This window comes from Cricetulus griseus (genome assembly GCF_003668045.3).
Source record: "Cricetulus griseus strain 17A/GY chromosome 1 unlocalized genomic scaffold, alternate assembly CriGri-PICRH-1.0 chr1_1, whole genome shotgun sequence".
Classification (NCBI taxonomy): Eukaryota; Metazoa; Chordata; class Mammalia; order Rodentia; family Cricetidae; genus Cricetulus; species Cricetulus griseus.
In genome coordinates this window covers 142,586,616-142,874,973 of record NW_023276807.1, presented here as the reverse complement: position 1 = coordinate 142,874,973, position 288,358 = coordinate 142,586,616, and the positions used below count along the sequence as shown (strand labels likewise).

Sequence of the window (288,358 nt, the reverse complement as noted above, 5' to 3'; positions counted from 1 at the left end):
TTCTTGAACTCAACAGCTGCAAGTTTCTCATCACTAAGTGCGAGTCGACTGTGGGTTTCTGTAGATTTTTTTTTTATCAAGTTGAAGACATTACTCTCTATTCTTAGTTTATGGTGAGATCCTTTTCTTGTCGTGAATGGGTAAGGAGTTTTTAAATGTTTCAATGCACTTATTGATGTGTGACTTTTCTTCCTCAGCCTATTGAACACTGTTTACTGGTTTTCAAATGTTTAACCTGATTTGCATACCTGGGCTAAGTCCCACTTGTTATAATGGGCAGTGCTTTTATACACTGCTTGGTTTAATTCGATGGTATTTGCTCAGGACCTCTGCACCTATTCATAGGCAACAGCAGGCTGTAGTTTCACTTTTCTGCCACTTTGGGCTCCTGTAGCAATAGTATGAAGTAGGTAGTTAATAAACAACAGTTATTTATTTCTCACAGCTCTAGAGTGTATATAGCCTAAGCTCAAGCTGGCAACAGATGCTCCATCAGGCAATCAATCGCCTTTTCCTGGATTGTAGATGGTGCCTTTACTCTGAGATGAATGACAGGAAATAAGCTCCCTCTGACATCTTTCATAAGGGCTCTAGTCCCATCCAAGAGGCTCTGCCGTCATGAAGGCCTCCCCTTAATCTTATAGAAGTGGGACTAGCTTTCAATTTGAATTCTGGGGAGACACAATATTTAGACCAAAGCACAGTTCTTGTATTGTTGCTGGGCTTGGTATTAGTGTAATGCTGGCCCCATAAACAAAATTATAACTACTGTTGTTCATGGAACCCTGGGCTCTAGAACACTTCCCATGATACTATAATCTGCAGGTGTTCATGTCCTCATATAGATTGACACAGTACTTCCATATGCCCTTTATATATCCTCTTCAATGCTCTGGGCCATCTCCAAATTACTTATGATACCTAATACAATGTAAATACTACACAGTAAAACAATATAGTAAACACTATACATCATGCAAAGAGTCATTGCTGAATTGTTTAAGAAATAACAATAATAAAAGGAGCCTGCATGTTTGGCACCAGGAACTTTTCTCAAGTATTTTTGACAAGTAATTGGTTGAATTCGGATGTGGAAACTGGGAATATACAGGCCAATGATAGTCCCTTCAGCTCAGAACAGTTGGAGTTCTTCCTAAAATACTTTCTAGAATTTACGAGCAAAACTATCTGAGCCTACATTTTTTTGTGTTTGGAAGGTTATTGGCAACTGACTCAGCTTAAATCTATTCTCTTACAAACTTGGGTTTATTAGGTTTGCTATGTTTTCTTGTGTGAGTCCTCAAAACCATATCATTAAAGGCTCCTCTCATCTGCTGAATATTGGGCAGAGTATATTAAAGGTACTTGCTGCCATGCCTGAAGACCTGAGTTCAGTTCCCCAGACCCACATGGTAAAGAAAACCAATGACACCCACAAATTCTCTTTGGACTTTCACAGGCATGTTGTGGCATATTCAAACACACTCATACATACACACACAATGTAATTTTTAAATTTGTGTGTATTAAGTTGTTGATAATATTCATTTATTGCCCTTTTAATGCCTGTGGGAATCTTTAGATTCACCTTATTTCTGGATTGTTATTGGTACTTAATCCACCAGGTGGTGCTCTGAAACCAAATGACTTCAGTTCTTAATTTGCAAGATTATGTCACCTGGGATAACACTCAACCTATTAACTATTAGCAAACTGGGAAAGGATATATGGCCAACCACCCTTAATTTGAAAATATCTATGTTATGTGATTATATCAAATATGTCAATTAGAAACATTTTAGGATGCAAACATAGTTAAGCTACTTTTGGTTTTCTTAGAGAGTATGTGTAAAACTCAAAGGAATCTCAGTGGATATTGATACAAAGACTATCTGTGTTTGCTGTCGTCCTCTCAAATCCTTAGGGCCTTAGCTGGCCCATGTCAGAGCTCACAGTTTACAGTGTGTTGGGTGAGACCCTGGGATGCTATGGCAAATTCAGGGGACGTGTTAGTTGGATTTACCTCACAGGAAGCGGCTTAAAGGAAGAATGGTTGACTTCCCCTCACTGATCTTGGGATATAGTCCATCATGGCGAGGAGGCATGGAGGAGGGAGCATGAGAGAGGGTGAGGGCCAGAGAAAGGAATGGGGAGAAGGAGGGAGAGGGAGGGGAACAGGAAGAGGGGAAGGAAGATGGGGAGGAACAGGGACAGGGGCACGGAGAAGGGAGAGGAGACTGGTACCTCCCAACTCCCATTTATTCAGTCTAGGACCCCATCCCACAGAATGGTATTGTCTACATTTAGGGTGGAAATTTCCACCTCAGTTATCCTAACCTATAAGCTCCCTCATCGATGATATACCCAGAAGTCTGTCTCCTATGTGGTTCTAGATCTGGTCAAGTGGACAGTATTAGCCATTGCACTGGCTAGCCTGGTTTCATCAAACACCCTGATTCCACTCCATTCTCTGATGTTGTGGTCTCTGCTTTTGGCTCAGCTTCATCTTCCAGGGGTCCCTCTGAGGCTGTGGCCTAGCCTGTTCATCCAGCACCCTGAGTTCTTCTTCCCTCCTTGAAATAATATTCATAGGCAGGTGTGACTGTTTCCCACCCTATCCACTGGAAGAGAACAGAAGGAGCGATGCATTAGGGGCTGCATTCCGAAAGATTTGACATTAAAGAAATTGTAATTGTAACAGTGGCCACGTGAATACAGTGGCAGTATCTTTGGAGTCAAACTGTCCTGAGTTCAAGTTCTGGCTGCTCTGAATGTCACCTTTGTAATTTGGGTAAAGCTAGATGGTATCTTTGTACCTCAGTGTTCTCTCCTAAATGAGGTAATCCTTACTATGTATGGCTGTTGTGGGGGTGAGTGAAATCACATGCTTAAAGCATCTCAGTTCCCCTTGAATGATGCACATGGAGCACAATGAAAAGTTTTTAATAATAGGGAAGTTAGTTTTATTTGAAAAATTTGCTTGATTGGAACTTTGGAAACCAATGTGAAGGAAGGCTTAGTTCTGAGGGAAATTTTAAGAAGTCAGTCTTGGGGATGGGAAGATGGTTCAGCCATTTGCTGCACAAGCAAGACCAGAGTTTGGACCCTGAGAATCCACTTAAAATACCAGGTGGGCATGGCGACACACCTGTAAATCTAGTCTTAGAAGATGGAGATGGAGGGAGTCCCTGGAGCAGGCTGGGTAGCCACTAGAGAGGTCAGTGAGCTTTGAGGTTTGATTGACAGACCCTGCCTCAAAATAAGGTGGAATAGTGATTAAAGAAGATTCCAATATCAACTCAAACCTCAACACGCACGCACACACGCATGCATATCCACACAATGAATATGCCAACATTCATGCAAACGTGCACATACACAAACATATGAAAAGAGATGAGGGTGGGGTGAAAGCCAGTCTTCAAGAATTATTTCTTGTATGAACTACTAGTGAGTTATGGAGGGCACATCAACAAACATCCAGGGCCAGTACTTGGCAAGGCCTGGACTACTAAAGAGCAACACTGAACTTCCTTTACAGTGATAGAATTGTTCTACTTTACACATGTAGGGGGTAAACCTCACAAACCTACAGACAAAAAAAAAAAAAGGAAGAAGAAAAGAAAGAAATGTAGATAAAACTGTCAAATTAGAATGGGACCTATCTCTGAGTTAGTATTTTTTTTTAGTAAAAATTTTTTATTTATTAGAAACAAGCTTGTTTTACAGGTCAATCCCAGTTCCCTCTCCCCTCTTCCCCTGACCCCCACTAACCCCCCTATCCCATTCCCTTTCTGCTCTCCAGGAAGGGTGAGGCCTTCGATGGGGGATCTTCAAAATCTGTCATATCATTTAGAGCAGGACCTAGACACTTCCCCCTTGTTTCTAGGCTAAGAGAGTATCCCTCTATGTGGAGTGGGCTCCCAAAGTCCATTCATGTACTAGGGATAAATACTGATCCACTGCCAGAGGCCCCATAGATTAACCAGACCCCCAAGCTGACATCATCCTACAGGGGTCTAGAACAATTCTAGGTTGGTTTCCCATCTATCAGTCTGGGGTCCATAAGCTCCCTCCCCCTTGTTCAGGTCAGCTGTTTCTGTGGGTTTTTCCAGCCTGGTCTTGACCCCTTTGCTCATCACTCCTCCCTCTCTGCAACTGGATTCCAGAGTTCAGCTCAGTGTTTAGCTGTGAGTGTCTGTGTCTGCTTCCATCAGCTACTGGATGAAGGCTCTAGGATGACATATAAGGTAGTCATCAATCTCATTATCAGAGAAGGGCTTCTAAGGTAGCCTCTCGACTATTGCTTAGATTATTAGTTGGGGTCAACCTTGTAGGTCTCTGAACATTTCCCTAGTATTAGAATTCTCTTTAAACCTATAATGGCTCCGTCTATGATGCTATCCCTTTTCTTGCTCTCCTCCATTCCTCCCCTGACTAGATCTTCCTGCTCTTTCATGTCCTCTTCTCCACTCCCCTTCTCCCCTTCCTTTCTTCTAACTCCCTCTCCCCTCCCCCATGATCCCCAATAGCTTAGGAGATACTGTCCCTTTCCTTTCTCCGGGGGGCTCTTAGGGTCCTCCTTGTTTCCTAGCTTCTCTGGTGGTATAGATTGTCGGCTGGCAATCCCCTGCTCCATGTCTGAAATCCATATATGAGTGAGTACATACCATTTTTGTCTTTTTTGGGACTGGGTTACCTCACTCAGAATTGTTTCTTCTAGTTGCATCCATTTTCCTGCAAATTTCAAGATTCCTTTGTTTTTTTTTCTGCTGAGTAGTACTCCATTGTGTAAATGTACCACATTTTCTCCATCCATTCCTCAGTTGAGAGGCATCTGGGTTGCTTCCAGTTTCAGGCTATTACAAATAATGTTGCTAAGAACAGATGTCCTTGTTGTATGAATGTGCATCTTTTGAGTATATGCCTAAGAGTGGAATTGCTGGATCTTGAGGTAGATTGATTCCCATTTTCCTGAGGAACTGCCATACTGATTTCCAAAGTGGCTGTAAGAATTTGCATTCCCACCAGCAGTGGAGGAGTGTTCCCCTTTCTCTACATCCTCTCCAGCATAAACTGTCATTGGTGTTTTTGATTTTAGCCATTCTGACAGGAGCAAGATGGTTTCTCAGAGTTGTCTTGATTTGCATTTCCCTGATAGCTAAGGATAATGAGCAATTTCTTAAGTGTCTTTCAGCCATTTTAGATTCTTCTATTGCGAATTCTCTACTTACTTCTGTACCCCACTTTTTAATTGGATTACTTGGTATTTTGGTGACTAGCTTCTTGAGTTCTTTGTTTATTTTGGAAATCAGCCCTCTGGCAGATGTGGGGTTAGTGAATATCTTTTCCCACTCTGTGGGCAGCAGTTTTTGACTGTGTCCTTTGCCTTACAGAAGCTTCTCAGTTTCAGGAAGTCCCATTTATTAATTGTCAATCTCAGTGTCTGTGCTATTGGTGTTATGTTCAAGAAGCTGTCTCCTGTACCAATTCATTCAAGGTTACCACCTACTTTCTCTTCTAAGAGGTTCAGTGTGGCTGAATTTATGTTGAGGTCTTTGATCCATTTGGACGTAAGTTTTGTGCCTGGTGATAGATATGGGTCTATCTGCAGTCTTACACACTCCAGCATCCAGTTATGCCACCACTATTTTTTTGTAATTTTTTATTAATTCAAATTAGGAACAAGCTTGCTTCACATGTCAATCCCTTCTCCCCAACTCTCCCCACCTCCTCCCAACTCTTTCCCCAACCCTCCCCTCAACCTCCCAACTGCCCCCCACCCCATCCACCCTCCACTCCCCAGGCAGGATAGGGCTCTCGACGGGGGCTCCCCAAAATCCACAACATCATCCTGGGCCGGGCCTAGGCCCTCCCCAATGTGTCCAGGCAGAGAGTGCATCCCTTCACGTGGGATGAACTCTCAAAGTCCCTTCTTACACCAGAGAAAAATATTAATCCACTACCAGGGGCCTCCTAGAGTGCTGAGGCCTCCTCATTGACATCCATGTTCAGGGGTCTGGATCAGTCCTGTGCTGGCCTCCCAGACAACAGTCTGGGGTCCATGTGCTCCCCCTTGTTCAGGCCAGCTGATTCTGTGGGTTTCACCAGCCTGCTATCAACCCCTTTGATCTTCATTCCTCCCTCTTTGCAACGAGGTTCCAGGGTTCAGTTCAGTGTATATCTGTGGGTGTCTGCCTCTGCTTCCATCAGCCACTGGATGAAGGCTCTAGGATGGCATAAAAAATAGTCATTATAGGGGAAGGGCATTTAGGTTATCCTCTCCACCATTGCCTAGATTGTCAGTTTGTGTCTTCCTTGTAGGTCTCTGGAAATCTCCCTAGTGCTAGATCTCTCCTTGGACCTATAATGGCTCCCTCTGATATGGTATCTCTCATCCTGCTCTATTCTGCCCCCAACTCAACATTTCTGCTCCTCCATTTCCTCCTCTCCCCTCCTCTTCTCCTCCTCTCATTCTGGCAGCTCCCTCTCCCCTACCATCATGCTCCCAGTTAGCTCAGGAGTTCCTGCCCCTTCCCATTCTCTGGGCGCCATGCATTTTCCCCTTACCTTAGAGTCCTTCTTGTTTCCTAGTTTCTTTGATGAAGAGAATTGTAGGCTGGTAATCCTTTGCTCTATGTCTAAAATTCATATATGAGTGAGTACATACCATTTTTGTCTTTTTGTGACTGGGTTACCTTGCTCAGAATGGTTTCTTATAGTTCCATCCATTTTCCTGCAAATTTCAAGATTCCATTTTTTTTTTCCGCTGAGTAGTACTCCATTGTGTAAATGTATCACATTTTCTCTATCCATTCTTCAGATGAGGGGCATCTAGGTTGCTTCCAGGTTCTGGCTATTACAAACAATGCTGCTATGAACATGGTTGAACATATATCCTTGTTGTAGGAATGTGCTTCTTTTGGGTATATTCCCAAGAGAGGAATTGCTGGATCTTGAGGTAGACTGACTCCCATTTTTCTGAGCAACTGCCATACTGATTTCCAAAGTGGTCTTAAAGTTTGCACTCCCACCAGCAATGGAGGAGTGTTCCTTTTTCTCCACATCCTCTCCAGCATAGATTGTCATTGGTGTTTTTGATTTTAGACATTCTGGCCAGTGTAAGATGGTGTCTCAGAGTTGTTTTGCCAGCACCACTTTTTGAAGATGCTTTCTTTGTCAAAAATCAGGCATTCATAGGTGTGTGGGTTATTATCAGGGTGTTCAATTCAATTCCATTGGTCTACGTGTGTATTTTTGTGCCAATACCAAGATGTTTTCAGGACTATAGCTCTATAATAGAGCTTGAAGTCAGATGGTAATGCCTCTGGACATTCCTTTATTGCACAGGGTTGTTTTGGCTATCCTGGGTCTTTTGTTTCTCCATATAAAGTTGAGAATTGTTCTTTCAAAGTCTATGAATAATTGTGCTGGGATTTTGATGGGGATTACATTGAATCTGTAGATTGCTTTTGGCAAAATTGCCATTTTTACTATGTTGATCCTACCCATCCAAGAGCATGGGAAATCTTTCCATTTTCTGGTATCTTCTTTGTTTCTTAAAAGACTCAAAGTTCTTGCTATACAGGTCTTTCACTTTTTTGGTTAGCGTTATCCCAAGATATTTTATGTTGTTTGTGGCTATTGTAAAGGGTGATGTTTCTCTGATTTTTTCTCAGCCCATTTATCATCTGTATATAGTAGGGCTACTGATTTTTTTGAGTTAATCTTGTATCCTGCCACTTTGCTGAAGGTGTTTATCAGCTGTAGGAGTTCCCTGTAGAGTTTTTCTCCATCTATAGTGATTGAAAGCTTTGCTGGGTATAGTAGTCTGGGCTGACATCCGTGGTCTCTTAGTGTTTGTAGAACATCTATCCAGGATCTTCTGGCTTTCACTGTTTCCATGGAAAAGTCAGGTGTAATTCTGATAGGTTTGCCTTTATATGTTACTTGGGCTTTTTCCTTAGCTGTTCTTAATATTCTTACTTTATTCTGTATGTTTGGGGTTGTGATTATTATTTGGGGATGAGACTTTTTGTGGTCCACTCTATTTGGTGTTCTGTAGGCTTCTTGTACTTTCATTGGCATGTCTTTCTTTAGGTTAGGAAAGTTTTCTTCTGTGATTTTGTTGAATATGTTTTCTGCACCTTTGAGTTGGGTTTCTTCACCTTCTTCTATACCTATTATTCTTAAGTTTGGTCTTTGCAGTGTCCCATATTTCCTGCATATTTTGTGTTAGGGATTTGTTGGACTTAAGATTTTCTTTGGTGGATGAATTTATTTCTCCTAGTGTATCTTGAATGCCTGAGATTCTCTCTTCCGTCTCTTGTATTCTGTTAGTTATGTTTGCATCTGTAGTTCCTGATCATTTACCCAGCTTTTCTATTTCCAGCATTCCATCAGCTTGTGTTTTCTTTATTGTCTCTGTTTCAGTTTTCATGTCTTGAACTGTTTGGCTTGTTTCCTTCATCTGTTTGATTTTTTTTTTCTTGGGTTTCCTTGCTTTCTTTTGATTTCTTGTATTTTTGGTTTGTTTATCCTTCCATTTCCTTAAGGTATTTTCTCATATCCTCTTTGAGGGCCTCTGTCATTTTCATGAAGTTGTTTTAAAGGCCATTCTCATCTGCTTAATCTGCATTGGGGTGTTCAGGTCTTGCTGGTGTAGACGCTGGTGGTGTCATATTGGTTTTTCTGTTGTTGAATGTGTTTTTATATTGTCTTCTTCCCATTCCTTCTTCCAGTGGGTGCAGGAGGAGTCTCTTCCTCTCTTGATGGATATGGGTCCAAGGTTCCCTTCCAGTGGGTGCAAGCAGGTCCAATACTCAGATGGCTCTCCTCTTCCAGTAGGTGAAGGTAGGACTAGTACCTAGTACTAGTACGCCTATTGGATACCCTGTTGTCAGGTGTCATGGAGATCCTGCAGCTTTGGAGCTGTAGGCCTGTCCCCTTCACATGCTCCAACAGTTCATTGATGAGGTGGATGCTGTCATGGGCCAACTCATAGCCCTGAGCCTGGATGGTAGCTGGGTTGGTCAGCCCAACAGCTTTCCCTTATAGTTACCACCTGGGCGAGCTCTCCAGAAGTGCTCCAGCTAGCTTGCCCAATACGGCTGGCATCAAAGAGCAGGTCCAGTTATCCTGCTCTCAGGCTCTTGTGTCTGGATCACGGGAACTCACATCACCAGGGCCAGCTCTACTCTTTTGTCCATGTATGTTGCAGGGCCCATTCTCCTGATTATTGCAGTTGGTGAACAGCAGGGCCAGTGCTTTAGTTTTCATGCCTCCGAGGCCAGATCTCCTGCCTGCCACAGGTGTGAGCTCTGTTTCTTCTTTTGATTGACCAATCTCGTGTAGCCTTGGGTGGCCTTGAACTCAGAGAGATGCATCTGCCTTTGTCTCTTGAGTCCTGGGATTAAAGATGCCCAATCTCTATAGCTTGAGGCTTACTTTGCTTTGTGAATCCTCAGACAAGCTTTAATAAATCATGAATAATGTATCACCCCACAGGTAAACTCTAATGCCAGTAAAGGAATGGACTTGCCAGCAAGATCAAGGGCAAGCAGGCAAAGAGGAGAGGTTTCCTTCTTCCATGTCCTTTATATAGGCTGCCAGCAGAAGGTGTGTCCAGATTAAAGGTGCATCTCCCCACCTAAAAAGATCCGGATTAAAGGTGTATCTTCCCACTTCAAGTGATTTAATTAAGTTTAGTTAATTATAGATGTAGTCAAGGTGACAACCAAGAACATCCACCATAGCATGTTTGAAATCATCACGAAACCTCTCTCAGCTCCTCCATCTGTGTGATCTCTTCAGTCTTTGAGCTCCATGCTACCTTTGTGTGTCCTTTGTGGCCCTCCTGAGGACGGTCATCTTCTTACTCTTCAAAACATTGACTTTACTTCATTGTAAAGTTTACCAGACAATAATAATGTATTCTCAATTATTTTGCATTTTCATTAAAGAAAATTTTCCTCCAAACTTGTTGAAAACCTTGGTAGTTCTTGTCTTCCCCCCTTGCAAGGACATTTCTAGAACTATGCTGGGGAGACAGGGGAGATCTTTGGCTCCCCACTTAGGTGTAGTTGATACATTGTAACTGGTCAAAGGAACCCCTGGAAGATAAATTCCAGCAGCCCCTGTGAAAGAGAGCTCACTGTGTGTCCTCTGCTGGACACTGGCTGATGGGCAGCAAATAAGGTGAGGAAATGGTCCTTACTTTCCAAATGATGTGGGAGCACTGGTGGCACTGTCAGACCATCATTTGTGACTTGGGCAAAGTGTGAGTGGCCTCTATGGGTACACAGATATGTGGGACTGTAAGTTCTCATCATGGTAGCATAAGAAGCCACAGATTCCCCCAAATCACTACCTCATTTCTATATTTTTCCTAAAATAATTATGGATAAAATTCCCTTATAAGCCATTTTAAAAGTAAATCATATCTATTAAAAAAGCTGAATATTTATCATTCCTGGAGAGTGGATGGGGATGGCATAGGGGGATCTGTGGTGGCATGGGAGGATGGGAGGGAGAGGAAACTGGGATTGATATGTAATGTATCTAATTTAAATACAAATATAGAAAATTTTTAAAAAGAAAGCTGAATATTATTGCAAGTGGACTTAGTCTCACTTTAGTTTTTGCCATTATGTACAAAAAAGTATAAGACAAGTTTTAAATTAGAGAGTAATTCTCATCCAAATTGACCTTTTAAAATTATACTTCTTTTTGTTCCAACAACTATCATCTCAAATAATAAACTTGGATCATAAAAATTTTCTCGTAGGATCTATTTTTTCAAAATTGCTGGATTTTTGCTGTTTTGTTTTCAAAATTAAAATAAGTTACTAATTTAAGATTAAGGGTTTGATGGCTCTTCTATGAATTGCAGTTTACTTGGAAGAATGTTCAGAAATGTTAATTTTCTAGGTCTTTTTCTCCATTATATAATGAAATATGTACCAAGAATTGGAAACTTTGACACAGAAAAAGGCCATTGGACCATTCTTCTAAAAGCCAGGTCCATGCATTTATGTCTGTCCTGAGCTTTGCATCACCACCTTTTGTATCTGTTACAATGTGGCCAGAAAAGGTGCAAGCCCATTATTCACAGGGTGTGTGTGGACAGCAATGATGCATGAGCCTATTTAGCCTTATCAATAAAAACACAGAGTCAGATATTGGGGTAAAAGCTGGAAGATCAGAGCAGCCACAATCACTTCTTACCTCTCCAAATCCTCAAACTGAAAGGAGTTGAGATCCTGTGTATGCCCAGCCTTATGCACTTCGTGTCTCCACCCTGTGTTGTCATTTCCTGTCTCTTCTCTGTCCAGACCTCCAGACCTTTATGGTTAACTAGTGGTTAGCTCTGCCCACTGAAATATCACATTTCCCATTTTTGTCTAAATAAAAAGAGAAGGTTATAACTAACATAGAAAAACTATATATAAGTACACTAACTACATACAAATATATATGGCAATAATTACATTAACAATGTCTAGTCCATTAGCATTTGACAAATTCAAAGAAAATACTCCATTATATATCCTATCTTGGTAAGTTCAAAGTGTGGTAACTAATTCACTTCCTATCCTAACTTGCATTACCAACCCAAAACTATCTTTTCATGTCTCGCAACCTCATACACTTTACACCTCTTTTGTGAGTGTCTTTTCTGAATTTGTTAAAAAGTAAAGGTATAACTATCTAGTCTTCAACTCCAACAGAGACCTGAGAAGGATATATTACCTGAATAAACTGAAAGTGCAAACAAGTGACTTCGAAAAAATGTGAGAAATGACAGAAACAGCTGTCTGCCTGAACAGTCACCCAAATTTCCTCTGTAACATTGGGACATCTATCTTTGGCCTACAGGCCTAGTATATCTGACAGACTTTTCTGTGAAGCAGGGTATTCTGAAGGGCTGCCCTACCTTGTCATGGCAAAGTTTAGCAATCACTTTCTTTTATGTCTTGCTTGTCCAATTTTGACAGCATACTATCAGCAGTCCAGGCAAGAGTAGTTTCTTGCCCAGTGGCCAACTTTTACCACCAAGAAAGAAAACTCCATATGGAGTTTCTTCAATGCCCATCATCTTTTCTGAAGTAGATTGGTGATGCCAGGAGCAGGCATGTTTCGATGCCATATAAAAGAACCTTATGTTATTTTGAAGACAGTTTGAAGACTGTCTATCTAACATATATCTGTTTGACTTTGAAAACATACCTAACATGACTACAGGTTTGATTGTAATAGGTGACTAACTACTAACCTGCATTTCTTTATTATCCTAAATAGTTTTTAATAAAACTTTCAAAGACTATAAATTTGCAATACATTGTTAAATGAGCTGTATGAGTATAATACCTTGAACAAGAGTATAAATGTATGTTCTAAAAAAAACAACCTCAAATTTGTATCAATATACAAAATATATTAAATAAGGGTAGAAACATATATCAGGTATACCAAAATAACTTTAATTTTGTATCAATATGCAAAAATTCATACCAATGTAAAATATTTAAGACTAGTAGTTGCTTTTTTGGTTTAAAAGTAGATTCAATGATCTACTCTTTTATCCTATTATATCTCTATTCCCCCCTTTTCTATTCAGAACAAGATCTCTTACCAATAACAACTTGTAACCAAACCCCCTAAACAATGACAAATATCCATAACCCATTGAACAACCAAAATTTGCCCATTCCACCTCTAGGCAATGTGGGCATTTTGTTCTTAAAATAACTTCCTGTGGTCTGGGGGGTAACAGTATATTAGGGATCATGAAAAGAATGAGATAATTATCAAGTCCTGGGAGAGCTAGCTGTATCATTTGTTGTCCAATCTCTGTGTAATAGGAAAATGAAAGGCTTATCTCAAGTTCTGGCTAGAGCAGACTGTGAGTCTGAACCATCTCAGCTAGCCACCTTGAAACTGTTCTGAGCAGTTTATAGTCCAAAGCTAATTTTTGGGTGGTGTTTATTAGCTTAATGGAGTCACCACAACCCAGGTGGAATCATCATTGAGGGGCCCCTTCATCCTTTTAGAGACTTCAAAGGTCACTGTTAGGCACGGTCATGGTTCACAGCCGAAAACTTAAACATTTTAAATGTTGTATACAGCAGATCTCAAAGAGGTTAAAGGGCCATAATTTGTTATATACAAAAACTTGATTCCGAGTTGGCTGATAGAGACTCAAACATGAATTCATGTACAGGAAACTACATGAAGCCTTTTTATAGAATTAGTTAGCACTCTATATGGCTACTAATATCATGACAAAAAAAGTTTTAAGAGTCAAAATAATGTCAAAGAATTATGAGATTAGTGGTAATAAAAGAGTGCCTAATTTTGGCTTTTCTTCTATTCCATATCAGGTAGCTCTTCTGACATGAGGCATGGATTTTGGATTTTCTTTTCAGCAAGCATGCTTGGATTTAGAGAAGGAGAGAAACATGTTCCAACTCCAAAGCCAACTTTAATCTTGGACTGGGACTACAAAAAGACCATTTGTATTATATGTCTGTAGAGAACAGCAGAAGCAAACATTTAGGAAGATGTATGTATTTTTTAAACTGTTAGAGATGTGATATACTAACAGGACAATTTACTCTTTTCTTGGGAATTTTTTTTCTGGGTGATTTGTCCTTTTTCTTCAGATGTCTCATTTGTCCAGTGATCTTCAAATTCCTGAGCTGGCTGCCTTCAAATTCCTGAAAAGACCAAAACAAAACCCTGCCCTAACCCTAACTTTGGGCATTTCCTTTTGGGAAGTTATATTTGATCAAATGAAAAGCATATGTTAGTTTTATAAGTTAGTTTAGATTGAATGATCATGCTGTTTGACGAGCTATCATCTCTTCCAGTTAAGAGATCTTTTTTGTTCAAATCTAATCTTCATAGTATTTTCTTTATGGTTTCTCCTGAAATTTTTGTTTCATCTTCTAAAGCTGTTCTATCATCTGGAACAAGAGCATTTCTATGTAATAAAACTTCATGATCACTGGAAATTACTCCTGAATTGGAGCCAAGTGGCTCCTGGCCTTGAATCTGCCATATTATAATTATTTTTATTAATTATATAAAATAATGTACAATACTATTAAACAGCAAGAAAAATGAAAATGTACTTCCATAAAGGCAAGAGAGATGAAAAAAATGAGCACTTCATTAGCTGTGTTTCTATACTTCCATCTAACAAGTGCTTACGATCTCATCTAACAACTGAATCATAACATGAATGTGCTTAAAATGAAATCTGTAACAACAAAGTATATTCTTCTTCAGGCGGCAGTTTCTCCCTGGACTCCTCCCTGTGCTACTAAAATAACAACACTCCACATGATGAAATCTTCCTCTAGGTAAGAGGAAGATTGAATTTGGTATTTCACTGAAGTCTTTAAAATATTGAGGCTCGTTGTTTAATGGGATTTCGAGTAGTGAAGTAGCAGTGTCCCTTTGGTCCTGTCTTACCAAAGGAACTCTCAATTCCTGTACCCATGCTTGTGGGTCTATTCATTCTTAGCTGGTCTCAGTTGTCAAGGAGCTTCCAGCATGAGGCAGCCACACTTTCCCTGTGAGATAGTCTAGCAAGCCAGAGAAGACAAATGACAAGACTGTCTATGCTCTTTCTTGATTATATTTAATTTATACCTACAATCCCTTGTTAGGCAGTTTTTTTGCTGGATTTGGGGGTGGGAACACAAATAAGACCCAGTTTTGTAAGGAATATGGTTTTGAATTTCTATTGGCAAAGTGAATCCTTAACTGTAAACACGCTGTGAAAGGCAAATTGTTTCCAGGTAACATTTGTGTGTTTTGGAAATGTACTCACATGTGTGTTAGCTATGCCACATGTATGTGGAATAGCCAGACCTGATTCTTGGAGGAATCATACCTTTCCACTGCTGAGGGCCCATCACTGGGCCTCTAGGCTGTTGCCACTTTTGAATGCCTTTGTTAAAAACTTACCAAATGAAACATTTAATAATTATAGCACACAGAGATCTGGATTTGATATTTACACTAATAATTTCCTCCTTACTACCTTCCCTCATCCCCCCCCCCCCGTCCCCATTTCTTTCCCTCTTTCCCTTCCCCCTTTCCTTCCTTCCTTCTTCAACAAGGCCTTGCCATGAAACTCAAACTGACCTGGAACTTGCAACTACTGCCTGCCAAGTGTATGTGCACCATCATGCCTCTTTGGTGCCGTGTCTGAATGTCTTATAAACACTGATCTACTGTATCTAAATGCTTCATGCCCTTTACTAATAGTGTTCCAGCAGCTGATATTAATTGGCAGCTCCCTGTTCAAAGTGGGTCTTCCATCCTCCTAGCGACATTAGTAAGACTTCTTTTAATTTATTGTCCACTCATGTGTTTATTGATCACCTCTATGGTGCAGCTGGTTTCTGATTACATCATATATGTTGGGTCCAAAGTATGTCCTTATTATTTTCAAAGCCTAGAGTTTTGTGATGGCGGTGAAGTGATGGCAGTGGCGGAGGTGGCGGAGAGGTGGAGGTGGAGGTGTAGTAGAGGCGGCAGTGATGGTAGAGGAGTTGGTAGTGGTGAAGGTGGTGGTGGTGGTGGTGGTGGAGGCGGTGTGACGGGGGTAGCGGTATTAGCGGTGGTGGAGGTGGAGTAGGTGGCGATGGCGGCGCTAGGGATGGGATCAGGGACTGTGCAGGTTAGCCAAGGGCTGCACTGACTGGCTACACTTCCCCCCCCCCATGGTCAACATTTAATGATACTTCCTCTGAATGTTCCAGATGTACTAGAGATTTTCCTGGGTACTTGGACTAACAGTAAAGTAAGATACAATAGGTTGAACTAGGCTAACAACATCTTACTTGATTGAACTAACGAAAATTACAAGCATCTAAAAATTTGGACTACATTAATAAAGAAGAAAAATCACTTAATTAGTATATCATTTATAAACTGTCACTGAGCTCTTGTTAATTAAATCAGATGGTAAAGTTAAATTAAAAAGATGATTTCCTAAAGGGAATGGAATTATGATCTCAAACATCTTTGGAATTACTTTGACAAGCACACCACTGTGAAGTTCACCCAGAACTTGGAGCAGAAGGGTGATGGAAAGCTCCATACAGGTGGAGTTTATGACAGCATGAAATTGAGAGGATTATTTTCCAGGGATGACGCCTCTTTCTTCTATTTCAGTAGAAATAGTAAGTCATTTTCTTGGTTGAGAATTCAACACACTCAGTCAGCTAATGTGTATAGATTATTTCTAATAAGCCATGTATTTCATTTTTCTGGAAGCTGAGTATTTTTCTGAACAACAATAAACTTCTTTGAGAATTTGATGGAATCCAAGGACTTCTTCCAATATAAAAAGTAGCTACATGGTTATACATGTATCCTCACCCCAGACTTAGCTTTGCTCACTCTCAGGAAGCAGGTAGACTTCTCTCTGGGGTTGATCCGTAAAGACCCCTTGTTGCACAATTTCTTTTAGAGAAGCCCCAACTCTACTGAAGCTACTCAGTTTAGAAAAAATGTGTTTTAGAACTAGTCACCTGACCTCTCCAGGTCCATGCCTTTGTGAAAAGAGGGTCTAGATGAAAGCCTTCAATTTCTATGAGTCCACGAGTCTATGATTAGGTATCATAGATGTGCCTGTCTGCTTATATTATCTTTTTCTGTTGACCTTGTTTGTTTTGGTGGTGGTGGCAGGAGTAGCAAACAATAACACAGCATGGAATAGGAATTAGAGAATTAGCTAGAATTTAGAGAACACACCAACTCCAATGAGAAGGGGTGGTGTCAATGTAGGTGATAAATGATCCTAGATCTTTTCCTGTCACACCATAGTGTGCACAGAAATTTAGCCTTCACTGATGCCCACAATTGAGTAGTAATAGATTAACAATTCTATTTTAAGTGCTGTCAAATGTCAATTTTTTTTTGGTGAAGAGAGATTTGTCTTTAACTATGGTATCATTAGTGACATATACTTGGTTCTTTGGTATAAAGACACGTATGAAATTCAGGGATATCTAGGAAGTCAGCAAGTGCTGCTCAGGTGGCAATGACCCTGGTGTTGGGAGTTGAATTGTTTTCTGCCAAAATCCATGTGTTACAAACATGCAGAATGTGACTGTAAGATCTTTATTATTATTATTATTATTATTATTATTATTTTATTAGTTCTAGTTAGGGAACAAGCTTATTTCAAGTCCCTTCTCCCTCTCCCTCCCCTCACCCCCAAACTTCCTCCCCCATTCCCAGCCCACTCCCCACCCCATCCACCCACCACTCCCCAGGCAGGGTGGGGCCCTCAACGGGGGCTTTGCAAAGTCCACCAAGTCTTCCTATGCTGGTCCTGGGCCCTTCCCCATGTGTCCAGGGCCAGAGTGTAACCCTTCATATGGGATGGGCTCTCAAAGTCCCTTCTTGCACCAGGGAAAAATACTAATCCACCACCAGGGGCTCCCTGGAGTCCAGAGGCCTCCTTATTGACATCCATGTTCAGGGGTCTGGATCAGTCTTGTACGGGCCACCTGGACAGCATCTGGGGTCGATGTGCTCTCCCTTGTTCAGGTCAACTGTTCCTGTGGGTTTCTCCACCCTGGTACAGACCCCTTTGTTCTTCATTCCTCCCTCTCTTCAACTAAATTCCCGATTTCGGCTCATTGTATATCTGTGGATGTCTGTCTCTGTTTCCATCAGCCACTGGATGAGGGCTCTATGATGGCATAAAGAGAAGTCATCAGTCTCATTCTAGGGGGAGGGTTTTTAGGTTATCCTCTTCACCGTTGCCTGGATTGACAGATCGTGTCATCCTTGTAGGTCTCTGGAGATCTCCCTGGTTCCAGATCCCTTCTCGGGCCTATAGTGGCTCCCTCTGATATCGTATCTCTCATCCTGCTCTCTTTCCTCTATTCTTCCCCCAACTCAATATTTCTGCCCCTCCATTTCCTCTCCTCTTCTCCTCTTCTCTTGCTCTTATTGTAGCAGCTCCTTTCCCCCCCACCCTCATGCCCCCAATTAGTTCGGGAGTTCATGCCACTTCCATTCCTGAGGACCATTTATCCCTTAGAGTCCTTCATGTTTCCTAGTTTCTTTGGTGAAGAGCATTCATATACTGGTAATCTTTTGCTCTATGTCTAAAATTCATATATCAGTGAGTACATACCATGTTTGTCTTTTTGTGACTGGGTTACCTCACTCAGGATGGTTTCCTCTAGTTCCATCCATTTGCCTACAAATTTCAAGATTTCATTGCTTTTTTCTGCTGAGTAGTACTCCATTGTATAGATGTGCCACATTTTCTCAGTCCATTCTTCAGTAGAGGGGCTTCTAGGTTGCTTCCAGGTTCTGGCTATTACAAACAATGCTGCTATGAACATGGTTGAACATATGTCCTTGTTGTAAGTACATGCCCTATTTGGGTATATACCCAAGAGAGGAATGGCTGGATCTTGAGGTAGACTGATTCCCATTTTTCTGAGCAACTGCCATACTGATTTCCAGAGTGGTCTTACAAGTTCTCACTCCCACCAGCAATGGAGGAGTGTTCCTTTTTCTCCACATCCTCTCCAGCATAGATTGTCATTGGTATTTTTTATTTTAGCCATTCTGACAGGCGTGAGATGGTATCTCAGAGTTGTTTTGAGTTGCATTTCTCTGATGGCCAATGATTTTGAGCACTTTGTTAAGTGTCTTTCAGCCATTTCAGATTCCTCTGTTGAGAATTCCCTATTTAGTTCTGCACCCCACTTTTTAATTTCATTGTTTGGTGTTTTGGTGGCTAGCTTCTTGAGCTCCTTATATATTTTGGAAATCAGTCCTCTGTCAGATGTGGGATCGGTGAAGATCTTTTCCCATTCTGTGGGTGGTCGTTTTATCCTACTGACTGTTTCCTTTGCCTTGCAGAAGCTTCTCAGTTTCAGGAGGTCCCATTTATTAATTGCAGACCTCAGTGTCTGTGCTACTGGCGTAATGTTCAGGAAGTGGTCTCCTGTGCCAATTTGTTCAAGGGTAGTTCCCACTTATCTTCTAGAAGATTCAGTGTGGCTGGATTTATGCTGAGATCTTTGATCCATTTGCACTTAAGTTTTGTGCATGGTGACAGATATGGATCTATCTGCAATTTTCTGCATGTCCGAATCCAATTGTACCAGCACCATTTGTTGAAGATGCTATCTTTTTTCCATTGTATAGATTTAGCACCTTTGTCAAAAATAAGGTATCCATAGGTGTGTGGGTCGATATCAGGGTTTTCAATTCGATTCCATTGGTCTATCAGTCTATTTTTGTGCCAATACCAAGCTGTTTTCAGAACTATGGCTCTATAGTAGAGCTTGAAGTCAGGGATGGTGATGCCTCCAGAAGATCCTTTATTGTAAAGAGTTGTTTTGGCTATCCTGGGCTTTTTATTTTTCCATATAAAGTTGAGTATTGTTCTTTCAATGTCTGTGAAAAACTGTGTTGGGATTTTGATGGGGATTGCATTGAATCTGTAGATTGCTTTTGGCAGGATTGCCATTTTTACTATGTTAATTCTACCTATCCAAGAGCATGGGAGATCTTTCCATTTTCTGGTATCTTCTTTAATTTCTTTCTTTAAAGTCTCAAAGTTCTTATTGTACAGATCTTTTACTTTTTTGGTTAGTGTTACCCCAAGATATTTTATGTTGCTTGTGGATATTGTGAAAGGTGATGTTTCCCTGATTTCTTTCTCATTGGATTTATCATCTGTATATAGTAGGGCTACTGATTTTTTTGAGTTAATTTTGTATCCTGCTACCTTGCTGAAGGTGTTTATCAGCCGTAGGAGTTCCCTGGTAGAGTTTTTCGGGTCACTAATGTAGACTATCATGTCGTCTGCAAATAGTGAAAGTTTTACTTCATCCTTTCCAATTTGTATCCCTTTGATCCCCTTTTCTTGTCTTATTGCTATAGCCAGAACTTCAAGTACAATATTGAAGAGATATGGAGAGAGTGGACAGCCTTGTCTTGTTCCTGATTTTAGAGGAAACGCTTTGAGTTTCTCTCCATTTACTTTGATGTTGGCTATTGGTTTGGTGTATATTGCGTTGATCATGTTTAGATATGTTCCTGTTATTCCTGTTCTCTCCAAGATCTTTATCATGAAGGGATGTTGGATTTTGTCAAAGGCTTTTTCAGCATCTAGTGAGATGATCATGTGGTTTTTCTTTTTCAGTTTGTTTATATAGTGGATTACATTGATGGATTTTCGTATGTTGAACCATCCTTGCATCCCTGGGATGAAGCCTACTTGATCATGGTGGATGATTTTTCTGATATGTTCTTGGATTCGGTTGGCCAATATTTTATTGAGTATTTTAGCATCGATGTTCATGAGGGATATCGGTCTGTAGTTCTCTTTCTTAGTCATATCTTTGTGTGGCTTGGGTATCAAAGTGATTGTAGCCTCGTAGAAAGAGTTTGGCAATATCCCATCTGCTTCTATTGTGTGGAACAGTTTGAGGAGTACTGGAATTAGCTCTTGTTTGAATTTCTGGTAGATTTCTGCTGTGAAGCCATATGGCCCTGGGCTTTCTTTTTGTTGGGAGGCTTTTGATTACTGCTTCTATCTCATTAGGGGTTATAGTTTGATTTAAACTGTTTATCTGATCTTGATTTAATTTTGGTAAGTGATATTTATCCAGAAAGTTGTCCATTTCCTTTAGATTTTCCAATTTTGTGGAATACAGGTTTTCAAAGTATGACCTAAAGATTCTCTGGATTTCCTCAGTGTCCATTGTTATATCTCCCTTTTCATTTCTGATTTTGTTAATTAGCATGCTCTCTCTCTGCCTTTTGGTTAGTTTGGCTAGAGGTTTGTCTATCTTATTGATCTTCTCAAAGAACCAACTCTTTGTTTCATTGATTCTTTGTACTGTTTTCCTAGTTTCTACTTTGTTGATTTCGGCTCTCAGGTTGATTATTTCCTGGCGTCTACTCCTCCTTGGTGTGTTTGCTTCTTCTTGCTCTAAAGCTTTCAGTTGTTCTGTCAATTCTCTAATGTGACTTTCCTCCAGTTTCTTCATGTGAGCACTTAGTGCTATGATCTTCCCTCTTGCACTGCTTTCAGGGGTCCCATAAGTTGGGGTATGTTGTGTCTACATTCTCATTAAATTCTAGGAAGTCTTTAATTTCTTTTTTTATTTCTTCCTCAACCCAAGAATGGTGCAATTGTGAGTTATTCATTTTCCACGCAAATGTAGGTTTTCTGCAATTCGTATTGCTGTTGAATTCTAGCTTTAATGCATGGTGGTCTGATAAGATACAGGGGGTTATTTCAATACTTTTGTAACTGTGGAGGTTTGCTTTGCTGCCAACTATGTGGTCAATTTTTGAGAAGGTTCCATGTGACGCTGAGAAGAAGGTATATTCTTTTGTGTTTGGATGGAATGTTCTATAGATAGCTGTTAAACCCAGTTGTGTCATAACTTCTTACAGATCCTTTGTTTCTTTGTTAAGTTTCTGTCTAGTAGTTCTGTCCAATGGTGTAAGGGGGTGTTGAATCTCCTACTTTAAGTGTGTGTGGTTTTATGTGTGGTTTGAGCTTTAGTAATGTTTCTTTTACAAAAGTGGGTGCTTTCGTATTAGGGGCATAGATGTTCAGGATTGAAACTTCATCTTGATGGACTTTTCCTGTGACGAGTATGAAATGCCCTTCTTTATCTCTTTTGATTGCTTTCAGTTTAAAGTCTAATTTGTTAGATATTAGGATTGCTACCCCAGCTTGTTTCTTGAGCCCATTTTATTGGAAAATTTTTTCCCATCCTTTTACTCTGAGGTATCGCCTGTCTTTGAAGTTGAGGTGTGTTTCTTGTAAACAGCAGAAGGATGGATTCTGTCTTCATATCCATTCTGTTAGCCTATATCTTTTTATGGGTAAGTTAAGACCATTGACATTTAGGGATATTAATGTCCATTGTTCATTGGTTCTTCTTTGTTTTGGATTTATTGTTGGTGGTATCTTTGCGTGTGGATTTTGCCCTCCTGCTTCTTTTTGTGTTTGGTGAAATTAGATTAACTACTGCCAGTGTTTTTGTGAGTGTAGTTATGTTCGTTGGGTTGGAATTTTCCTTCCAGAGCCTTCTGTAGTGCTGGATTTGTTGATATGTATTGTTTAAATCTGTTTTTGTCATGGAATATCTTGTTTTCTCCATCTATAGTAATTGAAAGTTTTGCTGGGTACAGTAGTCTAGGTTGACATCCATGCTCCCTTAGTGCTTGTAGGGTATCTATCCAAGACCTTCAGGCTTTCAGAGTTGCCATTGAGAAGTCGGGTGTGATTCTGATTGGTTTGCCTTTATATGTTACTTGGCCTTTTTCCTTTGCTGCTCTTAATATTTTCTCTTTACTCTGTAGATTTGGTGTTTTGATTATTATGTGTCGGGGTGACTTCTTTTTGTGGTCCAGTCTGTTTGGTGTCCTGTAAGCTTCTTGTACTTTCATAGGCATATCCTTCTGTAGGTTGGGGAAGTTTTCTTCTATGATTTTGTTGAATATGTTTTCTGTACCTTTGAGCAGTGTTTCTTCACCTTCTTCTACACCTATTATTCTTAGGTTTGGCCTTTTTACGGTGTCCCATATTTCCTGGATATTTTGTGTTAGGGTTTTGTTGGACTTGAGGTTCTCTTTGGTTGATGAATGTATATCCTCTAGCGAGTCTTCAGTAGCTGAGATTCTCTCTTCCATCTCTTGAATCCTGTTGGATATACTTACATCTTTAGTTCCTGATCGTTTATCCAACCTTTCCATTTCCAACATGGTCTCATTCTGTGTTTTCTTTATTGTGTGTATTTCAGCTTTCATGCTTTGAACTATTTCAAGAGCTTCCTTCACTTGCTTGGATGTTTTTTCTTGGCTTTCTTTAGATTCTTTAAGAGATTTATTTATTTCTTGAATTTTTTGGTTTGTCTTTTCCTCCAATTCATTTAATTTTTTGTTTGCTTTCTCTTCTATTTCTTTAAGGGATTTTCTTGTTTCCTCTTTAAAGGTCTCTATCAACTTGCTGAGATAATTTTTGAGGTCCATCTCATCTTCATGCTCTGTGTTGGGCTTTTCAGCTCTTGCTGGAGTGGAGTCCCTAGATTCTGGTGGTGTCATATTGGTCTTTCTGTTGTTGAGTGAAATCTTATTCTGTCTTCTCCCCATATCTTCTTTTAGTGGGTGCAGGTGTGTTCTCTCTATCTCCTCTTGTGGCCCAGTGGTGTGTGGGGGCTAGGAATTCAATGTCCACAGGTCTAGATGATCTCGATGCTCCTGGTAGTCTCCTCACTAGTTCCTAGATCCTCGGTCATTCAGCGGAATGGAAGAGTGGGATGCTAGCAGATTTGGGGCGCAGGGAGCTCCTCCCTGCCTGGGTGTGTCTGGCCCAAGCCCGCAGGCACAGGTGGGGGTGGGGGGATGGGAGTGGTCGGGGTGTATGCTGTTCTGGCCTGGGGTCGGGAGCGGGCAGAAACTCACCTAGTTCCAGGTCAGTCGGCGGCGGTGGAATGGAAGAATGGGGTGCTAGCAGATTCGGGGCGCAGGGAGCTCCTCCCTCCCTGGGCGTGTCTGGCCCAAGCCCACAGGCACAGGCGGGGGTGGGGGGATGGGGGTGGTGGGGTGTATGCTGTTCTGGCCTGGGGTTGGGAGCGGGCAGAAACTCACTCACCTAGTTCCAGGTCAGTCGGCGGCGGAATCGTGACTGTAAGATCTTGAAAGAGCCACCTCCTGAGGGATGTTGCCTCCCACAGTGAGCTGGACCCTGTTACATCAATTAACAATCGAGAAAATCCCCACAGATCAATCTGATCTAGGGAATCCCTCAGTTTAGGCAGGCTGTGCCTCACTAAAGCTATCTAGGACAGAGTCCAACATATGTAAAATAGTAATTGCCACAGTGTATTAGTTACACCTCCTTCCCTTTGCCTTTAAAAGGGGATATGGCATTTTCAAAAATAACTGTTGGTGAGATTTGAAGAAATTCACACATGTACATTGTTGGAGGGAATCTAGAATGATGCTGTGTGTGGAACATAATTCTGGCAGTGCCTCCAAAAGCTGAATGTAGTATTATCATATGACCTATAAGTTCTGTGCAGATGTACTCCATGAGCTTTGTTTATAAAAATTGCACATGATTATACATAATTATTCACATTGTGCATTTTTTTAAATACAGGGTTTCTCTGTAGCTTTGGAGCCTGTCCTGGAACTCCCTCTGTAGACCATGCTGGCCTCAAACTCACAGAGATCCTCCAATCTCTGTCTCCTGAGTGCTGGGATTAAAGGTGTGTATCACCACCTCCTGGCTCACATTATACATCCTTATTCCTAATAGTAAAAATTATGGCTACAACCCAAATGTTTATCAACTGGTGAATAGTTAGATAAAATATGGTATGTATCGTATACTGGAATTTTCAACTGCAGAAAGGATATAAGGAGTGATAAATACCACAAAAGGATAAACACAAAACACATTGTACTAAGTGAAAAAAGGCAACCACAAAACTCTACTTACTGTATGCACTCAGCTGTATGAAATGTTCAGAATAGACAAATCTAGAGACAGTAGACCTTTGGTTTCTTAGAAATAGATGAATTGGAGTTTACAGAAGGTCATAGCTAAAAGGCACAGGCAACTTCTAAGGGTGATGGAGTTATCCTTTAATTACCTGGTGGTAATGTCTGGACCACTTTATGAATATAGCAACAACTACATACTTGAACACTTTAAAGAGGTGAAATTTACACTATGATTATTATATTTTAATTAATTAAACTTTCTGGAAGAGACAATACTTGTCTAAATGAACAGTTTAACGGTTTGGATAAGAATGGCCCCCAAAGGCTCATAGATTTGAATGTTTGAGAATGGCATTAATTATTTGAAAGGACTAGGAGGTGTGGCCTTCTTGGAAGAAGTGAGTCATTGGGAGTGGGCTTTGAGGTTTAAAAAGCCCACAGCAGGCCCAGCATGGCTCTATTTTCCTGCTGTCTGCTGATGCAGGTTTAGAACTCTCAACTACTTTTTTCCAGCACCACGTCTGCTTCTCACCCAACAGGCTCTTTGCCATGATGACAATGGATTAAACCTCTGAATTGCAGACTAGCCCCCAGCTAAATGCTTTCCTTTAAAAGAGTTGTCATGGTCATAGTGTCTCTTCACAGCAATAGAGCACTGACAAAGATAAACAGCAAGTTCATATTTTTAATAGTACACACAGAAACTTTACATTTACAAGGTGCTTATCACAGTGACCTGTATGCAGAGGGACTTTCAGTGGAGGGAGACCTGAGCAGGCGGGAGACCAGTGAGGAAATGAGATTTTTCAAAAACATAAAATTTAATATTTAAAGTGATTTGTAGCTTTAATACTTTATATTGAAATGTAAGCCATATGAGTATATTATTTTATTAAAAATAGGAATAAAAGCCATATATCTTGCATTTGGGGATTTTCTTATGTGATAATGAAGGTTAAATGCAGGGTTTCACACTTCTCTACCAATGAGCTACACATCTAGCCTCTCCATCATTTTTACTTTTTTTCTGAGTCAGATTCTTGCTAAGTTCACTAGACTCTCATCTGAACTTCTTCAGAGGCTGAGATTATAGATGCGTCTCACCATGCTCATTATGTTAGAATTTTATCCCAGTTAGCTTGGTCTCCTAGATGTGAGAAATTGAGTACACATATACTGTTTGTTTTGAGAAACTTGATTAATTATTAGTTTCCTTTACTACTTACAATGCTTAGTTTACATCCTGGGGAACCCTTTCTCTTAAGGATGCAGGGTTTTCTAAAACTGATTTTTCTTCTTTATTTATTTGTTTTACCTATATTGAATAGAAACAAGTTCAAATAATAAATATTTATGTATGTGTATGTATATGTGTGTATGCATATGTAGACATGATTAGTGAAGCAAAATAGTTTCACATAATATTCTTACACTCTTTTAAATTCTCCAAAAAAGTAGGAGATACACTTGTATATACACAAACATACATACACAGATTAACTCATAGTAAGTATGAACATTTTAACATCTTAGGATTCTCACTTTTAGAAAAATACAGCATGTTCCTATTTGCATGTAATATCAAGCATGTTTTTTACCCAAAAAGCAATTCTGTCTTGTCTGGGAGACAAATGAGTCCAAATCTTCAGCTTAGCATTTTATGTCTCTTACTGAAAACTTCTTGACAAGGTCAGAAACTCCTGGTTCTGAGTATCTCAAACCTGTTTGTCTCCACATTCATCACATGACAGAACTGAATGAGTTCCAGTTTGGGCATCTGGACTACTCATGGAAATTTTATCTTGGAAGGCCAGCAATTACCTACACACAGAAAGATGATAGGTGTCCACACTAAAATATCCCACTAAGTCCTAGCTAAATGTGTATCTAAGTCCACTGTCATCTAAGCCAGATCTTTGGGACACTTCTGGCCATTCCAGTACCACCCAAAAAGATGAAAAAGTGAAGAAGGAATACAATCACAGAAAGAAAAAGGATTTATCCATGTGAATTACTTCTGGAGCTTCTCTTGGCTTTGCAAGAGGCCTATGCAAGCTAGGAGTCTAAAGCTCAAGGTTCCTTATTTCCTGGCCAACTCTTCCCTGTTTATTCCTTATAATTAGAAATGTTAACAAAAACATGGTATGCAATAGTTACTCTGTACTGCACATATTGGTAGTATCTAAATTTTATAGTTTGATGCATTTGGTACTGATGCATATATGCATCCTCTATATCTCTTAGAAAACATGCTGATCAGTGAGATGACTCAGCAGGGAACAGCTTGCCAACAAGCCTAATGACCTGAGTTCAATCCTTGGGGCCCACATAGTAGGAGAAAACCAACTTCCCCAAGTTGTCCTGATTTCCATATGTGTGCTGAGGTGTGCACATGCCTTCCACAAAATAAATGAGTGAAAAAATAATTCCAGCATTCAGGAGGCAGAGGCAGAGAACTCTGTGAGTTCAAGGCCAGCCTGGTCTACAGAGTGAGTTCCAGAACAACTAGGACTATTTCACAAAGAAACCCTTTCTTGAAAAACCAAAACAAACAAACAAACAAAAGAAGTGTAACTTTCGGGTGTCTGTGTCGTGTATGTGTGTGTATGTGCAGGTGGGCAAGTGTGTATGTACAAGCATACAAAGGTGAGAAGTCCATAGGTATCTCCCTTAATATTGCCCACCAATTCATCAAGACTAATTGGCCAAGAGCTTAGGGAGGGTCCTGTTTCTGCCTCCACAGTACTGTTATTACAGATGCTCACCACCACAATGGGAATCCAGACTCGACCTCTCATGCTTACACTGCAAGCACATTACTGGCCGGGCCATCTCATCAACCCCCACAACAGGTGATTCATGACACCTATAACCTGGATATGTTTTTTGGAAAGTTAAATGTGTATGAGAAAATGTTTAACTATGTAGTAGCCAACTTATAAACAGTATCTATAGCATCCTGTTACTCATCAAACCTCCCCATTAGAAGTGCTGAATGTCAGGCTAGGATACAGCACAGTTAGAGGGCTTTTGTAGCATGTGCAAGGTCCTGGTGTGATTCCCCCCGCAAAGCAAAACAATACAAAACATGAAATATGCTTTCTTGTGAAATCTTTTTCGTAGTACAACAATGATAAAAGCTGTGTCTTTTAAATTCCACTTGTTGAGTCATGCCTTCACAAACAGTATTTGAGGTAAAGCTGTGAGTCTCAACATTAAATAATTCCACCACATTTTCCTCCATTTTAATTTATTTACTTTTATTTTCTTTTTTGGTGCATGTTCATACTGTATGTGTGTATATGTGGATGAACGTGGATGGAATTGTGTGTGCATGCACGCGAGGTCCAGAAGTCAGTGTGAAGAGTCTCCCACTATTACCCTCACCTTATCTTTTGAGATGGTGTCTCTCACTGGTCACTGATTGGCTACTAGGCAGGTCACTGAGCTCTAGGGATCCATCTGTCTCTTTCTAAAGGCTCACACCACCTCAGCCTTTATGGAAGTGTCAGGCATCTGAACTCCTGTCCTCATGTTTACACAGTAGGCATTTCACTGACTGAGACATCTCACCAGCCCTTGAGTATTTTTAGAAGAAAATTTCCCAGTAATGACTTTAGTAAAAACAATAACAGGAGCAACAAAATGACAACAAAAAGTCAAAATCTTCCAAATAGAACTATTTTTCCTCATTTAAAAATATTTCTGGTACTCACAATTGCATAGTTTAACAGCCATGTGACTCTACCATAAGGAAGACATACTCTTGGTACTAAAAGAAGATACCAAGAGGGGGGATGATTCTTCTGGAGGAATTCATTCCCTTTGTGGATGAAAATCGCTTTGAGAACAGGCATACCAATTTGTGTAGGTGTATTTAAAACAGTATTATCGTATCACTATAACTTACTGGAGAATATGTGAGTTGGCAGTCAGTGTATTCAATATTCTAAGTTTAGTATTCTCAATGTGATTGGGTAGATCAAAACATAAATTTGGGATTCCAAGGAATGAACTCTTGGGTAGCAAAATTAGATTAATGGCCATTTTTAAATTGATAAGCATAATATATCTGATTTGCACATCCTAACTGTATGATAATGTTTACATGTGACTCATCCTATTCCATATAAATGAGTAATGTTATTTATGCAAATTACCAAGGACATTGCCTAGCACAAAGGAAATATGTTAGCATGTTAATGCAACCACTTCCTTCCAGTTAAATTTAATAAAGACACTAGTTAGAAATCATTATATCCAAAGTTATGCTGGACTGTCTAAGAAAATATATCTGTTTAACTTATTTAAGTATAAATGTAGGTCATGATTTTAAGATCCATTCTAACAAATATACATTTAGGTTTCAGCCTATGAGAAGCAAGAAGAATACTATCTAAAAGATTATGAATTCTCTTTACTTTGAGGAGTTTATAGCTTTTTGCCATAATTTGTGGGTAAAACTGTAAAGTAGGCCTATGCTGTAACTAAATTTGGAGGCAGTCATACAGCGAGACCTGGAGTGTCCAGACAGAATGTGGGCTGAACTCTTTCTGAGTGGACAGAGCATCTGGGCATCAGTGATAGAATCTTCCTTACAGGAGAAATGTTTAATTCAACTTGAGACTTTAGGAAAGTTGTCTAAGATAAACAAGAGCTTGACAGGTCTTTCACTTCCCAGGATCAGGAAATTGAATGAGAACCCAAGATCTAAAGTCCCTGTGTCAGCTGGGACTTGGGTCTGAGAAGAGCTGGGACTGGTAATATGGGCTGGATGAACCTTATATTCAGAGAACTAGGAAGGTTTGTTCTTTCAAATTTACTAAATTTCTGTCTCTTTTCTTTCTTTCTGTGTTGCTTGAGATGAAACCGAACTATCCTGTGTGTGTTAAAGAAGTGCTATAAACAGAGTGAGTTCTCCAGCCTTTGTTTTTAAGACAGAATCTCATTTTCAGCCCATACTGTCCTCAAACTCACAACTCCCCTGTCTGTCTCTGAGTCCTAGGATGACAGGTGTGCACCAACACACCAGCTCTAAAACTCTCTTATCTGATGTCCGTTGTTCATACATTCAAGGAATTCCTTCAATCTAGTATGGTGCATCTTAGCAATTTCAAGTTCAGAAGGGTCGACTATTTCACATTTTCATATTGAATAAACCTTGCCCTATGCTCATTAGATGACAATTTCCCATTTCTTCCTCCCCTAACTACTGGCAACTCCCATTGTTGGGAGATATTCGATCACACTGTGAACCCCAAGTTTGTGTTTGCATTAAATGAAATCAACCTTGGATCAGGAGGCCAAGTTAGCAACTAGTTGACAGAAAGTAATCATAGAGAGTCATAGGGTGTCTGTAAGATGATAGACACACAGGAAGTAATAGGGAGGAACTTAGTGTAGCGTTCTTTTGGGTTGGCGGAGTAGGTGGAACCTCTCTTTTTGAGACACCAGCAAAGAGAGAAGGCCAGCTAGTTGCTACTCAACCTCTCTGAGCTAGCAGGTTTTCACCCCAGCCTTTGACTCCAAGTCTTATTGTTAAATAGAATGATAGAGATTTAATCAAAAGCTATATAATCAGCAGTTATATAGCCAGTGCTTGCAGGAACAGAATTCTCACCAGGCAGTGGCCTAAGCAGCCAGGCCAATGCCAGAGAAGCAGGCCAGTAATCCCAGAGCCTCATTAGCTGGATGAAACAACAGATTAAAGCACAGCCTCTGCAATGATGGAAAACAACATCCCAGTCTAGTTTTTCCTATGAATTTGACTATTTCAGAGGCTTCATGTAAGTGACATCATAACACATTTTATATTGTGCCTTGTTGTCCTTCTGGGTCATCCAAGTTGTAAAATAACATTAGAAGTTCTTCATTCTTATGGCTGAACAACATTCCACTGTATGTGTATATTTTGCTTTTTTCCTTTATCTATTTTGATGGACATTTGGATGGCTTTCAGCACTGGGCTGTTGGGATGCCACTACATTGAATAAGGATACTAAGCTATATGTTCAAGTTTTCATTACAATTTTTTTGGATATATGACCCGAAGTGGAATTTTTATATCACATGGTAATTCTACACTTCTTTACTTCTTTCTTTCCTTTGAGGAACTTCTATATTATTTTTCATAATGACCATGTTGTTTCACTTTCTCACCAGCAGTTCATAAACATCCCAGCCTCTCATGACCCTGTTGCTTTGTTACTAATCTTCTGTTTTATTCTTTTTTAGGGACCTTCACCAGCAGCATGTTTTGTGGATGTAAGAGTTCTGGGAATGGTAGAATCTTCATAAGTTCCTTTGCTAGTTAATTTCATTTTTGTTTCCTTTTTTGAGGGTGGGAGCAAGGACAGTGTTAGAGATTGACAGTGCTTGAACAAAAACACAGAGCAAATAGAGTTGTTGTTGTTTTTTTTCAGTCACACTTTGACTATATATTGGTGTCAGTGAGCAGGATGACCCCCATGCCCCAAGGTTCCTAGAGGAAGAGGGAAACCTGCTGCCACTGCCTACCCTGTTGGGCCGCTGAGAGACATCGGAGCAGGTTCCATACGCTCGAGCAGTCTCTGTGCTCTTGGGGGTTGGACTCTGGCACTCCCGAGATGGCCTGCAGCTCTTGAGGGTTCTAGGGTTAGGATTCTGAGCTCTCACCACCACAAGCTATCTTCGTGCAACTAGTCGAACAGTGGCAGAACCTGGGCAGCTGGAGGTAGTGTTACGAGCTTTCATGTAAACTTCACAAAAACTTAAAAATGAATTTTAGCAGCAAAAGATCAGAGACAAGCACGACTTCTTGCTAGCATCATTTTCTTGGGTGGTCTCTGTTTTGCTAGAGACAAGCAAAGACTCGAGTGGTTGCTTTAAGAGAGATTTCCTGACTCAGCAAAAGCAGAAAAAAACTGCAGGACTCTTTAAGAGGCCCCTCTAGCTCAGTTGGCAGAGCATGAGACTTTTGATGTGGGTTCCTGCCCTATGCAGCTGGCAGTGGCAGTGACCACATCTCCAAGGCGGCAGCGTGCTCCTTGAAAGATATCGGCTAAGAAAGCTGCCACTTTAATTTTTGTGGTGTTGTTTAACAGTTAAAAGACTGCATGTCCAGAAGAAGGTAAAGATTTACAATAAAGACAGATCCAGATAAAGAAAAACCTCTGAAGTGTTTAAAAATATATGTAGGCTTGTGAGAGAAAAAGTAACAGGAGGAAATAGAGTAGCTGGGTGTGGGGGCACTCACCTTTAATCCCAGCACTCCCAAAGCAGAGGCAGGCAGATTTCCACAGAGAAACCCTGTCTCAGGAAAAATGAAAGAAAAGGAAGTAAAAATAGAAAAATAGAAAAGCCACCCAAAGATGAAAAATACACAGAGAGTCTGGATACTATATGCTATATTGTCTTTAAATTGTTTGATTGCCGAGGAAAGAGTTTCTGCTACTAAAATACATTTGATTATAAATACAGCTAAATTAATCCAACTTATACATTTTAAAAATGCTTTGACTTCAAAATTTAAGTCTAAGGACAGGCTACTTGAAAAAAAAAGTTTTTGCTTGTGTTTCCACAGAAAATCAAAAGCTGTGGATTCCTTCCAGACTAATATGGTTTGATCAAGCAAGACCCCTGAAGCTGAGATGATACAGTCTTACAGACTATGAAAACAAGGACTTGGTCGAATTTCTGTGTTTTATCATGATCCCTATGGTATGGACATCACCCCCAATCAGCAGGAAGCAGTTTGGAATGAACTACGCCTAAATTCCCAAATATTGTTTATAAATGTTTGTTTTCATTTAAATGGAGTTGGTTATAAATGATAATGAGCATAGTCAATCTCTTTTCTTAAAAAAGGGGGGATATAGGATATAGGAATGAATACTTTGCATTGATATGGACTTTCATTTATTGATGCAACTTTAAGATCAATTTTGTGATATGTATATGTCTCCTCTTGTTTAGATATTGTGTTTATACAGATCTTTTAAAATGATATACATAATTAAATACAGGTTATATAGTTATCTATAATAGTCAGAACTTATAATTAGGTTAGTTAGGTTTTCTAGATATACAGAGATGTATTTGAGATGGATAGGTATTCTTTAATTAAATCTTTCAAAGACCGACAGAATATATGGCATTTAAATGGTTTAGGGTTTTTCTTGGCAGTGAGACACAACTGCTCCTGGCACACCAATTACATCAGAAAGGAGGATGGGCATCGAAGAAACTCGTTATGGAGTTTGCTTTCAACATGGCAAGATTAGCCATTTGGGCAAGAAACTACTCTTGCCTGGATTGTTTGTTGCTGTATAAACTGGACGTGCAGGACCCACAAGAAAGTGACTGCTGAACTTACAAAACAAGACAGTACTGAAGGGTCCTGTTGAAATGCAGAAGTGTGCCAGACACACAGCAGATGTGGTGCTGGAGCTCAGAGTCCTACATCTTGACTCAGAGGCAACAGGAAGTCAGCTGGCTGTCACACTGTGGGAAACTTGAGCAAAAGAGTCCTTACAGCCCACCCTCACAGTGACACACTTCCTTTAAGAAGGCTACAACTCCCAATAGTGCCACTCCCTTTGGGGGCCATATTCTTTCAAACCACCACACTTGGGTGCAGCTTCCCTGTCATATATAGAAGACACAGCCTCACAGCAGACATCCTGTCTCTCTGGCTTTTACGATCTTCTTAATGCTTACAGAAGGCATGCAAAACCTTGCATCTATTCCATCTCTAGATGTATCTCTGCTTCAGCCAAACCTCATTACACACTGTTGCTTTCCAGTGTCTTATCAGCCATGTGTTTAAGTGCTTCACCCTGATTAGAACACACTTCCTGTCATGTAACATGAAAAATAAAAAGCCCCAGAGACTGATATTGGGGTTCAAACTTCAAGCTGAAGATCAGAAAAGAAAAGCAGCCAATCCTAGCTTTTACCTTTACCTCAGGCTGAAAAGGCTGATCCTGCTGCCTCTCCTCAGAGTGACTGGAGATTCCTGAGACTGAATGTCCTCCTATCCTCAATGTGTCTGGAGGATGAATTCTCAATACTGAGACCTTGCTCCTGTCTTATATACCTCTCATGAGTTCCAGGATTAAAGGTGTGAGCTCTAATTCTCTTTTAAACTGATTTACTCTAATGTGTCCTTGGGCGGCCTTGAATTTAGAGAGATCCATCTGCCTTTAACTCCTGAATCCTGGGATTAAAGGTGTGTACTACCACCTACTGACCTCTATAGCTTGTGGCTGACTTTGCTTTCTGAATCCTCAGGCAAGCTTTAATAAATCATAAATGATACATCACCACACTATCCTCACCTCAGATTCACCTGGGAAAATGGCTTGGACTTTACCAAGACTTAACCCAACTGACACTTACTTCTTGTTTCACACCTTACCTCTTTGCCATTGTGTCAAGGAGGTGTCTGGGTAGTCACTTCCCACTGATATACACAATCTCTTCTTTTTGAGCACTGCAATCAGTAGCATTTCAACATAGCTCCCACCATATCTTACCGCATGGCTTTCCACTCCTGAATCTCTCTCCCTCTGCTGTGGGCTCCTCAGGAGTGGAGGTCAAGTTAGTTGCAACATGTCTCAAGTCACAGTTTGTCCAATGCCCATTAAATGTATATTGAATTAAAAGTTGGAAAATCTATGAGTGAACAGATGTTTGTGAGGGGTGTAAGTGAATGGACACTGAAATCAGACTGGATAGGTATCTATAATTCTGTTCAATTAAATGTGATAGTGCGCTGGGCAGTGGTGGCACACGCCTTTAATCTGAGCACGTGGAAGGCAGATCTCTGAGTTCAAGGCCAGACTGATCTACAAAGCAAGTTTCAGGACAGCCAGGATTACACAGAGAAATCCTGTCTCAAACCACTCCCCTACAAATGTGACAGTGTTATGTAAACTTCAGAGACAACCTCACAGCAACTCTGGAGCTAAAATTCAAACCCAGATCTTCCAAACCAGCACTGTCTGTAATATTGCCTTCTAAATTTAAAATATTGGATCTAGGGTCACAGCTCATTGGCAAAGCATTCACCTAGTGCATGCAAGACCTTAGGCTCAATATCTGTTACTACAAATATAATAGGTAAGTAAGTAACAATAAAGCTAAAATGGCAAATTTGAAAACATTGCATAACAGGTCAGTAATATAGTTTGTTCAGGTTATTAAGCTGGGTCTTTTTAAATAGAAGAGACAAGTAATCCCTTCCTTCAATACATTTAACTGCTTTTTGCTTCCTTATGTCCCCTACTTGTCCCATAATGAAAGGGTTCATTAAAATTTAGTCACAGTTATCTTTGGTTGTGCTAATAAAATGTTAATATTCTTACCATCCAAACTCAAGCTGGTACAAAAAAAAAAAACTTGCTTCAAAGCGAGTCTATTTTATAAAGATTTCTTCCTCCACTTCCTCCCTGCTACTATTTCAGCAGTAATGAAAATGTCAGGACATTGGTCAGGTGTTGCCTCTCTCATATCCCTAGTTCTGTAGCTCACTCCAGGAACACCATCCATGGATGCTGCCATCACCTAAGCTACAAAGGGAAAGCAACCATGTCCTCTTGCCAGTAATGTTTGAGCACCATGTGAGATTTCACCCCCACAAGGTTCAACACATACCAAGTATGATAAACATGGCAGGTCTTCCTTGTGTGAGTTCAACTCATCACAAAACAGGCCTTTGAATTCTTCAGTGCAATAAGATCAGTTCAATGCACAAGTCTTGTCTCATAAAGCAAATTGGAACTTCTTTACCAAAAAAAAATGATATCTCTTCATCCTTCCCACACCCCCCTCCATTCCAAAGGCTTCCTGATTGCTCCTCACTTTCCCCAGGTGTGTGCACTGATAAGATACTTTGCAATGATATGTAGTGACTTGTCATTTTCACAGACTTCAAATTGAAAAAAAAGCCCTCTCCTAGGACTTCAGGTTGTCACCAAGGAAATCAGGGAGTTGATATGGCCTCAGCACTGTCACTGTGTGTCTTGTCTGTGAATGTGACTCAGAGAGAGAAGGAGAAATAAAGCCCATTCTGCCTCAGAACTGCGGAGATTAGAAAGACTCCATTCTTGATAATCTCTGGAGGAAGGAGAGTCCAGACTTGATTACGTAGTTTTCCCAGAGCCCTCTATTAAAATCTAATATGTGTAGCATTTAATTTTTAATCACATATATGCAATTAAAACAGCCATCTAAGTTTTTGCATGTGCTTCTATAGACTAGAAAACCATCAATTCTGAGGTCAAGGGCATCTGTGCTCCTTCATACAGAAGGGAGTCTCCCGTATGAGCAGCCAACAAAGGGAAACCACAATAGAAATCTAGAGAACATAGATGAGTTAATAATTATTCCCATTTTACAAGTTTTACAACAGCCACAATACAACCAAGCCCCACAAAACTAAGTGTTTGGCCTTAACTCTCTTACATTCTAAACTGTGGACCAAGGATCTAATTCAACTTCATTTTTCCTTCCTATTCCCTCCCTTTCCTTCCTCTCTCCTTCCCCTCCTCTCCCATCCCCCCTTTCCTTCCATCCCCTTTCCTCCTCTTATCCTTTGTGCATTCAAAGCAAGCGCCCCACCAAGTAGCCATGTCTCAGACCCCGAACCCTCACTTATAATTATATCAACATTTTGCCATGAAAATTCATAATATACAAATATGAATACCATAAACTGGAGTGAGGTCCATGAACTTAAATTTGAACAAAGTATTTCATAGGTGCAGATAGAATAAAACAGCACAACAAACTCACAAACCTGTCAGCATGAACTGAGGACATTTTATGTGGCAGAGATGACTATTATACCATTTCTCTTTTGGCAGAACTTATATTTACTTACAGTAAATACTTTAAAGATAGACTTTAAGGGCTAAAAAGACAATAATATTTTAACTAATGACTAGACCATCAAGCTTATTAAATTGTTTCATAATCTCTAGCACATGGACTTGGAACAGTTCCATTTTCCCTTCTAACAGCATTTGATACGGGACCTTAGGGACACATGGGTGCTGGATGTCACTCCATAGGGCATAGTTTCTGCTTCATTCAGATGCTCACACCCTGTGAAGAAGTAAAAGCTCAAAATTGAATTACCATGGGTATAAGAGAATGATTGCAATATGTGAGCAGTTCTTTTTGTATGACCTGAAGAAAATGTATAAAGATTTGTGTTATAAGTATTGATGACCCAGCACAGGGAGGCTGAGGCAGGAGGATCAATGCTAATTCAGGACTAGCCTAGCCTATATAGTGAATTCTAGTCCATTCAGGGCTATGTAGTGAGAACCTGGAATTTGTGGGGGAGAGAATATGAATATATCGTGTATGGGGTGAAAGAGTGAGGCTTATTTGGAATTAATTCAGACCATCTTCCCTCTGAGCAAGACCTTCTTTGTCCTGCATGTCCCAGCTAACACTAAGCAGTACCCCCAAATAATAATTCATCAGAACAATTTTCTTAAGCTTAATAAAAGTCTCTGAGTCATTCCTCCAAAAGCCATCTGCTGAGTCCAATATGAGAGGGTGATTAGTCCCAAGTTCACAACTATGTCCCCAGCCCAAACGGTCCCATCTACAATGAATAAGTGTGCAGAACAGTTCAGAAACAGAGTTGGAAGAACAAAAGAGAAAGCTCTAAAGTGTTGTGTCCTACTAAGGGACAATTAACAGATCCTCAGTCTGTGTCACCTAAATATCATATATGTAAATGGTGCATGCTCTATTTGGCTTCATATTTTCTGAAAGAAACTCATTTAAGTTCTTATACAGAATCTCTTAATGTATCAGTGAGAAGGCTGAGACTACAAGGACCTGCCAATCACCGTCTCCATACTACTCCCAGATTGGGACCAGTCTGTAGTACTCCTTTTACACAGCCCGCACGTTGATTGCTTCCTGGCATGGTCTGTAGAAAATTTTTGTCTCCAGGTCTGCCCTACACTGTATATTCTTTGTGCATTAAATGACTCCATATTCTTTTTTTCTAGATCAGTGTAGGAGCAGGCCGAGTTTCGTTTCCAAACATTCATTCCAAATATGCAGCCCCAAATCCAGAAGAGCTGCTTAGAGATGGTCGGCATGTACTCTAAGGAGGAGACCACTTGACAGTACCTGGTCAGGCAGCAAGCATGGGATGAATACAGGCTGGGCTCCTGACAGCGCACTGGAGAAAGAGCACAGGACCATGCACGTGGCTCATTTTTACTGTTTATGAATTTTTTGTTTATGAGGCTGAAATCACAAGCAGAAAGCTGTTTCTAACTCCTCTAGGCCTCCCTCCACAGAAGGAGTGTCACTTTCTAGAACGGTGCCATTCCAGTTGGCTGAGGGCTCTATCTAGTCATTTCAGTTCATTGAGAAACATAGATGAAACCTGATGGGTTGCAGTATTACTTTTTGTTGAATGATGGGCTCAGGATTTAGTCATTAAAGTGGTATCATGTCATATCAGAAAACTTTCTCAATGCATTTGTGTAGTAATAAAGTAACCTATAAAACTATGACTGATGGGATTTCCGTAAAAATGACATGAATTTTACAGCATACAAAAGGGAATTTGGCAATGATAATCTGTAAATGATACAGATTTCTGTCTTTAAGTTTTTCTTTTTGTATTTCTGTATTTTCAAAAATATTTTCAAAATAGATGTTTCCTTTTAAAAACTTAATGAATTAATAAAATTATGCACAATAAAATCTCTTCACCTGAAATTGAAATTGGATACACACTCTGTTTTATCTGGTAATCAAATCCAAATGGAGGCCCCACCCCCTGCCCATCGTGGAGAACCGAGGGACTAAAAACTACAGTTCCAACCAGTACCTGGCACTGGACTTGTCTGAAGACATCACATACAGCAGAAATCACTCAGCTGCATTTAGTCAGAGCTCAACATCCTAAGAGAAGATAAGTAGCTACTGTTGGTGGCATTTAAAAAAAAAAACTACAAATGGATACATGAAACAGAGCTAGGATGAACTCTACCTCTCTGCCTGTGATTTTGTTCCCAAAAGTGGTCATATGGTTTCCATGGTGTTGGGAAGCAAAGAAAGCTAAGCTAGTGTTCTTTCTCCTTCTTATCCAGTCTGCAACCCCAGCTCCTGCCTGGTGCGAATCACATTAAGGAAGGGTCTTTTCTCTTTAGTTAAGCACCCTTATAGACATGTCCAGAGACGTGTTTCCATGGTAACTCCAGATCCAATCAAGCTGACAATGGAGATGAAGCATCCCTGTCTTCAGCAGATCCTTGAGTGAGTCATAGTTCTGTAGATGTGAGGCAACCCACATTTCATTCTTCAATAGCTATATTCTGAGGGTGAAACAACAAAATTCTCTTAAATTCTTATTTCATTATATTGTTTTAGTTAGAAAAATAAATGTAAGGCCAGCGAATTGTCTCAGCAGATAAAGGCACCTGCTGCCAAGCCTCTGGTGACCTATTTTCAATCCCCAGGACCCACATGGTAGAAGGAGAGAAACAATGCCTGCAGTTGTTCTCTGACTTATGCATGCTCTGTCACATACACACACACACACACACACACACACACACACACACACACACACACACTACACACGCAATAAATAAAATCAATAAGTAGTAATAATTTGTGTATAAGAAAAGAGAACAAATGTAAACAGTAAAAGAATTATAAATTTGGATTGCTTTCAAGGTAATAGTCTTCAGCAGCCTTTGGAACTTACTCTCAGCACAACTTTTCAGATGAATGGAGGAATTTGTCTGCTCCAAAATCTTATTCCATTGTTTCCTCTTCCAACTGCATCTTCAGTCTACCTCTCTGTGTTCTTCGTTGTTCTCCTTTGATGACTAGTCACAGTCAGTATTTTTAAAACAATAAATGCATAAAAACTCTGCCCGTGTGCAAAGCCCTTGATAAAGTACAGGACAGCAATAAATACATGTGCTCTGTGACGTGGGTATGAAGACAGTATGGATGGACAGAGAGAGAAGTGACTCCAACTGTGGACTTCAAACAAAATGGTCCAAGGTCAGAAGCCATAAACCTTGACACCACCTGCAAACAGTTTCTCATTGGCCATCTCTAGGCAGGGTGTTACAAGATACACAAGAGCAGAAATGTACTGAATGATAAATTGAGTTTCTCAAGCAACTCTGAACAGGCCAGTCATAAAACAATAAAAAAACAGCACACAATTAAAAATACAGCAAATGGTTCATTTTGTCCTCTTAACCCAGAATCCAGTCTGATTATTCCTTCATGGTATCCCATCCCTTTATGTCCTTTTCTGCCTCTACCCTCATCTAAAGAGTTACAAACCTGACTTCATTCTTTCATCACAAGTATAAAAGCTTGATTATTAAAGTTGCAAATAGAGAAGTTATTGGTTTTAGATAAAAACTATTGATGGCAACATCCTGGAAGGGGAGTGGATTTTTTGTCATCTTGTCCTTACATATTTGAACACGTTGGAAGAATTCAATACAAGCCATGCCAGACAGGCTTTCTTCAATTATGTAATTAATGTTTCCTAAGAAGTGTTAATCTGAGTCACCTCATTGGGTGGCTCCTCATTTCAGTTCTCATGGTTGTTTCCCAAAGATAGTAATTCAATTACCCTTGTCCCCTTCTCTGAACATTATAGCAATATCTTTTCATAATTAAGTCCAACGTTCAAGGTAAACACTGTGCATTTAATGAAGTTAGGGATGACTATAGTTTGGTTACAGAAACTTGGTCCAGAACAGGGCATAGCCTCACTATTTCTTACTGTTTTATGATTTTAAATGAACTTCCTTTATTTAATATCCAGTTCTTATAATATAAAGGTCCCCTTTCTATCACTAGAAAGCCTGGTTTGGTGTCTAGTAACTAGCATTTTGCCAATACTAGAAAAGACTCTGCTGTAGTTCAGTCTTCCAACCTAATGCATGAATGTGTTCAGCCACTGGCCTCTGAGACAGTTCTTCATATCTTTCCAGTTCCAGAGTTTCATAGGCCCCCCTTTCCTGCCCTTCCTCTCCTTTCTTCAGTGGATCTATGTTGAATGCTTGCTAGGTGCCAGGCCTTGCACGAGGCTTTGAATATTTAGAGTAAAAACATATTCCCTGCTCTCACTCAAAGGGTTAAAAATAATAATCTAGAATGGTAAAATTTACAGAATCAGAATGGATAGACTATAGTTGCTAAGGCCTGGGAGCAGGAAGCAGGGTACTACTGTTAAATGGACACAGTAAGTCGAGGCAAGTTGAAAGTACATTCTGGGGATGGATAGTGGTGATGGTTGCCACAGAGGATAACACCCAAAAGTGTCTGTAATTGTATATATTTCACTATACATACTACGTGTGTGTTACATATATCTCCATGGTAAAAACAATCAGAAAAGGCAGAAGGACTGATTCTAGTATGAGCAAACATGGTGCAAAAGATCCTCTTCTCCATGGGCAGAAGTCTTCCCCAGTGTACAGGAAACAGAGCTTCGGGGTGAGTGAGGGCTCACTGGTGGAGAGAGGAGAAAGCACCAGGCACAGGATGGGCACTCTGAAGAGGTGGAAACAAGCCTTCTACATACCAGGGACTTATTGTGGAGCCATTCAGTAATTTTAGACAAGAAGTAACATGACCAAATCTCTCTCTCTCTCTCTCTCTCTCTCTCTCTCTCTCTCTCTCTCTCTCTCTCTCTCTGCTTGTGTGTGTGTGTGTGTGTGTGTGTGTGTGTGTGTGTGTGTGTGTGTGTGATGTGCTCTTCCTTCTATTGACTTAAAGCTTCCTCCACACAGCTTTCTTCCATCAGCCTCTGGTCTGCTTCATCTTGGAACTGCATGGAGACACATGTCTTCTTTCACTGAGGGCTTTTCAAATTCGCACTCTTCTGACCTTGCAGAATTCTCATTCTTCCTGATAAATCTGATCCCTGGTGTTAATGGAACTAGTGGCTCCTGATTATAATCCTTCAGAATAGTTTAGGAATCCCAGGATGCTCTATGATCTAGACACTGTAATAGAATCCTAACGGCACTGACTGGTTCACAATAAATTTGTTGTCAACTAAAATCTCTGTCCTCTATTGTGAAATATTAGTTTAAGATGTATTATATTTGTTTATGCTGTTGAATGTTTGATGATGCAAAGATGGGTTGCATTCTCTTAGGTTGCATTTGTTTAATCTGTAAAGCTAGGTTATTTTGCCAGCCTAGTAAACAGCTGAATGGCCAATATCTAGGAAGAAGAAAGGATAGGCCGGACATGGAGAATAAGTAGCAGTTTAAAAATACTTAAAGAGAAATGGGATATGTTAAGTTAGAAAAGCTGACTAGAAACAAGCCAAGCTAAGGCTGGGCATTTATAAGTAAGAATAAGCCTTCATGTATTTATTTGGGAGCTGGATAGCAGGCCCCCAAAAGAAATAACTAACTACAGCCCCCAATTTTTCCATGTGTAATATTAATAAATCATGAGACCTCTCTTGTTCCTATTTTTGCCCATTGATTTTAGTTTAAATGTAGATTAAGTAAAAAAAAAAAACTAAAACTAAAATGTCCTTGATTTCAGCTGTGGTACAGCCACTGACCTGCCAAACAACCTCTTTGAGAAGAAGATGACCCATAAGAACCTTGAGCTCCCACCTCCTCTGTGCTGTTAGTACACACAGTCATCTCTGTGGAGTTCTTATTGGGGCCCCTGGCAATTCAGGCATTTCTTTGTTGTCAGCTCATATCACCAATACAGTGACAACTTTCTCTTTACCTCCATATTACATTATTTCTCAGTTTGTTTAGTTCACAGTGATATGACTGAGACCCCACCCTGCCCCACAAATAATGAGATGTTCAGTATTCACTGTCTAAATGTCCTTGTCCCTAAGATGATGACTGAACATCTAGTTCAGAAAATGGCCTTAGGTTGATTTCAGCTTACTTCCCATTACAGTTAAAATCAGCATTAATTGGTCTGCAGGAGTAAATTCATGTCCTTAACTAATTAGCTAATTGCAAAGAAATGGCCTTGGAAACCCTTCTAGAAAAGAGATGCAGTATGCTGGAATTATGCCATACCACAGCATCGGTCATGTACTAAAGATTCCATGGAAGGCGCCAGTAGTTAAATGTCATTTCTTAGAGAACTTCATACACAGTTCTACTCTGTAGTATCTAATGTCACAGCAAGGTCATATGGTAGAATGTCTGATATACTCTTTGAAAAAATTTTCAGTGGTACCAGTTACCTGTCATAGGTAGAAATAGTCACACCAATTGGTGATGATGGTGAGTCAAATGGTAATTATTTGTGTGAATAAAGGAATATTTAGGGACAATGTATCTCTTGGGCTTCCCAGAAGCCCTGTGTAGAAGACAGAGCAAGATGTCATCATTATTCTACAGGTAAGGAAACATAGTCACATTAAAGGTTTAGACTCCAAGGTGACACTACTGAGAGGTGGTAGAACCTTGGAGAGCTGAGGGCTAAGGAGAGACAGTTAAGTCATTGAAACAACACCCTTGAAGGAGATTGCAGCATCTGGCCTCATCCATACTTTCCTTTTGGCTTCCTCCTATTAATGAAGTAAATGGTTCTCTGTCACACACACTTCTGCCGAAATCAGCAGTTTACCACTGGCTTAAACAACAGGAGTCAAACTCTAATATAACTGAGAGCCAAAACTGAAACCTTTCTCTGTGATGTTATATTGTCTCAGGTATTTTATTACAATGACAGATCGATTTCATTTTCTATTGTGCTTTAAAAAAAATTGTCTAAGAATAGAGCTGACATTGGCAGGGCGTTTCTATGGCCATGGTTCCTTCCTTCAGCCCATCAGCATATCAGCAAAATGTGCCAGCCACCTTCTCCTTGCTGCAGCACAAGATCTGACAAAAACAACTTCAGCAAAGAGATGTTTGTTTTGTCTCATAATGTAGAAGTCATGTGACAGGATTGTGAGGCAGCTGGTCACATGGAATCTACAGTCAGGAAGGAGAGAGTAATGAATCTCGAGGCTCAGCTCAGTTTCTCTTTATTCAGTCCAGGGCTCAATCCCATTGGATGGTACCACCCACATTAGGTAGTGTCTTCCCAACCTTAATTAGCCTAGAAACTCCCTCACAGACACAACAGAGGTTTGTTTCCTTGGTGACTCTAAGCCCCTTAGGTTGACAAGGTCAATCATTACAGAAGGACTTGTGCTGTGTGAAGTTAACTCAAAGCACAGGGATGCATCTCCAACTGAATTTTAATCAGAGACAACTGTGGGGTGAGTTCTGTTCACAAGGCCTGGGGCTTTTCCTTAGTCCATAACTGAAAAGCGATGGGATGAATGCTGATATCGGGGTTTCAGGATGTTAGGTAAATGCTCAGTGGAGGAGAGCTAAGAGCAGAACTGGTTAAAGAAATTTGTTTCAGAGTTCGTCCATCTTTGGAGACATTTTCTACAAATCTAGTGTTCTCTAAAGGGGACATGAGAGAGACAAAAGCTAGAATCTTCTTTTGAGACAATTGACAGCAATTAAAAATGACAAATAACTCCTTAATTCAGAGGTAGAATAAAAATTTGAGATATGGGGTCAGAATAATGACCTTTCACCCCATGTTATAAATCACTCCTAGTCTGTGTGGAACCCGAGGCCTTACTTGAACACTATAAATAGACTTCTAGGTATAGAGAAAATGTTGCATTGAAAGACCATTGCCGTATTTTACTTTTAAAAGTTAAACAAATCAATACCATTACAACACAGAGGATCAGTTACAGCACTTGCCACCAAGCCTGATCACATAGGTTTGTTCACTCAATGGTGGAAGGAGAGAACCCATTCCCTCATTTGTGCCATGGCATGCAAGTGCTCATCCTGCAAATAAATGTAAAAAAATAGTTAAAACCTTAGAATATCTACCTAAGAAGACTGGATATACAAAATTAAGGTCTGGTTTTGTTTTTACTAAAAGAATATGGCTGGGTTAGTTTTCAACTGTGTCAAACACAGAATTAAATTGTGACATTGTTCATAGATGACTAGAGATGGCTTTCACTACCGAGCAACATGGAGGTATGAAATGCTCCCACAAGCCAGTGTTAGAATTACTATCAACAGTGATAGAAGCAAGTTGCTTAAGTAATTCAGTTCCATGGAGAAAGGTGGTCCCAGTTTAGCAAAAAACTCTTTCAGAAACCTAAGCTAGTAAAAATTAGACAAGCAGCTTAGGAGACCTTCAGTCATGAACAGGCATTACAGAACTTTTCCAAAATGTGGATTGCAATTCCAAAGTGTGTTCCCTCTGACATATCATGACATACTGTACACATGTCCTTGTCACTGTATACAATTGCTATGTGTCAGCTTAATAAACAGTTGTTTATTTAAAAAGAACAAAATAAATGAATGATGTCTTTTGAACTTGTATTCACACCAGGTCTTTGGATCTTAGTAGCCTTTTCCTAACCAGATAGCTTAGCAAGTGGCAGTTTAATTCTTGACCTGCATATGACAGTGTATTTGAGACACTGTAGGCTCAGTTTTTTCTTATAGGACTCATCCTGGTTTGGGCCCTGGAAACAATAAGTGAGGAAGTGTCAAAGGGAACAGGTAGAGAGGAGAATGTTTTATCTGAAGTGTGAGGCTAGCAGAGCCTTGGTTTCTGCCTGCCTCTTTCTTTCCTAGTCTGACTCCTTCTCTGTGATCCGCCAGTGGTAAACTTCTTACTCCTTGAAGGGTTTGCACCTTTCTCTACTCACAGTAGTCTGAGAAGGGCTAACTTGACTTAAAGCTTTTACAGTATTTGATAAGTTTAACAGGTATGTGTCAACTCCCAGTACTTCTAATTGCAGGATTTCTAGCTAGATAACAAAGGAATATGCAAAGATCCAGGCAGTGAACACTGGACAGTATGCAGGCGGTCCTGATGGAAGCTCTCTGAGTCTGCCAGGGCTGAGTGCCTTACTTGTCAACACTGTCTTTTCCTCATGTGTCACCAATCCATGTTTTCCTCACTTCCAGCCTCAGTTTTTCTAGCGTGTCTGTAACTATTCCAGGTGATTCTTTGGCAGCCATAGTCTTGGTGAAGTATCAGAGGAGAGAACACAAGTAGTGATGTGTCTCCAAGTGTGGCCTGAGACCAGGTTTCGCTCTCTCTCTCTCTCTCTCTCTCTCTCTCTCTCTCTCTCTCTCTCTCTCTCGTGCCCACTCAAGATGTGTGGAAATCCAATGTTGGTGGGAGTGGATCATCCTGATAGGTCTTCCATATTATTCACGGAGGCGGGGTCTCTCGCTCAAACCCTCTAACAAGCTTGCTCTTGGGATCCCTTGTGAGTTTTCCTGCCTTCAGAGATGGACCACCACTGCTCATCTGGCATTTGCCTACATTCTGAGGATCCATGCTCTGGTTCTTACGCTTTCATTGCAAACACTTTAACCACTGGGCCACCTATCTCTCAGTCTGACTTTGGGACACTCTAAAGGCTTAAAACTATCTCCAAGGGCTGGAGATGGCTCAGCAGTTACAAGGTTTGAGAGGGATCAGAATTCAGATGCCAATATCCACCTTAGTGAGAGCTGAATGACCCATACAAAAGCAATCTCAACTTCAAGCATGATGGAGACAGGAGGGTTCCTGGAGTTTGCTGGCTAGCCATATAGTGAAGGAATGTAAGCCTGAAAATTCAGAGAGAGATCCTGCCTCAAAGAAATAGGCAGAGAGAGATAAATGAGGACAGCCAACACCCTCTTCCAGCCCTGGCACAAACACCACCCTCAAAAGATATTTTTTAAAGTTGTTATTTTCAGAAGGAAAACTTTAAATATTCTTAATAAATATTTCCTTGTGTAATGGTTGTTGGCACCAAGTCAAATTGAACCTAGCAACTATTTTGCTCAAAACAAATTCTGCACTAGTCTAAAATGAAGAGTAATCTGGAAACAGGCAAGTCGAATCCACTTGTGTCTGTAGTTTCTCAGGGCATGCACTCGTGGACTGAGGAACAAGCTGAGGTAAATGCATGGGTGGACAAATGCTCACACTGTGTGCTATTCCCCCTCTTTCCCATGAACTCACCACCACCTCCGTTGAACCTGCTCTCAGATCTACCTCCTCCTCTCCACACCCACGTCCTGAATCAGTCCTGAATATGCACAGCACCCTAGCTCCCACCCCCTTCTCCTCCCAGCTTCCTACACTGCATTAGAGCTACCCTTCTAAAACGGATCTTACCCTGACAGCTGCCCACTTGAAAATCTCAATGGCTTCTCTTTGCCCCTTCCAAATAAAGTCCTTCCATTTTTTGCACAGTGAAGCAGCCCCTCCTGCCTTGCATGGGGGGGGGTTCTCTCCAGCTCTGCCCTGCCTGCTCTCCCAGACTGCTCTTTACTGCTGCATATCAGCACATCCTGGCCACATCTTAAACCTCCTGCCTCTCTTCCACCTTCTCCTGCCTGAATTTCTTTCTTTTCCCTTGCTCCCTTGCCCCCAGCTATCCTCCACTGTAAAGCAAAAAGAATCACTGCCCGTCTCTCTGAATACTTTATGTGACACTAAACATTTATAAATTATATCATGTTAACATTGTGCACTTCTGTCTGCTTCTCTACATCTCAGCCTATGGAACGAATGACTTTCTGGGATGAAAACGTCAGGATCAAACTGAAAAAAAATGATGAAAGGAATTGAGTTGATTGAAATAAACAGAGAAGGCTGAAGTCCATCCAGATAGGCCTTATATAAATCTTAATGAATTAAAATGTGATAGCACAAACTCCTGTCTTTCCCTAGTCTTCCAATAAATAAAAAAACAATTCCTTGCCTTGTGGCTGATCGTTCTTAAGTTGTTGCTTTATTTTGTTCTCAACTTTCATTTTGATTATTTCAACAAAAAAGGAGGAACATTTTAACTTATTGCATTAATGATTATGTATTTATTTAGTGGGGGAGTAGACACGTGTCTGTCTGTGGGCATGCATGCTTGCCACAGTGCACATGTGGAGGTCGGGGGCTATCTTGAGGAGTTGGTTATCTCATTCCACTGTGTGGGTCCCGGGTACTAAGCCCAGTTTTTCAGTCTTGGCATCAAGTGCTCTTACCTTCTGAGCCACAAAGGAGAAAACTGTAAAAGTCTCAAATAAATATGGTCAATAAAAAGAATCCGACATTCTGGAAATTGAAGAATCTAATATTTTCCCTATGAACGGCACATGATGGAAGAGACCACTTCAAAATATGTCTCACAGTGAAAAGAAAGAGGCCACTCCTACTCAGCAGAGTGTTTCTTACTGATCTGATGGAGCATTAGTGGGTAGACTGGTAGGCGTTTGCCATGGCAAAGTAAAGGAGCGACCTTTAGGGGACCTTTGCCTGCCCTGACAAGGGCACCACCCACAGTACTGGAGCCACTCTGCAATGCCTCTATATGACCGAGTTCAAAGTTCACATCGTGGACAGGCCTTTTCTCCTTTGCCATCTTTGCACTTTATAAAGGGTTGCCTGAATGATTAAACAGACAGAAGGATGAATCCTCTCACAGGAAGATCATGTCCTGACTCCAATGCCAATGCTAGAAACTTGAGTTTTAGTGTAGGGGTAAAAGTCTAGGAAATATTTTTCAGTCAATTTGCAAAACAGCTTCTCTTTACAGGTCTTAGTGTCATGCCTTGGCTCAACAAGCCTCCATTCTAAGCCCCTTCTCTGCTTAAGTCAGAGGGGAACCCCCTCCTGCTCTCCAAGAGATCGTGATCTGAGGAGTTGTGTGTCTCAGTCTGTCCTGGCTGCTATGACAAGTACAAAATGTCAAATAAATACATGACAATGGTCCCATCGTTTATACAGAACTGAAAATTTCTTTTGTCTAGTGGCATGATAACTGTTGTAAAGTCTAACATGTTAGTGGGATGTTTTTGTAAAGAAACCCACTGCCTGCCTGCTGTGTGAAAGCACAGCACAATTACATGTAGTGTTCAATACCAGACAATAACAGATAGCACAATATTGCTTTATATATCTACAATATGACAGCTCTTATCATTTTACAGTGAATGCTGTCTGTTTGCTAAAACAGAAGAAAAATTTTATTGTTATACATGGTGTGTGTGTGTAGCACAGCCACCTGCTACATCTCATTCCCCAAATTTCAATCACATAATTTTGTCTTGTGCCTAGTTTGATCTCAGGTTGTGTAGCTCTTCCTGGCCAGAGGAGCCTAGGCTACACCACACTTAAGTCATCTAGCCCAGGTCTCTGAAGATGGGTGTGCAACTCAGTTTTCTGTCACTGTGACAACATTGCCTAATGATTCATCTCTCAGACATATTCCCATGGTTCAGCAAGTCATCTGCACAATGCAGACTATGTGACTTCAACAAACTTACTACTCATTAAATGACTGAGGGAAACTCCCAAAGTCAAGATGGTTTGATTTTTAAAGGTAATTAAAAAATAGATTATATGGATTCTTGGTTTGATTTTGGAGGACAATATTTATTTGTGGGTATAAGTTCTGCTTCCAACAGGGACAGATATTACAATCATTCCTATTTTACAGACTAAAGTTGGGCACAACATGTCTTGGACATCCTTCTAGCTGGCCCACTTTGTCTGTGAACTTTGAGAAAGTTTTCTTTGGCATGTCTTATACATGGGCTACTAATGTGCATACTATCATCCAGTCTAAAAGTGCAGTGGCTAACGGGGTGGGGGTTGCTTGTCTGGTTTTGCAGGTAAGGCCTCATAGACTCCTCAACACTCTCAAAGGGAACTCTGTGACCTGAGAACTTGACATTCTAAGACTTAGTTTTACCATGACAAGCATGGTAAAATTTCCCCTCCAGCAGGCACAACCGGGTATCAATGTGTCTTAAAAGTTTGTATGGAAATAAATCGGTAGGTTACTCTGTAAAATCACTTCCAGAAGCAAGGAAGGGAATGGGTATGGAAACAAAGGAGGGCGGGGGTGTGGTGGGATGTCTCAGAAAGCTAAATTATCCCCTCCAAACAAATGGAATGTTGCTCTTCCTGTAAGTGACCTGAGGTAACCTGTGAAGATGGTTCGATACTCGATACTCTCTCGACCCAGAAAACCCTACAAAATCATGCAAGTCAAGTGGTTCAAATCCTTTAAGAATACCCGTGAAACTGTCCAGGCCATCAAGGGTATGCATATCTGAAAAGCCACCAAATACCTGAAAGATGTCACATTGAAGAAGCAATGTGTGCCATTCCGGCGATACGATGGTGGAGTCGGCAGGTGTGGTCAGGCCAAACAGTGGAGCTGGACACAGGGTCGGTGGCCGAAAAAGAGTGCTGAATTTTTGTTGCACATGCTTTAAAATGCAGAGAGTAATGCTGAGCTTAAGGGTCTAGACCTAGATTCTCTGGTCATCTAACACATCCAGGTGAACAAAGCACCGAAGATGCGTCGATGAACTTAACAGCGCTCACGGCCGGATTAACCCATACATGTGCTCCCCCAGCCACATCGAGATGATCCTCACGGAAAAGGAACAGATTGTTCTGAAGCCAGAAGAGGAGGTTGCACAGAAAAAAAAGATATCCCAGAAGAAATGGAAGAAACAAAAACTTATGGCACGGGAATAAATTCAGCATAAAATAAATGCAGATTTAAAAAAAAAACACACAAAAAAAAACCAAGTGGAATGTGACACTTGAGTGAGGGCATTGGTTTTCTATAGAGATGGAGACTTCTCCCTGACAATGCTCATGTATGGACACTGCTGGCTTAAGTCGATCTTATTGGCATTTCCGTGTTTTTATGTACACCACACCTTATCTTGCAGCAATCCTAGTAAGAAATATTAAGGACCAGGACTGCAGTTTAATGATGCAGCACTTGCTTCCTGTTACAATAAATCTTTTGGCCAAAAGCCGCCAAGCCCCACTGTCACATGTGCGCCTTATGCTAGCTGCCCACCCGAGTTAGAACCAAATGAGTACACGGAAACTTGTATTAGCTTCAAAGCTGCTTGGCCAATGACTAGGACTTATCATCTGCTAGCTCAGTCTTAACTGTCATAAACCTATATATTTTATAAGACTTATCAGATGCCTTATTGGCATCCCTCCTTGCTGGTGGCTCACATCCTGCCGCTGGAGGAGGCGAACAGAAAAAAGGGACCACTTCCTGTTTCCTCGCTTAGATATGAGTCTCCTTGCTATGTCACTTCCTGCCTGGATCACCACTTCTCTACTACATTTCCCAGAATCCTCTTTGACTCCTAGTCCCATCTAACTTGCTGTCTCATTGGCCAAATAGTATTTTGCTTAACAATCAATAAGATAAACATACATAGTACATTCCCCATCATCTCCTCTTTTCTGTCTAAATAAAAGAAGGATAAGTTATCTTTTATAATCACTGAAGAAAACTATAACCATAACTATCTGTCTTCAATTCTATCAAAGACCACAGAAGGATAATATATAAACTCTAGAATTGGCAGAGACATCTGCTACCTGGACAGTCACCCAAAGTTCCCCTGTAACGTTGCGGCATCTTCAGCCCATAGGCCACAGTGTGTCTGGCACACTTCTCCATTTCAACAGGAACCCTTCAGCACTGTCTTGTTATGCTCACACCATCCAGGTGCTCTTGGGGTTTGGACTCCAGCACTCCTGAGAAGACCTTCAGCCTTTGAGGGTCCTAGAGTTAGGATTCTGAGCTCTCACCATCGCAGGCTGCCTTCCTGCCTTCCGGAGACTAGTCAAACAGCAGCAGAACCCGGGCAGCTGGAGGTAGTGTTACGAACTTCCACGTAAACTTTACAAAAGCTTTAAAAGGGATTTTAGCAGCAAAAGATCAGAGACAAGCACGACTTCTTTTTAGCAGCATTTTCTTGGGTGATCTCTGTTTTGCTAGAGACAAGCAGTCAAGCAGTGACTTGAGTCCTTGCTTTAAGAGAGATTTCCTGATTCAGCAAAAGCGGAAAAAACCGAAGACAGCACTAAGAAAGCTGCTACTTTAATTTTGGCGGTGTTGTTTAACAGTTAAAAGACTGGTGGCCAGAAACAGGTAAAGATTTACAGTAAAGACATATCCAGATAAAGAAAAACCTCTAAAGGTCTACACTGCATTAAAAAATATATGTAGGCTTGTGAAAGAAAAAAATAACAGGAGGAAATAGAGTAGTCGGTTGTGGTGGCTCCCGCCAGTAGGATTTGCTGAATGAAGTAGAGGCAGGCAGATTTCCACAGAGAAACCCTGTCTCAGAAAAAAGAAAGTAAAAGTAAAATAGTAGAAAAGCCACCTAAAGATGAAAAATACACAGAAAATCTGGATACTTTATGCCATATTGTTGTCTTTAAATTCTTTGATTGCTGAGGAAAGAGTTTCTGCTACTAAAATACATTTGATTATAAATACAGCTAAATTAATCCAACTTATACATTTTAAAAATGCTTTGACTTCAAAATTTAAGTCTAAGGACAGGCTACTTGAAAAAAAAAGTTTTTTCTTGTGTTTCCACAGAAAATGAAAAGCTGTGGATTCCTTCCAGACTAACATGGTTTGATCAAGCAAGACCCCCTGAAGCTGAGATGATACAGCCTTACAGACTACAAAAACAAGGACTTGGTCAGATTTCTGTGTTTTATCATGATCCTAATGGTATAAACATCGCCCCCAATCAGCAGGAAGCAGTTTAGAAAGAACGACGCCCATATTCCCAAATATTGTTTATAAATGTTTGTTTTCATTTAAATGGGGTTAGTTGTAGTCAATCTCTTTTTAAAGAAAGAAAAGGGGAATAGGATATAGGAATGAATACTTTGCCTTGGTATAGATTTTCATTTATTGATACAACTTTAAGGTCAATTTTGTGATATGTATATGTCTCCTCTTGTTTAGGTATTTTGTTTATACAGATCTTTTAAAATGATATGCATAATTAAATACAGGTTATATAGTTATCTATAATAGTCAGAACTTATAATTAGGTTAGTTAGGTCTTCTAGATATACAGATGTGTATTTGAGATGGATAGGTATTCTTCAAACCTTTCAAAGACCTACAGAAATATGGCATTTAAATGGTTTAGGGTTTTTCTTGGCAGTGAGACACAACTGCTCCTGGCACACCAATTATGTCAGAAAGGAGAATGGGCATTGAAAAAACTCGTTATGGTGTTTGCTTTCAATATGGCAAGATTAGCCATTTGGGTAAGAAACTGCTCTTGCCTGGACTGTTTGTTGCTGAATAAACTGGACATGCAGGACCCACAAGAAAGTGACTGCTGAACTTACAAAACAAGACAGTACTGAAGGGTTCCTGTTAAAATGGAGAAGTGTGCCAGACACACTGTGGCCTATGGGCTGAAGATGGATGCCCCAACATTACAGAGGAACTTTGGGTGACTATCCAGGTAGCAGATGTCTCTGCCAATTCTAGAGTTTATATATTATCCTTCTGTGGTCTTTGATAGAATTGAAGACAGATAGTTATGGTTATAGTTTTCTTCAGTGATTATAAAAGATAACTTATCCTTCTTTTATTTAGACAGAAAAGAGGAGATGATGGGGAATGTACTATGTATGTTTATCTTATTGATTGTTAAGCAAAATACTATTTGGCCAATGAGACAGCAAGTTAGATGGGACTAGGAGTCAAAGAGGATTCTGGGAAATGTAGTAGAGAAGTGGTGATCCAGGCAGGAAGTGACATAGCAAGGAGACTCATATCTAAGCGAGGAAACAGGAAGTGGTCCCTTTTTTCTGTTCGCCTCCTCCAGCGGCAGGATGTGAGCCACCAGCAAGGAGGGATGCCAATAAGGCATCCGATAAGTTTTATAAAATATATAGATGTATGATAATTAAGACTGAGCTAACAGATGAGAATCCTAGTCATTGGCCAAGCAGCTTTGAAGCTAATACAAGTTTCTGTGTATTCATTGGGCCCTAACTCAGGCAGGTGGCTGGCATAAAGCTCACACGTGGCAGTGGGGCTCAGGCGGCTTTTGGCAGAAAGATTTATCGCAACAGCTTCCAATGTAGAATACCCTGAATTTGTTACCTGAATTTGTTTGGATGAGAATAGAAAAAAGAAGAGAGAGATTAATGGCATTTAAATATTCTCTCTTCCTCATCTTGATCCAGAATCCTTTGAAATATTTTTTAAAACTTTGACTACACTTTATGTTTGTGTTGATTTTTTTTCCAATCAAGTCAGTTCTTTGCCCCCTTTCTCTATTTTGTGCTCAGTTGGAGCTTGCTCAGGATAGGCTAAATACGTCAGCTCCATGCAAGATATTATTTTTAAAGCTTGCATCTTCCTTACTGAGGTAACTGTAAAGGTGGTGCTGGGGAAATCAAAGACATAATACAGCAGTATCCCCACAAGCTATCATCAAAGCCCTGGCCATTTATATTTTGCTCTTATATTGGTTTGTTCTCCATAAAAGTCCTTTACAAAGGCCCAGAAGAGGACTTGAGACAGTCAGCATGCTCATGTCAGATGGCCACTCAGGCTTTTAATACATTTTTTTTCTTTAGGGTATACTCTTCAAAATCCCATCTGCTGACTTCCTTATTAACTAGATCTGTCACTGTCATTATGTTTATTTGGGTAACTTCCAGGACTAAAGATTCTGCTCATCGTTTGCTATGGGTACTCATTTTGCTTTGCAAAAAAACATTCTTGATTTATAGTAGGAATAAGGGGCCTTTAAGAGGTATTCATCTATTCCTTGAAGTTATAACCTCATCTATCATGCAAACATAATCCTTGTTTCTTTTGACCATTATCCATTGGCTCAATGTCACACGACGTACAGCTTCTAACCATCAGCAGTGAGGGGACAGAAGCACAGCTCCACACTGTCACCTTTATCATCCTGGCAAGTTCCCTTAACCTTTTAGAGACCATAACTCAGGCAAACTCAAGAGTCATGATTTTTGACACAAAATGAATTTTAGGACTAGCCAGTATGAAACAGAGTTGGGTTTTTAATGGACAATAAAGAGAATCAAAATCAGAAGAATAAAGCATACCCATGAGCATAGGGGTGGCTTCTTTTTATATTTTAGTTTTGTTTGTCAAGACAGTGTTTCTCTGTGTAGCTTTGGAGACTATCCTAGCACTCCTTCTATAGACCAGGCTGGCCTTGAAGTCACAGAGATCTTCCTGCCTCTGCCTCCCAAGTGCTGGGATTAAGGGTGTGCATCACCAACACCCAGTGGGGGGGGGAAGGTGGGTTTACTAAAAGACTCTGTCATAGACTGTAGGCCCAAGACATGGACTTCTCAGGGGAGGATGGCAAGTATTGTCTTAGTATTATCTATATATACCATTCCAATGGCCCAAAGGTGACACCTCAAACATAGCTAAGAAACTTTGGCCCCTTTTCTCTCTCTCAATAGGTGAGATTATAAAATGGCTCCACATGTGCTTTGGATGGAATCACAATGTAATCACTAGGGTCACACAGCAGGGTTTGGGCATGGCCTTTTACTATAAAGGGGATTTCTGGTGAGATTCCTAGAAAGCTGTAGGCTTACAGCTGCTGAGGGAGAAAGGCCTCCAGCAAGTATTAATGGTGTTATTCTGTGGAATAATCTTTCTGCACACTATGTAAATTATGCTGCGATTGGTTTTATAAAGATGCTGACTGACCAAAACCTAGACAGGATGAGGTTAGGTGGGAAAACCAGACTGAGGACACTAGGAAGGAGAGCAAGATTAGAGAGTTGCCAGGAAGACACAGAGAGGAAACAGGAGGTGCAAGATGAAAGAGTGTAGATTAATATAAATGGGTTGATTTAAAGTGTAAGAGCTAGTTAGTAATAAGCCTGAGCTATCGGTCAAGCATTTGTAGTTGATATTGAGTTTCCATGTTGGTTGTTATCGAACTGGCAGGAAGAAAAGAAAAGTCCAACTATAGGGTTGAAATTCGTGCCTGGACAGAGGCTTCAGTCAGACTCATGGAAGAGGGGCCCTTTTCCTCCCCAGGTCCTCATAATTTTCACTGCCTTTCTTTCTTGCCTCACAACCACCTCTGTTCTTTAGCTTTGAACATGAAACTCATGTTACAGAAGCCAAGAAACTGGAATGAAGTGACTTGAAGCCTTCTAAGGTCAGCACTCCACTTTCCTTCACTACAATCCTGGGAGGTTCCACAGCAGCATGCAGTCGGTGCTTCGAGCCACCTTCACTCTCATCCCTCTGCCTGTCCCTCAAGCATGGCCCAGTCACTTTCTCTGAGAACATTTCCAGGTACATATGCTTTGTATAGACACAAAGAGACAGACTAGAATGAAGGAAAAGAAAAATTAATATGCCTGAGACCTTTCATCCCAGGATAACAGGATATCATATAGGACATTGCATACAAATAGCCAGCATCCTCTCCTCAATGTCAGAGAGTGTGTTATACAATTTCCTTTGATTCCCAGCTGCTTGTCATTACAGCTGGGTTAGGTGACATCCTTTACTGCTTCCTGCCTTGCAACCCCATCTCAACTTGTCATTATCAGTGTTACCCATCCATTGAAAACTCCTTTCATAGAGGATGTGGAAAGAGGGGAACACTCCTCCACTGCTGGTAGGAGTACCAACTGGTACAGCCACTTTAGAAATCAGTATGGCAGTTCCTCAGGAAAACGGGAATCAGTCTACCACAAGATCCAGCAATTCCACCCTTAAGCATATACCCAAAAGATGCACATTCATACAACAAAGACATCTGTTCAATGATGTTCATAGTAGCACTATTTGTAAAAGTCAGAACCTGGAAGCAACCTAGATGCTCCTCAACTGAAGAATGGATGGAGAAAATGTGGTACATTTACACAATGGAGTACTACTCAGTGGAAAAACAAAACAAAACAATGCAATCTTGAAATTTGCAGGCAAGTGGATGGAACTAGAAGAAACCATCCTGAGTGAGGTAACCCAGTCACAAAAAGACAAAAATGGTATGTACTCACTCATACATGGATTTCAGACATGGAGCAGGGGATTGCCAGCCTACAATCTACACCACCAGAGAAGCTGGGAAACAAGGAGGACCCTCAGAGAGACACACATAGTCCCCTGGAGAAGAGGAAGGGACAATATCTCCTAAGCTATTGGGGATCATAGGGAGAGGGAGTTAGATGAAAGAGAAGGGGAGAAGGGGAGCGGAGAGGAGGACACAAAGGAGCAGAAAGATCGGGGAGGAATGGAGGAGAGCAAGAAAAGTGATACCATCATAGACGGAGCCATTATAGGTTTAAAGAGAATTCTAATACTAGGGAAATGTTCAGAGACCTACAAAGTTGACCCCAATTAATAATCTAAGCAATAGTCGAGAGGCTACCTTAGAAGCCCTTCTCTGATAATGAAATTGATGACTACCTTATATGTCATCCTAGAACCTTCATCCAGTAGCTGATTGAAGCAGACACAGACACTCACAGCTAAACACTGAGCTGAACTCTGGAATCCAGTTGCAGAGAGGGAGGAGTGATGAGCAAAAGAGTCAAGACCAGGCTGGAGAAACCCACAGAAACAGCTGACCTGAACAAGTGGTTGCTCAAGGGGTTCCCAGATTGATAGCTGGGAAACCAACATAGGACTGTTCCAGACCCCGTGAACAAGGAAGTCAGTTTGGAGGTCTGGACAATCTATGGGGCCACTGATAGTGGATCAGTATTCACCCCAATACACAAATGAAATTTGCGAGCCCTCTCCACATAGAGGGATACTCTCTCAGCCTAGACACATGGAGAGGGCCTAGGCCCTGCTCCAAAATGATGTGACAGACTTTTGAGACCCCCTGGAAGGCCTCACCCTTCCTGGGAAGCAAAAAGGGGGTTGGGACAGGGGGGTTGGTGGCGGAAGGGGAGGAGGGGAGGGAGAGGGAACTGAGATTGACATGTAAAAGAAGCTTGTTTCTAATTTAAATAAAAAATAAATTACAAAAAACCAAAAACAACAACAAAAAGAAAACTCAACTTTAGATTATTATTTCAGGATCTATTTGTGGAGGATTCAGACTGAGATGTGAGATAATGGAGAAAAGGAAACCCTATAGCATTAGTGCCAATCAAGTTATTTAGCTGTAATGAACATACAGTCCATGGTTCATGCCACTTACCCACCTCCCCTCCACAACCCTCTCTTAACCCACTCCTCCTCCGTTTCTGTTCAGAAACGGTCAGGGCTCCCATGGGTAACAGCAAAGCATGGCATATAAAATTGCAGTAAGACTAAGCACCTCCCACTTATATTAAGCTGGGCAAGGTTTCCAAGAGACAGCCAAAATGTTAGGGACAGCCCCTGTTCTCACTGTTAGGAGTCCTATAAGTAGACCAAACTACACAACTTTCACATATATGTAGAGGGCTTAGGTAGGTTGCATGCAGGCTGCCTGGTTATCAGTTCGGTCTCTGTGAGCTCCTATGAGGTCAGGTTAGTTGATTCTGTGAGTTTTCTTATGGTGTCCTTGAGCCCTCTGGCTCCTACAATCCTTCCTCCCTCTCTTCAGCAGAGTTCCCTGAGCTTGGCCTTATATTTGGCTGTGGGTCCCTGCATCTGTTTCCATCAGGTACTGGATGAAGGCTTTCTGATGAAAATTGGGGTAGTCTCCAATCTGATCAGAGATGGTCAGTTCAGGCTACATATCCACTATTTCTAGGAGTCTTACCTAGGGTCATCCTTGTAGATTCATGGGAATTTCTCTTGCATCAAAAGGGAAAATAGAAGAGATCTCCTGGGTGTATTGAGGGCAGGTGGGGACGGGAACTCGAGGGACTGGGTTGTAGGGTGGATGGAGGTGGAGAGTACTGAAAGGGATGACTGGAAATTTGGACATTTTGGGGTTAGGTAGAACAAAGATATTCTAAAGAGAGACACTTATGTCTCTCCTCTGTGACTTCAAATAATTGAGACAATTGGCCCCAGCCCTATGAACCTCTTCTATGTGCCAATTTTAATATCTATCTTCTCTATGCAATAAATTGTAATTGTGAATATGGAAGCCATTTGGAGTTCTATGATGTGGTGTTCTTGAGTCTTGGAATCCTGATTAAGGGCAGGGAATGAAAATATCACACACACAAACACACACACACACACACACACACACACAGAGAGAGAGGAGAGAGAGAGAGAGAGAGAGAGAGACAGAGACAGAGACAGAGACAGAGACAGAGACAGAGACAGAGACAGAGGAGAACTGACATAAGGTAGTCTGGGCTCTCAGATGGAGAAACTGCAGCACCCCAGAACTTCAGTGTCTTTATTTTATGAAGTTGAACAGGAAGGTGGGATTATTACATATAACTGAACAAGTAGTGGGTTTATCTTGTAGCGATAGACAAGGAGACAGGGTTATTACCTACAGCTGAATAGGAAGGCACATTTAGCTTGTCCCAGTAGGAGAAATTTCTGTAGGGAGCAGTCTTGAGACCCTACAAATCTGGGTGGAGAAAGTTATGGTGGAAATTTTATGCAGACACTTTCAACATACACACATGGACCAAAGGAAGTCCTTGCCATCTCTCTGGGTCTCACCTGGGAAAGGTTTTGCCACTCCAAAGGGTCTGAGGCATTATGGTTCTTGATATGTCTGTGTTCATGTTGACAACACATGTTCACTCAGGACTTCACTGGATCCCTACACTGTGAGTCATCTTGCAAATCAGGAAACCTAAAGGTAGGGAACCCCTCACAAAAATACTTGCCTGGCAAGACTAATCCTGGGTCTCTCTACGAAGCAGTTTATTGAGGATGTTATCAGAAAAAGAAGGGAAAGTATGTTATCATGTTCATCATCATTGTGCATGCCTGACGCTAGAATCTTGAGGAATGTTTGGAAGAGCCACAAAGTGTCTCGGAACTGTCTTCCTGCAGATAGGACCATTTATCCATTTGTCATCTCCACTATCCTGTCACCTAGGCTTATTTTTTCAGAATAATAATGACCTCCTAAGCTTAGAGCCTTTAGATTGTATTCTGTTGGGTGTCACCCACCAAAGCATCTAGAAATCTCTTGAGTAGAGGGCAGGAAGTCCTTGGCAGAGCCTGGGTAAGGTGTTGTCTGGTTACACCTGTGTAAAGCTGGTTGCCATTATAATGCCATTAAAAAGAACATGAGCAGAGAGAGTGTGAGGCTGGGCACCTTGCAACCCTTTCATTGCCCCATGAGATGTACTAGTGCCCTACATTAAGTCCAGCCTAGAGTTTTCAGGATGATGGAAGGTCACAACTCCTAAGACTCAGTTCAGAAAATTAAATGGAACATGTTAAAGTCCACATAGTCTCAAGGCTATAGGATTTATTCTCTACCTCCTCCTCTCATCTGTTCTAGATTCCCTTTGCCCTGAGTCTGCACCAAGACTGGTAAAATGTGCACCAGAGAAGAGGAGAAGTTGCTATCACAGGAAATGAGCATCCAGAATCATCAATGGGAGCAACACAACATGCATTGGTTTTTGAATAATAAAAATCAAACTGGCCCGTTGCCTTGTTCTGTTGGGCCTCGGGCATGGGAATCACAGATGACAGAATAAAAATAATTATTTTGCAGATCAAAATTACTAGAAGAAATATAGTGCCTGCATTAAGAGTTTTGGGGCAGAATAGAGTTGAAAACTACTTATTTAGAAATTAACTATCATGACATTTCAATTGAATTCAAAAATTTTAAACTGGAAAGTAAAAAGAATATTTGATAGATTGTATATAACTGATCATCTACAATTTTTGAGGCAAAGAAATACATTTTATGCTTTTATGAGAATTAACAGTCATTTTCTTAATAATCAGGAATCCTGTTTGAAAACACTGATCCCTAACCCCTTAAATATAATGATCTAGTTACATTAATACAGCTGAACATATCCATCTTTTTAAAATAAAAAAATCACTAAAGATACCTCTAATGAAGAAAAACTAAGGAAAATCTTTCTGTGTTCTGTCTCTTTGTCTGTCTGTCTGTCTTTCTCTCTCTCTCTCTCTCTCTCTCTCTCTCTCTCTCTCTCACACACACACACACACACACACACACACAGCTGTTATATTAAATTTTGGGTTATATTAATGTCCTTGTAAGGAAGTTAAAAGAAGCTTGGGGTCAGGTGGACAATTCACTAAAGAACTTGCTTTTTCGCCCCCTCCCTCTAAATAGATAATCAGGGCAAACATAGCCAGAGAAATTAGGACGCGTTCATGTTATAATAGCAATGTAGTCAGATACGTTTTAAGCTATTCTTAAATCATACAGATGAGATCAAACTATAGAATGCAATTTTTGGCCATAATTATTGTTAACATTTTAATTTTTATTTTATGTGCATTAGTGTTTTGTCTGCATGCATGTCTATGCACCACATGTATACAGCACCTGTTCCAGTCAGAAGAGGGTGCTGGATCCCCATAGTTGGAGTTATAGATGCTTGTGAGCAGCCATGTGAGAGCTGGGAGCTGAATCCAGGACCTCTGGAAGAGCAGCACGGGCTCTTAACCCCTGAGCCATCTCTCCAGACCCTTATTATTGGTTTTATTAAAATTCTTGTTCTTTGGGTCTGTAAGTTTCCTGTTTAAAGCTCTCAAGTTAGATGTCTTTCTAAATTCAGAAATATATGTTATAAATTGTATAATATAAATACATCAATCATATATATGCATATCCTATAACTAATATCACACATTAACAATGTTATATAACAACAACCCTTGTTTGGCTTAGGGAAGAACCCTGTAATAGACACATCAAGATTTATGCAGCTGTTATGCAAACATTCCCCTAGCTGGCATAAGTAAAAGTCATAAATAAGTCTTTATGTTTCAGGCTATGCTCTGCCACCAGAATTCAGGTCATGTCAAGTTTCACTGCCAGATGAATTATGAAAGTTAGGAGAGAGATTCTCGATTTCAAAATTGCAGATACAGGTTTGTGAACTTTATTACCATTATCGTTATATAACTCGGGCTTGGGTCACACAGGGCAGATTTCACCTGAAGAGTAATTGCCCTCATCCAGCTGTACAGATGGTTCCTGAAAGTCCAGTTGCTTTGTCCATTCATTAATCTGCTGTGACTCTCAAGGAGTGGACACCATATGAACTGTGGGACTGTAACTTTTAAAAGTTACTGCTCCAGCAACAGTTAGGATAAAAATGATCCCTTTTTCCCTTTTTTTAAAAAATAATTAAATTAGAAACAAGCTTCTTTTACATGTCAATCCTTCTCCCTCCCCTCCTCCCCTGCCCCCCCACCGACTCCCTATCCCATTCGTTGTCTCAAATACCATCATCTTTGAGGCCAAACTTTGTACATATTTAGCCTAACTTTATCTTAGGTATGGCATATCCAAGTATGCAAATAAAATATGAGGAGGATTGCCCTGGTTTTTCCTATGGATGATTGAGGAAATATAGTAAATATTTTTAGATGATAGTTGCTGAAGCAGAGACATTTAATATGTCAATGTGCAGAAAGCTCATCCATGAGACAAACTTTATAAACTGTAAAATTTCCCTGTCAAGTTACTTGTGCTCCTGTATAGACAGACATGTAGAAATAGGTCTCCCATTGATCCAATTTTAATATAATTCACAAGAGGACAATTTTCTGATGTTTTAAGAGTCCTTCACTTTGGGAAGATGCAGAACTTGGAGACTGTCTGGAGCCATGTACCTTTATCATACTCACTTACAGTCCAACTGGGTTTAAGTTAAGAGCAGTGCAGAAATCTTGAGTTGATCACAGTGAAGATAGAGAACTCTCAATGCCTGCCTGGAGTGGCTTTTTTTTTTTTTTTTTTTTTTTTGGTGTCTAAGATCCAAAATGAATAAAAATGAATTGCAAGATTTTACCATTAATGAAGTCTGAAGGAACACTTGAGTTCCCTCCACAGCTTAGAGAATTAAAGTGACTCTCAGGAAATCACATCCCCACACAGGAGAAGGTGACAGGATGAAATCATCAATCAAATTCAATACTATCCACTTGATATCTTTTTATAAGTTTTAAATGGGGACTTTATGCACTTTGAAGAGGAATCTGCAGCCAAAAGCACGGGCAATTGGAGACTTCTTGTCTCCAGCCCATGAAGAGGGCACATTTTTAGAAATGACATTTAGAATGAACTCTTTTCTGACCCCATCAGAATGAGGGTGGTCAGCTATCCTAGGTGACTGGCCTGGCCAGGGTTCTGATTGCAGTGTTTTAGATGAGCGATGACCATTGATGAGAATGCTAACGTTAGACAAGTGGGCTATCACTTACACTAATAAAATATTAATTTCTAACAAAGAAAAGAATATATACTAGAGGTTCAGTTCCCAAGAAACTGGTTCTTTGTCTGTGGCCTAGAACAGATACTGACAATAATGCTAATGATTTAATAACATTCATTTGAAATGCTTTTCCGGTGAGTATATAGACAAGACAAATTGGACTTGGGTGTTTTGTTGTTATTGTTTATTTTTCTGGTTTTTAATATTTTTTATTTTTGGAGTGGTCACAATGGTGGGGGGCATGGAAGGACTGGGAAGTGAGTGTGATTGGGGTTCATGATGTGAAATTCCCAAAGAATCATAAAAATATTATCTTGAAACAAAGGAAAGAAGTGATCTATGCTCCTGGGATACCAACACACTCAGAGAGGGAAAGCAGCAGAGTGATTTATAAATATTATTTTACTTCCTTATAATCTTTTTTATAATTTAGAAGTTTCTCTTAATTTAAATTAAAAACAATCTTATTTTCCAATCCAATCCCAGTTCCCTCTCCCTCTGGTCCTCCCATGCCCCCCATAACCCCCCCCATGCCACCTTACTTCACGCCTCAAGGAGGGTGAGGCCTCCCATGGGGGATCATCAAAGTCTGTCACATCATTTGGGGCAGGGCCTAGGTCCTCCCCTGTGTATCTAGGTTGAGAGAGTATCCCTCGATAGAGAATGGGATAAATTCTGGGGTAAAAAAATGGGATAAATTTATCCCTCTCACAGATAAATACTGGTTCCACTGTCAGAGGCCCCATAGACTAACCAGGCCTCCCAACTGACACCCACATTTAGGGGTCTGGTTCCGTCCTATGCTGGTTTCCCAGCTGTCAGACTGGGGTCCGTGTGCTTCCACTTGCTCAGGTCATCTGTTTCTGTGGGTTTCCCCCAGCATGGTCTTGACACCTTTTCTCATCATTCCTCCCTCTTTACAACTGGTTTCCAGGAGTTCGGCTCAGTGTTTAGCTGTGGATCTCTGCTTGTGCTTCCATCAGCTATTAGATGAAGGCTCTAAAATGGCATTTAAGATAGTCATCAATCTCATTATAGGGGAAGGGCATTTAAGGTAGCCTCTCCACTATTGCTTAGATTCTTAGTTGGGGTCATCCTTGTGGATCCATGGACATTTCCCTAGTGTCAGGTTTCTCTTTAAACCGATAATGGCTCCCTCTATTAAGGTATCTCTTCTCTTGCTCTCTTTCTCTAGTCTTCCCCTGACTGATCCCTCATGTTCTCTTCCACCTTCCCTTCCACCTACTCCCCTCCCCCTCCCTCTATGCTCCCAATTTGCTCAGGAGCTCTTGTCCCTTTTCCCGTCTCCAGGGAACAATGTATGTCTCTCTTAGGGTCCTTCTTGCTTCCTAGCCTCTCTGGGGTTGTGGATTGTAAGCTGGTAATCCTATGCTCTATGTCTAATATCCACTTATGAGTGAGTACCATAAGTGGTACTCACTTTTTCTTTCTGGGTGTAGGTTCCATTCATTTGCCTGAGAATTCCAAGATTTCATTGTTTTTGTTTGTTTGTTTGTTTGTTTGTTGTGTTTTTGTTTTTTCTGAGTAGTACTCCATTGTGTAAATGTACCACATTTTCTCTATCCATTCTTCTGTTGAGGGACATCTAGGTTGCTTCCAGGTTCTGGCTATTATAAATAATGTTACTATGAACATAGTTTAACAGGTGTCTTTGTGGAATGAATGTGCATCCTTTGGGTATATGCCAAAGAGTGGAATTGCTGGATCTTGAAGTAGACGGATTCCCATTTTTCTGAGAAACCTCCATATTGATTTCCAAAGTGGCTGTACAAGTTTGCACTCCCATCAGCAATGATGGAGTGTTCCCCTTTCTCCACAACCTCTCCAGAATAAACTGTCATTGGTGTTTTTTATTTTAGCCATTCTGACAGGAGTAAGATAGTGTCTCAGAGTTGTTTTGATTTGCATTTCCCTGATGGCTAAGGATGTTGAACACTTTCTTAGGTGCCTTTCAGCCATTTTAGATACCTCTATTGAGAATTCTCTATTTACTTCTGTACCCCACTTTTTAATTGGATTATTTGGTGTTTTGGTGATTAGCTTCTTGAGTTGTTTTTATATTTTGGAAATCAGATGTGGGGTTAGTGAAGATCTTTTCCCATTCTGTAGGCTGCCGTTTTGTCTTGTTGACTGTGTCCTTTGCCTTACAGAATCTTCTCAGTCTCAGGAGGTCCCATTTATTAATTGTATCTTAGTTTCTGTGCTACTGGTGTTCAGGAAGCTGTCTCCTGCACCAGATCGTTCAAGGGTACTTCCCACTTTCTCTTCTAATAGGTTCCATGTGGCTGGATTTTTGTTGAGGTCTTTGATCCATTTGGACTTAAGTTTTGTGCATAGCAATAGATGTACGAACTATCTGCAGTCTTCTACATTCTAGCATCCAGTTATGCCAGCACCATTTGTTGAAGATGCTTTCTTTTTACCCATTGTACAACTTTAGTTTCTTTGTAAAAAAAAAACCAGGTGTTTATAGATGTGTGGATTAATATCAAGGTCTTCAATTCTATTCCACTGGTCTACCTGTCTCTTCCTTATATTCTTCTAAAGAAAAATGGAATGACTGGTAAAGTCAGTCTCCCAGGAGTTAGTATCTTCCTTCATTTTTGCTCAAGTTAAAAATTCTCTAAAGGACAACATTTTCTTACTTCTCAGACCTCCCTCAAAAACCTCCAGACCACATGACACTACTGAATGGATCATCAGTATTCTCTCCAAGAAGACTAGTGTGAAGGGCAAGTTGTGTGCTGTATAAGGCAGGAATTCATACTTGTGTTCTGAAGCAGATAGTTAAGGTTATACATGTCCCACAATGAAATATTAGGGCTGGCTAAACAGATTACTTGGATCCTTTTCAAAAATATGCCTGTGTGTTTTCAACCTTTATTTATTATGAATATTTCAAACATATGATTGGAGAGAAAGGTCAATGGAACCTAGGCATCCATCCACCAGCTACACAAACATCCACTCGTGGCCTGATGTTTCCTTTGAACCTCAATCCTAATCTAGTCTCCCACTGCATTTCACCTGTACAAAATTTATCACCATCCCTAAATAATGAGGACACATAGAATAAGTATACATATGATGTTATTTTAAGGAGCAATAATATTAGAAAATTATAAATTAAAAAGATTGATGCCAATAATTCCTAAGGATATAGGCACCTAGAACTCCTGTGCCTTTTCTCTGGGAGTATAAAACAACACAATGATTTTTCAGCTTCTTACAACATCAAATGTATATCTACTGCCATCAGCAATTTCAATCCCCCAGATTAGTCTCAAAGAACAAACCGTGTATTTATAAAACTCAGTGTGCAATATTATTTATAATGTCTCTCTTATAATGGCCCCCAAGTGGAAAGACATTCAAGATAGAAAGATGAGTGTTTTTTTAAGTGGAACATTCACACAATAGAATAAAAGTGGAAATATGTAAGAATGAACTACTAATACATACACAGCATAGATGGACCTGAAGAGAATTCTTACATAAACTCACTATATTGGCTATGATTTAAAAAATATAGTAACAAATGTTAGTAAGGAATGGAGAAATCAAAACCCTCATCAATTGCTGGTGTATGTAATGATGTAATGAATGTAAAATGATATAGCCACTTTGGAAAACGATGTGACAGTTTCTTCTAAAGAGTCACATAAATTTATCTTATGTCCCAGTAATTGCTCCTCTAGTCATCTATCCAGGAAAAGTGAAACATATGCTCAAAGTTTTACATACAAACGTTCATAGAAGTATCATTTACAGTCACTAAAAAAGAACAACTAAAATATTCATCAACAGATGAATGGATAAGCAAAATATGGGCTATGCATATGATAGAATATTACTGAGCCATAAGAAGGAATGAAGTCTAGATCTATGCCACACATAAATGAGCCACAAAAATACCAGGAAATGCGAAGGGATCCTTATTTAAAAATTATGTATTGTGCAATTCAATTTGCATCTAATATTCAGAAAAAAACAAATATATGGAAATAAAAAAACAGATTACTATTTGTTTGAGTTGGACATGGAAATAGGATTTTTTTCCAAAGATGAGGTTCGCTTTGGGACAATAAAAGTATTTTAAGGGGGAGGAGAGATGGGGGAAGCAGAGGGAGAGGGAGAAGGGATTGATTGACATGTGAAACAAGCTTGTTCCTAATTTGAACTAATAAAAAAATTTTTTAAAGGTATTTTAAACCAGGATCACAGTGTTGGTAGTTTCACACTTTAGTAAACTCACTAAAAGGTCTTAAGATGCCCATTTCATTTTTTTTTTTTTGAGACAGGGTTTCTCTGTATTGCTTTGGAGGCTGTCCTGGAACTCACTCTGTAGACCAGACTGGCCTTGAACTCACAGAGATCCACCAGCTCTGCCTCCCGGGTGCTGGGATTAAAGGCGTGTGCCACCACTGCCTGGCTTGAAATGTCTGCTTCAAATGTATGAATCTACTCACATACTAGGAGAGAAAAGTGGTTGTAAGTATCCACACATATAATGAAAGTGAAAAGAGCTGCATACGGTATATGTGTACACATAAAATCTGATCAAGCTGTGTGATTTGTATTAATATACCCATTTCCTGGTTTTGCTATTGTGCTACAGCTATTTAAGATTCTCTCTCAATAATAAAACAAAAAGATGTTTCATTGGCTAGTTTTATCTCAACTTGACACAAGCTAGTTATCTACAAGGAGGGAACGGCAAGTGAGAAAATCCAGCTGTAGGACATTTTCTTAATTAATGATCTTTGTGGGAGGACCCAGCCCATTTTGGATGGTGCCATCCATGGACTGATGGTCCTAGGTTCTATTAGAAAATAGGCTGAACAAACCATGAGGAAGAAGCCAGGAAGCAGCTCCGCTCCACGGCTTTGGCATCAGTCCCTGAAGCCAAGTCCATGCCCTGTTTGTGTTCCTGTCCTCATTGCTTTTGGTGATGAGCGGTTGGTTCTACGGAACTGTGAGCGAAATAAACCCTTTCCTCCCCAAGTTACTTTTGGTCAGGGTGCTTTATCACACCATGCATGTAGATATATGTACAAGTTCTCTGTATACTTTTGCAACTTTTTAATGAACCTATAATGACATTAAAATTAAAGTTTTGAAAATTAGGTATGTTGGTACAGCACTGTAATCCCAGTGCTTGGGAAGCTGAGGCAAAAGCATCTGAAGTTGGAGATCCTGGATCCATCAGCACCACAAAGGAAAAGGAAAACAATTTTAAGCCAGGCACAGTAGCATTCTTCTGTAGTTACAACTACTTGAGGGGCTAAAGCAGGAAGATAATTTGAGCCTAGAGTTCAAGACCAGCCAGGATGACCTAACTTTGTCTCAATCAATCTTCAATTAGTTTCTGAGAGCTTGGGTCATGTATTCATTGAGAAGCCTGGCTACTTAGAGACAGTTGTAATTATTACCTCCATCCCCTTCTTCCTGAAGATGTAGGACTTAGAAACAAGCTCCCTTCCCATGATCCTTCTACTTCTATACATGTCCACTCCTCATCATAAAAATAGTTTCAAAGGGAGTGAAAATAGATGTTTTCACGTCAATTCCTTCCATTTGTTTATCATCAACAGCTAAATGTTACTAGGTATGTAGTGAGTGTCACTCAGTTTTGAGGACTTCAGAGCTCAAAAGAGAAGATTGGTAGGTTTCTGTTCTGGTCTAGAACATGTTATGCAGCCAAGGATGACCTTATATAGCTAAGTATAAACTTGAACTTCTGTATCTGCTGCCTCCACCTCTGAGTTCTCAGGTTACAGGTTTGCTACCGCCATGTCTGGTTTCCGTGGTTCTAGGGATGGAACCCTAGGCTTTGTGCATGACAGGTAAGTACTCTGTCAACCACACTACATCCTCTGTCCAAAAGGGCAATTTTTATTTGTCCAAAGCCAAAAGTCAAAAGATGGGATTAGTTTCAGGGATGGCTGGAGCATCCTTCTCTCTTCTCTTGCTTATATTTCCTCTGTTTCTTACTCTCCCCTTCTTTCCCCTTACCTTCTTATCTTCCCTTTGTCTCCTCTCCCCCTACCTCTGTCTGTCATTGCTACTTGATGTCATTCCAAGAAATCTTCCTCCCATGTAACCAGCACTGTCCTTATTTGTGATGTCACAGGGAAGAGCCAGTTTCACCATAATCTCTAAGAATGTAATGGCTGCCTCCAAAAATTCCTCCCCTCCTGGTTAAATGCCACAGTTCCTAACAAGGATTCTTTGTTTGTTTTTACTTTCTATCATATGATTGATAACACTTTTTATCAATTCCAAGTCTCCCAGACAGACTAGGATATGGTAAGAAGTAGAACTCAGGAAGGTGCTGAGCAATGGCTTGCCTCTCATTCCCACACAATGTAAGGATATATCACCATTTATATGGTGGTGGTGGTGGTGGTGGTGGTGGTGGTGGTGGTGGTGTGTGTGTGTGTGTGTGTGTGAATGCTTAAAAGCTACATAAAATTTAGTTAAAAATGTCACAAATCCTGTTACTTCCCTTGTTCATTTTCATAACATGCATTGTCCACCATGAGCCAAGCTCCAACAGTACCAAAAAACTTGAGATATTGCAACACTAGGAAAGCAAAAATAATTTTTTCAAATGCTAAAAAAAGATTTAAATCCCAGAATTGGAATTTTCATTCTACTAGAAGGAGACAACTAAACACACATTACATATATGCATTCACATGCACACACACACACACACACACACACACACACACACACACACACACGAATGTATTCATATCATGTAGCAGGTGGCAGTAAGTCTTTAGGAAGACAAAGAAAGCAACTCAAGGAAGATGGGAAATGCTGAGTGGAAGGAGGAGAGTACCATTTACTATCAGGAGATCAGGAAGGATGAGGTCATCAAGAAGGCAATATGTCACCTACCCTGAGTGCTTTTACCTTTCTCTATATTGACACAATTCTCTGAAGGTCTGTATGAGAGGCTGTGCTGGTTGGCTTTTGGCAACTTGACTCAAGCTAGGGTTATCTGAGAAGATGGATCCTCAGCTGAAAAAAAAACTTCATAAAGTTAACCTGTAGGCATGTATTTCTGTGGGGGGGTGGGCATTTTCCTAATTAATGACTGAAGCAGGAGGCCTAGTCCACTGAAGGTGATGTCACAATCTGAGTGGACCATGGAGAACAAGCCAGTAAGCAGCATCCCTCCATGGCCTCTGCATCAGCTCCTGCCTCCAGGTTCCTGCCCTGTTTCAGTGTCAGCCCTGCCTTCCCTAGATGATCAGCTGTGATTGACAAATGTAGAACAAACCACACCCCTTTTCCCCCAAGTTGCCTTTGGCCATGGTCTTGATGACAGCATTGAAAGCCAACTAAGACAGAAGATAATACTGTTGTCTCAGAAGGGCATAGGTGGTGGGAACAGTTCTTAAATTTTATTTTTAGAAGGAGAATAAAAAGTAAAGGAGGAAAGAAAGATTAGAGAAAGCAGTTCAAGCTGATTTTAGGGACCAAAGTTCTACACAAGGGGTTGTTGAGCTGATAGATGAATGTACAGATGTCAAGCCAGAGAAAATTGTACAGGTGGCCAGTCTGGGAGCCAGCTTAAAGAAGTGATTGCCTGTCTGTGTTTTCAGTTTCCTTGAAGAAGTAAGTGTTTTGTGTGCTTTTCTTTTTCTTTTCTCTTTCATTATCTTAGGCAGATGGGCAGAGACTAAGGAATAGAGGGCCTCACTTGCTAGGTGTTTTTCCACTAAGCCATATGCCTGGCCTTTAAAAAATTCTGTTGTTTTGTTTTAAGACAAGTTAGCCTTGAGCTCTTCTGGTAAACCTGGGCAGGCCTCAAATTTGTAATCCTGAAACTTTAGCCTCTTGAGTTATTCTTTCTCTCCCTCTTTGTGTGTGTGTGTGGGTGGGGGAGTGGTCCTTATGTCCTCTGGCTGTTCTGGAACTCACTATGTAGACCATGTGGGCCGGCTTTTTGTACATAAACATTTAAATTATGGCTGAGATTCAGTAACATTGCAATTAGCACCCATCAGAAATCACACTACTGGGTAAAAACAGAAAAGGGCCAGGGTAGGCTCAAACTCACTATACAGCACAAGCTGGCCTTGAACTCAGTTTTCTGCCTTAAATATCAGAGTTCTGGGATATGTACAGATTGATTTTTGAGAAAAAAGGATTTGACTATAGGTGAACAAACTGAACTACTCAAAATTGACTAATCCTATTGTTATTAGAAGACAAATATCTTAAAATAATAGCAACTATTACTTAATTTAGAGCAACCTGATACACATGTATGGGAACACACTACACAACCACACACCTACACACACACACACACACACACACACACACACACACACACACACAGCTTACACCACCCATGTCTCTGTAGTCTAATTTAAAAACCAGAGCTAAAATGGACACTTGAGGTTAAGTAAGTAGTGACCCCTTTCACGAAACCCACTAACATGTCACTTTTTTCTATATTTAGGAATACATTCCAGGTCTCTCAATTATTTTAACTTCTTTACAATGTCAAATTATGTCCATTTTCCTCTTTTCAATTGCTTTTGGCTAAAAAATAATAAAATATTGATCTGAACATGTCTATATAAGGATTTGATGTATTTTCATAAATAAACATTTTAAGGAAATATAAAATATTTTCATTTATTTTAGGTGGATTAAAATCAGTCTAGTCATTTAAAATGGATATACAATGTACTGTGTAGAAGTAACAAAAATTACTCTATCTGTCCTTGTATTTTCATAGCTATCATTTAATTTTAGGTTCCATTTTTATAAAACTCATAAACCTATGAGTATGTGTTTATCTTCCAGCTTTGTCCGGATATGATTCACAAATGTGTCAAGAAAATCTAATAAATCTTTTATTGATGTATATTAATATTCTAATTGCAATGTAAGGAACAAAGAAAAGATGCTGCTATCAATGGATTGGAATGTTTTAATATGGCATCTCAAATTAGCAATACACTGCTGCTTCTTGTAATGGCTTCATACTCTGATCATCTATGACGTGAAAACCTAGCCTCGTAGGCATCAATCAACCAAGCACCAACTACTGCCTTTGCTCTTTTAAAAATCCTTACTGCCTGCCTGCTCGCCTCCCTCTCTCCTTCCCTTCTTTCCTTCCATCCTTTCTTCCTTCTTCCAGTCTGACTTCAAGCTTGCTATGTAACCCAAGCTGGCTTTGAACTGATGCCTCAGTCTTCCAACAGCTGAGATTATAGGATCCATCATGCCTTTTATTACATCTTTTGAAAGGGATTTTATGCCTCCGAGCTGAGATAACCTTGTGCTGTTGCTTCTCAAACTGTTCTGACCTCCAGATAGGAAGTCAGTAACTAGAGGCCTGCCTACAAATGATAACTGACTTCAAGAGTCCCCAAACCAGTTTTCTCTGTAGAACAGAAGCTAAGGTGGCTTTGGACTTTCACATGGTCCTTTCACTTGCTGTCACTTGGCCTCACAGTGACTGCATAGATTGGATAAAACTGAAAATCACTCAATGGTGAAGGCTTTTGAATAGCATGGCTTATTATTTTTTGAAAATGCTTGAAGTGACTATTAACAGCAATTGCCAAAAGCAAGCAAAGCTTCCCTCTTGCAAAAGATGTATTTCTCATAGTTCTGTGTCCCACTCTCCTACCAACATTAATTACCGTCCAGTTGAAATTCTTAAATAGCTTTGACCTACTTGGCTTGCATCCCTCTCTTTCTTGTATTTATTGTTGTTGTTGTTCTGTTTTGCTCTGATTTACTGTTTTCTGAGAGAGGGTCTGGCAATGTAGTCTGGGCTCAACTGGAACTCTTATGTCTTAGCCTCCTAAGGGTTGGATTGACAGGTGTTTAGCACTGCCCCCTGCTCTCCCCACCTTTTTCCTTCCTCCTCTTATACATTTGGCTGCCCTGTGCACTCAGTCTCCAGCTGATCTTTAGTCACATGAAACAGTATTGTTTGAAGTGGTATATTCATTATATAAAATAATGCCTTTGGTTGTCTCCTGAAAAGTCTTTCTCTGGAGGTGATTTCCAGTAAGAATAGTCCATCCAAACATCATTCCAATAAAAAGACTCGACTTTGGAAAGGGAGAGGTTGATATCTACAGAGTTAGAAGAGATAAATGAAGACAGAAGACAATATACAGCAAAATATGGTTTTTGTAACAAAATAGGCACATTTACCTCTCACTAAATTGCAAAGATCACTAGTGTCCAACCCAATATGTCATCATATTTAGTCCTGACCTCTTTCTTAGTCAGAAATTGAGATATAATCTAGATCTAGAGTTTAGCTTTTTAAAAAAAACTATTGGGACAGAGAGAGATATACACAATCATCTTCCATTTAATTATTCTCAATCTTTGCTCCTAGGGAAATGAATCTGCTCCTATTTACCCATCTACCTTGTCTTGTTGTCTATGTCTCAGAGTGATGTGACCTCTGAGTCCATGTTTCCTTAAACACATCTTCGAAAATGGAAACTCAAATGAGATTGTAAAGAAGCTACAAGTAGGGAGGTTTCTGTTGCGTTTTAACCAATAGAGGTTCCACAATACTTAAAGCCTCTATATAGATCTGTGAGAACACAAACAAACTAAGTGAAGTGGAGGGCAAAAGAGATCAATGGATGTTCACTCATGAAGAAACAATAATGGTCAACATACTTACAAAAAGGCAACCAGTCTCACTGATAAAGTTTCTACTTTAAAGTACATCCACAGAGACATGCCACATTGACTGGGCTGGCAAAGATTTTTGACATAAGCTAGCAGTCATGGAAAGTTCATTCATTGTTGATGGGAGTGTAAGACAGTACAGCCATTTGAAAACTTATTTACAATAGAATTTAACTAGATCATCCCCACTCACCTCATAATTCCATTCCTAGGTATACACCTCCGAAAACTCTCACTCATGTGCACCAGGGACACATGTGAGAACATTCAGAGCAGCCCAGCTCAGGCAATGCATGCCTTTTCTTTTACATTCCTGGCACTGAGACGGTGGTAAAGGCAACCCACACCACACTGGCTGCTTAGACCTGGGGTTTTTCAGAGACCTCTGAGAGAAAAGAGAGAGGAAGACTAAAGCCACAACTTCCCTGCCTCTGAGGCTCCTGCCCCATTCTTAGGTCACTTAGTTCCATCATGCCACTTACATCAATCCATGTATTACTACTTCAGGATTATATCAAAATGCAAGCAGTCTTCAACCAAACAAATTCTCAGTCATTTCGTCCTTATAATCTTGCCTTCCTCATGTGTTTCTTGTATACAATTAGCTTTAAAATAGTAGCCAGTATTTCTTTTTCTATCTGACCATCAGGGCTTCGTTCCTCCTTCTCTTTGTATTTTCAGTGATACAGCTCCATTCTACCCTGAACCTCGAACAGCTAATGGGCATGGATTTGGAATGCTTTACCAAAGGTTAATTACCTTTAGGGAATGGTCCTCCTCCTAAATTGTGATTCCCTCAAGGGACTTGCCTTGCTTATAGCGGGCTGTGTATTCATGCCTGGCTCCTGGTTTAGAAAGAGGCCCATGGGCAGAATAGAATGACCCATGTTCTTTCCCATGCTAAGCTCGACTAGGTTGTTCATTCTCTCTAAATCAGAATTTTCCTACACACATTTTAACAGTGTATTTTACGATAGTTTTTTTCCTTTTCTATGCAGAAATGTCATGAATATTAAAGGCAATTATATGAGAAAGTTCTATGGCTACATGACCCCAAAATAGCCCCGTTAAGAAACAGTACTGTGCTTCCTTCCTGCCCTTTCCTCGGAGCTCCTCACCTTTCAAACAGAGGTCAAATAAGATCTGTTGCTCTTTCTTCTGCAGAAGGAAATTAGAATTGTATTTCCCGGTGTCCTGTTAGAGGCTGGTTCCTGGAGTGTGGGGATAGCGGAAGTGGGGTTCTGCAGGGAATTAGAGGGTAGAAAAGGTCACCATAGCCTTGTGCCCCGCAAACAACCACACCTTCTACACCCCTACAACTGTGCCCAAGCTCTGTCCTTTCCTCATCACCTTTTAAAACTGACATCTGCATCTCCAGGTATGATTCCAGACTTTGCAGGTATATGGGCATTTGAACAGCATCGTCCTCACTGCCTCGTGGTGGAAGAAGCATCACTCTGATGCCCTGGGCACTGTGCACCAAACTGGAGCTCAACCAGGGAAGGAAAAAGGGCACTTCAACAGCCGGAGGATCGGAGCTCAAGTAGCTGCTGGCCAGGGGACCCACACAAATGATCTAGGCATACTGTAGCATCCCAGGAGACACAGGGGACAGTGTTGCCACCTCTGCCAACTTGACCACCCTGATTTCAGGCTCTGGAGGCTGACACCCCCTCTGGCTCCTACCAAGGTGGGAGTGAACCGCCATGGTTTAATTTCACTCTCCAGCTGAGAGCCAATTGTGTGGTGCCCTGAGTCAGACACCCGGCTGGCCGGCCGGGGGAGCATGTCCCGCGGGGGCGGCAGCAGGTCGGGTGACGCCATGGAGCCAGGGGCGGCGAGGTCACGTGCGCGCGGAGACCACATCGGCTCAGCCCACGTGAGCGCGAGATTTAAAAGTTGGTAGCGCGCGCGGTGATGGTCAGTTTGGTGGCTGAGCTCAGCAAGAGACACACCGGGGACGGGACGCTGAGGGACAGCCAGAACACCAGCACATCACAGGGTCCCTGATCTCCAGTCCAGAGCTGCTTGGAAGTGGAGATGTCTAGAGCAGCGGGTAGCCGCCCAGGGTTGTCTGGGGGACAAGTGGCGGCTGCATCTCCGCTCCTGTCACTGCTGCTGCTCCTCGCCTGCTTCGCAGACGCCTGCAGAGGTAAGATGCCACCTTCTGCCTTCTGCTTCATGCGCCCCTCAGGCGCCCCCTGCACCGGTTTCTCTCTATCTTCCTTGCCTGTTTCCTGGGTTTCTAGGACCCATCTTCCGCTGAAACCATGGTCTGGCTGGCCCAGGACTACAGGGGCAGCCAGCTGGGGAATCTACAGGGGCTGACTGCAGACTCCGTAGTGGGAGTTAAAAGAAAATTAAAACACTTTCCCTTTCATCGCAGTTATCAGAGAGACAAAAATCTGCTGCTCCCCTTGCCAAGGCGAAGTAAAGTTGGGGCGTGCTCGGCCTCCTGATAAACTAGATGTTGAGTGATATACGATGTGGAGGAGGGGTTTACAGGTTTTCAGAAGGGTTAAGAGTTTTGATCACAGAAAGTTGAAGCGACCGTGCAAAGCTTACCCGGGTTTCTAATGATGTAGGTGGGATCTGATGACAACAGGGACTTCCCTGGCTTACCTCCCAGGAAGCACAGGATCAGCAAAGCCAGGGAGGAAGGTCTGATGCTTCGAATGAGTGGCACAGGCAAAAATGTGTCTGTTGATTCTGTAAAGAGTTTAGTTCCCAGGTAACCTGGGGCACTATCACTCCTTCCTGCATTATTAGGGTTCTTCAAATTCCAAACACTGCATTGTTGTAAACATGGATTCTCCGGCTAGGCCCAGGTCAGCAGAAATATTGAGAACTTAACATCACAGCCGCTGATCGCTTTCGTAGCTCACAGCCCAGCCTCAGGTAGAGACGGACAGAGACAAATATATTCTTTTCCTGACCTGTTTTTGTCACCTTCATTTCATTAGTTTGATCTTTGTTGCTGAGACATTGAGGAAGAACAGGCTTCCTCGTTTGAAAAGCAAGGTACCATCTGGTAAAGGTGCCTGGTGCCAACCATGAAGACCGGAGATCTAGCCCCAGCACCCTCCGGTTATCCTCGGAAGAAAGAAAAGCCAGATAGCAACCACGTGGTAGCAGACTAACCTTCTGCAACAGCGATTCACTATGACTTATGAAAGCCAAATTAGCCTTTTCTCTTTTTAATATTTTATTGGAAATATTAGAATGATAATTTCATTTATCTTCTCAAGGAAAGAGATAATTATAGTGTTTTTGTTTTGTCTATTAAGAGAGCAGGTTTACTTAATACATTGCCTGGAAGTAGCAGATAAAGCACCTGTAGTCAGATAATCATAACCTTTATTTGTATTTCTATTTATTTAATGTGTATGGGTGTTTTGTCTGCATGTATGTCTGTGCCTCACGTGTATGTCTGGTGTTCAGGGATGCCAGAAGAAAGTGTGGCATCCCCTGGGACTAGAGTTATATAGATAATTGTGAGCTACCATCAGGGTTCTGGGAATTGAACCCAGGCTCTTAGAAGAACACACAGTGCTCTTAGCCATAGAGCCAGCCCTATAACTATAGTTTTAAAATTTGTTTTGTTAGGGGAAGAGCTATGCTTTCCATGCATGTTGCATGCCATGTGCTTGCAATGGCTCCTGCAGCTGTGGGAAATGACTGTCTTAGAGAACTGGGTGGATAGCAGGTTCCAAAACCAAACAAACAAAAACCAAACAAACAAACAAAAACAGATGAGCCTTCAGTTTTATTTCCAAAAGAGCAAATCTGCTGACTGACCTATCACATCATAAATAACTTTGGTATTATTCAAGCAAAAGGCTTCCTGCACTGTCAGGAAGTACCCTGACTGCTTTTTCTGCCTTTGTTCCCTTTCAGACACGAAAAAAATTACATTTCTCTTAAAATGCAATGGGGTGGAGAGTGGGCAGGATGAATAGCCAGAGTGATCTTCAGTTAGTCCCAAGCTCCTAAACATGGGCTTAGGGACACACATAGCATACATAAGCAAGAGTTGGAGATAATCTAACAGTAGCAATCAGTACATAAATGTAACTAGATATGTCTAAAAAAGAGTCAAAAACAAATGCCATAGAAGCAGAAGAAAATAAGTGTCAATAAATGTAGTATTCTCAGGCAAAATGAAAAATAAAGGAGCAGAGCACATAAGGGCAGTGAGCTAGTGGGATGATAAAGGCCAGTCAGACATGCCGAGTGGAAATAGTTAACTGAGAGAATATGTTAGGAGAGGGTAATATCTCATAAAGAGGAACATACTTTGGGTATCTGCCACTCACTTGATTATGCCTGTGGCAGTAAGAGACACAATGGCCAAGACTAACAATGAATGTCTTTCCTACCCAGATCTCTCCTTCATTGATTAATTCTTAATGTTCAGTTAATAGTAACTGTTTCCCATATGCTAACTACAGAGAAGTGTTGGCAAGAACGACATGGATGCCACCTTTAATTGCATAGTGCTTAAGTAGAAATACCTCAATAAAAAGTGAGCAAAAGCTGCCATTTTTATGACTGAGAAGAAAAGAGTGGTGTTGTTTTGGGAAAATGTGGAGAGTAGTGCAAGTACTAGTTTCTGCCAGTACATCCACATCCCAGGTGACATGGATTGAGTATGCCTTCCAGAGTTTAAGTTTTGGAATCTTGGTTCTTGGTGTGGTAACAGTGAGAGATGGCGAGCCTTTGTGAATCAGGGTTAGTGGGACATTGGAAGGTAACTGGGTGTGTTAGTCTGGGTAGTAGGTAAAAGGGTGTGTTAGTCCACCCTCAGAAGGGATTAAAGGAGTTCCCTTGGGACTCTGGATCATTGGAGAGTGGGTTGTTACAAGATTGAGACTGGCTCCTCCCTGCCCTCTGGCTTTCTCTCTCATTGCACAATCACTGGACCACAATGGCTCTCACTCAATCTTTGGGTCACAACCCCTTCAACAAACTTCCATCTCCTAAATATTTACATTGTGATTCATAACAACAGCAAAATTATAGTAATGAAGTATCAGTGAAAATAATTTTATGGTTGGGGGTCACCACAACATGAGGAACTTTATTAGAGGGTCCCAGCATCAGGAGGGTTGAGAATCACTGATCTAGCAGGTTCTCTATCCATCCTGAGGCCCTCAACGGAGGTTGGAGCTTAGATGTACAGTTTCCAAAACTGTGAACAAAATAACCTCCTTTCTTTACAGTTTACCCAAAAGAAACCAGACTAACACACCAAGGGGCTTGAGGGGAACATATCAACTCTAGAAAAGGGGAGAGAACAGCAATGTTCCTCTGAGTTCAGTCAGATGACACTAGTGGATTTCTATCAACTACAGAAAAACATTTTTGTTTAGGTTCTGCAGCTTTCTTATCCTGAGGCTGTACTTATTGTGTTTTGCAGAAGGGCCACAAAACATCCCTTTTTTGATTTTGATGTAAGTGGTTACAACTGTTAAGCACAATGGCAATTTCTAAGTGTCTCGTGGGAGTTTGGGGTTTAGAAGGAGTCAGACTTCCAGTGGTCTTGGTGAGGGAGTCTGGCCTAAGGCATATAGCTGAGTTAGAAACTTCACTTTGTCCTGGGAGGATAAGGGCTGGAAATGGAAAATCAGCATTCTTTGAACTGAAATGCTAGAGCTGGCAAGATGGCTTAGTGGTTAAAACATGGGTTGCTCATGCAGAGGACCTGGGTTCTGCTCCCAAAGCACTTTGTCTATGGGATCTGACACTCACTTCTGGCCTTCTTAGCCACACAATATGCACATATATATGTGCAGACAACTACTAAAAACCTATAAAATAAAGATAAACAAGTCACAGAGATGCCTGTCAAGCAGAGTCTCACTCAGGAAGATCTCCAGGTACTTTTTAAATAAAAATTTGAAATCACAGTTTAATCCTTTCCTGCAGGCAGCAGGAGGTGAGAATGTGGCTCATTAGGGAACTGTGCCTGTCGAGTATGTTTATGGTATGGTGAGAAATGCATCACTGTGTGAAGGATTTTTCCAGGAAAGGAAGTTCCACCAGGTTCTGAACTTAATCTCCATATGATGCTTCTAAGTTGTTTCTAAAACTCACTACAACAGAAAGGACTTAGCATTGTTAGTGAAAGGCCTAGTATGCTCATGGCCCTTGGTTTGAGTTCCAACACACACACACACACACACACACACACACACGAATCAGATTAATACCACAGAAAATGTAGCTAATTGTGACTATTATTATAACAAATTAAATAATAGTAAAAGCCTGCTAGAACTTGAGGCAATATTAAGTATAAAGTAGTAGATTTAGGGGAAATAGAACTCAGCAGGATTTATGTCAGCCAGAGATGTTCGGCAATCTACATTGAAGCCAAGCATAGAGACACACATATGTAATTTCAACACTCAAGAAACTTGGACAAGAGGATTGTGATTTGTGGGTAGTTTGGGAGACAAGGTGACCCACACCTATTGATTTAGGTAGCCTTAGGCAAACTCCCTTGCTTCTGTTTTCTTGTCATGAATTAGGAATAATAATAATAATAATAATAATAATAATAATAATAATAATATAGTAATAATAATACCTATCTAGAAGTTTGACATGATTAAGGGCATAATGTATTTGAAGTGCTTATCACAGCCTTGCATATATTATTAGATCATTTCTTCTTTCAGGCAAATAAAAAGGCTGCTATGGGTATTAAGACATCTTCACTGTGTTATTGGGATTTCTTTAATAATTATGGGTTTTTATGTAATATCAAATGCTGGCATATCTAGTTGAATTGGCTTGATAGCAATTTACAGCAAATAAAAATGACACCTGGAATCTGAAAAGGAATTGCATAGAAATAACTAATTTGAAAAGAACTATAATATAATAACAATAATGTGTATTCAAAAATTAATCTCTAGGTGCTCCAGTATCACCTCAAAGAATACGGTCAGAACAAGAACTACAATTGTGGAATAAGGTAAGAAATTATCCTTGCAACAATTAGTGAAAATTTCACACTTCTTTATAATTACTATGGTAAAGAGAAATAGTGTAATTGACCTTTGAGAACAACTGTGATTATTATTATTACTAAGAATATTTTACTAAAATAAAAGAGCCATATGGTGAAACATACCTGTAATTCTAGCACTTGTGAGACTGAGGCAGGAGAATTCCTATAAGTCTAAGACTAAACTGAGGTACATAAATTTAAGGCCAGCCTGATCTATAGATTCATCCACATATGTAGATATATGAATTTCAAGATGCTATCTCAGGAAATGCTGAGAGAGAGAGAGAGAGAGAGAGAGAGAGAGAGAGAGGAAAGATGAGGATGAGGAAATAGAAAAGGAAATAATACAGCAAATGGTAAAACCTAAAAGGCAGAAACAAGCTTTAAAAATAGAGTAATTATAATACATGTGAGTATGCTAAAATATACTATTAAAAGACGTGTATTCTCAGACCGCTTTGTGTTCTATTTGTTAAAGATCTAGGGACAGTTATTTATTACAAATCACACCTTGGGTGCTAGCGAGATGGCTCGGCAGTTAAGAAAGAGCATCAGTTGCTCTTCCAGAAGTCCTGAATTCAATTGCCAGCAACCACAGAGTGGATCACAACCATCTATAATGGAATCTGATGCCATTCTTCGGTTATGAAGGCACACGTGCAAATAAGGCACTTATATACATAAATAAACAAATCTTAAAAAAAAAAAAAGAGTCACACCTAATGGCTGAAGATCCAGCTCAGTGGTTGAATGCTTGCCTGGCATGTTTGAGGGTCTAGGTTGAATGCCTAGTAGTATACACCTTTCATCATTCCCACACACAAAAGCCATACTTAAGTACGGAAGGATGGTAATGATATATAAAGCAAATACGAACTGAAAGAAAACTGGCATAGCAGTCTTAGTAGCTGATGAAATAAAATCAAATAAGCAAGCTATCAAAACAGACAAGTAGTCATTTATGTGCTTACATATGATGGACACGAAGATGTAGCTGTCATCATTAGCACATACTAACAATTCAGCATCAGATTCCACCAGTCTAACAACTGGTAGGAAATCATGGGGAAATTTGGGCACTAAAAAACCAGAATGAGTTAGGTTAGAAAGGAAGGTTCCAGAAATTAGAAAGGATCTAGCAGATATTTTCCCAATCATGATGCAATACAGTAAGAAAATAATAACAAATCCATGACTTTAACATCCCAAATAAGCAGCATTTTGGTGAATAACTCTAGAACAAAAAGGAAACTAAACTTAGAGTTGAATGACAAAAACATTACAAATCAAAACTTGTAGGTTATAGCTAAGACTTCAGAGAACATTTTGCTTCGTTATAAAAGCCCAAAAGTATAAGCTATGTGCAAGGCTACCTGTGCTCCAGAAGATGGTCCTACCCCAATCACATCCCAACAGCACTGAGTGGATACACAGGGTTTTTTAAAAAAAAATTGTTCATTTATTTTTTACATTCCAATCCCATTTCTCGCTCCCTCCTCTCTTCCTGCTCCCCCCACTTCCCCACCATGCCTCCATATGCTCCTCAGAAAGGGTAAGGACTCCCCTAAGAAGTCTACTAAGTCTGTGCCCTCATCTGATTGAGGAGGGACCAAGGCACCTCTCCACCCCCACACCCCTGAGTCTAGGCTGGGCGTGGTATCTCTCCATATAGAATGGGTTCCACTAGAGCCCATTAGAGTTAGATCTTGGACCCTGATTCAGAGCACATGAAGCTGGCCATGGTGGCGCACGCCTTTAATCCCAGCACTTGGGAGGCAGAGGTGGATCTCTGTGAGTTCGGGGCCAGCTGGTCTACAGAGTGAGTTCCAGGACAGCCAGGGCTATTACTCAGAGAAACCCTGTCTCACAAAGCAAACAAACAAAATAAGAGCACATGAGGGTGGGAGGGAAAAGTAGTGGGGAGATAGAGGGAGGAATTCAGTGGCTTTGATCAGAACATATTATACATGCAGATGTGAAATGATCAGTTTTTAAAATGTCCCGAAGAATTCCTTTCCTGTGTCATTTGCCAAAGCCATGCTTGTCTTACACAGTCAATCTGCTGTACATTTCTCTCTAAAAGAAAACCTTTCTCTAAAGTTCACATGTCTTCCATTACCTAGCTTAGAGACTTCTTTTGCATACTCTATCCAAGTTCATTTGGGATCAGCAATGATCCTTTTCTTCCTACTCTCTGTGATGGTGAAGAAGTGCATTAATTAAGTTTCTTGCTGTTCAAGTGTAAGGACTTATACAAAAGTTCACAAGATTTTGGGGCATAATACCAATATCTATGAATCATTAGTATTCCCTTTCACTAGAAAATGGTAATATAATAACATAGTTTAAAATATAATTGGCTTTCTGAATCCATGCATTAGTTCTGCATCTACAGACTCAACCAACTATGGGTTGGAAATATTTAGGGGTGGAAAACTGTATCCTTCCTAAGTATATACAGGCTCTTTCGGTTGTTATTTCCCAAACACTACAGTATAATGACTACTCACACAGCATTCACATGGCAGCGCATGCCTTTACCTCCAGCACTTGGAAGGCAGAGGCAGGCAGACAGTGTGAGTTTGAGGCCAGCCTGGTCTATATTACACTCACATCGAATTAAGTATTATAAATAGTTTAGAGATGACTTACAGGATACAGGAGGATGTGGGTTATACTCGTGTATTACACTGCTTCGTATAAGGAACATGAGTGCTTAAGGATTTTAGTGTTCTCAGGGGTGCTGGAGCCAATCCCTACAGATATTGAGAGACAATTGTGTATCATCCATAATGGCAACAATAAGCAATAGGTAGTAAGTACACAGTACATTTATAGAGGAAAAGATAAATTATAATAAAAGATAACCATGTGACTAGAAGGAGAGGCATCTTTTCTTCAATGGAGCAATTATGTGTTGGGGGAGGGTTGGTCTTAGGAGCTGTCTGTGTGTGTGTGTGTGTGTGTGTGTGTGTGTGTGTGTGTGTGTGTGTGTGTGTGTGCGCGTGTTTGTGTGTGACAGGGTCTCTCTCGATGGGATCTGGAGTTTCACAGGTTAGACTGGACTAGCTGATTGGTGAGCCCCATGGCACCCCCTGTCTCTGCTTCCCCAATACTGATTTCAAGCATGGTGGCTTTTTATATGAGTGTTTGGAGATCCAGCTTAAACCCTTCTGTGACAAACACTTTGCCCACAGGAGTCAGCATAATTCATTCACTGTGATAAAAATACCCAATCTTCCTCAAATTAATCAAAGCAAAGCCTATACTATCAGTGTGGTTTTAATTAGAATAATTCCACTTACTTTTTGTTTTAAAAGGAACATCTAAATTTAACCTAACATTGACATGAGAAACTAAATATCTACAAATCCTGAGGACATTTTAAATACAGGGAGCTTAAGGGTGGGAACTATCTGTTCCTGCTTACAAAGACTACTATAAACTACAACCTAGAAAAGTCAGGTCAGGACCCAAAAATAAAGGCAAGAAGTAATGGAACAAAAACTGAAGTTTGGAGACTCCACCCTTTGACAGTTGCCATTCCAGGTACTCCAGTCAATTTCTTATGGCAATTCTCTGTGTCCTTGCTTGCTCTGCCTGCCCTGCAGGTGTTAGGGAAACCAGAGTTGCCCCACCACCACTATCTTGGAGGGCAGCACTCAAAACAGTGCAGGAATGGAGGTGGTAGGAAATTACTTTTGCTCCCTTAACTTCCTCAGCATGGCTGATGGCAACCTATTCTATACTCTCTTCCAGACAGACCCTGACAGACAGAACCCCAATCAGTCATGGTGACAATCCCTTATTAAATTCCTTCTCACCCCAGTTTCCCTTCTTTACTCTTTTCCTCATGCTTCGTGGTTCACACCTAAACACACACACACACACACACACACACACACACACACACACACACACACACACACACGCATTGTAGCCTCTTCTGTTTTCCTTTCTTCCATTTCTTTTTGATGATTTATTTATTGCAGTATCTTGGGGTTGAACCCAGAGAATTAGGCATGTGAGACAAGTGCTCTACTCCTGAATTATATCCCCAGCTACATCATTTTCTAAAAAGTCTGTTTCCGGAGGAAGTCAGCCCACAGGCAGAATGGACACACACATAAACAACACTGCAAGTCAAAGAAAGGAAAGAACAGGCTGAACTGACTCACTGTGTCAAGAGACATAAAGCCAACACTCTGTACAAAGATGATATGAGGGGAATTAAAGAGCCAAATATAAAAGATAAATCATAGAGGAATAGGAAAGATGTACCTTTGTGAGTGAGGGTCAGGAAAACTTCTCAAACAGAATTTCAAATGCTCCATCACTTCCTCCCCTGGGAAAAGAGCCCCCAGGAAGTTTTTCAGAGGAAGAGGACTAAGCAACTGAATGAGGAGACTGGCTGCATCTCTGTTTGCAATAGAAAGAATTAAATGGGACCCAGCTGTATGTCCATCCCTGGGAAATGGATAGGCAATATGTTATCATGCAGTCTAGAGGGCTATGCTGTGGGTAGAAGCCACGTATTAGATGTACACTTGACATCATGGCTAGTTTTCTAAGCAGTATGTGAAGCAGAAAATAAATGAAAAATCTTAAGGAAGTACCATGCTTGCAGACAAAACAGATTTTACAAGAATATATACAAATGACATGTGCATATTAAATACATTGGGAAAGCTGTCTATGAGAGGATAGAGTGACAATAATAAATGGAAATATTACAAACAAGGCTATTGATTATGGATGATAAGTATCAGGTAATGGACATTCTTTGACAGTACAAATATTCATAAAGTCTAATAGAAGGGTCTCTGCTCCACTGGATCATCAAAGAACATGGAAAAAACAAAAAGCAAGACAAATGTTTGAAGTAATTCACTCTAAGGTACAATGCAGAAAATTTATTTTAGCTTGAAATGATCTCTTTCTGTGAATAACTTTGGAAAATATTTTATATTGTAATGCTAGGAAGAAGGGTTGCTATGAAAACATTATCCTTTTTATAGGAAAAGATATTTAAAGAAATTAACATGCTAGCCAAGAGTGGTAGCATACAATTGTAGTAACAGTATTCAAGAGGCAATTTCAAAGATATTCTGGGCTACACAGTAAGACCCCGTATCGCTTCCCCCAAACAAAATAAAAACCAACAGTGCACAGAAGGTGGCCTGTTAAGAATACAAAAGACAGTATTTTTTCTGCTGGAGGTTTTTTGTTTTTTGTTTTTTTGTTTGTTTGGTTGGTTGGTTTTGGTTTTTTTTGTTTGTTTTTTTGTTTGTTTGGTTGGTTTTTTTCTGCAAATAGCATGAGGTTTTATTGTTGTTTAAGGAGCTAACCCCATGTTAGCTCGGGTCTTTCACCCACCCGCCATGGCAGATGGCTAGCAAACAGCTCGAACAGGCTACAGAGAGATCTTGTAGGGCAGTGTAAGGAGAGTATCCGGATTGGTGTGCCTCCAGGCTTGGAGGGCTTGCCCTGTGTTGATTGGCCAATTGGTTGTTATGGCCCATAGGCCCTCCCAGGGTGGTTGCTATGCTCTGCGCATCATGGCTGTGCACTTGTCCGTAAAGCACACCCAGAGCTGTAAAGCAGAGGGCCACCAGCTAACTTCTGATTGGTTCCTTGCCATGAGGCAGGCATCTGACCTCTTAGTGACCAAGGCAAGGTCATGGCGAGCACGTGTTACTGTCATGGCTGCCGAAAGGGACAGCTGGTCCCTTCATTCCCCCATTTTCTTTTTTGGAAATTCCAATCATGGAATTATTGTCTCTCTAGCGCCCCCATCAGGGAGTGAGAGATATTGGCATCCCCATGCAAGGGAGTCCCTTCTGACTTAGCATTTTAACCAGGGAAAATGGACGATGTATTCTTTCCCATGCTACTTCCTGCTGACTTTGGGACGAAGTTAGGGACCCCAGAAGGTTGAAATGCTAATCAAAAGCAAAAAAAAAAAGGAATTTAGGCAATGGGGAATCCATCAGGGGCTGTTGGCAGACTCTTTTGCAGAGACAGGGGGTGTCCACATCAGCTGGACTGGTTCACATCCACCTGCTGGAGGTTTTTACATTACAGAGTGGCCCAGACATTAGAAGTCATGTGCTTTTCCAGCAATGTGCAAAGGTCAGTCCATTTCAAACAGATTCACCAATGGACCATGCAGAGGTCTCAAAAGCCATTAGCGGCACTAAAATCCATTGGAGCTATCGGCTGAGGAAAGTTCAAATGCTTACCCAAATGGCGAGGTAGTGAACAGAGCTGCTGTCCTCTTTCTAGTGAATGAGAACAACACATGGAAGCTCCACAATGATCTCCTAATTGGGCTAATTCGGTTTGTGATGTTTCTGATGTTTTTATTTAAGCAACTTGATGTGCCAATCAGCATCAGTTCAAGGCTCCCTGTTTTTGTGCACAGGTAACTTCACACTTATGGGGCAGCTTAGTTTGTGGAAAGGAGACTGGCTATGAAATCATTATCCTTCTTTTATAGGAAAAGATATATAAAGAAGTTACCATGCTAGCCAAGTGTGGTAGCATCCTGTTGCTGTACCAGTATTACCCAGCAGTCCCCGCTGGGTGTGCAATGGCTTCAAGCCTCTCTGCACCAAGAACACTTCAGGAGAAGCCATTTCTTCCCAGCCTACCAAAGCAAAGACCGTGGATTTGGAGATGACAGCATTGTGCACCAGTCAATGTTCACAGCTTCGGAGGGCATCATCTTTTCATCTAACCCTTCAGCTAATTTCTCTTTTTGCATTTTTGATTTTTCAAAAACTCAATTCAAGAACTTTTATTTAACATTGATTCTGGTCAAGTTAAATACAATATAAATCTCAACTCAAAAACTCTCTCTCCCTCCCTCCATCCCTTCTTCTCTCTCCCTGTGTGTATAAGGGAGTAGGTACATGCTACAATTTCTGAATACCCCTCATACCTGGAGTATATAAAGATGTGTTCTGTGAGCTGTGGCAGATGTGAGACCCTGCTTTTCTGCACTAGCTCATGCTCTTTCTGTTCTCTAAGCTCAAGAATCACATATTTCAGGATGCTGCCAACTTGAAAACAACAAGGAGCTTAAGAAGTTATGATTGAGGAACATAGCTACCCTTCTTAGTCTGGTGTGAGAATACAATTTCAGTTAAGTAGACCAATAAAGAATTCTGACACTGGAAGGGACTCTGTGACACTTTGCCATAAAGAAGATTTAACTAAAACCACTCCAGACACCCAAGCATCAGTGCTATTTTTTTTTCTGGTCCTGTTTTGAAAGGCCATCAAAGACATGCATGCTATAAATACTGCAGACACACACCCTGGGGTTTAACTTTCCAGCATAGTTTTTTATGATTACTACAAATCTCTGCTTATATTTTATTCTGCTTGTTTATGTCAGTCTCACTAGGTAGTCCAAGCTGGCTTAGAACTTGTGATCCTCCTTCCTCAGCCTCTAAAGCACTGGGATTATAGGCCTGTGCTAGCTGATACAGCTTGTGAGACCTCTTACAGTGTAAGACCACTAACATTTTCTCTTTAGGATAAAGGCTGAAAATAGCAAGTGGCCAGCCATAGTTGAGTAAGCGTTCATTACGAGATGGAGATCTATGGCTTATGTTGTCCTAAGATTTTTCCTGTATGCTGTGTGTCACTCAGTTATCAGGCTAAGTGAAAAGACATTAGAGCCACATCAAATGCAGAACTGCACAGCAACCAATGGCATTCCATTTTGAGGCCTTTTTTGTTTTTGTTTTTGCGGGGGGAAAGAGTTATGTTCTCTCACGTTCTCAAGCTGCTCAGGCTGAATTATTTCAGACCTCTTAGCTTTGTATTAGTGTATGAGTAATCTTCATACATTCTGATGGTCTTTATCAGCTGATATTGGGGACATACATTCCAATGGCCAGGAGTGAATCTTGGACAACTCCCAATTCTAGGATTTCCTTTGTCTTCGTTTGTTCTTTCACTGTTAAGATAAATCTTTCTTCCAAAAGCCGCCTGAGCCCCACCGCACCTGAGTTAGGGCCCAAATGAATACACAGAAACTTGTATTAGGTACGATGCTGCTTGGCCATAACTTGCTGTCTCATTGGCCAAACAGTATTTTATTCAACAACAAGGTAAACATACACAGAAGTACTTCCCCCATCATTTCACACTCTTCCTTCCTTCATTCTTCTTTTCCCTCTTTTTTTCCTGTCTATAGGGTGTTACTATGCATCCCAGCCTTCAATCTACTATGCAGCCCAAGCTGGCATCTAATTTATAGCAATCCCCCTGCCTCAGAGATGGGAATCAAGGGCATATGCTACCATGCTCAGCACCTGGGACTTTCTTATAAGGCTTTAGAGTTGCCTCTTCTCTGAACTTAGGGATCAAGGCTGCCATGGCTCTTTAATTGCTGTCTGTATGTGACAACTCAGTAAAGTCTGCTTTCTTTTTGGGTCTCTTTTCTATGTCTGGGGTGTAACTGATGTCTTTGTTTTCTACAGGTGCATGATGCTTGTTCATCCTTCCTGTCTAGTGATTCCCAGCCTCAGGTAATTTCATTTGGAGGTGTTTCATAATAATGTAGGCATTTCCTGCTGCTTAAAAATCTCCATATCTCCCTCTGAACTCACTGAGTCTTGTCACATATTAGATATTGCTGCATTATCTTCAGGAAGTATCAGTACTGTGGGCTTCTGTTTTAAAGGGTCACCCTTTTATTTTTAAGTAAAATAAATTGTGGAAATTGTGGACTACCAAAATGCTAATTTCAAAATCAGATTGTTTTTTTTAAAATGCTGTACCTGCTGCTCTATCTAAAGAGCTAATGTCTTGCTCCCAAATGAGTTTGAAAACTATTGGAACACTTGTCAAAAAGCTAATTTGGCTATTGTTATAGATCTAGTACCAGAATCAAGCTTTCTGGAAGGGCTTAGGCGGTGGCACTGAGTCTTCCATTAGACCTGAGGCAGCTACCACATCAATGAATACAGCTGACCAGCATGATTGCCCAGAAGACAAAAGGCTGAACTGTGCATGCCCACTTTCCTGCTTCCAGGCTACCCAGGAGGCAGCTCTCTTCTTTGCCCATGGGAGGAGGGGTGAGGAAAGAGGGAGCCTACCTCCTCCACATGGAGACATGAGGGGCAGGAAGTAAGTGTGTTATCCTTATCCAAATTTTACCGGATGCTGCTGCTTCCATCAGCAGGTCTGAGTGCAAAGACCCCAAGTTCACCTTTATTTTCATATTCAGTGCCTCTAGGATCCTTGACAGAAACTAATGTGCCTCAGCCACATCCTGCGGCCAAAGCTAAGTGACTATTAATAAGTTTCTCCATATGGTGATCCTGGCAGCAGTGGAGAAGCAGCCTTGTGTAATGCCATTTTCTAGCTCCAGAGATTCCCCTTCCAAAAGTTAGAGACATTAGAGGTTAGGCAGAGGGGAGGGAAGCAAGATCTGTTGAACAATATTTCAAATTCTTACTTTCAACTCCGATTTTTGCCTTACTTACTTTCTCACTACTGTGAAACAACATCCCAACAAAAGCAACTGAAGGATGAAAAGCTTTATTCTGGCTCACAGTTTGGGGAATACAGTCTTTCATGGCAGGGAAAGCATAGTGACAGGAGCAGCAGACTGGCTGGTCACATTGCATCTTCACAGCAGACAGTGTCAGGAAGTGGTTCCAGGCTAGAAAGCCTTGAGGCCCACTTTTTCCAACAAAATCTCCACCTCCCAATAGCTCCACAGACTCCTCCAAAGTCTCACAAACTGGGGACCCAGTGTTCATACATGCAAGTCTCTGGGAGACCTATTCAAACCACAAGAAGCACTGTCAGGTGAATGGCATGGGATGGATATTAGCATGTAAGCCTTTGTGTTGAATTTAAAATTCAGGAACAGCTTCAGAATAGTTTTTTATATCCGCAGTACACACTGGATAAGATTTTAATCACTTGTTTAAACTCTATCAACATAAACTAACCTTAAAAATCTTTTTCAATTTATGGTGTGTGTGTGTGTGTGTGTGTGTGTGTGTGTGTGTGTGTGTGTGTATGTGTGTGTGTGTACACTGTATACGAGTAGTGCACACTGTACATGTGTGCTATGTATGTGAAGCCTCCAGATTAATGTCAGAATCATCTTCCATCCCTCTCCCACCTTATTCATTGGTGCAGGGTCTCTCAGTCAAGCAGACCTTGCCTATATGGCCTGTCCTGCTAGCTTGCTCTAGGTATCCTCTGTTTCCATCTTCTGAGGCTGGACTGGGGATGACACACCCACCCTGCATTTATTTCGTTTCTGGGATCCAAACTCGGGTCCTCACACTTACACAACAGCCACTTTAAGCACTGGGCCATTGCCCCAGCTCTACAAATTAACTATTGAATTTCATTTCTGTGCACCTTTAAAAAAATTAATTCATTTTTTTCATTTATTTTACATCCTGACCACAATTTCACCACCCTACTCTCTTCCCATTCCTTCTCCCTCCCTCCTCTCCCCCCAATCCATTCCTCCTCTGTCTCCATTCAGAAAGAGGCAGGCCTTCCATTAAGAAGAGCCTGACAGACATGCTGTTTCTGTCATTTACATTTATAATGTATAGAATACATTTCAATAATGTGATATTTTATATATTAATTTTCACATTAACTGTTTATTTTATTAAACTATGTGATTATCTGACTACTGCTTCAAGATATTTTCACCAAATTAAAAAATATCTTTAAGGCCCATAAATACAAGATAAAATGTCACCTATCCCATGTATGATAGTCCTTAATGAATTGTTGAGAACAATGGCTTCTTACAAAGAAGAGCTAGATAAAATGCATTTATTTTGAAATGTTTCCAGTCAAAGGTCAGTGTTACTGCCAAATCTCATCAAGCCTAGACACGGTTTCCTAAGGAGAGACAACCTACACACGTAAATATCTTTAGTTGAAATGCATCTTTGGTGTGGGACACGGCTGAGTATTTCCTTTTTGTTCCTTTGGATTTTACTGCATTTCTATGTGGGCTATTTGAAAGAAGAACTGTGGGGATTTTATTGCCAGAACTTCATGGAGTGACCTGAAGGGAACAGGTAAGGAAGGACCTATCACGCTGTCTACTTCTGTCATTCAGCTCCCAATAGTTGGAGATAGGCCTCAGTGACAGAGCACCAACCAGCCAGCATTTATGTGACACCTCCATCACCATAAAACAACTGAAAACCAACTCCCAACTACAGGAACAGCAGGCATTGCTGAGGGCCCCAAGAGGTATCTATAAGTAGAAGGCCTGGCTCCCAAACCACACAGTCAGCTACAACTTCTTAAGGTACTGGACAAGTGACAATCTTGTAGGACCTCATTTCTTCTATACAAAAGAGTACCATTTCCTGCCCTACGTTTCTTGTCCATGTGTTTCAAGAACAGAATGCAAATTTTGCACAGGGGAGTATTTTCTAATATACTGAAACACCATTATACACGCAATTTTGTAGTATTAAAACATATCCCAGCAATTTGCCTGGAAAGCAAACAGACAGAAAGAAGAAGATAAAAACAGACCTCTGGAGGTAGGAAGGATATGATGGGCACTTTATAGTGACTCCGACTGTGTTTCTAGCCACAGGCAGCCGAGTTAGGTGCACTGGGTCAGAATATTGACAGCACTGAGCCATCTTTTCTCTCGGTTTCTAAGTTGAGAGTACCTGCAGTCCTAAATTAAACCAAAGAGCTTTTCCTGCCTTTAATCCTTCCAGGAAATTCCTGCAGTGGCATCACCTGAAGAAACTGAAGTTTTACGGTGTGAAGTGGAAATGGGATCCGCACTGCTGTCTAGTTCCAGGCCGTTTACCTTTACAGCTCATGCTCTAACCACTACTAATTGCCCCTCACTTCCCAGCTTTCCGTGACTTTAGAAAGGAACCAATAAGGAATCCGTGGTTCACAGGACGACTGTGTTAGGTCCTGTGCAAAACAGGGTTTGCCCCTGCTTGTCCATTTGTGCCACTCCTTACCACGCCCTGCTGGCTGCCACCACAGGATTCCTGCCCTAATTCTGTGCTCGGATGCTTTGACAAACCTGATCCTGGGGTGTGCAGTCAGCATCCTGGAAAGGGTGGCACTCAGATTAGGTGCACCACGCACGGCTTCTTGTCCTTCAGTTCCCATTGTTTGAGAGCAATTGCAGGATTTTCAAATTAGCCAGTGATGAGTAATGTTCAGTGAGGCTCACAGCTTTGGCATGTACATGCACTTTGCTACAAGCTGGAAAGGCTAATCCCTAGTTGGCACTACCCAGGTTGTCTTAGTCATAGAGTTCCATGGTGTCTCAGCGAGCGGTGAGAACTGTGTAACTGGACCACAGTGAAAGCCTCCATCGGCGCATAGCTTCTGGAAGGAAAGAAAGATCTTTTTGTCTGTTTCTAGTATGTGCACTCAAGTGTGTGTGTGTGTGTGTGTGTGTGTGTGTGTGTGTGTGTGTGTGTACATGGGAATGCATACCCACGTACACCCAAGTAGAGGCCAGAAGAAGACATCGTGCATCTTCCACCATCACTCTTGTTTTTTGAGATGAGGATCTCATAGAAACTGAATTTGTCATTGTGTCTAGACTGACTGGCCAGCAAACTCCCAGGATCTACCAATCTCCATGCCCAATGCTAGGGTTACAGACACACTCAGCTATGCGAGACTTTTTCATAGGTGCTAGGGATTTGAACTCAAGTCCTCCTGCTAGCCCAGCAAACTCTCTGACCTGCTGAGCCATTACCCTGGCCCTAGGATGTTTTAGCAGCCAAAAGATTATTATGAAAGAAATCAAGAGATGCTTGGGCTTCCAACATATTCCATCTGTGCAGACATGGTGCAATGTAAAGCACAGCCCATATGTCTTCTTGTTTGCCTTAGGGATCCACTGCACTGAGGGAGTTTTGCCGTTTGGTGACCGAGAGCCTCCAGAAGCCTCTGGTAAGACTGAAGTCCTACAGACAAACAACCAACTAAACAAATGTCATGAAACTTCTCCTCCTCCAAGACAATACGCCCAATTTAGGAAATGTGTCAGCAGGAGTTAGAACACACATTGACTTGGCATAAGAAACAAATGCTTCAGTTTCTCTGATACCTGATGTTTTAAGATAATATTGGTAAAGTTCATAATCAACTAATTAGGAAATGGCATGTCTCCTTTAAGCATAAAATGTGGTCTGATGGGAAAAATATTATGATCACACTGACTTTATTTTTCTCACCCATTTGTACAATTGGAAGAATAGAATGAATCTAAGTTGCTAAATATTATTATAGTATAGGACCTTAACAATGGGAAAACGTAGCTGGGAAGAATGTTAGGCTGGCATGTGTGAAGGCTCAGCTTTCATACCAGCATTGGGGAAAACAAACAAACTCAAGGGAGAGCAAACCAGACACCTGCATTGTCAATGTCATTTTGAAAATTCTGTTTGCTTTTGTGTCGTGGTTTCTGATTTGAATTTGATTTTTTCTATGAGAATGTTTTGTACTAGGTGAAGACAGGTAGAAACCTGAGAAATTGCATTCCATTAACCCCCAGGTTCTAGCCTGTGTATTAGGTTGAACAATTTTAAAACTCCCTTACTAAAGGTGAAAGCCTTGAGTTCCAAACGATATATTTCCTCAGCATCTCAAACCTATCTTGTGTTGGTTGGTACACTGCAGCCACCAAACCTTCCACAAACAATGACTCAAGGAAAGAAACTTTGATAGTTTGGAGGCATCAATGTTTCCCTAGACTTCATGTTCAGCAGCAAATGAATATATTCTTTTTAGTGGTGATTCCCCCCAAATGTATTAAAATGTATTTTTTTTTCTAATTAAGATAAAAGAAATGACAGTGACATCTATCTGTCACTTTGGTGCTAAGAGCAAATGAGACAAAAAAAAGTTATATGACTCCTAAAACACAGACATTTTAGAGACAAAAGACTAGAGGGAAACTTATGGCAGAAAAAAATAACTCATGGTTTTATTTAGTGATGACAACTAAAATTATTTTATGGTCTCCTGTTTGTTTTCTCTGGATACCCCATATGTGACTGTATTCTAATTTCCCATTCCACCACTGTTGAACATCGAGCATGATTCCAATTTGTTATTCTTATAAGCAATTTTGTAGAAAAGATCACCTGTCTACTTTTTTATAAATATTTAATCAATTTTCCATTTGTTTTGGGGGCAAAAGATGTAAATCAATATTAGTCCTATGTTTGAAATATAATGTGTCATATTTTAAAAATTCTACATAACTCATAATTTCAAAGTATGTAATATAAAGCTTTATAATGTGTGTTATAATGATATATATCTCTTCACTAGGAACAAAATGAAAAACATAATACTAAGAGGGTAAGGTGATTTTCCTAAATTCTTATACCCCTGAAAAGAATAGAGGAAGCCACAGCTCTTTTATACATAACTCTTCTTTCTGTCTTAACAGTTCTTATTCCATTACTCAAAGACAGAGAAGTCAGGAAACTCAAATATTGTGGTAAGTAGTCACTAGCATGTGCTTAAGAGAAAACTGATTTTTAAAAATTACCTAGCATACCATAAGACCAAAACTCATTTTTTTTTTTTTTGGTTTTTTGAGACAGGGTTTCTCTGTGTGGCTTTGGAGCCTATCCTGGCACTCGCTCTGGAGACCAGGCTGGCTTCGAATCACAGAGATCCACCTGCCTCTGCCTTCCAAGTGCTGGGATTAAAGGCATGCGCCACCAACGCCTGGCCCAAAACTCAAAAAGTTATGTATGTGTCTGCCGATGTGCTCAGTATTTCCTTCTTCAGTACCATAAAGGGGAAAAAAACCTAAATTTATATGTGAATGAATGAATGGAAATCAATATTTATTATATATTTTACATGCCAATAATTACATGTGCCTTCTAGTCATTCATTCACAATTAACATGTCTGACATAATTATAAATGCTAGAAATATGGTAGTAAGTAAAAATAAAACATTAAGAAAGAAACTCCTCCTTCATCAATTTGTATTGAGTGACAAAAAAAAGTCTAAGAAAAAGCAAATAAGTAAAACAAATTGTCTGGGGTAATATTAATGCAAGAGAAAAGCAATGTCACCCAAAGACATTTTTGAAAACAATTATTTCAAAGACAAGTGTTGATGGCTAACTGGAAATATTATCTGTTCTTGTTCATTATCATTAGGTAGATGTTCATTATGAGAGTTTACTCTCAGAGTAACCAGAAATGAGTAACCTAGATTCATTTCACATCAGACTCCTGTGGTTTCAGTGGTTTGGTTTGTTTGTTTTTGTTATTTTAGTTTCAGTTTTGCATCAGGGCTGTGGCATAGTAGTCGAGTCCTTACACACTACAAATGAGGGCCTGGGTTTGATCTTCTGCAATGGAAAAATAAATCAATAGAAATTATTTGACTCTAATATTCTCCCTAAACTTGGGATCCATTACTATGCACAGTTTAGGGAATGGAAAGGACAGTGTAATTTAAATGTGTGGTGGAAAGGTAAATGTGAACTTAAACTCTATTTTAAATTCATACCACACCGAATACCCTGACGTGAACAGAAGAGAGTTTTAAGTTAGACTAGCTACCTATCAAACACAAGTTGCATTCATGAACAGATCATCATTACCTAGTGTCGAAAGTCATCCATTTGTTAAATGAACTCAATGCTGTTAGTGAGGAGACTCGGTTCCACCCAGAGCTTAAGAAAGTGCAGCTGTGTGAGGTGGCTGTGTGTCTCAGATGTGCTTTCATTTCCTTCCATGTGACATTTCTTCATTTTTAAACTGTATATCTTTGTCACTTTTTCCACTACCAACAGCACATTGTCATCTTTGTGACCCCCATTGTCTTGTTCTAGTTCGATTTTAAATATTTAACTTATGAAAGAGATTTCCAGGTGTGTGTACTAGAAGAATCCAGATAACAATGTTTATAAGGGAAAACTGATACTTGCCAGTTGCCTTTGTCTGGACCATATTATTTTGAGTAAGTGTAGAAGATGACAGATGGCTTTTTGTCTCCTAGAGAGGCAGCCTCGGGATGCACCTGTTGCAGCTGTAACAGATCTGAGGCTCTCAGCAAAATGCTTCTTCAAATAATGACAAACAGCTTAATGTAGGACTAGCAACCTGTCCCACCTCTTGGTTTATGGACTAGCAAATTCTACCCCATTCTACTCGTGACGGGCTGTCTTAGATAATATACTTAATTTCCTTTTTTGGTCATTTGGTCTGGGGCAATAATAATGGGTAAAAAGCAGGCAGGCAGGCAGACAGACAGACAGACAGACAGACAGACAGACAGACAGACAGACAGGAAACCATCTAAATGCCCAATGCTGAAGAGCTCTGGTGCTCACCATTTGTGTTCATGTTCTCTCAGTCATCTGTCGTGCATCCATTGCTGCAGCTCGTCCCTCAACTGCATGAGAGAAGGATGAAGAGATTCAAGGTGGACGTACGTAACACAAACTGCATGTTGGCTTTGCCACTCTGGGGCAGCCCCTTCTGCTAACTGCAGCTGTGGTCCTTTTGTAAAATACCCTTCTTCGGGGTGAGGCTCTCACATTCATACTCAGTGTTAGCTTTCTGTCACAATGACAGTATGTTGGAGGGAAAAAAAATGACTTAAACCAAGTACCTGGGCTCACCGTATTAGAGGCTCAACCTTTGGTCAACTTGACAAACCCCATTATTTTATTTTATATCTGTGGTAAGGCAGAGAATCATGGTGACAAGTGTTCAGTTGAACAAAGGCTTTCACTCTGTGGAGACTAGGAAGGGGGGAGGGAGGAAGAGGTTAGTGTCCCCATTCTTTTCAAGTGAATGCACACAGTGACATAATTTCCTTCCACAAGCCTCACCATGGAAAGATCCCACTACCTCTCAATAGGACCACAGGCTGTTGACCAAGCACAAGGTCTTTGGGAGACATAGTTGATTAATCTTCGTAATTGCATCATGCAATCTTCCTCCCTCTTAGGGTTCTGGCCCCTTCTAGCTGGATCACAGGACTTTGAAGAAACCTTCCATGACACACTCATTAAGAAAATGTTTTCTTGACTTAAGAAAGGAAACACTGGGTGTTTGATCTTTAGGGAGGAATCAGAAATCCAATTAAGGACAAATTATTGCCCCTGTATACTTGCTCACAAATAGCTAGGGTAGCCTAATTTTTTATCCAAGTGTTAAAACATTGATAAGAATAAGGATAATAAATACACTCATCATAAAACAAATGTCAATGCTTCATTTTTCCCATGGTTAACAAAAATAGGACCTAAATCTAGTACCAATGTGTAAGGTAAATATAACTAAGCTAACACATTATTAACTAGATACTGTGATTTTTCAGGGTCAGTGAAGAACACTGCTAATGCTTTTCATGTTGAAAATCCTGGGTAACATTTTGAATTGAGACATTGCATTTTGGGTCTAGCATTACCATTTATGATTCATTGGGAACCTGGCTGGGCTTTCACAGATTCTGTTATTCCAAGTTAATGGAAGAGAAAGTCACATTAGTTAAATAAATTTCCATGAGCTGTCTAGTATGAGAGGCGACAATGCAGTTCACGACCCTTAGTCTAGGCCAAAAACAAAGAACTTTTTCATTGTGATATTCCTTTATGATTTAATGATGGCTACTTCATTATTATATGGCTGCCATTACATATATTAGTTTTAAAAGATGAATTCGGGCCTGTGTTTTCTTAACTTTATTGCTGTATTTTTTTTAATTCTTCATTAAGCACACTTTTAAAAAGCAAACAGTTAGATGAGTAAATGTCCCAGAATTTATTTTTTATGATCATTATTTCCTCCCAAAATTCTTCACATTTTTAGCTTCAGTTGAATACAGTTATCTGCTGCTAACTTTAAAGGGAAATCTAAGAGGAGATTTAATGACACCTTAAATGTGTAGAATTCTTAAGGCTGGAACTATAGTTCAGTGGCAGAGCAGTAGCCCGGTACATGTGAGGCCATAGGTTCAATTCTAACACCCCCACCTGCAAGTGGGAGAATTCACAGAATGAAGAAGAAAGTCAATTGTTATCAAATTTTCTAGAAATAAATGTACACTTTAAATAATTTATTTCCAATGTCTATATTAACCAGTGATAATTGTTTTGACTACATGACTTGTCTCACCAGTTACACAAAGAAAGATTGCATAATGTTCATTATTATGACCAATTTAACACATGGTCCCATTTTCTGGCTTGAGTGAGACTTTTGTACTTCAGACAGCTATCCAAATGCTTGGGACCTATGGGAGTGGATGCTGCCAAATAAAGGTGAATCCCAAAGACATTCTTCCACAATGTCCTTAGGAAGCTTTGAAAGCAAAGAATTTAACAGATGGATGAAAAAACAACTACAGTAAGAGTGCTGGCTATGCTGGCCAGTGTCATCTAATTTTAAAATACAGTTTTATAGTGAACTATCTTATCTCTTAAGGAAAAAAAATGGATTTTAGTGCATTCAAAGGTTTTCCATTTTGTTTTCTGGATTCATTCCTTTAAATCTCTTCTTCCCAAATTCTCTCAGTTATTGAGGACTCCAACGCTAATGACAGCACCCTGAAACCCTTGGCTTTGCTGCTGCATGTTAATGTCTTCAGTAATTAGTCTATTAAATTTTCATTGTGTTCTTTTTTTAATCTTGAACACACACAGGAACTGTTTTTTAAACAAGTACCTAAACATACAGTTTCTGTGTACACATTTTAAATACCAATGTGTTCAACTTAAGTAATTTGAGGGGTATAGTTAAAAATAAGAAATACAAATATTGAAAATTAGAAACATATTTTCTGTAAATCAAGGATAAAGCAAAGAACACTACTTATAGGAAAACTGAAAAGTTTTGACTGATAAATATATCGATTACCATGAAGTATTAATACAAACATGAAGATACAAACCAATTCTATGGAAATTATAAAACATTAAATATTCTTTACATAAAGTTTAGAATGGTATGCTTAGTAACACTATGTAATATGCCTGTAATAAATACATGGTTGTTCCTATTTGGCGTTTTTTCATTATCATTCTGCACATACAATAGTATCAAGACAACCTCTTTGAAGGCATTGACTAAACATACATTTGCCAAAGTTGTCCCTCAGTTTCCATGTAGAAGAATGATATTCTTGCTTTAACAGCAATTCCAGCTTATATTTTTCCTGTTCATATATGACCACATCTAACATTTATGTTAAAAAGATTATTTTATTCAAGAAAAAGTCAAAAACAGATTTTTAAATACACTGTGCCTGACATTTCTTTCTACTTAGTGATGAATATACATACACCTGACAACATTCCTAAAAGAAAATCTATAAAGAGAGTATTTTTAAATGCACCATTCTGGGGATTCTGGCAGTTTTTGAAATGATTTGGATGTAAGCATAACTATTCTCTATGACATGAATACTCTACTCTAGCCTTTGGCACCTTTTGTTGAGTTAGAATAACTGAAAGTAATATTGAACTTCACTACACTCTTAAGAGGAATTTGCATTTGTTTAGTGTTGCTTAATTTGTTATGTCATCCTTATTTCTTCCAGGAGGAATTACAAAGTCCTTTTGCTGGTCAAAGTAGGGGATACTTTTTATTCAGGGTATGTATATAAAGCATTTTATGATCAATATATATGAAAATTGACCAAGTATTTTTAATGTATGCTCACTGAGTCAACTCATTTTAGTGAAGTTACAGAAATTTGACATCCAGTGTCTTTGTTTTTGTTTTTTGAGACAGGGTTTTTCTGTGTAGCTTTGGAGCCTGTCCTGGCACTTACTCTGTAGACCAACCTGGTCTCAAACTCACAGAGATCCGCCTGCCTTTGCCTCCCAAGTGCTGGGATTAAAGGTGTGTGCTACCACCACCTGGCTACATCCAGTGTCTTAATCTGATTTCACTTCTTCCACTGCCCTATTGTTTTAAACCACAGCTCCAGTATGTAAATTCTCCAATGACATTCATCTACTTCACAGTTTAATTTCGTGATATTTTGCGTAAAGGAAGCACATCTTTAAAGCTATTTCACAAGTACAAGGAGTCAGTTATTAAAGTTTTCATTCAATAGGTTGCAGGGGTTGTGACTATGCTTACAAATTCTTAACATTAAAACTTCAATTGTTAATAAAACCTCTAAGTAGAGATAGCTTTGTGACCACATTTATCATTTTGCATTTGTGTATAAATTTGTTTCTAAATAGTCATGTTTTGTGCAATATTTACTTTCTTAACATATAACCAGAAAGTTAAACATTTAATAAATGTATTCAGCAACTATTTACTGGACTTCTAATAGGTGCTAGGGAAAGTATGGGTAGATGGGAGTGAAAAGATAAAGTCAAGATCCCTACTACTCTTACAGAGGACCAGAAATCAGTTCCCAGCACCTACTTCAGGAAGCTCACAACATGTAACTCTCCAGCTCCAGGATATCTGCAGTTCTCTACTGACCTCTGTGGGCACCTGCATTCCCACACATACATCCATACACACATATACATAATTTATAGTAAAATAAAATATTTTAAAAGAAGGTAGAGTCAGCTTCTATTCTCTAGTCCTTTATAGCCTGATATGACAAACAGATAAATAACAGCTAAGTACAGTCACCCCTTGGTATCCATGGGGGATTGTTTAAAGAGAACAAAATCAGGGATACTTAAGTTCTTTCTATTACGTGATGTGTTATTTGTATAAAATCTATCACATCCTCTGTAAGTCATCTTTAGCTAAGAATTGAGACAAACACTTTAGCTGGGGATGGGAGATGATCAGAGATGACTTTATGTGTGGAGACTGAAGATAAGGCAGGATCTATTTAATGAAATATTTAGCTGAACAATTTCACCTTTATGCTGAAGTTCAAGGCAGTATTCCTGGGGAAAGATTTACATCAGCCACTTGAGGAATGGACTGGACTGGATTTCAGGACTAGACTGACAGCAGGAATATATAAAACAGAACCACCATGATTTCAGAGAGTTAACTTTGGTTTGTATCAACATGAAATTTGAGAACACTTCTTTTCAGATGTTGGTTCCCCATAAGCAAAATCAAGTAGTTTCTAATTTATTGTGGTCCTGGCAGGCTTTAGCCCTGTCTGGGAACTTGGTAGAAATACACATTTCCAAGTTCCATCTCAGACTCAGTTAATCAGAAACTGCAACTGTGGTCCCCAACGAGCCCTTTTCTGTTCTGTCCAAAGCTTGTCAGGTGACCTCAATGCAAATTAAGGACACTTCATTATATCACTAGGCTTCTTTCAATAGCAATTACATCATTAGTTACAATGATTTTTTTCTAATTTATTATTTTGCAGCCACGCAATGGGAAGAGGTCAGCAGGTTTCATTTAAAATGGTATGTGTTCAAAAAATAGATAAATAAATAAATATGAAACAGCATGTATTTCACAACTGAACTCAAGTTGAAAGTTCGTCACAAGCTAAACTATATTCAAATATGTTTCTATTGTTCAATTGCATGTGGACACTAACGTTATATGTAAGTACTACAATTGTAGGGGTAAAGCGGGTTTTAGGAATAGGAAATACTGCTATTTTAGGGTTAGATTTGCTTTGATCCTAGTATTCCTTGGTCTATGACACAAGAGTAGTCATCCAAAGAGATTTTGGAGATAATGACCACATCATCTTTTATTGTGCATGTCGTAACATCAGGGATTTTGTTCCCGTTCTATTAGTCTGTGTCCGCTGGAGGGAGGTCAGGATTCACTGGCATGCCCTTCTGTCTTCCAATAACTCATTCTCAGAAAATCTTTATAAATAGAGTGGTGACCCGGTGTTCACACAGTCACACAGTTGCAGCACAGGTGGAGCTACATGAGACCCTATCTTAAAAAGTAGTCAGGGGGTGGGGTGTGGAGAGATGGCTCAGAAGTGAACAGTGCTATTTATGCCAAATTAGGACCTGAATTTGATTCCACCACACACACATACATTGGGCAGCTCTCAATTGCCTGTAATTAACTCTAGCTACTAGGGATCTGACACTCTCTTATGACCACAGGCATACACACACACACACACACACACACACACACACACACACACACACACACACACAAGTTCTTAAAAAAAATCAAAAGGAAGGAGCAGAGCAGAAATTTCTTAAAGCAAAGAAGTCTTTGAAAATAATAAGTTATTTCACCCAGCTTTTTCTAGAAAAAATACAAAAGAATAAATGTACAAAAACAGAAATGAAAAGACAGACATTAAAACAACTAGAGAAGTAAAAATCACCAAGAACACTTTGCACACATTCACAAAATGAAATGGAATTTGATCAATTTAGCATGAACTTCTCTCTGAAGTTAAGAACATACAGCTTTGTGATCTATTCCTGAGAGTAGGGCCTATTGAGTCTATTTTGCTTAGAATTTTATTTTCAAATAGAATCATATTTTAACAGTCATTTCCCTCTCAATTTTGTCATTTGATTGCCTAATCTCTTGTTTTATCCTGATAACAGTAAGAAAATAAGTATAAAGTCTGGATGATATCATGGCAGACATAAAAATAAACTAACAAGAAAAACTTTTTTGATAGCTCTTATTTTAAGAACCCAGTCTCATCACATGTGGTCCAAGAATATTCAAATAAGAACTTAAATAAAATCAGATATAAAGGGTCAGTCTTCAAATATACCCAATAACATCACATTTACTAATGATCTCATCCACACCTCAGTGGCAACCAAGCCATTCAGCATGGCTTCCTTAACTGTGAACTCTTTGAAATTCACAGTTTCAGCACTTGGGACTTTTTTTCACCATCTGAATAGTTGTAAGAATCTTAGCAGGAGTTGGAGGACCAACTTAACCTTGGTATAGATCCAAAATGTGGCCAGTTGAGGTTTGGATTAAGTCACAGCAGCATTCAGCAGTGCAGGGCCTTCTCAATAAGCTTATAGATGAATTGGGCCATGCTCTAAGGTGGATGTAGGAAAAACTTGAAACACTTATAATTCTTATTGGAACTGATGAGCTTTTAGTCAACTACTTTGATATTATTAATTATAACCTATTGAGACATACATATGTGAAGAATGTAGATGTAGTTTTCCTGCCCTGTCTGTTCCCAAATAACCATCAGCCACTTCCCAAATAACTGACTCTTAGACTTAATATAAATTATAAATGCTCTTCCAATAGCTCAGGCTTGTTACTAAGTGGTTTTTACAGCTTAACCCATTTCTATCCATCTATGAGCTGCCCTGAGGCTCATGGCTTTTTACCTCTATCCCATTTTGTGTGTCAGACTTGTTCTCTGGCTGGCTGGCGATTCCTCCCTTCTTCTTCCCAGCATTCTCAGCCTGGCTTTCCTGCCTAACTTTATTCTGTGCACCTATGGGCCAGTCAGCTTGTTTATTAAACCAATCACAGCAACAAATCTGCATGGTGTACCAAGGAATTATTCCACAGCAGTAAAATAAATGTGCCATCAGAGAGTGATTAAGTGATAAATGGTAAGATATACATGGGGTAGGGGTGGGGACTGAAGAACAGTTGGGAAATATCTCAATTGCCGATGTTATTATGCTATAACAAAAATTCATAGAAATGTCTATAGAAGCATTGCATGTACTTATTCCCAGATTCATATATATATGAATCTAATTCATTTTTTTCTTTTTTACAGGATGTCAACTAATTTTCCATTGAAACAGCATGATGGGATATATAACATACTCACATTTTGTTTTTAGAAATGATCCCTCCAAAATTTACTCTGTTGCAACCCTTGTATTGTAACATTCTCTGTGATAGTTGGGATTATAATGTTTAATTTGTTGAAAATAAAGCAGCATCTTAAAAATCATTCATGTAGTGTTACAATGATCAAGCATAGGTCCTGCATACCTTTTAGGCATTTGCTAAAGACACTCATAGAGAGTTGGCTGAACTCTTTATCCAACCTGGATTACATCAGTGGTAAACCCATCAGCTCTTATAAGTATCTGTATGCAGACTGTCATGATGGTCCATGTCTTTAATTGCAGCATTTGGGATACTGAGACGGGATATAGGCAGGTTCAAAACTAGTCTGGGCTATGTAGCAAGGCTCTATCTAAAAAGCAAAAACAAATGAAACAGCAACAAAATAGAGTGCCAGCTGTCTTAGAAAACCAATGGGGATTACATGAGTTATGATTTATTCAATGTTCCAGTAAGCAAGCTATGATCTATATATTATAGTGTAGATTTCAGGTTGCTACAAATATAACAGAGTGCTTTCCCTGGCAACTGGTAGTAATTAGTTTACCTAAAATTGTTTCCCCTTGTAACCAGTGTAACCAAGGGCAGCCAACCTTGTCCATTACCTGAAAAAATAGCCTTTCTAGGGGTTGATGATAACCATACCTGGGGAATTTAGATAACATGTTTCATGAAGAAAGTCCCTGACTTACTCTTCCTACTAAGCCCTGGGAAGGACATAAATTAAAAAGAAACGGAGAGAAAAAGACACACCATGTTCTTCCTTTAAAAGTAAATTGCCTTGGCAGGGTGAGCCTTAGAGCAGTGAGGGCTCCTGTTCTAAAGCCACGAATGTGTGGGGCAGCATTAGCTGTGTTTGGACGGAACCAAGCCCTCTGAACGTAGGTGCCAGTTAGGGGGCCAGGGTAGTCTATGGGACCTCTAACAGTGGATGGAGCCAGTGTTTATCCCTAGTGCACAAATGGACTTTGGGAGCCCATTCCCTATGGAGGGATACTATTGCAGCCCAGATACACGAAAGAGAGCTTAGGCCTCCCCTAGATGATGTGACAGATTTTGATGATCCCCTGCAGAGGGCCTCACTATCCTTGGGGAGTGAGTGGGGGTAGGTTGGGGGGTCGGTGGGGGGAAATGGGAAGATGGGAGGTCGAGGGAATGGGGTGATTGATATGTAAAATAAGATTGTTTCTAAAATAAAAAAGGGGGGTTGAATATTGGCAGAAGGGCCCCTTAAAAGTCCAGGTAGACATGAATTGCTTGTGTATTTTAAGGGACTTCACATAAAAGTGAGGAAGGGTGAAAAGCAGAAATACCAAGATATGGTTACAAAGACTCATATTTTCACTTAAGTGTGTGACACACAAACACTATAGGATGCTTGGAGTGTAGAAGCTGTATTGGAATCTATATTAATCTGCACTGGTTACTGCAGGTGAATTGCTCCATTGTTGAACTCAAGTTTAATATTGTGTTACTGGACGGGTAGTGGTGGTGCTCGCCTTTAATCCCAGCACTTGGGAAGCAGAGGCAGGCAGATCTCTGAGTTCCAGACCAACCTGGTCTACAAAGTTACACACAGAAACCCTGTCTCAGGGGGAAAAAATGGTGTTACTAAGTGTTGTTTTGCTGCAGCTTCTGCAGGTGCTGAAACATGATGGACCACAAAACTCAACAAACCCACATGAAGTTTACTGGGAAGGGAGCGAAGGGAAGGGTAGGTGCTGGCTAACTGGGAACAGAGATGGAAGGGGGAAGGGAAGAGAAAAGAGATAAAGAGACACACAGAAAGAGAGAGGACAGGAGAGAAGGGAGAATTGGGGAAAGTCCAGTCTGCCCCAGGGGAACAGCAGGAAAGTGAGTGGAAAGAGAGGAGCGGGAAATAGAAGAGAGCAGAAAGAGATGAACAGGCCGAGAGACCGTTAAGTGGGCGGGGTCTTTCTCTTAAAGGAGTTCTTTGAACCTCCATGGAAGCCTGGGCTGACCAGGGTACTGCCTGAGTGCATTCTGCCAGGTGACTGGGACAGGCCAGCATAATGCCTAAATCCTTCTACATAGTACATTTTTTCTTGTTTTTTAAAATCCTCTTGAGTGCATTTCTGGGACCATGTGCATAAACTTACATGGTTGTTTCTCTAGTAAATTATTCCTAGTAAAATGCTTTCTTGATATAAACACAGAGAAACCCAACTGTCTGTCTCCTACCTAAGCCAGAGTTCCTAAAGGGAGTGTGGGATCCTTTCTTCTAATGATTTTTATTTTGTTTTGATTTTTCTTATTTAAGACACATTCTCCATTTGTAGCCCGGCTTGACCTCCGTCTCCCACGATCCCTCCTTATCCACCCGAAGGTTAGGCTCACAGGCACATGGTGCCAGATGGGATTCTGATGAAAAAAATTTGGTCCAAGTTAAAAAAAAAAAAAGGGAGGGGGGACACAAAAAAATTATACTCACAACTTGAGGCAAGTGCCTAGAGGCCCTTAAAATTCCATCTCCAAATAGACTACGGGCCCAGGTTAAGAACTCCTCTGAAGGATTCGCCATGCAAGGAATTTGTTTTTTTCTCCATGGATACTGGATTCAACCTTGCCAAGTAGGCTTGAACATGGTGGTGGCAGAGAAGGGTGGAATGACAACAACACGATCACCAAGTGACCAACAGGAGCGCCCCAGGACCTGATGCACCAGGGTCCACACACCTGGGAACCAGGCCTCTGTGTTGCTTGGCAACTGATCTTACCGTTGCACATGCGCAGGAGATTCTGTTTCTCCTGTCCCTGTCCCTGGGGCGTTAGAAAAAGCTAGCCAGAGGTGGCTGGCTCCCTCTGCCAGTCTGGAGGAAGTTTGGGACCTTGACCCCTAGTGAGGGGTACAAGAGAACATCATGCAGGTGAGGGGCAGGCCTGTGGGTGACAATGGAGGCCTGAGAGTGGTAAGGCAGCTAGCACCAAGCTGAGGGGCGTGAATGGAGTGGTGTGTGCCCTCCAAGGGTCACATTCTAACATTTGTTCTTGGTGAGTGCTGTTTTGTGCTTCCCTGTCCAATTTTAAGAGACTGCCAGTTTTCATGAGAGGCTTCAGGAGACACTCCGTTGTCCAGTATTGCCTTTTACCCCGAGTCCTGGAAATTCGAATGTTGTGCTATTTTTGAGTTAGCAAAAAAAAAAAAAAAAAAACAAAAAAAAAAAACAAAAAAAACAGCGTTGGCCAAGAGGATTCAGTTCAACTGTCCCCTCTCCTAGGGGAGTGAAATCCATTGCCCTGTGAAATGGTTCAGTGGGTTCAGATGCTTGCTGTCAAGCCTGAAAACCTGAGTTCGATCACTGGGACCTTCATGGTGGGAAGTGAGAACCAACTCCTGCAGGTTCTCTCTCTCTCTCTCTCTCTCTCTCTCTCTCTCTCTCTCTCTCTCTCTCTCTCTCTCTCTCCTCTCTCTCTCTCTCACACACACACACACACACACACACACACACTGAAATTTTTGTAAATATAAAGTTAAACTACAGCTATACGTTTCGGGACTTTGGGTTTGGGTAATTTCACAAGGTGATTTTTATTTTGTTTGTGAGTTCTTTATAATACAATTTTAATTTAGAAAAAGAGTCTCCTCCTTTCTCCCTCTCTCCTTCCCTCCCTCCCTCCCTTTTCTCCTTTCTCAGAGTAAAATCCTCCTTACTGACCTTCTAAGAGGCTTCTCTTACTTGCTCCCTAGTGAAATGCACTGGGATTTTCTTGGTTTACCATATTTACTTTGGGTGGCTTTGTAGACCATGCAATTTATTAAGCTATTTTAAGTGAATTCATGTATCATCAAGTCCTTTCATGTTAGACGGTTGTTCACAAGTGTGTTTATACAATTAGCCTGGTATTGCAGTCTGTCTTGCTTTGCAGTTACTGCTTTTCAGGAATTATGCTGAAGTGAAACCAACAGAGAACAACAGTACATTGACCTCTCTTTGCCCTTACCATATTTTCCATTGATTTATTCAACAGCCAGTTCATATGCTTTAATCATGGGCTTGTTTTATAAGAGTGTATCTGAGAGAATAATAAAGATAATCACAGCATGGCAAAAACACTATTACCATTTGTGGGAATAGATTTGTGGCCCCTATTTCTGTTAGATAGCATTCCGTACATAATTCTAAAAGTCAAGGGAAGGGCACAGTCGAACACTGTTAAGTCACATTGCAATGGTGTCCTAGATGAGTCAAAGAAGAACAATTGGGAAGTTTTACTGAATATAAAAGAATATATTATCTTGACTCTCAAGAAGAGTGTTTTATCAAGAAAAACTCATCAGAGTCAGTTCAATATATAAGGACGTTTTTTTAAATCAACAACACCCAACTTGCAGGTAACCCAAATAGAACAAGCCAAAGAGATATCTGATGCAACAGCCAAGAATTGGCTACAATTCCAGTTCTTTACAGTCAGCTCTTTTAAGAAGTTTAGCAATGTTAAAGGAAAGAAAGCATCAAGGGATTTGGAAATGCAGAAAGTGTTCTACAAAGATGATTGCTGGGAGTTAGGGAGATAGCTCAGTGGATAAAGATGCTTTGCTGCCTGCCCCCAATGATGCAGGTCTTATAACCCGAATTAGATCCTGAGACCCATGGAAAGATAATGTCCTCTACATGTATGTCATGGTACATGTAATCCACACAGCAGAGAGAGGGGGGAAATAGAGAGGAAAGGGAGAGAGAGAGAGAAAGAGAGAGAGAGAGAGAGAGAGAGAGAGAGAGAGAATTTCAAGAAAAATATAATTACTAGAACTGGTAGTAAAAATTGGCTATGTTGCCCAATCCAGCTCTCTAGTGAATGAAAATAAAAATGCCTAGAATGGGAACTGTAGAAGAAACTTATAGAGGGTCTTTTAAGAGAATTAAAGGAGCCCCTAAGAGTGTCAGAGAGGTGACATGATAGGAAGATGGGAGCCGGTAGGATTTTAAGGTGCCTTGGATCTTAGAATAGGCAGGTCTGACACAATGGTAGACAACCAGACGCTTTCACCCCAAAACTCTGTAGCACGAGAAGTATTTTGAGCAAATACAAGAGAAGCTCTGAAAACAGAGAAATGGTTCTTTTGAAGGGGAAATTGGCATTCATAAAGAAGTTTCCATCTTGAGTTACTCGTCTCTGTGTGAGTATAGCAGAAAGCTGATTCTAATTGGTAATGGGATGTTGCCTGTGAAGAGCATACCAGCACAGACAGGTGTGAGCAAAGTCCTCTCTACTTTCTAGCCTCACCCTAGAACTCACCTCCCTGACATCTTTGTTTCAGCTGAGCATATTAAGTAAACTTGGTTCTCAGACCACCTTTTGATATTTCCACCTTTGATATTCTGTATTAACAACCATCTGTTTTACTGCACTGTATTCCAGAAGTTTGTCCTTGCTAAGAACTCAAAAACCCCCCCCATCAGTTTGCAAATCTCCAAAGCCAGTTTTAGCATGAAAGCGGTTAAAAATTTGCATTTTGGTCTTGGGTACAATTGCAGAGTAAGAATTAAAGAGTACGGTGAACCCAAGAATGGGAGACAACCAGGATGGTGGGTAGGACCTCTGCCTAGGGAAATTCAGGGAAGGTTATTTTGATGCTTAGTGGTCAGGAATCAAAGCTTCCACTCAAATAGTCTTGGCCAATGGCAGCTTCTCAAGGATTTACAACAACATTGTTATAGAGGAAGACATTTTTGTGTACAGTCTTAACAAAATCCCACCAATAAAATTTCAAAGACAGCAAGCAGAAACCAGCCAGCAGTATAGAGAGCACACAAAGAACAAGGGCAGCACAATCCTGAGCCAGTGAAACCACTTAGAGATTTCCAGTGTTAGAATGGACAGAAGCCAGGTATGAAACAATTGTGCTTATTGTATTCAAAAAATGTCTACAGGAAGTATTTGAAGACCATAAAATTTTTATTAAGATCTTTCTGTGTACTAGCAATAAAAAAAAACTTCCGTTTACCATAACATCAGAAAGAATGGAATGCAAAGGAATAAACTAATGAGGCTGAAGACTTGTATGAAAGAAACTATAAAACAGTGCTGGGAACAATTGAAGAAGACACAGAAAATGGAAATATATCTCATATTTGTGAATGGGAACACAGACTGTTACTTAGGTATAAACCTTGGAAACAAATGCTTGCCTTCATTAAGAGGAGAAGGTATAAAATCAGTCAAAGGGAGCAATGAGTTTGCTAATAACTTAGAATAAAATGGAAGTGGCATATATTCACAATCTATCTTTGCCTTACCCATAGCAATGTTACAAGATGATATAAAAGCTAAGAAATATATATTTACATGTAGATTCAATTGTGTGTCTGGGTGGCCATGGTTGTTCCCCTGGGAGATAGTTGTCTTTCTCATCCTGGCCCTTGGGCTTTCTGGGTCCCCCCACCCATCCTTTTCATTCCTATCACGTTATCTTCTTCAGGAGCCTTATTACATCACTGATGTCAAAAGATCAATACTACTTAATAGCAACCTATAGATTCAAATTTTTGTCAAATTTTAGGATTATTTTTGCAGGAATAGAAAAATCTACCTTAGAATATGTGTAGAATCTCCAGGGTCCCCAAGATAGTCTCAAAAAGAACAAAAACATTGGAGAGTCCTGAAAGGATGGTGAGAATGTGCATACATCGGTGTGGCTGTGCTTCATTAGGTCGTACTGTATGTTTATAGATGCCTAAAATGGTCATCTTTGTATTATGTAATTTTTCAAAATGATAAACACTTAATATTCGGGCATGGTGGCTTGTAAGCCATGGGCTTAGGGGAAAACTAAATGCTGTTGTTCTGCTAAAGGAACACAGCAGCAAAATGACTCCTAACAACATTCTGCTCCAGTCATAGATCAGTGTCTGTTCAGACATCGTCAGAGAAGCTTCCTCCTGCAGTAGAGACCCACAGCTGGACAATGTACAGAGAGTGAGAGACCTTGGAATATTCAGTCCTACATGGAATGTCTTCATCAAACCCTCCCTTCAGGGCTCAGGGAAGAGGAGACACAAAGATTATAAAAGCCAGAGGGAATGGAAAAATACCAAGGGAGAGTGTCTTCCAGACACAGCAGGACTGATGCACATATGAACTCTCAGAAGCTGTGGCAGCATTCACAGGACCTGCACAGATCCAAGCCAGAAGGGGTCCAGTGCTGAGAAGGGGAAGTGGACAGGAGCTCCCATCCCTAACCAAGAAGCTATTTCCAATTGACTACTACTTGCAAAGGAAAAAGTTAGTTTTCTCCACTGGTGTCACAATGGGTACTTGAGACAAACTTAAGGGCATGCCCCATGCCCAGAAGCGGATAATCAACACAAAACAAACTCAATGGCGTTTTGGAGATGGTTTTGTCTCATAGTGCTTTGTTTAGGCTTTTTCTTTTAAACTTTATTGGTCTTTTGCTTATATATTATGATTCTCGATTTTGTGTTTTTTTATGGGTTTCATTTTTGTGTATGTGTTTGTGTTTCTTATGCTTTTTCTTTTCTTTTTTTTATTTTGGTTTTGTCATTTGTTTAATTTCTAAAGGTGTGACACTGGAAGGGTTGGAAGAATCTGGGAGGATCTGAGGGAGAGGAAACCATGATCACAATATATTGTATGAAAATAAATACTTTCAATTAAAAAATAAAAGGTAAGGGGCTGGAGAGATTGCCCAGTGGTTAAGAACACCTAACGGCTCTTCCACAGAACCTGGGTTTGGTTCCCAGCACCCATATCAGAAGGCTCACAACCACATCTGACTCAGTTTCAGGGAACCTGATGGCTCCTGCTTCTGTGGGCACTTCGTGCATATGGTGCACATAGATTCATAAGGCACATACACATACACACAGGTAAAAAATAAATTTTGAAACCAAAAAATAAAATCACTTTAGTATATTCTGCCCAGGCCCATGAGCTCTAGCCAGGCTCTGCTCCTCTAGGTTGGAATCTGGATGCCACCAAGATGCTGGCTTGCCATTCTTCTGTCTTGGACCTCAACACCATATTCACTGAAAACATGGCACTGTTGCCCATCAGAGGTTAGTTCAAAAATGATCCTAGAGAGACAAAAGATGTGCATATTGTGGGTAAAGCCATGTTACTTCAAGGACAATATTTTCTTCAAAAACTATGATATTGAGAAAAGCTGATAGGACTTCGATGTATGTCATTCTCTATATTTTTAGTGTCTTCAAAATTGTAAATGTATAATTCCAAAAGTCAAGGAGAAAAAGAAATGTACACACTGGGAAATTACTAATTTCCCAGTTTGAGTAGGAATAAGCTGTAAGGTGAAGTAAGCACTTCCCTTCCAAATTGCTTATGATTTTCATGTTTATCATATCTATAGAAGCCTAATTAGGACAGCAAACATGTATGTGCACCATGTGCTTGCCAGTGCCCTCAGAGGTCAGAAAAGAATGTTGGATCCCTCACAACTGGAGTTAGGGATGACTGTGAGCCACCACATAGGTGCTGGGAGCCTAACCTACATCTTCTGCAGGAGCATCAAGTGCTCCTAAATACTAAGCTCTCTTTCCAGCCCCATTTTATGAAAATTTAAGCTGGTACTTAATAATAAGTGATAATTTCTAGACATGTAAGAAAAGCATGATTGCTTTTGAAATTTAATTTTTAATTTTTGCAATAAAAATACTCATAAAAAGCCAAGTAGAACTTGTGAAAATTAAAAATATGCATGGATGAGTTTTTTTAATGTCAGTAAATTAAGAATAGGGAAATATTAAAAAGAGTTGAGGAATATTTGGAGAAATTTTTCTGCTGTGGGATATCTTTTTGCACACTGTAAAGATGTGTCTGATTTACTTCATCTGCCTAAAGCACCTTCTGACTTTTTAATAAAGAGCTGAACAGCCCATAGCTAGGCAGGAGAGGATAGGCAAGACTTCTGGGCAGAGATAGGAACTCTGGGGGAAAAAAAAGTCTGAGAGGTGGGGATTCTCAAGGGCGACTCAGAGGAAATTAGACATAAAGGACTGAGGAGCGGTAACGACCCATGTGGCAGAAAGTAAATTACTATATATGGGTTTAATTTAAATTATTAGAGCTATTTGGGAACAAGCCTAAGCTGAGGCCAAGGTTTCATACTCTGATAAGAAGTCTCCATGTTATTGTTTGGGAGCTGGCAGTCCAAAGAAGACCTTCTACAATTTTCTGTGCATTTTCTAGAATTGTTAAAAGATATTATTCCACAGCTTCAGACCTCCCAGTAAACTCATGCAAGATAAGTGAACTCATTTTACTCATGCAAGATAAGAGAAATGCATACCTGATACATCATGGGGAACCATAGACAAAATCTTACAGTGCTTTAGCATGCCAGTTGACTGGCTGAAGTAAAGAAGAACACTTGCACAGATTTTGGTAGGATTCAGCAATAGTTATTTGCTTTTAGAACTTCGTTGCTAGCTTTTTTTTTTTTTTTTTTTTTTTTTTGGTTTTTCGAGACAGGGTTTCTCTGTGTAGCTTTGGAAGCTACTATCCTGGCACTTACTCTGGAGACCAAGCTGGCCTCGAACTCACAGAGATCTGCCTATCTCTGCCTCCCAAGTGCTGAGATTAAAGGTCTGCGCCACCAACGCCCGGCGCTAGCTTATTCTTAGCCATGCCTTCTTTCTTTGTTTCATTTGTTTGTTTGTTTCTTTTTACTTTTGGTTGTTGTTGAGTTTTGTTTTGTTTTAGAGACTGTGTTTTATGTGTATGTTGGAATGGAACTCACTGTGCAGCCAAGGAGGAACTTGAACCCATAGTCCTGAGTCCTGGGACACAGTTGTGTGCGTTGGCATGGAAACTCACTTTGAAGCAAAGGCTGTACTTCAACTCATAGTCTGAGTGCTGGACCACAGTCTTTCATCTCTGCACCCAACCACATTCTCTTTTTCCCATTCCTTGTGATAGGGCCTCACCATGTAGGCCTGGCTAGACTAAAACTTACTGTGTAGACCAAGCTGACCTGGAAGTCACAGAGACCTGCCTGCTTCTGACTCCTAAATGCTGGGATTAGCAGCATGCACTACCATGCCAGGCCATATTTCCATGATATATGAGTCTATCTGTAGGACATTTCAGAATATGTTAGCTTTCTTCATCAAAGCCTGTGATGATATATTGTTTATGATTTATTAAAGCCACTGGAGATCAAAATAGCAAAGAAGCCATACTAGTTAGCTATAGAAGCTAGGCAGTGGTGGTACACACCTTTAATTCCAGGACTCAGGGTTAAGAGGTAGACAGATCTCTGTTAGTTCAAGGCCACACTGAGCTACACAAAATTGTCCCAGTTCTAAAGAGAAAGGGCTCACACACCTTTAATCCATGCACTAGGGTGTAGTGAGAGATCTAACCAGCCACACCTGTGGTGCCGACCACACCCCTTTGGGACAGTGTTGCTCTCTCTTGGTTCCGGTCGGTCACTGACAGCAGCTGGGTGTGGATTCTCGGAGCTGGAACTTGTGGGTTATTGGGTGTCTCATGTTAAGTGACTTCTCCCTGAATAAAATTGACCTATATCTATCCTAGTCCCATGTATCTTAATCTATACATCCACACTAGAGAGGCAAAAAAAAAAAAAAATCAAAGGGTCTCATGTAGAGATGGATTCTCCAGCCACTCTGAGGAGGGGCAGCAATCTGAGGCTTGGTGAGAACTCATGGAGACAGCCCTTTCCGCCTGAGGTAGATAAGAGGTAGTGCCTTGGCTGCTTTGCTTTGAAGCTTGAACCCCAATATCAGTCTCTGGATCTTTATTTATCATGTTAGAAAATCCAGCAAGCCTAGCCTGTCATAATTAAGCATGAGGGTTCTTGAATCTATGTACCTCGAAATAGAAATAAGTTCACCTGACAGACTGGAACATTATGTAAATTGGGATTGTTCACTGTAGTCATCAGTATATTTTCTGTGACGTCTAAGTTTACTTTCTTAGAATTTTATATATGTGGTCTAATTGATGTTTGAAATGTATTTATTTATTATTGTGTGTGTGTGCATGATGTGGGTGGGGCACATGTGTCACAGTAGAGGTCAGAGGACAACCCTGTGTGGTCAGTCTCTCTCTCTCTCTCTCTCTCTCTCTCTCTCTCTCTCTCTCTCTCTCTCTCTCTCTCTCCTCTCTGCTCTCCTCCTCTCTCTCCTCTCTCCCTCCCTCCCTTTGTGCAGGATCTGGATACTGGCTCAGGTCACCAGGCTTGTGTGACAACTGCCTTTACCCGATAAGCCATCTGGCCAGCGTCTAAGTTGATCTTTTTATAAGCCTCTCTGTAATTCTGAGGATAGATGTGTCCTGTTAATCAAAGTATGCAGTCCCACTCTTGGGGGGAGAAGTAGGTCTGTTCTTCAAACCTTAGTTGTAGAGTCCATGAACAGCTTTGTATTTGGGTACACCACCCACCAGTCAATTTTATCAGCACATTTTACAATGCACAGCTATGCTAATAGAGTGTCCTCTTTGTGTGTATAGGATCCAAATGAAGATACAGAATGGAATGAAATTTTAAGAGATTTTGGCATTCTTCCTCCAAAAGAAGAACCAAAAGATGAAATTGAAGAGATGGTGTTACGCTTGCAGAAGGAGGCAATGGGTACAGTGTGCTTTTGGTGGGCTGCATTGAGGGGATAGTACAGTGAAGGTAGCAAGATACGTTTCATGAACATGGGAGAGGGAATTAGATATAGTTTAATATAAACTCTGTCCGTCCACTCAAAATTAGGAGATTGCTATCCAAAATGGCTGATTTGTGTGTAGAAAGGCACATGCCAGTTAATAAAAGTGCTGAAAAGTGCTTATAAACCTGGTGAGGTGTCTTCCACCATGTCCCTCTACTTTGAGATTACCTTCTCTTTTGTTCGTTTGATAGAGAATCTTCTCCATTAATGTTTCCATGTACTTGGGAGAAACCTAAATTTAAGTATCTAATTGATTTTCCCAGCTACTCTGGCAAGTGTCCTGTCAGTTCTGTGAACTTTGAGGGAATCGAACATGCTAATATTAGTTTCTACAATGTGTAACTGTGTTTTAGCTACTTGCTACAGGTTTGTTAAAGATATTGTTGATATCTTTTATCTAAGCTGTTAGGGTTGTAGGTTTTGGTTTTTTTGTTTTGTTTTCTAGAAGTTGGGTATAAAGTGAAAGTAATGTTTAGAACTGGAATTTATGTTTTAGTTAAACCATATGAGAAGATGACGCTTGCACAATTGAAAGAAGCCGAGGACGAATTTGATGAAGAAGACATAAAAGCAATTGAGACATACAGGTATAGTATTGTGTAGCTGTGGAATCAATACTCATTGGCTTGTTAGAACATATTTTATGCCATAACTTGATTTGCTCTTGCTGCTTGCACGATTGACACTGCTGTGTCACAACGTGGGTATCCTTGGGTTTGTCCTTCTTGGAGTGTACCTGATGTACTAGATTTTAGACTCGTGTCTTGAATCATTTTTGGGAAGCTGTCTGCCATTAATTCTGAAAACGTTCTCTTTCTCTGTGTCTGCTCCTTTTGGGCTCCCAGAATATTATGTTGAACTGCTAGACGGTGGCCCACAGGTCCTTTAGGCCTTGTTCATTTTCTTAATTTTTTTTTTAATCTGTGCTTCTGGGTTAAAGCAATAGTCCTGGCTTTTGACTTTTTGATTCTTTCTTTTGGTTTCTTGGATTTGTGAAGCCCTCCGGTAAGGTTTTCATTTTAGTACATTTTTTTTTCAATTCCCCTGGAGTGTTGCACTTATCACATGAAATGTATAGAATTTTTTTTTCTTTTGGGCTCTGATATTTGAACATTTGGTCTCCAATTGGTGATGCTGTTTGGGGAAATAGTACAACCTTGGTGGGGGAACTACATCGCTTCAGGGGACGGGAGAGGCTTTGAGAGTTCATAGCCTTGCTCTGCTTACCATTTGCTCTCTCTGCTTTTGTGCTTGCCATTGAGGATGTGGTCTCTGAGCTTCCTGCTCTGGCTCCATGCCTGTGAGCTGCCATGCTTCCTCAGAGTGATGGACTCTTATCCCTCTGGAAACAGAGGCACAAATAAACTCTTCCTTTAATGCCTTTAGCATGGTAGCTACTATAACTACCAAATAGATGACCTTTGAAAATATCATAAGAGAAAGAAACAAGTCAAAAAAGGCTGTATAAGTAGAAAGGAAAATTACTATATACCAAACCTTAGAATAAACAAGTAGGAGGTAACCACAAATGGATATAGGATTTGTTTGTGGTAATCAAAAAGTTACTTGGGGATGGAGAGGTGGCTCAGTGGTGAAGAACACAGAGGACCTGGTTTCCCAGCATGCACATGGAGGCTCACAACCCTCTCCAGTTCCAGGGGGTCTGACCCCTTCTTCTGTCCTCTATGGGCACCAGGCATGCAAGTAGTGCACAGATATATATGCAGGCAGAAGAGCCATACACATGAATGAAATAAAAATAAATTAAAAAACATTTGAGTTGTATCATTGTGATGGTCCCTTAATTTTTTGATCACATCTCCTATAGATTACTTGAGCAGCTCTTTTCCAGGCAGTGACTGTGGCCTGGGCACTTTAGGGCTATGTCACCTTAGAATCCTGTACCTCTTCCCATGTGAAACAGGGATCTGTGTAGAAGATGGCACAGGACATTTTAGGACTGTGTACCAGAGAGGAACACACCACTTTCACCAACCTCATTGGTTACCATCTCCTCTCAGAAAGAAGCTTGGAAGTGTGGTCTTCCTACAAGCTACCAAAGAGGAATCTATAATGATGATTAGGTTCTAGCAAAGCCTAGGGGTAAGGGAAAGAAGTGAAAAATATCTTATTCATGAAGTTAGAGACAAAATGTTATTGGTAGGTAACCAGCTATAAAATAACAAGTGAATTAAACCAAGAGGCTCCTGTAGCTAAAAGGAAGAAGAAATGTCTAAATGTGGCTATGAACACATCTGCAGTGTATTTTTGTGGCAAATACTAAACTGCCTGACATACATTCCTCTTTCTCCTGATGCACGTTACAGTAGAACAGAAGCTAGAAACTACAGCTGCATTTCTCAGACTCTACTGCCACAGATGTGTTTCAGGTTCTGCCAACATACAGAGTATTTGGTTTCAGGGCTAAATTAAATGAAGAAAGCAGAGGTTTAAAAAAAAATCTGAAAGCGTCCATTTAAGTGGTCTGAACCTAGAATTTGCGTCATAATTCTGGAGCCATTGTTCTGGCAGCAGTTTCTCATCCTCAGATTGTTGCTAGGGAGACTGGTTCCTAGTGCCAGCAGTTGTTATTGTATCTCTCCGAGTCTCACAGTAATGTAATACTTGGGCCAACAATTGGAATCCAGATTCCCCAGTTTCTGGATTGAGGCAAAGAAAGCCTTGGCAGACCAGTTTTGCAGTGTTGTTCTGGGAGTCATTCCTGGTTGCCCAGCCTTGTGTCTACTTCCACCATTTCAGCAAGTTTGCAAAGCGCTTAATTTCCCAGATTAAGTTCCTTTCTGCTTAAAATAGCTAGAGGGCTTTATGTCTATGTACATGAATCCCAACTGGTTTGATTGTTAAGTGCAAAATGCAGGCCACTAAACAGTGTCTTCCTGATGGCAGGATTAACCCATGTGTTAACCTTTCCAGTGACCTAGGGAGGGAAAATTGAGTGGGAAGAGAAAAGTTTGGTAGTTGTACCATTAAGAAGGTGCCTAATAGTAGACCTAGGTCTGCATTATTATTCTCTTTGGATGTCATTGTGTTTGGCTTCATTGTTACGTAAAATGAGTTTTCATTTGGCATGCTTCTACCGGATGAAAGGAGGCCAGTGTGTTCTGAAGTGTGCTCGGGAGTTGTTTGCTTTGACACAAGTATGATTGGGAGGTGGCTGCCACTGATCAGTTACCATTCTCAAGAGGAGGGGTGCACCCAGGCACATGGGTCCACAAAAGGAAGCACCTGAGAGGGTCAGGATCAAAAGCAGCAAAGGGAAAAAAAAAAAAAAAAAAAAAAAAAAAACCCTCTGACACAGCCTTTGGTTTCTATGGGAAAGAACATGCAAGGCAGGGGTAAGCAGACTTATGATTGGCTAGTTCAAATCGTTTTGGTGGGCTCTGGGATAGGTCTGTTGTTAGTTATCTGGTTACCAGTTCTGGGATGACTAGGGCAGGGAGCCTTGTGAAAAAGAAAACAAAACAACAACCACAGGGTGGAGAAAAGGCAAACGGGAGGGGGGGGTTAGTTGAAACCAGGCATGGTAGTGCATGCCCAAAGTCCCAGACACTTGGAAGCAGAGGTGAGAGGACTGTCTGAGCCAGGACTGTAAGACCAGTCTCAGGGACATAGCCAGACCTTGCCTCAAAAAAGAAGAGAAAATAAAAACCGACCAAGGTTGTGCTTTCCAAGTTGGCTGGCTTACGTTTGAAGAATGTGCTGTCTGGCAAGTGTTTGTTCTTTCTCAGAACCAGCCAGTTCTGAAATGAGTATTCCCTAAAGGATTAGCAAAGTTCTAGATGCCAGAACATCAAGAATGCAGGAAACAAGGACCACTGAGATGGCTCAGTGGGTGGAGGTGCTTGCTGCCAAGCCCCATGGCCTGAATTTGTTCCCTGGGACCCACCTGATAGAAGGAAAGAGCCAACTCCTACAAGATGTTCTCTGTCTCCACACATGTGCAATGGTGTGCACAGGTACACATACACCTGTGTGCACATACACATGCATACAAGCACACACATGCATATATGCACATGCTAAAACGTTCAGTCCCCAGAACCCCCATCAGATGGCTCACAACTGCCTATAATTCCACTGCCAGGGAGTCCAAGGCCTTTGGGCTTCTCAGACACATGCAAACTCCTGGAACACAAAAACTCTCAAGCAGGAAGGCAGACAGACAGACGCATGGGGACACACACACACACACACACACACACACACACACACAGAGAGAGAGAGAGAGAGAGAGAGAGAGAGAGAGAGAGAGAATAAATACATAATAAATAAAAGGATATAACACTTAGATAACATTTTTGTTTCAACTAGAGAAAAGCGGTTAAAGGAATGGCAAGCACTTAAGAAGAAACAAAAATTTGGAGAACTGAGAGAAATTTCTGGAAATCAGTATGTGAATGAAGTTACAAATGCAGAAAAAGATTTGTGGGTTATAATTCATCTCTACAGATCAAGGTAACTACCATGGAATGTGGTAATTTCAGAATGTTGGTGCCATAATGCTTTAAAAACACTTCTAGCTTTAGACTTCATGATGCCTATGATGAGGAATAACTTAGAGAAAGAAACATGTATTACATATGAATGCATTGCAGATTGTTTATCTCTAGGGATTAAATTAAGTATGCTAAAATATTTTCATCTCCAATTTGAAGTCTGTCACATTTGTTAGAAAAGTGATCACTGTTTGGTATTAAACCACCTATATCACCCCCCACCACCACAAACATACACACACCCCACTAAGCTGACCTCAAACTCAGCCAAGGATAGTCTTAAACTCCTGATCCTCCTTCCACCCCACAAATTCTGAGATTATTGTGTACCATCACAAGGAGCATGGAAAAAAGTGGAGGTGTGGGGGGCATAGGGTGGCAGGGAGTGAGCTATGAACTCACGTGCCAAAGTGCAGGGTGGTACACTAGGAGGAAGGGAGGGATGGGAGAGTGTGTGGAGTGGGGCGTCTGTGATGGATGAAGTGGAAAGAATTGGAAGTTTGGGATCCTGCTTTTAACCAGTTTTAAATTTTAGATGAGAAATAATTCTGGATACTGGGATCCAGGATGCAGAAGACTGGGTGAAATTTATTAGGATCAAGAAAGCCAAGGAAGTCTGAGATGAGGCACTCTGGATGGGAGTGCCTGTGAGGTTAGACCAAGAAGTGACAAGAGTTGGATCCCTTTATTGCAGCTCAGAGCTACCCCAGATTCCCTAGACATGCCTGTTTTGCATTTGTATTCCTATATTCTTCCACCTAGGATGCTAAGTGACTAAAGTAATGCTAAGTGGAATGTAGTTTACCTAAATTAGGATGCATATTCCCAGGGTACCAGCATCATTCCTAGGGTACACATATGCTTTTATATAAAAAGTAAAGATCTATTTTTGCAATAGATAGGTTTCACTTATTTGGCTAGACTAAGAGAAGCAATCTGTATTTGAAACACATTGTGCATTCTCTTTTTTAGCGTCCCCATGTGCTTGTTGGTCAACCAGCATCTTAGTCTCCTAGCAAGGAAGTTCCCAGAAACTAAATTCCTTAAAGCCATCGTGAATAGCTGTATCGAACACTACCATGACAACTGTTTACCAACAATTTTTGTTTATAAAAATGGTCAGATAGAAGGCAAATTCATTGGAATTATAGAATGTGGAGGGATAAACCTCAAGTTAGAAGGTAATGATGTAATTTTTGTTTAATGTTTGTAATAGTAACAAGTGAAAAGTTCTCCAGATGAACAAATATGAGTTTATTTCTTTGAAACAAAGTTTTCCCCCTTAATTTTCTTCTTTTTAAGATTTTAAAAGTTGTATTAGCAAGCGCAAGCATGCACGCACATGTGTGTGTGTGTGTGTATGTGTGTTCCTGTGCAGTGTGCATGTTTGGTGCCCATGGAAGACAGAAACAGTTGTTGCATTACCTGACACTGGAACTCCAGGCACTCATGGTCTGCCATGTGGGTGCTGGGATCTGTGTCTCCAGCCATTTCTCCAGCCCCCATTCAATTCCTCTTAAAAATCCTCCAGATAGGTTTTCCTGTTGTCATGGGTATAATATCATAACACCTTTTGCTTAAGAATCTTAATGGTGTCTGTTTAAAATAACTCTAAAAATGTAAACTATTTAGTTTAGAACCAGTCCACCTGCACACCTCTAATTCTCAGTCCTGGATAGTGGATGCCTTAGTTGGGCTGGGCTTAGTCACTGAAGATCCCAGACAGAACTTTACACTCACACTTCATCATAAAAATCTCTACTTTCACCCAAATTCCTCAACTTTATCCTCCTGGTCCAAACCCTGAACGCAAGGTTCTCATTTCCATTTATCCTCCCATGTGTTCCCAGATGAATTAAGCCTCTTTCTTTTCTCTGTGGGCTTTTTGTCATGTACATTCTCTGTACCACCTATCCAGATGTTGCCCTGGGCTTGTTGGTTGATAATTCCTTGTGAGTATTTATCTCTGGAAAAGATGTGCAACAGTCTTCTATTACTTTCTTTTCAATAGCACACAGGACAGGACTTTATATTTTTACCCTTTTTAATGTTTATTTCAACCTCCTAAAGTCATCCCTTTGGCTTTTTCATATCTGGATACTACTTTAACCTATTTTATGAAGCTGAAAATCTTTATCATCATTGTGTTAGTTTATACCATTGAGTGACACTGACATTCAAATTGTTGTGTTGCTGTAACTTTCATCCACATCCACAACTCTTACCATCTTGTATAGTGACACTCTGGACCTATTAAATATTTAAGTTTTCATTCTACACTCTTTCCCACCCCAGGAAGCCACCAATCTACCTTCTATCTTTATGAAATTGATGATTTTAGACACACCATCTAAGTAGGATAATACTGTTTTTCATTTTTCCTTCCGCTCGGCATAATGTTGTCATGGTTCATCCTTTCAAGAAGTGTCAGGGCTTCCTTTTCTTAAGTCTGACCAATGTCCCAGGGTCTACATAGGCCACATTGCAGGGATACATCCTTCTTCGATGGGACACTTACATTGCTTTTACATTTTAGTTGTTATGAATAATGCTATTAAAACATGGCTGTACAAATAATCTGTTCAATAATTTTGGAAATAAACCAATAATTATATTGTTAGGTCAAAATACCCATAATTATATGGTTATTCTATATTTGTTTTGAGGGATTGGGTAACTTTCTTATACTTTAGCATAATGTATATGTGAATATAAATATACATATTTTAGTACATACATACATACATACACACAGAAACATAAGGAATGCTTACACTGTAAGTTTGAAACTTTTCAGTAAATAGCAGTATAGCATCCTGAAAGTTGTCTTTTTAAGTGCAATGATAATTTTCCAAACTTCTTCCTTTTATATCTGATTTAATAACTTTAAATTCTTATCTTTCTCTCATAAAATACTCCTTAATTTATGTGTCTGTCACTTCTTTTCTGAGAGAATGTGAGCTGATTGTAGTTTTCTAGTGACAATTCTTCTGGCATCCTTGTGCCCATCTGTGAGAAATCTCTTTGTGTTTTATATTTTTTAACTCCACTAGGAAAATATCTGTGATGGTACTGTCAACTAGAATGACTGAGAGGTGGATTTTGGGCCTGTCTATGAGGGAATTAGCTTTATTATGTTAATTAAAGTGAGAAGCCCCATCTACTGAAGGTGTGCCATTTCCTTGGCAGAGGATGCTGGAGTATGTAAAGAGGAGAAAGCCAGCCAAGCATGTCTGCCTGCATTCACTGCTCTCCCCTGACAGTAGACATAATGGATTATAACTTGGAACTATGAGTTAAATAGATCCTTTCTCCCTAGAGTTTCTTTCATCAGAGTGTTTTATCACAGCAACTAAGCTAAGCCCTCTACCAGTGATGTTATTGCTTTCTCCTCTTATCAGCCCTGTATGAGAGTCCTCATTTACATACTTCTCTATCAGGTCTTAGAATTGTTATGCTGCTGTGGTTTTGTCAAGCTGACGGATATGCATTGTTATCTTTTTGTCTTTGACAATATTGGAAATCGAACCCAGGGCAGGGCCTTGTGCATACTAGACAAGTGCTCTACTCCTGAGCTATAATGTCAGCACTGCAAAAATCCTGTCACTCTTTAAATTTGGAATACTAATGGAATTAAGCATTCTTCAGTAGATGTTGGTCATTTTGCCTCTTCTATTTGCTTTGTTCATTTTTGGTGTGTTTTTTTCGTTGAATTACAGACGTTTGTGAAGTTCTGTCCACTGCTTCTATGGCATCACACACAGGTTCTTCGTGGCTCACCACTTCACAATTCTTTTCTCTGGGTATATGTATTTATCTGGGGCACATGTGATTGAACCCAAGCTCTCCACACTTTGACCCATACTACTACTACTACTGCTGCTGCTGCTGCTGCTGCTGCTGCTGCTGCTGCTGCTGCTGCTTCCTGTTCCTGTTCCTGTTCCTGTTCCTGTTCCTCCTCCTCCTCCTCCTCCTCCTCCTCCTCTTCCTCCTCCTCCTCCTCCTCTTCTTCTTCTTCTTCTTTCTTCTTTCTTCTTCTTCTTCTTGATACAGAGTCTGGCTTCAGACACTTAGGCTCAAATAGTCATCCCTTCACCTCTCAAGTATACCCAGGCTCTGGTATGCATACCTGGGTCTAGCCTCACTTAATTGTTATGCAAACTTACATTAGCAGAGTTAAACTTAATAATCTTTTAAAATTTTACTTACCATGCTTCCCTTTAAAAACCATTATATATTTTTCAAGATGAAAAACCATCCCCCCTATATTTTCTTTTAATAGTTTTATTTTTGCTTAGGTCTTAAATAACATTATAATGTTGTGACATAAAGAATGGATCTAATTTTATTCTTTTTTTGCCCCAATGCCATTTATTGAAACTTCATTTCCCACTGTTTTTAAATTTATTTTTAAATTGCAAAGTATATATAATATGAACTCTTACAGTCTTAATCATTTTTCTCAACTTATTCTATACATTTCTTTTTGAGATGGGATCTTGCCCAGATTGGCCTTGAACTTGGGATCCTCCTGCTTTAGCATCCCTGGCGACAGCAGTATAGATAGGTATTTCCCAGCCTTGCAGCTTCCGTCCTTTTTGAGGCTGGATGGACAGTCAGGTTTCTTGTGTCTCTATAATAAATGCTGCTTTTATGGGACTGAGTGTGCAGACACCCGCTGCAGTGCCTGTCTCCATCCTCTGCCAATGCCCAGAACTGAGTGTGTAGACACCCGCTGCAGTGCCTGTCTCCATCCTCTGCCAATGCCCAGAACTGAGTGTGCAGACACCCGCTGCAGTGCCTGTCTCCATCCTCTGCCAATACCCAGAACTGTGATTTCCAGATCATAAAGTAATTCATACATTTTTAAAGCAATTACCATACAGTTTTCCATAGCTGCTATACCACATTGCACTCTACCCAACAATGTTCAAGGCTCCCACATTCTCTTTGACCCTTTCAACACTGGTTAGCTCCCCCCCACCAAATAGTCAGCCTGGTGCATGGAAATGAGGTATTTTCTGTTGTAATTTTTAAATGCGTCAACTTATTTTTGAGATCTTATTTTCTTATTTTGAGAACTTATTTTCTAATATCCCTATATTAGTAGAACACTGCAGTTAGTGTTGTGTTGTGGTAGTTTATATTTTTTCTTTAAACAAACAAACAAAAACTCCCCCATTAACAGTCTAAATCATTTTCAGGTATATTGGTGAATGTCTCTTCCCAATAGTATTATTGGTTTTAAATATTGAGTTTTAATCTTTATGAACTACTCAATTATTCACACCTATACCAGAGTTTTGTTTTTTTGTTTTTGTTTTTGGCTAGGGTTTTTATTTTGTGTGTGCCCATCTGATACTCAGGGAACTATTGTATCTTGTCAGTTTGGTTATGACCCATACAAATTCTTTATTACTTGATTTCTTCCTTATCTTGTAAGCATTTCTACCCAGCACTCAGCTACTAATTGCTCTGTCTTAGTTAGGGTTTTATTGCTGTGAAGAGACACTACAACCACAGAAACTCTTAAAAAGGAAAACATTTAATGGGGTGCCTTACCATTCAGAGGTTCAGTCCATTGTCATCATGGCAGGACACGGTGCTGTGCAGGCAGACATGATCCTAGAGTTGAGAGTCCTACATTTTCATCAGCAGACAACAGGAAGTGAACTGAGTGTCACACTGTGGAAAGCTTGAGCAAAAGGGACCTCAAAGCCCACCCCACAGTGACACTTGCTCCAACAAGGTGGTACCTCCAAATTGTGTCACTCCCCTGGTGGCCATTTTCTTTCAAATCACCAGATGCTTCAAAGATCCAATTTTGATTTTCCTGGACATCTCCATTACTTTTGTTCTCACATTTTTACCAAGTTTTTTTTATTATATCCTTTCTGCTTTTCCTTAAGTTTATGCCCATTCTTTCTCTCTGCCTTCTTTCTCTCTTTCTCTTCTTTTTGCATGGAGTTGGGGTCGGGTGGAATTTGTGGCAGTCCCCCTGCTTCAGCCTCCCAAATGCTGGGATCACAGCATGAACCACCACATCTGACTTATTAGCTTCGTGGTGTACACTTTTTTTTTTGATTTTTCAAGTCAGGGTTTCTCTGAGTAGCTTTGTAGACTAGGCTGACCTTGAACTCACAGAGATCTGCCTGCCTCTCTCCCAATTGCTGGGATTAAAGGTGTGTGCCACCACAGCCCAGCTGGTGTACACTTTTGACCTTCTTATTTTTTTTTTTAAGCAGAGACTAAATCAACAAACGGCTGGACATTTATTACAAAAGGCTGGTTTTGTTTTTTTCCCTCCCTTTCTATGTTTTGTGTTTCCCCTTTATGTCCGTGATCAGAAGTCTGCAAGATTAAGTAACAAGTTCGTCAACACATATTTTGGAGCATAAAGGAAGGGGAAGAATATTCCCTGACCCAATGTAAATTAGGTGTCCCTCCTTGCTTGTTTATGTAATTTAAAATGTACGTACAGAATGACCTGAAAGTGTTGATGTCTATAGAACTCAGTCTTGAAGACATACACTCTACCATCTTCTACAACAGGCAGGTCTCAGGTCCTAACAATCCACCAATATGATTCAATACATACACTCCACATCCTGCAACAAAGAGCCTCTGCCTTGTCTCTCATTCTAGTCTTCTTCTGAGGTAACTCCATGGACCCGGCTGTGACAGACATCAATTTTTCCAAAAATATGCCTACACAGCATGGCTTCCTGGAGGGTCTTAAAGTTCCCAGACAGTAAATCTGAGGTTGAAAGCTCCACACTGGAATGTTGGAGATAACTTGCAGTTCATGAGTGTAAGGAAGACTACTCCTAGGAGTCAGTCAAACTCGGTGAAGTTGGAAAACAAGCTGACAGCCACTCTAGAGAGGACGAGGACTTCCAGAAGCCAGAGTGACCCAGCCACAAGCACAAAGCCATCATCGATCTGCCCAAGGCGGGGCCGTAGCTTCTTCTGTCCTGAGCTCTGCTCAGACGCCTCCATGGTGATCCACTTTCTGCAAACTTGCTTTCAGAGTATCACACGGCAGTCTTCTCATCAATACAAACCTGCCTGACTCTGCCTCTTGCTCCCTTAGCCCTTAATTAAGGCTGAAGGACAAGAAAGAGTCCAGGACCAAAATCACATGTCAAGTTAAAGGGATGAGCTGACAGGCCCAACAAAGATGTTGGCAGACTCCTTTTTGCTTTCAGTACATTCATAAATATATTTTTTAAAAAGTCATCAGTAACTGCTGTAGTATACAAAAATAATTCGGCCCTTCTTCGACAGTGTCTGGAGCGGGGGCAGTGTTGTAGGGTGCCTGACAGGGAGAGGCCCTGCTGTTGCTTTGGCAACTCCACACGACTGAACTGAAGACCTACAGGCCCTCGTGAGTCCATCCATTCGCTCTCTCCTGTGGGCCCCATCATTCACTCAGTATGTGAGCTCGTCGCCTTTGCACAAGAGAGAACACTTCCTTCATTATTAATGGTGAAATAAACAGAATTGTACAACTTGTCATGAGAATGAAAAAGTAGAAAACCCACATCCATCCCAGGTTGTTCTGGATCAAAGACACCAGATACTGGCCCACGGCAGCACCGATACTCCCAGTTCCATCAACAATTCCTGTGACAGTCGCCAGAGCCTCACTGCTCCCTTGGATCAGCTCTTGGCGACCCAAGTCTGCAGAATGAGCCAAGTTAATCATATTGGACAGTCCACCAATAAAAATCCCTGTAATGGTCATCAGAAGCGCATTGATGGACTTATTGTTTGGAGAGCGACTATAACCAACAAGGGACCCAACCGCCAGGAACAGGCTGAGGGCCAGCACAGGTGCTCTCTTCTGTAGCTCATTAGAGATGAAGCCTTGCAGAGTTCCACCTACAATGCCTCCAACATCGTACCAAATGGACAGCTTGTTGGCTTCGGCTTCCTTCCACCCGAAGCTGTTACTCAAATAAAAGGGCAACCAGAAGAAAAAGGAGTAATTCACCAGCTTCAGGCAGGCATAGGCCAGTGAGTATGGTATGACTCCAGGAAGGCAGCAAGCCTGATGGAAGCTGATTGCCTTCACTTGGGTGACAGCCCCATCCTCCTGGATTGAATAGTTAGGCTCGTTTCTTCATTTTCAGCACCATGGATAAGAGGCCTGTGTGAATCTTCTTCCGAGTTTTCTTCTGCCTCAATACTCAGGAGACCAATTTCTTCTGGTGACACTAGCAGTCCAAAGAAGATGACGATCCCACCAGCAAACTGCACGGACGTGGTCACCGGAAAGGCGTACTCATAACCATACTGCAGAACAGATGAAGCCAGGCATGCTCCCAAAATATTGCCCATTGAAGCACAGGCACTCCAGAGACCAAAGACAACTCCCCGGCCAGCTTTCCCAAACCAGTTGCCCATCACAGGCACCACGCAGGGCCAGCCCGTGGACTGCATGAGCTCACGGAGACGCTCGAAGTCTTTTTTTTTTTTTTTTTTGGTTTTTCAAGACAGGGTTTCTCTGTGTAGCTTTGGAGCCTATCCTGGCACTCCCTCTGGAGACCAGGCTGGCCTCAAACTCACAGAGATCTGCCTGCCTCTGCCTCCCGAGTGCTGGAATTAAAGGCGTGCGCCACCAACGCCCAGACTATTTTTAGTCTTTTAAAGATGAACATTTTATTCATTCCCCCTGTTAAGGATAACTTTATCCAATGTAATTCTGATAGTATAACACTTTGTCATTTAGGTTTAAATGATCTGTACTTCTACACTATTAGTTTTTACATTCTCTCTCTCTCTCTCTCTCTCTCTCTCTCTCTCTCTCTCTCTCTCTGTGTGTGTGTGTGTGTGTGTGTGTGTGTGTGTGTGTGTGTGTATGTGTGTACTGGAATGTCATAGTATGCTTGTGGTCAGAGAATAACTTTTTAAAGTCAGTTCCTTCCCTTCACCATGTGGGTCTCAGGGATCCGGTTCAGGTTGTCTGTCAGACTTGGTGGCAACCGCCTTTACCTGGTGAGCCCTCTCACCAGGCTGTTTCCACACTCATTCTATCAAAGTCAGCTTCTGTTTCATGTAGATGAGAAATTCATCTCCATTTTCCCAAGATTGTCATCCAGTTTAATGATTGGTTTTTATCTTTTGTAGAACTTGAATGGAAACTATCAGAAGTTGGCGCAATACAGACTGACTTGGAAGAAAACCCCAAAAAAGGCATTGCAGATATGATGGTGTCTTCAATTAGAAACATTTCCATTTATGACAGTGACAGCTCCAACAGTGATAATGATGCTAAATAGGACTCGTTAATAAATAGCTTTAAAGTATATGTATCCAATGCTTTATTTCCTTTGACTTTATAATCAGATTAAGTGTATAGACCTTATTTCCATTTTATGTAAGAATTATAGCCTACATGTCAACTGAAACATTTTTAGGTATTTAGGAATAGTGTCTTTTGCAAATACGAATTTTTACTCCTTAGTATTTTTCTGTGACTATAGCTGGAAGCTTTTCTCTATCTCACCCTGCCTGGGTCCCACTGGACCAGTTTCTCTCCCATCTACCGGTCTTCACAGCCACTTTCTCGTCCTACCTGCTGGTTCCCAGATAACCACTCTAAGGTTTAATATTAATTATAATTGTTTGGCCGATGGCCAGGCTTCTTACTGGCTAGCTTTACATATAAATTAACCCATTTCTAATATTCTATATATTTCTACAAGGTTTATGGCTTGTTACCTCACATCTTGTTTCCCAGGCAGCTACATGGCATCTCCTTGACTCTGCCTTCTTTCTCTCCATAACTCTGCTTGAATTTCCTGCCTAGCTGTATTCTGCCTGGCCATTGATGAAAACAGTTTTATTCCTCAACCAATAAAAGCAACACACATTCACAGCATACAGAAGGACATCCCACATCTGGTGACTTATTTTTTTCTGATTCCTGCTGGACAAAACCAACAAATACTCTGTGCTGCCTACTAAAGGACCCATGGGAGGAAATAAATATAACCTTATAAATACAATTAATACATTTTGTATATGTGCATCCATGTATGCATGGGTCTACATGACTATGAATCTGCATGTGGAGGTCAGAGGTTGATTTTGGGTCTTAACTCTTCTCCACCTTAATTTCTGAGGTAGAGCCTCACATAGCAAAGCTGAATAGTTGAGCAAGGGGTGAGCTCCCTTGTCCCAAACCTTGGGACCTTGCATTCTGCTCCCCAATGCTGCATCACAGGCACACAGACTTTGACTCAGGTGCTGAGGACCTGGACTAAGGTCACATTTGCTGTTTACCAGGGGAGCCATCTCTCTACAGAGTCTACTTTCTAGGAAAATCTTATCAAAGAAATGGCTAGCCAATTAAATTCATTTAATTCCTGAACTCCTTGAGAAATGGATGGGATTTCTCAAAGAGTTCGGGATACAATAATCATGGGATGAAAGGAAGAGCCATATTATCATAAAGTCACAATGCAGTTCTTGTGTTACCTAATGCAGGTAAACATGAGCATTGGTTTTCCTTCCAGTGAAACCAAGTGTAAAACACCTAAGCAATGTGCTCTTTTACTTTTAAATTTTTATTTATCTGTATGGGTGCTTTGCCTGAATGTTGCTCTGCACATTACTTGGTGCTTGTCAAGGAGGCCAGAAAGGGCATCAAATACCCTGGAACTAGACTTACAGACGCGTGTGAGCTGCTATGATGCTGCTGAGAATTGAACCCGGGTCCTCTGAAAGAGCAGTCAGAGATCTTAATCACTGAACTATTCCTCTAGCCCCTCTTTCTTTGTTTTTAAAGTGGCTGACCCTTTCTTCTTAATGTTAAAATTAATATTTAAAATTAAATGATAAATAAAAGCTAAAAGATAAACTTTTCCTTCTTGACTCTGATCAATCCACTAATGGCAGTTTGTTCACAAACACAGTTCTGAAAAGTGGCATTTGTAAAAAACCCCATACAATTGTAGTATATTAGAACAGGATGATTGTGAGTTCAGTCTCACCTTTCCACAAGATGTATACACATTCTTCCAGCAGAGACTCGTGATTATAAGCCTTGCTATTTCATAAATACATTTGTCATTCCAGTAGGACCTAGGTATTTGCCAGTCTGTGAGAAAATTGATATGTAATATTCTTCAGTATATTGAACAATTTGATAGGGTAGAAATTTGACAGTTTTTAACTGCCCAATATACAATAATTGTGACTTATGAAAGGAGACACTTTCTATTTCATTCTCATATTTTTAGTTATCCTTGACAACTGTGTACTATTGAAATCTCTTCCTCTACTTACATTGTCTTATTCAAATTTCCTTGTAGTGTTATGGGCATTTCCAGGAAATTTGTTAAAAGTGCATCAACTCTGGCCCTATCCAAACTAACTGGGTTGAATTTTCACTTTAATGAGATGCCTAGGTGATTGGCATGTGCATTAAAATTCCAGGAGCACTATGCAGCAAATCCCTTAAAGCTTGAGTGTGTTCACCTCTCCCCACACTGGGTCATTAAATCTATCCAAGTTGAAACTCAAGTTTCAGTTCCAAGTCAGAACTGAATTCAAGGAACTCTGAAGATGGAAGATACTGCTTTAAGATAGGGTATAGCTATATAGCCAAGACTGGACTCTAATGGGGTTATGTTATAGCCTGTTAGTTTTCTTCTCTTCCTTGGTCCATTTAGATTGCCTAAAATCCATATTGCATCCAAGAACTTGTTCATTAATGAGGCATGCTGAGTTCTCCTAGAAACTGGGTCAGCCTCCCATAGCACAGTCCTGTGTTCAACATGAACACAGATCAGGTTTAGCCCCATCTCTGCTCTTAGCTGCACCCCTACCCCTTGCAGAAGTATACCTAGTCTTGCAGTTAGAATTTCCTTTCTCTCTGTGTGTTAAAATGGTTCAAGCCCAGACAGTACTTTCAGCCAGTCAAATCCCAAGAAATATCACACCCTGACCATATCAAAATGGTGGGGATGTGTGCTTTGATTTAGTTCGACCCACCTCTGGCCAGTGGTTTCTCTTAGAGTCTCTGCCAAGATAGATAAATCTGCCAAGGATGAAATTTCAGCCTCCCTTTGGACTCTTAGAGTTTAGTGACAACTTCAATTTGATGCTATTGAAGCCTTAGTCACTTAACATGGAATGAAAAGGTTAAGACAGCACTCACTAGGAAATCAAGGAGATATGGCTTCAGGGATAGAGTAATAACACAAGTTTGAGGGCAACCTGGGCTACATACTTTATTGAGACTTGTCTTAGAAAGAGCCAATAGCTGGAGATGTAGTTGAGGGGTAGAGTTTTTTGATCCTTAGTACACACACACACACACACACACACACACACACACACACACACACACGCGAGGATGAAGAAGAGGAGGCAGCCACAGTGCAACATGGTTTCAATGAATGATGCTTCCAAGTATTCCATACTCTTCTTACGTGACATGCTTGAGTGTGAAGTTAGAGACGGCCATCGAAGATCCACTTTTCACAACTTTGACCATGGCTGAAGGAGCAGGTTTCTGCCATCAAATATTAGTAGTTATTTAGAAGATGAGATACTTGATGCTATTTGCTCCCTACTTTGGACTTCACTTAGCATCATATACTGGTTGGTGGCAACATCCTCTATAACAGTGTTACACATATTATAAAGGTGGCAGCTTTCTCAATCAGTGTCACATTCATACATACAGTAACTTATCTATTCCAGAGTTGAATACTCCTACACAGGTGGTAGCTTTATCTATTTACAGCGACACACATTCTTATATAGATGGTAACTTTATTATCGTCTCATGTTCTTATACAGATAATTCTATAATAGTGTTCCACATTCTTCTGGATTCTCAAATACTAGGACAACAATACTAGTCACATGATCTTCCCCAATGAACTCAGTTTATCTCTCCTTTATATGTTTATAAAAATTTCTAGAGCTACTTCTTGACATTCTGCCTCCAATTATAGTTGGGGACATAAAAATCTTTCTAGCATCTCTAATCTCATTCACTCAATCATTTATTCACCTCAGATATTGAAATAAATGCTGTAAATAAAAAGGAACACATGGTTCCTTCCCTCTTTAAGTATATTATCTGGGAGGGGAGATGGTTAATAAATGAGATATTGAACATTAAACAAATATATATGCAACTAAGAAGTATTATGGGAGAAACAGTAAATAGAGAAGCTGTGGGTACCATGGAGGTGGAAGAAGAGTAGGAATACTTAAATAACATATCAAGATCTTTTTGACACATGAAAGTTGAGGAGGCGGGCTTAAGAACAGGTACAGCAACAAGCAGGCAAGGGCTCACAGCAGAGCCTCTGTCAAAGCCTGAAAGTGGGTGGTGATTAGTAAGGAACTGATGTTTCTGGAAAGTCACAGGAGCAAATGGCAGGCCATGAGGTTGGAGGGCAGACATGGAGCAGATCAATAGGGGATTGTGGCTATGATTAAGCATTCAGACGAACTACAAATAGAAGTTTTATAAGGAATACAGTGTGATTTCTCTCACTTTTTTTTTTTTTTTAAAGACGGTCCTGCTGGACCTGTAACCTAGGACTTCTGGACAGAAGTAACCTAGGTTGCTTCTGTCTTGACCTCCTTGGTGCTAGGGTTATAAGTATGTACCTAAGTTTCGGGAATCCTAGTGGAAGAGGAGGCAGAAAGATGATAAGAAACAGAACAGGAAATTTGCTGTGCCAGTTTCCTAGAAATGTCAAAGAAACTGCACCTGTGAAGTCTCAACAATATGACTGCCTAAACAAGACACCAATAGACATGCTAATACAGAAGGGGTAAATCTCATGGGGCCTCAACCCTTGACAAAAAACTACAGGCAACTAAGGAATGCTAAAATTGGGGAAAAACAGCCTTCCCAGAGAAGAGCCCCTAAACTGGTTATCCAATATCAAGTGTCAAGAGCCCTGAAATCATATCCATATGGGTAACATTATACAAACTAAGTAGGCTGTATTTATATATTTAGGAATGTATACACATAACACAAATTAGAGAAATAGAGGCCATGAGTTTGAGAGAGAGCAAGGTGTGGATCATGGGAAGGACTGCAGGGAAGAAAGGGAAGGGGGTAGATGATGTAATTAAATTTTAATTACAAAAAATTGAAGTGGCCAATACTTGACATGTAATTTACATAGCAGATAGTGTTAATACACAATTGCCTCTAATTGTCCTATGAGCTGAAACTGTTATCCTCATTTTACAGATGAAGAACTTCACGGGGAAATCAGCTGAAAAGACAATTGGAAACAGTTTAAACAACAGCAAGGGCAAGGCACATGGGAGTTGAGAGGACACACAACTAACAAATGTGGTGTTTAAGGCAATAGTTTAGAATTGGGAACCTAGATTTAAGATTTATGAAATTCTGAGACAAAGTTTTTGTTTGATGGAAACAAAGAATGTTAAAGTTGGAGAAAAAGAAAAGTTTTCCCCCCTCCCTGGAGAGAATATGGGGGGGGTTGTAAACTGACCTGTGGGAAATACTCAAACCGTGGCAGAGGACTGAGCAGAAAAATCACGGGATTTTCATCAGGTCTTGGTAAATAATTAAACACAGAATGTGAGGAGTCATAGGTAACTAAAAGGACAATGAAATCATTAAAGGGGGCAAAGGTCATTTTGAAGATGTATGTACTAGAGAAGATTGAATGTAAAAAAGGACTTCCTCTAGACTAAAACTGAAACATTCAACCTAGGAAAAGTATTCAGGCTCCCTTGTCTGGCTGCAACCTAGGAACTTCATCAGCATGATTAACCTACTTCTTTTTTTTTTTTTTTTTTTACTACCAGTGATCAAGACGCTAAGTAGTCTGTGACAAAAAAGCTCTCATTGGTTTAAGCAATAAAGAAAATACATTCAGGAGTGTATTTATTACTTTAACTGAAACTTCCTGAGGAATCAATCTAGCCCCTAAAGTCGGACATCAAGCCTCTAGGCTACACTTCCCCCTTTGAATCTGCTTTTTTTTTTTTTTTTTCCCCCTTCGAGGTGCCTTCTTTTTCATTAGTCACACATGGAAAGGCTTTATTCTTCCAGATTCAAGTCCATTGGAAAGCAGTCCTTCTTGGTAGTAACTGCGAAGTGTCCTGCCTGGACCACAGGGAATGAATGGAGAATGGGTGAATTCAACTAAAATGACCCAGAGCAGCAGCTGGATTCTGAACAAAATGTGCAGTAAGAGCCTTTCAATGGCGAAGTAACAAAACAGGCACCAAGGAAAAGTTCTCGGGACAGAGTCTGGCTACGAAGCCCAGATTAGCCGGGAATTTGAAGATTCTCTTTTTTCAGCCTTCTCGGAGAGTACGCACCCAAATTCTCCGGTTTTGAAGTTCTTTTATTCTGTGTATACACCAAGAATTTGTTTCATTCTTACTGGACATAACCCTGGAGAGAGGATTTTGGAGCTAAAGAGTACAGGTTTATTTACTGCCTTCTGTTTCATGTCCAAATTGATTTTTTAAAAGAAATTACTAGGAACTGGGGGGGGGAGGGTCTAAAGGCTTTTTTTCCCCCAATAATTAGGGTGCAGCGGCCACGAAACCAGTGTAATCTAGGGTCCCTGTTCATCCTGGGAGCCACCCTCATCTTTTACTGTTGTCTCTTATCTTTTCATAAAAGGAGCAAACACATTCCGACCTTTTGCAGCCGAGGTCACTTGGGTTGCCCATGCCCACCTACAGGGAGCGGCGGGGAAACCGAGTCCCCCGCAGTCGACGCACCTCCAGGAGAGGAAGCCGACCTGTTCCAAGTCGGGTTGGAGAAGTTTAACTTGGCGTCAGTTAAGCTCTTTGCTTTTCAAGAGACCGAGGCCCTCGTCGGGCCGGTGGCTCCCACAGGAAGAGAGCGCTGCATCCCAGGGAGCCCAGAGCCTCCCAAACCTCTGCGGGCGGCCGCACCCTCCGCCAGGCCCCGCCTCCCGGCCTGCGTGGGGGGGGGAGGGGACCCCGGGGCATCCCCGCTTCCCTCTGCGGCTGCAGAACGAGCACACGCCGGCCCGCAGGAGTGGAGTTTCCTCGGGCGCCTGGGATTCCGTGGCGCAGCTCCGCGCGGCGCGGCGCGGCTCGGGGCTGCCTAACGGGGAAAGTCGCATGCGCGCCCGGACGCTCCGGGGAAGACGGCCGCGAGGGGAGGGGCGAGTGCAGAGCCCGACCGGCCGCGGAGCCCCGGGTCCACGACGCATGCGCCGGGAGGGAGCACAATCACGGACTCGGCCGGCGGCTACCGGCTGGAGAGAGGAAACCCCGGCCGGCGAGAGCGCGAAGGAAATCTGGCCGCCGGCGCGCGCGCGCGCTCCCGGTGAGTGCGCCCCACAGGGTGGGCCTCGGTTGGACGCGCGGCGGACGGCTGGCCTCGGCGGCGCATGCGTGCTTCCGGAGCCGGTGGAGGAGGGGAAGACCGGGAGGGGGAGGAGCGCGGCAGTAGCGGCGAATTTGGAGGGGTGGGTTGGGGGCGCGCACTGGCCGCCCTAGGTGCTGCTGGCTCCCGGAGCCGCGGCGTTTCCCCGGTCGTTGCGGCCTGGCAGTCGCGAGTCCCCGCCGCCAGAGTCCCGGGTGGGGGAGGGAGGAAGCCAAAGCCTCAAGCGGCCACACGGTGAGGACACGGGCGGGCGTGCGGGCGGGCGCGGGGGGCGCTGTGTGGGGCCGGGGGTGGGGGCGGCTGCGGCCAGGCCGGGAGGCGGGAGCAGCGGCCGGGGTGGGGCGGCTAGCAGAACGCAGAGCCCCGGGGAGTCGCACTCCGCTGGGCCTGTGTGAGGTGTCGGCGGGCCGCCGGGGTTACCTGCGGGGCAGGGGGGCGCGGCGGGTTCTGCGACCCGGGAGGCGCCCGGGCCGTAGCGCGCTCGAGGCTGGGCGCGGGGGGCAGGCCGAGTCGGCCGGCGAGAGGGCTCGCGCCCGGGACCCGCTAGGCCTTGTGACCCACTTTATTCCTGTCACCACTCGGGCACGTTTGGAGCGGCGCCCAATGGGGCGATGGGGCGGCCAGCTCCTCCGCCGAGCCCCCGCCTTCGCGGCGGCCGGCGCGCGCCGCGCTCCGAGGTCCGAGCGGCCGCCGCTGCCGCCCAGGGCTGGTTCCGTTAGTGGTCGTGGTTCCGGGGCTTGGACCGCGGGTTGCGCTGGGCCCCGGGCATCCGACCGGCTGCTCTCGGCTTGCGGAGCTGACCACCCTGGACGTGGCCGTGGCTCGACCGGTACGCAGCGCCACGAAGTTTATGTTCCTTTGGGTGTTTTCTGCTTCCGAACAAGTCCTGAGTAGTCAACAAGACTACCCTGAAAGATGAAGAGCTTTGGCCTCTGCCCTGGCAGATGACAGATCAGGTTGTTGGGTTTTGGTATTAGAATGCCGTACCCCTACAAACTGAAGGCTTTGTAGGTGCTTTTAAGACGACAGCAACAAACCCCGGTGTTTTCTTTTTCAGTGAAAGAAAAGCACAAGAAGAAACTTTTATGGGCATTGTTGATTTGACTACGGCGCCGATCCCCGAAATCACAGGAAAGGTAATTTCACTCGATTGCACCGTTACAACTTTCAGAGAGATTAGAGAAGAAAAATTGTAGAACATCCATTTTGTGGCTGATTGGAAAGAAATTCTTAGTAAGATATAACTTAGAGAATGGCTGTCTCTAAATTATAATTATAAATATGGTTTAAAATCTTAGGGGAAAGAAACCTTATGTGCCAAGGAGTTTGCTGAGTGTCATTGGTTAGTTTTCAGGACTAGCCACGATGACCTATGAAAAAAGAACGGCACAAAACTTTGACATAAAGTGAAAACAAGAAATAGAATGGTGTGGATTGGGTGCTGTTTTATGTGTTAAGGAAGAGTGTAATAGCTATAAAATTTGTATTTCTCTTCTGTATAAAGGAATCCTAGAATAATACTAGAAAACCAATAATTATGGGAGAGGGAGAAGTGGTTTGAAGAGGAAAGGGGGGGAAAATGAAATGTTTTATGTGTTATCTGTAGTATTTTTTATTTTATGGATTCATAAACAACAAAAATTGCTTAAGATAGTTTATATGCCATTGGTTTCCTATTTTGTAGGGAATTTTGATCATTTTCAGTATTATTTCTTTTAAAATTTGAAGGAATAAACCGAAGGAAAGTTTAGGATGGATTTGCTAGCTCTTTCCACTTTAAGAAGTTGAAGTTACAGATGAATTCAAAACCACAAAGGTTGTTATTTGCCTTGCTGACACTTCGTGATAACTGCATTTGGTATTACAATTGGATCATGTGCTTTGATAGTGTAGTGTCTCCCTTTTAGTTCTTCAGGAACTATAGTTCATATTTTTTTCCTTTTGTCGATCCCTACCTCACAGTTTGAACACTATATTTACAATGATAATAAACTAGATTGTTTAGCATAATGTTTCTGGTGGGAATCTATTATTTCCTTTAAGGAAGTCAGACATGAACCCCAGTGTGTGTGTGTGTGTGTGAGAGAGAGAGAGAGAGAGGCAGAGAGAGAGAGAGAGAGAGAGAGAGAGAGAGAGAGAGAGAGAGAGAGAGAGATTATGGAAAATAAAATTCAGAATCAAATGTAAGAAATTAAGCATTTTTATGGTTACAGATTGTGTAAACATATAGTAATGATTTTTCTAGCTTTGCCAGCCTAACCTTTTCAGCAAGGTTAAGGTTGAAAGGGTGTTGTGAGATTGAGTACAATTTTAGGGAGGGAATACTCAAAAACTCCCTCTAGTGACAATAATATTATATGGAAACTAGTTGCTGTACTCACTTTTACTAATATTATTAGTATTTTTTATTTTGTAGGACAGGATATATGTGTTGCTTCTGTTTGTTGCAGGTATATAATAGTCACTCTACTGCACAATGGCATTTATTTTTCATTTGAACTTCATGTATGTAGATCTTTCCAATCTTTTGTTTGTTTGTTTCTTTCTTTCTTTGTTTCTTTTTGGTTTTTTGAGACAGGGTTTTTCTGTGGCTTTGGAGGCTGTCCTGCAACTTGCTCTGTAGACCAGACTGGTCTTGAACTCACAGAGATCTGCTTGCCTCTGCCTCCCAAGTGCTGGGACTAAAGGCGTGCGCCACCACCGCCTGGCTGATCTTTCCAATCTTTTAGCCAGATAAGTCACATAAGTAAAGGCTGCCTTCCATATTTGTAGTTGTCGAGACAGAGTCATGCTGTTTGTAGCCGGGCTGTCCTGAAACTTACTGTGTACTCCAGGCTGGCCTTGAATTCAGCATAGTCCTCCTGCTGCAGCTTCCTACGCACTAGGATTTTAGGTGTGTGCCATCACACTGGATATACCTTTCTACTTTACCTCATACTTTTCTCCAAAAGTAAGTATTAACAAGTGGATGAGTAGCTTTCTACATCTTTTTCTGTGGATTTATAAGGATGTCCATTTTAGCCTTAAAAATTGAATGTTGAGCTTTTTATGGTGGCTTTTTGTGGGGTTGTTGAGTATGTAGTCCAGACTGGTCAGAAAGTAGAGAACCTCCTACCTCAGTCTTTTGAATGTTCAGGTTATGCTTGGCCATTATTGAGTTCTTCTTGAATGATTGATTGTTTTGCCAGTTTGCCTCTACTGTACCCCAACCCCAGGATAGAAATGACTTAGAATATGTCAGAAAGTTTCAAAATGTGATATAAACCTTAGGGCATAATCTCTTATTCCATCCCCAACATTGAGGTACTAGTTGGTATGAAGTCATTTGCAGTTTGGGGGGAGGTCTAACTGATGTGAATTTAGCACAGAGACTTAAACTTTAACATTTCTTATAGCACTCTTAAAGGTCAGATTGTATGGGCCCTTGAGGGTGACTAGGCATCTCAGCCTTCTGACTAGTTAAGAAAGAAGAGAACAGAAGAACAGAAAGCTCACTCAGCCTCTCTCCTTGGTGTGAAGGAGCCAACTGCAGTCGTACAGCAGGTATCTCAGAGATGGGTGCTGTCCATCTGTTTATGTCACTTAGCTAAGCTTTCCCACTGCAGATAGCCTTTTGCTGCTTTATCTAATGATTATCAATTACTTACACATTGATTTGAAGGTTGTTAGAAATATGATTTGTCAGTGAACTGCTGTCTGTTAGGCAGGGTTTTGTTAATAATAAAAGAAAGTTGTGCTTTTCTTACTCTTCCCTCAGAGCACTACATTAAATGCTTCCTCTCCCTATTTGTACTTACAGTGCTGTGGTAGGCAAACTATTTATTTGCTCTGAATGTTTTAATAAAACATAGGAGCAAATTATTTTTAAAAGTTAGACATTTTATAGCAAAACTATCTTTGTGACTGTTTTCTTAAAGTACTTGCATCGTGTTAAGCATCTTTATTGAAGTAAGGCATCAATCAGCTAACTTGAGCTTTAAATTGTTGGTATAGTTGAACGGATTATCAACCTAACACTATTAAGTGTAAGAACAATTTAATTCTTACTAATTGGCTTAATTACATAATGGTATTTATAAATTGCTTTACAACCATTTTTAATAGCCCTGATATATGTAATTTCCATGAATTAAGTGGATAAAGAAATTCTGTTTTCTCCATGCTTTACTCTGCAAATATTAAATTACCTAAACAACTTATTCTCACAATTTTAATTCTAAGTTATCATGTTGGTTGTGTAATCTACAAAGAAATACTTTTGCTTATTATTTTAAGTCTGTCCTGTCACTCTACAAAGAGAAATTATTTATAAAGAGTGATTTTTTGCTATTACTTTAGTTTTTTTGTTTGTTTGCTTTTGTTTTTCCGAAACAGGGTTTCTCTGTGTAGCTTTGGAGTCTATCCTGGCACTCGCTCTGGAGATCAGGCTGGCCTCGAACTCCCAGAGATCCGCCTGCCTCTGCCTCCTGAGTGCTGGGACTAAAGGCATGCACCACTAACACCTGGCTACTTTTGATTTTTTTAAAAGGACTTTTTTAAAATTTTATTTTGTGTGTTTGGATGTTTTGTCTGCATGTATTTCTGTGCACCATATGAGTAGGGGCTCTCTTGGGAGGGCAGAAGAGTGTCAGGTCCCCTGGAACTGGAGTTACAGACAGTTGTGAGCTGCCATGTAGGTGCTGGGAATTGGACCCATTTCCTCTGGAAGAGCAGTCAGTGCTCTTAACCACTGAACCTTCTCTCCATTGCCTAAAGGATTTTTTATTTCTTTAAAAAAATGCTCTGTATTTTAAATATTTAATTTTTTTGGACAAAATCCCTTTTTATTTTTATTTTCTTTTATGGTGAGTGATGGAATCAAAAGTGGATACCACCATGCCCAACAAATGCTTGGCTTTTTAAAAGAGTTCTTGTTTAACCTGATACTTAATTTTTAATTTTCAGTATAAATAGTAGAAAATAAAAGCACAAGTCAATTCCCTTTTTGTTGTTGGTGGTGTTTGGATTTTTTTCTAGACAAAGTCTTGCTATGTAGTTCAGGCTAGTCTTGTACTCTGAATCCTTTTGCTCCAACTTCTCTAGTCCTGGGATTACAGGGGTGTACCACACCTGGCTTCAAAGGTTTTTGTATTTAGGAAGTGAGAAGCTCAAATAAAGTTGTTCCTGTAGGCGAAGCCATTTGCCTAGCTAAGAATTTATCCTTTGTATTGAAATATAGCTTAATGTTCAGTAATTGATTTAACTTTCTTGCTTTTTCAACCCTCAGTTATAAATGCAGCACGTCCCAGTATAGAGATTTGGGAAGAATAGAAAGAACAACAAAAAGGATAGTTTAAGAATTTAAAACACTAATGAAAATCCTGCCACCCAGAGAAGCCACTGTTAGACTTCTGGAGTACCTTTTCCTGCATTTTTGCTTAAGCATTATGTGAGTTTATGCACACTTACAGACCCATGACTGTATAGGGCTGTAACATTCATAGTATAAATAGTTATATGTCTTCAACAGCAACTCACCAACATGTTTTCGTGTCATTATTTCTTTGCAGTGCTACTGTTTTACTATGTTCATTCTCATCCATGATTTATATAACTTACTTTTACTGTTAGATACATGGGTTTTTAACTTTGAAGTTAATAAGAGGATTTACAACTTGAAAATTTTGATAGTCTTCAGAATTAATATAAGTAAAATGATACTGAATTTGTGTTAATAACCAAATTCAACAGATTTTGTTGAAAAAATTTGCCAATCTATGTAATCGATTAATAATAATGATCAATAATGGAGTAAACTCAAGACTTTTGTAGTATGTTTTCTTTCTAAATTTATGTTTTGCTTTGCAATGTACTTTACATTGCATTTCATGAGCATAGATCAGTTGGGAATTTGGTTTTCTTTTTGATGCTGAGGGTGAGCCTAGGGCCTTTCACATGCTTGGGTAAGTACTCTACTACAGAGCTGCTTCCCCAGCTATTCCTTGCTCTGTTTGTGTGTGGTTTTTCTTTTAGTGATTGGGCATGCGGCCGGCTATATACTTCTGCCATGTTTTTCAAGGAATTTTTGATTCCTTGAAGTCACCGGCAGAAAGTTGGTTGTAATTTTATCTTTCTAGAATCTGTAGAAAACACGGTGAGTCTAATATCCATGTAACCCCTAGAGTCCTGGATCAACCTTCCTAATGCCGAAACCCTTTAGTAATACAGTTTCTCATGTTGTGGTGACCCCAACCATAAAACCTTTTTCTTTGCTACTTCATAACTGTAATTTTTGCTGCTGTTATGAATTGTAAATATCTGTGTTTTCTGATGGTCTTAGGGGACCCCTGTGAAAGGGTCAGTCAACTCCCAAAGAGGCCATGACCCACAGGGTGAGAACCACTGCTCTATCAGTTTACTGTCATTCATATTCATGATCTGGTAATTTGATTATTCTTTTTTTCTTTAGCAGCCTAGCTAGACATTTATTAATTTACTGGGCTTCTCATTGCCAACCTCTAGTGTAACTGATTTCCTCTACTTTGTTTTTAAAGGCCTTGTTTCTTCTCTGCTGCGTATTATTTGCTTTCTTTGGGTATAATTTATTTTTTCTAATCTCTCAAGCTAGAAGCTGAGGTCATTTGATTTTCTCATTGTAAGCATATTAGAAATTCCAACTGCTTAACTTGTTTATTTCCAGATTTTCCTATTTTGAGGGGCTTGGAATTCTGTTATTTCCCAGGTTAGCCTATAAACTCCTGGGCTGAGGAGATCCTTTTTGTCACTCTTAGGAGTATCTGGGACTGTAAGCAAGCAAAACTGTGTCTGACTTTGGGTATCTCTTTGACCTGGAATTATTGAGAAGTTTGTTTACAGATATTGGGATTTTCCAGAGAGATTTCTGTTAATCTAATTCCAGTGAGATGAGATTGTTTTAAATTCATTAAAATTTGTTTTTTAGCTCCAAGTATGATCTTGGTAAATGTCTTCCGTATATTTGAAAAAAATGTTGTTGAGTACAGTGTTCTATAATACCAGTTAGGTCAAGTTGGTTTATTGTTTTGTTTATGTCTTATTACTTTTGAATGAATGTCATACCTGCTATTTTCTGCCAGAGAGCATGTTAGCATTTTCCTTGTTGTGACAAAATACCTAATTGAAACAACCTAAGGAAGGACTTAGTTCCTTTCCGTTTCAGTAGCTGGCTGGGTTTAGGTTCTGAGGTGAGACAGAACTTGATGGGAGAGGGTATGATAGAGCAGTCACTCAGCTAGGTCAGAAGAGGCAGAGGTCTGAAAGGATGCTGCTAGTCTCCAGTGGTCTTGGAAGTTTCTTTCAGTAATGCTATCAAATTAGGAATCTGTCCGTGGATTGAGCCATTGATTAGGACAGAGCTCTACTGACCTGTTCTCTGTAGTTGGTAGTTTTTTGTTTGTTTGTTTTTTCCCTTTTTCTTTTGGAACCCACCACCCAGCTGCCAAATAAATACACGGAGACTCACTCTTACTTATGAATGCCTGGTCTTAGCTTGGCTTGTTGTTTCTAGTCAGCTTTTCTAATTTAAATTAACCCATTTCACTTCTACATTTTGTCTCTGAGCTTTTTAACCTTTCTTTATTCTATATGTCTTTCTTCCCTTCTTACTCCCGTGGCTGGTTGTGTGGCTGGGTGGCTGCCATCCTCCTCTTTTCCTCTCCTCCTTTTCTCCATCCTCCTCTTCTTCTGAGCCTAGATTTCTCCTATTTATTCTCTCTGCTTGGCATCCCCGCCTCTTTCTCTCTCCTGCCTAGCTATTGGCCATTCAGCACTTTATTAGATCAATCAGCTGTTTTAGGCAGACAAAGTAACACAGCTTTATAGAGTTAAGTGCAACATAAAAGAATGCAACACACCTTTGCATTATTAAACTAATATTTATCCAAGTGTTCTCCTGGCTTCTCTGTTCATCATCATCAATATTCTGCACAGACTGAGTTGAAACTTAGCCTCTGGTCTGAGTCCAAATGCCTTAGTTAGTCACATAGAATAGAAACCTTTAAAAGACCCCTCACCCTGCCTCTGCAGTTTCAAGTCTTGTCCTTATGCTGGCTTGTGAATATGGTTTTTCTCATTCATTGGCTTATCTAGTTCTCAGAGAGAACAGTGATCTCTTTTGTACCACCTCACTTTAGTAAGCTCTCTTTTGTTCCTAGACACAAACATTTTCCTGTTATTTTAAAAAATACCTGGAAAGCTTGATTTGGAGAAATCATTTTATCTTAATGTTTAGCCATTAATGCTGTTAGATTTTAATTTTAATACTTTAAAAATCATTGTCTTTAGAAGTACAATTATGTCTTAAACTTCACTGATTTAGGTATGATTGAGCTGTGATAAATGTATACAAATAAACATAGCTACTTCCAATACCAAGAGACAAAATTCTTTTCATGCTCAAAAGATCTGTATTTTCTGGCAGCCCCTGGTCTATTTTCTATTATGCAGAAGTGGAACCATGCAGTCTGTCTTCTGTTCTGCCTTTCACACTCTCATGTCAACTAGTTTACCTCTTTTTTACTCTAGATATTGTTGTGTGGAGTATGCATGTAATTTGTTTGTCCAATTATGAGTTGTTAGACATTGGGTTGCTTCTAGGATGGGACTATTATAAGAATTGTCAAACATTTGTGCACATATATTAATGGTATCACCAGGTTCCTTAGTAATTGTATTCTTCACTTTATGAGACACTGATGAATTGTTTTCTGAAGAGGGTGTGCAGCTTTACACCCCTTGGACCAATCATTGGCAGTTTCATTTGCTCCCTATTTTGGTGGCCTACAGTCAGTAATGTCAGTCTGTTTGCATTTTAGCCATTTTAATATATGTGTGTGGTTAGGTATCTTGTTCTGGCTTTCTTTGCATTTCTATAATTAGTGATATTAAATATACTTTCAACTGTATGTCATTGGTATATTTTCTTTTGTGGAGTGTATGCCCAAATCTTTGTCCACTTAACAAAATTAGGTTATTTGCTTATTAACTGAGATTGAAAGATCTACCTTGCCTTAATATATTCTATTAGAATATATTTTGTTTTGTCAGTTATTAGATAGTAGAATTGTAGAAATTATCTCCCAATCCGTGACTTTACTGTCTTTTTTATGTTTATTGGCTTTTTTTCTTATTTATTTATTTATTTATTTATTTATTTATTTTGGGTGGGAGTTTTAAGACAGGGTTTCTCTGTGTAGCCTTGGCTATCCTGGAACTCTATAGACCAGGCTGGCCTTGAACTCAACAGATCCACCTGCCTCTGCCTCCCAAGTGCTGGGATTAAAGACATGTGACGCTGCCTCCCAGCTGTTTATTACCATTTTTGAAGAGAGTTTGACTATAATGATATCCAGTTCATTAATTTTGTCTTCCTTCCCCTTCTTCCACTTCTCCTTCCCTTCTTTTTGTTGCAGATTTTTCTGAGAGAGTTTGATTATGTAGCCCTGACTGGCCTGGAACTTGCTAGGTAGACCAGGCTGGCCTTAAACTCACTGACATCTGTTTCCCTCTGCCTGTCCAGTGCTAGTATTAAAAGAACACCACAGCACCTGGCAATTTCTTTTATTTTGTGCTTCATGTTTCTTAGTGTCTTAGCTAAGAACTAGTATTTTTGTTTCATGTTTTGTTAGTATAAGTTTTAAAGGTTTGCTTTTATAGTTAAATCTGTCTGATTCAAGTTAATTTTTATATAAAGTATGAGGAAAAGATTATTATTAAAAACTTGAGCAGTTCTGTTACCATGATTGTACTTCATAATTGTGAAGTTTAAATTTATAGTTAATAAACAGTATTTCTCCAAAAATAATAAAGCATAAATATTCAAGAGAAAAAGAAGAGTTTTTTAGAATCTGTAGTGGAAGATTTTCATGGACTTCTGTCAGATGGTACTGTATCAAATGAACAACAAAAAAGCTGCATACAGGAGCTAAAAATATACCAATTACAATCATAATTAGATGGGTAATCTTAATTCTACTTTGAAAATAGAGATTTTTTTTGGAACTTCTGTGGGAAAATATAAAAAATTAACCATCATACTAGGAATAAGACTTCAGTGTATTCCAAAATAGTAATAATATGCAGCTGTCCATGTTAATGTAGTAGCTGTTATCCATGTGTGTTTAAAATTTAGGACTCAGTTCTCTCAACATACAGAATTTTTAATACATTAATTTTTATCTGATATATAAACCTCAGAATTGTACATATTAATGGGGTGCTGTGTTGTGTGCAATACATGTATATATTACATAGTATTTAAATAAGCTGAGATACGTTGGGACTTCAAACTTCTATTGTTTCTTTGTGGTGAGACTTGAAAAATGTTTTTGTAACTTTTAGGATCGATGTACATAATTGTTTTCTGTAGTGATGAATGCTGTTCAGTAGTACCCAGAGCTTCTTCCTATACCCCACAAATTATCCTTTCTCCATTCCCTGTCTCCTTAACTGACCTCAGCTTCTGGTAACCACTTGTGGTTTGAACTATGGGAACAGCTCTTTTAGATTCCATGTAAGTGTGAAATCATGTAGTACATATAGGTAGTACTTTCTGTGCCAAGCTAAATCCAGTACCATCCATATCATAACAGTTGAAAGGATTTCTTTATTATTTTATGGCTGAGAAGTAGTCATATATATATTCCCTCCTTTAAAAAATTTTGTGCATCTCTTGGTGGACACAATTGTTTTCATGTATTGGTTAACATGGAGCATATATCTAGTGAGCATAGAAACATAGTTTTTTTTTTTTTTTCTTCAACATATTGATTATAGTTCTTTTGTTTTTCTGACACAGGGTTTCTCTGTGTGGCCTTGGCTGTTCTGGAACTCACCCTGTAGAATAGACTGGCCTCAAACTCGGATCCACCAGCCTCTCCTGAATGCTAGGATTAAAGGCGTGTCCCACCCACTACCTCCTAGCCTGGCTGCAGTTCTTTTATTTACAGTTGTGGAACTGGTGGATTGTTAACGTTTTTGAGGAATATAATACTGTTTCCTATAAAGGCTGCATTAATTTACGTTCCTACCAGCAGTATATAAGAGATCCTTTTTCTTCTCTATCCCTGCCAGCACTTGTTATCTTTAGTCTTTTTTGATATTAGTCATTCTTTCTTTTTTAGGCAAAGAATTTTATTAACCCTTTCCCAAATTTTATTCCCAGGCTTCTTCAGCTAAATTTGAGGCAAAGGATGAATTGTGTTTAAGCAAAAACTGAAAAGAGCTGCAGTGTCCAGGGGCTTGGGCTTAAAAAATATTAGAGATCTAGATTTTATCAGATTCATAAACAAAAGAATTTTAAAAGCAGCTATGATATAAAACAGCAGTTCCTGTAACTTCTGCAAGTGTCATCTTCTTCAGACATTGCCTCAATTCAGTCTTTGCTTTCTCGATGAACACTTGGCACTTTGCAATTGCTTGTGTCTTTTAAGGATTAGTACATGCTGAAAGTCTAATAGTAATTGTTGGACTTTTAGCCCAAGTTACATCTACAATATGATTATGAGCATTGAAATGGTCACTTACTTTAATGATTATGGTTTAATATTGGATGAGCCCATTGAAGCATGATTGGAACATGGGCTTGGATGCAAGGGCTTCCTTCACTCTGACCACCCATCCACTTGTGGGCTGAAGGAGGCCAGGGTTTGTCTTTAGGTCTATCGTTTGTTAAAAGCCTTGAGATTCTAAAGAAGTTACTAGAATGCTTTTTGTAGTTATAAAAATAAATTGAAGTATTGTGCCAGACCTAAGGGACATGGTTTTATTTACTGATCAACTCAGTTCCTAAAATAGTACCTGACCATAGGATATATTCAATAATTATTTTTTGTATAGAAGTAATTATCCATATTAACTTTTCACTAACATTAATGAATTTATTGGCCTGTGGTTTTCTTATGTCTTTGTCTGGTTTTGATAGGTAATTCTGATTTTCTAGAATGAATTTTTAAGTGTTCTTCTCTCTTCAGGGCTTTGAAAATTTAAGGAGGACTGGTAGATGATTCTTAGAAGTGATCTGGCATTGGGCCTTCTTTGTTGTAATCTACTTTTATTTCTTGATTTAGTAATGTCAAATTATGTCTGTTCACCTCCTACTAAGAAAGCTAAGACTTCATCTCATACTGTCAATCTCTGCTCTTATCATTACCATCTGCCATGTAACAATCTACTTCTTTGAATGGTGCCTATGCAATAATAATAGAACATTTGCATTTCTTAGACAGTGCGTCCTTTAAGTCCTCTGTTTCATAAGAGGGTGATAGTGGGACCGTCTATGCATTTTTCCATCTTGCCATTTCCCTTCTCCACCTCAGTTTTCTACCTTTTGTTTTTGAGCAAGTTGATAACATTCACAACCTGTTTATTTTATTTTTTGAGAATAAAAGCTTTCAGGCTTTGCCAGTAAGTTAACTCTAAAAGCTGAATACAGTGATCCCCATTTAACCCCCATTTCCACCCTCCAACTCCTCCCCATCCTCCCCATATCCCTCTCCCAATATCATGGATCATCTCCTTTTGTCTCGTTAGAATTTCTAGTGCTTCTAAAGGCTGTGTAAGAAAAAAGTCTCTCCTCTCTCCTCTCTCTCTCTCTCTCTCTCTCTCTCTCTCTCTCTTTCTCTCTCTCTCTCTCTATATATATATAGTATATGTATATATTTATATTTATTTAAAACTTATATTGGTTGCTTTTGAAAACTTATATACCTTTAAAAAAAAGTTAGACTTAAGTTAGCCAATGGCCAGTTTAAAATATACTTGTAAAAATCAGAGGGCTTTTGTGTGTGACAGTTTTTTGCAGAAGACATTTGTCAAGTTGGCTTCAGAAAGCTTGTGCTAGGAAACTGGCCCCAATCTGTTTATTGTTGTAACAAAATTGGAGGGTAGACTAAATGTGTGTCCTTCTGTGTCTGTTAGGACCCTAATGAGGAAAGAGTATAGCCTAAGAATTGGAACCCTGTAGTTCCTGCTGAAGCCTTTGTGCGACCCTAGAGGAGCATTTCCTTAGCTCTGGCAGAAGCTAGCATCCCCCACCACACACACAGAGTATTGCCTGAAGACTGCTGTGGTCCCAGACAAAGGTGGGGTCTGCTCAGTGAACTCTGTTCTCAAGACTTCCCATTTGCTTCTCATTGCCTTCTGCCCAACAGCTGTCATTAGAAGCTTTGCACAACCTAAGAGATTTGCCAGTGCTCTTCTGGCAAAACCTGTCCTACATGCAAAATGATTTGTAAGTCTTAAATAGTAAACATAAGGAGAAACAGGGAACAGGTGTGGGAATGTGTTGAAAATGTTGAGCTGAACAAAAAGTTGGGAAGAAGGAAGTTTCTTGGTATGAGGTTACTTGTCAATTATGACCAGTGATTTGCAAATATTTTTTCAGTCTTTAGCTTTTCCTTCATACTCTTTTAGAGTCTTTTGTGGAACAAAAGCTTTCCATATTGATGAAGTCTAATTTACCAGTTTTTATTTGTGGATCATGTATTTGAAGTTAGGCTGAAAAGCTGCATCAAGTTCTAGGTCCCTATGATTTTCCTTTTTATAATTCAGTGGTCTGCATTTGAATGCATGATATATCTGGGGGCTGGAGAGATGGTTTAGTGGCTAAGAGCACTCCCTGTTCTTCCAGAGGACTGGAGTTCAATTCCCAGCACTCACTTTGAGTGTCTTTATCTCCAGCTCCATGAGGCTTCTCTCCTGGTCCGTGTATATGCGCCCCCCCCCCCCACACACATACAAATATACCTTTGTATACAACGTGTAAAGATCAGGTCCAGGGGTCTCTTGATCAGCTTTCCTTTATTTGCCTATGGTTTTATGGTTTCTCTCTACACTGTGACGGTCCTTCAAGCTGAAATTTACATATTAATGAGACATGGCATGTTCATTGCCATACTCTCAATTTCTGGAAAATAGGAGTGCCCTTCCAAATGTTCAGCATTTTTAAATAGTAATAATGGAGTCAGTGTTATACTTGGAATTTTGTTGCAACTGCTTCGTTTGTAGAGTTATTTTTCATGTTGGTATAAAATTCAGAAGCTGATTCTGTCAGTTAAGAGAGATGCCTTTGGAAATTTCTGCAGTCCTTCTAGGTCAGTCTTTAGAATTTGATGAATTTCATTCAATAACCTTCAACCTTCTCTTTGAGCCCAGAGGTATGGCTTCCCCCACAAACACACCTTTTCATTAATTGTAATATGGTGGGATTTCAATGTCGTGGTCAACATAGACCAAGGTTATAAATGTATTTGGGGCATGGTCTGTTACTTTTTCTTTGTAGCTTTTATTTAAAAATCTTTAGAATTTTCTTTTTTTTTATAAGGAGTGCATATTAGCTTCTGATTGTTGTAACAAAAGAATTGAGAACAAGTTTTAAATGAGGAGTTTTATTTTGGCTCAGAGTTCTAGAGGTTTTAGTTCCTGATCAGCTTTTGCTGTTAATGTGGGTCTGTGGGGAGGCCAAACAGCATAGCAGCAGGAGTGTGTGGAGAAGGTGGCTTACCTCATTAGATGTGCAGACTCTGGGGAGAAGGCCTGCTTTTCAAAGGCACACTCCCAGTAACCTGTTCTTCTAAGCAGGTGCCATCCATAGCCTTGTAGCACATTCAGCTGTGGATTAATCCCATACAGAAAAAGTTAGCTGACCCTTCATTAGTTACTCCTGTGACTGCTGTACCAAAACACTTGATAAAAGCAGCTGAAGGAAGGAAGGGAGGGAGACTTCATTGTGTGTGTTCATAGTTTGGGGAGATAGAATCCATTTTGATGGTGATGACATGGCAGTGGGACTGTGAAGCAGCTGTCACATTGTGTCTGAAGTCAAGAGTCAGAGAATGCTGGTGCCTGGCTTACTTTTCCCTTTGTCTTTTTTTATTTTTCAGTCTAGGGCTCAGTGCATGGGATGGCACCACCTACCTTTAGTGTGAGTCTTCCTCTAGTTAACTCTCCCTGGAAACACCCCTCCCTGTAGGCACCCTCACAGCTGTGTCTCCTAAGCTGTTCTAAATCCAGTCAAGTTGTCAGTGAAGACTAATTGTCAAACCCTTGCTCTGTGGAGTCGGTCAGTTGCTAGGGTTTATAAGATGTGGAGTAGGGGAAGATTGACAACTAGAGATAAGGGTCAAATACCAGCTCTCACGTGTGCATGCGCGCGCGCACACACACACACACACACACACACACACACACACACACACACACACACACACACGAGTAATGTGTGTAAGTCAGATTGTAAATCTTATATCTTCAAAGGTGTAAATTTTGTTTTAAGGACAAATAAGTATAGTAATTACTTTAGTGGAGAGAAAATATTATGGCCATTATTTTCTAAATAATCTGTGGTTCAGAATGTTTATTTAAAGTAGTCAGATGGCTGTGAATTTGCTTGACCTACTTGGTTGCACAAAAGTGATTTGGCAGTTAACTTAAGTTTTAATAAATCAAAGCAACTGTCATTTTAGTGATTATATTGCAAAATATTCAGAGGGCTATTGAAGCCTTGCAAAAGGATTTATTTACTTTGGGTGATATTTTAAGTATAGCCTCATTGATAAGATGGATATAAATATATAATGAATACATATATATATTCATTATTAAGATAATTTGTGTTAATTTGTTATAGCAAGAAGCGTGGGGAAAAGACTGATGGTGTGGTTCCTCTTTAGTTTGCACTAGCAGTAGCAACATGGAGTTGTGTATGTGTGTTTTTCTTAGGTATTTACTACATAAAACCATTTTCATGCAAGTATGTAATGTACTTTCAGCGTGTGTGTGTGTGTGTGTGTGTGTGTGTGTCTGTCTGTCTGTCTGTCTGTCTGTCTGTCTGTCTGTCTGTCTGTCTCATGAGCAAGCTCTAAGCATTGTGTTTTAGTAATATTGCTACCAAAATCAGATTTCTTTTTTTTTTTCTTTTTCTTTTTTTTTTTTGGTTTTTCGAGACAGGGTCTTTCTGGCTTTGGAGACTGTCCTGGAGCTAGCTCTTGTAGACCAGGCTGGTCTCGAACTCTCAGAGATCCACCTAGCCTCTGCCTCCCGAGTGCTTGCACCCCCAACGCCCGGCTCTAAATCAGAGCCCCTAAAGATTTGTGGTACTAATGAAAGACTGTACTTCTTTTAGGTTGGTACAGTTTTCTCTCTTATTTTTGGGGACCCATCTAAGAAATCTACACACATTTGGCTTTTTAAGTTAATGGACTCTTACAAAATCTTTGGTTTAGTTAGTTAAGTTTGGATTTATGTTTCACACTTCAAAATCACATCACATAATTTTTAATGTGCATTTAAAAATTAGTGTCATTTTTTAATATTGCTGGTGAAAGTAGTTTTTTTAGAAGAGAAAATAGGTTCTTGTATTTATTTGGACACTATACAAACTGGGAGCTTAGGTAATATTTGTAGAGATGTATCAGTTGAATTGTTGAAATGGTCTTAACGTTTTTCTAAGAGAACTTGCTACTTTTTTGGTTTTGTTTAATGTTTCAGAAATTATTCATTCTTTGACATTTGATAAGTCATTGAGCAGGAAGCTTCTGTGGTACCACCACAAGGCTTGAGTCATAAACTTGGTTTGGGGTGTGGTTTTAAAGAGTAGTACTTGAGTTTTGTATCATACCAGTTAAACTTTAGCACTACTTTTGATTAATGTTTATATCAGGAAACAAAATTTGTGGTAACAAATTTAACAGACAAAATTCTAAAGTAGTCATGAAATAAATAGGTTGATTAAAAAATTACAGTTTTAGTTGTATAAATCATTATAGAAAATTCATAGTTTTAGTTTTTAACTTAAGTTTTTGAGTTGTCCTTTGGTATTTAGCAATAATTAAATCAAGTTAAAAGAATTCCCCCCCTTTAAACGATGTAAATACATAGGAAAGTAATTTTTTGCTTATGTTTTTGTTTTTTGGAATAAATAAAATGTATTTTATCTTCCTATAGCTCTATAGGTAGAGCTATAGTATTAGATACCTAATTATTCAAAAGATAAAATGAATACTTCATTTTTTTAGTTATAAAAAGAATGTATGTTTATGAGGGAAATTTTAGAATGTACTGCAAAAATGTAAAAACCATTATCCATAAAATATCTCAGAAGTCATCATATTGTGTAACTGTGGTTTTATGTTTAGGTGCCACCATCAGTACAATTGGGCATGCAATTTTTTTCTAGCTTTACTTGTAAGTAATTATTTCAGTGAATGTAAAACTTAGGGTGCATCTCTATTTCCCAAAATGAAATTATTAGGTCAAAGGATCTGTATATTTTCAGACTATATTTATGTGTCTCAATCTCCTCCTCCCCCCTTTAAAAGTCAGAGTTGGGTATAGCCTAGGCTAGCCTTGAACTTACCATGTAGATGAGGGAGGATTCTTTTTTATACTTCTAATCCTCTGCCTTCACTTCCTGAGTACTAGAATTACAAATATGCATTATCATGCCTGGATTATTTGATGTATCATCAAACCAGGGCTTCATGCTTCATAGGCAAGCACTCTACCACCTGAGCCACAAGTTTTCCTTTAAGAAGAGCAAATTCCTGGCTGGGGCTGTAATTCAGTTACTAGAGTGGTTAGTGAGTAAGCAGTCAGCCAGAGCTTGAGGCAGCTGGTCACATGGCATCCACAGTGGGGAAGAAAAGGGGGAAGAAAGCTCTTTTGCTCAACTACGTTTTTACTTTGTGTGCCATCCAGGACCTCAGCCCAGGTGATGGTGCTGCTCACATCATAGTGGGTCCATCACAGGCACATTCAGACTTACCGCCTAGGTGAGCCTGCATCCTGTGAAGTGGATAATGAGTGCTAACTATCAGGGGCATGTTGGACTTTCCTCTGTCCTTCTGACTGTTTCTCCTTTGGATTTTTGTTAAGAAGATCATGCTGGCTTTGTAGAATCACTTTGTAATATCCTTGAAGTTCTTTGGAAGAGTTTGAAGAGAAAAGGTGTTAACTCAGTCAAGGCTTGATAGAACCAATGAAGCCAATTTGGTTGTTTTTTGTTTATGAGTAGTTTTTGATTATTAGGTCAGTATATGTATCTGTTCACATTCCATTCATGTTTAAGTCTTGATAGGGTGTATATGTGTTGGGTTTATCCAGTTTTTTGTTTGTCTAGATTATAGTTGTTATAGTAATGTCTTACAGTCCCATGTCTGTGGCTTCAATTGAATTGTCTCTTATTTCTGATTTGAATAATCTGAATCTACTTAATAGAATTGAAGGTATGTCAGTTCATTTGATACATTTTTAAAAGGCTTAGTTTTGTTGATTTTGGGGCTGGGTCCTATTTCTGATTGATGTTTATTTCCTTTCTTCTGCAGACTACAGATTTGATTGTTTTTCTTTCTGGTTCTTTGAGGTTTCTTAATTTTCCTTTTTCAGAGCTGGATGTTGGACCCAAGGCTATGAGTGCATCATGCAAGTGCCCATCACAGAGCTGCGCTCTAGGTGTGGTAGTTTTTATTGTGGGTATTTAAATACTGCTCTAAAATGGCTATACCCATGTATTTGTTGTGTTTTTGTCTCAGAATACTTGATAATTTCCCTCTTGATTTGGTCTTTAGGCCTTTGGTTTTCTAATAGTGTGCTGTTAAATTTGCATGTTTTTAAGTTTATATGTATGTTTGGTCTATAATGTAAGTCTGCTTTTATTTTTCAATGGGATGATCTGTCCATTATCTAAACCTATTGCTTTATTTCCCTTCACTCTGCTTCTTGTATTTGGATGGCTTGTTGTTGGGAGTATACATTCATAATTGCTGTAACTTTTGAGTAAAGTGAATCTTTTATATATAACACACACACACACACACACACACACACACACACACACACCCTTACCCCATGACAGTTTTTTACTTAAAGTCTGTTTTGTGTAGTGCAAGTATGGCCACATATGCCCTGTTTTTGTTTGCCACCTGACCTATGTGGAATATTTCTCAATGTCTTTTTAGTTCTAGCGTATGTGTACTTAAATCTAAAATAAGTCTTAAGATACTATATGGTTGGGTTTTACTTATTTTGAGTTCATTCAGCTACTCCGTCTCTCACTCTAGGATATAATCCTCTACATTACTGTGATTCCTTGTTTTCCAGCTCACCAGCTCTTCTCTTCTTGCTGGTTTCCTCTGCATTTATTATGTTCCTTTTACATTGTTGTGCTTTCACTTTTCTTTTTGTGTATCCATAGAAATACCTGTTATTGTTATGGATATTACATAAAATGTGACAGTCTCTTTAAGCTAAAATCTTAAATTGCATGCAGAAATTGAAGTCATTTACTATTCCTCCTGCTTTATGTTACTGATGCCACACTTTACATTTATATTTATATTTATATTGTATGTTCATTAGGATACTTGTGTAATTTAAAAAAAAAAACCTATGGTTCAATTTCTGTAGAGAATATGACATGATTTATTTATATTTTTCTGTTTTTATCCTTTTATTAAAAAGAGATTTTTTTATACAATATATTCTGAATTTGATTTCCCCCTCAGCTCCTCTGAGATTCCCCACACCTTCCTTCCTATCGTAATCGATAGCCTTTCTACTCACAGGCTCCATCATCATCATCATCTAACCCAAAAACAAACAGAATAGGACAAAACAAACAGAAGAAAAATAGCCAAAGCAAAAGTACAACATACACATGTAGATGCAAAGACACACGTTTGTACACACAAAAATTTCCTACAAACACAAAATCAGAAGCCATTAATATCAAAGGGCCTGTAATGTTAAAGAAAAAAAATGCCTTGTCAAAACCTTATGAGACAGAGAACCTTCATTGAGTTCATTCTATGTTGGCCATCTAGTGCTAGGCATGGGGCCTGCCCTTAAGGCTCCATTGGAGAGAGCCAATTTTTCATGTTCAAGTGGTTATCAACTGACATAACTTCTGGGTTAGGGATGGAGGCTTGTGTCCATTTCTTCTCCCAGCTCTGGGACCCCATTTGGTGAGGACTTGTGCAGGCCCTGTGCATGCTGCCACAGCCTCTACGAGATCATATCTCCCATCGGCCATTGTGTTTAAAAGGCCTTGTTTCCTTGCTGTCTGCCATTCCTTCTGGTTCTTATACCCTTTCTGCCTCCTCTTCCCCAGGGTTCCCTGAGCCCTGAGGGAAGGGATTCGATGGAGACATTCCATTTCGGACTGAGTGCTCCACGGTCTTTCTCTTTCTCCTCACATTGCCTACCTGTGGGTGTCTGTATTTCTCTTCATCTACTGCAGGAGGAAGCTTCTCTGATGATGGCTAAGCAAGATACTGATCTATGAGTATAGCAAAATGTTGTTAAGTCATTTTTATGGCTATGTTCCTTTAGCAGAGCAGTAGTATTTGGTTTTGCTCTAAATTCCTAGCCTCATTTGTAGTTTTAAAACTATTTTCTTTTTATGAAATCAATTTATAGAATTTGAATTTTATTGTTCATTTTTATAACAAAGTTTTAAATATAATCAGGAATTAGTTAAAATGTTTTTGTGTCAAAGTTGTATATAAGTTGTATAAATTTAAGATTTCTTTCTTTTTTAAATGCAGTTCTGATGGTCAGTCATACAGAAGAAAGCCTTGAGCGGCTGGGTTTTGGAGAATCCCTTCTAAAGATCTAAAAAGTGCAAAAGGTAAAGGCATCTATAATGTTCCATTGTATTATTTTTTCACAGAAAAAAATGTGTGAAGGAACTTATTTGAGGAAAATATTATTTAAAAAAATTGCTTTTGTGTTAAGTCCAACTCAAAACATTTGCCATATAATAGTTACTATTTATGTTTTGTTTTGTTTTGTTTTTTGTTTTTTTGTTGTTGTTGTTTTTTGTTTTTTGTTTTGTTTTTTGTTTGTTTGTTTGTTTTCGAGACAGGATTTCTCTGTGGCTTTGGAGGCCGTCCTGGAACTAGCTCTTGTAGACCAGGCTGGTCTTGAACTCACAGAGATCCGCCTGCCTCTGCCTCCTGAGTGCTGGGATTAAAGGTGTGCACCACCACCACCTGGCTTTTATGTGTTGCTTTAATTAATGATTACATGATGATTAATAAGACTGAAGCTATCACTGCCTCATGAAGAGTGCATTTTAAAAGAAGACAAGCAGTAAACAAACAATTAGTATTACCAAGAGAAATAAAATTGATGATAGAGATTGGGGGTGGCTTTCATAAGGTTATAGTCAGAGAAGGCTGTGTTGAAAAGGTCATTTTAGTTGTAAGTGAAATGGCAGGTGCTAAGCCATGTGTGACTCTAAAGAGAAAAGAAGCTATGTTGCCAGTGGGCACAGAAATGACTGGGTGCTTGAAGAACAGAAGATAAATGTAGCTGGAATGTGCTTTAGGTACCACAGAGCATACATGAAGATCAGCCTGCAAAAGACAATGAGGAGTAAAGAAGTAGATGGCTGGAAAACAGTCAGGTGCTCTGATTAAACTCTTATATTTTGGATACCTGTAGAAGATACAGTGGCTGGGGAGATGGCTTACTGGGCAAAGTGCTGGCTATGCAAGCATGAGGACCAGCCTGAGCTCACGTTCCTTCCTAGCGCTCACATAAGAAAAGCTGTGTGGCATTGTCTGCCTGTAACCTCAGCACTAGGGGGTGGAGACAGGTTCGTCCCCAGAACTCCTTGGCCAGGTTTGCTATAGTGGTGAGTTTCAGGTCAGAGAACCATAGAAGAAAACATATGGTGTCAACCTCTGGTTTGCACACAGGCACGGCCTGAACAGACATGCATATATGTAACATACATACATACATACATACATACATACATACATACATACATGCACCCACACAAACTATAGATATGCTAAAAAGGCATTGTGATACCAGACATGGTGTCACATGCCTGTTTGGGAGGCAGGGAGAGGATCCAAAATTTGAGGCCAGCCTGGGCCATGTGATACTCTGTCACCAGAGAAACAGAGAGAAAGGGCAGTCTATATTTAAGGCTTTGAAGTTGGAAATCTGGACTAAGATAATGGATTTAGGAGTTGTGGGCATAGAGTACTTAAAAGTGTGCATTCAGTTATCTGGGAAGTGTATCCAGCCCTAGTGCAGACTAATACTTATCATAGGAGAGGCATGGCCATTAAAATAAATACAAAAGCTGGAAAATGTACACAAGTGATGGCCTACATCACATCCACCAAGGATAGCTTAAAGAATCAGGGAGTCAGCCCCTGTATATAGCAATGCACTATTTGTGATGACAGGTAAGCAGTCTCAGTGGAGGTTACAAGAGTGCAACAGAGTGATGAGAGAGAGTGAGGACATCTGTGCTGAGATGGCAAGCACTGCAGCTAAATTTCATGTCTTGAAATCTCCTTACAGCCAGTGTGTTAACTCCCTATTCACTGTGGTGCAGTGCCCAACATAAGCTACTTTAAGATAGACTTCTGGATTATCATTTTGGATTCTGGGTTCAGTAGACCATGGTTATTTGCTTTTACATTTCTGAGATCATTGTGAAGTCAACCAATAAGGCAGCAGGAACATGAAGCAGAGGAGGTGGCAGGATACAGGAAGAGGCAGGGCAAGATACAGCCTATGATCTGGCCACCATTGACCTACTTCGTCTCACTAGGCCACACCTACCTTTTACCACCTCTCAATAATGCCTTCATGTCATGAGTCATTCAAAAGATCAATCTGTTCATTATGTTAGAACCCTTAAGATAAATTGACTTTGGAACTACCCTGTAGACAAACTCTGTTTAATCTCTTAGATTAATCTGTTTAATCTGTTTGTTTAATCTCTTAGATTAATAGCTCTAAACCTGTGGGTTAAAGCTCCTTTGGGGGTCAAATGTCGATTACCTAAGACCATCAGAAAACACAGATATTTACATTATGATTTATAACAGTATAAAATTACAGTTATGAAGTAGCAAAGAAAATAATTTTATGGTTGGAGTCACTACAAAATGAGGAACTGTACTAAAGGGTCACAGCAGTAGCAAGGTTGAGAACCACTGTCTTAGATGTTTCTTAATCCAATAAAATGGGCCAGTCACAGCTAAATAAAGAAAAATAAGTTTTGCAATTGACACAACTTCATAAGGACATAGAGAATGGGAGAAAAAAAATGGACCTTGAAAAGCAAAAGGAAGTGTGGTAAGTTTCTTAAGCTAGCAGTGGGTCTAAGAAACTAAGTAAGGTCTAAGAAACTTTTTGCCACCACAGAGCCTCTAAAATTGTCATGAATTGAGAGCTCGCTCTTATTTCTGGAAATGAAAGTGATGGTGGTACTAAATCAGAGTAATCTATTGCAAATATACTTAAGAGATTTCTTTTTCTGATTCTGAAGCTGCCACAGTTGCTCCTGATAGTCACAGAAGTCTGACTATTCTTTAGCAAGTATGGGAGGGTTGAAAAGTAAAAGCAATGTATTACAAGTCGAGAGAAAAATAAGAATTAGATAAACTGATTAGAAACTGTCCTCCACATTCAGATAAGATTTCTAGGAAAGTCAAGGAAACAAAGGAGGAAAACCTAAACCCTAGCCCTAGCCCTAACCGTAACCTTGCTTGGATGGGAAGGTGTAAGTTATAGCCTACAGAAAGACTGATACAGAGAGGAAAAAAAGTGGAAAACAGAATACATTACCATTAAATTTTAGAACAGAGGGTTGCTTTCCATCCTAAAAGATGTAGGCTTACATACAGACGAGTATTATAGTGGCATTTTCTCAATTCTCAATTTCTCTCTTCTTAGATAAATGTAGCTCCTCTCTATTTGACCAAAAAACAAACAAACAAACAAACAACAACAAAACTAAAACTAAAACCAGCCAGCAAAGTGATTAAGACCATTTTTGCTCTTCCAGAGGATCCAGGTTCAATACCCAGCTTTGATAGGTGGCTTACAACCACCTGTAACTGAAGTCCCAAGGGATTTTATTTCCTCTTGGCCTCTGAGGGCACTTCACTTGGGTGGTGCACATACATGTAAGCAGACAAAACACCCAAACACATAAAAAATAAGTTAAAGTTTTAAAAATCCTCCAGCTCCCTAAAAACAATTAGATTCTCTTAGTAGAATTAAGTAAAAGATGCCTAAAAATATTGCCACTTTCGAGAGCTGAAGAGGCTGATTTTTAAATACATTGGGATAATCAGTAAATCATGACTATCTATGGACTTTATCTGAAAATGAAAGAATCAAAAGTAACAAAAGATGTTCATAGTAGCAGAGTTTGTTACTGAAAGAAAGTGGGCAATGGAGTCAGAGAATAAAGGACTTCTGATTTTATAGTAAGTTTCCTAAAACCACTCAACTGTAAATAAAAGAATGGAAATAAGGACATTGATAACACAATTGTTTTCCGGGAGAAAGGAGGGGGAAAAAAAAAAAAGGTTGGTGGATTAGAGAAGTGGGGTTTTATTTTATTGTTCTTTTTAAGCTAAGAAGTACTAATTAATGAGCTGTGCTAATATTGATCAGTGACAACATTTGGAAAGAAAAGCCTGTGGTGGGTGACAGCAGATGGGATTCAGAAAGACAATAGTGTAATGCCGTTAATAACACACTGCACAGTTTATTTTTAAAACAGAATCCTTTTCATGTGAAGGATTCTCTTCTAAAGATGGACTGCCAGACACTGAGATTGTCTCTAATTGTGTGCACTGCTGTGTGCTGAAGTAGGAGTTGTTTTTGTATTTACCACATTTAAATTGTTGGTAGACATTTTTTGGTGTAATGCATTACAATGCATTCTCTGGTAAGCTTGTATTTAAAGCTGGTTTTAAAGTAGTGTTTACACAACAGTACTTGTGCCCTTAGTACCCTGCCATCATGAAATAGTAATTCGATAAATGCTCACCTGCTAAATCTGTAACCTGGAGTTTAAGGGGCTTATGTAAAGGAACATTTAATTCCTATCTTTAACTTTATCCTTTGCATTTTGGTGAACTGTAATGCAACTGATCCCTTTAAAGATACATTGCCTATCTGGTCTGTTCATGTCAATACCTTATAAAAATATGCTGTATACTTGGAGTTTTTCTTAAGCTTGTGTAAGGAAATGGTATGGTTTCTGAAATGGAACTTTTCTGATGAGCAGGTGTAAATATACATTATCATTAGAAGCCTGGGTTATTGAGTATTTCATGTGTTTTTTATTACAGAATTATTTTGTTACTTTGACACTCTTCAAAAAGGTTTACTCTGGAGGTATTTAGTCTGACATTTTATTCCCTGTATTTTTCTCTTAAATAAAATATATCTATCAGTTGGCTGGAAAAGTAGAATAAAGAGTGTGGGCTACCCTGTGAGCAAGTGTAGTGTAAGTTCAGTGTGTGACTATGCACGTAGTCATAGGCTGAGTAAAGTGTTTTGAAAATTATTGTTGACGGTGGTAGAGAATAGCTTAATAATGAGTTGGTCAGTCATCTAGGCCATTTTTGATTCATTCATTTTATACATAGTCTGCTTCTCAGACTTGAATAGTCACAGCAGTCAGTGAGCCTCTTGTGGAGATGTGGGCTCTCAGATGATGTATGCTTCCTCCTTGGGCCATGTTTTCAGTAACAAATCTTGACCCAGGCTTCCCTCTGTAATTCTCACAGACACACTTGATTGCTTCTTGTATAGGTGATACCACTGAACAATATATACTGAATATTAAAAATGACATTTCTGTTACTTTGGAGAAATACATTAATTATGAATTTGAATTTTTCCATATTCCTTTTACAAGATAAAAGCCTCAAATATTCCCCATCCAAAGATAATTTGCTTGAAAATAATGCACCACCTTCATTTGAATTATGCATAGTAACCTACAGTATTCTCAAGATTACTTTGTATAAGTGTTATAGAACATGCATAACCATTTCTTTTTTTCTTTTCTCCCAAGGAGAAGTACAAATGTCTACCACAAGACGAAAACGTAATGTGTTATGTTGTTTACCGTAAGCTGTAGTACAATGAGCTCAATTGTTGACAGGTATGTTTTAAAGTCACTATTAGAATAATGCTCTATATCAGCTTGATAGGTGTGTTATGCTTAAACATGATTGCCATTGTAATCAATTTCTACATAGAACAAATAAATAATAAATGACAAACATTAGTAGTTTTAAAAGCCAAAGTGAATATCTTACGTCCTATGTTGCAAATGAGTATTCTTAATTTTGCCAGTTTTAGTCAACTGTTCTGAAGGAAACAGTAATGTTTGTGAATGATTCCCTTTAGACTCTTGGGTGGAGTCTGTTGATGCTACCTCTATCTCTGCGATCATCTTAGCACTTGTGACTGATAATACATAACTATAATTAGGATCTTTAGTTCATTACTTAGTTTTTAATCTTTGTATATGAGTCTTGGGGAAAAGATAAACTTGATTGTTTATTTCTTTGACTGTAAAAAACTTTTTCTTTTTTTTGGGGGGGGGGCAGCAGTGCTGGGATGTCAACGAAGGCCTAATGTATACTAGTCGAGTACTTCACCTCTGAACTTCCTCTCCAGCCTTGTTTCTAAGACTCTTAAGGTTGTTGTATTATAGTTGTTGTTTTCATTTTAACACCTCTAGCATTTATGGGTCTTAAAATTTACTTCTCAGACTTTATTTGGTAGCTCTTTCCCTCCCTCCTTCTATCCCTCCCTCCTCCCCCCTCCCACCTTCCTTCCATGGTGAATAGTGTCTAGAGCTGGTGAACAGAATCTTTTATCTTATTTCATTGAATTGCCTAGATCCTCAGGGTTTTATAGATAGAGGTCAGAAATTAACCAGCTTGTTCAATTATGGTTACATATAATTCACTGTATAATGACTCCAGTTCTTTAAGGATTTTGCAAATAGAGTTGTACACAGAGTGGCTGTTGATATCTGAAGGCAGTTTTTCTTCTTTTTTGAACTAAAAACAAAGATACATCTTGTATTAGCACATAAGACCAAGGGCAAGCAATATCCTTAGAGAGGTTTGCCTTCACTATGGCCATAGCTTTGGATTATAGGAGTAGTCTCCTCCTTGAAAAGACATGCCAGTCATCTAAAAGGATTGCAGATGAGTGGTTGTACAATTCTTTTTCTACTCCTTGGGACATTTGGGATGACATCTGTGTGTTCAGAGATAAAGCAGCAATTATTACTATGGATTCCTTATATCTGAATATTGTAAAATTTATAGACATCCTCATCAGAAAAATGTATATATATGTAGGAGTTTTAAAACAAGTTTCTAGGCATAAATGGACTCCTTCAAGTCTATTCATGAGCCTCCATAAAGCACAATTTACAACCAATCTCAGAGTGAGGCTAATAGACACCTCAAAGACTGTTGATCTTCACAGGCACAGAAGGATTTCGCTGGATGGTGTGACTGGTGAATTCATGTCAAAGCTTCACCAACCATCAGAAATGATATCACTCCTTAGTTTTAAGAGTCAACTTCTAGTGCTCTTGATGTAATTTGTTAGACTTTGCCCTAGGTCTCAAGCTGTCCCCATCTTGTTACTTAAATCCTTACTCAATGTACACCAATTTTACAAGTCCTTCCCTAACCACTCAGGCTAAAGCAGTCACCCAGAATTTTCTGTTGCCGTGTCAAAGCACCATGACCAAGGCAACTTATAAGCATTTAATTTGGGACTTATGGTTCTAGAGGGTAGTATAGACAATGACTATCATAGCAGGGAACATGACAGTAGGTGGGCAGGCATCTCACTGAAACACTAGCCGAAAGCTTCCATGTTAATACAACAACCATGGGGGTTGGAGGGAGAGAAAGAATGAGAGTGACCTAACTAAGAATGGCATGGGCTTTTGTAAGCTCAGTGCCCACCCCCAGGGACACATATCCTCTAAAATGGCCACAACTCCTAATCTTCAGCAAACAATTCTACCATCTGAAGACGAAGCATTCAAGTACATGAGCTATTGGGGGGTCAGTCTTATTCAAACCACCACACCATGGCTCCTTTAAAAAATTAGACATTTCATGTGTTTTTCTTTCTACTAGAAGATAAACTAGAAGAGAGTAGCTGTTAGTCCTGATAATTGTTCTGTAACATCCAGGATACAACCTGATACCTGAGTACTAATCTGTTAAATGGGTCAAAAATAGTAAGTTTATGAGTTAGTTTTTGTGACATTTATGAATAGTGATGTTTTTAAAGTGACTATTTCAAAAGGTTTTTAAGTTATGATATTATAGTTAATATAATTCCAGGTGGGTAGTTTAATACTGACATAATTTCATACAGGCATTTGATAGGTTTTCAGTAGGTATTAAAATTTTGAAATAGGGTATTTAAACTAGATAAATTCTTGTTTAGCCTGATACATAAATATAGCTGTGTGTGTGTGTGTGTGTGTGTGTGTGTGTGTGTGTGTGTGTGTGTAAACTGTTTTTGAAATTCACATGTGAAAAACTTAAAATATAATTAAATGTAATTAAACTTTATTAGAGAATAAGTTAGTGGTTCCTGAGCTTGTATTTACTTGATCTCGTCACCTTGGAAACAGGTGAGTGCATTCACTGTGCTTTGATGGTGCTGCTTACTGAGTTCTTCTTCCTCAGCCTTTCACTTTGTTCTCTTGTAGAGATGACAGTAGTATTTTTGATGGATTGGTGGAAGAAGATGACAAGGACAAAGCAAAAAGGTAGTTAGTTGTGAAATAGAAAATAGTAACTAAATGTATAATACCCACAAGCTTAGACTATCAGTATGCAGTTTATAAATTAAATTATTTACTGACCTTTTGAAAAGTAAGCGTAATATAATATGTCATGTCCTAATTGAACACTGTATGTATTAAACTATTTGTGTAATTAACATCAATTACTTAAAAACTACATATTTAATTTCTTTTTTCATAGAGTATCTAGAAACAAATCTGAAAAGAAACGTAGAGATCAATTCAATGTTCTCATTAAAGAGCTGGGATCTATGCTTCCTGGTAACGCTAGAAAAATGGACAAGTCCACTGTTCTGCAGAAGAGCATTGACTTTTTACGCAAACATAAAGGTAAACTACTGACTTTGTAAAATGGACATGGTTTTTATAGCAAACTCTCCCTTAGAACATGAATTATATGATGTTTAAGATTTAAAAAAAAAAAAAAAAAGATTCCTAGCATGTTCTTTCTTTCATTCAACAAGCATTTAATGGTTTCTATATTCTAGGTCCTTATGAAGTTAGGATGACTTTCTTGGCTCTCAGCTTAAGCAAGGGAAGACAAATGTGTAAACACATAATTAAAATTCAAATGAATAGTTTTTGTAAACTGTAAGTTTGGGAAGCACATTTTGTCATATTTTTTTAATCATAAAGGAAAGAATGCTTTAAAGTTTACAAATAGGTAATTTCTTAAAAAAAATAACTCTTACATTAAGTAAGTGCTTTACACAAAGGAGATACTGTGTGCAAAAGTGGAAAAGCCGGGAGGTTTGATTGTCACTGAGCATGTTTGTGTTGGAAGGTTGTAGGCGTGCCTGAGGGTAAGGTCACCTAAGGCTGTTCCAGGCCATTTCACTGTATGTCTAGAAAATAAAACACTACACTTAAAAATATTTGTTAATACAAGAAAATCACCTTGACTAAATCACTTATGGGAAAAAAAACTTTTAAAGTGTTTGTTATATAGGTAGTGGAGATACTAAACTGTAAAAACTAGAAAAGGTTAATTGGTTTTTCAGATAAAGTAAAATTGTAGAACTTCTTAGGAAGGCAGATGCTAACTACTACCTCTGTTTTGTTTTCTTTACCACCCTTTGTAATTCATTGCTAGACTGGTTTGTGGGCCACTACTCTCTGAAATGTTTTCATTACTGACATTACCCACCCATCCCCAATAGAGCCAAGGTTTTTTCTTCTTCTTTACTCTCTGTAGAGTTAGAACTGGTGATCTTGATCTGCCTGCTACTGACTTTCTTCTCCCATGGCTTCCATAGTATGCTGCTGCTTCCCCTTCTGTCTGGCCCTCTCTCTTCTTCCCTTCTCTGCTCTCTAAATGGATGTTTCTCAAGGCTGTCCTTGTGATCTTATTTTCTCAACCCTCTTTCCTGTGGATAACTCATGGTATAACTGTAGCTGCTGTGCATCTGTATTAAGATACTAATGAATCTTTGTTTTCAGATGCAGAATTTTCATCCTTGTATTCTAGCTGACTTACAGATCCCACTTTCCATGTCTCCAAACTCAGTTCCTCTAAAAGAGAATTCATTTTCATTTTGTCAGGTCAGTTTCTCCTAAACTGGCTTTTTCCACTTTTATACCATTTGATTAGGTTTCCAGGGCTCAAACATATTTTTATTTATCTTAGCATCATATTGCACATGTTTGCATTCTCTTCTGAGTCTTTTGTAAATGTGTCAATCACTTAACATTGAGCCTCTTTGTAAATAGTGTCCTTACTGACTTGAGCTCCCTTTGTATTCATGGCACACTAAATCAGTCCCTTAAACATTGTAGCAGTCAGTAAATGATTGTTGAATGAAATCAAGGGAAATGAATACATTTCCACCACCTGACAATAGAACATTAATTTTGGTATTAAATTTTTCCCCAAAATTGAATTTACAATTCTCACAAAAATGAAATTTGTGGTAAATTTCAGGGAAATTTTTAAAGTATTTATTTATCTAACATAGACCTGTATTAACTAAACTTACTAATTTGTGTATATAATTGTGTATGTAATAACAACCATTTAAAGAGCATGACTGTTTTTCACAGAATTAGTAGCTATACTTTTTAGTTACCTGTCATAGATTAGTGTGGTCATTTGTAATAGTCAAATTTGGTATGTAAATATATATTTAAATATCTGGTAACAAAATATTAAAATAATATAATTCATATTTTTCACTATAAAGTAAGGTAGTGTACAGCCTATCATGTTAATTTTAATTTGTGTGGTTGTTGTAGTATGTCTACATTTAAAATGGAAAAAAAATGTGGTGTGGTGGTGCTTGCCTATGTAGCCTTTGGAAGCCAATGCAGGAGGGTCGTAAGTTTGAAGCCAGCCTGAAATACATAGTAATACCTTGTTAGAAAAGAAAACATATTTGTTAAACAGCAAATAGCTCAGGTTTCATTATTTATGATAACATTCGTATAATTCATTTGTTTGCTGTAGCAAAATGAAGGAGTAATGCCCGAGACCCCAGAGGTTTGCCAAGCTCCATGTCATTAGGAACATTAAGAAGATACTGAGCATTCCCCCTCTAAGGAATGTTACTGTGAAATTCTGGCCCCAAATCCTCATTTGGTCTCCTAATTCCTCCTAAAGATTAGGAGGAATCTTTTTGCCTGGCAAAAATAGATCCTTTTTGTTGAAAACAGACTGGCTGACTGACCCCATTGGTGATGACTTCCTTATCTCCACTTGAGATAGTACCATTTGAACGGCAAGGAAAAGATGAGCTAAAAAAAATGTCTTCAAAATGTTTGCAGTAATCTTTTATTCGGCTTGTTGTTATTGCTAATTATGTTAAGTTGGAAATAGGCTTAGGTCTATCAGCTATAAAACAAATCAAAGCCATACAATCTTCCTCCAGTATAAACTCCAAAGAAATTGATTCTAAATTATCCAGACCAAGTTCTAGATAACATTTCACATTTTTCAAACCCTGGCCTCCTGTTAGGTAGATCAGTAAATATTGCCTATTCTTATCATTGAGTAGGAAGAGAAAGGCAACTTGTAGGATTTTGTGCTCTCCCAGTGGTTAGAGTATGCCACTAATGTGTCGATCTGTTTACAGAAATCACTGCACAGTCAGATGCTAGTGAAATTCGACAGGACTGGAAACCTACATTCCTTAGTAATGAAGAGTTTACACAATTAATGTTAGAGGTATGTCCAGATTTGATTTTTGAAAGTTTTATTTTTCTAAAATTTTAACAGTGATTAATTTTAGTATAGTGTTAGCAGTATTAACATCGAAAACTCTTTCAGTGTCAATGTAATAAGCTCTGTTTGTGTATCATTGTTATTGATCATTGTATTGATCAAGTATTGTAAGAAGATAATGCCATGTGGTAGAGTAATATCAGGTTCTCCTATTTTGGTCATTTGAAATTTTGAGGTGCTTTCATACAATTCAGAAACCTATAGCTACTGAGTCTTCAAGCTGAGACTGCCCACTACGTTCTAACAAAGCATAGCATGTGTTATCACATCAAACACTATTATCTGTTGTGTCTGCTTTATGCCAGCTGAACTACCGTGCTGTAATAGCATGGATTGTAGAGCTAGAACAACAGAAGTTTATTTTCTGTAGTCCAGGAAGGAGGCCCCAGCGGGCTTACTATGTAGTGAGAGCTCTTCAGTCTAGTTCATGGATGACATGATGTGCAGGAGCTCTCAAGGACTCTTTTATGGGGACACTAATTTCATTTTGGGGGCTTCATCTTTATCACTTAATCACCTCCTAGCCACCCCCCCCAATACAACAAAATGGAAAATGAGGTTTCACCAGAAATTTTGTAGGACATAGCGTTTAGTCCTATTAGACATCTACCTAAAATGACCACAAATGGTAATAAATCATGTATTTTTCAAGTGAAAATTACCAAAAGGTAATCATTCTGTAAATAGAAACTTTTAAAAGGAAGTGAGCAGGTGTTCCTTTATTATAGAATTGCTTTTAAAAATAATTTAGGATAGCTTTAGCTTGTATGTAAAACATAACATCTCCCAATCAGTTAAATAACATATATAAATTTTTGAACATTTATACCTAGTAGCTTTTACTGTTCTACCCTTTTATCTTTTCCTGCATAGAATCATGAAGTTATCATTTATGTACAGAAACTAGTCAGAATTTAGTATCAAGTTTCATGAAAACTTAAAATAGCAAATGGTAGTTTACTTTGTAGGTAACAGTGATAAGAAAGAGCATAAAAGTACTAACCCCAGTACTCAAGAGGGTACAGTGTAGGGGACACTGTAACCATGCCTGCTGGAGGCTGGCTACAGGTGTGCCTGGCCACGCAAAGTGATTGGGGTGGATCATGGGGTATTGTGGTTAGCCTGGGCAGCATGTGCAGAAATAATATATGTAAGAGGTGAATCTGTGTCATGATGTTTCTAGGGTCTGAAGCAAGGTAGAACATTTTTCATTAAGAGCGCTTTTTGTTTGATTATACTTTGGAGTGTAACATTTAGTGAACTCTATAATTTACCAGAAATTATTAAAATTTGTTAGAGTATAAGTGTAGCAAATAAGCATTTAAGCCTAAAACTGAAGGGTGCTTTTCTCCAGTTAACTCATCCAGTTCCCAGACCCACTTTAAGAAGGTATTTGAAGTGGAAACAGGGGCTGTCTCTGACTCCTTTACATGGCTTCTGTCACCCTAATTCTCATACTGGGTTGCCTTGCTTAGCCTTAATACCTGGGGAGGTACTGAAGTCTTACTGCAACTTGATATGCCATGTTTTACTGATAGTCATAGGAGACCTGCCCTTTCCTAGTTGAAAACAGGAGAGGAGGAGATTTATTTTTGGTGGGGGGTGGTGGTGGGAGAGAGGGACTGGGAGGGAAGGATGGTGAGGGAAGGCTGCGACTAGGATTTAAAATAAATAGGTGGATAAGGAAGTCAAGGAGCAGAGTTGTCGGGAAACTTGCCCATGTCACATAGCTCGACAGTGCTTCTTCTGCAATGTGCCATGACCTCAGTCACCATTATGTGCAGAAGGTCGAAATGAGCAGTTAGCTTATTAAGTTAGTGTACAGTTGACATACAACTCAAGGAACAGTCATAATTTACTTGTATTTTTCCTCTTAAAAGAAGTTTGACATTGGAAGTGTCTCTTTAAATTTATGTTTGTGAAAGGATACACACAAGACAGTCTCTATAACAAAAAAGAATATGACTTATTCATCATTATTTTATAATCCTATTGCAGTTTTTCATTCAATAAGATTTTGTGTTCATTATAAACTGCTTACTTTTATTGACATGAAATGTTTCTATAATTCAAAATGTATTTTATTAATAATCTTAGTGCACCTGCTTTACTAATAGGCTAAGTAGGAAAGTTTTACCTTCAGTTTTTTCTTCATAATAGGAAGCTTTTATAAATAAACTAAAAATTCTAGTGATATGACATTATAAAAATAGAAAATATATTAAAAACTTGAAAATGTAAGTTCTTTATGATTTTAGATTCACATAACTGAACAGTGTCTATCTTTAATATGTAAAGAATACATTTATTTGTTTATTTATATGTCTGGGGTTACATTTTTGCCCCAGGGCATATGTGGAAGGCAGAGGACAACTTGTGGGAGTTGGTTCTCTACTTTTACCAGGTGGATTATAAAGATCAGACTCAAGTTGCCAGACCTGACAGCAGGCACTTTTACCCACTGAGCTATATTGGTAGCACAGATATTTTAAAGTTTTTGTATGTACTGAGTAAATATATTTTTAAAAAGTAATAGGCCAAGGTAAAGGGTATGTATACAGGTGTGTATCTTATATCCTTTATCCAGATGTTTGCACACGTGATTTTGCATGCTTCATATCTTCAGTTTTCTGATTGAATATGAAGATTTTAACCATAAACTTAGAATTGGATTTGTTCATAAAATAGTCTGATTTTGTTTGGGTAAGGTTTATCTGACTGGCAAGACTATGATTGTAATTATGTTACTCTTAGATTATCATGTTGATTAAATTGTAGCTGAGTATTAGGTCCTGCCTGTCTTCAGCTGAATTCAGATTTAGACTATCTTAACATGTTAGCATTACTGGTACAAGAGCTTAGTCTGTATACTTAGCATGTTAGCATTGCAGGTACAGCAGCTTAGACCATCTACTTAACATGCTGGTGTTGCTGGTACAGGAGCTTTAGATCATTTAGCTGAGCTTCTTCATTACTGACTATGCCCAGAGAAGTTGAAGCTTATTTACCGCCGCCCCCCCCAAAGCTAACTAATGGCATAATGCCTCTGTTTATTCTTTGAATGTACCTGTGCGTCCCCCCTCCCCCAATCTATTGCTTGAGTAATTTACTGCATGACAGAACAAAGTCATCTCGTTAAGGTCATCTCTGATTATACACTGTTTTTCTCTCAGCAGCTCATAGTCTTCCTTACAGTCTACAAGACAAGGGCTCATAGTCTTTGCTGAAGATCCACAAGGAATTTCTGTCCCCTTCCCTAGAACTGACATTCTAATCTTGCACAAACTAAATAATCACTGTTACCAAGGAGATATCCAGATTAAAGGCAGGGTGTTCTAAGTAATGAATAGTTTTCCTTTATTCATACAGTAAGAGGACAGGGATTATTCACAGTTGGCCATCATGACATGGGGATGTTCTCTGCCTTATTCCTGCACATTTCTCTAATTACCCTTCTCAAAGAAATTTTATTCCTCTACTCAAAAGATTTTCATGACTTGGCAAAATTTTGAAACTTTTCTCTGCAAGAGGAAAGAACAGGCTTTATCTCTAGGAGTGGGGCTAAATGATTAAGTGCCCTTATTTCATTCCTTTCTCTTCAGAAAGAAACCCGTAGTTCCTAGCAGTGTCTTCACAGTGTGAACTCACCATCGCAGTGAAAGATTACTTGCTTTCAACCCTGACAGTGTTTTCACATGAGAAAGCATAGGTTTCTTTACACCAATTTGACTCTATTTACAGTGGCAATCAGATAATTACTGACTAAATCATAATGGGAGATACTGCAAGAGTTGCCATAAATTAAAGATTTCAAGCTTCCTCATTATCTAAAAATACATTTATTTGGGTTGTTCTAGGAAATAGGAAACTATTTAAAATGAGTTTTCTCTGAGACCCATATTTCTCCCCTAGGAGGAGAGAGGTGGAGAAGGGTACCTTTTCTGTACCTTCAACAGGTAGAGACTGGGAATATAGTGTCATGGTAGGGCACTTGCCTAGGCCTTGCATTCATTTCCTAGCACTGCAAACAACAGTAATAATAATAAATTGGGCATAGTGGCTTACCTGAGTTCAAGGTCAATGTGAGTTATGGAAGCTGTCTCGAGACACCCTCATCCCCTACACACACACACCAAAATAGCAAAAATAAAACCCATCTAATAGTGGTTTTCTTCACTCCTAATCTCATCCTTTATTTACTATCAAACTTTTCACTTGTACCAAGTATTTCTTCTGTGCCCAGACACAGGGATTACGATAACATTCCTACCAGAGGTAGTAACCCTTTGAGAGAGCTTTTTAACTAAATAACATTCAACTTCCCCACTAGTAATCTTTCTCTCCTTTAACTTACAAATATACTTGTCACTATTTGCTTTATTCTTTTGGTTTTCAGTGTGTTCCTTTGGTATATAAGCCCTTTAAATAATTGTCCTTCCTCCCTTATTTTCTTGCCAGGTTTATGAATGAGTTACAATAACCTCTTGTCAACTTGTTTTGTTATGATTGACTTGCCTTCCTGTTGATGTTGCTCTTTGAAAATCACTAAATTTGCTCATTTTCTTTTTCCTTGACCTATGTGATATCACTGTACCATCCGTCTTCCTTGTCGAGCTCTTTCCACACCATATTCTTACCCTACTGTTTCTCAGGCTCTTTTCTTTCTCTTCAAACTCATATTTCAGTGATTCTTCCAAGCTTTATCTTTGGTCTGTTTCTTTATTGAAGGTCACTACTGTTCCTGTGGTTATCAAATAAAAGCATGCTGAGTCTTGTATCTTCTCTAACATATCTCCTGAAGATGTTTGTATTTCTTAGCACTTGGTTAATCTTCTCTTTTCCTATTTCTACTAATTTCATTCAGTGTCGTTAATTTCTCAATTATCCCAAGACATGTTTTCTTGATTCAATTGTCTGTCATATATTTCTTCAAGACTACTAGTATTGAAACACAGCCTCCCACCCATACAAAGTCTTCTGTTGGCTTCCTTTTAGATATATAATGAAGATACCTTTACCAAATGTTTGGGCTTTACATGTTTGTGCCTCAGCTTAGTTTGAGGATGCTTAGTTTCTTCTTCTCCCTTTATTCTGTTCTTCTCATTGTACCACATAGTGTATCATGCAGTGTATTATGTATGCAGCTATAAAGGCAAACATTGATTTCTTACCTGTAGAAACCAGCTTGCAGTAGTTCGCCATAGTGATATTTTTTCCCTCAGAAACATCTGAAGACACGCAAAAATTAATATATTAAGGTACTGAAAGCAAAATAGCTGCCATTTTGACTGCACTGTAAAGATTTCCACAACAAGTCCTTTGTCATTTTTCTTGTTTCTGTCCAGTAAAATGCTTTTTCCTTTTCCCTTAACTGACCATTATGTTTAATTTCAGGCTCTTGATGGTTTTTTTTTAGCGATCATGACAGATGGAAGTATAATATATGTATCTGAGAGTGTAACTTCATTACTTGAACATTTACCAGTAAGTATGAAAACCCTATAATCTCTGTATTATTTAATACCTACATTAAAAGAATGCAGTAGAAAGTAGACCCTTATAGTAATATTTAAACAGTGGTTAAGTGATTGGGATAAAAAGCCCAGGTATGTATTTGTATTAGCATTGCTTTATTTTCTCAGACCAGTCATACAGCCCTCATTCATAGTACCCAGTACTTTAGCCTCTGTTGTCCTTCCCTTTGCATTCTAATGCTAATTTTGCAATGTTTTCCTTTTAGCCTAATGAAAATACTATATCAAACAAACAAAAAACTTCCAACCAAATTTCTACTGAAAATACTTATTGCTATGAGAATAGCTCACAAATAATTTTCTCAAAAGATAATAAAAAATAAAAATAGGAGGTGCAGAACTTGTATGCAATGTGAGTTGGACTGGTAATGTAATAATGACCATATTCCATTTTAAAATACGTCATCAAAAAGGTGCACTGTTAGACCCTAACTAGGAGCAGTAGGGTGATGGAGGAAGGACAGTTGTATGAACATGGACAGTGAGTTCCATGGTGTTTATTAGGTGCAGATAGTACAAGGAGAACAGTTAGCTAGTCTTGATTGATCTCTGTGGTGGAGCCATCAGTCTCAGGCTGTAAACATCCAGAAGCAGGAAGATGAAGTTGCTAGTCTTTGCAGACATGGATCCATCCTTTGTAAACACCCAGACTCCAGGGAAAACTGTCATTCCTCTTGAGCCTGGCCCATCAGAGTAACAGATTTTTGATGTTTCTCATGGGCCAGTTGCTCATGGAGTTCTCTACAGGCCATGCCCACATCAAAATACATGTTTCTGTAGGGTTTCACAAGTTGAGGGCTTCCTCTGCTTCCTCTTCTTCCTCAGCCATAAAGAAAAAAATAGTGAAAAATTAAAGTACATTGAATAATTTTGATTGACATGGTGACTACCTTAATTGTGTGTTTGCTTTACTCAACCTGTATTTATTGAACATTTATTCTATATTGAACTCTAGGCTAAGTGCTACCTACAGTTAATGGTTTTGGAAATGTACTTGAAATTTTTATATAACATGTACTTAATATGGGCTTGTGATATAAAATTTCTAATATTTTTAAATTACTCTTGAAATGCCCATTACTTGAAAATTTACAACAATGCAATATAAACAAATCTGTAAATAATAACTTTTTAAAAAACAAAGCAGCATTTCTTCCCATCTGGTTTCTCTGCTACTTAATACCTTGTGCAGAGGAAGGACTCTACACTTTAAAATGCCAGGCTGTACAAGGGCAACTTTTTACTGAAAGTCAGACAGTAAACATTGTACTCATCTTAATTTTAATTTTTATTGATGTATATATGTGTCTGTGTGTTTATATGTTATTTACCTATAGGTGCCCACATAGGCAGAAGAAGGTGTCAGATCCCAGGAGCTGGAGTTATAAGAGTGGTTGTGAGCTGCCTGGTGTGGGTAGTGGGAACTGAACTCAGGTGTGAACTCTGGAAGAGCAGTAAGTGCTCTTAACTAACTGCTAAGCCATTTCTATAGCCCTATGTGCTAGTTTCTAGAAGTGGCTTGACTTTACTCTGAAAAGTTCAAATAAAGCCCAAATCTAAGAAATTATTTGAAATCAAACATGAGACTGCAGTAACATATAAGTCAATTGGCATGAACAGAGAGATCAGATATTTCTGGTTAATCCCCTCTAAAAATTATTTGCTCTTAAACACTCAGCCAAAATGTTTGGAATTTGCTGACTTCATGAAACATTACTCTCCACTGACCAATGGGCTAAGGATGCTATCAAATAATACCAGAGGTCCATAGTTGAGAATTCTTTGCTGGGCTTGCCCATGTCTGATGGTTTTAGTCCATTTTTAATTAAAATATAACTACATCCACCAATGTATTTTTAAAGATACCCTGCTTTATTCTTTGTTCTGATTCCAAAAAACTCCATAAAAACTGATTCAATGTTGAAACAGAGAACTTGGGAAAAACTAAATCTACATTCGAGGGCCATTATCACCTAAATTTGACTTTAGAATAAATTACATTTTTCTTCCTTGGGAGGGGGGATTTATTTGCATGGTAAGAAAACCTCATAAGCTGGGGAGGGAGTACTAGGAGCCTGGGAGGTGGTTCATTGGTAGATCACTTGCCTGGCATACAGATAGCTCTGTGTTTCCCTCCCCAGCTCTTCAAAAACAACAGCAGTAAAGTACAGTATAACAAAAGAACAGGAAAACCCAAGGAATGAATCCTTTTATAAGATTAAGATATGACTAATTGAAAATGAGAAGGTATTTGGTTTTTGTCATATATAGTTATATTTTTTCAGTTTTACATTTACAGAAAGGATATGACTTTTTCTTAGTAACAAAGCATCATTTGCTTTTGTTCACACTTTTTTATATCCTGCTTCTTGGCACTACCTTTAGATTCCCTGCAAAATTAAAGGTCTTCTCTTTTTGTTAACTATATATATTCTACCTCTTGAAATTAACTGTTCTACTGTTATTTATTTATTTTACAGTTAGGGTAGTTGTATGATGCTAAAGCCAGCAATTTTTATCTCTTTATTCATAAGAATACTGGTTGGTTTTTAGAGCTACTCAGTAATTATTTATTGGGTGAATAAAAATGAATTAAGTAGTTGGCTATCATAATAACTCCTTTTAAAATGTTTCCTAGGGCCCTGAGAAATGGCTAATTAGTAAGAACACTTGCTGTTCTTGCAGAGGACCTGGGTTTAGTTTCCAAAATTCACATCAGGCAGCTCACCATTCTAGGGGATTTGGCAGTGCACACACATGATGTTCATACTCAGACATGCACACACACCCGTTAAAAGTGCACATACATGGTGTCCATACCTGTACTTAGGAATTTGTAGTTGTGGTTTGGGGTATGCTGTTTTGAAGGAAGTGAATTTTTTTTAAAATGTTTTAAATAAAAATACATCATTCTGCCTTCCCTTCCTCCGTTTATTCCTTCTCGTGTCCCCGCTTACTTCATTTCAAATTGATGGCTTCTTTTTCTTTGATTTTTGTTAAACACATGTACATATACATATAAATATACATATACACTTTGGTGTTGCTAATGTATATATGATTTTAGGGCTGAACATTTGGTATTGGATGCCAGTTATTGGCCTGATTCCTGTGAAAGACCAATTCTCACTCTCTCAGTAGTCATTAATGGCTTAAGAGTTCTTTTTTTAGAGGTAGGGCTTTATGAGATTTCCCCCACCCATATCAGCGTGTCCATTGGTGTCATTGTACAGATCTTGTCATTTCTAGGAGACTTCCTAGTCCTCACTCTCAAAATCTTTCTGCTGCTTCTTCTGAGGTGTTCCCTGAGCCTTAGGTCAGGGATTGTGTTGTAGATGTATCTATTGGGGTTAGGCATACCACAGTGGATTGTTCTCTGCATTTTTTTTTAAGATTTATTTATTATGTATACAGTGTTCTTGTCTGCATGGGTCCCTGCAGGGCACCAGATCTCATTATGGATGGTTGTGAGCCATCATGTGGTTGCTGGGAATTGAACTCAGGACCTCTGGAAGAACAGCCAGTACTCTTTATTCTGAGCCATCTCTCTAGCCCTTATTCTCTGCATTTTGACCAGCTGTTTTTTTAATGGTCTCTGTCTGCTGCTGCAAAGAGATACTTTTTTAGTGGGAGAGCTACACTTATTTGTGTGTATAAGGATAACTTTAGAATTCAGTTAAGAATTATGGTAGTCTGCTAAAATGGTTTTAGTAGATTCTCCTATAAAATGTATAACCTCACTAGCATGCTTTCGTGAAGGGAGTAAATTGAATTGGTCTTTGAAAGATGTGAGCTGGAGATGTGGAGTTTACTAAAGCTATAGAGAAGACTTTGATCACTAGAGAAAAGCCATAAGAAACCACGTGTATATATGGGGAGTAGTAAATCATCCCTCCTTTTCTCCCATGATTTTCTTTTATTCTTACTATTTTGTTTTAAGCAGTAGAGCTGTTCAGATGTGATCATTATAGGTCTATAAAATACAACAAAATGAAAGTACAACTGTTTTGCCACCACAGCTTCTTTTACTTCCCAGATCCTTGAGCTATCACTACCTTGTTTCTAGAATTAGAAAAGTTTAAAAAAGTTTAAAAAGTGAGAAATCCAATAGGATGGGCTGGACTCAGTAGAAAGTGAAGTTGCTGAGGTTTTACTGTCGTTGATACTTAAAGATAGGAACTTTCATATTCATCTTTGAGTCCACAATATCACCTGTTGTAGGTTTCCTAATATTTGTCAGACTACTGTTAATTATTAGATAATGAGTAAAGGCACATATTATATTAGCAAGCAAAAAGAATTAGAATGTTTTACATGCTGGCTGTCCATTTTAGGCAAGGCTTTTGGCAACGTGATCTAGAATAAATGCCTGGAAAAGATGAAATAAAATTAAAGGACATTGCAAAGGACCATTGCAATGATAGTAGTGTCAAATCTCTTCATTTAGCTTGTCACTGTTTCTGTGTATTCATGTATAACGCCACTAATTAACAGGTGTTTGATTAAATAACAAGGCTGTGTCTTAGAGCCAATTATTTTAACTTCTCACACCCATTGTATTTTATAATACAATGTTTTACAATATAAGATTTTCAAATGATGTATCTGGTTTTAGGATCACATCAGTTATGGATCTGATGACTCTGGTATGTTAGCCTTCTGCAGCTTCTCAATTTCATTTTTTAAATATGGAGTTTGTAGCTTGACATTATTGATTTTCATGGGTAATTGAATACTAATTATATGCACCTATGTTATTTAATATCTTTTAAATGTGTTAGAGATAAGTGCCTCTCAAAGTACTGTTTTATAATTTTAAATTTTTTTATTTTTCAGTCTGATCTTGTGGATCAAAGTATATTTAATTTTATCCCCGAGGGAGAACATTCAGAGGTTTATAAGATACTCTCTACTCATCTGCTGGAAAGTGACTCACTAACCCCTGAGTACTTAAAATGTGAGTAGGCCCTCCTAAGCAGACACTCAGATCTTACATTTGGCATCATTATTGTTTACTTTGTAAGTTTATTTTATTTTATTTGGTTTGGTTTTTCGAGACAGGGTTTCTCTGTATAGCTTTGGAGCCTATCCTGGCACTTGCTCTGGAGACCAGGCTGGCCTCAAACTCACAGAGATCCGCCTGCCTCTGCCTCCTGAGTGCTGGGATTAAAGGCGTGCGGCACCAACGCCCAGCACTTTGTAAGTTTATGAAAGACACAGTGTTTAACTAAATTAGAATAGCACTATTCATTGAACTCTATTAAGTGCTTTTAAAATGTTTGTATATATACACGACTAAAAGGATTGTGTTCATTTTAAGATACCAGATCTGTTCCATTGTATATTGACATCTCATCTATTTTGTTATAAGAAATTATTCACGATTACGCCACAAACTGTAGTGTATAAAAAGATGGGAATCAGCTACATGTTTTTAATTTTTAAATGAAGTCTTAAAGTATTTAATAAAATAATCTTTACTGGATGTGCTTATATAATTTTCTTAAAGTGCCAAATAGAGTGAAAAATAGTCCCTGCCATCAAGTAGCACAAAGTATTTTGGTATAGTGAGACATTTCTGTAGATTGCTTGGGCAAGCAGATGACTGCAGCTTTCACTGTTGTCATTCTTGGTGTGGTAGTTACCTTCTCACAGTGCTCCCTTATACTAGACACTGATAAGGGACATGTTTATCTAGGCTGTGGTTTAAAGATGTCTTAGCATGCTGGGGAGGACATGGTGGAGCACAGCTGTTCACAGCATGACAGCTGCGAAGCAAAGGAAGGAAGGGCTTAAGGACATACCTGCCATGGGATGCTTCCTCCAGGCTTCCTTCTTCCTACAGTCTCTGGATCCTCTCACAGTGGCACTACCAGCTGTGAGCCCTTTGTGCAGACAGTTAATGTACAAACCATGATAGTTGCCCTGAGTAAAATCAGGAGTGTGGGTCTGCGAATGTAACAGTGGTGAAGTGCTTGCCTATTAATACATATGACCCTGAGCTCAGTTCCCAAGTAAATAAGTGTGTGTGTGTGTGTGTGTGTGTGTCTACATTTAGTACATTATTGTATTCATGTGGCCATTAACTATTAGAGCCCTTTCTTACTCATTTCTTATCAGTTTTAAATTTTATCTTATCTGGTAATAGTGACATTAATCAACTTAAAAAGTTCTTTGTATTTGTGTCTTCAGATTCTATAATATTAAGAAGTAACATGTGTGTACTTACATATGTATGTATATGAAAGTTAAGAATGGATTGTCTTTCAAAAGGAGTTACAGAAAGAAGTGGAAATTTACTATATGTTATTGTTTATAGTTGTATTTGCATTACACTGGTCATTAGACCATTTTAATACAGTACTTAGAAGAAACATTTGGTTTGGACTTTATATGGCTTTAAGCAGTATTTGAAGTCACAAAACGAAAGGTGTTACTTGAGGCAAATGCATAGGGAAAGGAGGGACATAGGAAGTTGGCACTCTGAGGTGCCAAGAGGACAGGGAGAAGGAGCCAGTTTCGGGGACACTCAGAAGAGAGGGCTGCTCAAAAAAGTGCATAAAAAGCTTCTGCCAAGATAGACCTTTCGTTCAAGAAGTCATAACTCAGTGGCTTGCTGAGGGCCTTCTAACAAGGTGGTACACAAGCAGAGTTCTTTTCCCCAGAGTCAGTGACTTAAATTGCAAGGTACTTTGCTTAGAAAATTTAGTAGGCTATTTTAGCAGTAATGACTATGAGTTGGTCCAAATGATGTGACGTTTGTAAAAATGAGGCAGAATTGTTAAGAACATAGTATTTCATCCTATGTAGTTTTTTATTCTTTACACAATAGTGAACTGTTGAAGACCTTTTGGGTGGTTTGTAGTTAGAGGGGAAAAAATCAAGGTTAAGAATTTTGCAAAGGACCATACTAGGGACAGAAAAGGGAAAGTGTATAATTAGCAGTAGAAGTAAAGATGGAGAAAAAACATAATTGATAAGTTGGTAGATCCACTACAACTAAATCTGGGAAGGTTTTGAAAAGGTAATGATAATTAGAATTTGAACCTGTTGAGTTAGGTGATAGAGCCAGATGCAGAAGAGAGAGTATAAGTGTGATGCAATGAGCAAAGGAAGAAGGTGTTAAATGTTCATGATATGAGACTGCCTTATATAAAATGAGGAGTTGGTCAGAAAGATAGAGGAGATAAGAGCCTTCTAAGATTGATCGGTGACTATAGAAAGGGTTATAAAAGGTCAAGTCTAAAAGTCTTTGTGAAAGTATCTAGTGCCAGTCAGCAGAATTCAGTAATATAAGAAGGCAAATTCATGCTGTGGGAATGAGGAAGAACAAGTTTTAAGATGAACTGGAAAGAATGAGAAAAACCACTTGAGATTGACAATACAAATGCCAATAGTATTTGGGAGAGTAATCGCCATGGAAATGTGAAGAAGTTAAATGAATACACAGAAACCAGAATGCATTTGAATGAGTTCTCTGTTGCTATAAATAGATTAGCATGAAAAACACTTTGTTGAAGAGATCAAAGACCTGATCAGATTTAAAACTGTTGGAAGTAAGGAATCAAAGAAAATTTGCAGTTGCTAAAGGGATGACTACCAAGTGGCGAGGCTTTGGTCCTAAAGAAGACGAGAAAGGCTATTGAAGGTAGAGATAGGAACAGTAGTAAGCTGTAATTTTAGCATTTGGGAGCCTGAAGCAAAGGAATTACAAATTCTAGACCAGACTATGTTACTGGGTGAAACCTTGCCAAAAAGCAACAGCAACAGAAAAGAAAAAGCAAAGGCTTTAAATAAAGGGGGTTATTAGCTTTAAAAGGAGAACGAAGTATATTTGTGAAAATAGAGGGAGAAGTGGAACGAGAGGACAGATGAAAATAGAGAAAATAGCTGTTGGCTGTGATGGCCACAGTCATCTCCTGCAGGTACTTCACTGTGATACACTAAAAATGACATGTAGTGCTTGTGTTGGAGAAAATGATTGTGAACTTACCCAACTTTTTATCACTTATTTCAGCAAAAAATCAGTTAGAATTCTGTTGTCACATGCTTCGAGGAACAATAGATCCAAAGGAGCCATCCACCTATGAATATGTGAGATTTATAGGAAATTTTAAATCTTTAAACAGTGGTAAGTTAAAATGCTTTTTTTTACATATATTTTAGCTGGCTGTTTTTATTTTTCTAAGCTCTTAGATGCTTAAGTGTCAGTAACAAGTATATGTTACTGGACTAACCAATGATACATGTCTCCTTGCCTTTTTAGTATCAACTTCAGCACACAATGGTTTTGAAGGAACTATACAACGCACACATAGGCCTTCTTATGAAGATAGAGTTTGTTTTGTAGCTACTGTCAGGTTAGCTACACCTCAGTTCATTAAGGTAGGTTTCTAATTTTAATTGCTTTAGTGCATTCCAGTTCATGATAGGAAGATTGTTCTTAGATTTTTGTTGTCTTCAGAAGGCTGATGTGGTAATAGCTAATGAGTTATTAAATATGCACGGACTTTGTATTTTAACACATTGAAGGATACATGCACTCATTAACTGTAACTTTTTTTGTATTCTTTGCGGGTATCCCATGGTAGTATATTACCATTGCTCTGATTTTGTGCAGAATTTAGTCTGTGTAGTTCACTATCATTCTTAAAGAAGAAAGTTTAAAAAAAAAAATGTAGATGTTGGTGGCACACACTTTTAATCCTAGCACTCAGAAGGCAGAGGCAGAAGGATCTCTGTGAGTTTGAGGCCAGCCTGGTCTACAGGACAGCTAGGACTGTTACACAGAGAAACCCTGTCTCGAAAAACAAAACAAAACAAAACAAAAAACTGTGGCTTTACTAGATATAATTTGCTATTTGAATTTTTTTATTAAGTTTTTAAAAATGTGTATGGGTGTTTTGTCTGGATGTATGTTTGTGTACCATGTGCATGCCTGGTGCAGGGAGAGGGGGGAGGGGGCAGAAAAAGGCATTGTATGCCCTGAAACTAGAGTTACAGTTATGAGTTACTATGTAAATGGTGAAAATTGAGCCAAAGCCCTCTGGGAGAGCAGCCAGTGTTCTTAAGTGCTGAGCCATCTCGCCAACCCCTGCTCCTTGAATTTTAATTTTTTATTTTTTATATTCTGTAAGTAGATGGTTAGTAGGGAAGTAGAAAAGTGAATTACTTCAGTTTTTAAAGACTAAAGAAGCCAGGACAACATTACAGTTTAGGTGAACCGTAGTATAAGACAAAGAACAGTTAGCAGCTCGTGTTTGGTCTTAGGAAATTGAAGGGCAGTTGCATGCTTTATCTCATTTAATTTTTACACCTGTGAGATAGATGCTATCATAATATTTTATACTTAAGGAAACTAAGGCTTAGGACATTGCTTGCCAAATGTCTCATCTAGTAAGTGGGACTTGATTGCAATTACTTTTCTTTCAAAGTCCTAGCTCCTGTTAGAGAAGATTGGGTAAGGATGGAGAGAAAGGCTGTAATACATTGTTGCTTTGTACAACAGAATCTAGGTTTCATGTATATGAGGGGAGAATTGTCAGAGCTTATTTCAGAAAAGTAAGCAGATGCCAGGTGTGAAATTTTTTCTCTGTGATTTTTCTCCTTGAAGAGATTTGATCATGAGAAACCATAGAAGAGTTTTAAGCAGGAAATTGTATAATCATACTGAGTATTGGTAAGGTAATGGTAATGGCTGACCTCTGAATAGAAGACAAATTGAAGGATGGGAAGACTGATGAGATGCTGTTGCAGTGAGGTGAATCAGTGACAGTAAGGATTTAAACTTAGTCACTAAAGACAAGTGATAAAAGGCAACATTAGAAGGACTGGACTGGGGAGATGGCACAGTGTAAGAACACTTCCTACTCATGCATGGTGACTGACACCAGTTGGTTACAGCACCCTCATCTGGCCTCCACACAGATACACATATATATGCATAAATAAAAACAAATCTTTATTAAAAGAAAGCATTTAGTAGTGGCCACTTAGAACATGAAAGAGTGTGATGATTTCTAGACTGTCTTATACAGAAATGAGACCACTGATGAGATGGGGAATTGTGTAAGTGTGTATGAGAGTAAGGAAGTTGGCTTGTTTGGGGGTGTGTCCGACACTGAGAACTGTGGTGGGATTTAGAGGTGGGATCTTAGGCCTGTGAGTGAGGATCACTAGACTGTAACTGCTGACTGAGGCTGCCACTTGCTACTGCTGTATCTGTTGTCTCAGATGACTAAGAATCATTGAGGGTCAAACTTAGGACTTTGCAAACTCTAGAGGAGCACTTTGCATCTCCAAGGATACAGAATATTACTTCTAAATTATACTTATTAATTTGTTTGTAGGAAATGTGTACTGTTGAAGAACCTAATGAAGAGTTTACATCTAGACACAGTTTAGAATGGAAGTTTCTATTTCTGGATCACAGGTAACATCACCTTTAAATTCACAAAAGAAAAAAAGGTGATAGTTATATAATTCTGGATATTAATGGACTTCAGTGACAAATTTTCTAATAAGGATTTAAGATTCATTAGTCATTTCTGAAAAAGTGAAACCCACTTCTCAAATTAATTTCTGGCTATAATGTCTCTTGTAGAAAAATTGTAGTACTAATTTTTATTATTATATAATTTAGGGCACCACCAATAATAGGCTATTTGCCATTTGAAGTTTTGGGAACATCAGGCTATGATTACTATCATGTGGATGACCTAGAAAATCTGGCAAAATGTCATGAGCACTGTAAGTAGATCTTAATGTTTCTCTTGAGAACTATTTTAAAACACACAGATAGATACTCTGTTATATTAATGAGAGACAAAGATAAGATTTAGAACTATTTTTATAAATACATACAGAAGCAACAAGTTTATACTTGGCCTTGATCTTACAATCAAAGGAAGTCTTATAATACATTAAAGAAGTACATAGTTTCCCAAATCAATTTAACTAAAAAACTCAGTTTTTGCTTAACATCAGTAAAAATGCTTTAGAACCTCACATTTGAATTAGTTTGAGAAACTCCACTTAATTATTTCAGACAATGGTGTTATTCTGATTTTTTTGGTTAATTAAAGCTTTACAATACATGCCTCAGAGATATATCATACATGACAGTATGTGGAAAAAATACAGTTCATATGATTATTCACTGTTGTTCCCTAAGTGTCACATATATCTGTGATTATTCACTGTTGAATGAGGAAAATGTATAAGAGCAGCAGTAACAGACTGTAAAGTTGGGATCTGGGAGATCTGGTTATTTGGGGGACCTTAAACTAGTTTTAAAAATCCTCTTTAAAGGGGGCTGGAGAGATGGCTCAGAGGTTAAGAGCAATGACTGCTCTTCCAGAGGTCCTGAGTTCAATTCCCAGCAACCATATGGTGGCTCACAACCATCCGTTATGAGATCTTGTGCCATCTTCTGGTGTGCAGATATACATGGAAGCAGAATGTTGTATACATAATAAATAAACAAAATCTTAAAAAAAAAAACCCTCTTTATACTGATACATACTTCTGAATGTTACCCACAAAATAATTATATCTGTATACAGAGTTAAATGAAAATGACAGTTTAAAAGAAGTCCAGATTTTTCATAGCTAACTATCTATCAAATAAAAAAATACTGTTTTTCTTTTTTTCCTTTTAGTAATGCAGTATGGGAAAGGCAAATCATGTTATTATAGGTTCCTCACCAAAGGACAGCAGTGGATTTGGCTTCAAACTCACTATTACATCACTTACCATCAGTGGAATTCAAGGCCAGAGTTCATTGTTTGTACTCACACTGTAGTAAGGTAAATATTCTTTTGGAAAATTTGTAAGGTGTAGTGATACCTAAATATAATTTTATATGTCGTTTGTTAATGAATGATAGTGATCTTTTCCCAGTTTTAATATGTAATATTTTTGAATGTTAAGCTTACTTAATAGGTGGAAATATGATACAGGTAGTGCATAGGTATGTAAGCTTGAATATTGTGCTGTGTAGCAAAAGTTGTACCGACATTCAAGCGCCAGTGTATGTCATTCAAAGCAAAACCAGAGTAACTGTGCTAATAGCCCTTCCTTCATTTAGTTCCTAAGTTACTTGCTTAGCTCTTACAGATCATTTGTGGAATACCTAAACCATATGGATTGCATTTAGGCAGCACACTGTACATATGTGTTAGGTTTGCTTATCACATAGAAAATTGTACAGAATTACTGTGATCAAGTATGATACATAACAAGCACCAATTGGTTGCATCTCTACAGTATTTTAAATAAGTGACCAAACATTAAAATTTGATTCTTTCCATTTGTAGTTATGCAGAAGTTAGGGCTGAAAGACGACGAGAACTCGGCATTGAAGAATCTCTTCCTGAAACAGCTGCTGACAAAGTATGTTCCTCATAACCTCTTTTTAAAATATTTCATTTCCTAATAATTTTGTGAGAGATTTGATTATCCTTTATAATTTTTATTTTGAATTTACTATTTTAAAATCTTGTTTGCTTCTAAAGAGGAAAACTATCACTATAATTGACTTTGATGTGCTAGACTATGTTCCTTTAATCACTGTGATTTACTCCTTATGTAGCCTTTTCTGAGGTGATAACCCACTCTTTGAAAATACCGAGACTAGTTTTAAGAGGGAACCTTCCATAAAGACACATGACTAGGAAATTATAGTTAGAATTTGAAATCTAGTTTCTTTGTTGTTGTTATATACTGTGGAAATCAGCATATCATCTGCCTGATCTGATGGAGAAGGAAGTAGCAGTTTCTGGGGTATACCTGAGGATATGGATCCCTTATACGAGGGCAAAGAATGTTAATCAGGGGCAGACTTTCACCTGTTCAAGCTGGCATCTATGACTTGCAGGCCACATATGGCCTTCTGACTGATTTCACAACATTCGTAAACTATAAATGTATTTCATATACTTAAGTTGTTGAAAAAAATCAAAAGAATAATAATGTCTTAATAATAGGGCTGCATGAAACAAGTGTCAGATTCAAATTGTAGTGCTCATGAAGAACAAATCCACACTTGGTTGTTTATAGTTTTTTTCCATGACTGTGTTTGTGCTGCAGTAATTAAGTAGTGGTGACAAGGACTAAGAAAGCCTAAAAGGTTCACTCTGGAACAGTCAGTATTGTGGAAAGACTTGTCTGCTTCATGGTTTATAGTATAACACACCAAGGAGTGGTTAGAGTATCACATTTCCCCAGCCATGCTATATTCAGGGTTAGTGATTGTTAGAATAGTGGGAGCTTATGGCAATGTTCTCAGTAAAATAAGAACCAAAAGGTACCAGCTGGAATTAGCTTAAGGAGCATGGTTTGGGGATGTCACAAGGTTGTAAAGGGAAGTAGGAAAGGGAATGCTGTGTGGAGATTTACAGTCTGGTTTGCCGGTGAATTAAGAATCCTCACAAATTAGTTAGTTTCTTTCTTTCTTTCTTTCTTTCTTTCTTTCTTTCTTTCTTTCTTTCTTTCATAAAGAAACACATTTATTTGGGGCTGGCTTATGGTTTCAGAGATTTATTCCATTATCATCATAGTGGGTGTCATGCAGGCTGACATGATACTGGAGGCACTAAGAGCTTTTCAGTCTTGATCAGCAGGCAGCAGGGAGAGACTGGGTATGTCTTGAGCATATATGAGATCTCAAAGCCCACCTCCACAGTGACGCTTCTGCCAACAAGACCATGCTTTCTAATAGTGCCAGTCTCTATGGGCCAGGCAGCCAAACACACCTCACAAGTTTGATGATCATTAATTTGAAATAAGAACAGTCACTATGCTGTGTTTCCTTGGCCATATTGTGCTGTGTAGGATGAGCAAAAAGTGGTTTAACAATTGGGATTTTGCCAAAGAAGTATGATAATAAGAGGAGATAGGAGCTAGAGTAATGAATGTACATCTACAGTTGTTATAATAATCAAACACAAATTTAGGATTCTTAAAGAGGGGAGAGAAGACATAAAGTGAAGCTGATAGGGAGGTGTAGTGTCAATGTAGGTGTGACTTAAGCCACAAGATTGTTGGAATCGGGATCCTAACAGGGATGTGTAGGTAATGAAGCAGGTTTAGGTAAAAAATGAAGATGTTTGAACTGAGGTAATTGGCTTTGGGGTATGACCAAGAATTAGGGGCTGAAGACTAGTGAGGATTTTGTAGGGGTGACACCAAGGACAAGAGAGTTTACAGTGTTGGGTTTGAGTAGAGGTAATTTGGGGCCACTAATACTGGGGAACACTGAGCCAGAAGTTAGAATGCTATTCAGGTATGTGTTGTGAAGTCAGTACAGGATTGGAATATGACCACAAGAAATGATGTGACATAGTATGTGAGCTCCACACGATCGAGCTTAAGGAGAGGACATGTCTTCACCCTGTGGAGTTATGGTCTTGAGAGTCCTAACACAGAAACTCCCACTTGTGGTGGGAGATACAAGGACACTGGTGAAGTCTGGTTTTTAGAGCAGGTGAGTGAGGAAATATTCAGAGCTAAGATGGAAAATGGAGAGTTATTTGTTTATTATGGACTTTGAAGGTGGGTGGAAGGTTTCAGAGGCTAAGAAGTAATGAGAAATGGACTCTTCAGGCTGGGGAGAGCTGCAAGATAATGGAGGAGGAGACAAGACAGTGAGTGACATGCCCTCCACCTCAGAATGAAGTAACTATGTGATTATATATTTGTATGTATGTTAGCAGTCATATGTAGCCTTGAAATAGGGATGTGTAGTTGTTTCTTGTTCACTGCTGCATGTGGAAAGACTTTAAAGGGACACTGACACTATTTTTAGTGTGGCATTGGGGAGAAAGCACTGACTTATATGCTATATCCATAGCAGGGTTCTGCTTTTGGTAGTGGTAAGTGTTCTTATCTGAGTAAGGTAAGGCTATCAGCTGAAAAGGGGAGACAAAGATGAAGGAATAGTAGGAAAGGCTTGGGATAACTGCTGACTAGAATTGAGCATACACTTGAAGTTAGTGACCATCATAGGCCACCTGCAATTGTTTTCCCCAGACCCTTGAGCCTGTGAGCCAGGAACAGGAAGCATGTTTTAAATTAGCATTTCCCTTTGTACTGCTTATAGGTGCTATAGTGTTTACTATAACAAGGCAGAGACAGAGTGGCTAAGGTAAATAAAGGGAAAGGTTATTGGACTTTGTAGAAAGGTAGCAAGAAAGGAAAGATTGGCAGTGGTTCATCCACATAGTAAAATCCTGGAGAAAGGTCACAATTGAAGACTTTGAGCAAATGTTGAGTCCCAAAGATTTTTATAGTACTTTGTATATAAAATAAAACACCATCTTCATTCTGTGATTTACATTTTAAAAAATGATAAAGTGACAGTTTTAATGATTGTTTTGTTATTTTTTCTAAATAGAGAATAAAGTAAAACTTTAGTAATATTAAAATAGGATTTTTTTTTCTGGCCTAGCACGCATACAACATACAAACACACACCCCACACACACACACACTTTCTAAGCCTCGTTTTCCAAGGCAAGTACTTTACACACTAGCCATGTCTCCAGCCCCTTGTAAAAGTGTGTTGAGATCTCTGCACCAAGCAATAACACTTATTTTCTCTTGTCTCCACAGAGCCAAGATTCTGGGTCTGACAATCGAATAAATACAGTCAGTCTCAAGGAAGCACTGGAAAGGTTTGATCACAGCCCCACTCCATCTGCCTCTTCTAGAAGCTCAAGAAAGTCATCTCACACAGCAGTCTCAGACCCTTCCTGTAAGTGCCTCAGGAAACAAACTTATGTTTCAAAAAGCTCTTCTAAATTATTTGTTGCTGCCATCAGCACTGTTGTCAAGAGCTTCTTCAAATTTCTGTTTTTATTTTCAGTTTTAAAATACAGTGACCTTTCTAGTAAGAAGCAAATTATCTTCAGAAGAGAGTTAAGGTCATCAAGTGATGATAATGTTCTGCTTAACTTTTAAATTAAAAGAAAAAATACTATCATTTGTTGTAAAACCAAGTGATTATATTTTTATGAGTGTTTTGTCTGCGTGTATATCTGTGTACTGTGTGTGCTTGGTCCCTGTGGAGGTCAAAAGAGGGCATCGAATCCCCTCTTTTGGAGTTCATGGGTGGTTATCAGCTTCCATGTGAGTGGTGAGAACAAGAACCCTGGTCCTCTGTAATAATAAGGACTGTTAACCACTGAGCTCTAGCAGCTAGAGTCTAGCTCTAGCCTTGTCTTTATGAAGACTTGGATATTTGTCTTTAAATTGTAGTTGGTCCTCTATCTACAGCCACGTTAATAGAAAATGCCTCCTCGGATGTGTTTATCATGAACATGTGTGGGCTTCTTTCCTTGCCATTGTTTTCTAAATAATACTACAGCTGTTTTATCAGGTATCCATTGTATTGTGTGTTAGTAATCTGGAGTTGATTTGCATTCTACAGAAGCATGTGCCTAGGTGATAAGTGAATACTGTGCCATTTCTTGGTAGAGACTTTAATGTGCATGGATTTTTATACCTGCAGGGAGCTCTGAAGACTGCCCCTTGAGGGTACTGAGGATGACTGGAGGGACTGTTTTTAAAGTTTTCTACCATGTTTTCTTTTTCCTAAAAAAGAAGTAATCTTTCAGACATGGACTTAACTTTTTTCTAGTAACAGAAAACTAACTCAGCTATTTTTATTCATAAACCATTCAGAACTGTTTGTAAGCACTAATTCTGTTCTCTGTTGGCTAACTTCAGCAACACCAACGAAGATCCCTACTGATACTAGCACTCCTCCCAGACAGCACTTGCCAACTCATGAAAAGATGACACAGCGGAGGTCATCCTTCAGCAGTCAGGTATGCTCTTTAGCCCTTCTGCAATTCATTGATGTAGTCACAGATGTCTAAAATACCCTTTCTGTAAGTAAGGATAAAATTTTTTGCTGAATATGGCACTCAAAATCTTTCCCATTTTTTCAGGTAAAATGCTAGATTTTCATTTTTGAATTGTGAAAAAGTGCTAATTGAGAGCTATTATTAAGTTCCTTTTGCCTTCAGTTCACCCAACTTCTGATTGAGTGTATGTCCAAGGACCTATGCTGAATGCCATGGTAAAGAAAAGATACAAAGAGTGGAAAGGGTGTCATACTTCATACTCATCAAAAGACAAGGCTGTCATTGAATGATAACATTGTATTGGTGTGTGTAGTGGAAGTTCTCATAGATGAGTATGAGCATCACTTCATTGTCATTTTTTATTTTGCTTCTAGTCCATAAACTCCCAGTCTGTTGGTCCATCATTAACACAGCCAGTGATGTCTCAAGCTGCAAATTTACCAATTCCACAAGGCATGTCACAGGTATTTTTGTTTGTTTTAGTTGAGCATTTACAAATGATAATTGCATTTAAGCAAATATGATTTTATACATATGTATATATAAATATACATAATTATAAATTCAGTAAATATTCATTGGAAATATTTAGAATATGTAGTGACATTTTAGTTATCTACAATGATTTTGGTTACACTAGACCCTTACTAGACAGAATCACAGGTATATATATTTTTCAAGATTCTTGATGGTCTTACACAACAGATAATTTTCTTGCTTACTGAGGTATAACATCTTACATATAGCAACAGTCTGTAGGTATGATCATTTTAAACATGAAATATACTAGTTCATTTTGTTCTTCCTGTGGATATTGGAAGATTTGAGTAACCAATTTACATATTACTTCATTTGTTGGCACATGGGACATTTATTGAGTTCTATGTATGTATTGAGTTACATGTATCAGTATTTGCAATACCTATACTAAGAAGCTAAATTGATCTTGAGGATATGACATATAACTAAAATACCATGTTGTTTAGTTTATACACATGACTTGGATCCTTAATGCAGCTTAAACAAGTGTGAGGTGCCAAGTGTGGTGATACATGCCTGTATCCTAACATGTGGGAGGTGGAGCATGAAAATCAGGTGTTCAAGGTTATTCATAACTATATTCACCTCCAAAACCAAAATAACAACAAAAGTGAAGAAAAGCTGTTCAGAAATGAGATGGTGTGAGTCCAAAGGTGTGAATACTGAAATTAGCAAGAGAAAATGAATTCCCAAGGCACTGCTGTGTATCTTCTTAACCTAACCACTGAGCTCTTAACTGAGCTCTTCTTAACAACACTACTGAATAGTAATAAATATATTGGGAAAGCTTCTGTTTTATCTGGCACTAAATACTGATTGCTAGCAACCCTACCCTGTAAGAGCTCTATAACAACACTGTATTATTAAATATCAAATTGAATCTTCAAATCTTATTTTGAAGTATTGACAGAATTTTTATTTAATATGCAGACATACTTTCACAATTATTTGTTCTTTAATCTAAAGTTGTCTGTAAGCACGGTAAATATCTTTATAGAGGTGTTTTCATGAAATATATAAATAATACATACTATGTCAAAAATACTACTATGCATTCGGTTCTTGTGTTTTCAATGACTGAGTAAAGCTCAGTACTTTGCTTTTTTGTTCTTTCGTTTATTTCCTGTTATCCTGTGCGTTCTGTGCTTGTTTCTATTTTTTGGTTTGTATTTAATAGAAATGCTTTACATTGTGACAACATGACAATAAGTTCAGTCACAATAAAATATGTATGTGTGACATAAAAATAAATATATTTTAACTAACATTTTTAAAAGACATGAAAAAGTTGAGGAACTAAATTTATGATTTTTCTCAGGCCTACTAGAAGCTAATACATCATACCAGTTGGTTGTTGTCACCTTCAAAAGTCAATGCTTCATGCTTTTAAAAGAAGCCAGGCATGATGGTGCAATGCCTGGGTGACAGAGGCAGGAGAATTACCAAAAGTTTGAAACAACCTGGTCTGCTAAAGAGAGTTCCAATCCAGTCAAGGGTACATACTGAGCCCATTTCAAAAAATAAATAGAAGTAATAATATTCAGTATCTTAGCACAAACTTAAAAAGAACTCATTAATTTAGTACAGCCTTTTTGAAGATAGAGTATAAAAGATTAAGGTGTGCATTTCCCACTTTTAGGTGCAATTCACTGCAAGAAACTTTGAGGATACATTTCCAATAAAGTGAAATGTTCTACTACTATGTAGTACAATATTCATGGAAAAAATAATTAAATGAACACTGAGTCATCGTGTGTGTCTAAATTGTAGGAACAGCTTGTTAATTAGATATAAAATCCTGAAGATTGAAATCCCTGAATGTAGAATGATTTACTTCATTCATGTGTGCATTTGTTCATGATTTCTTAGAATTCCTTAGTCTTTAAAAAACTATATATCAGTTGAAAAGTAGTATAGTTATTTTCAAAATTTTATCATAATGAAATGGTTATTTGTCAGAGGTAGTTAAGTGATTTTTGTATTTGCGGGGAAGAAGGAAAATACTGGGAACTGAACTGGGATCTTGAGCATTCTAGGCAAATGCTCTATATTTGAGCTCACAAGCCCTTTCTTTTTACTTTATATTTTGAGACAAGGCCTTAAAATGTTGCCCAGGCTAACCTTAAACTTACTATCCCAGGTAGGTCTTGAACTTGTGATCCTCCTGCCTAACTTGGGATGGGACTCTAGAGATGACAGAATATGCTATGGATTGACTCTAGGTGTTGGGTACATTCTCACCTGGTAAAGTGTAGACATGAAGTGAGGAACTAAAGAACTTGTTCTACTAAGTTGTTGGACTACAATATGAGCTCAGGTTGTCTTTTCTCTTTTTGTCTCTCTCTCTCTCTCTCTCTTTTTTTTTAAGGTAGAAGGGGCTCACTGCATAGCCTGACTTGCCTAGCACATTCTATATAGACCAGGCTAGCCTCAACCTCGCAGAGATCCACCTGCCTCTGCCTCCCAAGTACTAAGAGTAAAGGTGTGTGCCACCATGCCTGACATCTAACTGCAGATTGTTCTTGTAATTAGTCAAGATCAAGTCAGAAATCAAAAGCATATCAGAATTCAAGCAGAAGTAATATATAATATATTAGCTAGTAACTAAAAGAAGAATCTAAAAAATGCAAGAATAGGAGGGTAAGCAGATGGTCAAATGAGTAAGGGTGCTTTGTCCTCTAGACCTATATGGTAAAGGGAGAAAACGGACTCCTCCAAGTTGTCCTCTGATCTACACACACACATTTTGTGACACGTGCTCCTCCCTGGGTAGTTAAATTGTAACTTAAAAAAAAAAAAAAAAAAAAAAAAAAAAACGTGAGAACAACCATTAACAGAAATCAGAGGACAAACAGCCAAGGAAGGACATACTGATGCAGCCTCCTAAACACCTCTTCCCCTGCACTAGATGGGCTTTTCGTGGCTGGAGTCACTGGGTGGAGAAGTGCACTGAGCTGCCATGAAAGGGCCAGAAGGCAGGAAGCCATCTGCTGGGAAATTGAAACTTTCTGGATGAGAAGGGGACGGGGGTGGCTACCAATACCCACTGGCACCTCTGACAGAAGAGGACAACCACCAGCACCAGGAAGATAAGCACTTGCCTTTGCAGTCTCCCTCCAGTGGCATCTATGGCAGGTTTCTATGGGTCTGCACACAGACACTGGTTTAAGGTCCAGCTCCAGTGTCACAAGGCAGAGTAAAGGTGGCAATTTAGGAGCTGACACTCTGGTCTCGTGGCACTGCTTACTTTTCACGTTGCACAATTATTAGGACCAAGGAATTCTAAGATGAGTTATACCTTGCTTACATGTGCCACTTCAGTTCCAGTTTTCAGCTCAGTTAGGAGCCATGCAGCATCTAAAAGACCAGCTGGAGCAGCGGACACGGATGATAGAGGCAAACATTCATCGGCAACAAGAAGAGCTAAGGAAAATTCAAGAACAGCTTCAGATGGTTCATGGCCAAGGGCTTCAGGTAACTTATTCTGAGCACAGAGAATCTCATTCACATTTTGGGTTCCTAAAAACTGCCTCCTGTTTTTTTTGTTGTTGTTGTTGTTGTTTTTTGTTTTTTGTTTTTTTGTTTTTTTTGGGTTTTTTTGTTTTTTATGAAAAGTCAGGTGCAAGAGGAATATTTTCCCCAGTTGAGTAAACATTGGCTACCTGTTTAATAGCATAGAGCCTCCAAAGATACTCATTCCTAAGGACATTGCTATCAGCATCAATTTTTAGACTGATGAACTCCAAATTTTAGTAAGTTCAAATACATAATATAAAAGTTTCATAGAACCTTTGAGGTAGAGAGTTTATAATAGTTTTAATAAAATACCAAGAGATACGATTCATATTATTTGACTGAGACACTGTACTCACTAATTTACTAGCAGGGCCATCTAGAGAACTAGGGCTTTGCTGAAGGGAAACTAGGTGAATGCTGCTTCTGTATACTGTCTGGAACTTTGAGTGACAGATGACAAAAAGCTGCCCCAGCAGCCCTTTGAGGAGCACTGAGTAACATAGTTGATCTTGTGGGTGAGTGGGGAGTGAGTGAAAGAGCAAGTGTGTACCTTCATATTATGGCTAATTGTTCACGTGAAATATCCTAATGACTGTTAAGCTTCATTTTGCCTGGTTTCTTTCAGTGTTCTCCTTGGTCTTTTTTTTTTTTAAACTACAAAGCTTATTTAGACTGGGAATGTAGCTTATTGGTAGAGTGTTTACCTGAAATGCTTGAGGCCCCAAGGTTGATTCCCAACACCCCTGCAAGAAATATAATTAAAAATAAGGGTGTGTATGTGGGGGGGGGGAGGGGGAGAGAGAGGGAGAGGTACTGCAGAATATGTACAGAGATCAGAAGATAACTTTTGGGACTGTGCTCTTTCCTTCCATCATGAGATCCAGGGACCAAACTCAGTCTATCAGGCTTGTGCAACAAGCTGAGCCTTCCTGCTAAAGAAATTTCATTGAAATGTAATCCTTATTTTCAAAGATGTTTTTGCAACAGTCAAACTCTGGATTGAATTTTGGTTCCGTTCAACTTTCCTCTGGGAATTCTAATATCCAGCAACTTACACCTATAAATATGCAAAGCCAAGTCGTTTCTGCTAGCCATATTCAAAGTGGAATGAATACAGGACATATCACCACAAGCCAGCACATGATACAACAGACTTTACAAAGTACTTCAACTCAGGTAACTCGCTAAAATACCTTCTTAAAGCTCTGTGTTGATCAGATTTTAAATTTTAATAAAAACTAGAACATGTAATATTGACAGTGATCATTAAAATATTTTGTGGAGAATATGTTAACTATTAAATATTTTGACAGTTAACAATTTTGTGATTTAAGAACCTAGTTTAATAATTATACCAGTTTCTTATAGTGTGAAGACTTTTTGTATGTAAAAAGTCTTTGATTTCTAAGAGTCCTCAGTAGCAGGCATACTGAATAGAATGTTAGGGAAGCAGGAATAGTTTGATCATTCCATAGAATTCTGGTAATTAGTGTACATCTGTTAACATATTTGAAAAAACGTACAAGTTTGTGACTGACCATTACTGACTTGCTTGCAGACATCTTCTCTGCATTTTCTACTTCCTTTTAAGACCATGCTTCTTTTAAGGTCTTAGTTTACTTTCCATCGAAGAATCCAAACTAAGTCAGCTATTCCAAGTCAGTCTTTGCTATATTTCTGACAGAATAATAGATTTTGCTGGTCCTTTTCTGTTCTGTCAGCCATTGTCCTATAACTGTTAGGAAATCTCTATAAATCTTTCCAGCAGAGTCAACAGAGTGTCATGAGTGGACACAGTCAGCAGACGTCCCTTCCGAACCAGACTCCGAGCACTCTCCCAGCCCCATTGTACAATACGATGGTGATTTCTCAGCCTGCAGCCGGGAGCATGGTCCAGATCCCATCCAGTCTACCCCAGAACAGCACGCAGAGTGCTACGGTAACTACGTTCACTCAGGACAGACAGATAAGGTGCTTGTCATTCTTCATTTGTTATTTTTACAACCTGTGTGGGCTCAGTGCTTAAGCACACTTGATAATCTTCCAGAAAGAGGAGTTTAGTGCCCAGTACTCACCTCCAGCAGATCACAATACCTTAACTCCAGCTGCAAGGGTTCTCATGGCCTCCATGCATGTGGCAGACACAGCAAAAGAAAATCCCTGGACGTTGGTGGCGCACGCCTTTAATCCAGTACTCGGGAGGCAGAGGCATGCGGATCTCTATGAGTTCAAGGCCAGCCTGGTCTACAGAGTGAGTTTCAGGACAATTTCCAAAGCAATACAGAGAAACCCTGTCTCAAAAAACCAAAAAAAAAAAAGAAAAAGAAAATTATGAAAAGAAATATGTAAAGATGTATTGATGTTTACAAAGTGAAGTCAGAAATAGGTTGATAAATGATAGTTTATTGGGGAAAAGTATTCATGTAAGGCATCCAGTGACCAAGTTTGCACCTGAGCAGGATGGTCCCAGAAAATGCTTCCTAGTCAGCTCAGCCAGGCATTTACGCCTCCCTCCTTCTTAAACCCTTGTTACATAACTGACCAGGCCCAAGTAGGCATGGTCAGCTGTACCTCTAATCAGGATTTCTCCCTACAATTCCCCTTTTAGTCTAAAGAGTATTTAAACTTAACAGAGTAAGTTATCTATAATTAACAATCATAAAGGTGAATTACAGGAAGATATAATAATCTACTTATATCCTAACTATATCGATTCCAACTAAACCCTAAAGTCATCTGAAAGAGATGTCCAAACCTGAACACCTCCTTCCAAACTCAAACCTAAACAATAGGAAACTAGCCCTAACTAGGTGTACATTATCCTTAGTGTCAACAATGGGGGAAGGGGGCATAGTATTCTCCAAGTTACTTCTTGCTGAAATGGAACGATGATAACCTCGTGGGGTCCTGTAGGAAGAAAATGTTAGAGTAGTGAAAGTCTTGAGTGGATTATCTGCAACACATGTATCCAGTCCATGTTTGGTAGGAGATGCTTGTTTGAAGGTCTAGGTTGAAGTCCTTCTCTTGATTGAAGTCCTCGAGTTGATTGAAGGTCAGTACTTGAAGCTCTGGTCGGAGTGTCAGTAGAAATGCATCGAGTTGGATCCAGTGGATTCGATGGGGTGGGGCCCATTTTCTTTCCGGAGACTAAAAGGATTGCTGTTGGGAAGTTCTTCGTTGGCTATGGGGAACTAAAACATTAATGTCAGCAGAGAAATTTTAACTTTTATATATATGTAAACCAGGAAGGCAACAATAAAGAAAATAATAATTATGAGTGAATTTATACTTTCAGAGGAAGAGCAGAGAATAAACAAATGACAGTCCCCATTTTTTTCTTATTCTGTATTACATCAGTTGGCTTCTTGATATAGTACAGAAACTCTGAATTTTATTTTAACAACACGCTTGGATTTAGAGGAGGAAAGCCAAATCCAACTTTAAAGCCAGCGTTGGTTTAATTGAATAGGACTAGGAAATAAAGAGAAATAGATTTCACTAAGAGACAGCTGTAGAGTTTACCATATGGCAAATTCCTTTTGTTTGATGGTTCTTTTTAGATAGCTACCTGCTCTTCTTTAAGTATCCACCCATGCAGTGTCTTTTTGCTTTCTGAAGATGAGTTTCCCTGTGAAGATTAAAAAAAAAAAATATGCCTTGGTGGATGACCTGTCATGTCTCCTCATCGAGAGGTTTTTCTTGTTTGACTCGAATCTTGATCAACTTTGATGGTATCCAAAGCTTTTCTTCTCCTGGGGAAACAAAGGCGAAACCCCTTCCCCAACATAATACATGTCCTGGTTTTCATACAGAGGTCAATAAATCTTTAAGTATACCGGCTGATTTAGTTCAGAAGTTTTTTCTGTAGCCCATTGTCTTTCTGCAGCTGTTGGTCCTTTCTCATTAGCATTAAAGTTTAGTGTTCATAAAGTATTATGTAACCTATGTTTGGGGCGTTTTGTTCCCCCTTCCTGTTTATGGAACATTCTCAGTGTTCGGTTAGATCTCTCTACCACTGGTTGTCCTGTGGGATTGTGTGGTATACCGGTTATGTGCTTTATGTTATATATTTGGAAAACTGTTCCAATATTGTGGAGACATATGCGGAGCATTGTCAGTGTTTATTTTTGCAGGTATACCCATAGCGGCCATTACGTCTAACAGGTGTGTTATAACAGAATTGGCCTTTTCAGAGCTAAGAGCAATAGCCCACTGAAACCCTGAAAATGTGTCTATAGTATGATGCACATATTTTAAATTTCCAAATTCTGGAAAGTGAAAGACATCCATCTGCCAAACCTCATTTCTCCGAATGTCCTTAGGATTACAGCATGCTAGTATTGGAGCTTGATTATAGAATGAACAGGCAGGACCGTTTCTCACTATCTCCGTGGCTTATTGCCTAGTGACAGAGAAATCCTTTTTTAAACCTTTGCTATCTACATGGTGTTTCTTATGAAATTCTGAGGCATCTAGCACGCTTCCTATTAATAAATGATCAATCTCATCATTGCCTTGTGCTAGTGGGCCTGGCAGACCCGTGTGGAATCTGATGTGTGTTATATCAGATGAGTCCTGTTCCTGATTGTTTTCTTGTAATTGTAGAAACAGTGAAGTTAATTCTGTACCATAAGAATTGTGTATAATTCTGCCTTCTGTACAGAGTTTAAGGACTTTGAACTACTTTACTTATCTGTCCTAATTTATATCCTGCCTTACCTGATTTGTTCGAATCAGTGTAGAAGGTAGGACTCCAGAAATAGGTGTTTTTCTTACAATACATGGAAGGATCCAGATTGTCTTTTTTATGAATTTAATTCTGTCAGTTTTGGGATAATTGTTGCTAATTGTTCCCAGAAGGTTAGTAAAAGCTGTCTGCCAGTATTCATTGTCCTTCCATAAGGAGGAAATTTCCTTATTACTTAAAGGAACTTTAATTTCTGCTGGGTCCCTTCCAGTCAGTTGGCTAAATCTTAATTTGCCTTTTAGAATTAAATCAGAAATCTTTTCTATGTATGTCTTTAGCTTTTTATTCTGTTTATGGGGCAGAAATGTCCGTTCTAATATATCTTCCCTCTGCATCAGAATCCCTGAAGGGTATTCTCTGGATGGTAAAATAACAAGAATATAGTCTAAATTAGGGTCCAAATGGTCTACATGTGTGTCCAGTATTCTGGTTTCCACCCACTGTAATTCATTTCCTGCTTCAGCTGATAGTATTTGTGGACTGTTTAAGTCCTTGTCCTCTTTAAGGGCCATTTTTTAATGTTTTAAGTCATGTCCTTCGACTCCAATTATTGTCTGTAGTACAGATATTTCCCCTAGCAATTTCTGCAGGTCATTAAGAGTTTGATGATGATCTTTTCTAATTTGTACTTTTTGTGGCCTGATTTTTTTGTAAGTCTATTTTATAACCTAAATAATTATTAGAATCTCCTCTTTGTATCTTTTCTGGGGCAATTTGTAATCCCCAATGAGGTAGAACTTCCTTTACTGTCTCAAACATCCGTTCTAATGTTTCCTTCTTAGAATCCGACAATAATATGTCATCCATATAATGATATATTATGGATTGTGGAAATTTCTTATGGATTATATCCAAAGGTTTTTGTACAAAGTGCTGGCACAAGGTAGGACTATTTAACATTCCCTGTGGCAAAACCTTCCACTGAAATGTCTTAACTGGCTGTGAATTATTAAGTTGGTATGGTAAACGCAAATTTTTCCCTATCATTTTCTTGTAACGGTATAGTGAAGAAGCAATCTTTTAGATCAGTGACTATGATAGGCCATCCTTTAGGAATCAAGGAAGGTAAAGGCATTCCAAGTTGTGAGAGCCCAGAGGCTGAATTACTTTATTAATGGCTCTCAGGTCTGTCAGCATTCTCCATTTACCAGACTTCTTTTTGATAACAAATCCAGGAGAATTCCAAGGGCTGGTAGATTCTTCTATATGCCCAGCATGTAGCTGTTCGTGAACTAGCTTTTCTAAAGCCTCCAGCTTCTCAGAGGTCATGGGCCATTGTCCTTACAGGTTCATCTGTAAGTTCATCATTTTAAGGGTAGAGCTTTTGGTTCCTCTGAAGGTTTATCATTTATACTTTGTTTATGTACAGCTTGGATGGTTGGTATCTGTTTTCCATAATGCCTTCCTGTATTTTGTCTGCCATTTAGAGGTTATATGTGATTTGCATCTGATACTGGAGGAATGTTAATCTGGGTATGCCACTTCTGTAAAAGGTCTTGACCCCAGAGATTTATTGCAATATCTGCTACATATGTCTTTAACCATCCTCTCTGTCCTTCCAGTCCTATGTAGACAACCCACATAACACTCTGGCGTACTCTAGATAAAACTACAATCCCTAAAAATTGAACATTCACCTCTTTTAGGGGCCATCTCTGAGGCCAGGACTTTGGGGTTGTAATAGTCACGTCTGTCCCAGTGTCCACTAAACCGGTAATAACTGTTATTATTTATACTTACTTTCAACTGAGGCCTCTGATCCTTTATAGAAATTTGCCAAAATATGGGTTTTTTTTTGTCTCCTCCAGTCATGTTTGATTTGTCCTCACTAGTCAAACTACCATCTAGAGTGGTAGCATTTTTTACAATAGGTAATGTCGTATCTGTTTGTCCTGTGAGAGATTGTCCTCCACAGTGACTGGGAATGACCGGACCTTTCTTGATGTGTGGGCCTTAGAGAGTCCCCTTAAGGAGTTTCCTGATTGTAACAGGTTTCCTTGTATGTCTCTGATCAATCTACATTCATTGGTGCAGTGTCTGCCCTTACCACATCTCCTACATAATCCAGGAGGTGCAGGCCTTCTATATGAGACATTGTTGGAATTTCCTTACCTACAAGTTCTCCTAATATGTCCTATTCTGCCACAGATCCAAAATAACTAGGATCCTAATGCCTTCTCAACCCTGTGGGGATTGCTCTTCCTCCCCAAGTTCCTGTTTCATTAGTTAGAGCATCTGGCCTCTTGGTGTCTTTTTAGACCTTTGGGGTTTGCTTGAATTTCGCAAGCTTCTGTGTCATCACCTTTAAGAAATTTAGCCTCTTGGTCTATTTAAACCTTTTGCAATTGCTTCTCCTACCCAAGCTTCTGTATCTTGGACATTACACTGGAGATTAGCTGTATGCAAGAACCACTCTTCCAGTGGTGCTGATCTGATCTTTAAAGGCAAAAGTATCCTTTTCATAGTGGATTTGCATTTTCTTAAGCTAGAGATTCTATGAGTATTTTTCTAGAGTCTAAATCTGCTACCTGTAACTCTGCTGCCCTGGATAGTCTTTGTAAAAAGTCAGTGAACTGTTCTGTCCGTCCCTGTGCTATCTTAATATTGGGATCTACTCTTTCTCCTGGTTCACGAATCTTTGCCCAGGCATTTAAGGTTGCTGTCCTGCATAAGGACAATATGTGCTGGTTATATGCAACCTGAGCCCATAGGTCAGCATAAAGACCCTCACAAGAATCTTATCTTTGGGAGCTTCATAACCTTTCTTTAAGCCTTACAGCTCGAGGACTTTTCTTCCTCCCTCCATAGAGCCCTCCACTGTATTTTCAAGTATAGCCGATATTAGACATCCCAATCTATGGGTGTTACTCTATTAAAAGTTGCCCACGAATTCAATAATTCTTTGACATAAGGCTATGGATACCATATGAGACAACAGACTCCTTATTTCCTTTTAAATTTTTTAGTTGTATTGGTTCCTATTGATATGCAACATGACCATTTGGATTTTTTTGATGGTGGTTTTTCTGTCATAGTCGCTGGGAAGACCAGTGGTGTGCGCATAACAACCTTAGGAAGGTTTTAGGTGCATCGGGTTGGGAGCAATCCAGTTTAGAGTCATTCAAGGCTTGGAGCCTGGCAACCACTGTCTCAGTGAGAGATTGAATCTTGTGAATCATATAGATTCTAAGAATTTCATAGAATCGTTAATTTTTCTTGCTTCTTCATTTACATATGCTTTTAAACCTTTAATATTCTCATCCTTAGATAGCATCTCAATGGCATGTATATTGCCTTCTAAATATCCAATCCTAGACTCCAGCTTTTGGCCTGTGGCAGTAGACATGGAGTGAATTGTCTGTGCCAGTTTGCTAATCCTGTTCTGGTTCTTAGGTATCTTTCCATTTAAGGCATCAGACATGGAACAAATTTTGGGTTCTATTTGGCCATTTGTTTTACCTGTGTTAGTAATGTGGTATGGCCACATTTAGTATCCTCAACTTCTTTACATAAGCGTCTCATGTCCTGCATTTCAGAGATCAAATTTTCCTGGCTGGCTTTTATATCTTGCATCCAACTTTCTAAGCTGCCCATAATTTGTACAGGTTCTTTTTCCTTTTCCCTGTGTCTCAGTCCTCTGGTTAGAGACATCACATGAGCTATGAAGCTGTCCACTAACATAGTATATAGGTACATTACCGGCAAGTAATAAGCCTCCTCTAACATCGAATTCACTTAAGAAGCAAGAGTATTCCCAGTTGTCTGCATTGTCAGATGTTCTGCCATAATGTGAGTTTACCTGTGTCAGTTTCCCTTCTAGTCACAGTAACTGTGTTTGACCAGCAGGTGGCGCAGGTGGCCTGTTATGGTGGCGCAGTGTTCAGCTGTGGATGGTTAAATTGGTCTCCAGACAATTCTGAAAAATATCTAAATGGCTTTCAGACTGAGTTAGAACAAATGAAAGGGATGGGATTTTGTTAGAAGGAAGGGCTTTGGAAACCCACAGGGCTGTAGCCAGTTCCAGGCACCAAGACGGTATGGCGCTGGGCAGTGGTGATGGTGGCTGAGGTGATAACCATAGGGGGAGGGGCCTCAGGTTGGGAAAACCAGGGAAGGCTGCAGGTGGAAACCCAGGCTTGGGCTGGAAGACTGACCTGGGAGGGATGAAACCCCCAGGCAACGGCGGTGGCTTCCTGTCAATGGGAGATGGCAGTGCCGAAGAGACTAGGTGGCAATGAGTGCCCACAGGCATTCCGCTAGAGCAATTCTCGTAAGCGAGGCCGAAAGAGTTACCTGGGCCCGGTTCAGCAATCCCCCGGCCACCAACTGGGTTAGTTCCCTAGATCACAACCCACTTATGAGTTCAAATTCATTCCCAAAACTCCTGACACCAGATATTGATGTTTACAAAGTGGAGTCAAAAATAGGTTGATAAACAGTAGTTTATTGGGGAAAGGTACTCAGGCAAGCCAGCCAGTGACCAGGTTTGCTCCTGAGCAGGATGGACCCAGAGAATGCTCAACCAGGCGAAAGAGAGCCCAGTGCACAACTCTGTCCTTCTTAAACCCTTGTTACATAACTCTGAGCAGGCCCAAGTGGGCGTGGTCAGCAGTACCTCTAATCAGGATTTCTCTCTACAGAGATGTACATATATGGACTAATGATAGGCTCAGGAATAGAGAACTTGCCTGGCATGGACAGGACTCTCAGTTCAATCCTCAGTGTTACACTCTTCTCCAAAACCAATCATTTTATTTTTTACCATGAAATTTTTGTTTATTGCTTCCTATTCCCATTTTTTAAGATTTGAAATAAATACTGTATCTGTTATTACAGACTTAACAGAATAACAACAAAATTTAGTATTCATCCCAAACTGGGCTTTCAGATATAAAACTACATTTTGTACTGACTGTCAACGAGGCTCTAACAGGCTCTGTACAAGTGCAGCTTGGTTCTTCTTTCTGCTCAAAATGTTGCATGTCTTAAATAAAAAAAAAAAAAAAAAAAAAGCATTGGTATCTTGCTTCATTTTCCCATGTCTCAGGTGAGAAAATGTGTGTTTTTAGTAGTTTGGCCAAGTGCTAGGGGGTGGCTGTGAGTTCTTGTGGTTTCAAAGCTTAAGTGCCTAGATAGAAAAACAGGCAACTGTGTCTAGAGTGGTAACTCTGAAACAATTTTTGCATAAATACAGTTTGTTTGGAAGCTGTTTTTTTAACTATAGGATCTCTGTGGAGTAAATACATGATCTGAAATCATTTCATGTTTTTATTGTCTTTACTACATGTGTGCTACTGCTTACGTATTTTGCTGTTGTATTAAACAGTTTGGTTTTTTGTTGTTGGTTTTTTTTTTTTTTTTTTTTTTTTTTTTTTTTTTTTTTTTTTTTTTTTTTTTTTTTTTTTTTGGTTTTTTGAGACAGAGTTTCTCTGTGTAGCTTTGGAGTCTATCCTGGCACTCACTCTGTAGACCAGGCTGGCCTCGAACTCACAGAGATCTGTCTGCCTCTGCCTCTCCAGTGCTGGGATTAAAGGCGTGCACCACCAAAGCCTGGCTGAACAGTTTGTTTTTTAAGATAACAATACTGTTCAGACCGAGGAAGCTGCAAGACTATATAGGCAGTGAGAGCAGAAAATCTGTTGTTCCTTGGAGCTCAGCTTCCTCAAAAAAATCTAACCTTAGTGCTCACATTCTTGGGCAAATCTTATGAATGTGCCATCAGAATGCCCACTGGGGGTTGATTTTTGTTGGTGTTTGTTTTGTTTTTGTTGCTGGTGATTGGACCCAGAGCCTTCTCTGCATGCTAGGCATACACACTGCTGCCATTGATGTACATCCCTAGCCAGAAGATGATTTTTAAAGCCTGAGAAGAAAGACATTAAACTAGAATACTGACATGCATTTTGGAGGATGCATTTTAGCAACCATTTGTAAATATCTTTTGTGGGGGCAGACGGGGAAAAGGGATGTATTTCAAAAGAATAACCAGCTCACATATACTTGGTGTGATAAATATTTGTCAGACTTTATAGGGGAACAGATGAATTTTATGGGTTGAAGCAAGCAAATGAAAAGTATGGTCAGGGAAAACATTGTGGAGAAGCTTGTTGGCCTATGTCTTAAAAAAACATGGCTTGAGGTTGGTGTGTGGAGAGTTTCAGAGAGGCAGTTTAGCAGAGGAAATAATTACATGTCCAGGTGAGGCCACCAGATGTAGATTAAAAAATGTATGTGGTCCAGAGATGGTTAGAGTATTCCTCTATTGGTGAGTTGCTGGTTTTTTTCACCATGACAAAGAAGTTGGTAGTTAGCAGGTCCGTGACAAAACAGACTGTAATCGTCGTCGCTTTGGACTTTATTTGTGTAGAAATTTTTTTGAGTTGTGTTTTGTTTCTTTGGTTTGTTTGTTTTTCTTTTGCTCCTATGCATTTGGTCCTGAAGTCTATGGACTACAGAATTTAATTTTTAAGATCTGACAAGAGCCAGGCGTTGGTAGCACACGCCATTAATCCCAACACTCAGGAGGCAGAGATAGGCGGATCTCTGTGAGTTCGAGGCCAGCCTGGTCTACAGAGGGAGTGCCAGGATAGGCTCCAAAGCTACACAGAGAAACTCTGTCTCAAAAAAATAAAAATAAAAACAAACAGAAAAACAAAACAAAAATCTGACATGAGTTAGGTATACATTATTTTTAAAGGACTAGGGATTTGACTTGGTAGAGTGTAAGTACCCAGGTTTCTATCCTTGGAGCTGCAAAAATAAAAATTGTTTTTGGTCATGTGGACTGTATTAATAATAAAGTGCATATCTGTACTAAACTCAGTGCTATTTTGAATTCTGAACTGTTCTGTAGTTTTGTCATCTCTATGTGGAGTAGTCATGTCTATTCACTTGCTGTCATGGTGTTAGGAATGAACTCCATCTTACAGAAAAGGCAAACAAATAATAACTGTCATGAAAGAAGAGTAGGAGAGAAGAACAAGGAATAAATTTTGACCAGAAGTAATATTATATATTGATAAATTTCACTTTGGTTTATCCTTAGAATATCGTTTCCTTTGCATTTATAAAATAAAACCTTGAGTATAATTTTTCTATAAAGGTAAAGTTTTTAAAAATTTTGTAGTTGTTGTAATTTCCTCATGAATTATTGCCATTGTAGTAAATGAACCATGTTCACCATATATTTAACTCCTAAATACCTTGCCATTTTGTAAGTTAACTTTTACAGAGTTAAAATTTTTAATTGATAGAATATATACAACAAGAACTTCTTTTTTTAACCATCTTAAAATGGGCTGCACAGTGGCCTTGAGTCTATCCACATGTGGTTCCAACCATCACCCTCAACCATCTTCAGAACATATTTCATCTTTCCAACGTGAAACTCGTTAAACAACTCCTTAACCTTTCTGCCTGTTGCTTTTGGCAACCACCATTCTGTTTCTGTTTATATAAATTTGACTGCCTAAAGATACTTGGTGTAAATTACTAAGTAATTTGTCTTTTCGTAACTGGTTTATTTCACTTAACTTAATATTCCCAGGGCTCTTCTGTGTGTAACATGTAGGTAGCATTTCCCTTAGCCATTCTATCTGTCAGTGGATAGTTGGTTGCTTCCATACATTGCTACTATGAGTAAATACAGCTATGCACAAAAGCATACTCGTCTGAGCCCCTGTGTTCATTTTGCTTTGGCTCAGTGCTCAGAAATGGAATTCTTCTTATAATTATTTGAGGAACTGTCACGGGTTGTCCCAATTAGTTTTTTGTTTTTGTTTTGTTGTTTGTTTGTTGTTGTTTTGTCAGCTTGACACAAGCTAGAGTTTCAGGAAGAAGAACCTCAGTTGAGAAAATACCTCTATCCTATTTTCTGTAGGCAAGTCTGTAAGGCAATTTCTTGATGAATAGCTGATGTGGAAAGGCCCTGCCTATTGTGTGCAGTGCAGTTCCCAAGCAGGTGGTTCTGGGGTATAAGAAAGCCCAGAAGAGAAAGCCAGTAAACAGTGTTTCTTTGTGTTCTCAACTTGAGTTACTCCCTCAGTTTCCTGCCTTGGCTTCCCTCAGTGGCCTGTGACTTGGAATTGTAAGCCAGATAAACCCTTTCCTCCTCTTGTTGCTGTTTGATTGTGGTGTTTTATCATAGCAATAGAAAGCAAATTAAGAAATAGTTTTCCTAGCCTGTTGTATTTTTCTATAATAGCTGTCCTGACTGACATACAGTGGCTTTCCATTGTTGTTTGAATCTTCATTTCTCTAATGAAGGTCTACTGAGGACTTTTTTTTTTTATGTGTCTGTTCGCTATTTGTGTTTTTTGAAGTAAAAGGTTTAACCTTTATCCAGTTTTTAAATGTGTTGAATATTGTTTGATTTTAAGAGTTCTTTATATGTCTGGTTAAACTTAATGTCATCCAATTGATTTCTTTTTTATTATTATTACCTACCTGTGCCAGTGAGATTGTTGCCAATTCCAATATCATGAAGCTGTGTGCCTTTTTTTTTCTCCTAAGAGTATTGTAGTTTATATCTTATGTTTATATCTTCTTCATTTTCAACTAATTTTAATATGTGATATGAAAGGTCCTTCATTATTTTGAATATGAGTATCTTTAAAAGTTGTTTTTCTGTGTCTCATTTTGTTGTAATATATACATATATACATGGTTTGGTTTATTGATATCTCAAAAAAAAAAGTCCTTTAAAATTGTTTTTGGTGCTGGAGATTGGCCCCAACATGCTATGCAAGCACTCTACCACTAAGCTATGTCTGTAGCCTCCAAGGAGAATCTCTGAAAACAGAAACTAGGAGCATGCTTTTATAAAATAAATAAACCATTTCATTTGGTATTATCTAAGATAAATATTTAGCTGACTGAGTTTTGCTTTGTCCTTCTGACACAATTTCTTTGTTTTCTCTCACAGATTTTCTCAAGGTCAGCAACTTGTAACCAAATTAGTGACTGCTCCTGTAGCTTGTGGGGCTGTCATGGTACCAAGTACCATGCTTATGGGTCAGGTGGTGACTGCCTATCCTACCTTTGCTACACAACAGCAGCAGGCACAGACATTATCTCAGCAGCAGCAGCAGCAGCAGCAACAGCAGCAGCAACAGCAGCAACAACAACAGCAGCAGCAGCAGCAGCAGCAGCAGCAGCAGAGCTCCCAGGAACAACAGCTTCCTTCAGTTCAGCAACCGTCTCAGGCTCAGCTGACCCAGCCACCACAGCAGTTTTTACAGGTACATCTCCCCATGAAGAAGTTGCCTTGAGCTGCTTGCCTATTTTATAGCCAATTAAGATGTTCGGTGAACAGGTTTGTAAAGGACCTTGAAAATCTGTAAAAGCTTATTGTAGGATTTAAATATCTACAGACATAGAAAACTTGTCCTGATTGGCTATTTTATCTTCTTCATCTTGGAAGGCTTTTAAAGCTTTGCCTAGTCATACTTAGTTATCTGAACTTATGGCTAGAGTAAGCAGCCTACTTCCTGACTTTATCACTTATTGAGTTTATTTTCTGTCTGAGGCTAGTATTTCTAGAATTTAATAAAAAAAAAAACTGTTTTCTTCTTTCTTAGATACCATCAAACTGTACTCTTCATTGGGCAGGGACATTAAGAAGGATCCCTTTGTTAGCCTAGGAGTTAACCTTATTCATCAGATTAGATTTTATTAGATTGCGGTTTTGTTGTGTTGTGTTCCTGCCTTTACATGCTGGGATTACAGGCATGCACTACTATGCCAGATATCAGAATTTTCTTGTTAGAAATTAATGTCAGAGGAGAAATCCAGTGTAGATGCAGTATAGGTTATGATTAGAACTTAGGCCCTAAAGTCAGGGTGCCTCAATTGAGTAATTGCTATACCACATACACATGACCTTTGGCACAGCACTTAAACTTGTACTTCACCCTTTTTTAAAAAAAGCATGTAAATTGCTAAATATACTGTCAGGTATGTAGCTAGCTGTCATTGATGACCATGATACCAGCAAATGTAATAATACACTCATATTAATGATAAACTCACACAGATACCATGTGGATAAACCATACAGAATCTGCATATCTGTAGGTCCAGAAGAAAGTCACCTGGTTCAGGGTCCCCAGCAAAGAACCAGCAGAACTGGTTTCTATACTCTGCTATTGGGGGATCTGGGTTTCTCTTCTAGAGCCCATCTGGGCTAGGTGTAATACTTTAGTAGCGAGGAATACCAAAACAGCCTCATTGCTTAAATAAAGCTGAGTCACACCCACAGACCTTAAGACTGAACTACTACAATTAATAATTGGGTCAGCTATTATTACAAATAATAAAACCAGTCTTGGGCCATTATTTAGGTGAAATATATAAAATCACCTGTGAGAATTAAACAAAAGCTTAAAAAATGTGATTTGCCTTAAGTTGTCAGTGTTCTAAATCTATTGAGGAAGACAAGCCCTTTTAGATCAACATTTGGGACCAAGGAGATGGTTCAGTAAATGAAGGTGCTTTCTCCTGAGCCTGACTTCCTGAGTTCGGTCTCAGGTTCCCACAAGGCGGAAAGAAAGAACTGACTCCTACAAGTTGTTCGCTGACCTCCACGTGTGAACTCTAGTGGGTGCACACACAAACACAATAAATACTTTGTAAAATGAACATCTTCTTCCCTGCCCCCACCACAAACATGTGTCCCCAAAGCATAAGAACCGTAAAAATATTAGATAGGCAATGTTTTCCATAATGTATTTATTTAGATAATAAATGCATAACTTGGCTTTTTTAATGGACCTCTGTTTGAAAAAGTACTTGGGTTCTAATCAGGAAAGTAAATGCCATAAATCCCTTTGTCTTACAAAGACTGTTCTAGTAACAAATCAAGAAGGAAAATTACAAAGGTCCTTGACAAGTTTTCTTATCTAAGGTTTCGGTCTGTCCTATGTTTATGTACATAGGTTTCCTTCATACATACACATTTGCAAATGTCACTTACCCACATTAGCTTCAGCTTAATGTTGCAGTAAGTACATTTTCTTCCAGAAGTGCTTTACTCAAAAATTCTCCCTTTCTCTCAGTTTTTTGTGTACCACAGTTCAGACAAATAAGCAGCCAGAAGTCAATGTGGTGAAAGAAACAGACTTCTAAAGTTGAGGCTTTCAGAGTCAGACATGTGGACTAGTAATGATAGACGTTCTGTGTTGGGGAGGGATTGTTTTGATGTTTGATTTTTGTTACCTCATACAGCAACAGCCTCAGCCTCCACCTGTGCCCTCCTTTTTCTATAATATCTGTACAAACTCAGCATAGTAGACACTTGTAGTAAGCGAAAGGTGGAGGCTAGGAGTACACAGCTTGACAGAGTCACACATTGACAGGTGGACTGCTCAGGTTAACCCAAGTCTACTGAACGCCTGTGTTGTTTGTGTGGGTGGGGGGGGGGGCAGGTACACAAGTGTGTACAAGTGCAAATGTATGGAGGCCAATAGTCAAGCTCAGGTTTTCTTCCTTAGTCTACCTTGCTGTGTTGAAACAGGCTCTCAAAGGGACCTGAGGTTCACTTACTAGGTTAGGTTAGCTGACCAGTGAGCCCCAGAGATTCTTCTGTCTCCACCGCACCCATACTGGGATTATAAGCACATTATAAAGGGAGCTATTTGCTCAACCCCAGTCTTGATTCTTTATCAGCAGGCAGACTGTGTGCAGACAGCATTGTCTGTCTAACCAGGGAGTATTCCTGCCTTATACAGACATAGCTGTGCTGCAGTTTTCTGCTTAAAAATTGGGCCTATGGGAAATAAAGTAAAAATATGTGGTTTGTCTCAAGACAATAGTATTTTATGCTATGAAATTCTCAGCACAAATTCTTTTAAAAAATTAAATTTTGTTATGCTTTCGGAAAGAAGGTAAGACTGCTGTTCTCCAAAAATAGTTTTTAGACTAGCAAACAAAATGAGAATAAAGCTCTTGTCCCTGTGGACAGTGGGCAGTGCGAATGGATAGTGTGAAGGCACAAAGCCATGCTGTATAATGCTTCTTTTGTTTTAGACATCCCGGTTGCTCCATGGGAATCCTTCAACTCAGCTCATCCTTTCTGCTGCCTTCCCACTACAACAGAGCCCTTTCCCTCCGTCACCACATCACCAGCAACACCAGCCTCAGCAGCAACAGCAGCTTAGTCGGCACAGGACTGACAGCCTGACTGACCCTTCCAAGGTCCAGCCACAGTAGCACACACACTTTCTCTCTGACACTAGAGAGGAAGGGGATGGCCAGAAAGCTACTTGGATAACATGTGGTTTAGCAGTTCTGTGAGGGTGGTAGTGAGTGTTCCAGTTTCTGGATTAGTTGGTAGGGAAATGCTGCCTAGTGCTACAGATGTACATTAAATACCAGCCAGTGGGAGACGATTATAGGGACACAGCCAATTCTGACAGTTTCTTTGCCCAGATATATTTTTTTTTTTTGATGGAGAAAGAGTATATTGCCAAATGTTAACAAGCTCAACTATCATGACCTTTACTGAATCTGAAAAGCACTAACAATGTTGGTAGCTTTAGTGGTTCTGTGCCTGGTACCAAATGTTACAGAGAACACACCACTGCCAGGGGTTTGCTTAGATTGCCATGAAGATAGTTCAGTAGTTAGTAGTCCCCACCCCCAACTCCCCACCCTGTTCAGATCATGATGGAACAGTGATTACTTTCAGAATGTTGTGCAGGTTTGAATTTTTATGTATAGATGCTATATAGATGTATATGTGTCTGGACAGACAGACGGAGAGAAAGCAAACTTTGTGTACACAGCTTGAAAGCATTATCTGTCCCTTACAGGTATGAGTACATTTCATTATATTTTGACACCATGTACAAACTGGTAACAGCCTCTCTTTCATTTTGTTTACAGCATAATAGTGTTCTAGTCACTTTTTCCAGGGCACAAGTCTTTTTGTTCGTGCTTTGGCTGTGATGTCACAGTTTGTTCAGTGAGGTATAATGTGCTGCTGGGAATGGATTTTTTTTTTTCAGGTTAAATTATTGCTACATTTCCATTTATTCAGAAATATCCCTTATTTCATTTTTTTCAATTATGTTTGAAAATAGAATTGCACTGCTTTATTTTAGATGGTTGGTTGAGAGTTTGATCACATATTTTGATATATTTCATAGTTGGAATATTTATGTAAATGGTTTTCAACAAGCCTGAAAGTGATTTCAAGAATGTTTCAGTTATAAGAGTAAAATTTGCACACAAAACATTTTAGGCACTTTTTAACATTCTCAGTGGTGGGAATTTTAACTTTTAGGATTTGTTGGAATCTTTTTTATTATCCTTAAAAATTTCAATGCTTCTTTTAGTCAAAATGATTCAGGGTTTTTGAGGGGGGGGAACCCATAGTGCCTTGATTTTAATTCAGGTGATAACTCACCGTCTTGAATTTATTGTCTGGTTTCAGTAGCAGTTTTGAAACCTTAGTACATTTTTAGCAGCATGTGGGTCTCAGTGTCATTCTCAAGTTCCCATGAAGACTGCTGCATCTCTTGGACCACCCTAACAGCTATCACAGTTGTTAATGTGATCCCAAAATTGTTTCCAAATTAGTATCTTCCTTTAAAGCAAAGTAGTCAGTCCTTTAAGAATTGCCAGTAAATACTTTCTCAGAGTAAGGGGGTAGAAATAGTCTAACTTTCATTGAAACACTAGAATATTGTAACTCACATACTTTCTAAATATGAATTAAGATTTCATCTGGCAATATCATACTCTATAGGTAATAAACTCCAACAAAGTTACATGTATTTTAAAAAGCATTTTTTTTTTTAGATTTTTATGGTACTAATAATGAAATTTGCATTATGGAACAAAAGTTGAAAATAGAATATAAAACATTACTGAGGAAAGGGAAGACAAGTGTGACAAATTAGAATTGACCTTAAAGTGTGTAAGGGGTGAGGCTGCTCAACAGAGGTTTGCAGTGGTGAATATCACCTAATGCAAACTTGCTAGGTAAGGGCTCTGGGGAACGAGGAGTCAGTAATCTGTCCTCAGCTTTGTTGTCATCCTTAAGTGTGTCTGTTTTCCTGTTTACCTGGCTGCAGTTAAGTTAGAACGTTAGTGGTGAAAAAGAAAACAACCAAAGAAAATTGGTACCTGCCCTTCTGCAAAAGAAGTGTGGCTAGATACCAGTCAGTAACTAACATATCACGGAGTTCTAATGGCTGGCATTCATATGAATACCCTGAAGAGTTTTGAGAATACATACATATGCAAGCTTATACACACATGATGAAATTGATGTAAAATAGAGCACCCACATTGCTTTTCTCCCCTTCCAAATTGCCTTCTTGATCTTATGCCATTCCATGTCATCTGAGTTGTGCCTCATTCATTTTTTGGCAATACCTAGTGCTAAGGATTTAGCTAACAGGAGAGGCAACGTGCTAATTATGTAATTCCTGTTGTTCTTCACAGTTCATTTTCCTGCTTAAAAGCAGCTGATAAAGGAGCACCTAGCCGCTGACTTGGCTGTCCACATGGAGAGCTGTGCTAGGCAACACTTGGCAGCGTCAGCTGCCTCTCAGCTCCTTAATTCTTGGTTTCTTTGGATGGCAAACTGTTCTTGTCTGCTTCCTACAGACTTACCCATTCTGATGAAGATTCATCTGTTGCCATTCTTCATTTCTATAGCCAAAGTTGTTGACTGAAACCCCAAATCTAAATCATGAAAAGATACCAAATAGAAACACTTCTCAGCTTCTTATAAACCTTAATGTCCCCTGCTCTATTTCATGGGGACTCATTTTTCTTTAAAATTTTAATTCTGGGCAGCACTTTTTAGGTAAGAAATTGTTAGGGTGAGGGTCAAGTAGGTTCTCGTTGCCCTGCAGGTACCTTGCTCTGGGCTGCTTTTGCATGGAGTATTGCTGATTGTATGGAATGAGAACAGTAAAGCACAAAGCTGCTCTTGAGGCTGGCTTTAAACCAGAGTGCAGACATTGGAAAGTATTCTTTTTTTTTCCTTAGAGTAGTAATGGGGGGGGATGGGGGAAGGGAACAGATGTGGTAGGTGGAGCTGCATGCAAATGAGCACTACAGGCCCTTCCCCCCAAGCTCCATCCTAAATATAGGGTAGCTTTAGAGTGCTGTGCTCTGCTATCACATAGACATGACTTAGGAATGTACTACTAATAAAAGAACACCACCAGTGATTTTGAATAGTTTGTGATAGAAAACTCTGTGCAAACTAGTAAGTGTTTGAATTCTGTTTTCTGTGGTTGGTTGGTCATTGCCTTAACGCAGTCTCTTGAAGCTTAGAGCACTGAAACAGTCCAGCTGCATAAAGGGCATCGTGTTGAGGAAGATGAGCCCTTGTTCTGGCCTTAGAAAGAGACCCTTTCTTAAAGTAAACTACAGAGGTAGATTCTTTTCCCTTGGATATTACTGTGTGTTAAAATGTTTCCACTATGTTGAGGCTTTTTTTTTTTTTTTTAAAGTGGAACGCAGATAGCATTTTTAGTATTTCTTTTTTCTGTTTCTTTGGTGATTAAAGGTTTGTTGGTAAACATTTGTGTAAAACTTGTTCAAGCCTATCACCTTTCCAGTACCTGTGGGCCTGTTCTTAGCACCACGGAGTCCACATTAGAAGGTATAAACACTGGATATTAATATTGCTGAGGGTATATAGCCAGGATTGAGCTGACTGGAACTTTTCAGTGGTGGAGAAGGAACAGCACAAAGGCACTTGCCGTTTTCATAGTGATTAGAGAAAAACCTTTTAAGTGTGTCTGGACTGAGTGAACACTCTTCTAAGAGGAGCTTGTGAAGTAAATGCAAAGGAAAAGAGTTGACTATTTTTATAGCATATTTAATATATTTGTATATAACTATGAGTGTAGTAGGAACCCTCCACCTGTCTCCCACTTTTCTAGTCCCTCTCCCCCTTTTGCCATAGCCCTAGTACAGCCTCATCCGCATGGGTAATGTGCCTATTGTCAGCCTACCTACCAAAAGATAGAGCTGCTGCTTTCTGAGACAGGTGAGATGAGACTCTCATGCCTGGGGATCCTTTATGGGAGGAATAGCACACACTTAAAACAACATACCACAGTCTAAAAGCATCATTTGAAAGGTAATAAGCACTTTATTGCAACTATTCATTTAGATAATGTTTGTATCTTAGGCATTAACCGTTTTTAAAGGATCCCCTAATCATCACTTAGGTGAATTTATAAATGACACATTTCTGAGAAATGTTTAGAGCCAGTGAACCGTAGCAGGTTTATGGGAGTGATTTCAAGGTAGCCAAATAAACTCTGACTTTTGTTTTGAATGTGGTGGGATTGGGAGATTGTAGATGCGTAGTTCCATTTAAACACTATTGTAAACCTATCTTGCCTATTGTGTGGACACCAAAAGAGACCAATGAGCCTGTTTCTTTTCAGAGGTCTAGGAATATGCATCTGTCTGAGTAGACATACAGAACTAATCTATAAACAGTTGGTAGTAATATTTTAGGATACAGTAATTTCAAGAATTTTTGAGTGTTTTAAATGTGCCCTGAAATGTTGGCATGTCATTTCAGCGTTCCCATTTGAGTTGCTCTTGTAATATTTTTGCACAAAAAGGACTGAGAAAAGACTGCTTTGGTTGAAAACTATAATTTGGTCTTATCTTAATGTCTCCTGTGGGAACACTGGAGGTAAATTTTGCTGGTATAGTTACTAATTCAGGATATTTAAAACAGTGTTGAACAGCTCACCAGAAATTAAGCAAACTTATATATTTAAAAATTAAAAATCTTTTTTTCCACGTGACTGTTTTGCATATTTTTTTCCGTTGCCATGCACTACATTCCTTGTTTTCCTGAAACAATACTTTGAAAGATGGAGTGTTTAATGATACTTTCTAAGTTGCCTGGGTTTTCCCGGGAAAATATCTAGTGAACTAGGTTGTAGTTGTACATAGTTTGTGGAGACTATTGAGATCCCATCAACAACACCAGCAAACCCTGAGGTGCTGACCTAATTGACAATCACAATAGTAAGTATTTATAGAAGTGGCTGGAAGGAACACTTGTTCCCAATGAGGTTCTCTGGGTTTCCTAAATAAAATGGCTGTGTATTAATTTATATTTGTATCTCTGCATTTGGTCTCCAGTATTTTATTTATGGTCAGTTTTGTTTTGCATCACAATCTTGTCCTTGGAGAACTGGTTCTTGTTTGGGACAGTTGTTACCACCACCACCACCACCCCTTAACTCCAATGACAGATAATTGGAATTCATTGTACATCAGGACTGCAGTGGCGTGTCAACCTGAACATCCCTGCACTTCCCTCCTGCTCTGAACTCATTTAAGAAACAATGCTAAAAGGTAACTCCTTTCAGCTCTGCTTTATTACCTTACTCCAATCTCTTTCTAGTGTCACTTGTTGCCTTCTGTGTTTCACGGGCACTGTCTACACAGCTACTTCCCAAGAACAGTCAAAGGCCAGTATGACAAAATCAAGGACACATGTTGCATGCTGCCTCAGCAAAATAGTATCTTTTAATGGCTGTCATCATTATGTCCATATATTTGAGTCCTTACATATAATTGGACAATGTATGCACACCAAAAACTTCAAAAAGTTGGTTATTTTTCAATCCTCCATAGCCAGCACTGTCTAGTAAAGCCGTGCTTGAACATGGGAGGCCTCATTGTATGAGGGTACTTCCTGCTCACTTCAGCACTCTCATTCTGGCTCTGGAGTCCCACTGGTAGGGTCTAGTTCACAAGGACCTCTTGGAGAACAGTAATTAAGATTGAATCAGACACAAATGGAGTTTAATTAAACAAAACGTGTTTTAACTCTGAAGAGGGTAAATTGAAAATACACCATTTTAGATGTTTTTAAATGAGAGAAACAAACTGTGACATTGCTTTTAAAATGGCATTCAAATGGTTTGTGTTTTAGTTAGCCTATACTGGTTCAGGTTTATTGCTGGCAGTGGTTTTAAGAATACTACGAAGCTAAAATACAGGAAAAGCTGTTATTTTTAGGTTGATGTATAAACTAGACAATCATCTTCAAGCAAAAACATTGCCCTCAAAAAGTCCCCCATTAAGCAATGGATGTGTCAGGCAGAATGACTGGAATTGAAACAATCCTAAGATTATTTTGAAATCTGTTTTACTGTGGTTTAAGTTGGGGAAAGCTCTAGTATGGCACTTTTCATATTCACCCTGTGTAAAGACTAAAGCCCAAAGACAAGTTAAATTAGTGCTGTACTAAAACCAGTTAGTGCAAAAAATAAAGTTTTATATCTGTAAACTGTTAAATCAGTTAGTGGTGTGTAAACATGCACCAGAGTCTTTGCTGTTCCTGTGGTTCTTGCTTTGCTGTTGTTGACATTGCTGTCCTTACTGCTTGGTTCTGGATTTAAATTAAAACAAGAATAGACATAGTTCATCGTTTCCAGCTTCACAGGGGAGAGGCATATGGTCTCTGATCTCCGGATACAAGAGTACTTCTTTCAAAGCAAGAATTTAATTGAAATAAATTTATTTTAAAACAAACAAAAAAAGGGTGGCCTTCTTTTCATGTATTAGCCTCTTGCCAAAACCCTATCTATACTACACAGAAGCATGATGGCTAGTGAATGGTTTCAATGGTGCTATATTAGGGTTCCCTGGTTTTCATAAGCTACGTTTAGAAATACAGTATTGAATGAAATGTGGACTCTCGTTACCAGCAGCATATCGCCACTGTCATCGAGTCTGATACAATTGGCTATACTTGGTTGTCAGAGCTACCCTTTTAAGAAGTAAAAGTGGGTTACCAGCAAGCCTTCACTCAGGCCTCTTGCTGTATGATGTGCATAGCTTTACTTAAAATCTCCATGTACTATTATAACACTGTTTTCCATAGATTTCTGTAATTCGCTCAGAATCTAAAACTACAGCAAAAGAGCCAAGCAGTAGCAGTGGTTTTTTTTTTTTTGTTTTGTTTTCATTTTTTTAATGTAAAAATAATTAGATCCAAACTTTGTTTCCTTTAATTTTAAAAATAAAGAATACCTCAGTGCTGCTTCTCAGAATCACCTGCTTTATGTGGCACGGAACGTGTAAGAGTCACATTTGGATTTATAGAAAGACTATTAAATGTTTTTAAATCTGTTGGTGACATTTTCCTTTCTTTATTCAACACCGGAGCAATGTTTACCTTGTAGCTTATATTTTAATTACCACTTTCTAACCATACAGAATGTACGGGGGGGGGGGGGGGGAGGTTGACTTAGGATTTCTCTAAGGTGTTTTAATTCATGGAAATTGCTTTTTCTGCTCCTCAGTATTAGTTTGTACTGAGTTGGAAAACTCCTTAAAAGCTTGCAGAAAAGACTTCATCAACATTTGCTGTTGCCTAACAATATTTGGAAGAACAGCTAACAACTAAAAAGTAACTTTCAACGTTTCCATTAGAGTGCTAGGTGTCTTAGCAGGTTCTTCACAATCTCAAATTACAAGTTACATTGTGGACACTTGTCATGCTTGGTAAACTACATTGTTCTCTCATGTTCCACACAGGGAATGCCTGGACATTTCTTTAGAGGAACCAGTCTTCACATTTAAAGAAACTATTAATGGCAGTGCTACCACATTACACTAGAACATAGGCTGGGAGAAAAGAGCCTTTGCTGTCTGAGTGCTCGGTGTAGTCAGAATACAGTGATTCACCAAGGGAAACAACCTTAGCATAAGGGATGACCTGGGCTCTAGACTAATCTGCATATTAGTTCCTTGAAGGAAATGTCAGAACATAAATATAATAAACTGGAAATACTGCTACTTACGAAGTAATTTGTATAACACACAAAGAAAAACAAGTACTAGTCATACCACTTTTATTTACATATCTGTTACATTGTTTATTCAATATAGAAAAAATAGGAATACATTCATAGTATTCTCTCTTAATTTGGTAAGTCCGTGTTGTCAAATATTGACTATTTTTATATTGGGTGTCCTACCCAATTAAAAAAATAAAATAAAAGGGAGAACGGACCTAGCCAACAACTCTTATGGCATGTTATTGATATAACAGTAAAACCTTATTTCTCTCTTTAATGCTAATTCCCAAAAGACAAGATAAAACTACTGATTACTGGCTCAGGAACACGGTTTTAAAAGTAGAAAAAATTCATTCTTTTCCCCAAGGAAATGTTTAAGAGATACATATAAACACCATAGTGGCCAAGGAGAAAATGTATTTATAAAAGGGTCATGCTGCAAGAAAATTCAAGCAGTCAGTCCCACTGCAATGGATAACACATGTCAAAGTAGGGGCTGAAGTGTTACCATAATTAGGCTAGAGAAAAACTCATAAGTCAGACTTTCTTTTAAAATTTTTTACAAATAGAATCAATGATTATCTGTTTTGGACATGATACTTGATTAAATGGGTCAAACTTACAAATTAATACTACAAAATACAGTATTTTCCATTACTTTTAGTTGTAATGTACACTATGTACAGAAAGTTGCATATCTTAAGCTGAATACAGATGAACGGCTTTTTAAAAACCAGAATCTGGGCTTATAAATAGTGCAGAAAATGCAAACGCCAAAAATACGATGCCTCCTATGATTGTCACTGGAAAAAAGAAGAGAGAAGATGAGTGAGGCAACATGTCTTCCACTGTGACATTATGCAAACAAAACCAAGTTTCCATTTTTCCACTCTGACAAACTACTCTTGTAAACATCAGTGGCACAGCATTCCTCTCATTCTCACGTGATAACGGGACCTTTCTCTGGGCACTGCTTAGAGAAAGAATAGTATGTTGGCAAGCAGCAGTTGGACTACAGTAAGTGATCTTAAAAACTCGTGTATCTATACGAACAGTGGGATAGCTTAGCATAAAGGTACTGCTGCCAAGCTTGACAGCTGATGCCTACAAGCCTCAGAACCCAAACCACCTTTAAACTGAAATGTTCAAGTCTCACACAGGCCTGACTGTCAAACACATTACAGGCCATGTTTTAGATCAATTTTTAATTTACTAACTGGTACACATGAGAAAAGTCAGTTTGCAGGAACAGTAATGAATACTCAGACCTAAGTGATGAGCATGGAGACCAGATTGTCTGAGAGATGATCGAGCTAGCACACCATTTCTATCATCTGTGATTTTCAAGCATTAGAACATGTTTACATTTTAATTTAAAAATGACACCTTACCTGTTCTAACAGATATTTTTTGCGCTATCATCCTTCCTCCAATTACTGCCAATCCAGTGCATAAGCAATGTCCCACTGTTCCACCCACTGCTACACCATAGGGATCCTGAAAGCAAAGGTAGCTAGCGTTAAATTTGTTGAGTTGGAGATGCTGTCTGAGAAACACTGGTATTTAAAACGGGTCATAAACCACATTAGCATCACAAACACTTGTCAAAAATTAAACGCTTTTACGCTAACTTTATGAAACAGGAAATAGCTACTTCAAGGAAAATGAGCAGTACAAGGCTGGATCTGAATATAGAAATCCTGTATGGTATAGTTCCTGAGAGCAGAAATTCTGCTAAAAGCACAAGGAGTAAATCCTATTAGAACGAACTGGACCGTATCAAATTGGGGGAGCAGTGAAAGCTTTCCAGAAAAGACAGTCCAGAAGAGTAGGCAAGAACCTGCTTTTGTGGTGTGTTTTGTGAAGGAGGAACAATAGAGCATTGGAGTTTCTACAGAGTCAAGGAGGTGTCAGAGAGGAGTCCCTGCAGGAGTATGTCAGGAAGGATTGTTCAAAGACCAAGGTTCAATCCCTAGCTACAAGGGATCCCTATAAACTCTTAAGTCAGCCCTTGTCTTGAGACACTGGCTAGCTTTCTTTAACACAAGTAGATTTCTGTTTTCAATGGAGACAACGAACTAAAAGGGAGGAATGACAGCCCTGGTAAGAAACAATGCTGACTGGATTGGGGTAGGAGATGAAGACAAGAAAAGCAGATGAATGAAGACATGTGGGATGCTGCAAAAGCAATCAGGTATGACAATCAAATAACTAAATAGACATGGAAATACTGATGTGATTTAAAAAAAAAAAAAGACTGGAGGATCATTCAGCGTTTAAGGATATTTGTTGCTCTTCTTGAGGACCAGATTTTTTTCCAGCACCATGGCTCACCTGTAACTCTGTTTCCAGGGAATTCAATACCTTCTTCTGGCTTTTACAAGCACCCACGTACTCATGGCATACACAGACTCACACATACATACAAATAAACTGTTTTAAAAGGAGCAGGAGTGAATTATGGGTACTGGCAAATTAAAAGTGGAGTGTATTCAATTGAAAGTCAGGCACAACACACTTGTAATCTCAACACTCAGGAGGCTTAGATATGAGGATTATCTGAGATTTACTTTGGTTAGCTAACAAAAGTTCCAGGCCAGCCTGAAGTACAGAATGAGAATTGTCTTTTAAAAAGGCCAAGTTTGGTAGTAAATAACATCATCATAGGAAAAAAAAGTATGGACAAGTCAACCAGGACATAATCAACAGGATGAAGACTGCCAGGTAGTCAATAACGGTGAACACCTGTGATGTCTGTGATAAACCAGTAAAGACAACTTAAGGGTGGTAGCTTCACTTAGGTTCACAGCTCAAGAGAACAGTTCATCATAGTGGAGGCCATAACTCAAGGCAGTTGGTCACAAGCATGCACAATTAGGAAGCAGTGTGATAACTGCTTGTGTTCAGCTCACTTCTCTTTATACTACTGTCCAGAGTCCTAGGCCAGGGAATGGTGCCTCCACCCATAAATGGGATCTTGTACCCTAATCTAGTCAACATTCCTACCTCAGATGCTATCTCAGGTGACACCAAGATCTCAAATTGGCTACAGATTAACCATCCCATCCTGTGAGGTCATGACCTTTCAACTTTGGGAAGGTAAAAATAGGATATGGGACAGAAGGACTAAGGAAAGGGGCTTCATTTTCCCCTAAAGACAGAGTGGAGGGAGTAATGCAAAAAATGCCCCAAAATTTGAGCTGGGGAAAAGGCAAAGATTTACATTATAAGGGAGGGTGGGACCTGGGGTCCAAGACTGTGCTATGGTTGGTGGGGATGAAAAAGGTGAGTGACAACTGGTTAGCAGCCAGCTGCTGTGAGTAAAAAGGCAGCCTATATACAGTCAGGATTTGGAAATGACCTGAGCATGTACTGGAGAATGGACCACCACAAAACTGCTACCCCAGAAGACTGCTTCATTCCACCTGAAAATAAAATGGTTCTTAAAAAAAAAAAAAAAAAAAATTCAGTGGGTTAAATAGTTATCTTAACAAAGATTGAAAAGATGCTGTTAACCTGTATTAACGGAACCTTCAAAAGCCAAACAGCATGATTCATACAAAGGAGCAGAGTAGTGTTACCATGTGAGTGCTGGTTTGGAGGCTGCAGACACCCCTATGCACTGCTGTGTGGCACCTACAGACAGAAACCTACAAGGTACCCTGGCAATGCCTCCACCCCAAGCTCATTTGAAGGCCTGATTCTGACACTCTAAGAGAATGAAGACAGGACATAGCCATTAAGGAGCACTCTTAAAGTTTGTTTTATGAGAACAAATGAGAGTTCATTTTTAATTTTTTCCATCCCCAAATAAAGCATTTTAAAGCTTCTTTCCCTGTGATCTCAGTCCTGGCCTGAAAATGCCTTCTATTTTAAGCTCAAGAACTATATTAAGAAACTTTCGTTTGTCTTTTGGTTTTTGTGATTTTTTTTTTTTTTTTTTGAGACAGGTTTGTGCTATAGCTCTGGGTGTCCAGAAATTTTCTTTTAGACCAGGCTGGCCTTGACCTCACTGAGATCTACCTGCCTCTGTCTCCCAAGTGCTGTGGCTAAAGGCTTTTGCCACCACCACCCTAGGAACTTGATCTTTTATGACAGACATTTCCAAGGATTGAAAGGTTTCAGTATGAACTAGTGTAACTGATACAAAATTAACATCAAGAGCATACAGCGTCCAGGACATCAGAGTCTGTGAACAGAAACTGACATCTCACAGGAAGTGACATTACCCTCCCCACCCCCCCGTAGCAAACAGATAGGTATCTTTTAAATACCTGTGCCCAAGGGCAAGAAGGACGATAGGCTCATTTCTGGTCCAGACTGTCTTTGAGCCTCAGGTTAACTGTTCATTAGACTACAGTGATCAGCACTCTAGAGCTGAGTTGGGGCAGAAATGCTCTACAGAAACAAGATCTGGAACATCCCAAGGCGAGTACCTGAAGAATTCTCATGTCCTTAGATCCTATTTGTCCCTTCTGTACTTCAGAAATGTAACCCTCCTTGGGTCAGTGAGAACTGACAGTCAAAGGTGCTTCGGAAAATTTTTGAGTCGTTAAAGCAATGTTGAAAAATGAGTAATCAAAGAGCTGCTCAGAAATGTATAAACAAGTGATAAGTTCCCCTCTGCTAAACCAATTTTTGCTGTTAGAATTTTTGTTTGGTTTTAAGACAGTCTCAGTATGTAGCCCAGGCTGACTTAGAATTGAAGATCATCACTGCTAGCATTCCCCAGTGCTGGGATCACAAGCAAGTGATATACTAACTTATGTTCTCAATAAGGATACAGATAAAGAAACCAGCCACAGCTTTATTTTGGCAAAACACAGAAAGGACCCAGCAAGATAAAAAGAAAAGAAGAACCACAGACATGGAGAAAAATTTGGGAGGCTAATTCCAAGTCATAAAATGAACAGATGTACCAAACTGCAGCATGGATAGTTAGTTATCCTGTGGTCTGCCTGCCCACTGTGTGGAGCAATGCGAACTGCAGTCTTGATACAGAAGCAATCAAATACCACTCACCTCTCTAGCTGCCAGAACAATAGTAGTGAGTTGAGAGCGATCGCCCCATTCTGCCAAGAATGTTAATGTGAGAGCTTGAACAAAAATGGGTGAAATAAAATGCAACCACTTTTTCTGAGGTATCGTTGTGCTTGTACCAGTTTCAACATCGGGTCCATTTAAGAGTTTGGTTCGTTGGAACTGAAACAAAAATTACCATTAACCCCAGTAAGCATATCAAAATAGTATAAAGTCACTCAATCCTTTCAATGCATTTAAATTACATGGCATATTCACTAAAGCAAATAGACTTCTGCATCCTCCCACTGCCCTTTAGCCACCAGCCTCACACAGTATCAATTTTCCCACTCCAATAAAACCAAACAGCATTCAGATAGAAACACTTCTTACTAACAGTTCCCAGGATTCAGACAATTGGTCATCAGCCTCACTGTATCTCGTGAACATTTCCCTCCTTGAAACAGTCGGTGACCCAAAAGCATATCAGAGCCAAGTTGTGTGAATGGAACTAATCAAGTTTACGCATACATACAGACGTGAGCACTGAAATCCTCCACAGGGTTCTGTCCCCAAGTGCCTCTAGCATGTACCGGTGACAACTTACTTCTTCATCCTTCTTCTTTAACTCTGCTTGAACTTCTTCCAGCTCCTCCTGACCCTCATCTGGGCTCATCTTCAAACCTTCCCGAAGCATTCTAATGCCAAAAATGGCGAAGAGTGCAGTTGAAACATAGTAGGTATACACCCTGGGGATGACTGTTGTGGCATAGCCAAACAAAACTGTAAGGAAATGCCAAGTGTTAACAGGTGTTTTCCACAACAGGCCAAAGGAACAGTAACTCAAGAAATTGTAATTTACTTTGTTGAAGGGAAACTGGTTCATATTAGACACATCAAATATGTAATGACCTGAAATCCTTCTGCTTCTTTCTTTCCATAGCTAAACCCTGGAAAGCTCACTGGTTTTCAGTGTTGATGGCTTATCTTACTTCACTCTAGCAAAAGACACACACTAATGGGATCAAGTTCCCATTTTTAAATATCAAGTTACCTTAACGATATACTAATATAATGACCATAATAATTCAATCCATAAAATTAGATGTTTAGAGACTTAATAATAAAACCTTTAAAACCAGCATCATATGTTTTCTTATGGGAAGATAAACAAGTATGATCCATATAAAGATTTCAAGCAGGCATTAGAGTAGAGCTTGATGAGGAAAACAATACAGAAAGAAACAATTCCCACGGACTTCCAACTGCTTATGTTTCCTCAAAGGAATGATGGTGACAGCACATACGAAAGATTCCACTGGGTAGATCTATTTGTTTGTTTGTTTGTTTGTTTGTTTGATGAGTGTTTGGCCTGCTTGCATGCCTGGCACCTAAGGTGGTCAGAAGAGGGTATCTGATAGATGCCCTGGAACTGGAGTTAGGGATGGCTGTGAGGAGGTACTGTAGGCACTGGAGTTAGGGATGGCTGTGAGGAGGTACTGTAGGCACTGGAGTTAGGGATGGCTGTGAGGAGGTACTATAGGTGCTGGAAGCCAAACCTGGGTCTCTACAAAGGCAGCAAGAGCTCTCAACTGTTCAACTATCTCTCCAGCCTCAGACTTTATTTTCTTGTTTTAATGGTTTTACATTGTTTAACCTCTCTTTTTAAGTCTTTGATATGTATGTATTATGCATGTATGTATGTATGTATGTATGTATGTATGTATGTATGAAGGTGTATGCACATGGAGACGACAGGAAGACCCTGAAGCTCAACAGTTTTAGCTGTCAGTGAGAGCTACTATCTCCATCACAAAGCAGGGTTACAGGCCTAGGCAGGCACTGACTTTTATGTGGGTGCTAGGAGTTAAAACTTAGGGCCTCATACTTACATAGCAAGTGTTCTCACCCACTGAGCCATCTCTCCAGCCCTACATTGGACATATTTTACAATGCCACAACTGTTTTGCTGTATATAATATACCAGAAATGAGATCTTTGTACTCCTCAATTTAAGTTTAAAAAAAAAGTTAATGTAACATCAGATGAAGTGCAAAAAAGATGTTTAGATCCCAATAGGGAGATCAGAGCCATCAGGTAGCCCCATATACAGCAGGAGGAAGGGTTAAGAAAGAAGATACTGAGCAGAGTGGAGGGAAAGGATTAAGCACACAGAGGAGCTGGGAGAACTGATGGAACTGCATTCTGAAGCACAGAACAGTGCATAGTCATAGTAATGACCCTGTTAGCATCAGCAACACACAACTCACACAGCGCTCAGATAGCACATCCCAAGTATGGCCAACAAATTCAACTCTACATATAATATATATATATATATATATTATATATATATATAGAGAGAGAGAGAGAGAGAGAGAGAGAGAGAGAGAGAGAGAGAGATTTACCCCTAACTCCTCCCAGGTCCATTCCCACCCTCTCTATGACCCCAACTTTGTGTCCTCTTTCTCTTTTAAGTTAAAGAATTAGTCAAGACCATATACTCCTGGGTATGAAGCCCTCTGCAGGAAAATAGTTGGCCTACCAGGGCCATACTCTTAAAGAAAAGTGACTCTGCCTCCCCGAGAAACCATCAGCTGTCCACAGTTGCTGAGTCTGGGGTGGGGTTCCTGAACTCCTTCCTGGTTTATACAAGCTACAGTGCTGATAGGCTTGGTCTTGTGCAGAGAATCATAGCTGTTTTGAGTCTGAGTGCAGTGCTCTGTCATGTCCACAAGACTACATCACTCTAGCCCTCCCTGACCTAAGACTCTTACAATCTTTAAACCTCCTCTTCTGTGACACATTACTTCTGAAGAGAAAATCAGTTGCTACTATAAAATATTAATACCTACACTAATTTTCAAATTGTAAATAGCATTCAAATTATCTTAAATATCTAAAATACTCATGTGTTTATAAAAATATAAGCTTTAATTAAGCATCAAGGTACCAGAAAATCAGAAATGGACATTGTTCTACATTTTAAGAAATTAGTTTCATAATACTTAAGAGGCAAATGGCAAAGCCCTCCTAATAAATTATCAATATAGAACAGAAACCATAAGATAGGTAAAAAGCTATTATCTGCACTTTACAGGGAGGAAGCTAAAATTCAGGGGTCACTCAACTTAATTCACTATGACACAGTGTACTAGATAGAACAAGTTTTCCCTTTGAGCCACAGCTGGGTTTGAGACTGACTTTCTATGGCCATAGAAATAATAAAAATAACTGGAGGTGTCTTCTTAGAGCTATCACTCAGTGCACCTCAGGAAGAAATCACTGTTTGCTGTGGCCTCCTGAACCCCACTTCTAAAACTGCAAACAGAAATGAGCTTATCTGGACTGAAGAGAAAGGAAAAAAACTGCACTAGAATAAAATCAAGGGATTAAGAATAAAAGCTAGGGCTGGAGAGATGGCTCAGAGGTTAAGAGCACTGACTGCTCTTCCAGAGGTCCTGAGTTCAATTCCCAGAAACCACATGGTGGCTCACTTGAATGAGATCTGGTGCCCTCTGCTGGTGTGCAGGGCACATGCAGACAGAAGACTGTATACTTAATAAATAAAATCTTTAAAAAAAAAAGAAAAAAAAAAAAAAAAGAATAAAGGCTCGAGAGATGGCCCAGTAGTTAAGAGTGTGTGTTGCTCTTGCAGAGATCCAGGTTTGGTTCCTCACACCCACATGATGGCTCACCACCATCTGATACCCTCTTTCTGAACTCTGCAGGCACCAGGCACATACATGGGGAAAAATACATGCAGGCAAAACACTCACACATAGAATAAATCAATCTAGAAATTTAAAAAAAAAAAAAATTAAGGACAAAAACCACCCAAAAATAAATGACAGGAGTATGTATCATGGCTTTGAATAGCTAGAAAATTCCATTTAAGATGTAAAATCTGGGAATTTTTAATAATGTACATACTGAACCATTTGCTGTTTACTCAAGTCTGGGATAAGCAGATTCCAATGTAACTGGGTGACAAGACACACATATGCTTTCCCCCAATTCATCATGGTCCCAGGAAAGCACCCTTACCTGACAAGCATGTCATCAAGGCCAAGGCAAGCATGGCACCAGCCAGCACAGTCAGTCGGTTATAACGCATCGCCATAATGGCTGCTATGAAAAATGTCTTGTCACCAAGCTCAGATACTATGATGACTGATATGGCAGCAACAAATGCATGAATAAACCCCAAATTCGTCTGGGTAGCTGCATCTTCTCTGTTGGTATGAACTGGGGCAGCTGGTGTAAACCCTTTCTGAAAATTAAAAACAAAAAAATGTTTGTCATTTAATTGACATTCTTTTAAATGAAAAGTTATGTTTGTCACAGTCAGTCCACTGACTTATTACTTTAATATTCTGAATGCTATTAGAAATAACAGTAGCCCATAATTCAGCTCTCTATACAAAACAATTCATTAGAGTACATTATATCTAGACACCATAATTACCTCATTTTGTAAGTATGTGTTAGAGTCAGATCATTGCTGTCTCATTCAAGTTTTCACTAGTAATTTGGGTGAAGACTCAGGTGTGTTAATCAAACATTCATTGACATGAAGCTGATAAGACATGTAACTAGCACTGTAGAGGACCACGTAGGATCCAGGAAGCTCTCAGAGGCTACAGCCAGAGCTGGCTGTTAACTAAGATGAGGTTTAATATAGCTGGATGTGCAGATGGTCCTATGATGAACTCTAAAAATATCCCGGAAGGTTATCTGATAAAAAGGCAAAGCAGTCTTGGTGGATAATAGCATGAAAGCATAACAAAACTTCATTGGCCTTCCCCAGTTGGCTAGGAAGTTCCAAAGCCCTGCCCTTTAAGAAGGCACAGACCTCTGAAGATCATCACAAATGAAGAGATTCTGAAACCAGGGCTTATCAAACTAGCAGAGTCAAAACCAGCCTGTTTACAATTTTAAGAGACTTTAAGGAATGGGGGGGGGGAGAGTGAAAAAAGAGATTTTATGTGGCCAGCATAGATGTGACCTGTGAAATCTAATACATTTAGTTCCTGGCTCATTACTAAGAAAGTTCACTGGCTGCAAGAAATCAGATGAAACACCAGTGTGCCTAGGTGTCAGTAACTGGGAAAGTTATTATGTAGCTCTATCTACACAATATGTAACATTTTCAGTTTTGATTGTGTACACTAGTCCTTAATGCATGACATAAACTTGACTTCGAATACTACAGGGCACATCAGAACTAGATCACTGAGCTAAAACAAGGAAACTCTTTGTGGCCCTGGCAGTCAGCTCTTAATTAAGCAGGTACCATTTTAAAGGCTCTCTCCCCATCATCATTTTACTTCTGATATTCCTTCAAAATGAGCTTCTAGCTGGTCCAATAACCTATGAGCATTAAGCATTCCAAAAGACATTATGTTCCTGCTGGAACCTCACCCCTCCTCCCCACACTACCCTCTTTCTGCTAGGATGGTCTGGAAGTCACCATCCTGTTGCTTCATCCTCCTAAGTCCTGGGATTGATTACAAGTATCAACCACCACACATGGCCAAATTGTTTATATGAACAGACTTCACAAAATTTCAGTATCTTAAGTCCAAGAAAAAATTTCAGGAGTAAATATGTGGCACTTAAGATCACTTGGTAGAAAATTCTGCATTTTAAATGAAATCAAAGTAGAGATAAACACTTAATATTTTTGTGGTTTTCTAAGCCTTAAATCCTTGGCCAAGTTGTTTAGCCTGTTCTATGAAATAAAGAATCAAGTTTGCCTGAAGAATATAATAAAGGAAAGGAGCTGGAGAGATGTCCCAAACCTCTTCAAGAAGACAAGTTCAATCTTCAGCATCCACATAAGGCATCTCATAACCACCTGTAACTCCAACTCTAAGGGATTAGACACCCTCTCCTGGCTTCCACAGGCCTGTATATGACATCCTTACACACACACACACACACACACACACACACACAAATACTTTTAAGGGAGAGTCTAGCAGATGTCTCAGTGGGTAAAGTGCTTGCTTCCAAACCTAATTACCTAAGTCTGACACACAAGACTCACAGTGGAGAGAACCAACTCCTCCAAGCTACCTTCTAACCTCTATACATATGCGCATGTACATACACACACACACACACACACACACACACACACACACACTCTTTCGAGTGCACACAAGCGCACAAAAAGTAATAAATTAGAAAACAAAATAATTCAAACAAAGTAAAACAAACACAATCCACCCATATTCTCAAAACTTTTCTATATAAAAGACTAAAAAGACTATCAAGCCAGTCCTGGATGGCTGAAAAATGAAGTTGTGATGACAAAGAGCCTTTTAAACTATCACAGATGTCCCACTTGGGGCTTGGCCACCCACAGTTACTTATTCACTGTATTCTGACCAGCTCAGGTACTGTAGTGGTCTCTGTCTACTGGTAAAAGCTTCTGTGGTGAGGGCCAAGCTGCACTTACCTATGAATGAAAGAGTCAGTATTGAGAAGTACAGACCAAAAACTCCAACTGGACTCATTAGGCTCTATGTGTAAAATCATAAAAATGCATACATATATATGTGTGTATGTGTGTGTATTTACATATGTTCACATACATACATAATGTATACACCACAATATATGAATCAGAGAGAGGATGAGAAAGGACACCAGGAGACAGAGAGCTTAGAGGGAGGTGTAGAAATTATGCAAATGCAATATACTCCTGTGTGAAATGCTCAATCTTAAAAAAAATGAAATATTAATTGGGTCAGAAAACAGTCCAGTAGCTTTTATCTACTGCTCGCCATATAGAAGTACTGGCTCCTTGGTCTGGTCAACCCTTTCTGACTTTAGTAAAATCCACAGCTCTGCAATCAGACTGCCTGGGTTCGAATCCAAAGCATTACCATCATGAGCTGACTCTACCATCTGCCAACTCAGGCAGCCATGACCCAGAACTGCTGAGTTTCAGGTGAATGAAATCCTCAGGACGGATGCAGCCTGGTATACAGCAAGCACTCAGGTCTTATACCACACAACAGGACCAGCTTATTAACCTTCCTAAGATGAACTATTCCATGTCACTTGACTATGCAACTGTAAATTATGCCTAGAATACAACATGTAAACCCTTACCTGTGTCTATTCAATACTCTAATCACACCAGTTCCCAAAACAAACCTTTCTCCCAAAGAAGCCAGATAGCATCGCTAAATGCAAAACACCACAAGCTGAAAAATTAGCCTCATAATGTACTTTAATATTTTCTGGTTTAAATTACCCACCTTACAAAGTAAAACCAAGCAAAATTATTTGAGAATCAATTTACCCCAATACATCCAAACCACCATTAACTTCTAAGCAATATTTTTTCATTGTCATGAAGTATTCTAACATTTTTCTCACACTACTTTTAAAGTAGTATGTTACATGCTGATTCCTCCCTCGTGGCTCAGTCATGGACACTGCAGCTTGAGAGCTCATCCGGCTTCTGCTAACCACCCTTTGCATCCAGCCCCTAAAATCCAGCCCTAAGCATACCATGACAGTATATCATAGAAGGGGTGAGAACTACAAAGCTGAGAACAGGATCACTGGGGAGCTGACATTTCTCTAGTAGAAATACATTATCAACTTTGAAATGTTGGGAATAAAGAGGCAAAGCAACTAAATGTTGCTTAAGATCCACATAAAAATATACTGGCTGGCAAGATGGTTCAGCAGTAAGGCACTTACTTGTTAACCTACCAACCTGGGTTCGATCCCCAGGACCCTTATGGGAAGAACTGACCTGAACAAGTTGTCATCTGACCTCCACATCTGTGACGTGGTACACAGGTGCCCACATACATACACATAAGCATACATAGATAAATAGATGTAATTTTAAAAATTCAAGATTATGAAGGTATAATAAAGAATGTTCTATAAATACTAATATTTAAAAAAAACTGTTGAGATGCTTTAAAGGAAATACATATTATGTATGACGCTAATATATGTGGGGGGAAGGGAGTATGTACATGATTGTAAATGCATCCCAGATCAAGAAAGAGTGACATTTCTGGAGAGGGAAATCAGAAACAGGATGAGTGAGCCCTCTTCCTTAAAGAACCAAGTATTTTACTCAGCTCTGCGGCTGTAACTTCAGGGCAGCTGCAAAATACTTCAAGAAATGAAACAGCATGGCTCTGTTCCAACAAAACTTTTCTTGGAAAAATCAGTCAGTGGGAATCTAGTATGTTGAGCCATGACTTAGATATGAGAAGGCAAAGGGATACTTGTCACCATACAGCCATCTGTACCGTCTGGATTTTTGCCATCAAGCGCCCAGGTATTGATATCACTTCAGACCTCTTTGAAAAAAATGTATTTTTAACTGTGTGTACCCATGTATGTGCACGTATATGCACACATGTGAGGGTGTTGGATCCCCTGGAACTAAAGTTACAAATGGCTGTGAGCCACCCTTCATTGGTGCTGGGAACCAAATGAGTCCTTCACAAGAGCAGGGCCCTCTCTTAACAGCCGAGCCATGCCTCTAGCCCCTCCAAGAACTGTTAACCCCACCTGCTTCTGCAGCAGTGGATCATCAACTCCTTGTAAACTGCAGCAGGCCTCCAGCAGCTCCCACCAGAAAGTACATTCTTGGCACTTGTTTACTCAAAGGTCAGGGAGCACATACCTGTGGGTTGTGGGATTCTTTCTCTTTCTCAAGTCCCAGAGGATCCAGGACTAGACTCCTGGAATGGCTGACTGGAAAGTGCCACAGCGTGTGCATTCTGCCTGATCCTGACCATCAATGACAAAGAATAAAGCTTGCAGTCTGAAAAAGTGCACCCCAAATGAAAAGTGTCCGTGATAATGATAACCCAAGTCAGAGGCAAAAGGAAAGCCCCTAGAAGATTTTGAATGTAAGACAAACATGAAGGAGGCACTGTGGCTAATAATCTTTGGGGGATACCTGCTGCTGGGACTGTCAAAGGTTTAGTAAACTGCCTAAAAGTAATGGTCAAACTAATCAGAGGGAAAAAATATGCACAAAACTGAAAGCAAAAAAGTCAATAGGTCTTAGGAAGGGCAGGGTTCAATTAAGTAAGGATGGTGGTAAGATTTTTTTTTTTGGGGGGGGGGCTGTTTATCTGATATAGTCATGCTCCTAAAAGCTATGGGGAAAATAAGAATCAAAGCAAGGGGTGTGGTTTAGACACATTCAATGTGAATGACAAGCATAGTCCATATGAAGGTTTCCAAGAGATTGTCTGAAGCAGATCACAAGATGAGACTAGGTCAGACAAGGTATAGACCTGGTGTCGGTAGCCTAAATTAACTAGGGCTGTTTGCAAGGGATGAGATCCCCAGGGGAGAAGGCAAATAGCTAAAGCTCCCAAAACTGAACTTTACAGACTATATGGGTTTTGTCTACCAGAAATGGTGAGAACACAGGTAAAACTTAAACTACCACCCCATCCCCAGGTTATCTCTGACTTTCAAAGTTCATGCTCCTGAACTTGACTCTAGTCTACACTGAAGTTAAAGCGTGTTCTTCCCAATGCCTCCTCACTACACACCTGGTACCATGGGCACAGCTGCCTTTTCATTTTTATTCCTGAGCGCTTTTCTATGGTTGCTCTGGGACTGGCTACATTTTAACACTTGAAAGGGAATACTGGAAGAGAGAAGGGGAGAGAGAGAGAGATACAGGGGGGGGGAGGATGCTGCAGGAAGTTCAAAAAAAAGGAGGCATCCCACTTACGGAGGTCTTACCCTATTGATATATTAATTGATCTGCATCCAAAAACCATACATTTAAAATATGGAAGTGTAAAACTAATTTCCCAAATCTCCAGATTGTCTCTCAATAATCTGGGACTTCATGCTTTCCTAACTATGCATAACCTAAACAGAAATATTTCATTCCTGTAACTTTTTCTGGCTACCCGAACCATTCACTCACTCACTGGAAGGCTGTTTCCTTGATGGTCAAAGTTAAGTCAGTCATATTCTTCTCTTTATACAACTTGGGGTCCTGGGGTTGGGGGAGCCTTAGTACTAAATAGCCTGGAGAATAGGGGTAGTTTCAGAAGTTCATCACTGACATTTGGTCCATGTTTCTGGCTTCCTATATACACAGGATGTTACTTTGTAGAATTTAACAGAATATGGATACTCATACATGAACCCCAGGCTAGGCTCCATGTGGATTGCTTTTTCTTAGGGAAGCTGTTCTCTGCTCCAGAGAAACCGACCTGCAACCCCAGTGCTGCTGTCTCCACAGGATTCCAAACACCACTGTTGTTCTGCTGTCCCTACTTCCAGCTGAGCAGCTCATGTGGAGGGTAAGTTTTATGGATGTTCTTAGCTGGGTTCCTCTTCCCAGCTGTACACACTCAGTGTGCTGTAACAATTCAGGCAATTTTCAGATGTGGTTATGATCTATAACTATCTGCTTTAAGTAACAGATTACCTGAAATAACATAAGCAGCACACTCAATCATTCAAAAGGCCAAGGCAGAGGTTTTCCTACAAAGCACAAAGTACAGAGGCCAAAGCAGTTTGGGGTCATGCCTGGAGAAATTATCTTGCTGGCTAGATAATGGATCTATAGCTAACTAATTTGCCTGGCCAATCTTCACAACTATCAAATCCTTGTAAAATATCTCTTTAAAACAGAAACTTGGAGTATGGAGAGACCACAGAAAATCTATTTTGGGGTGGGGATAAAGGAAGGAAGGAAAACAAACAGAAATGAAACCTGTGTCTTAGCTGGAGCAGTGATCTGCTGCTTACTGTATGACAAGTACTACTTATTAAATCAGTCCCTAAGTTACTAAGCTGGTACCAGATCAATATCACATCACTTCATTTAATAAGCAAAAAAATTAAAAAAATAAAAAAGCTGTGACCACAATTTAACCCGGGGCATAATAGGCTTAACTCATTTTTCTACAATCATATTGCCACGATGGCGTTAGGCTTAAAATTTTAAGAGTGCAGACAGCCATGTCAAATGAGAACAGGAAAAAGATCTCTGGACTTAATTTGCTAGATTACAAGTATGCTTCAATATGATGGGGAGGGGTGGGGCTGGAGAGAAGGTTCGCACTAGCTCTAGCTGCTCTGAGTAGTCTTTAGATAAAATTAAATCTCAAAAGGACAAAAAGGCAAGGAGGGAACTTTGATCAAAGATTAGCTGAGCTAGTCCTCCAGTAGAAGTGGCTTCTAAAATGTCAGGACAGAAACTGATGGGGCCAAGTAGTACTAATAAAGACCCCTCGTTATTTGCTCTCCTTTCTCAAAATAGGAGACACTGACTATGTAAGGGGAACTAAAGTAAACAGTGGAAAGGAAGAGAAGAAAAGAAAAGACTCAAAGGAAGAACGCACTGGAGGTCAGAGGAGAGCAGAACGTGGGAAGGGCTGGGAATGTGTCTGAATAGTAGAGCACTTTCTAACAGGCACAAGACCCTGGGGTCAATTCACAACACTGCCCTTCCTAGAAAAAAAAACAAAAAACAAAAAACAAACAAAAAAAAAAAAAACAAAGACAGGAGGAGGTGTGGAAAGGATAAGTTTGATCCCAAGGATAAAAAGACAGAATGAGCACAGAAGCCAACGAGTAGTGTGTACCCACAGGACACCAGCTACAAGGGAATGCAGTTTCAGCTCTGGCATTTCACTACTAATCACACATTCCACCACAAGAAGACATGAAATCCTAGGGCGTTTCCTCATAGTATTCCTGAAACACTACCATGTCAGTATTTTGTTTTGTTTTGTTTTGTTTGTTTTTCGAGACAGGGTTTCTCTGTGTAGCTTTGGAGCCTATCCTGGTACTCGCTCTGAAGACCAGGCTGGCCTTGAACTCACAGAGATCCACCTGCCTCTGCCTCCTGAGTGCTGGGATTAAAGGCGTGCGCCACCAACGCCCGGCAAAAGTTGGGACTGCTGTTTCCGCCCGGTTTCGAACCGGGGACCTTTCGCATGTGAGGTGAATGTGATAACCACTACACTACAGAAACTAGCTCATGTCAGTATTTTAATGTGAAACATGAACTGCATTTTGAAAACAGGACCAGCAACCTGTACTTAAACAAACAAACAAGAAATCTTTGCTGAGGGCTAGGAGATGGGTCAGTCTTTGCCAAAACATGGGGACTTGAGTTCAGATCCTGGAACCCATGCAAACCCAGGTGCTACAGCATAGGCCTAGAATCTCAGTGCTCCTCCAGGATGGGAGACTTGCAGGACATCTAGCATGGCATACACAGCATAAAACAGGAGACCCTGTCTCAAACAGGGTGGAAATCCAGGACAAATACCAGTGGTCCTTACCTCCATATACATACCATGATAGACTTGTGCTCACACCCTCATATTGCACACATACACAGAATAACACTCCTGTATACTATCCTCATTTAAAAAACCAGTCTCACTACATAGCCTCTTATTGTAGTTTCCCAAGTGCTGAGATTATAGGTATGTATCAACATAGCATTATCCTCAAGAGAAAATGACAACAAAGAAGGATGTAATTCCTATTCTAACCATATAGTTTAATGAACACAAATATGACTATACTGAATTATCCTTTTATTTATGATGAAACCAGAAAGGATGCTTGCATGGAAACAGGATCTACAGCTTGCTACCAAAAGACTGATTCCACTCCATATATATATATATATATATATATCTTAAGAAGTTATTAAGTAAAAGGTGACATCATGTGAAGATAACAAAATCTGGGACAACACTCAGCCTCAACACTATTGGCAAAGTCAGAACAGGCTTTTCTAGAAAAGATGACAGTGTGCAAAAAAGACCCCCCCCCAAAAAAAAAAAAAAAAAGAAAGAAAAAGCCAGGTAATTTAAATAATGGCCCTGCAGATCAAGCCAGTTTCTAAAGATCACAATTAGAGACTGGGTGAGGAGCTGGATCTTGCTATGCAGCTGGATCTGTAACAGAGTTATAGGTGTGTGCCACCATGACCAGATAAAGGCATGCTATTGCAAGTTCATTACAATGTCTTAGTCTTTCTAAATGATTTCATTAGTTGATCTAAAATATTATTTCATTTTTACTAATGTTACATTTGACTCCTATTAGAGTATATTTTTAACAATTGTATTTTCATAAAAGTTATTTTTATTAACATTTAGCAACTTTGTTTATGGACATTACCATTCTACTGTGTATTTATACACTAGAGGCATATTAGTTTTACTGATTTTTTTTTTAAGAGTTCTTTTGCTGACACCAAATAAGCAGTACCAAAAGCATCATTTCAGGCAGAGGGCACTATGGGAAACTCAGTCTTCAAGCTGAAAGTGTCAGTCACAACCATGCAGAGGCCCATCTGAGCTGCATGAAGAATGCTGTTTAATGCAAATGGGAAAACAAAGGATTCTGTGGAAGTGTTCTAACAGTAAATAAGAAACAAACAAACAAACAAAACAAAAAACAAAAAAAAAACAGCAAGAGGTGGAGTGAAAATGAGAACCTGGGCAGGTTCAGGTGACAAGATTTTTGTAGGTCTACCAACAATGCTACCCAGCCAGAACAGTTTCTTCACCTTCAGAATATAAATGATCTATACTCTGCCCAGGAAAGAAATAGGAAAAAAAACAAGAGCAAACTAAGGTCACTATGTAGAGCACAAAAACTGTGGCTTATTTATGACTATATGTTCAGAGAGAACCCCCAACCCCTCTGCTCCTACCTTGATCTCCCAAGGGCTGGGACGACAACTGTACATCACCACTGGTCTTCTTTTTAACCAGATTATAAAGACAAAGAACCCTCAACACAGAGAGCCCCCCCACACACACACCCCAGTCTGAAAGTTCAGCCACCTCACTGTACCCAGTAAGATACTGCCACTTGTTTGTACTGTCTCTTCCACCAGAATGCCTGCCAATGGAGACAGGATTTTCAGTCCACTCTCAACTTGAGGCAATGGCCTCAAAGTTAAATTTAAATATCAAATCCTTTTAAAAACACCCACTGAATATAGTTGCAAAATCAGCTGAAACCCAGATACTCAACAAATCTGAATCCTGTCTTACACGGCTGTTAAACTGTACTTGGTCATTTATGTCACATAGAAGCAACTGATACTTTTATTAAACAGTTTAAGAAATTCAATGTATTCTACTACTGTAAGAAATATTTGAGCTACAGCAGTTATATAAAAATATAATTTTAATTAACATGAGACTCTTTTGCTATTAAGTGTAAATCAACTCCTAATAAAAAAGAACACAAAAATATATGAAAATATTTAAAAAAAAAAAAACAACAAAATACATAGTGTCTGCACTTTCCCTCCAACCCCTTAGTTGTAAAGTCAGGCATCCATAGACCATTTAAGTGAGGCCAACAGAGTGTGACCTTTACTTAACATAGTAAGATTATCTCCACATCCTAAAAGGACTGCAGTAACTATAGCTGTGCCTACCACTATTTATCTTAAAGACTGTAAGATACATTCATGAACTGCACTCTTGCATTTAGTTATTTCGCCCTCAGGGGCTACTGTTTTAAAGGAAGCTTCTGATGCTAGAGTACGTGGCAGCAGGCTCAATGATGAACACCAAGACTAAAGTTCATGATTCAGCATCCCAGAGCTGGAGAGGTACAAAGCAGGGCCAGACGGGCCAGACAATGAATGCACAGCCATCTGAATGAATGGCAGCAATGCTGCTGGTCTATGGCTGAAGGAGGCAGAGCAGGCAGAGGACAGGACAGCAGAGAGCCCCCCCCCACACACACACACCCAGAGCCCCTGGCTTCTGAGAGCCAGTGAGGCCCACTTCCACACCTGCCACCTCATCTGTACTGCTATCAGGAGGCAGTTTCTTATGAGTTCAAACACTTCAGATCCTCCTGACTCTGCGTGTGTGTGTGTGTGTCTGTGTGAGTGTGTGTGTGTGTGTGTGTGTGTGTGTGTGTGTGTGTGTGGTTTGTGTGTGTATTTTGTAAACTTTTCAAGAGTCCCACAATTAACAGTTATATAATCTACTGCAGTCCAAAATTCTAAGCTATAATCAGTCCATTAATGAACAAAATCACAGATAGCAGATGATAAAAGCTGAGTTTTTCTTAACTTCATCTAGTAAATCCTTTAGCAAGTAAAAGAAGCCTGGATATACACTGTTAAAATAGTTTTTTCCTGCTTGAGTTCATTTTACAGCTTTTCCATAAAGGTATTTAAAATCCAATAGGAACTGAAATAAATCTTAGATTTTTCTCGTAGAAAATTACTTAGCAAATGCCAACACTATACATGGTCTTAGGAAAGAGATAGAGGAATAAGTATAACAATGCTCTCAAGACATTAACATGCTGCAAGAGCAGGCAGAACATGTACACAAGTTTTAAAGAAACCAAGTCAGAATTTAGAGTGTAAGAACAAATAAAATATTAAAGTCCCTCAAAGTGGGGGAGCACAAGGGGGGGCAAAGGAGAAAAAAGACATCAAGATAAAAGGCTTACATCAATATATAATCCATTAACCACTAAAATCCATCAGAATGAAACAAATGGCTAAGGGTTCCAACAGAATGCAAGGAATGCTAAGGGCACCTGGCAGATGAGAAGCCAGGTGGCCTTAGATCTGGTTTCTACTGTTTTTGTTAAGATTTAGGCACTAGACATTAGACCACCCAAACCTAGGCTGCCTATCCACAACCAGGTAATGTCACCTGCTCTACCAGCTTAGTATGGCTGAAATAAGCTCACCAAATCTTAAGGTCACTAGAATGAAATCCCTAACAGGTGGCTATTTGTTTAACTTCTTCCTGAACATTTCCAGTAAGTGTTCCTTATTTCTCAAGACCGATTACTACATTCCAGACAGGTGATTCTTAGAAAGGACTTGCTGTGTAAAACCAAACTCACAATCGCAGAAATTCCCACCTTCTGGTGCTGCCTAGGGAAACAGAATATGTGAAAGGCCAAACAGTGTAATATGAACCTCGAGAAAATGAAAAACCTCCATCACCAGACAACGATCACTTCTAATAAGAGCAGCTTGGGAAAGGCTGCAGAAGTTTCTGTTGGCTCTTGAAAATGGGAAGGGTTCTGACCCGCAGGCTTCAAGCTCGAATTCTGTTGTAAGGTCTTTGTTTAGGAAAGACTGGCAAGAGAGCACATGTTCAGGTCTCAGAGTTCTGCAAGCCGCGGTTTTAGAATACAGTGAGGGAGTGGTGGGTCCCTAAAAGACCTAAATTAGGTGATGAAGAAACATGAATATCCATCCTGCCATATGACTGACGTCAGCACAGAGCCATTCTCCGAAGAGTTCTGAGTTCAATGAATTAGGGAGCACAGACTGGGATGGGGGCAGGAAACTGAATGCCAAAATGGACCCTACTAACAGACTAAAAAACTCCAGAAATAACAGTGCCTAAGACAGAGGAAAGTGGCTCACAAAGGAGAAATTCTACCAACATAAATTAAAACATTAATTTTTATCCATTTAGTGGAGGTTAAACAAACCATGAGATTCCAGTTTACTTATAAATGTAGTTTTGGAGCCCTCCTCCCCGACTATAGAAGACTACCATCAGAAACAGGTCTCAGCGTTGTTAAAGGCCACTTTCCTCAAGCCAAGGCACGCTTTTTTAAAGGGGAGGGGGCGCTTCAATGCATAATCTCTAGACACTGTAAGTGGCAAAGAACCAAGCTGAATTCGGGTGGGCATCTCTGGTTGGATTGCTTCAACAGTGTGATGATCCTTTGAGAAGCCAAAGTCTCCCAGATGTTCTGTGCTAAAAAAAACTTTCTACTTTGGATGAATACTTCCAGCCTTTCCAGTCCGGCACATCTGATCAGCAGGATGTCGACGAAGCAAGCACGTCGGTACTGGGGATCTAGAGGACCCCTGGGCACCCCTGGCTGGGTTCTCCCTTTTCCCTTCCCCCAGCAGCCAGGCGAGGCCAGGCCGCGCCTGGGAAAGCAGTCGGTCACCCTACTCCGCGGCAAGGCTAGCAGGGGCCGGCTCCCCTCCCCCAGCGGCCTCGGAAAGAGGGCGGCGCCGCCAGCAGCGGAGCCTGGTACCCGGCGGCCGGCTCCGATGGCTCGCCCGCCCCATCCCCTCCAGCCGCGGCCCTCACCTCGGCCCGGGCCGGCTCGAGGCCCTTCACTGCCGCGGACTGCGACTTCAGCTGCTGGGCGGGCGCCGGCGGCTTCTGGTTCCGATGGCTCAGGTCTTCGTCGGGGCCGGCGTGGACCCCGGCCGGGGCCCAAAGCAGCGGAAGCAGCAGGAGCACGAGCAGCCGTCGCGTTGGCGCCCGGCAGCTCCCCCGGGCCGCCATCCCGCCCGCCCAGCCGGCACCGCGCTGCAGCAGGAGGAAGTGCGGGCGAAGGGAAGTGTCGAGCCGGGCGTGCCGGGAGGCGCGTCCCTCAGGGCCCGCCGCCGCTCAGCGGGCAGCCTGCACCACGCGGGACGCGGCGACCGGGACAGACTAGCCGCGGGCGCACCGCGGCTGCCGGGCAGGAGAACCCACACACTCCTCCAACTGCCTCCGCGGCCCAACTCCTCCGGCCCCGCCCCCTGACCAGGAAGGCCTACCATTGGCCCGACGTCTGCCTCGACGTCGTGACGTTTCCGTCAGGTTGAGGTGCGGCTCTCGCGCTCCTCCCATTGGACCCGACGCGCCAGGCAGGTAGCTGGCCCTGGGTGATTGACGCTCCATGCATCCTTCTGGGCTCCACCAGCGACCCCTTGGTCTCTGGGCCATGCAGCGACCAGGCTGCAGGGCTCCTACCAGACCTTCCTCAAGAGCCCTAGGCAATTAGAGCCAAAGCCACCGCCACCCCCACTTCTATTAAATGTCAAGTGAGTCCCTGCCCTGCTACTTACGTGGCACTCCCTGGCAGGAATTGCCACACCTTAAAGTGGCGTTCCACCCACCCTCACCAAGTCTCAGTGCCACCTGCATAAAATATTCTTCGAGGGGGGTGGGGGTTCCACGTGCTGGGTTTTTAAGGCTCTGAAGTGGGATTCGTAAGTAAAAGGTGAAAAACGTCTAAGCTTTGTTTGGAGACCTTGTAGAATAACCGCAGACCATAAAACAGGTCTAACATTACCCTGGCCCAGAATGCCTTACTCTTTGGCTTTTGAAAAGTTGTGTGTTGTTTAGGACTTTTGTGGAATAGAGGCTTTGGGGCAGGCAAGACTAAGAAGACAGGAAAGAATGGGTTAGTTAGGCTCTAGAATATGACTGCATTTTTTTAAAAGAAAAGCTGCACTACCTAATTACTAAAGTTACACACACACACACACACACACACACACACACACACACACACACACACACACACACACACACGTGCTAACCTCGAGCCAGGCACTATTCTAAGTCCTACTCCTATTTCCACCAGCCATTCCTGTAACCTGTCCTTAGCCTCCCATTGCTCCTTACAGAATGCAGCACTTGGTCCTTCAAGACATAACTTATGCATGCTCCCGCTGTGCTGAGATAACCAGAATGCCTCTGACACATAGTTTGGGGCACAGCTGTTGTACCTCCTAGTTCATTCCTGGAGTGCAAATTTCTGAGCCCTCATACTACAATGTAACAGAGATCAGAAATCCAGACTCCTTCAGCCACCTCCTTTTTTCTGCAAAGATTTACCTTGCTCAGAGGGGCCTGCAGAAGACTGGAGGACCAAGTGGGAGGGAATGAAAGGGACAGCCCAGTATATCGAGGGTTAAGTGCCACAGGCCCTTGATTCCTGCTAGGGGCTATGTTTATTTTTCTGGAATTAGCCATCTTCCTTCCCTCCCCCCAATCTCTGACTGTCTCAGAGGAAGGGCTTCTGGATAAATTCTAGTTACCTCATACACTCACATAGATTAAGCAAATAAGCACATGGGCTAAGGCTGCAGGGTGCTGAGGTGCTAGTTGTAAAGCTCTAGAGTAAGACAGGAAATGTGTTCAACAGAAGATGTCAGACAAGGGACTATAGAGCTTTGTTCCCAGAGGGAGATAGCATGGCAGGGTTACAGTGGCAGGGTCTAAGGAGTGTGGGATTTTCCCAGCCCCTCAGTGTTGCCCAGCTCAGTGGCCTCACTGGGGTTCTGCCAGGTAAGCTCTAGGTGTTAGATTCCCAAATAAGTAGCTCTTTGTGTTCCTCACACAGCTATTTCTCCTGGGCCTATGCTTTGCTCTAAATCAAGGCTAGATAATAGCTTTAACTCCTAGAAGACCCAGAACCCTTACCCTAGTCTTTAGTAGTGACTAAGTCCCTTTGAACAACAAAAAAAATCAAAGCAAAACCAAAAAGGAAAAAAAAAGCTAAAATTTATTCATTATTATTTTTTATTTTTTTTATTGTTTTTGAAGTGCTGGTGAGTGAATCCAGGCAGGCCTTGTGCCTACCAGGCAAGTTGCTCTACCACTGAGCTACATCCCCACCCTGTTGGCATCCTTCACCGAAAAACAACCAAAGATGCTAGCTTGACCCCGCCACACTAAGGGTGTAGGAGGCCTAGCAATCCCAAGATCAGCTTTTTGGTGGTGTCCTACTTAGATGTGGCCTCACTGAAATAGAACCACTAGCAGGCACTTTGCAGCAAGGAATACTACTGCATGGGCATAGCAGCATGTGTAGTTTGTTGGCTGGGGAAGAAACCAAGGACCAAGTGTGTGCTAAGCAGAAACCATCACCAGGGTACTCCATTCAGCCTTGTAAGATGGTTTTTGTTCCTGTATTGTATTTGTTTGCCATCAGTGTAACAAACACCAGAGATAATTTATAAAGAGGAAGAGTTTATGTCTGCTCATCATTTTGGAAATTTCAGACCATAACCAGTTGGTCATATTGTCTGGGGACCTGTGGTGAGGCAGCACAAGATGATGGGCATGTGATACAGGGAAGTGACACACCTTGGCTGGGAGGGGGCAAGGGGAGGCCAGGCTTCCTCTGTGTCTTTTTAAAATATTTGTGTTTTTTTGTAAATATATACAATGTTTCTTAATGATATCCCTCTCTGCTCCTCTACTCTCTCTAGATTCCTCCAACACATCTACCTCTAAACTTCATTTTCTTTCCTTTTTTTCTTCTTAAAAATAATTTACCGCATCCAGTTAGTGTGGTACGTGGATATGGGCATGGATATGGAGCCATCCACTGAGGTGTGGCTAACATACCAACAGTCATGTATATATGAGAGTCCTATAGTTAACATCATCCTAATAGGAAAAAACTTGAAAGTGTCCCCCTGAAAACCAAAACAAGACAAGGTTGTCCACTTTCATCACCCCCTAGTCAATATAGAGCTTGAAGTCTTAGCCAGAGCAATAAGGAAAGAGAAACCAAAAGAATACAAATGACCAAAAGTGTGTGTGTGTGTGGTGGGGGTGTCTCTATTGTAGATGATATGATTCTATATATAACAGATCTTAGAGACTTCACCAACGAAACTCATAGGAGATGATGAATATATTCAGCAAAGTGGCAGGATACAAAATGCACAAAAATCACTAGCCTTTTTTATATACCAATAAGAAAAGGAAATCATGGAAGCAATCCTACAGAACACACACACACACACACACACACACACACACACACACACACACACATACACACACACACACCTGGAGTAAACCTAACCAAGGAAATGAAAGAATTTTTTCAATGAAAACGTTAAGACACTGAAGCAATAAATTAAGGAAGACACTAGATGACGGAAAGACCCTTCTCATACAAACCCCTTTTGAGTGAATGCTCCTAGTCATTGGAGACCTCTCTGTGGGCCCCAGCTCTGAGCCCCTCCCAACAGCACTAATCTGGGGACCAACTCTTTGGCACATGGATCTTTGAACCACTCTTAAGACCCAAGCTATATAACATCCCTCTTAACAGGCCCTCAAGACTTCCATGTGCTGAGATTAAGCCTCTGTATAGCCCCAGCACCTAGCACATTACCTAAGGGGGCAATGATGCAATGGGGCAATGGGGCACACACTGTCATTCTGCTGGCAGTAATCTTTATCAACTATTTATTCTGAGCCAGGCCAAACAGTCCCGAGTTCTCTCACAAGGTGGGCACTAACCTCCTTTTAATGTTTGCACCAGAAAGACGTTTGGAACAAGTAATGTTCACAATGTTCACAAATGACACAACTTTTCTGGATGCCTTGTTGGTGCTCTACTTACTGAGAATCCAGTTTATGAAAATCCAACCATGGTACCAGCCAATTAGTCCACAGTGCATGTTTCTATTTCCTGTCAAGGGGATAACTTCCCTCCACCCTGGGTTTTATGGGAAGAGCTATTTCCTCACTTCCTAATCTGCATCTCTGGTGATGGGGAATAAATTGGGACAGGAAAACTGGGCTTATTGACTCCTCCTACTGTGTTGTTCTTCCTGAGAGTTGCAGCCTGCAGGAAAAGATGGTATCTGCTGCTGTCCTGGGCCTTAGTCAGGCCCAGTGCTGTCTTCTACTGAATGAAAAAGCTGTTGAATCTGGATGCCACTGCTAGCCCAGCCCATCTGACCACCACACCTAAATAAGAAAGGGGGAAAAAAGTGTAGATGGCTCCATCACAGTAAAGGTCTGTGGCAACAAGATAGACAAGTTAAATTCAATACCCAGAATTCACATGGTAAAAAGAGAAAGCCAACCTCCCCCAAATTTGCCCCCCCCACACACACATAATAAATTCAATAAAAACAACAGGCACTCTCTCCAACTTAGCCTCCTGTGACTCTTTGGTTTCTTGCTGAAGTTTCTTGAAGTAAGGGAAAGAGCACTGACCCAGCAACTCAGAATCAACCCCCAAATAAATTAAAAGTCATTTTGTTTGCTTACTTCTTTAAACACTTCATGGAATAAAGACTGGTTAGAGAAGACACCAGGTAGACAAAAATGAAAAAAAAAGAGGTGGGGGCAGAAATAGGAAATGTCACTCTGACTCAGTTAAAGATCATCAAAAATTAAAAAGACACACATGACAAATTGAAGCATTAGTGGATGACATATAGCACTTTGCAAAATACTTGACTCAGCTCTTCCATGCACACCTAGTATGAGAAATCAAACCTGGTGTGTACACTAAGTGCCTGGAAACCCTGGAGATCTAGAACCTGATGGATAAAACCAGCTGGTCCAGGGAAACTTCAGACAAGACTGAGTATAACTTAGAAATGTTTCATGCATTAAACGCAATTCAGAAGTAATTCATGGAATTTCCTGGATTTCTACCTAAGAAATGGTTGAACAGTGGAATATTCAGAAAGAATGCTAAATAATGCCACTCCCTCACTTATGCAACTATTTGCTCATCCTCTCTCTTGGGTTGTTTCACAGATATTTCAAAGTAGTAGCAAAGCAGACCTTCTGCTTGCCTGTCTAAATCTGTTCTTCCTTAGGTTTCCATATGAGTGAAGGGAACCAGCATCCGTGCCATTGAGTACCTGCCATGTTCTAAAACCCCACATCCAATCTGTTAGCAAGTTTGGCTGTCTCTACCTCTAAAACAAATCCTACATCTCTTTTGTTTTCCAAAACAGGTGTCATTTCTCATGGGACTGTTAAATATCTCATTGATTGGCCTCCTTCCTTCTGCTTTTTTTGTGGTACTTTTTGTTTGTTTTGGCTTGGTTTTGAGGTAGGGTTGCATGTAGGCCAGGCTAGCCTCAAATTCCCAATCCTTCTGCTTTTACTTCTTAGGGGGAAGATGTGTGCCACTACAGTCAGCTCTTGCATGTCTACAATCTAACCAGCAGCCAGAATGAGTTTTAAAAGTGGAATAAATTCATTCATCTGCTTAAAATTCTCTGATGAAATCTAAGAAGCTGGGTCAGCTGGTAATTGTGATTGCTACACAATCTGAGTTTGGATCCCCAGAAACAAGGTAAAGGCAGGACATAGCATATGTGTGTACTGTCAGCTCTCTTACAGTGAGGTGGTGAGGTGAGAGGCAGAGAGTCTCTCAGAAGCTCACAGGCCATGTAGCCTGGAGTCACAGTAGCAATCAACAACAAACATCTGTCTCTAACAAGGTGGAAGGTGAGAGCCAACAACCGAAGTTGTCCTGTGATCTCCACATGTACAATGTGGCAAGTTTATACCCTCACACACAGACACATCCACAAATCCATGCCACACATACACAAATGAGTAAATAAAAATTCTCTGATGACGTCTAAATACACTTAGGATAAAGACCAAAGTCCCTGCCTCCAAAAGATAGATTATCTAACCCCTGCCTCCTTGCTTGAGCTCATCTTTTACCTTTCTCCTCCACATGGACCATGCCCAATCAAACTGGCTTCCACCTCAGGACCTTTGACCTTGCTGTTTCTATTTTTAGAGCATAGTTTTGTCTTACTTATAGGAACTTAAAGGAAGGAAATAGACTTGGTAGGCGCTTCAACTCTACCTGATGCAAGTTTTCATTATTCTGTACTGATTAATATTGCTATAATAGGGAGCATGACATCAGGTTGATCCAACACTACACATGTTCAGGGGAGAATCCAGAGATCCAAATTCTTATGTTAAATTTCCATTTAAAAAAAAAAAACCTGGCAGTCAGATCAAACTAGAACGACATCTATATAGTCCTACTATAAAATATCAAGCAACTTAGCGTCTATTAGAAGGGTTTCCTTCAGTAAAGGTGATTTAGAACCAACCCAGCAGAAATCAGGGATCAAGGTTCATTCTAGCTTTGTGTTGTCATTCTTGGGGTGTGGCACTTAACTTCATGACTCAGTATATCCTCTAGACTCTAGCTCCTAAGTCCCAGGCTGCAGGATGCATGTCTGGCTGTTAAAATGGGGACACAAGGAAGCCATCAGGTATATTTTATGAAGTTTCCACAATGTGCATCTGCTTACATCTTATTGGCTGGATTTTAAATTATGGCTACCAATAGCTGCAAGGGAAGGTGGGAAATGTAGTCTTTCTGTATGAAGCTTTTAGTACAGAAATTAAGGGGAGTAAATCCACTGGGGTCAGAAATGAATAGTCTATGTTAAAGTAATAGTGTCTAGTCAGGGTTCTCCACAACAGTAGACCTAGAACAAATCTTAACTTTTTAAGGCTGTTAACTAAAACAGAACTTTTCTATTATAATCCTGAAGGAGAATTCTTTCTTCCAAAAGATCTCAGATTTTGCTCTCAAGATATTCAACCTATTTGATGTAACCACCCATTTGAACCTATCCGTTGAAGAATGACTGTAGATGTTACATCTATATTTTAAGAGCAAGCTAGATTAGTTTTAAACAACCCCCAAAAGGCAAGTTGATACATAAAATCAGCATCACAGTAGTCCAATTTTTAATTTGTTAGTTTTTAAAGAGATTCATTTAATCATTTTATGTGTGTATATATGTGCCTGAGTGTCTGTGCAGCATGTGTATACAGTGCCCACAGAGTCCAGAAGACGGTATCAGAACCCTTGGAACTGGAGCAATAGGGAGTTGTGAGCTGCCTAATATGGGTGCTGGGAAACAAATTCAGATCCTTTGCAAAAGCAGTAAGTACCCTTAACCCTTGAATCATCGCTACAGCCCAATTCAAAATTTTGAAACTCTGTGGCAAACAGTGCCTGTCTTTGGGCTGCATTTGACTTGCATTCTGCATCTTTTTCTACATGGTTAACTAAGCAGTAGTCCCTGATAGCCTTACAGTGTGAAAATCCTGTGACTCTACACCCTGTATAGAACTGGGATCCCAAAGAGACAGCCCTGGTTATGTTTGAGTTTCTTTAGTTTTTTATTTCTAACCACCCTGTCAATGGGAAACTACCTTAAAAACAAAACTATTTTCTCCGTTACCCCCTAAATTCTTTTCTTTGTAAAAGTCAAACTTATGTTGCTATCTAATGATTTAGAAAATTGGTAGAAGGAAGGAGGAGATAATTAACTGGGGCCCACAAAAAGCCCACTGCCTTTTCAACCTGTAATTACCATGCATGCATTTGGTCCCACTCTACAGAGGAATGTGACTTCCATGCAGTTCTCAGTTTTCTTTCAAAGTTGACCTTGAAACACCCTTAGAAGGCGAAGGAAGGCCAGAGCTGTTTTGTCACAGATCTGCAAGCAGGCGTTATCAATTATAAATAACTTTTCTGTTTCTTGAAAGTGTTGAAATCGTCTTCCCTAATTTTAGAGACTCGTGTATGAAATCTGTCGTAATATGGCACACACTTGCATATTTTCTGAGTCAATTTGAGCAGTTTAAATAATAAAGGACTAAAACGGGTCCAGGAGAGGCACCAACACAAAAACTACATCACTTAGGAATCTCTAATTTTATTAAAAGTTGAGATGATAAAATATGCTCAGTTGCCTTGTCCAATAACTTTGAGTAAGTATAAATTCTTATAATAAACTGGTTTATACACTAACCATAAAAACAAGTAAAATTTCAATACATCTGTGTTAGCTCCATAGGAAGCAAATTTATCTGCTTTTTATTTTATTTAATTTTTATTTTATTTATCTAGTTTTTTCTCTGCTATCTCATTTTCAAAAGCAAGTCATCTTTATCGTGATTTTGTCTTCTATTATAAAGTCCATTGACAGTCATTTTTAAAATTTTTATTTTATTTCTATATATGTGCATATGCTTTCATGTATGTTTGTGTGCCATGTGTATACTGATGCTGTGGAGCTAGAAAAATTATGGATGGCAAATAGAATGTTACTTATTCCTTCTGACACAACCTTGGACACTTCTGCTTTTAAACGGTCACAGCATCCTATGACAGACATTGCAGGGGATGCAATCCAGGGAGTAGAATAAAATTAATAGTTTAAAAACTTCATGTTCTCCTTGAAGGAAACAGAAACAAAACTTGACAATGTGAAGTTGTTCTGAGTAGGGAAAAATACTAAGCCACATTGAACCCTAACCGTGGGTAGAGGGAACTCTGTCTTGTTCAATGTGCTTTATAATTCTAGGGCACAAAGAGAACATGCCTGGAAGATGAAAGGGGAAGCTCTGAAGAGCAAAGCTGTGTGATGAACTTAGAGCAGGCTCACCAGATATGCTGACAACCAACATTACAAACAAAGCACTCAGGGTGTCTTTGGTAAGCTTACAGTAGGCAAATAAATTATTTAGAAAAGCATCTTAGATTTCTTCTGCCGTGGAATAATCCTGTACACTGTGAAAATGTGTTGCTCTCATTGTTAATAAAAAGATGATTGGCTAGTAGCCAGGCAGGAAGTACATATGAAACAACCAGACTAAGAGGATGCTGGGACAGGGGAGGGAAGAAGGGTGGATTCATGGGAGTCTGAGAGGTCGAGAATAGATACAGGAGAAGCTGGATGGGAATACCATTCTGAGAAAAAGTACCAAGCCACGTGGTGAAGCATAGATAAGATATGTGGGTTAATTTAAAATGTAACAGTTAGCTAGTAATAAGCCTGAGTTATTGGCTGGTCATTTACAATTAATATTAAGCCTCTGTGGTTATTTGGGAAGCAGCTGCCAAAACACTGAAAAACTCTTCCTACATCCTCCATCTGCACATTTTTTTAGCATGATCTCACAGGATGTTCCTAGCAGAAGGTGTGGTGGTTTGAATGGAAATGGCCCCCACAGACACATACGGAGTGACACTAATAGGAGGTGTGGCCTTATTGGAGTAGATGTGGCCTTGTTGGAGGAAGTGTGTCACTGGGTGTGGGGTTTGATGTTCCAAATGCTCAAGTGTCACTCTCTCTTCCTGCTGTCTGTCGATCCCTCTCCAGCACCATGTCTGCCCACATTCTATCATGCTTCTTGCCATAATAACAGACTAAACCTCTGAACTGTAAGCAGCCCCAAATAAATGTTTTCCTTTATAGGAGTTGCCGAGGTCATGGTGCACCTTCACAACAAAGAAACCCTAACTAAGACAGAAGTTGTTCTCTGATTTTACCCCAGAATTGCAGCTTTTGGAGTGTGGGAAGGGAAAATCCATTCATTCAATTGAAAATTCTTCATTTCAATTGCTTTATGCTCTAGTTATATGGTTATCCTAAAATCTATCTGTAGGGAGACACTGTAGACCGGCCTCCTAGGAGCTAGCTACAGGTGTGCTTGATTATGCCTGTTAGGGCATGGTCAGGGGAGGTTTAGGATGGCACGTGGGGAGTTCTTAAGGGGGCAGCAGACACATGGGAGCCCTTCTCTCTGGCCTCCCTAGCCTGCTGCCTCTAGGCATGCTCTGGCTTATGCTTGGCCAGTATTATTTGAATAAAGATATCCTAATCTGTAACATCACCCTATACCTGGCGCCTCAACTGAAACCCACGACCCGTTATGGCTCTTTGCAAGCCCACATGGGCCTCTGCTTTTGGCCACGAAAGGCCACCGGAGACGCCCTGATTCTCTGTGACATGGAGGACCACTTGGTATCTTCGCCCACCACTGCACGGCAACCTGCGGCTACAGTCAAGTTGAGGATTTCAACCTAGATCTTCAATCAAGCAAATCCCATCTAACATGGACTGGAGATAACCCATTAGAGACTTTCACTATACTAAGATTTTCTTCCCACAGGACCCCACAAGGCTACCATCATCCCGTTTTAGCAGGAAGTAACTTGGAAGATGCTACACCCCCGTCCCCCATTATTGTCTATTAGGGTAGTGTAAGTCTAGTTAGGAATAACTTTCTTATTGTTTAGAGTTGGGATTGGAAGGAGGTGTTCAAGTTAGACACCCTTTTCACATGACTTTAGGGCTTAGCTGGAATAGACATAGTTAGGATGTACAATAGCAGATTATTGTATCTTCTTGTATTTCACCTTTATGACTGTTAATTTTGGATGTTTTACACTATTAAGTTTTAATCCTCTTTTAGAATAAAAGGGGAATTGTAGGAAGACACTGTAGCTCCACCTCCTAGGAGCTAGCTACAGGTGTGCTTGACTATGCCTGTCAGGGCGTGGTCAGGGGAGGTTCAGGATGACTCCTGGGGAGTTCTTAAGGGGGCAGCAGACACATGGGAGCCCTTTTCTCTGGCCTCCCTAGCCTGCTGCCTCTGGGCACACTCTGGCTTATGCTTGGCCAGTATTATTTGAATAAAGATATCCTAATCTGTAACATCATCCTGTATCTATCTAAGTTTCTTGCATGTCTTCTTTTTATAATTAATTTGTTAGTTTATTGTGTACATTTGTACATGTGTTGCACACACAGCACATGGAAGCCAGAGAGACAACTTACAGGACATGGTTCTGTCTTCCAACCATGTCTTCCAGTCTGTGGGGGCCATTTTCATTCATGTGGGTTCTCAGGTCATTGGGCTTGGCAGCAAGAACCTTCACCCTCTGAGCCATCTTGTGGCCATGCTTCCAAGTCTTAAAAAGCAAAAACACAAACCTACAGACCAGCAGTTCTCAACCTTTGGGTCATGACCCCTCTGGGGGACCAAATGATCCTTTCACAGGAGTGGACAAAAACCATCAGAAAACACAGGTATTTACATTATGATTCATAACAGTAGCAAAATTACAGTTATGAAGTAGCAATAAAAATGATTTTATGGTTGGGGATCACCACAACATGAGGAACTGTATTAAAGGGCCACAGCATTGGGAAGGTTGAGAACCACTGCTTTTGACAATTTCAGATGAAAAGGGAGACAGATGAATTAGAGGTGAAGTTTGGCTACAAAGAGTAGGTAGTAAGGAGAGCTGGAACAGTGACTAATCCTGATAAATTGAAAATCCATCTTTAAATCTGGACATTTCTGGGTTACTGTGCTATTCCCCACTGCTCTTCTCTAACTATCTCAGTCAGGCTGACAGAAACCATTATTATAATTTCTGCTGATGTTGTATTTATATGCCATGTTGGTTAGGTTGTGAGACCTCAGGAAAGGCAGGCACTATAATGTGCTCTTTCAATCTGCACACAGAAACTTTAACAGTCTATTATCTGGTTTATTTGCAGTGCCTATTACCATCACATGAAAATAGAAAGTGACACCAACAGATTGAAAATAAAAGAATTTCTGTTGTGTATCAGATGAAAGGAAAAAAATGAAGTCTCTACTAGGATATTTCACAGCCCATGACCATCTCCTGAAATTTTCAACCTGACATGAAAAAGTTTGTCATATGCAAAGAAATAAGGCAAGACCTATGTCATGGGGACCTGTCAATAATTGTGCATCTATATTCAGTTACCTGGTTATTCACAAGCTTCTAATATGTGATTTATCCAGGGTCCAAGCTGATTATTCTTGCATAAATTCCTGTTTACTTAGAAGTCAGCAGGCAACTTCATGGTCCAAATCTATACATCTCATAAACAGCATATATGGTAAGGGATCAAAATCAAATCACAGTTGGAAGACTCTGTACCAGCAGTGGCTAAAAGACAATGCTTCCCTTTATCCCCCAAAAATATGTTCTAGTAATTCCAAACTGAAAGAAATGTCATATGAAATAGTTTTTGTCATATATATATATTATATATATAATATATATATATATATATATATATATATATGTGAGGTGAAGGAAGTAGAATCCATATTGCTATGAAGGCTACTGATCTGATTATATTGTTTGCTATTCTATATATAAACATTGTTTGAATTATTTTTTATAAATGCTAAATTAAATGTATGTGATATTTATTAAACTTTATGAGAGCTCAAAACAAACAAACAAACAAACAAACAAACCCATCTTTATAACCCTTTACCTGGGATCGTGGGCCAGAGTTTTACTCAAAACTCTATCCTTGTAACCTGAGTTACAAGCTACATTCCTACCCATTTACTAGGTTCCATGATTTCTCCAGTGTGGGTTGTTTTCAAGCCTCAAATATATTATACAGTCTATTGAGCAAAAGAGTCATGATTAGAGTCAGCTGACAGCAGGCCAACGGGCAGCAAGTCTCCAGGCCAGGAGACAGCAAACCTCAGAGTACTGACCTGTTTTGGTTTAGTTTATATGGGAACATATACTAACATTAGGGTATTCAAGTTGAAAACCAATCACTGTTCACTTCACCAATCAGGTTTAAATGTTAACATTTTGGAGAGATTTCTCTCAGTCTCCCATGAGTGTTGCATTTCTCTTAAGAGAATCTGGTAAAAAATGTGGGTGGGATTATAGGTTTATTGGCTCCTAAATACTTCTTTTGACTGTTTTGTTTTATTCCCTTCTCATAATAATGACAATATTCTCAGCAGTCTAAATACCCAAATAATGACTACTTTTTATATATCAATATAAACCACATTTAATCTTTTTTTAAAAAAAATTAAATTTCATTTAAGGACAATATGTTAAGGACTCCACTAGAAGAGCAGGTCATTTTGATATCCATCATCCACTAACAGCTCTGGGGTTTCTCCAGGTACCTGAAATTATGCAAATATTTACAGATTCTATAAAATGCATAGCTTTCTTAGTAGATGTGACAGTCAGTTTTGTCACTGTGACCAAACACCTGAGCAGAACAACCTAAACAAGAAAGGATAAACATTTCTACTCACACTTTCCAAGCATTCAGTCCCATAGCTTTTGGGTCTATGGTGTTATGTAGCTGTTTCTTCCAGGCTGGACATTATTATCATTGCCATCTTAAATCAGAGCAATTCACAAGATTGGTCCTATCAATGTTCCCTCAGGGAGGGAGCCAGGGACTCACACAACTCGTGAGGCTTATCACTCATCCTGAGGTTACAGAGAGGTTAAAACAAATCTTGAGCTCAGCAGTAGGTGCTCCTTGATACTACAGCTGCCCATTAAACTGCTCAGGGGACTCAGTGACTTTTCATGAATCACCTATGCTACACAGGACTTCTCAGTGGTGTGGCCTCCCATGAGCATCTACACTTCACATGAGACTCTTCGGTGGTGTAGCCACCTAGGAATTACCCAAGGGACTTCCTGGCGGTATAGCTGCCTTTGAATCCATCACCTATGCCCTGGTGAATAACCCCAAGAAATGTATTGGCTCACCATCTAGACTTGGACAAAATCATTTCTTTGGTCTGTTGATGTCGTCTCTGACTAGGTGAATACATGTCTCTTTACATCTCCTTAGGAAAAGTTCTGAGAAGTCTGGTGCCTGAACAGGGACTGATGGATCAAGATCAGTGGGAGTGGAGTGTCTCTTGGGGGTGGGAGGGATTGTGGTGTAGCTATCTTCTTCCTGGGGTGGGAAGGCTTGCCATCTTTCTGTGGCAGTTGTGTGGTCTGGTTGATAAGACATGCTACTGAGGGTTGGGAGAATAGTTCAGTTGGTAAAGTGCCTTGCAAGCATGAGGGTCTGACTTTCATATCCGGAACCCATGTTAAAAAACAAAAGCTGGGTATGGGGTTGTATGCCTGTAATCCCAGAGCTGGAGAGGTAGAAAAAGGCAGATACCCAGGCCTCTCTGCCCAGCTAGCTTAGCTAGACAAGTTCCAGGCTAGTCAGAGATCTTGTCTCAAGAAAACAAGGTGGATGGCATGAAGAATGACACCCCAGATTGTCCTCTGACCCCCACGTGCATGCACACATTTGTGCGCACATAATATGTAAACACACATAAAATATGAAACTTAAAAAGACATATAACTGAGGTTGAGTTGTCTGCTCGGTGAAGCAAGAGATCTTGCAGGGTGAGAATTACTCGTCCAACAGTGTGGACAAAGTTTCTGGTAGTAGGAAAGCGCAGGGCAATTGGAGACCCCAAGTTGAACTGCAGATTTGCTGGTCTCCTGCTAGTGTTCAGAGCACGTGATAATGGATGTTGCAGCAACTCTCCAAAGCACAGGCAGTATGGATATCAGTGCATGGATGTGGAGATGAAAGTGTGGCACAGATGAAAAGGATTACACCCATCCTAGGTGCAGGCAACTATTGGTCCTGTATGGAGAGTGTGCTGAGTCCATTTCTGTCCTGTGAGAAGGTAATTTGGGGTTCCTTATGTTTTCAATGTCAAGTGTCCCCGAGGCTCATGTATTTAAACACTTGGCTCTCGGTGGCTGCTGTCTTGGGGACTGTAGAACCTTTGAGTGATGGAGCCTCACAAGAAGAAGATGATTGTGGCAGGCTTGAAGTTGTCAGGCCTGTTTCCTGTCTTCCCTGTGTTTCCTGGTCTGCTAAGTGGTGAGCAAGTATCTGCCACTGTGTGTTTCTGCCACCACAGAGCCACTGGGTACTATGTCTTCCTTACCATGATGGACTATCTCCCTTCAAATTGTGAGCCAAGAAGTCTCCCTTAACTTTCCAGGCATTTCGTCACCATGATGAGAAAATATAGGACCGCTAAGCCGATGCTTCATATGTCATGTAACATTCATCACAGAGTTTTGCCTTGGGGTGCAAACTATAGCGAGGGTCACACGGTTGGGCAAAATGAGTCTGTAGAGTTGAGAGATTATTTGTCCAGAGTAAAGCCCTAATGGGCAAGTGTAGCAGTGAGGTGAGACAGCTTATGGAAGCTGGGTTGTGAAGGGTTAAATGGGTGTCTGGTCTGCTTGTCCAATATTGCTCTTTTAAAAAGAACAGCCCGTGCATGTGATGGGATCTTTTCATGCTGCACTGGACCCTGTTAAAGTTTTTTAAGTATCCCTTAGCTGCTGAATTCCAAGACCAATTCACACTTCCTTGGAACAGGAGGCCATGGACCTTCAGAGATAACTGCTCAACCTGTGTGAAAAGATTTCATTATATAATGCTAGCCTCTAAAGTGTCTCAGAGACACTTTGGGAAAGAAATTTGAAAGAACAGTAAAAACAGCAGTTAAAGAGTTTAAAAACGGAAGCACTATGCCTGGATGCAAGGGGCACCCAAATGCTATAGGGTTATTGAATGAAAAATCCCAGTGCCAGGTGCATGTTGATTAACTACCGTTATTAGCAAGGGAGGCTTCTGAGGGCCAACCACTCCTACACATAACACAGGCTATTGCCACTGTTGTTGGTTTCGTGCCAGAACTAGATAGTAAGTCTCTATTGCTGAAAACCTTGCACACTCTGGTTGAAGGTTCTGGATACTTTACCTGGGACTGAAATGGAAGCTTTCTCACTAATGGATGGCTCCCACAGATACTGTGTTAGCTGCTGAGGAAAACCATGGTCCTGCTCAGCTGTGGATTGGTCCCATGTGTTAACACCACTAGCATGCCAGGCAAGATGCACCCCTAGGAGCAATAGTGGCACAACTGTCTGGGCACAACCACTTTCCAGTTGGATTTAAGACCTACTCCACAGAGGGAATCAAGGTTTGATACTATAAACCAAATTAAGAACTTGTGGCTAAGGAAGGTCATAGACTCAATGGGGAGGTTTCTACTATTGTCTTGTTAAATGAATATGTTGTATCTGTGGCCTTCAAATCATCTATGTTTATGGCCACAGATTATGTCTGCTGTTGGCCTTGATCAGGGTAGCAGTTACTATGAAAATATTGTCTAGAATAGTTCTCAATGGAAGAAAAAAATTATACACCTTATTTACCATCTAATGTTCTCAAGGAACATTAAGCATCAGAGGGACCGGAAAGAATGTAGGAGCAAGAAGTAAAGGTGTTGTGAAGCCTTACCCTGTGGGTTGGATATGCTGGACGCCATCTTGAATCAGAACAATTGTAATCAACCCCCACACAAGGTCTTTATCAGATTAGGCCTAGAAACATTCCCTCATGGAGGTCAGAGGGAGGATTCCTAGACTCATGAGGCTCACACCCCCCCCCCTTCCCCAAGGTTATAAAAAGGTTAAACAGCTGCTAAGGGAAGGCAAACTCTTTTGTATCCCCAAGAAATTATTTTTTATTAGTTCAAATTAGAAACAAGCCTGCTTCACACATCAATCCCTTCCCCCCCTTCCTCCCCTCCTTTCCTACCCCCACCCCTTACCCCCCTCTGCTCCCCAGGGAGGGTAAGGCCCTCCATGGGGGATCCCCAAAGTCTGTCATATCACCCTGGGCAGGGCCTAGGCCCTCCCCCATGTGTCCAGGCTGAGAGAGTATCCCTCCATGTGGAATGGCTCCCAAAGGGATAAATACTGATCTACTACTAGAGGCCCCATAGAGTGCCGAGGCCTCCTCATTGACATCCACATTCAGGGGTCTGGATCAGGCCCATGCTGGCCTCCCAGACATCAGTCTGGGGTCCATGTGCTCCCCCATTGTTCAGGTCCGCTGATTCTGTGGGTTTCACTAGCCCGGTCTTGACCTCTTTGCTCTTCACTCCTCCCTCTCTGCAATTGAATTCCAGAGTTCAGTTCAGTGTGTAGCGGTGGGTGTCTGCCTCTGCTTCCATCAGCCACTGGATGAAGGGAAGGCAAACTCTTTATAGTGTAGTCACCCATAAGTTGTCCTGGGGACTTTTCTGTGGTGCAAATACCATGGGTAGGACTTTGCAGTGGTATTGTCTGCAAGCTGCACAAGGGACTTCTTGGTGGTGTAGCAGTCTTTGAGTCACCCATGTACCTGTACATACTAGCCCCCAACCAAATGGTTCACAAACTTATATTTAGACAGAAGCTTTTAGTCTGTTGGTAGTGTTTCTATCTGGGGTGATTAAACGTTTCCTTATGTGTTCCTAAGAGAAGTCCCATGACAGCTAGCCAGAAACATCACAGTGGAAGGGCAAACCAGAAGAAAACTGCTCCCTTTAGAGCAACCAGGAAGCATAGAGAGTTGAGAAATTGCTAAGGGACAAGATAGACCTGCCCCTAGAGAGCCATTAACTTCAGCCAGGCCCCACCCATTAAAAGTCCATTCAGCTAGTAATTTAATCAGGGTATTAACTTATGAGCCAATCATGTTTTAAATAAAATAAATATATGTGTGCATGTTTGCCTGCATGTATGTCTGTGCATTATACAAATGCCTGGTATCCACAGAGTTCAGAAAGGGGTTCCTATGTCCTAGAACTGGAGTAACAGACAGTTGTGAGCCACCATGTAGCTGCTGGGAATTGAATCTGGATCCTCTGGAAGAGCAACCAGTGAGCTGAGTCATCTCTCCAGCCTTCCAGCCATCAGGTAAAGACCCCATTAGTTGCAACCAAGCCTCTAATACACAAACCTTTGGGAGATACTTGTATATTCTATCTGCAACAGACTGCAGTTGTGCAAAGGATAACCACTCTGCATTAAAAATACAAAACACAACACTATGGCGAGAAATAATCCATGCTCACTATAAAAACATGTTAGTGTGCTGTGCAGATGTGTTACAACCAAAACAAAGGCTCCTGTGAGTATACTGCAGTAGCCAGAGAGTGCTGTGGAGGTAGCTCAGCATCATTTCTGACTAAGTTGACAGTGTTGCTGTTATATACTAGGAGGTGAAGAATTTCCTCCTCAGTCTATATCTGAGACATCCTTGTGAAGAATTTACAAATCTGTATGATACTCTTCCTTTTGTATTTTCACAAACACAAAACACAGTGATGATTCTGCCCCTGAAGAAGAAGTAAATGGTTCTCAGGTATGCTGCATTGCTCAGGCCCCACCCAACACTCACGCTACTTTATCCACAGTATCTCCCTCCCTCCTTCCCTCTCTCCCTCCCTCCCTCTTCCTCTCTCTCTCTCTCTCTCTCTCTTTTACCTCCCTCACTCTATCCCTCTCCTCCCCCTCCCATGCCCAGTTCTTTTCTTTTCTGAAGGATGGTCTCTTGTAGCCCAAATTGGCCTTGACCCTGCAATGTAGCCAAGGAGGACTTTGAACTTCTGATCCTCCTGCCTCCGTTTTCCAGATCCTGGAATTACAGGCATTCATGACCACACCCGATTTTGTTCATCGCTGGGGATCGAACTCAGGAACTCAGGCATACTAGGCAAGTGCTCTAGGAACCGAGCTACATCACAGCCCTGTTCTGAGTCCTCTGAGCACTTTCCATTCTTCACCTAGAAGTGATATGTTTGGACAAGGAAGAAGAGAAAGAAAAAAAAACAGAGGACAGTGTGCAAGGAATAGCAAAGGACAGTAGGGCATGGAGCTTTCTCATAGACTGACAGGCCTTCAATGGAGATGCTTCTATTTCAATCCAAATCCTCAGTTGAACTTAGGTGTAAAATTTAATTCTAAAACAAAATACAACTTTCCTTTAAACTATTTATTTAAAATCATGCATATCATTCATGTGGGCATTAAAAACAAGCTGCCATATGATTTACATACATCTCCTATGTTGGAAGAGTTTTGTTCCTGAGCCCTGGTCCCAAAGATAGCAAATTCTAAATGATAAATGATAAACTTCATTTATTTGAACAGACAGAACAAATAATTAATCTTGAGTATATGGTGAGTTGATTGATGGTCGAGAAAACAGCTTTGGGATTCACATGGGAGCTTCAGGGTGGGTTTAGATTAGCATGAGTGCTAGACAGCAGTGGAACCTGAGAGTTAAACCTTCTGTTTTAAGGGAAGGTCGTTAACACAAGATATTAAAGGGGAAGTGAAACAGCCGGATGGTCTGTGGAGAGCTGGAACATTCCATCCTGCAGGGAAGTTCATTAAACTCAGGAAAGAAATTCCTCAATGGCTTCAGTAAGTCCTTGGAACTGAGCAGATTCAGTAGGTCCCTCCGCCTCAGGAATATATAACATGTAAGGGCTGCTTAGAAACACTCTGACAAGGTAAGCTCACTGGAGAGAGCAGAAACCAGCTAAACTGCCAAGAGAGGACACTGTCCAACCTGCTGAGCTGCCTGCAGCCTGTGCAGTGTCCTTCAGTTTTCCCAGCTTTGTGAGCTGTCACTCATGCTGGGGTGGGCTCTGGTGATGCAGCTGTCTTTAAGTCTGTTCCTGTAAGTAACCCCTAACTCATGCTCCTGTAAGTTAGCCAACAAAATTGATTAGCTCATCAAGTCGGATTTTGGTGTCTATCCAGAGGTAGGTGCGGTGGCACGTGCCTCTAATCCCAGCATTTGGGAGGTACAGATGGGTGGATCTTTGTGAGTTTGAGGACAGACTGGTCTACATACATAGCAAGTTCCAAGACAGCTAGCACTGTTACACAGAAAGATCCTGTACCAAAACAAACAAACAAAAACCCCCAAGCAACAAAACGCTTCTCCCTGGGTGCAGTGTCATACAATAACGTGTTTGAAACTAGACTGAAAGAGTTAGGGTGTAGCTCAGTGATAAGCAGGTGTGACAAGCATTTGTGAGGGCTTGGGCTCAATCCCCATCACTGCATGACAAGTACATAAGTTAAGTTTTAAAAATACATTAGTCTGTTTACGACTCCAGGGATGTCTTTCTCAGTAGAGTATATGACATCTGCACTGACTGAGTAAGTTGGGGCTGAAGACCGAGTGCGCAGGATGCATGAAGCTCTGGGTTCGATCCATAGCACTGGACTGCACATGCCTACAATTCCAGCACTTGGAGATTGAGTCAGGAGAGTCAGAAGTGCAAGATCATTCTCTGGTACATAACAACTTCAAGGCAGCCTGGGCTGCATGAGACCCTGACTCAGAAAACAAAACAAACAAAAAAAACCCAACCAAAAAATGTACCTCAGCTGGTAAACAGTATGCCCAACTTTTTCTCTCAGCGCTGGGAGCTGAATGCAGGGCTTCATATACTCTAGGCAAGCACTCAACTACCTGACTACATCCCAGCCCAGAGTATGTTCCACCATAGGGATGTGGAGGTTTTCCTGTTGGAGGGCAATGGCATTCTTTGTCACACTTACGTCTCTTGTGATCCCATGCCTCTACTTCCCTTTGACCCTAACTGGATATTTCCTTTAACATAAGCTAGTTGAATAAGGTATAAGGTTACTTCTAGCATATTTTGGTTTTGTTCTACTAGTTGAAGCAGACCCAGGCATATGTGAACACTGAGTAATGACAGAGCGAGGCTGCGCCTTTCAGTACTATGCAGTCCAGGGAATATCTGTATGGGTAAGTATAAAAATATTTTATTTCCTGATTTTTTTCAGTACACAAATGTCAAAAAGAGAACTCAAAAAAAAAAAATGGCTCCCAAATGTATTGTTAGGCTAGTTTTCAGGGCAGGCAAGACACTGGTTATGTAACTGAAGATATTAGTGATAAAAATTTGGAATATTAATTAACTCCAACAAACTCCTTTCTCCCTGGAACCACTGGTGTAATATTGTACATTTGATTATACATTCCTGTTATTTCCAAGGTTTCTGTTTTTATTGACATGTAACATTTATTTAAAAACTGTGCTATCCCACAGCACTCAGTCCAGTTCACTGTTCCCAGCCACAGAGAATCATTTTTCTTCTTGTGTGAGAGAGAGGGAGTTGGGGGGGGGCACAGCATGACTGACTCAAGCAGGCATGCACGCTTGCAAGGCTGTTTATACTCCCGCTTAGTGTGATTACAAATCAGCTTGGAGATGCCCATTTACTGGTTTTCAGTTGTCTCTGTAAAGCTTGGCAGAAAGCAGGCCCCTCAGGCCCAGGTCTGCCAGGAATGTCTTCTCCAGGAACATTTGCCTTGCCCAGTGAACACTGCAGCACTGCAGTGGAAGGGAAATGTCAAACATTCCCACTGCATGTGTACTTGCGTGCTGTCTCGGTGTCTCCAGGGATGGAATCTGTCACCTGGCTCGAGTGCCTCCCATAAAGGCTGCCTTAAAACAAAAATGGGAGGAACGCTTTCCTATGCTTTGGGTAGGAGACAAACGTGCTCTTGTAGAATTTGTGGTTGAAGAAGGCAGACAAGGCTTGGCTGAAGAAGACATACGTCACCACCAGCCACCAAGTTAAGTTGTGGAACCCAAAGGTGACAGCCATGGAGATGTAGATCATCAGCTCTGCTAGGTAGTTAGCCGAAGACACATATTCGAACCAGTCTCCAAAGGGGATCTTGTGCTGGCAGTGAACTATCACACCTGAAAGGGAATGATGACGGTGTTTTACCACTCCACTTCTGAAACCACTGACAGAAACCCTACCAAGTATCACACCCCATTCCACTGGCCATCCACCATAAAGCCAGGCATGGAGGTGCTGGCTTTAATCCCAGCACTTGGGAGGCACAGGCAGGTGAATATCTGTGAGTTCAAGGCCAGTTAGTGTTACAAAATGAGAATACGTCTCAGGAAAAGAAAAGGCCTGCTGGGCATGGTGGAGCACACCTTTAGTCCCAGCACCCGGGATGCAGAAGCAGGCAGATTTCTGTGAGTTTGAGGCCAGCCTGGTCTACAGAGTGAGTGCCAGGACAACCGAGGATATACTAGTGACTCTGTCTTAAAACAACAACAAAAATAAAATAAAAACCTGAAAAAGCCTTTGCTCAGGTTTCCCATCAGTTCTCACAAGCACACAGGGGCTGATGCCAGAGCCAGGGTGCATGAGTTCAAATCCTGACTCTTCCACTTGATATCTGTGTAACCTGATGTAAATTGCTTAATCTTGCTGTGCCCCAGTTTCCTTCTCTATAAGACAAGAATACTGCAAACCGCACCCATGATGAGTCAGTCCAAGCTAACTCGGAAGTCAACTTTTTTTCCTTCTGCTGGGCCATACTGCTCCACACCACACTAATGTGAGTTTTCCACATGCTGATCAGAAACGTGCATGGTGCTGTCCCCCACAGGTGGTCTGGGACAGAATCACAGACTGTCAGAGCTAGATCTGCCCCCTCATTTTACCAATGGGAGGATCATAATTCAGGAAGGGGTCCTGTGAAAAGTGAGTATTTGATATTGACAAGGGCATGGGAGAAAGGGATGAAGGGACAGAGAAAGCCATTCCCTGAGGGCCTGAGAGAAACTGGAAGAGACCTCACCTTTTTTGTTTCTCCTGAGGTTGCTGAGAATGACATGGCACTCATACTGATGGGCAGATGACCAGAGATACATCATCGTTCCGAGGACGTGGAACCACCGAGCTGGTAGCAGCAGATTCTTCCCCAGCACGTAAACTGTGGAAACAGGAGTTGCCCTATTAGCTAATGCAATGCTGCAGAATCCCAGAGCTCTTGTGTTATATTATTATAATATCACCTCTGGACAGTGAGAGCTGCTTCTCAGTCTCCGCAGCTTCAGCAGTTAAAGGCGGAGACCCAGCAACATCTTCTCTCGAGCATTCTTCAAATGCTTCTGGCAAGAACTCAGCCCATCCCCAGTGACTTACTGTGTGGTGAGATGTGCTGTGCTCCTATGATGGAGTCTCATTTTAGGTCTTCTTGCTTACACTCTCCCAACAGGAAGAAAATTCTCCAGAGAAACATCCCCCTGAACTGCCACCCAAAGCCCTGTAAGGGAGATCCTGAATACAGAAAGCTGAGCTAACTCAGGCACGGTGGTTATATGCTTGCCATCCTAGTACTTGGGAAGTTGAGGCAACAGAATCATGAATTCAAGGCCAGCCAAGACCAACTTGGACTACATGATATCCACCCTTGCAAATACAAGAGAGAGGGGAGGGAGAGAGAAATAAAGAGAGAGAACATGCATGCACTGTGCTGCCTAGTTCTGTCTAGTAGAGAGACCTTCTGAGGTAAAGATAAGTGGTGTCTCATAAAGAGAAGAAACATAAACACTGAGACCACTTAAACACTTAAAAATAATGTCCTTTCTGGATTAGAGAAAGCCTAGTTTGAGAGGCTGTTCCCAAAGCAGAAGCAGAAGTGCTGGAAGCACAACCTTCCTTCTGGTGTAGCAGCACGGATTCCCAGAGCAAGCCACCGGATCCGGAAAAGCAAGTGGGACAGACAGCCTTGTCTTAACTGAAGAAGCAAAACTTGTCCACTGAAAACTGACAAAAGCCTGGGACCCTGGAGTGAAGGCAAAGCCCTAAGAGCTGACTCAGGTAAGAGCAGCAAGGATCGCTCTACTTTCTCCAGAAACACACAGTGGGAATCAGTTGAGGGTAACTAATGGCTAACAAGAATCCACCAGATTGACCTGTGTCGATTTCAGTTCTAAACCAAACCCCGTTCTTCTGAGCTGCAGACTTGCATAAGGGCCCTGTGAGGTCAGTCTGTGACCCTGATCACTGACAGAGGTTCTGAGATGGAGAAACCCCGTCAAGTGGACACAGGCCAGCAGACTCTCAAACCTACAGCAATGCTATCAGATCCCACAGACGGCAAATGCAGCACTTCCTACTGTGGTGGTGAATTTCTGTCTGTGTTTCTGAGATAGGGTCTGGCTGTGTAGCCCTGGGTAGCCTGGAATTCAGCATATGGACAAAACTGGCCTTGAACTTGAAGTGATCCTCTTGCCTTTGTGCTACAAATGCTAGGACTACAGGTGTAAGATGCACTGGGCCCACTGCTGGGCAAGTGTTCTCCCATTCAAACCTCTTCATCAACTTGCTTCTTGTAGGGCATCTGGTCTCAACAATGAGGAGGAGTAACTAATCCAGTCATACTGCTGCAATGGTTCCAGCCACAGAAGAAGCTCAGAAAAGTGAGGTAAGACCAACAGAAAAAGAGAGAAAAGCTAGTGGGCAAACCAAGGGGTTCTGGAAAGTTCCTCTGGGCAAAAAGTCATGGTAACTGGCTGAGCATCTGAATACCATAGTGGGAAGACATGAGAGAAAAAAGCTGACTTGATCAATGATTATTATGGTGGTCTGAATGAGAAATGCCCTCCCTGGGCTCAGGGACTTGAACACCTGGTCTCTAGCTGGCGACACTCTCTATGGAGGTTTAGGGGGTGCAGCCTGGCTTGAGGAAGTACATGGCTAGAAGTGGGACTTGAAACTATAGACCCTCTCCCTACTTGCGGCTCTCTCTGCTTCACGCTTAGGACTGAGGTGTGATCTCCCGGCTTCCCACTCCTGCGGGTTTGCTTCCGTGCCTCCCCACTGTGATGGGTGCAACCCTCTGTAACTGTGAGCCAAAATATGATCTTCCTCCTTGGTCATAGTCTGTTACCACAGCAACAGGAAAGTAACTAATAACAACGGAGTCCAGAGGACTTAGAAGAGATGCTGCCTGAATGGCTGGAACCAGCAATGAGAAGCTATCTAGTAGATAAGCCTGCCTTTCGAAGAATTCTTATAGCCTCAGGGAGTGTATTACAGCAACAGAGCAGACTCTGGAGCACTCTGAGACTGAAATCAAACAAATGCTCAATCAGTGACAGCTGTCTCAACTTATGATACAGGACATGGAGAAAAGGGTCACACAAGAGCTGGGCTGAGAGCCCATGGCCTCAAGGCCAAGGTAACCTCAGCACTAAAAGTCATTCCAATCACCCAAAAGGATTAGAGTTCTGTATTATGCACACAGACTTTTTTTATGAATATGACAGTCATATAGGTTATATAACTTCCAAATGAAATAGCAAGCTACCTCACTCCCCTCTCACATACAAAGGTTCACTTTCCTCTTCCTGGCCAGAAAACACACAGAAACCTTAAGGCCATTTCCATTTACTGGAGACTCGGTTTTCCTCTCCCCTCAGGCTGTCCTACATGAAGAAAGACTTTGTTAGGAGGGCAGCCATCCCAAGAACCAATGGCAAGAGAATGGCTGTTCTCCTCCTTCAGATGAGAACAACTCACCTCAAGCTCCTCCGCCACCTTGTTTTCTGTGATTTAATCCCACAGAAATAGTGACTTCTCTCTCTCCTGAATGCACCCCCAGATAACTGGGCTCTGGTGAGTCCACTTCCTTTGATGCCGCCTTCTCCTGGTCCTTTGGTTGTCTAATGCCTTCTGTTCAGAGCTTAGCTACACTTCCTACCTCGCTACGGATTAACCCCACCCAGCTTAACTTCATCATCTTTAAACAGACTCAAGAATGCTTTGTTCCTCACTACTGTCAGTGAGGGCGCAGCTGCTTATGCTGGTGTTTTTCAGGTTTTAGCAGTCATATCTACCTTTTGATGAGATGACTTTTGAATGTACTGCAAGGGCCACTCACCATTCTTGTCATCCATGGGCACTTGGCTCAGTACAGTTAGGCCAACGAGGACATAGTAGACAAGTCCAAAACAGTACTGCACGATGTGAATCACTGAGTTAGAGAACACGCTGATGTAGAAACACTCGAAGAGCCTCCGCAGGCTGTGGACCCAAAGGAACACCAGCACCAAGAAGGCAGACAGAGTCAGCTCACCCACTGTAATGCAGAAGGTGACACAGTCAGTGTCTTCTCCAGCATCAAGCCATGTGTTCAGTGTTCCCACTTGAAACAGAGCCTTTCATAAGATCAGGGTCAGAGGGCTGGAGAGACCACTCAAACTAATGTCTTCCTCTTTCATACTGTGAGGATCCAGGTTGAATGATAGCCATGTGGTCAGTTAGTGGCAGGGTCATGGGAAGAGGGGACAGGACTCATCTCTGACTCTACTTTATCATAAAGAGATTTCCAGGCTGCTTGGACATCATGATGAAGGGTCTGTTTGCTCAGGACTCAGGATCCATGGGTCTCTAGTCACTATGCCAACTGCTAGATGCAGACGGTCAGGGAGAGGTCCATGCTGATGCTGGAAATGCTATCTGTGGGATCCCAGGGCCATACCCACCCACAAAGGCAGAGATAGAGGCAGTGATCCAACAGGTGAGTGTTTCTTTTCAGGCTTAAAAAAAAATAAAGGATGGAAGATGGACTGAGTGATGAAGCACTTGCCTATCATTTGGGAGGCCTTGGGCTCCATCTCCAGTGCTGCCAAAAGAAAAAGAAAAGGAGAAATTACCCTTTTAGAGAGAGAGTGGGTCCCAAGATCCACCTTCCTGTGGGTCCTTCATTTCATGCTCCAAGGATGTGTGAAGAAAGCTCATTTTTAAAATATCATAAAATCCAGTCTGTCTTTTAAAAAGAGTAACACAGACACAATCACAGGGACACAGCTTGGTGAATGTTTACTAATTCTCATATTTTACTAGTGCTCAGACTGAGAACTAGGACTTGACCAGCGCCCCCTAGTGTTCCTTTCTAAGCATGACCTTGCTTCAGGCTGCCCCAAGGTTACAGACTCCTTTCTAAGTTTTACCAGGAGAGATTTGCTTTGCTCTTTTTGTATTTTAAGTAAATTAAAACCCAGTTTTTAACCCTTTATGAACAAGTTAAAACAAAGAAGACTCTTCAAATTTAATCTCCAAATACATGAACACGGTAAGCAACAAAGCTATCAGGATCCCCATCCTCTTCTACAGAGCCCTTGTATGCTGCTATGGAGAGTTTAAATGCTATTTTGTAATAATCTGGCCAACAACTGCTCACAGTTTCTTTAACAACATAATAAACATTTTTGGTTTAATTTTCATTAACTAATTTATTTACTCTGTGGGTGTTTTGTGTATGTGTGTGCTGTGAAGATGTCAGGGGACAACTTGTAGGCGTCTGTTTCCTCCTTCCCAAATGTGGGTCCTGCAGATGGATGTTAGATTATCATGCCTGGTGGTAAACACCTTTATCCATTGATCCATCGCACGAGTCTCCAGACCTTTTTAAATGTTTGCCAAAAAGCAATTTTTAAAAATCAAATTTCTGTGAGCCCAGGGGCATGGTTGTGGCTGCAGCTGTGTAAATGATAAATGTTTCAATGCACACGCAGGGATTTCCAAAGCATCCCCAGCACATGTAAGGCCTTCTTTGTAAGCTTATCAGCCCACTAAAGGTATCAGAGCAAGAACAGCCCGTCCTGTATTCAACATGGACTTGCAAGGCAGCAGACCAGGACCTCACCCTAGGCTCTGCCACAGCTCAGTGAGAACTTGGAATAACCCATGAAAACCCTGTCTGCCTTCTACTTCCCAGACCCTGCAGAGGGGCCTGATTGGTGAGACTGGCAGGCAGGAACCAGGAACAGGCTAGAGAGCCAAATTACCTGGGAACTGTGTGGCTCCAAGAGTTCTGAGCAAAGCACGAAGCCATTTTGGGAAAGGTGCTCCCAGGAAGAGAGACTGAGAAAGGAACCAGAGCAGGAAGCCATTCCATAATACGGAGACGACGTAGAAGTGAGAAAAATACCTGCAACAGGAGGAAGAGTTAGGTAACCACCAGCTAGAACCTCCGCAAATCCCAGGAAGAGTCTAAGTTACTCCACCCTTCCACCCACCCCACCCGTATCCCAAAATAGAGTTTATATTTTAAACAGACCCTGACTTCTTTAGGTGGGAATGTTTCAAAATGTACTTCTAAATCATGGGACATGTTAAATTGGACTGGGGAAGGATGAGTTAATAGTCTCTCATCTCTGGGTAACAGGAGCAGCCACCGAGTTCTCAGAAGGAGCTGCAGCTCCCTGCACAGAAGATCTAGATCATGCCAACAGCAGTGAGATCTGTGGGAGTCTTTTAGATCCCAAACTGGACAGCCACACAACCACTGCGCAAGTGTCCTGCAAACAGACTCAGAGTTGGAAGAACAATTCCAATGTGGATTCTGGAAATTGAACTTGGACCTCTGAAACAGCAGTCCATGCTCTTAACTGCTACACCACCTCTCCAGTTTCATATACTTTATTTAAAATTTTAAAAAAATTATTATAATTGGTGTGTGTGTGTGTGTGTGTGTGTGTGTGTGTGCGCGTGCGTGCACTGTTATTGCAGAAGACCCAAGTGATTTCCAGCATCCACATTGGGCAGCCCATAACTGCCTATAACCTCAGTTAAACTAGCAGGTCAGTGATTCCCATCCTCCCAGCACCAAGGCTACGGGTGCTTGTACTATGTCTGGCTGTTATGTGTGCACTAGAGATCGAACTCAAGTCCTCAGGCATGTCACTACCCAATCCATCTTCTTTCTCGATGTACCTTCCGAGTTAATTTTTTTATAATATGAAAAAGATTACAATAATAATGCCAGGTGTCAACTCCTTATCATTGTATTTCTCCAACTACTACGCCTATGAACCTATCTGGCAGTGAACTATTTACAATATAAATAAACATAAAGGCACAAAACCAATGAAATGAAACCAGCAATGCTAATTTAATATAAAAGATGATGCTGGTTTGCTAAAATGGGATCATTTAATATGGCATGAGGCTCACTGAGGCATTTTGTGACAGCAAGCTCCAGCGATCCTCCCGTCTCTGCACACGGCCACACCTATCTTTTTTACTCTTCAGGTCCTCATGCTTATACGGCAAGCATTACTATTACCCACTGAGCCTCCTCCCCAGGTTCTTCTGAGGTTCACTCTCCTTTACTACAGATGGAGTACTTCCTACCTGAAATACCTAGGGCGTGTGCATGTACACTGGCAGAGAGCTTGAAGGGTGAGACCCACGTCTAAGCATGGAATGTACATTATATGCCTGATACCTAGTGCATCTGCCGTGTGACCATCACCAATCCCATGGAGGCAGATGGGGAAGTTTTTCCACCCCGCCCACTATCAGCATGCAAGAGTTTTGGATATTTGGAGAATTTTTTTTGAGTTAGGCATATTTAAGCATATTTCTGAGTTAGGCATATTTTGATTTAGGCATGCTCAATTTGGAATTCTTCCTCTACTCAAATCAATTCGGGAGATCACATGACCTCCTCTTGGTCTTTCATACATCAGTAGTATGCTCCTTTTCTCCTTTTCGCTTTGGTTTGTGACAGTCAGAGATAACCTGGAGCCAAAAGGGATTGGATATCATTAGCTCAGAAGTCCTTCCACACAGGCCAGAATAAGACGGTAGAGTCACAGCTCTAGCCCACACCCATGCCATGCCAGTGACCCAGTGTGACTAACTCTCATCTAATCCAGTCACCCTGCTGCAGCTCACTCTTGTCCTCCCAGCTGCAGCTGGCAAACCCCACCAGGATCACCCTCACTGGTTACACAGATACATTTCCATCCACCCAAGAGTTCAGGATCCATCTGAAGAGAGGGCCTCGTTTTTTTCTCAAAAGTCCATGCATCACAGCCCTTTGCCTCCATAGCTCCTGGCCCTGGCTGTGTTCCAGGTCATGCTGAAGACACACTGCCCAGAACTGAACACAGGTGTGGGCTGAGCACTGGGGCATGGTGGAAGGTCAAGGACATTTTTAACTGTCTGCTTTGCAGGTTCTGGGGGGGGGGGGGCTTGATGCTTTGCCTACTTTTTTCTTTCATAAATATTTAGGCCCCACTTGAAATGTGTTAGTCCAAGTTCCAGGAGCCTGAACTTGAAGGATGAACACAGAACCGGTCCCTGCCTTAATGGAAGTCCCCTTTTGGTAATGACTGGGTAAAGCTGCAGGCATCTAGCGTAACATTCGATCAGGGAACAGAGCACTAGGGATGCTCTTCTGGATGGGTGGCTGGGATGGCCTTCTGGAAGGGACATCTGCACAGAACATGTAATCCTTGCACACTTCCCTTTTTCAAAAGAATTTTATAAACTTTATTGTTTAAAAAACTTACAAATAAATACAAATACCACATACCAAAATTAAATAGACCCAAGGCCTACACAACTCAACAAACTTCTATGTTGTTGGAGTGTGCATTCAGGACAGAAGCTGTGGGGCTGTATCAGATTTTACACTTTCAGTATCTAATATATTTTATGCACTTATCTGCCACCAAAACCAAAGAAAAAGTCATGGCAGAATCAGACTAGAAAAAATGATTACTTCTATATCCTCTTCCATAACTTGTGTCCATTGTCTACATTCAGTCCTTCCTCACCCCGCATATGTAGCCTTTTGTCTTTTCTTTTCTTCATGTTATAATGTCCCCACATGTACATGTGTTTGCATGTACATACATCACTTGCTAGATTATGCATATGAGAGAGACATGTAGTTTTTTTCATTGTTTCCGGGGTTCTATGACCTCACTTACTATTACACATTCCAAGCCTAAACATTCAACATGAAGTTAAAAATTTTGCAGGAAAATGGATGGACTTAGAATGTAACATGCTAAGTGAGGTCACCTTGCACACTTTCCAAGGAGAGGAAAAGCTACAGAGGCACTGAGAGGGGTGCACGTTGGGTGTATGCCATCTGTGACTCCTCTGTGGTTGTGTGGCAGGACCTGGAGAAGAGGGCAGGGGGCACAGGGCCCTGTAAGGATGCAGGCTTTTGTGACAGAGATCCATTTAGGCATACCGAAGTAAAACATTTTAAAAAGAAAACCATGATTCAATCCCTTTGAAAGTTTCAAAATACCCATCTGGGAGCTGGAGAGATGGCTCAGTCGTTAAGAGAACTTGCTACTCTTCCAAAGGACCAAGGCTCCATTCCCAGCACAACATGGCAATTCACACCCATCACCAACCATCCAGGGATACAACTCCTTCTTCTGGCCTCCAGGGGCACCAGGCATGCACACGATGCCCAGGCATATATGCAGGCAAAACACCCCTAAACAAAAAATTATAATAAAAACAAAATACCCATCTGTTGGTGACATAGAGACTATCTAGCCTTGAGATAAAGGATGTAGACTGGGACCTGGGAGAAAAGGCACGACCATGAAATTTCATCTCTGCAACAATTCTACAGTTTGTTCTCTTCACATGGCAGATGGACACCGAGGCTCTGAGAGGTTAAGTTCCTTATCCAAGGTCACAGCAGTGGCAGCAGTTGGCTCTAGATGCGGCTAGAGTGACTGGTGTTTATATCACATTGTTGCACTCTTGCCTGCAGACAGGGCTTGCTTGAACCTGTTTCCCTAGCCCTATTATCACACACAGCCAGTTTATGAGACAACTATAGGCAAGTAAATCAGTAGTTTTGAATGAATTACTGGACTATGCCTTACAGCTCTCCTTGTTCCAAGGCACCTTTGGTTTAACTACACATTGGATTGTTTTTCAGTTTCACATTTTATTCTGCTGTCTGAATGTCCTTCTATAGGAAACACTTCCTAGTCTTTACAGGATGTCCTATCTCTTGCTTGTATTTAAAGAGACAGCTAAGACTCAAACTACAGATCTCTAATCCCCACTGCCTTCTAGGTGAAGATACTCCTTCCTCCTTCCGTAACTTGCTTCCCAGAAGTGCTGTTTTCCAAGTCCCCAGAGTAGGGACATAGTGATCTTCCTGACTGCACAAGGTTTGGTGTGGGTACTCCTTTGACTAACAGCCACTTGGGTGATTATTACAGGCTGTGGCTGACTGCAGGGAGAAGGTCTGCTGGGGAGTGTGGAATCATCATTTTAAGTAAGGCAGGTATGGAAGACCTCACTGAAGATAAAAATAGCTAAGCTTTAATCCAGAGAGGCCAGGTGAGAGGGAAAAATTTCAGGTAATGCTTCGGCTCTGAGGTAGGATAAGAACTACTATAGAGAAGCCCTGAACTGGAATAGGGCCAATAGCAGCAAGTTACAGGGTACAAAATCAGAAGCAGAAAGGACTGCATAGGGTTGGAAATCCTCCATGGTTTGGAGTTAAGGAAACACAATCTTATTTAACATACATGTGCACTGAGTGCTGGAACTGGCCCTAGAGTTAAGCCAGGGAGCTGTGGGGTAACTAGGGAAGGGGAACTAGTATTCACTGAGTGCCACCCAGGTGACTATGCCTGTGCTAAGTACTTTAATGCCACCCCCACCTTTGACACCTGAGGATACCATGATGCTTCAGCTGTAATTCACTCGAGCACCACCATCTTTCTGCTGAACTAACACAGCAGACTCTTGCCCAATCTTTCTTACACAATGGCACCATCCTTTATGTCCTATGATGCAATGTTTTCCCTTCCATCACAAAGCCCTCAGCAGCTTCCATTCCCCTGAATAAGTTCCCAATTCATCCTGGCCCACAAGGCTCTGCCAAAAGGGTCTCCCACCCCCAATTCTCCCTATGAAGTCCCTCCTCAAAACCTTAATCCCTGCTCAAATAACCTTGTTGGGTCTCCTCGGGAGCACTTGACAGCCTCAGAAAAGATTTTGCTTCTCTGAAATTTGTTGACATATCTTTCTGTTTGCCCATAAGCTTCATAGAGCCTAGACTAGCCTTGAGATTAACAGCAGGCCCTCTGGGAAAACTGGTACATTAAATGCATGAAGGAATTGGTAAATAGCTCATTCACCGAAGAAACTAGTCTAACCCCCAAACCAACTGAGCACCCAGCCCCTCACCCTTTGTTCCAAAAATTCTGGTGGGAGGGCCTTTTTGCCTCCAGGCATGAGCTAAGGCTGCTATAGCTGATGACAAATGTAAATGCTGCTTGATAAAGGCTCTAGGCCCTTCTCAAATTGTCACCATAAGCATAAGATACATGGAGGATACTAAGAAAATCAATAATACGGACATCTAGGTAACCCAATTATTAAAAGTCAAGTCTATGCCATAAGGAACCCACACATTTGTTGTGTATTGAATAATGAGCCCTAGTGGTGAATAACCACTATGCTTTTGTGGTTATTGAAACAATACTGTTTCAAGGGGTCCTCACTATTTTTAATGTATTATATTCTATCAAACACTTGGAGGCATTGCTATTGTCCTGTGGTTTGTTGATGACATTCATAATTAAGGAAATGCTAACTTTTCAGCAAGAGATTGATGAAGATAAAGATGTAATCTGTATCCAATCTACAGATCCCAACTGCTTCTGATGCTCCTGGACTCTAGGGCAGAAAACTAGCCAGCATCTGACTGCAGAGCCCAGTTCAACGCTAAGTTTCCATATTCCTTGGAGCTATTTTGAAATTTAGAAACAGAAGTTGTTTCCATCTACTGTGGAAGCCAAGAGCAACAAGACTCCTGGGTCCCGGTCACTTATTTATACAGACTTTCTGGGGATTCAATCAAAACAAGAAAAGCAATTGTTACCTTGATTAAAAAACAACAACAACAACAAAAAGCTGGGCAGTGGTGGTGCACTCCTTTAATCCCAGAACTCAGGAGGCAGAGGCAGGCTAATCTCTGTGATTTCCAGGCCAGCCTGGTCTGCAGAGTGAGTTCCAGGATAGCCTACGCTATAAAGAGAAACTGTCTTGAAAACAAACAAACAAACAAACAACAAAAAACCCCAAATCCCCAAAACTCAAACCAACAAACAGCCAGTACCAGGCTGGAGAATAGAAAATAAAATTCCAGGAACTTAACTTTTATTCTTGTTTCCTTAGGAGAAAATAATTACACACTAAATGACCTAAGTACTACCACATGTGCAGAAGAAATGTGGTTCGTAGCTGCCTATTTTTAAGTATAGAAGTCACAGGCTTATTTCTTATTTTCAGTCCTGAGAATGACATTACATTTTGCACAAGAAAAAATATTCAAAATATTTAAGTAATAAGCACATTGGCTAAGATTACCAAATATTATAAAATCTGGATTAACCAAGATATTATGAAGTGCCACCCCCTGGGGGTAAATCCACTGCCGTTTGATCTCTCAGACATGATTCAGGTTTGCATGGTGCCACAGCTTGTCTGCATGAGGCATGCTGGAGGTTAAGAGTTTAGGGTCTTATGCTCAAAGGCGGTATTTCAGGTCTAGCTGCCACATTCACTGGTGCAACAAGCCTGAATTTGTACATTTGTGGGTGGGAATGGAGACACATCCCTCACAGGTCTGTCATCAGGACTATATGGAGAAAGGCATTTAGTGCTAGGAGTCTTGAATACATGGCACATTGGCAATTCAACTGTAGCTTCTAATTCACTATTGGTTTTTTGGGGGAGTGGGAGATGCCCATGAAAGTGCTAAGCACAATGTCATTGAAGATACTTTGGAAAACAGAGAGAAGAGTAAAGTTAGCAGCAGAGTGTTACTTTACCCAACCTTTTCATATAAATGGGGAGCCGACAACTAAAAGGAAATTGATAGGTAAGAAGGAATGAGAAAGGATTTTTGTTGACATGTGTTCTTCTGAAGACCTTGTCACTTTTGAAATGCTCCCTGGTTTTTCTTTGCCTCAGTTAAAAATGCCTTTCCTTATTGGCCTGGCATTGTTGGACAACTAAGAGTACAATTTAGGGGAAAACAACAATATCCACCATCACTCAGAGCACTTGGACACCATGGAAAGCTCTGTTTTAGAATTCTGGAAGAAGGAAATAATTATTTCACAATACTGCAGGATTTACAAGAAGCCCAGAGTACCAAGTGTCACAGGGATGAATAGAAGGAAGGCCTGCCTCTTTCTTGGCTGTTACATAATGACAAGCTTGAAGTATAACAGCTGATGAGCCCCAGCCAGAGGCTGACAGGGCAGAAGTGATTTTTAAGTGTGTTTTTAAATCCAGGGGCACTAGGACCTTTCTCAAAAGTCAGAAAATAAATTACTATATAGCAGAAAGGGATGTAGGCCAGTCAAACCTAATTACAATAGGATGACAGGATGTGTTCATATATTTAAGATCGAACCTCTAAGAACAGTTCTTTGCGGGCTTATCTCTTTACCATTCATTCTTCACAATGGCGCAGATATCCACTCTCAGATTGAACCCCAGATAGATGGCTCTCCAACGGGCAAGAGAACTGCGGCCAGCCTACTTTTTTTGTGTTTCTTGATATTCTGCATCATCTGCAGAGGTGGCACTGTCTATAGACTTTGAAAATAACCTACATGAACCCATCACATTCCTTCAGATTCAATTCTCAATGCAAATGTATGATGCATTTCAAAGAAAAGACACACCTTTACTATCTAGAATAGTGTTAAGCTGACTTCTCCATCTACACACTGAATTCAACGTGAGACAAAAAAATGAGAAAACCATGGAGCAACTCTCACATATTCAGAGTGTATCCTATTTGTGCCCGGAAGATTTTAGTATTTCGTATCTTTGTTACTAGACCTTCCGGGATGAGACATGTTGGGCCAGCTTGCCAGCGCACCGGCTGAGATGCAGGCGCGGGATGTCAGAGCAGCCTGAGGAGGGTACCCCTATGGACCTCTTTCCTGACTGTGACAGGCTGGGGAGACAACTGGGGAAATAGAGGAAGACCCAGCCTCCATGGTCACGAACTTCCAAGTTAAGAGTTCTGGGACGGGGAAACAGGAGAATTTGTGATAAAGACGCTTGGGCGGACCCCCGGGGACCGGGCCAACCTTAGGATGCTCAGTCATTTCCGGGGACGGCTCTGGGCAGCCACAGGCTCACGTGCCCGCGCCGCCTCTGCTGCCCCCTGCCGGGCGCGCCCCGCCACCGCGGTTACCTCTTGGGGATGTCGAAGGCCCTGCAGACGGCGGGGCGCCGCGGGCCGGACAGCTTGGTCTTCCCGTAGCGGATGAGGTCCTGGAAGAGCGCGCAGCTCGGCAGCAGCCCGGCGGGCGCCAGCTGCAGGAGCAATGCGAGCAAGAAGGCGGCGGCCAGCGCCAGCCATAGCGTGCGCAGCGGGTTCAGCACCGAGAGCTCGGCCCCGGCCCAGCCAGCCATGGCCCGGGAGCGGGCTACGCACGCGCGCCACCGCGCCACCCGCCTTCCCGCCTCGGCGGCGCGCTTGGCGGTGACGCGACACCTGGGCGGGACACGCGGCCCCGCCCCGGGCTCTCCACTCCGGACTCTCACAGCCCTAATCCTGCATAGACATTCCTAGATGCAACTCCAGCTTGAAATTGTGCAGAAACATGCAAGAACACCTGCTACAAGTCTTAATAAAACGAATAAATTACACTTACTTATTTAGTGGAGTGGGAACATGCCAAGATGTGTGGTTGGAAGCTTAAGATAGCTTGGGGGAGTTAGTTCTCTGCATCCACCATGTGGTGCATGGTACTCCAGCTCTGGTGCTTAGGTTCTCACCAGCCCAAGTTTCTGTAAACTTAGACTGTGGGATTACTGATGCGAAGAGGTGTAAAGAGAAATTTTGGTTGAAGTCCAGGCTGGATTCTTAGCTGGATCCCCAAAGGGTCTTCCAGGAGCCAGGATCTGAAGGATCTTAGTACCACACTGGGCAGCAGCTAGAATCATCAGTGTGCTACAGATGGGGGTCACTGTGCAAATTCAGGGATGGCCTCTAGAAGGGCCTTGGTGAAAAAATTCTAGGCGTTGTCAACTGTGGGCTGCAGCTGCCTAGCAAACTCTGAACCTTGGAGAGGAAAAGCAGAGTGGTGCCCTCCATGGATGTGAGTTTTTCACCCATGATGCTGTTAAGTTTTATGGACAAGGTGTCTGTCTAGCTACGGTTGGCAGGAGTGGCCACCTGCTGTGTCTGTGACTGCTGCTGGAAGTGAAAATGGAAGATTCATTGGTTTGAGCCCAAGGGGAGGGTGACAACAGATCTCCACATCCCTCTCTCTGAGGATCTGGCTCTTGCCCTATGCTATCTTTCAGTTATCAATGGAAGACACTATCATGCTGGATGGAGGCCTGGTTCCCTATTAACAGGTATTTCAGGTATTATTAACAGGTATGCTTTGTGGTATTTCAGGCCGTTGGGTCCTTGGATAACACAGAGGAGCCTTGTTTCCAACAGAAACAGAAATGAAGTCACCTTGAATACACTTCGATTGTTTAGCCAAATTATGGTACACTCACATTTTTTTCTCTTAAAAATTTCTATTATTTTTAGATTTGTGTGTGCGTATGTGGTGTGTGTGTGTGTGTGTGTGTGTGTGTGTGTGTGTGTGTGTGTGTACATGTAAGTACAGGTGCCCTCAAAGTTCCCAATAGAAGTCAGATCCCCTGGAGCTGGAGTTATAGGCATTTGTGAGTGGTGTACCTGTGGTGGTTTGAATGAAAATGTTCCTCCTGGACTCATGTATTTGAACTCTTGGTCCCTGGTTGGTGGTGTTGTCTGGAAGAGGTCGTGGGACCTTTAGAACATGGAGCCTTACTGGAGGAAGTGTATCAGGTTTATGGTCTTATCCCATGTCCAGTTCACACTTTCTGCTTTGTGTTTGTAGCTGAAGATGTGACCTCTTAGTGTTTTAGTTAGCTTTCTATTGCTGAGATAAAACACCATGACTAAAAGCAACTTGGGGAAGAAAGGATTTATTTCAGCTCTGTTCCTGTAGCATAGTCCATTATCGAGGGAAGTCAGGGCAGGAACTCAAGGCAGGAAGCTGGAGGCAGGAACTAAAGGAGAAGCCATGGAAGAGTGCTGCTACTGGCTTGCTCCTTCTGACCTGCTCATGTACAACTCAGGACCCCTGACCAGGAGTCCCCCTGCGTGCTGGACCCACCCATATCAATAATTGTTAGTCAAGAAATGCCCTATTTGCAATATGTTAGAGGGATTTTACTAGTTTTTTATTAGTTGGGTTTCCTCCCCTTAGGTATATAACTCTAGCTTGGTTCAACAAAGCAGACAAACACAAACAACCCCAACACTCATCTTCCTGTTCCAGTCACCTGCTACCATGCCTCCCTGACATTATGGACTCTCCCTCTGGAATCGTGAGCCAAATGATTTCTTCCATAAATTGATTTTGATCATTGTATTTTGCCACAGCAACAAAAAGTAGTGCTACAAATACAAGAGTCAAATTCTCATCTTTGGCAAGAGCATTATTTATCTCCATTGAGCCATGTCTCCAGCCCTCACTAACATGGTATCAATAGGATGCCATGCAGCTGTTGGCATGATAATTATGAAGACCAAACACACAGAAAGCTGTTGATAGTGTTTGAAGGCACTGGTATAAGCTCAGGACCCTCAAGACCAAGTTCTCAGCACAAAGGAGATTTATTTTCCCCAGAGGAACTGAGGGCAGGGAATAAGAGTCAAAGACAGGAGATAGAGGCCGAGGGAGAAGCGGAAGGGGACAAAGGAGAGGGGCAGGGATATTTGTTCATGAGGGACAAAGAACTGCCTCTGGATAGAGAGGAGATAGGTATAGCCCATAGGAAACTGGAAAATTTTAAAGATAAAAGGAGAAACCTGGTATTAGAGAGAGTGAGATGTTTAATTTTAATTGGGCATGTTAATTAGTTGAACCAAAGTTGTCTTTTGATTGCTGGACTTCAATACTTTGATAGCTGGACCTTAGCAGTCATCCTCAGGAGGAAGAAGTAGCCAAATAAGGTAATAGACCTTGATTTTTTACGAATGTAATATAATGGATTTTTAGCAAGAAAGAGGGAACAAAGAGAAGGGCAAGGCCTGCCAGAGTCATGCTTGCTATGTTCAGGCTGACTAGAGTCCCTTCAGTGTTGTGTGACAAAACATTCCCTGGGAAGACACAGCATAGTATGCTCACCCCAGATAGGGAATTCATAATGGACCAACATATGGATACCATCAAAGTCCAATTTGATGGACTAATGAGTTTTATTGGGTTGTTTACAGGAATATGGGTGAGGGATTACTTACAGGAGCAGAAATGACTCAAAGACAGTTGAATCACCAACGCCCACCCCAGCGTGGGTGACAGCTCACAAAGCTGGGAACCTGGAGCACACAACACAGCCTGCAGGCAGCTCAACAGGTTGGTAAGCGTCCTTTCCAGGTGCCTCAGTTGGTCTAAAACTTTTCTGGGGCCCTCAGCTAGTTTCTGCTTTTTTCCTGGCAGCTGATCTGGCCTCAGAGTTTTGTAGTTTCTCTCCTCTGAAAGCCTATTTTGTGATGGAACTCTCAGCTTTTACTGCTTACCCTCTCTGGGAGGGGCCTAGTGAATCTGGTCAGTTTCAGGGATTTCCTGAAGATATTGTGAGTTGTTTGCCTTCCTACTTAAGGAGCTTAGGAGCTTCCTGCAGGAGGGAATGTTTGATCTTCAAGGAAACTTACACAATAGATACTTAAAATTGCCACTGGCAGCTGACTGAGGAGTCTGTTCCTCTACCTGGGTAGCATTCCTGGGCAGGCAAGAAGCCCTTTTAGTTCAGGGGTCTATCAGCTTTCAATTTCCTGCAGTATCTGCCATAAAGGAGCTGTGGCAGCAGACAAGCAGAAACAGTGGCACACACACACACACACACACACACACACACACACACACACACACACACACACACACAAAATATTACAGGGAATTTAGCTTTTTCATGTTTGTTATTCCTCAGAATATAAATATCAAATTCCTGTATCTTTGGATTGCATTATATTAGAAAGTTTGCTTTTGAAAATTACTGGCTTGAGTTTCATTTAATAAAATCATTAAATGAATTTGGGCTTGAGATTAGGACAAATTTTCCAAAACTTATGAAACAGCCCTAAATTTGCTTCTGCCATTTTTCTTTTACTGTTTTATTGCTATTTCTTTTACTATGCAAAGCAGTATTCTCAATATTGATGATTATAAAAACAGATCTGTTTATCAACTCTGAAAAATGTTGCTCTCTGGCCTGCAGTAGCAAATATTCAGCCAAGATTAATTCTGCTTTTCATTTAATTTTATGTGTATGGGTATTTTGCCTGCATACATGTCTGTGAACCACATGCATGCCTGGTGCCTGTGGACACCAGAAGAAGGTGTTGGATTCTCTGGAATTGGTGTTACAGATGTTTGTGAGGTACTATGTGAGTGCCGGGAATCATCTCAGCCAAAGGTTAGATTCTTTATGTAAAAATAAATATGCAAATCTATCTCATTAAAATTCACATTTGTGCTTGTCTTTTAAAAATGGTTTGTTTAGTTTTATTTTTATGTGCATTGGTGTTTTACCTACATGAATGTCTGTATAAGGGCATCAGATTCTCTGGAACTGTAGTTATAGACAGTTGTGAGCTGCATGAGGGTCCTGGGATTTGAACCTGGGTTCTCTAGAAGAGCAGCCAATGTTCTTAACCACTGAGTCATCCCTCCAGCCTTGCACTCATCTTTAATAAATGATAAAAGTATATTTATACCAATGGATTTTTCAATTGAATTATGATTCATTGTTACAAACATTTGATTTTTCTAACTATGAAAAATTCTGAGGTTGTATAGAAAATTTCTTAGATGAAAAGAGATCACAATGCACATAGTGTGAGAATCTTTGACTTCCAGAAACATGAACATCAGGAATTATGCTCACTATATATAGAAACAGATCCACACTGACAGTTATCTTCACACATTCTAGCATGCTGAGATGATGCTAACAGCTGCTCCGGGGGAGGTGCGTTCCCTTCATCTGCCTTAAAATGGTATCTTAAAGGCAGAGGGAAGCTGGCTTTAAAATACCATGAAAACAAACAACTCTGAAAACATGAATGTGTATATTGATTTAAAAAAAAAAGGCAGACCACATACACAAATGAGTAGTTTTCTTAGGATATTCATAATGTGTATAACTAAGCATGTAAAGAACCAACATCATTAATTCTACATAAAAAGCTTAGGGAGTTTACACACACACACACACACACACACACACACACACACACACACACTTTTAAAAACTTCCAAGGGCTAGAGATGGTTCAGCAGTTTAGTGCATATATTGTTCCTATAGAGGACCTGTGTACAATTCTCAGCATCAACCCCACTCAGACATTGGGAGGGATCCAGAGCCTCTGATCTCCTTAGGCACGGGCACTCATGTGCATATACTCACATACACACCCACACATATATGTAATAAAAATAGCAAAATAAAATCTTTAAAAACAAACAAAGAAATCTGAAACCAGTAGACCCTCCTCACTAGAGTTTCAGCCCCTAGACATCAGGTTTTAAGTGCCATCACCTGTTCTCATACGAACTTACACATGGTGCAAATGCCAGTTCTCAACTCATCAGTTTTTAGACATATATGCCTTCCCATTACCATAGATGGAAAGTTAGCCTTTTCATGTGTTTTAAAAGAAGCCTTCAATTTGCTCAGGGGATCTTGACCCTTTCCCCTTCTCCAGGAAGAAGTGGGAGGGAGCTAGGGCAATGAGAAGGGGAGAAGAGGAGGGATGCAGAGGACATGAGAGAGCAGAAAAGTTGAGTCAGGGGAAGAATAGAAGATAGCAAGAATGGAGATACCATAATAGAGGGAGACATTTTAGGTTCACAGAGAAATCAGGCACTAGGGAAATGTCTGGAGATCTGCAAAGATGGCACCAGCTAACAATCTAAGCAACAGAGGAGAGGCTACCTACCTTAAATGCCCTTCTGGGATAATGAGATTGATGACTGACTTATATGCCACCCGATCGCCCTCATCCAGCTGGTGGGAGTAGAAGCAGACCCCCACAACTAATCCCTGAACTGAACTGGAATCCAGATGCAAAGAAGGACGAGTGATGAGCAAAGGGGTCCAGACCAGATTGGTGAAACCCACAGAAACAGCTGACCTGAACATTGGGGAACTCTTGCTCCCCAGACTGATAGCTGGAATACCAGCATGGGACTGATCCAGACCTCAGGACATGGGTTTCAGTGAGGAAACCTTGGAAATCTACAGGACTTCCTGTAGTAGTTCATTCCTTATCCCTAGCATAGGTGTGGACTTTGGGAGCCCATTCCACATAGAGGGATACTCCCTGAGCCAAGACACATGGGGGTGGGCTTAGGCCCTATCCCAAAGGATACGATAGACTCTGATGACACCCTATGGAAGGCCTCACCATCCAGGGGGAGCAGAAAGGATATGTGATAGGTAGGGTTTTAGTTGGGGGGGGGTGGTAGGGGAGGACAGGAGGGAGAAGGGAACTGGGATTGTCATGTAAAGCATTCCTGTTTCTAATTCCAAAAAAAATCTGAAAAAAAGAAGCCTTCATGATGTTAATTCTTCCAAAAATTAATGCATGAGCTGTGTCATTATAGGTACGGGTATGGATACTGAGTACAGTAGGTTTCTCTGCTAATTTAGATCATTGTATCTTACAGTTTTGAAATAGGGTGATGTTTGTGGAGTGGAGAGAGGGCAGTAGACACTTGCTCATCCTGGTCTCGGAACACCTACATCTGCAATGAATAGATGTCAGGGAACTGGAGGGCAGGTCAGTGGGATTCAAAAGCCCTTTGACTTAAATGCACAGCTTTTCAGAAAGGAGCAGGGATATCAAGAGGGTATGGCATGGCAAGTTACAATAAGTCTAGGCACATATCCTCATTAAGGCTGGATAAGGCAAGCTAGTAGGAGGAAAAGAAGGGAAAGAAATGAAGGAGTGGATCTGGGGCAGAGTGGAGGCAGAGGGGGGACTTGGAGGAGTGGAGGGAGGGGAAACTATGGTCAGGATGTAATGTATGAGAGAAGAATAAATAAACTACACAGCTTTTATAATTTGCTTCTTGGTGCTGGGACATTCAAGGGTTTGTCGCTAGGTGAGAAGGGATGGCCACATGACCATTCCAGCTGGAACAAATGAGGCCTTTCTGCATGATCCCTTCTGCAGTAGTCACACTCCATTGTTGTTTTTCATTTTGTTTTCTTTATTCTTAGGTTAACTCAATAGAGATTGTGGTGGTTTGAAAGGAAATGGCCTCCAAAGGGAGTGGCACAATTAGGAGGTGTGGCTTTGTTGGAATAGGTATGGCCTTGTTGGAGGAAGGCTTTGAGGTCTCATATATGCTTAAGCCACGCCCAGTTTCTTCGACTTCCTGCTGCCTGCAAGTCAAGATGTAGAACACTTGGCTACTTCTCCAGCACCATGTCTACCTGCACGCACCATATTACACCAGGATTATAAAGCACAAACCTCTGCAAATGTAAGCTGCTCCGACTGAATGTTTTCCTTTCTAAGACTTGACATGGTCATGGAGTCTCTTCACAACAACAGAAACCCTAAGACAGGGACACAAGTCACGCTGACCTTTCTATGACATCTTCCAGAAAGGCCATTTGAGAGTGTGCTGCAGGGACTAAGTTTCCCAGTAGGAGCTTTGTTTTTTTAGCTATCTGACCTGGGAAAAAATTCAAAAGTGTGTGTGTGTGTGTGTGTGTGTGTGTGTGTGTGTGTGTGTGTGTGTGTGTAGTAGTAGTAGTAGTAGTAGTAGTAGTAGTAGTAGTAGTAGTAGTAGAACAAGAGGATGGTTGCGTCTGGAGGAAAAATGACCCCATAGTTTTGGGCTTAAATTTTAGGGAGAATGAAGTTTATGATTGGAGTAGCCTCCTGTAGAGGGCGGTGACTGGACTGGAAGCCAAGCATGAAGCTCTGGTTTTGTGTATGTTTTTGAACATTTGTGTATGTTTAAATCCTCACAAAAGAGTGATCTCAAAAGTGAAAAACTGCTCTATTCAGGAGATCTTTGGGGAAGATCACCTGTACTGGTCAATACCTTGGTCTTCCTTCACTTAACTAGCAGCACTGTCATGTTTAGCCACCGCAGTCCATAGCCATGGTGTGCTTTCAGTTACTCAGGCCCCACACTTTGAACTTAACCTTGATTCCAGGCTCTCTCTCTCTCACAACCTGTAAGCAAATCCTGTTGTCTTGATGTCTTAGTTAGGGTTACTGCTGCTGCAATGAAACACCATGACTATGGTGCTTGGGGGAGGAAAGGGTTTATTTGGCTTAAGATTTCACATCACTGTTCATTATTGATAGAAGTCAGGACAGGAGCTCAAACAGGGCAGGAACCTGGAGGCAGGAGATGATGCAGAGACCATGGAAGGGAGCTGCTTACTGGCTCACTCATCTGTCTTTCTTATAGAACCCAGGGCCACCAACCAGCCCAGGCCCCTCCACACCCGCATTGATCACTGATTAAGAAAATTCTCTACAGGTTTGCCTACAGCCTGATCTTATGGAGGCAATTTCTCAATCGAGATTCTCTCCTTTTAGATGACTACAGCTTGTGTCTTGCTAACATATTGGACCTTCAAAATATGAATTCAAATCCAATCACCTGCAGTGTTTTACTGAAGCCCTTAGGGTGTCTTAACAAATGGGAAAAAGAAAGAAAAGGAATAAGGACTGAAACGGAAGAAAGAAAACTCTCAGCATTTGAAGATGCTGTGGAGTAGTGTCTGTGGTAAGCTATTAGGGCCAGGAAAAGGGTTCGATGAGACTGCCAAAGATAAAAATCAACTTTTAAACATTGCCTTTTCTATTTCCCAGAAACAAACAGAAAACAAATGTTTCAAATGTACAGTTTATAGTGTCATAAAAGAAGTGTATAGAAATAATTCTAATAAAAAAGTTCATAAAACTTCACTAAGACATAATGAAACATAACTGATACTAAAGGAAAATGTGTTCAAAAGTAGCTGGGAGCTTATAAATTGGATGGTGAAATATGGTTAAAGTGATAATTCTCTCCAAACTGCATCACGAAATAAATCTAATAAAATCGAACCCTAGTTGTTTGCTGAAACTTAATAAGCTGATCCTAAAATATACAGAAGTAGGAAAGGCTAAATGGAGCCAAGAAACTCTTACAGATGAAGTAAGTTTGGAAGACTTGCTTCCTGAGATGCCAAGACCAATACAGAGCAGTTAATTGTATTAGTAAGGAACAGAGGTATAGGAAAATGGCAAAGGGACAAACACAGAGCACTTGGATTTAGGCCCCACACATGTGAACACTTAAAAGACAGTACGATTCATCAGGGGAGGAAGGATGAACTCAACAGAAAGGGGAGTGAGGCTAAAGATAGAAACTGAGCTGGAGGTAGAGCTACAGTACAAAGAAATGAACGTTTCTCTTAAGCCATCCATTCATAAAAATCATTTCCAGGGGAATTAAAGACCTAGTTTGAAAGATGAAGTGAAAACTCCTGGAAAGATAGCCAGGCATGGGGCACATGCCTGTAACCTGAACAGTCAGAAGGCTGAGGCAAGCTGATGCAGTTAGAAGCCAGTCTGGCTGCCTGTGGAGATGAGGACTGGTCTGGGAATACAAGGCAGCAGAACACCTGTCCAGCATTCTTAAGGCCCCAGGTTCAATTCTGAGTTTTGAAAAAAATAATCTTGTAGAAGATGATATAGAGGAATATTCTTGAGGCCAGGAGGAGTCTTATTCAAGATTTAGAAACAAAGTTGATGAAAAATCTGAATGCATCCAGAACCACTGAAAATTACAGTCTTCACTGTATGAGAAGACACCATATGATAAAATACAGGCACAGAGTAGGGGGAAAGCATTTGCTACAGGAATACCACAAAATAGAATCATATCCTGTAAATTCATTTTAAAAAGACACACAAACCAATAGGAAAATGGACAAAAGACTTAGCCAGAACATCCTCAAGAGGTATTCATGGAGTTACAGATCAAAACCATGATGAAATACAGCCATACATCAATATTACTGAACTTTAACTAACTGAAATTCCAAGTATAAAGGTTCTGTTGAACACTGTTGGGAAGAAGGACTTTCTGAGCCCATGTGGGAGGACAGTTCTGCTGCATTGACTGGTGAGGTTGAAGACATCAAACTGTATACCTAGTGAGCCCACTCCACATTGGAACAGAGAGATGTACACATGCCAGACCTGGTAGTGTAGGCCTCTCATCCCAGCTACTTGAGACACTGAGGCAGAAGGGTCCCAAGTTTCTAGAACTGCTTGTGCTATGGAGTGATTTCAGTAGCATGGGTAAGTCAGTGAGACACTGCCTCAACATGCAAAGTTAAAAGAGAGCTAGCAGTCAGTGGGATGACTCAGAGGGTAACGGTGCTCGCCGTCCAGCCTGACAGCCTGAGTTCGATCCCCTTCTCCAGGACCCACATGGTGGAGGAGTAACTAGACTCCAGCAAGTGGTCTTTTGATCTCTCTCTCTCTCTCTCTCTCTCTCTCTCTCTCTCTCTCTAAACAAGAGCAAGGGGGAATAGATAGATGATAGACAGATGAACAGATAGGAAGGAGAGAGAGAGAGAGAGAGAGAGAGAGAGAGAGAGAGAGAGAGAGAGAGAGAGAGAGCAACCTGAGGACAAAGATATATAGCTGGGTATTAGAGTACGTACCTAATACATGTCTGAAAACTGAGATATAAAAACTCAGTTCCAGGTTACAGTCCAGACAGGAACTTGAGGTCATATCCACAGCCAAGAGAGAAATGAATACAAGCTTGTTCATAGTGTTTATTTCACTTGTCCCACTCTTACACAG

The 288,358-nt window shown here is 40.3% G+C and overlaps 7 protein-coding genes, 1 non-coding gene and 1 pseudogene across 20 annotated transcripts; 4 read left to right on the top strand and 5 right to left on the bottom strand.

The window, feature by feature from the left end:
• Positions 1-49,655: 49,655 nt before the first annotated feature.
• On the top strand, positions 49,656-50,112 carry LOC113832742 (annotated as a pseudogene).
• A 25,395-nt stretch (positions 50,113-75,507) lies between these two features.
• Nmu (neuromedin U) lies at positions 75,508-101,881 on the top strand. The gene is made up of 9 exons (XM_035452481.1): positions 75,508-75,619; positions 80,391-80,449; positions 88,981-89,028; positions 93,380-93,439; positions 94,826-94,855; positions 94,947-94,997; positions 96,881-96,949; positions 100,073-100,126; positions 101,846-101,881. Exons 1-9 carry the CDS (start codon positions 75,508-75,510, stop codon positions 101,879-101,881), a joined length of 519 nt encoding a protein of 172 aa, XP_035308372.1.
• Positions 101,882-115,740: 13,859 nt separating this feature from the next.
• Positions 115,741-129,747, top strand: Pdcl2 (phosducin like 2). The gene is made up of 5 exons (XM_035452651.1): positions 115,741-115,861; positions 116,443-116,533; positions 120,279-120,422; positions 121,436-121,644; positions 129,596-129,747. Exons 1-5 carry the CDS (start codon positions 115,831-115,833, stop codon positions 129,745-129,747), a joined length of 627 nt encoding a protein of 208 aa, XP_035308542.1. The 5' UTR covers positions 115,741-115,830.
• Positions 127,872-128,908, bottom strand: LOC103163084 (sugar phosphate exchanger 3-like). The gene is given in 2 exon segments (XM_035452650.1): positions 127,872-128,584; positions 128,587-128,908. Coding segments are annotated over 2 exon segments (1,020 nt in total). The 3' UTR covers positions 127,872-127,886.
• Positions 129,748-132,679: 2,932 nt separating the features above from the next.
• On the bottom strand, positions 132,680-136,831 carry LOC113830832 (collagen alpha-1(I) chain-like). Its single transcript, XM_035452683.1, has 2 exons — positions 134,971-136,831; positions 132,680-132,989 (listed from the first exon to the last, which is right to left on the bottom strand). The coding sequence occupies exon 1, from the start codon at positions 136,678-136,680 to the stop codon at positions 136,276-136,278; it is 405 nt and encodes a 134-aa protein (XP_035308574.1). The 5' UTR covers positions 136,681-136,831; the 3' UTR covers positions 132,680-132,989; positions 134,971-136,275.
• On the top strand, positions 136,660-219,061 carry Clock (clock circadian regulator). 12 transcript variants are annotated; one of them, XM_027390919.2, is made up of 25 exons: positions 136,933-137,090; positions 137,914-137,992; positions 140,252-140,399; positions 142,123-142,284; positions 157,415-157,497; positions 162,721-162,810; positions 165,409-165,468; positions 165,686-165,834; positions 168,573-168,664; positions 174,116-174,205; positions 179,092-179,212; positions 182,273-182,386; positions 182,522-182,640; positions 184,605-184,687; positions 184,898-185,004; positions 185,916-186,063; positions 186,574-186,649; positions 189,869-190,010; positions 190,985-191,085; positions 191,499-191,588; positions 194,986-195,138; positions 196,153-196,356; positions 196,946-197,151; positions 208,851-209,166; positions 211,952-219,061. In XM_027390919.2, exons 6-25 carry the CDS (start codon positions 162,764-162,766, stop codon positions 212,132-212,134), a joined length of 2,601 nt encoding a protein of 866 aa, XP_027246720.1. In that variant the 5' UTR covers positions 136,933-137,090; positions 137,914-137,992; positions 140,252-140,399; positions 142,123-142,284; positions 157,415-157,497; positions 162,721-162,763; the 3' UTR covers positions 212,135-219,061. The 12 variants fall into 12 exon arrangements, with proteins under 12 accessions (XP_027246718.1, XP_035308566.1, XP_035308570.1 ...); XM_027390917.2 differs by lacking the exons at positions 136,933-137,090; positions 140,252-140,399; positions 142,123-142,284 and adding exons at positions 136,660-136,796; positions 155,256-155,321 and having other exon boundaries at positions 211,952-217,040; XM_035452681.1 differs by lacking the exons at positions 140,252-140,399; positions 142,123-142,284 and having other exon boundaries at positions 208,851-208,861; positions 208,981-209,166.
• Positions 219,062-219,769: 708 nt separating this feature from the next.
• On the bottom strand, positions 219,770-242,277 carry Tmem165 (transmembrane protein 165). The gene is made up of 6 exons (XM_027390924.2): positions 241,863-242,277; positions 228,799-229,024; positions 225,359-225,534; positions 224,755-224,934; positions 221,124-221,229; positions 219,770-220,535 (listed from the first exon to the last, which is right to left on the bottom strand). Exons 1-6 carry the CDS (start codon positions 242,061-242,063, stop codon positions 220,459-220,461), a joined length of 966 nt encoding a protein of 321 aa, XP_027246725.1. The 5' UTR covers positions 242,064-242,277; the 3' UTR covers positions 219,770-220,458.
• Positions 236,689-236,761, bottom strand: Trnav-cac. Its single transcript has one exon. It is a non-coding gene; the product is annotated as a tRNA-Val (tRNA).
• Positions 242,278-260,773: 18,496 nt separating the features above from the next.
• Srd5a3 (steroid 5 alpha-reductase 3) lies at positions 260,774-277,914 on the bottom strand. Of its 2 annotated transcripts, XM_027390914.2 has the most exons (6): positions 277,664-277,913; positions 269,448-269,590; positions 268,247-268,282; positions 267,539-267,736; positions 264,449-264,583; positions 260,774-263,549 (listed from the first exon to the last, which is right to left on the bottom strand). In XM_027390914.2, the coding sequence occupies exons 1-6, from the start codon at positions 277,882-277,884 to the stop codon at positions 263,290-263,292; spliced, it is 993 nt and encodes a 330-aa protein (XP_027246715.1). In that variant the 5' UTR covers positions 277,885-277,913; the 3' UTR covers positions 260,774-263,289. The 2 variants fall into 2 exon arrangements, with proteins under 2 accessions (XP_027246715.1, XP_027246716.1); XM_027390915.2 differs by lacking the exon at positions 268,247-268,282 and having other exon boundaries at positions 277,664-277,914.
• Positions 277,915-288,358: the final 10,444 nt, after the last annotated feature.

Bases quoted from the DNA above. Each gene is read 5' to 3' on its own strand.
- Nmu (XM_035452481.1), top strand. From the start codon at position 75,508: ATGTCTAGAGCAGCGGGTAGCCGCCCAGGGTTGTCTGGGGGACAAGTG. The intron at 93,440-94,825 runs GTAAGACTGAAG...TCTCTTCACTAG, and splicing joins AGAGCCTCCAGAAGCCTCTG to GAACAAAATGAAAAACATAA. The intron at 94,998-96,880 runs GTAAGTAGTCAC...ATGTTCTCTCAG, and splicing joins CAGGAAACTCAAATATTGTG to TCATCTGTCGTGCATCCATT.
- Pdcl2 (XM_035452651.1), top strand. From the start codon at position 115,831: ATGGTGTTACGCTTGCAGAAGGAGGCAATGG. The intron at 116,534-120,278 runs GTATAGTATTGT...TGTTTCAACTAG, and splicing joins AAAGCAATTGAGACATACAG to AGAAAAGCGGTTAAAGGAAT. The intron at 121,645-129,595 runs GTAATGATGTAA...TATCTTTTGTAG, and splicing joins GATAAACCTCAAGTTAGAAG to AACTTGAATGGAAACTATCA.
- LOC113830832 (XM_035452683.1), bottom strand. From the start codon at position 136,680: ATGCGTCGTGGACCCGGGGCTCCGCGGCCGGTCGGGCTCTGCACTCGC.
- Clock (XM_035452674.1), top strand. From the start codon at position 162,764: ATGTTGTTTACCGTAAGCTGTAGTACAATGAGCTCAATTGTTGACAG. The intron at 182,387-182,521 runs GTAAGTTAAAAT...TTGCCTTTTTAG, and splicing joins TTTTAAATCTTTAAACAGTG to TATCAACTTCAGCACACAAT. The intron at 197,152-208,850 runs GTGCTTGTCATT...TTTCTCTCACAG, and splicing joins ACTCAGGACAGACAGATAAG to ATTTTCTCAAGGTCAGCAAC.
- Tmem165 (XM_027390924.2), bottom strand. From the start codon at position 242,063: ATGGCGGCCCGGGGGAGCTGCCGGGCGCCAACGCGACGGCTGCTCGTG. The intron at 224,935-225,358 runs GTAAGTTGTCAC...TTTTTGTTTCAG, and splicing joins TAAAGAAGAAGGATGAAGAA to TTCCAACGAACCAAACTCTT. The intron at 221,230-224,754 runs GTGAGTGGTATT...CTTTGCTTTCAG, and splicing joins TTGTTCTGGCAGCTAGAGAG to GATCCCTATGGTGTAGCAGT.
- Srd5a3 (XM_027390914.2), bottom strand. From the start codon at position 277,884: ATGGCTGGCTGGGCCGGGGCCGAGCTCTCGGTGCTGAACCCGCTGCGC. The intron at 267,737-268,246 runs GCAAGTGCTTCA...TCTGCATTACAG, and splicing joins CAAGGCCTCCCAAATGATAG to TGGGTGAGCTGACTCTGTCT. The intron at 264,584-267,538 runs GTGAGTGGCCCT...CTGTTTCCACAG, and splicing joins GCCCATGGATGACAAGAATG to TTTACGTGCTGGGGAAGAAT.